The sequence below is a fragment of the Cololabis saira genome, chromosome 12 (assembly GCF_033807715.1).
Source record: "Cololabis saira isolate AMF1-May2022 chromosome 12, fColSai1.1, whole genome shotgun sequence".
In the NCBI taxonomy this organism is placed as follows: Eukaryota; Metazoa; Chordata; class Actinopteri; order Beloniformes; family Belonidae; genus Cololabis; species Cololabis saira.
In genome coordinates, this window is record NC_084598.1 from 4456346 (window position 1) to 4744703 (window position 288358).

The following is a 288358-nucleotide window of genomic DNA, read 5'->3' on the forward strand; positions in this document are numbered from 1 at the left end:
CTACACCTGCACCGCTACACCGCTACACCCGCACCGCTACACCCACACCGCTACACCCGCACCGCTACACCCGCACCGCTACACCCGCACCGCTACACCTGCACCGCTACACCTGCACCGCTACACCCGCACCGCTACACCCACACCGCTACACCCGCACCGCTACACCCACACCGCTACACCCGCACCGCTACACCCGCACCGCTACACCCGCACCGCTACACCCGCACCGCTACACCTGCACCGCTACACCTGCACCGCTACACCCGCACCGCTACACCCACACCGCTACACCCACACCGCTACACCCACACCGCTACACCCAAACTACTACACCTAAACTACTACACCCGCACCGCTACACCTGCACCGCTACACCCGCACCGCTACACCCGCACCGCTACACCCGCACCGCTACACCCGCACCGCTACACCCGCACCGCTACACCCGCACCGCTACACCCGCACCGCTACACCCGCACCGCTACACCCGCACCGCTACACCCGCACCGCTACACCCGCACCGCTACACCTGCACCGCTACACCCGCACCGCTACACCCGCACCGCTACACCCGCACCGCTACACCTGCACCGCTACACCCGCACCGCTACACCCGCACCGCTACACCTGCACCGCTACACCCGCACCGCTACACCCATAGACATCTCTCCTCCTCCTCCCATGGAGCTGCTGCGATACGTCAACGTCGCCGCCATATTGGATGTTCAAGACTGCGCTGTAAACTAATACAAGTAAATTGACTTATTTTCATAAAGCGCCTTTCTACAAAGAAATGTACGTTTTACGTCTCATTTATTCATTCACACACGCACTAATATACTTGGGAAACAGTTAGACACCAAATATAATATATTTAATTTTCTCATATGGCAAAAATAAGAACTTTATTGATCCCACATAGGAGTAATTCATGTTATATCAGCTATAGAGAACAAGGTAGTGCCGAAAAACAATATATATCCCCCTCACAAAAAATAGAGAAACATATTTTTTCATCAACAAAACAAATTTAAAAATTTTCAAATAACAAAATAACATATTTGAACCATTTTTCAGACGATAAAATAACTGAAAAAATCTGAAAAATTGTTCAAATATGTTATTTTGTTACTTGAAAAATTTAAAATATGTTTATGTAAAATATGTTTTGTTAATGAGAAAATATGTTTCTGTATTTTTCTTATTTTTGTGAGGAGGGATATATATTGTTTTTAGGCACTCCCTTGTTCTCTATAGCTGATATAACATGAATTACTCCTATGTGGGATCAATAAAGTTCTTATTTTTGCCATATGAGAAAATTAAATATATTATATTTGGTGCCTAACTGTTTCCCAAGTATATTAGTGCGTGTGTGAATGAATAAATGAGACGTAAAACGTAAATTTCTTTGTAGAAAGGCACTTTATGAAAATAAGTCCATTCACTTGTATTAAGTTTACAGAGCAGTCTTGAACATCCAATATGGCGGCGACATTGACGTATCGCAGCAGCTCCATGGAAGGAGGAGGATACATGTCTATGGCTACACCCACACATCTACAGCCGCACCTACAGCCACAGGGCTACACCCGCACCTACACCTACAGCAGCAGAGGAAGGAGTTTCCACCCCGGCTAACCGCTCTGTTCTTAAACGTCAGGCATCGACTGTTACATGCCGGCCAATGGAGAGACGGTAACCGTGACAACGAACCCCAGCGTGCCTGTTGACATGTCAGTCAACCTGCTGAAGAGGGAGATGGCTCTCGGAGGTAAATCCTGTGGTGAATGAGTCAGACAAGTTTCACTTGACATTTCAGTTGGTGTAACTCTGATTCTGGTGGTTGTTTTACCTTACAGGCTCCACCTGCACACAGTGGTGACCCAGATTAGTGTCTGCAGTGACTTAATATGAGGGTTAGGGCAGGACAAGGTGGAGGTGGTGTTGCGTGGGAGACAGTAACGCAGTGGCTTCGTGACTGTGACGTTTTAAACGCACACTTGCAGCCCTTCTGCTTTATTGAATACCAAATTATTTCTTATATTTTGTAGCAGAATTAGTTGTTGAAATGCACGTAGAGCGTTGTGCACTCTGTTTTATGACTTGGAGCCATTTAATGATTCCTTTTCAATTACATTTTAAAGTTGTTGAAGTTATCATTCTTATTTAAATTTGAATTTGATCATGAGCAAAACATAGCTTCCTCTTCTGACTGTTAAAATTGTAAAAATGTAAACTAAGTGCTTACAGGACTGTCTCAGAAAATTAGAATATTGTGATAAAGTTCTTTATTTTCTGTAATGCAATTAAAAAAACAAAAATGTCATACATTCTGGATTCATTACAAATCAACTGAAATATTGCAAGCCCTTTATTATTTTAATATTGCTGATCATGGCTTACAGTTTAAGATTAAGATTCCCAGAATATTCTAATTTTTTGAGATAGGATAGGAGTTTTCTTAAGCTGTAAGCCATGATCAGCAATATTAAAATAATAAAAGGCTTGCAATATTTCAGTTGATTTGTAATGAATCCAGAATGTATGACATTTTTGCATTACAGAAAATAAAGGACTTTATCACAATATTCTAATTTTCTGAGACAGTCCTGTAGTTTAGTTTAAGCAGTCAGCCATAAACTCCATAAAATACATAGAATGTAAATGTTAACATGAAATGTCCAGTTTTGAAGAAGTACACTCTTTCAGTTCTTTCTCCTGTTACAACATAATGATGCAAATTATGTTCTTACCAGTTTATAAAATGAGGTGTGTTTGTGTGTGTTTTTTTTCCTGGCTGCTCGTGATTAACTCTGCCTTTTCGCTGAAGGAACCCTGCCCGACCCTAAGAAACCTCGCAGCATGCACGGCACCCTGATCATGAAAGAAAATGTAAGTTCACAGTATTTAGAAAGTTTCCAGTTTATCTAAAACACTTGGCTGATGAGTTCTGTGGTAAATGCTGCTGTATGCACTGCAAAAACTTAAAATCTTAACAAGAATATTTGTCTTATTTCTAGTTAAAATGTCTCATTTTAGTAAAAAAAATCTCATTACACTTAAAACAAGACTCATCACTGGAAAAAACAACAATTTTCACCTGTTTCAAGTAGATTTTCACTTAAAATAAGTAGAAAAATCTGCCAGTGGAACAAGATTTTTTTGCTTGTAATAAGAAGATAAATCTTGTTCCACTGGCAGATTTTTCTACTTATTTCAAGTGAAAATGTACTTGAAACTGGTGAAAACTGTCAAATAACAAGTTATTTTTCTGGTAATGACTTTTGTTTTAAGTGTAATGAGATTTTCTGACTAAAAAGGAGACATTTTAGAAATAAGACAAATATTCCTGGTAAGATTTTGAGTTTTTCTAGAGCTGCATTCGGCACTTTAGCACCGCCCTAGTGGCTCCCTGGAGCTTTTTCAAAAATGTTCGAAAATGGAAGTAGATGGGGGAGGGAAATGTATTTTTTTGTTTTAATATGGTTTCTGTTGGAGGACAAACATGACATAAACATTCTTAACGCTTTCCAATACTGTAAAAATGTGTAGTATAAATACAAAATTTCAACATTTCTGTTAACGAAGATTTGTACGGAAGAGTATTAGGGCCATGAGGGAAGAGAAAAAAGTCAACATGTCGAGAAAAAAATCGAAATGGCGAGAATAATGTTTAAATACAATTTCAAGAATAAAGTTGAAATTTCACCATTTTTCTCAACATTTCAACCTTATTCACGAAATTTAGATTTTTTTTCTCGACATTTCGACTTTTTTCTCGACATTTTGACTGTTTTCTCAAAATTGTACTTCAACGTTAATCTCGACAATTCAACTTCTTTCTCGACATTTCAACTTTTTTCTCGAAGTGCACAATAAAAAAATCTCCTCTAAAATATTAGTTTTATCTTTCTCCTGCCTGGCCCTGATAATCTTCCGTAGTTTTGTGTCGTAGCCACACGTTTCCACCAGCAGGGCGGCGCCAGGTAGGTGGCTGTTGGAAACAAACCGGCCAAAGGGATTTGTTTCCGGAGGGAAAAAGAGAAAAATAACTGAGGAGAAAAAGAGGATTCAACGTTTCTTGGGCGGAATCATTTGCATTCATTACCTGAATGTTTGCTCTGTAGCGAGAAGTTGTCCAATAACAAAAAGAGTCATGTGGAAAGACATTAGCAGCTACATTTGCAGCCGAGGACTCGGTTCTAACTACCGTATTGTTCCGAATATAAGACGGTGTTTTTTGCATTGAAATAAGACTGAAAAAGTGGGTTCATCTTACATTCGGTGTCTAGACATTATACCCATTTACAACGCTAGATGGCGCCAGATATCTTTAAAGCGAATGTGAACTTAACTCCCCAGGCCAAAGCGAACCCCTGTCACGAAGAAGAAAAATAAAAATAGCACTAAGAAAGAAAAGAGAAGAAAATAAGAAAAGAGATAACAGAAGATGGAGAAACGAGAAAAGTGGATGGAAGATCAGCAGGTTAACCGGCAGCTGAGAAGAAGTTATAATGCAAACTTCAACATGATTTGAATGAGGCAAAATAACAAGCTTTTTCTCTCGAATATATTGTTATAATCATTTGTTTCAGATGTACTGTAATTATTGTCTGTATAAAAATTGAATTTGGTGTTCAAAAAGTATTTTTTCAAACTTGAGTCTTGAAAAACAGGGGGTCGTCTTATAATCAGGGTCGTCTTATATTCGGGCCAATACCGTAATATAGAAACATGCAGCATGTGTTGTCTTCATTCTAAGGCTTATACAAGACTTTAAATTTTTTGCGGCTCCAGACATATTAGTTTTTTGTGTTTTTGGTCCAATACGGCTCTAAAACATGTTGGGTTGCCGACCCCTGCCGTAAGCGTTGCTGCTGCCGTTGACCCGTCGTGTCTCTCCCTGTCAGAGTCTGAAGCTGGTGTCGTCGGAGCAGGCCCTGAAGGAGCTGGGCCTCAACGAGCACCAGCTCCGCTTCACCTGCCGCGTGCAGCTGCAGGACCCGCACAGCGACGCCGACACACTCCTCCGGATCTACACACACCTCAAGAGGTGAGAAGGTGTCGCCGCTCTGCCTCCGTCCCACAGTCCATCTGCAAGCTTTTGCATTTCATCTGGACACCACCACTCCTTTGGCACTTTTTCCACTAGCACCTACTCGGCTCATCTCAACTGTAGCTGGGAATGAATTCATGAAAATCGTGCAGCAAACAAATTGGGACGTCCCCCTAGTGGCCGGTTTGCAGAAAATTCAAAATGGCTCCCGCCGAAAATATCTCATATCTCAGCTTCTCTTAGGGCCCGATTTACTAAGATCCTAAATAAAGAGTACTAAATTGCGTGTGCACTGAAAAAGTTTGCACGTGCTGTTGTTGTGTGTTTTGCGGGTGATCAACTAAGATTGCGTGCGCAATTGATAACAGGTGCAAACCTCAGTATTTAAATGAGGTGTTGCGCGTCTTAGGGTTTGCGGCGCAAACTTTGCGCCATGGAGAGTGGATGGAAAGCAGGATATAGTCGCAAGCGCAAAATGAAATTTGACGAGTTGGAGTTAGAGATATTAGTGGAAGAGGCAAATTGTTGTGCCGTATTCAGCACCCCTGCCGTGAAAAGCACCCCCTCGTATATTCAATGATAAGTAGACCAAGAAAAAAAACAACACACTGACACTTCAATATATTTATATATACACACTCACACAAACACATACTTAGGAGTTTATATTATATATATTTACAAATATTATGGAAGACAACACAGTAAGCAGGCTATTAATTAATGACATCAATAACCATTTACCCGATTTTTGTTATCTGTGACTGTGATTGTGGGAAAGTATGACTATTGTGGAATCCATGTGCGCATTTAAACATGAATCATTAACACAAAACTGGACGCTAAACAGAACATGACACGGAATGAGAATATCATTTTTGTCATTGTGTGTACGTTGTCATTTGTAGTAAATTAAACATGAGCATTTAGTCCTTTTTGACATTTACTCGTGAATAAGAGATCTGTGGGTAATATATGTCGACGAGGGGGTGCTTTTCACGGCAGGGGTGCTGAATACGGCACAACACCTGCCGGGGTATGACACGCTAGAGCCAACTGCAGAACAGGCGCACAATAACAAACTCTTTTTTCTCCATGAAAACACGTGATTTATTTATTATCACAAATAAAAAAATGAAGATGCCTCCTGTGGCAACCTTTTGCTGAATAATACTCGATTTAACATTCAAATAAAATATTTCTCCTTTTGCATGTGGAGAATCCTCACAATAAATTGAGCCATCCCCACCCCAATCCTCAAATCAGGCACCAACAAGCATCCCTGCGTAATGCTGGGCAGATTAGCACCTTCCTTTCAAACGTATTAAATACAGACGCAACCACAATCCCCGCAATTACTTTCAGGCTTGGTAAATCTCATTGCGCGTGGTAAATGGACATATTTGCATTTTCCCTTCCCAGTATTTAGCGATTTCTGGCGGGTACGCCCCATATTGATTATTCATCAGGGCAAAAGTATTAAATGAACAGCGTGTGCTATTTTGCTCATTTCAGAGGCGCAGTCCTCTTTGCACGCTGTTAGTAGATCAGCTGGCACATTGCTTTGCGGGTGATGTCAAGTTTGCACACGTTTTTACGCACGCAAACCTTTAGTAAATCAGGCCCTTAGTCCCTTGGTCCCGTTCAAAGCTTACAACAATCCACGCAGCATCCAGGAAAAATCATGTTCCAAATCCAGGAAAACAAATTTGAACTGAGGAATGCCGGTTCGTTCAAAAACCAAAAGGCAAGAACAAAGTCAAAAGAACATTGTACTTCAGTGTAAAACTATGGAATTGTTGCGAAAAGGAATTAAGAATGTGTAGTTCGATCCATACCTTTTAAAAAATGTTTAAAATTAAGACTACCAACGGGTATAAAAATATATTGTAATGGGATATACTGTAATGCTTCAGCCTACACCTTTTTTGGTCACATCTTTTTGAGCTATCTCTGTAGTTCCTCTCTGGTTTTGCTGTTTTCCCCATGTTGTATGATGATGGTTGCACCGATGTAAAAACATTGTTTTTTGGATAACCAAAATAAACAAAAAGAAAGAAAGTTAAAAAATGAGAGAGAGAGAAGCTTCAAGCAGCAACGCTTTTCTTTTTTTGTTAGTTTGTCTCGGCGCTGCTGAAAAGTCAGCTGGAGCCGTGAGCAGCTATGAAGAGACAGAGCTCCTGGTAGATCTGATCGTTCCTTATCTCCGTCTAGATCCCTTTTTAATTCTCTCCTCAGCACCAGGTTTATGAACATCTGACCCTCAGAGTTGGATCATGAAACACACTTTTGCTGCCGTTGCCTGTTGAATAAAATGAACCAGAATCCGTCAGAGTCTCTTTCTCTGATTTCCTCCTCCTGACTCAGACGTCTGACTCCAACCCCCCGACCAATCGGTGGCCTGTAGTGTGATGATGTCAGATACAGCTGACTCAGCAGCTTAGAACCTCGGTAGAATAGATACAGAAAAGTATCTACTCGTCACGCCTCCACCCGCCTAGACCCCTAGTGGAGAAGAACCAAACCGAGTGGAGGAGAGTCGAGTCTGGCTGAGTAGGTGCTAGTGGAAAAGGGCCACTTGTTTTCTCCCCCCTGAGTGTAGTAATGATCTGAGGATAAGAGGAGCTTTTTTTGTTATGGATCAGTCTCATTTTTTTCTGAAATGTCATTTATGTTGCCTTGTGCAACATAATGTACCATATATATATATATATATATATATATATATATATATATATATATATATATATATATATATATATATATATATATATATATATATATATATATATATAATAACGTATCTTTCTTTTGCATCAGTGTGTTAAAAGGTTACGCCATCCAGCACCTCCCCGACGGCACCGTCATGGTGGAGTCCATCGTCATCAAAGTCTCCTCTTCTGCTGAAGACACCAACTCCAAAGTCCTGCTCCTCTCCTGGAGCTATCAGGTACCGTGGTGTTGACTTCATTTACCATTTAGTCTTTATATAACACCTTTAGAACCTGTGGTTATTGCCTCGCATGAGGAATTAATTTTGTGACGGTGTTTTTCATGCACAACAGGAAGCAGCAACAGGTTAAAGTGATGAAAGTTTCCTTATTAACTATAAAAACATAAACAGCACAGTGGAGACAAACCCCTCGTGGTTTCCTCTCCGCTACAGGGACTAAAAATAGTTTCTATAAAAATGTTTCCATCAGGTCTCACATCGCTTGCTTTTAAGACGTTTTAAATGCAGTCTGCTGTAGAATATGGCTCAAGTCTCGATGCAGTCAGCTTTTCAGCATGTGTATAAATAAAAAATGTAATTGAATTTTCATGTTGATGTAATAATAGCACACTTGTACTATCCAAAAAAAAATCGGCATCATGAGCAGTTAATGTAGGCAATTAAAACATTTGAGTAAAATAAGATCTATTTTGGGATTATTTCTCATTCAACACTGCAAAAACTCAAAATCTTAATATTTGTCTTATTTCTAGTTAAAATGTCTCATTTTTAGTCAAAAAATCTCATTACACTTAAAACAAGAGTCATCAACCAGAAAAATAACTTATTTGAAAATTTTCACTTGAAATAAGCAAAAAAATCTTGTTCCACTGGCAGATTTTTCTACTTATTTTAAGGGAAAATCTACTTGAAACAGGTGAAAATTGTTGTTTTCTTTTCCAGTGATCCAGTGAGTCTTGTTTTAAGTGTAATGAGATTTTTTTTTACTAAAAATGAGACATTTTAACTAGAAATAAGACAAGATTTTGAGTTTTTGCAGTGAAGATAATCAGAAATCTTTCGGTTCAGATGTAAAAAGGGGTGTTTGTTTGGCCGTTGTGGGCTGATGTTACTGCTCTGAAACCAGTCACGGTGAATCAGAATGAAAACTGAGGATCAGACGTTGCCAGTTTGAACCCACCAGGCTTTTCTAGGTGATCCAGGCCGAAGGAGTGACAGTGATTTTTTTAACAACCTTGAATGAGGAACATATGACTAGAAAAAATGGTCTTTTATAAAGACACAAAATACAAAACAATGCTGTACGTTTGCCCTATTGTTCCAGTTTGTAATGCTTTATAACTGTTTAAGTTTTAAAGAGAAAGCCAGGCCAACCATTTTCCACAAACTGAACTAAAAGTAAATGTCAGGTTTGCATTATGCATCTTCAGTTTCTGACAAGTACAAATATTTAGACACAAACTGAATAGTTTCTCTCATGTATGATTTGACTTTTTTCTTTTCCAGAAATGTAACAACTAAAATTAAATAAATAAATAAAAGTAAATAAATACATACAATTTTACATCATAAAAAAGATTGATTCATGCTCACCTTATAAGTGTAAGAGGAGATTTATTTTTGTTAAGAAGGTTATTTTGGTAATTCAGGGTTGATTATTTTATAAATCTATTCTTTATATTCTGATGTAAATCAGGGACTATAATGACACTAGTCAGTTTATCTGTAGTGATTAGTCTGTTTTAGATTGGGCGGAGTGATACGCCACAGTACGGCACTAGGTGCTGTGTTGATGTTCTAAAATCCTACACTGTTGAGGGACATTAAAGTACACTGGAACTCAGCAGAAGTTGTCCCCGTGTTTATCCTACTCACCACCCCAAAAAGGTTTAATTTAATAAGGTAAGGCTTAACTCTACACCAGACTTACATCAGTAAAAGTTCAGAGCTCAAAACCTGCAAGAGTCCCGTGATCGGGACCAAAACGGTACTAGTTTCTTCTGAGGAGGAAGATTTTGGTCCGTGGGTCGAGGCGCGGCCGTTACTAGTCAACACAATTTATTAATATTAATAACCCAATATCCCGATACAGTTTGTCACCTCCACGACACGTATCGTGACGTTTTTGTATCGTGAAATTTCGTGGCACGATATATTGTTACACCCCTTATACATACATAGCTGCCCATTTCTGTACATAAATATAAACAAATCTACCCTTTCACCCAATAGTGTTTTATTTCAGGCCCCTAAAGGCTTTAAGGCTTTAAGACGGAACATGTTACTCTCAAATCTCCATGTACTTTTCTGCTCTAATGTTGCCATCGCAGAAGTAAAAACGGTCTTTGCTGAGGGTTCTGATCCGACCTGAGACATTCCAGAGCCTGGTGTTTGGGCTCGTTGCTTCTTTCCTGCTCACTCTCATCTCATCTCAGCCGAGCCCACACACGTCACAGCCCCAGGATGAGAGAAACATAAAGCTTCTTTCTGCACAGTAAAGTTTTATTGGCATCTGTCAGGGTTAGTGTTATTGTCCGTGGGTTCATGTCAGGCGTTGGTGACTCACGGGGAAGTGTCTGATAGGTCAGATGTTTAGATCCGCCCCATCGCCCTTTACACCCAAATTCCTCGGGATTCTTTCACTCATGCAATGAAAGACTGATCCCTTAGTTTTTAGTCATTTGTTGATAAACTGCTCATTTTTGATCCTCGGTGACTTTCATGGTCACCGTTATTTGTTAACACTGCTTTTGTACAAAATCGTGACTATTTGTTGTTTTTGAAGAACTTTATTCTAACTTGGCCGTTAGACTGAAATCACCTTCATGTCGACATTCTTCATGTTTCAGACCTTCTAGAAACCCAGAAGTGAGAAAGTGATGTACAAATGAAACCTGACAAAATGTCCTGGTCTCGTACGTCTGCAGTGAAGTAGTCAGATTACATCAAAGCATAGTCTGTATTTTCCTTATGTTTTTTTGATTTGAGGTTATAAATAGTTCTGTTGCTATAATTAAATGATTAAATAAACCAGCAGCACAGGAACACACAGAAGTCTCTAGGATCTTCCCGAGCAATTCTAATCAGATTCAGACGACTTTATTCCTTTGGGAGGTTTCCTCGGGGAAACTGACATCTCCATCTCACTCACTCAGCACTGACATGTATAAATATAAACACCCATATAAAGACAAAAAGATAAAACATTAAAAATAATGATAAAAATAGGAATGCAAGCAGCGATGAACGGGCCCTCGCACGTGCAATTTTCACCAATAAAGGTCAAGTACTCAAAACTAAGTCCGATGACTCCACCCATGACTCTCTATATCAAACCATTCAAAAGTTCTGGCAGAAAGTAGGAACTATCAGATATGGACCAATCAGATGAAGGGGGGGCGCGCTTTTTGGCGTCTATCGTCGCCACGGTAACGCTTTTGACTGAGAAAAGTAATGCGTGGTGTTGCAGGATGTAGACGCACATTTTGATGTATAAACACCTGGGTGCACGTTACGGTTCAGGCCGTATTAACGGCCGAAGGAATGGCATAACTTTCACCAAAATTACACGATTAATTCAAAATGGCCGACTTCCTGTTGGGTTTGGGCCATGGCGCCAAGAGACTTTTCTTTAAGTTGTGACATGATACAGGTGTGTACCGATTTTCATGCATGTTCGTCAAACCGTATTGTGGGGCTTGAGGCACAAAGTTTTCTAGGGGGCGCTGTTGAGCCATTAGGTCACGCCCATTAATGCAAACCATTAAATATCACATTTTTCACCAGACCTGGCTTGCGTGCAAAATTTGGTGACTTTTGGGGCACGTTTAGGGGGAAAAAAGGCCCTCATTTCATCAGAAAAATAAAAACAAGAAAGAAATAAAAAAGAATTCCTTCAGATACAATAGGGCCTTCGCACTGTAAGTGCTCGGGTCCTAATAAAAGGTAAAAACAAAAATAAACATAATGTTTATTACATAAACATAACATAAACAATGGCAGGTAAAAACTCCCCTAGTGGGAGAAAAACCTTAATCCAAACAGTGTAAGGAAAAACTCCCCTTTAGGAAGAAGAAACCTGGACCAGGACCTGGATCATAAGGAGAAACCTGGACCAGGACCTGGATCATAAGGGGGTAGAAACCTGGACCAGGACCTGGATCATAAGGGGGATCCTCCTGCTGGAGACCAGCCGGGCTTTCCTGTCCAACACAAACAAATACGGGGGACACCCAGTCCAACGGCGCTGCGCTGGCCCGGGGTTCACATTTGGCTGGTGCTCACACAGTCCTGGTGCTGAGACCTGAACACACTGGTGTGGGAGGACAGGACGAGGGTCGGGCTCTGAAAGTGAGACTGGTGAAAGCTGAGGGCGGGGGGAACCTGCCACCGAACTGTCACCGCGTCATGGGAGGAACGTGTTTCCGTGGGGTCGTGGGTTCCAGGCGAGGCGGAGAGGAGCCACAATAAAACGGAAAACAACACCGTTACTTTCTACTGCCTTACAGAAAACACTGGCTGGTGTTTGTGCAGACTTCACACTGTAGTTTAACATCTGCAGGGGAAACTGTTGACTCTGCACTCAGGAGATGAAACTAAAATCTCAAGGACTTTTTAAAACTGGCATCACAAATCATGATATTAAAGCAGAAAAAGACACATTTACCAAGGTAAAAACAGTGAAAGAGCTTTTAAAGGAAATCAATCTTACACATATCGAGATTTTATACTATATTTTAGATGCAGTTAAATGTGTTATTATACTCACCTGTTTGCTGAAACACACTTAAATAATTTTGAATAATTACTTCATTACAGTTCATTGATTCAGTAATTTCCTGAAATATAAACAAATGCAGTTGAAGGTTTTTATAGAAGTGAAGTGTGATTAAAATGATTTTTTAATTGTAACTCTGGTTTGTGACTCGTGTGGTTCAGGATGAAGACCTGGGGAGCTACCTGTCCTCTCTGCTGAAGAAGGGCCTTCCCTCCGGACTGTGCTGAATCCTCTGGTCACAAACGCCGAGCATTTGGAGGGAACTTCCCGTCCGAGCTGCTCCCTCCCTCTGAGAGTTAGAAACTCAGATGTTCCCATGGAAACCCGAGCACCGAGGCTGGACCTGCTCCCTCGTCTCACCGCACTGGGACTGTGTTTCCTCATGTGTCCAGATTGGTTCAGTTTTTTATGCATCATTAGACTTTTAAAGAAAAATCAGATCCTCCAATTCTGCTGTAAATCTCTTTATTTTGAATAAGCCAATGTGAATAAACACTTAGACAGAAAAGGTTGGTTTTGTAGTCCTGTAAGTGTGCAGCCAGCGATCCTGAAGCGTTCATGTATACAGTAATCCCTGTTTTTCACGGGGGTTATGTTCCAAAAAGAACCCGTGATAAGTGAAATCTGCGAAGTAGCAACTTTTTTTTTTTTTTTTTTAACAATTATTATACAAGGTTTCTTCGGATGCTGCTGCATCCTGACTCGCTCTGTAGCGTCTTTTTCTCCTAAAGCTGCGGTGCAGGAGTGTTTATTCCAGAGAAGAACATAGTTATGGGTTGTTGTTGTCACTCTTTTTTTCTTCTGAGCAAAAAGATTCTTCTAAACCGACATGAAACCATGGATTATATCTGAGACTGAAATGAACGATTCATCAAAGGCTCCCGTTCTTGAGCTGCTGCTGAAGCTCATTGGCCGTTCTCAGCTTGTTGCTAAGCAACCAACGTTACTAAGGGAATGTGCATGACGTCACAGATGCGACTTCACAGCGGGTTACACCCACTGAGTGTCAGAAAGACTGAGTGTCAGAAAGACTGAGTGTCAGAAAGACTGAGTGTCAGAAAGACTGAGTGTCAGAAAGACTGAGTGTCAGAAAGACTGAGTGTCAGCGTAAACTTTCAGTTTGAGCAACTGGAAAACATCTAAAATGGACCATGGACCACTGGTTCTTGGTAACTGTACCAAATATTAATGTCCATGGACCACTGGTTCTTGGTAACTGTACCAAATATTAATGTCCATGGACCACTGGTTCTTGGTAACTGTACCAAATATTAATGTCCATGGACCACTGGTTCTTGGGGTAACTGTACCAAATATTAATGTCCATGGACCACTGGTTCTTGGTAACTGTACCAAATATTAATGTCCATGGACCACTGGTTCTTGGTAACTGTACCAAATATTAATGTCCATGGACCACTGGTTCTTGGTAACTGTACCAAATATTAATGTCCATGGACCACTGGTTCTTGGTAACTGTACCAAATATTAATGTCCATGGACCACTGGTTCTTGGTAACTGTACGGGTCACTGTCAAGTCCAACTGTCTTTAATTTAAACTGATAATCAGCTGTTATCCCGTCTTCTCCACTAGTTGCAGCTGTTTTTGCCACTCAGTGCCTCTAAAGCCGGGCAGACACTGTGCAATTGTCGGCTCGTTTTGAGCCGATTTTCCAGTCGTGCGACTTTGTTTTGATCGGGCAGGATTTCGACCCAATCGTTGCTCGTGCCTCGTGCAGTATACGTGGGGTAACGACGAGAGATTAACACCTCACGACGAGAGATTAACACCTCACGACGAGCTCCCGATCACAAATCGTGAGGTCGCAAGGAAATCAAGCGTGTTTGAAATCCTGGTCGCTCCTTGTGAAGGAATCACACAGTTGAAGCAGCTACGACCCGATTGGACTCATCCTTTCACAGAGAGCATGCGCAATCTCTGATGTCACGTCAAAAACTATTATTTGTAGTTTAAAGTGTTGCAAATTCACATTACAAATCATGTTTTAATAGCAGAAAAAAAGACAGCATTTCCACGTACTGTGCGGGTCGCCGCGTACCTTACGCCGTAGGCTCTGCGTTGGTGTAACGCGGAACCATAAATCAGCCTTTAGTGTGTCTGTCTGCTGTTCAGAACACCTCTTTTTTCTCTTCTCATTTTGCTGGGACGTCGGTCCCTCCGCCGAGACACAACTTTTGCGGTATGCGTTCATTGTTGTGTCTAAAAATGATGCGCAGTGCCGACCCAATCAGAAACGGTACAGATATTTTGGAATTTTTTTAATATATATATAAAAAAATAAAATTATAAAAAAATAAAGGATCCCCCATAACTTTGATCAGGTGGGCAGGACACACGTTTGGGTTGGCACAGCCCACCCCTGCCCCAAAACCGGCCTCGAGTTCCAGTAACAGAGGTCCGACGGGAGGATTATGATCGTATAGTGTGAGCAGACGGGTCGCATCAGAGCATCGGCTCGTACAGTGTGAGAACATAAATCGTGGACTGTGAACTTTTGAACTCAGCAATCTAGTCGTGCAGTGTGAGATGGGGCAGTCTCAATGATTTAAAATATCGGACAGTGTATGCCCAGTTTAAGGGGGCTGGTCCAGTGGGGAAGTGACGTCAATGCAGACCCTCTATTGACACAGGAAGTGAAGAAGCAGGGAGACTGTTTAGCCAATCAGAACGCAGAACACGATGCACAATACAAATCCGTGAAGCAGCGAGACGTAAAAGCTGCACCGCGTTCCAGCGAGGGATTACAGGGTCGGCCATCACTCCCGCTGCCCCGTGATGCTGTACACCCCTCTGCTCCGGTTCACCATCCCCCACAGCCAGCTCCTCTTCAGCCTGTCCCAGCGGAAGTGGCTGGTGGTCATGTAGTAGAGCACGGGGTCCAGGCAGGTGTTGAGGGTGACCAGGGCCATGGTGACCCGCCGGGCCCGGTAGATGGCGTGGCGGGCGGAGCAGCTCTGGATGACGTCCAGCCGCTGCAGCAGGTGCAGCAGGTACACCACGTGGTTGGGCAGGAAGCAGAGCGCCGTGATCAGCAGGATGGTGTGGATCACCCTCACCGCCTTGCGGGCCTGCCGGACCTTGATCCTGGCGACGCGGCGGGCCACCAGCGTGTAGCACACCAGCAGCACCAGGGTGGGTACCAGGGAGAACAGCAGGCTCACGATGCTGAACGGACCCAGACGCTTCTCCCACTCCGTCCTGGCAAAGCTCTCGAAGCACCGGTGACCTGGACAAGACAAGACACAATTAAACAGTAAATAACACATAAAATGATAAGAAAAGAGGTAAAATAATAAAAAGAACAAGTTATTAAGAAATAAGGGCAGTAGATACAGCAGGCAGTACTGGAGTTGAGGGGGGATGAGGGGGGATGGCATCCTCCCTGAAATAAAAACGGTCCAAATCATCCCCCCTGTAAAACTGCCATCCCCCCTTTCCATCCCTTATGTCAGGGGTCACCAACCCTGGTCCTCGAGGGCCGGTGTCCTGCATGTTTTAGATGTTTCCCTCCTTTAACACACCTGATTCTAATTAATCATTGTTATCAGCTTCCAGGGCTGCACAATTCTGTTAATGACACAGTCACTTGTATCATGGTGCAATGAAGCAGGGAAACATCTAAAACCTGCAGGGACACCGGCCCTCGAGGACCAGGGTTGGTGACCCCTGCCTTATGTCATTTCATCAATGAATGTGGTTTTACTGCTATTTCAACATTAGAGTCATCACCAGAAAAATAACACCAGAAAAATAACTTATTTGACAATTTTCACCTGTTTCAAGTACATTTTCACTTGAAATAAGTAGGAAAATCTGCCAGTGGAACAAGATTTATCTTCTTATTACAAGCAAAAAAATCTTGTTCCACTGGCAGATTTTTCTACTTATTTTAAGTGAAAATCTACTTGAAACAGGTAAAAATTGTTGTTTTTTCCAGTGATGAGTCTTGTTTTAAGTGTAATGAGATTTTTTTACTAAAATGAGACATTTTAACTAGAAATAAGACAAATATTCTTGTTAAGATTGTGAGTTTTTGCAGTGATCCATGTTACTTATCCTGTGAAGGACAGAGTCATATTGATAAGTTCAGAAAAGTGTTTTTTATTGTTGTGTTTTGATGTATTTGATGTAAGCCCAGTGGATATTTAAAGCTTACAGAAGGCTGCATTTAACTGCTGCTATGTCATTCCTGCAGTATTTCTGCAGGTGTTTTGGTCACTGCTATTATTTGTAGTATATTATATTATTTGTAATCAGCACAAATTATCTGTCCCCATATGATCAAATCCACCATCCCCCCTGATTTTTTTTTCTTTACAACTCGAGTACTGGTGGTAGCATATAGATGTTGAATAGAAGCGGTCCGAGAACGGACTAGGCCTGTGTTGAAAAAATCGATTTTCTGATTCTAAATCGATTCTCATATTAATTCCTAAAAATTACATTACGATTTATTTATTTTTTTTCATCATTACATTACAACTTTTGATATTTTTTTGTTTATGCCCAAAAAAAGAATCTTTTGTTGGACACAAGAATAACTGGTGCCATGTTTTTGCCGTTAAATATATATGGTATGAAAACATTACAGTTTTCAGTTATAATTGCATAAATTGTCTATATTTCATTACTTTATATACTCTCTTGGCGTTACATTTGCATAAAATGCTAAAAACCAAATTCTCAAAAGTTAAAAACTGAAATAGGAACCGAAATAGGGAAACGGAATGTGGGAAAAAATAAAAAGGATTTCATACGGCCTCTGTTTGCTGCCCTGGACCTGTTCAGCTCAAAAAACAGTTTTAATAACACTAACCCAAATCAATATCGGAATCGGATCGAATCAAATATTGATAATCGATTCTGAATCTTAAGAATCGGAATCGATTCTTGACATTGGAATCGATCCCCAGCCCTAGAACGGCCCCTTGAGGAACTCCCACAGACCTAGAGACGCGTCTCCGATCTCCAGCGGGCCCATGAGGATGAAGACCAGGGCGGCGGCGCCGGCCGTGGCCCAGAGCAGCGCGCTCACCCCCAGGGAGAGCCGGGGGCTCTGCAGCTTCAGGTAGGGGTGGGGGTGGACCGTGGCCATGTAGCGGTCCAGACAGATGCACGTCATGAAGCAGATGCTCAGGTAGATGTTGGAGAAGTACAGCGTCCCCGTGACCAGGCAGGTGAAGTCCCCAAACACCCAGTGGTTCCGGTGGAGGTGGTAGTGGATCCGCAGGGGCAGCGTGCACAGGATGAGGATGTCGGCCAGGGCCAGGTTGCTGATGTAGACGCTGAAGGCCGTGCGAGGAGACGTCCTGATGAAGACCAAGAACGCAGCCACGTTCCCAGGCAGGCCCACGACCAACGCCAGGATGTAGACGGCCGGGAAGAGGTGGTACTGGAACTCTGCAGACGGGTCGGAGCAGTTGGTCCCGTTCATCGTGCTCAGATCCAGGAGATTCTCTCGTGACGGGTCAAAGATGACGCAGACTGATTGTTAAAGATGTGTCAGTGTTGTGGGGCATCTCCTGTGAGAGGAGAGAGAACACTTTAACATGACATGTAACATGACCTCTTACGCAGAGTTGGTAGTGACGAGCTACATTTACTCCATTACATTTACTTGAGTAAGTTTTGGGAAATGTTGTACTTTTAGGAGTAGTTTTGAATCACTATACTTTTTACTTTTACTTGAGTAGATTTGTGAAGAAGAAACTGTTCCTCTTACTCCGCTACATTAGGCTACGTTGAGCTGTTACTTTTCTTTTATCCCTTTTATCCACGTACGCGTCAATCTCATGACATCACTGAGTGATTGTTTGGGAAAAATGTTTGTTTTTGCATGTTTTGTCACATTTACACAGACTCAAACACACACAGAGTTTCTATGAGTTCATGTTTGTTCTAGTTCTGCCTGGTTAAAAAGAAAAGTACAAAGGCTTGACATTTTGTACTACTTGTGCTTAATTATTTTTTTATTCTGTTATTTTATTATTTATTAAAGTACTTGAATTTACTTTAAGCTTATTTTAATTTAAGCCATTTTTTATTTTTTTATTAATTTTAATTTATTTTATTATTTTATTGATTTAATTTGCCTGAAGATGATTATTTTGTACTTTTGTCTGTTTGAATGGTTGTGTTAAAAAAATAAATCAGCCGTTACTCAACAGTTACTCAGTACTTGAGTAGTTTTTTCACCAAGTACTTTTTTTACTTTTACTCAAGTAATTATTTAGATGATACTTTTTACTTCTACTTGAGTCACATTATTCTGAAGTAACAGTACTTTTACTTGAGTACAATTTTTTACTCCTCTACCCAGCTCTGCTCTTACGTGACTGATTTGAATACAGTATCTTATTCAGTCTTAACAGGGTTCGTACGTTTTGAAAAAACCTGGAAAAGTCATGGAATTTGAAAATGACATTTTCAAGGCCTGGAAAAGTTTTGGAAAAATAAGTTCACCCCAAAAGTTCTGGAAAAGTCATGGAATTTATTTTTCTCGCTTAATGATAACATTTAGTAATAACAGCCTATAAGGTAGATTTAAAATTGATCAATAAATATTTCGTATCAAAGTCTCACGCGTTATCTTGCGCATCATGCAGATCGGATGGAGTGACCACATTCTCCTACAGTTATTACAGTTATATTAGATCACTATAAAACATATACTACATATAGTACAACATAATACAACCATAATTGTCACTAGATCTCCACTGTGGTGACTTTTTACATAGTTTTATTCCTATATTTCATTCATACATTGATGTTTTAGAGGTCATGTATAGTCATGGAAACTTGCTGGAAAGTCATGGAAATTTGTTGGTTAAAATGTGTATGAACCCTGTTCCTGTTTCTTACAACAAAGATTCATTACATTGTTTTCAATGTAGACAATTGAGGAATTTCCCTTTATATATTGAAGTGAAACAAGACAGTAAACCACTAGCTGCAAGTAGACCAGGCAAATTCAATTCTATTTTATTTATATAGCGTCTACTACAACAGAAGTTGTCTCTAGGATCTTTCCAGAGACCCAGAACATAAACCCCCGATCAATTATTACATAAACATAACACATTTATGTTTCAATAATGCAAGCATATTTGAATATTAGACTATTTGAATACATTGAATACTGCTAGATTTTTGGGAAAATGTGAATCCTGATGACTAAAAGAGTTTCATTAACATGGTTTAAGTTTCTCTCACAACCAATTATTCCATATGTTGTACAGGCACCTATATTTCATATATAAGGAAATCCAAAACATCTGAGAAATTCTTTGGAAAATGAATGACTTACCAGATTGAATGATTACTTTGCTGCATGTGCATATTAAGCAAAGCCCCGTGACAGGTTGATAACGTGATGAAAGCTGCTGCTCCTCTCAGACATCTGTAGTACAATGTGCTGCTACATGTTCCATGCAGTTTCCTGTTTCTACAGTATGTGAAGGTGACAAATGAAAGACAGGAAACCATAGTCTGCATTCTGCACACAATACTTTTATCCCCCACCCACTGCAGCATCCTTAGATATGCACAAGTGTTTTTAATTATCCTTCCGGTAAATCATCAGTACTTTCATTCTAAACGTGAACAGAAAATTTATCTGTTATCAATTTTGCAAAACATGAAAACTCTGAGAGCAAAGACAACTACTTACAGTGGTACAGAAAGTATTCAGACCCCTTTAAATTGTTCCCTCTTTGTTTCATTGCAGCCATTATGAGGGTAAGTGTCGATGCAAAACCTCATTTTTACTATTGCTCGTTGTTCAAACAGCCACTGCTTCGGAACAATGGAGGAAGCTCCGGCAGGCGGAGTTAGTTGTGGGCATGGTTTGCATTTTGATTACGTAACGAAAATGCGCAAATCTGAACGGCTCGTAGATCCACATCACACTGGACGGCTCATCTGGGCGGCTGTACAGACACTGCAGAATTTGGTTCTTTCCTCCTTCTCTGAGTTGGCAGGCTGAGGGGAGACCACTTTATATATGTTAAAGCAAGAGAAAACCTGTTTTTCATAATAGGTCTCCGCAGAACGCTAACGCAGAACCATAATTCAGCCTTAACTCCGCCGGCCGGAGCTTCCGCCATTTTTTCGTAGCGGTGTATCGCGTCATTCAGGCAGCCAATCAGCACAGAGCCTCATTATCACAGCCCCGCCCACTCAGAATCCTGCATAGATAATGAGGTTAGAGACTGGGAGGATAAAGACATGGTTTAGAGGCTGAATTTCTAATTTATTTAGCAAAAACAATCAAAAGCTCGTTTTTAAGACATTCAAGGCCTGTTTAAAATAGACATTAGATGCCATAATAGGTCCCCTTTAAATTTAAAAGATTGTTTCAACTGAATCTTAAACCAATCTTTAAACAAATCTTAAATCAATCTATTTCTACATGAGAAATATGAACTGGTATAGAGTTCCAGCCAACCATGGCTCTGTAAAAAAAAAAAGTTATCTGTATCAAACCTGTTCTCACCCTCGGTGGTATGAACCTCCTTTCCTGTCTGATCCAGACAAATGTTACATCTGCCTGAGTCCCTTTGAGCAAGCGGTGGGCTCCCCGGAGAGCTGCCTGCATGTCTTGTGTCTGCAGTGTGTCTCATATCGCGCATGCTTCACAAAGTTCACCTTCAGTTTTACCACTGCTCACAAAATGGAATCAGAAAATCATTTTCTGCATCTAATTGATTGATAACTGGATAATGTAACGTGGCAGTCCTGTCCTGGTCACGTGGGGTTAAAGGTTTCAACATCATAGCTGATTCAGTGAATACAAGACACCAGTTTATCTGTTTCTATAGTCATTTATCAGTTAATCTGTTAATGGGAGGTTTTGCTTTGTTTCTTCCAACAATGAAAGGTTGCAAGCAAGTAGTTATCAGTCAATAAGTTGTTCAGTTTATAAATTGATAATCCAGAACATAAATATGTTCACTGTCATGTGTTTGTAAGTAAAGTATTCATATGTAAGACGTTTTAAACAGCAAACATTTGGGGGTTTTCTTTTTCTTTCTTTTTTTTTTTACCTTGTCTGCACACATATTAATGGTTGATACCATGCATTTGGGGGTTTTCAATTAAATGACTTTGATCAAAACTTATTTATAATGTAATGTTTTTTTTTGCACTGTAAACAGACTTTATTTAGGCATTTAAATAATCAAAATATGTTTCCTGGGGTTTTGAACCTGAGCACTGGAGCAGAAGGGAACTGGATTTCTTACTTTCTGTTTTTAAATCTTTAATGTGAGATGTTTCTTCAGCTTTAAGCGGCTGCTGACAGACGAGCTGCAGCTTTGACAGTTGGTGCTAAATCCAAACTTTGAGTTGCTAAAGTCAAATGTAAATTATTGACGCATTGATCCCTTCTGAGCATCATTCGGTGTTTTGTGCACCATGTCTGGTTTGCCTGGTCGGCACGCTGGATTTGTTGGTCGCATGAATCAAGATGCAAATAGCCATGAAACCGCTTTGGGAGGAGAGCCCAAGTGGACCGGTGAAAGGTTCTTGGAAATATTGTGTATTTTAAAGCTTTGACAAAAGCTTTTCAGGGTCAAGAAAACAAGTCCAGTTTCCTTCTCTTCTGGCTTTTTTGATCTCACATGTTCACAGGTTCATCGAAGTCCAAGGGAATACAGTTAAATTCAGGCTTATCACAATCCAGTTATATCCCAAATAATCTCAATTCATTTCAATTTGCAATTAATTTTGAAGCTACAGTAACATCTGTGTCTACTAGGTTTGAAAGGGAAGCATCCTGAAGACCCAAACTCACACTCTTAACAGTCAACTAAAGAAGCTGCAAAAATACTTAACATAATAGGATGTGGATTTCTGAAACGTCTTATATTCTTCTCCTCTCCAGTGCAGTCCAATTCAAATTCATATACTGTATAGCCAATTTATTTAAAAAACAACTTTTTCTTCCCAACTGGCCTCCATCAAAACCAGGCTGGTGAAGCGGGACCATCTGCCTCAACCAGCGGCTCCATGCAGGTTAGTCAATACAAAGAAAAAGGAACAGCTCATTAAGTGTACATTTTTCAAAAAAATATTTCACAAGACTGGAGGTTTTTCATTGGTCAGCTAGAGCTAAAGCAGCTTTTTGGAAGAAAGGAAACATCACTGAGAGCCAAGAAAACTCCTGTTGCCTGGATTGGTCCCTACACTTTACAATTTATTTTGACATTTTCATACCCAGAATAAATGTTTGTACTTCAAAATACACTTGAAAGCCTAATCAGAAAAGAAGATGATTATGAGCTGATTCTGCATGTGTTACAGTAAATGAAATGACATCTTAAGCACAGAATATGAAATACTGACTGAATGCTGAAGGACTTCCTTCTGCTTTGTCTCAAACCTCAGACTCCCAACACGTTAGTTAGTTAGTTAGTTAGTTAGTTAGTTACTTTCAATTTATTGTCCTTTCTGAAATTCTTTTTGCATCTGTGGCAGTCAGAATACATGTCAAAAACAAAAAAACAGAATAATATACAAGACAATTTGACATAAAATGATTAAGTGCAGTATGGTACAACACTATACAATAACATAACTTGTAACTAATAACACAATGATCCTAAAGTGCTTCACACCAAACCTAGTGGATTATGAAATGAATAATGCATCTATAATGTATTTAGCTATACTAGAGGGTATAAAAGATCTGCTTCCTCCACCAGAGACCAGGCCCTGGAGGGGACATTCACTACAAGGTTTGCAGATGAGATCTTTCGTCCAAGCATTTGGAAATGTGCAGTTTTACATTAACTGAAGTGTCTGCTTCCACCTGCCTGCGGTAGGTTTCTTCCTCCTAAAGGGGAGTTTTTCCTTACACTGTTTGGTTTAAGGTTTTTCTCCCACTAGGGGAGTTTTTACCTGCCGTTGTTTCTGTTATGTTTATGTATTAAACATTATTTTTATTTTTGTTTTTACCTTTTATTTCTATTTTTATCTTTATTTTTAATGTTTTATCTTTTTGTCTTTCTATGGGTGTTTGAGGGAACACAGGCCAGAACGCAGCTCCCGAGGCTCCAGCCTGCAAACATGCACAAAAGAGAAAAAAGGGGGGCCGGCACAAGAAACTACAGGTACGATGGACAAAAATGATAGCTATGAGATATTTATAATAAATAAAAATGGTAATGGAGAAGAGAGGCAGGGAAAAGGAGAGGAGAAGAAGGGTGAGAGGCACCGCCCAGTGGATCATGTCGGTGCCCCCCTGCAGCATAGGCCTATAGCAGCATATCTACCGCGAAGCTATATTTGAGACTAACTATTATAGTCTTGTTCTATAGCTGCAACTATGACTACTGACTCTAACACACTAGAGTTTACACTACCTAGAGATTTACCAACACCAGCTAGAGGTTTACTAAACACTAACTATAAGCTTTACTAAACAGAAAGGTTTTAAGTTTAGTTTTAAAGGTGGAGGTGGTGTCAGCCTCCTTAACCCAGATTGGAAGTTGGTTCCAAAGTAATGGTGCCTGATAGCAGAACGCCCGCCCTCCAAATCTACATTTAGATACTCTAGGAACTACGAGTAAACCTGCACTCTGAGAACGGAGAGCTCTGCCAGGAACATAAGGCACTATCAGGTCTTGTAAATAATGCGGAGCTAAGCCGTTTTGGGCTTTATACGCAAGTAATAAAATTTTAAATTGGATTCTGAATTTTACAGGTAGCCAATGGAGCGACGCTAACACTGGAGAGACGTGGTCTCTCCTGCTGATTCCTGTCAGCACTCGTGCTGCTGCATTCTGGATCAGCTGGAGCCTATTCAGCAAATTACTTGGACATCCTGCTAATAACACATTACAGTAATTCAGTCTAGAAGATACAAACGCATGAACTAGTTTTTCTGCATCACTCTGCGAGAGGATTTTCCTAATTTTTGCAATATTACGGAGATGGAAAAACGCTATTTTACAAACCTGATTAACATATGGTTTAAACGACAAATCCTGATCGAAAACAACACCAAGGTTTCTCACAGTTGCACTGGAAGCCATCGCAACACCATCTAATCCCTTCCTAAGATGCTCTGGACCAAGAATGATAACCTCTGTTTTATCTGAATTTAGAAGCAGGAAATTTCTGGATATCCAGTCCTTGATGTCCCTAAGACATGCCTGAAGTTTAACTAACGGTTCTGTTTCATCCGGCTTCATAGACAAGTAGAGCTGCGTATCATCAGCATAACAATGAAAGTGTATGCCGTGATTCTGGATTATACTTCCCAAGGGCTGCATGTATAAACTAAACAAGATTGGTCCTAGCACTGAACCCTGCGGAACACCATAACAGACCCTTGACTGTTCTGAAGAAACCTCATGTACATGAACAAACTGGAACCTGTCAGATAGATATGATTTAAACCAACGTAGAGCTGTCCCTTTAATCCCAACAACATGCTCTAACCTGTGCAGTAAAATGCCATGATCTATAGTGTCAAAAGCAGCACTGAGGTCCAGTAGAACCAGTATGGAAACTAATCCCTTATCTGAGGTCCAGTAGAACCAGTATGGAAACTAATCCCTTATCTGAGGCCATAAGAAGGTCATTCGTGACTCGAACCAGTGCTGTCTCTGTGCTATGATGCATTCTGAACCCTGACTGAAAGACTTCAAACAGATCATTTCTATACAAATAGTCACATAACTGGCTTGAAACTGCCTTTTCCAGAATTTTAGACACAAATGGAAGGTTAGAAATTGGTCTATAATTAGCTAAGGTGTCTGGGTCAAGAGAAGGTTTTTTAAGTAAAGGTTTAATTACTGCCACTTTGAAAACCTGTGGTACATATCCTAAACTTAGGGATAGGTTGATTTGGTCCAGTATTGTTGTACTAATAAGAGAAAAAATATGTTTGAATAGTCGAGTCGGGATGGGGTCTAACATACATGTGGTTGACTTAGCTCTATTGACGAGTGAAGTCAGCTCAGGGAGGTCTATAGGATCAAAACAGTCTAGAGACAAGTCAGAGCGTAGGGAAGTCGCTAAAGCTGAAGAAACGCCCACAAATCCCAGCAACTTCTGTGTGTTCCTGTGCTGCTGGTTTATTTAATCATTTAATTATAGCAACAGAACTATTTATAACCCCAAATCAAAAAAAAAAAAAACATCAGGAAAATACAAACTATGCTTTGATGTATTCTGACTACTTCACTGCAGACGTACGAGACCAGGACATTTGTCAGGTTTCATTTGTACATCACTTTCTCACTTCTGGATTTCAGGTCTGAAACACATGAAGAATGTCGACATGAAGGTGATTTCAGTCTAACGGCCAAGTTACAATAAAGTTCTTCAAAAACAACAAATAGTCACAATTTTGAACAAAAGCAGTGTTAACAAATAACGGTGACCATGAAAGTCACCGAGTATCAAAAATGAGCAGTTTAACAACAAATGACTAAAAACTAAGGGATCAGTCTTTCATTGCATGAGTGAAAGAATCCCGAGGAATTTGGGTGTAACAGAGACAACTTCTGTTGTAATAGACGCTGTATAAATGAAATTGAATTGAATTGAATTGAATTGATTTCCGTCCGGTGGACCAGCATGACGGCTGTGACAGAGTTTGGTCGTGTTTCTGCTGATGTTTCCATGTTTAAACTGCATGCCACTGTGAGGGGGTTGGATTCCAGACCTGTTTCTGGTCCCACGGGCCCTGCTGGAGGCCTCCCTGCAGACACCGGCCCTGCAGACACCGACCCTGCAGACACCGGCCCTGGGGGGGCTGGACTGGTCCGGACTGTGCTGCCCCCCCCCACCTTACAGGTCATGCTGGTATCCGGCCTCATACCTGGCTTTGCTGAGTGTTGTTGTAATAGCGCTACGTCTATGATAAGTAGCTTCTGGTTATTCAGCAGATCATAAATTAGTATGCTAAAGTTTAGATTAACATTTGGTTGTTTGTGCTGGTATTGGATCTTAATACGGTGGATAAATCTCAGCTTTTGGCTTGTTGGTGACAACGTGTTGTTGCTCAAAGCCAAAAGTCAGAACATCATTTGACGGTCAGCTCGTTAATAAGATGCTGAAATAGTACACAGAATAAGTACATGTTTTTAGACCTTTAATACAACAGAGAAAATCCCAGGCTGAAGTTTATGAAAGTTTCTAGTAAAATCACATAATTCTTCACATAGTTGCTAGAATATCTTGGTGGACTGATTTCACCTCCCATCACCGAGAGGCAGAGAAGGGTTAACGCTTTAAAAGAGCCAGCAAAAGATAAGTGTTAACGGGGAGCTAACAGAATCAGATTTTTCTGATTTTGAGTAAACATAACTGTAGTTTTGTGAATGTTCCCGGTACAGAGAGCTCTGTGGTGGAGGAGGAGATCAGCGATGGAGAACTAACATACATCACTGACTAAAGTGTGGATCTAATATGATCAGCTCATTTAGTCTTTTCAGAATATATACATTCACATTATTACAGAATTCTGTTATTTGTGCAAAAAGCAGAGAAATGGCAGTTCAGTCACTTTCAAACCGGTGTGTCTTCATAAAGGTGCATTTACAAGGACCTTTACTGCGTAATGGCCAACAATCACACACACACACACACACACACACACACACACTGATCTGTTCACACTTCCTGATGGACATGTGCAGTTTCTCATTTAAAACCAGCTTCTCTGCTAGAAAACAGCTCACCTTAAAGGAGCATGAGGCTCCTTTTAAGAAATGAGACTCTCTAGCGCCACCCTTCACCACGACGGCTGTTGGGGGTACTGCAGCCAACAGTGAAGCCGGCACGGGAGAACGGGGAGAACGTGCATGCAGCGTCATGTGACGTCACATCCACAGCCCAGCGCGGGAAATTCGGCCCCACAATTGCAGCACATTTTGCAGCACACAGCCTGTTCAAGGCAACGGAGAGATACACTAGAGGAATCATTCTTTTGGGTTTGGAACGCTTCATCTGACATTATTACTAGAAAACTTAAAACGTATACCAATTATTTTCATAAATCCTGCCTCAATCCTGCCTCATGCTCCTTTAAAATAAAAAATAAAATGCTGTCACACACAGTCGTTGTTTATGTTAGTCCTTCAAATGCTGACTCAGCTAGGCTTCTTACAGGTATTTAGATCAGACGGAGAATCCGGCCTGCCTTCTCATCAGACTGCAAGAGCACGCAAGGACAATCATGTACTTTATACTTTTAGATGCGTACGTGGACCATAATGACACGATACTTATTGTTTTTTATTACCTTCACCACGGTGATATCTTCACCACTGCATGGCAGTTTCCAAAATGAAGTTGTTACTTACAACAGTTTTGTGGTTAAGTCATGGATTTGAGACACACAAGAAAAGAAAACCTCAGAAGAGGGAGGACGATTTAAAGATGGGCAGGAAGCAATAACATGTTTAAAAGTAGATGCATTTAAATGGTTTTGCGGTTGCTGCCCAGACGGCCCTTTGAAACTAACCATTAACTGCTGTGATATAGAGCCTGATACCGCAGGTTTAGGTGCTTAGAAGTGAAACGCAGAGTCTTCTAAAGGAAATAAAAGTGTATTTCTCTTCATGGTGAAGGAAAGCTTCAAGAAGAATCTGCACCCAGACTTTCAAAATATTGCCGGTCCTACGTTACCTGTATGTCACAGTATAGTACGTCTTCATGTGTAGAAAACAGTTCATGTTCTAAAATACAAACAATATTTGACATCATGTTGAAAGCAGACATTAATCCCACCAGGTCAGGACATCGCTGAACCTGAAAAAGCATTAAGATCCAGAATAAATGTGGCCAAGTACATTTTAATTTCTTTAATAATCTGGGATATTCATCCTGTGTATATTATGAAAAGCGTTACAGAACAAGCGATATAAATGCTCTGCCACTGTCTTGTTAGTGCTGAGAAAAGGAAATAGTGTTTTCAAGCTCTTCTCAGACGCTCAGGACCCCAAAACTTCCTCTGCGGTTATTGCAGATTCTACAGATTATCTGAGACAAACCTGCCACTATGAGAGTGATGATGTGACATCAACCACACTTCCTGTTTGGATGAAGTATCGTGCTGTTATGGGTGTTTGTGGTCCACGGCTGGGGGGAAAAGTCCTGATTTTAACTCATTTTTGTGGTAACTCTTGCTGCCTGTGGCTCACGATGACTTCACCGGCAGTAAAACCCAGCGGCTGCTAGGCTTTCACTATTCAGAACCGTGAAGCTCGTTTTTAGTGATGACTTTTAACCCTTTAAAGAGTCGGATGGACTGACGGACTGAAGACACTGGTGATTTTAATTACAGGACACACTTTATTTAACGTCACTTTGATCAAATTATTTTCAATATTTTTCAGGTGTACCTACTAATTTGTCCAGGACAGTTTCATTATTATTTGTCTTTTTAATCTGTTGGACCACAATTCAAAAGCAATGTTTGATTTTCATTACATGCATTTTAGTAAATTATTAGTTAGTTAGTTAGTTAGTTAGTTAGTTAGTTAGTTAGTTAGTTAGTTAGTTAGTTAGTTAGTTAGTTAGTTAGTTAGTTAGTTAGTTAGTTAGTCCACAAGTGGAGATTAGGGCTGGGCGTTTTGGACTAAAAAATGTATCACGATAATTTGTGGCATTTATCCCGATAACGATAAAAAAAAATACCAATTCAACTCCACCTTTGTAACTATAAATCTATCTCACTCTCAGATCTGCCATGTTTGTTACACAAACACCTCATCAACGGGAATTTATCCTTCTTTCTTTCTTTCTTTCTTTCTTTCTTTCTTTCTTTCTTTCTTTCTTTCTTTCTTTCTTTCTTTCTTTCTTTCTTTCTTTCTTTCTTTCTTTCTTTCTTTCTTCCTTCCTTCCTTCCTTCCTTCCTTCCTTCCTTCCTTCCTTCCTTCCTTCCTTCCTTCCTTCTTTCTTTCCTCACTTCCTTCCTTCCTTCCTTCCTTCCTTCCTTCCTTCCTTCCTTCCTTCCTTCCTTCCTTCCTTCCTTCCTTCCTTCCTTCCTTCCTTCCTTCACGTACGTTGTGCGTGGATTTAACACAGAACCATAAATCAGTTTTACACAAAAACGTCATCAACAGGAATTTATCATTTTTACCGTGAGATACAAATTCTTACCGTGGGGAATTTTTTTTACGGTTTATCGTGAACGGTAAAATATCGCCCATCCCTAGTGGAGATTTGTCTTTTGTCTCATAATAAAAAAACAACAGTAACATGTCACAGCAAAAAACACATTTACACGCAAAACATCTTAGTGGCAAAAAAGGAGGAACAACAAGAGCGTGTAAGTAAAAGACAGGTTTATCTACCGAGACGTCTCTCATTCAGAGCCTTAATGGCGTTGGGAATGAATGAGTTTTTAAATATTATTTATTATTTAGTCAGTTTCAAGTTATTTTTAGAGACCATTGTGTTGTTTTCTTCATTTATTGGGAGGATACCACCAGAGGTGTCACTGTCAAGTAACAAAGTACAAATACTTTGTTACCTTACTTAAGTAGAAATTTTGGTTATCTATACTTCACTGGAGTCATTATTTTTCAGACGACTTTTTACTTTTACTCCTTACATTTTCACGCAATTATCTGTACTTTTTACTCCTTACATTTTAAAAACAGCCTCGTTACTCTATTTCATTTCTGCCTTTAAATAAAAACTATCCAGTTAAATTGCTCCAGCCGGATAGAGTGAATTTGGTTGTGGTTGTTTCAGATGTTCTTGTCCAGTTTTGTTCTTACATCCGTTCCCTCAGATTCCTGCAACTAAACTTGGATGTACATTCCAATAAAGGTTAGGATAAATGATAACATGCCTCTGAAGTTTGACTTTTTGCACCATTACAATACTTATAGGCAACTAGTCATCATATCTGCTGCTCTCTGAAACACATGTTAATGCTCAATAGTACACATATATGCTTCTTTAATATATTTGCATTATACTAAGATGCATTCATTTTCAATGGTTTTTGTCCTCAATGGCTTTTTTCCCCCCTTACATTACTTTTACTTTTATACTTTAAGTAGTTTTGAAACCAGTACTTTTATACTTTTACTTGAGTAAAAAACTTGAGTTGATACTTCAACTTGTACAGGAGTATTTTTAAACTCTAGTATGTATACTTCTACCTGAGTAATGAATGTGAATACTGAAGACACCTCTGGGTACCACCAACACCTCTGCTACGTCTGGCAGGAGGACCTTCTCCCCTCAACACAGACTTGAACAGGACGTATCCAGAAGTATCTATTTATCTCTTTTCTATGGATCTACTGTATGTTCCTTAAAAAACATGAAGAGTGAAAATAAGAAAAGCACATGATGTAAAAGAGCAAATGTTCTTGTGCAAGGAGGGAGTGCATTCTTGGAAATATGATGCTTTACATCATTAATGTAAATATATTGCTATTTCTTTCTTTTTTTTAAGATGTAACTGTTCTCATATTGTTTTAAAATATTAGAATGATTTTAAATTACTTTTTTCATTTTTATGGAGATTCCTTTGTCAGCATCTAAGTAGGATGATGTGGGAGCTGGGAACTGGTCGTATTTACTGCACACAAACTGTGGTTGACAATAGTTCTGCAAAAATGTCCCAGGTGTCTCCCGAGCTGCCGGTTTAAAAAAAATAAAAATCAAACCTCCCTTTAAGTGTGTTCTCAAACTGCTTTAGTTTTTCAGCATGTTCCTAAATACCTGCTGCGTTCATCCATCCACGCCTGTAGTAACAGCAGAGGAAGCTGTAAATCACCATGACAACAGCAGCTCTTCTGTCAGTAAGTAACCTCCTCCCAGTGCTAAGATGCTCACATTTATTGTCATAGTGTATAACTTACTCCGTGTTTGCTTCACAGAGTTAAAGAAAGAAAAGGGAGGAATAGTACAGTTTGAAAATCAGAAATGGTCCCAGGCCCAGGACATCACTTCAATCCCACTCTCTCCTTAAATGCAAGATAGAAATTGGTTCCCTAGCTCATTGTTTTTGGTCAGGTTGTAAACTGCTAAAGTGTATTGGTCTGATATCTGAAATAGAAAAGATATTGGACTTAAAACTGGAGATGGACCCGTATCTCTCATATTGGGCGTCCCAAGACAACACTTAACATCAAAACATAATCTGAGGCTGTATTGTATTCTTACTTATGCAGCGAGGAAGAATATTTTATTACAGTGGATCAATGGGGCGGCAGTAGCTCAGGTGGTAGAGCGGGTCGTCCAATGATCGGAAGGTCGGCGGTTCGAATCCCGCTCTGTCCCAGTTTGCTGTCGTAGTGTCCTTGGGCAAGACACCTTACCCACCTTGCCCCGTGTGAATGTGTATGAATGTTGGTGGTGGTCGGAGGGGCCGTTAGGCGCGATATGGCAGCCACGCTTCCGTCAGTCTGCCCCAGGGCAGCTATGGATACAAATGTAGCTTACCACCACTGGTGAGAATGTGTATGAATGAATAATGATTTCTGTAAAGCGCTCTGGGTGCCTAGAAGGGCGCTATATAAATCCAAGTCATTATTATTATTATTATTAATGAAAAAGTACCAACTGTTAAAGGCTGGTAAAGAGTGGTGTTTGATCTGCTGCCATTAGAGAACCTTACATGGATATTACATTCAAAAACAGACCAATCCTATAAAGTTTGGGAGCCGTACTTGAACTATGTAGAGCCTGATGTCTCTAATATCATGTTTCAGGGATTTTCTTGACTGGTAATACTGTACATTTTTACTGTAACCCAGGGTATTATTTATATGGATCTGAGCTGGGGGTTGTTGTTTTTTTGTTCTGTTTGTTTGCCTGTTTTGCTTGTTATTTCTGTGGATCATATTATGTATCCATTCTTTACTTGTAAAAGTGAAAAACTAATAAAAAGTATTGTTAAAAAAAGAAAGAAATAGTCCCAGGCCCAGAGGAATCCAGCGCGTGTGCCAGAACTCACCGCCAGGGGGCGACAGAGTGTCGCCTTAGTTTCTGCACAAACTGTCAAACCTGCAGGTGCTTCTTCTAAAAACTCTTCTCCGTTTGGTTATACTGTAAACAGCATATTGTTCTGTGTTTTTTTTAAATAGTTTTCAATATCAAATGTATAGCTGTTCATTGTTCTGGATTTTTGCTTTGCTAATAAAACATGAACAAAACATTTAACGGGTCAAAGCTCCTCTCACTAAGGACTTTCTGTCGCTCATCCCTCTGTGGTTTTCACTCTTGGGGGTCAAAAGGAAATCTGTTGACTTGAGTTTTCCAAGGAGCTGTTTTGGACTCAGTAAATATGAAATATTAGAGGTTGGAACCATGAGGACTCTATGAGGTAAAACCAGCTGTCCGGTCTGTCTAAGTGAGCCAGAAAGGCCTTAAATAAGCCAACACTCTCACAGAATGCCAGTGTTCCTCTGCAGAGGTGATAAACCAGCTGAAAGAACAACAGCCTATCATAGGAGAACACATGATTAGCTTTCATATAGAGGGAATGTGCATGACGTCACAGATGCGACTTCACAGCAGGTTACGCCCACTGAGTTTCAGAAAGACTGAGTTTCAGAAAGACTGAGTTTCAGAAAGACTGAGTGTCAGAAAGACTGAGTGTCAGCGTAAACTTTCAGTTTGAGCAACTGGAAAACATCTAAAATGGGAAAGAGCTGTTGTGCGATCGACTGTACTCATAGATTTAGCAAGAAATCAGAGTTATCGTTTTACAGACTGACGAAAAATAAGCTTAAGAGAGACAAATGGATCGCTGCAATTCACAGAAACAACTGGATTCCAGGCACCGAAACATGGATTTGTGGTTCCCATTTAGTATCAGGTAATGTTGGATTTTTGGGTAGCTAACGTTAAACGGTCAAATCATAAAGTTCGGTGTCCTCATCACTTTAATTTCTACAACAAATCCTGCCTTGAAGTCGGACCAAGCATCAAGACTTTTGTAAGCCTTCAAGCTTTGCTTCGTGTATTTCCCCGGCGTAGAAATTAAGTACATATAAATATCAGGAAACTGGATTCGTGGACAAATATTAATGTCCATGGACCACTGGTTCTTGGTAACTGTACCAAATATTAATGTCCATGGACCACTGGTTCTTGGTAACTGTACGGGTCACTGTCAAGTCCAACTGCCTTTAATTTAAGCCCATAATCAGCTGTTATCTCGTCTTCTCCACTAGTTGCAGCTGTTTTTGCTGATGTTCTATCACTCAGTGAGAGGGGGCTGGTCCAGTGGGAAAGTGACATAAATGCAGAACCTCTATAGCTCAGGCTCAGGCTGAGAGCTTGAGTAAATGTTCCTTGTCTAACTAGAAAAAAACAGAACTCTGGGTAGAACTTGAAGGAAGCTGCTAATATCCCCACAGTGAAGCGTGATGGGGGCTGCTGCTCAGGACCAGTGCACCCAAATACCCAGAAGTCCTTGAAGAAAAGGTGCTCTGGAATGCTGCAAAGTGAAGGTGGGACAACGGCTCACCTTTCAGCTTCATACTCAGTGGTTTAGGGACAGTTCAGACATTCCTGGAGCGTCCTACACTGTAAGTTCTGCACGCTAAAGGTTCAAGTAGGGGCTCTTAAGATGGTTACCGTTTGCGACTTTTGGTTTTGGAAAGAAATACCTGAAAATTAAATAAAATATTTAATTGTGGTCACAAAGATCTGTGTTCATCACGTTCCTGCAGTTCATCCTGACAGCACTGTAAAAACTCAAAATCTTAACAAGAATATTTGTCTTATTTCTAGTTAAAATGTCTCATTTTTAGTCAAACAATCTCAACAAGACTCATCACTGGAAAAAAAACCCAACAATTTTCACCTGTTTCAAGTAGATTTTCACTTAAAATAAGTAGAAAAATCTGCCAGTGGAACAAGATTTTTTTGCTTGTAATGAGAAGATAAATCTTGTCCCACTGGCAGATTTTTCTACTTATTTCAAGTGAAAATTTACTTGAAACAGGTGAAAATTGTCAAATAACGTTAAATAAAGTTATTTTTCTGGTAATGACTCTTGTAATGAGATTTTTTTCACAAAAAATTAGACATCTTAACTAGAAATAAGACAAATGTTCCTGGTAAGATTTGGAGTTTTTGCAGTGAGCAGCTGTGGACCAAATGTCAGCTCATCTGGGTGGGTAGTGACAAATTACAAGATTTGAAGTGCCGTTTTCCTGTAAGAGTCTGTCAAAGTCAACGGGGTTAAAATGCTGGAATGCATGAATGTGTAAAACCTTAACCAGTGAGAAGTGAGATAATGATCCTACTTGCTGAGCAGCACTAACGCGAGGGAGTGAATGTCTGGTCCTTGTCGTTGGTGTTTATTGCGTTGTGGGCGGAGGTAATCCTGCAGAAACACGCCAGAAACCTGACGTGTTGGGAACATAGACATATATGGGTCAATGACGAAAAGGATTTTCAACAGGTCAATTTTAAAATAATAAAAAAAAGAATATCTATTGCAGTAGTTCAAACATTAACAATAATGTGTACACATAAATTCGTATAAAACTTTTAAATTAAGTGATTTTTGTCAAGATGAATTGGCACTAGCCTTAAAAAAAGTAATGTGGTGCAACCATGATTTATATTAAAATAAATTAATTTCCTTAACATCTTGACATCTTTTTTTTTACAAGTTTTCAGTATTATACAAAAATGGTTATTTTAATGGTCGCGTCACATGATATTTGATAAAATGGACAGTCAAACTTTGTTTGTATATTATGATGGAAATATATAAATATAAATGTGTATAAATCTTATACACTACAAGATATTTTGGAAATCATGCCAGATAGGGCAGAAGATTGATTTAAAAACATTTAGAATTATTTCAAAAAAAGTTTTCAGAACAAGAGTCCTGGTGTGACGGTTTCTACCACATGACATTTTGACGATTAAAACAACAACAAAATCCCAAATAACTAGTATTTTTTTTTTTTTATTCAAGTGAGTCCATATGTGGGACAGGTAGGTCATATATATGGTATCTTTTTTATCAATTTAAACCTTTTTTGAATTGAAAAAAAAAAAAAGAAAAACATTGTCTATGGTTGGGATTGGGAAGCCATCAGATTCCTCTTGATCATCCTTCCCCCCGCCTCCTCCTGCAGGACCGAGCCATCGCCTAGCAACGCCAGCCCCAGAGTTCTCCCAGAATCCCGTCTGCACGAGGAGGCAACGCTCACATCTGGTCATTTCTTATTAAATCTGCCCTTTGATGTACTTAAAGCGAGATGTGATGAATCAGTGGGAATAAAATCCAGCTCTCTCTGAGAGATGGGAGATGAAAAGACTCCTGCGAGGTCAGGAAATCATGGGCGTGATGATGTTACACTAAAGTCACGGCGGCTCCTGTGTTTCCCTGCTCATTTGATGTGGCTGAGTGTGCTGCGTTAGGGGGCGGGGGCTCGGCCAGCCTGCAGCTCTTTCTGCCCTACTTTCCCCCGTATAACATACACAGAAACACAAATGTTGACCTTCATTGGCCAGCCACGTTGTGGGAGCAGGCCTGATTAAATGTATTAAATGTGCCGTATACCGCAAGGTTCAAAAGACTATTAGAGAGGAAACTAATTGTCTCTTTGTTGGTTTATTCTCTTCATTGCAAAATTGGAGAACACTTTCTATTAATTTTTGGTACACTGTTGCTTTTACAAACCATTTTCTATATATGTTCATATTTTTGATGTGTGTAATTGACTATGTGGTCACAAGTTGTAATTATGTTAGTAATCATACTGAATATCTACTGCATTTTGCTCTAAAATCCTTTTATTAAACCCTTTCTTCAGACTCCTGATGATTGGACAATAACAACATGTGCAATATCTGTCTACCTCATAAACATCCTACCACCTTTTTATGCACTGTTTTTTATTTATTTCCCGTACTGCAATACTTTTATTTTTCATTCCAGTGTATACAGGACTGTCTCAGAAAAATTAGAATATTGTGATTTTCTGTAATGCAATTACAAAAACAAAAATGTCATACATTCTGGATTCATTACAAATCAACTGAAATATTGCAAGCCTTTTATTATTTTAATATTGCTGATCATGGCTTACAGCTTAAGAAAACTCAAATATCCTATCTCAAAAAATTTGAATATTCTGGGAATCTTAATCTTAAACTGTAAACCATAATCAGCAATATTAAAATAATAAAAGGCTTGCAATATTTCAGTTGATTTGTAATGAATCCAGAATGTATGACATTTTAGTTTTTTAAATTGCATTACAGAAAATAAAGAACTTTATCACAATATTCTAATTTTCTGAGACAGTCGTGTATACTGTTTATATTGTGTTATTTTATTTTTTTTTTTTTACTTTTTTGACCCTTTCCCTGCATGTGTGTGTTAGTGTAACTGCTGCTGCACAAAGTGCATTTCCCCATTGAGGGAGAAATAAAGGACAATCTTATCTTATCTCATCTTACATCGGTTACAGATCACAACATTTTGCAGCTGTGCCTCAGGAAACCCCAGAAGCTCCTCAAACCTGGAGGCTTAACTAACCTCTTCTTCACTCTACCAGTCTGATCATGGCTCAGAAACCTCAGTGGAAATGACTCCAGGTATCAGACAGAATGTTGCTGCTCTTCCTGGCTCCGTCTTATTCCAGCTCCTGCCGCGCTGATGCCCCTCGGATGTGGCATCAGTCCACTTGGACTGAAAAAGGTTTGTCCCTGGATCCATCCCTCTGCTCACTTGACTCTGTATCATAGTTTCCTATTTCCATATATGAATTACTGCAATATTGTCTGGTCTAAAACGTATCCAACTTTTCTCAACAAATTACTGATAATCCAAAAAAGATTCTTAACGATCTCTCAGTCTGGTAGACACAAACCATCTGCACCTCTTTTTATGAAATATTCACTATTATCCATCATAAACTTAATGCTTTTCACTCATGCTTGTTTGTGCATAAGTTTATCAATAAAAAACAAGATCTTCCTGTCACTTTCCAGCAGTTTTTTACTTTTTCATCTGATTTTAATTAATATCCAATTAGACACAGTGGCAATCTTCATTTATATTTCTGTCAAACATCTGGTCATCAATTTAATATAACATTTAGATCCAAAACTCTGGAATGATTTGAATGTGTCGCTGAAGTCAACATTATCTTTTACCTCCTTCAGAAAGTTATTAAAAAAACGAGACTTAAGACTTATTCTGTCTTAACCTTCAATTTCTTTATCTTTAATGTAATCCAGACCTTGTATCCATGTACGGAAGAGTATTAGGGCCATGCAGCCGAACATTTTTTTTATTGTGCACTTCGCGAAAAAAGTCGAAATGTTGAGAAAAAAGTCGAAATGTCGAGATTAATGTTAAAATTCAATAAAGTCGAAATTTCAACTTTTTTCTCAACATTTTGACTTTTTTCTCGAAGTGCATAATGAAAAAAAATCCTCCTCTAAAATATTTTTATTTTTCTCCTGCCTGGCCCTGATACTCTTCCGTAATCCATGTTCTCTTTTACGTTTATATTTATAATTTTTTTAATTTTCATTATCTTTGTTACTTCATCACAGTTGTTGATGGGAGTGGAACTCTGTACAAGCCCTCCAGGCTTTGTTCCCTCCATGCACTGTTTTTAAAAAAATATATATATATTTTTTTAAATTTGTGCTAAATAAATAAATGAAATGAAATGAAATGAAATGTTGCGGAACAGAGCGATGCTCCGGCTTCATTACTCTGGGGACCAGCTGATGAGCTGCCGCTCCGGTGTTTTACATGCTGAAGCATCCCTGGGAAATAAAGCGAGCCCTACATTGATCCTGATGGCAGCAAAGTGCTTTGCATGGCTTTTTGTCAACTGTGTATTGAGTTAATCTGTCGATACCCTTTGATTCCTGTAAGTCCTGAGTTCTTAATTTGGTCTCTCTGAACCTTGCTTCATGTTTCATAGACAGGAGATTTGTATTAAAGGGGACCTATTATTAAAACAGGTTTTCTCTTGCTTTAACATATATAAAGTGGTCTCCCCTCAGCCTGCCAACTCAGAGAAGGAGGAAAGAACCAAATTCTGCAGTGTCTGTACAGCCGCCCGGATGAGCGGTCCAGTGTGATGTGGATCTACGAGCCAATAAGATTCTGCTCCCGTCGTTACGTAACGACGGGAGCGATGCGTGAAACCACACCCACAACTAACTCCGCCGGCCGGAGCTTCCTCCATTTTTTTGTAGCGGTGTATCGCGTCATTCAGGCAGCCAATCAGCACAGAGTCTCATTATCATAGCCCCGCCCACTCAGAATCCTGCATAGATAATGAGGTTAGAGAATGGGAAGATAAAAACATAGCAAAGAGACTCAATTTCTAATTTATTTAGCAAGAACAATCAAAAGCTTGTTTTTAAGACATTCAAGGTCTGTTTAAAATAGATATTAGATGCCATAATAGGTCCCCTTTAAATGATCATCTATCTTATGCATCAAAGTTCTGTATTCCTCCATGTGTTGAATCCTTAAAGGCGTTTCTGTACTCAAACATGTCAGAGTAGGAAGCTGTTGGTTCAGCTCTGCTGTGCTGCGTACGTCAACAGCCGGTGATTGTGACTCTGGATGACCCTGCTCCCTGCTCTGAAGCTGGTTTGTTCTCAATATTTGATCTTAGTCTAGCTGACTCAGTGAAACAGATTTCCTGAGAAATACTTTCCTTTGTTTTCAGTTCCAGCTCTTCCATCCTTTCCCCAGAACTCAGCCTGTCCTCTCTGGGATGATGTCAGCGCCTCCTCCCTCTCGGGGATCGTTGGCAGGAACATCCCGCTGGAAAGCCTTGTACACTGCAAAAACTCAAAATCTTACCAGGAATATTTGTCTTATTTCTAGTTAAAATGTCTCATTTTTAGTCAAAAAATCTCATTACACTTAAAACAAGACTCATTACGAGAAAAATAACTTGTAATTTGACAATTTTCACCTGTTTCAAGTAAATTTTCACTTGAAATAAGTAGAAAAATCTGCCAGTGGAACAAGATGTATCTTCTCATTACAAGCAAAAAAATCTTGTTCCACTGGCAGATTTTTCTACTTATTTTAAGTGAAAATCTACTTGAAACAGGTGAAAATTGTTGTTTTTTCCAGTGATGAGTCTTGTTTTAAGTGTAATGAGATTTTGTTTTACTAAAAATTAGACATTTTAACTAGAAATACCTATATAATTGGAGGTAAATATATGTATATATCTTTTTTTTTCTCTTTTTTTTCCTTTTTTTCTTTTTTTTTCTTCTTCTTCTTTTTTACTTTTTCTCTTTTTTTCTTCCTTTTTCCTTTCCTTTTTAATTTCGACATTTCGACTTTTTTCTCGATATTTAGACTTTTTTCTAGAAATTGTACTTCAACATTAATCTCGAAATTCTGACTTTTCTCGAATTTTTGACTTTTTTCTCAACATTTTGACTTTTTTCTTGAGATTGTACTTCAATGTTAATCTGGAAATTACGACTTTTTTCTCGAAATTTTGACTTTTTTCTCGACATTGACTTTTTTTCGAGATTGTACTTCAACATTAATCGCGACATTTCGACTTTTTTCTCAACATTTCGACTTTTTTCTCAACATTTCGGTTTTCGCCATTTGCCTTCATTCTAAGGCTGATATAAGACTTTTCATTTTTTGCGGCTCCAGACATATTTGTTTTTTGTGTTTTTGGTCCAATATGGCTCTTTCAACATTTTAAGTTGCCGACCCCTTGTCTACCCTGAACATCTCTGTTCTCACTGAATCTCTCCAACCAAAAAGGTTTCAAATAAAGCAAATAAAGCAGGAGCCGTGAGCGTTCCGGCCCCAGGTTGTAGTCCAAGTTGTAGTAGCAGCAACGCTGCTGCTGCTGCAGGGGAGGGGGGCTGTGAAAACATCCCATCCCGGAGTGATGTACAGACAAGTGGCTGCCTGGCTGACGTGCACGAGCACGGCTGTTAAATAAGTCAGCAGCGATCTCAGAGTGAGTGCAAACTGCTGCTGGTGATGTCAAGCTCCAACTCAGAACAGGTCACATGTCAAGTGCTCTAAGATGTGCAGTCCCAGTATGAAGAGAATCATTCATTAGGGCCCGAGCACTGACGGTGCCAAGGCCCTATTGTATCTCGTTTTTATTTTTCCAACGAAATGAGGGCCTTTTTTTTTTCCCCCTAAAATGTGCAATGATGGGCATTACTTTTCTCAGTCAAAAGCGTTACCGTGGCGACGATAGACACCAAAAAGCACGCCCCCCCCTTCATCTGATTGGTCCATATTTGATATGGACCAATTTCCTACTTTCTGCCATAACTTTTGAATGGTTTGACATAAAGACTCGTGGGTGGTGTCATCGGATTCGGTTTTGAGTCCTTGAACACAATTGGTGCAAATTAGCCCCGCCCCTTCTTCTTATTGGTCGATATTTTATAATCCCTATTTTCTGCCATAACTTCTGAATGGTTTGGTATAGAGAGTCGTGGGTGGTTTCATTCACTAAATGTCCAGGCCTGAAGAATCTACATCAAGTCATACAAGCTTCCACTGCAGCCTGAACGTGCACAAGGGTGGAGGACCGTTCATCGCTGCTTGCAGCTTTAATTTAACTTGGTGTTGTTAACACTATACGCTATACTGTTATTTTATTTCAGTGGTCTGTAGTGGCCACTCACGAGCAAACAGTGTCCTGCTCGTGAGTGGCCACTACAGGTCAATGATTTCCCCTTGTATAAATACACGCTGTGTTTACTAGTGACTCCTCTCGTCCACTTTCGCTTTACATAAATATTTTGGGATGTTGTCCAGAGGAAAGCCTGAGTATTTTTCCTTCTGCGACCATAATGTTCCTAACAGTTATGTATAACAATAAGTGTCCTCTGTTGTTTCCTTGGTTCAGTCCACTCATGTTTGAGTGCAGTGAACTCTTCTTCTCCTCACATGGTTCATGTTCACACGCTGCATTCTGTCAACACAGTGTGGTGACAAAGTAGGTGAGCCCTGCAAAAGTGGCACAGTGAACACATCTAGTTTAGTTTAGTTTAGTTTATTTTGCACATAAAACAAAACAGTAAAAAACAAAGGTCAAATGAAGCTTTGTGCAGGAGAGGTGGAAGCCAAAAAGGCTTATGAAAATGCCTCCCCTTTATAAAACAAACATAAACAACAATAACAACAGCAAAAGCAAAAACACAATATACAAATAGATAATATAAGACAGAAAGACAATTTAACATGAAAAAGAAAAACATTACTGAATTATTGAAAGATGGGGAAAAAAATGAAGAAAATGTAGGATAATTGCATGAAAAAAAGTACAATTTAAAAACTCCAGATGTGTTTCTGATCTTAAGTAAAAAATGATTTTTTTAAGTTAGTGAAGATATTGATTTTAGTGATGTAGGTAAATTGTTCCATAGCGACGGTCGTCTGTATTTTAAAGTGCGATGATTGTGTGAAGTCCGGCATAAAGGAAGGTGAAAGTCCTTTTAGTGTCGTGTCTGATATAAATGGATGTCTGAGGAAAACTTAAAACAATTCTGGAAGCTGAGAGGCAGGTCCTGAGATGAATATACAAACTTATACATAAACACACAGGTTTGATAGGTATTTTCATTGAAGACAGATAACAAATTAAATTTTCTAAAAAGAAAAATGGAAGATTCTGTTTTTTTGGCAAAAGTAAGTAACCATTCTCAAAAATGTCTTTTGGGCTAGCAGGATCTTATCTAATACAGCATTTACTCCACCTGGTAGGTAGGGATGGGTATCAAGAACCAGTTCTTGTTCGGAACCAGTTCCCAGTGTTTCAATTCCTTGGAATTGTTTGCAAATTTTGCAAATTTCGATTCCAGCGTGCACGAATGATGTAATCGCGTACGTTGCATAACCCAGCAGTCAATAGTAAAAATGGTGCCCCAGCGATACAAACGCTCGAAAGTCTGGTCAAATTTCAGTAAAAAAGACGACAACAGGGCAACTTTCAGTACTTGCCAAGTGGATATTTGGTCAGGGGAGGAAATTCTACCAACATGCAACAACATTTGCACAGCATGCAATAACAACAGCATATAACAGCATCAGCAACGTTAGCATGTCCTTGGTTAATAATACTGCAGGTAACTAATTACCTATCAAAAACTTCCTATCATATTAGTGCTATTTGCCTCTGTGTTGTTCTTTTTTTCCAAATGAGAATCGATTAGGGAATCGATAAAGAACCGAATCGTTACGCAGAATTGAGAAAGGAATCGGAATCGTAAAAATCTTATCAATTCCCATCCCTACTGGTAGGACAGTTCTGACATTTGAGTTGGAAAGTTGGCACCTCTTCATGTCTGTTTCTATGCACTGCAAAAACTCAAAATCTTAACAAGAATATTTGTCTTATTTCTAGTTAAAATGTCTCATTTTTAGTCAAAAACTCTCATTACACTTAAAACAAGAGTCATTACCAGAAAAATAAAAAAAAAACAAGATTTTTTTTGTTTGTAATAAGAAGATAAATCCTGTCCCACTGGCAGATTTTTCTACTTATTTCAAGTGAAAATCTACTTGAAACAGGTGAAAATTGTCAAATAACAAGTTATTTTTCTGGTAATGAGTCTTGTTTTAAGTGTAATAAGAGTTTTTGACTAAAAATTAGACATTTTAACTAGAAATAAGACAAATATTCTTGTTAAGATTTTGAGTTTTTGCAGTGTATTAAGAGGACTGAAAACATTCTCAGGATGAAAAAGGGGTTTGTTCTATGTTAACCAGTTTCCCGTTATCATATATCTTATGTAAGGAAATTGTAGAATCATTCATCTTTTTCATCTCCTTCTTCACAACGTAGCTATGGAGTGCATTTCTCTGTCAGATTTAACGGTTGTCCTGTTCATTTCTGCTAAAGCAGTTTCATAGAAGTACTGATCTGAGCACACAAGCTCAACATGTAAATGCATTTTCAAACATCTCTTATGGAACTGTGCTGGAAATACATGCATGCATAATGTAGGACGTCCATGCATCATCCGTGCACGCCTCATTAATCGTGCCTTGTAGTGCCTTGCACCTGTAGTCAGAAGGGATGAGATTACAAGCAGTACGCTCAGCCGTGCCACTCCTGGAGCTCTCCGGCAGAATAAAGAGGCAGACTAAAGTAGGTCACTGTGGGCAGACCCACGCAGCTCTCCCTGACTCCCTGCTGCGGCAGTGCTTGTGTCTGCCGTAGGAAGGACCTCTGCTGGAAGCACAGATAGGACCTGACAGCTCCCTTCCTCTGCACACAAGACTGAGAAGAATTCCTGCTCCTGGAATATGCTGCACAATGCTGGGCGAAACAAGCAGCAGGATATGGATATGAACCTGAACAATACTATAGATGAAATCTCATATAACCAGTACTCGAGTTGTAAAAAAGAATCAGGGGGGATGGTGGATTTTATCATATGGGGACAGATAATTTGTGCTGATTACAAATAATATAATATATTACAAATAATAGCAGTGACCAAAACACCTGCAGAAATACTGCAGGAATGACATAGCAGCAGTTAAATGCAGCCTTCTGTAAGCTTTAAATATCCACTGGGCTTACATCAAATACATCAAAACATAACAATAAAAAACAGTTTTCTGAACTTATCAATATGACTCTGTCCTTCACAGGATAAGTAACATGGATCACTGCAAAAACTCACAATCTTAACAAGAATATTTGTCTTATTTCTAGTTAAAATGTCTCATCACTCATCACTGGAAAATACAACAATTTTCACCTGTTTCAAGTAGATTTTCACTTGAAATAAGTAGAAAAATCTGCCAGTGGAACAAGATTTTTTTGCTTGTAATTAGAAGATAAATCTTGTTCCACTGGCAGATTTTCCTACTTATTTCAAGTGAAAATTTACTTGAAACAGGTGAAAATTGTCAAATAAGTTATTTTTCTGGTGTTATTTTTCTGGTGATGACTCTAAATGTTGAAATAGCAGTAAAACCACATTCATTGATGAAATGACATGAGGGATGGAAAGGAGGGATGGCAGTTTTACAGGGGGGGATGATTTGGACCGTTTTTATTTCAGGGGGGATGCCATCCCCCCTCATCCTCATCCCCACTCATCCCTCCTCAACTCCAGTACTGAGCATGTATATGTATGTGTATAAGTGTGTGTGTTAGAGCCAGTTAGAGGGCTGTGGCCCTGCACCCACATCCTGATGAAACATACAGTCCCAATGCAACAGTCTCCACAGTCCTGACTGGTCTTCATCCGTATTCTTCGCTCTAGCAGTTTATGTTCCTGTGACCTCACCGTCTGCATGACAAACCAGAGGAGAAACGGTTTAAACTTCCCCTTCCTTGCCCTCAGTTGCACTGTTGTCCTTCCTCCCTGGACTTCCAGTCTCATTCTGCTCTGGGAAGCTCAATCAGCTGCTCCTGTGAGTGCGTGCGTGCGTGCGTGCGTGCGTGCGTGCGTGCGTGCGTGCGTGCGTGCGTGCGTGCGTGCGTGCGTGCGTGCGTGCGTGCGTGCGTGCGTGCGTTCTGGTAATGAGTCTTGTTTTAAGTGTAATGAGATTTTTTGACTAAAAATGAGAAATTTAACTAAATAAGACAAATATTCCTGGTAAGATTTTGAGTTTTTGCAGTGTATAGATGAAATCTCGTATAACCAATCTCCTATTCGCTGCACTAAAAGGAAAAACATTTACTCATCAGAAGCTTTATCATTTGCCAAAGCCAGCAAATGATCTGAGTGGTGATAACCTGTTAACAGGTTCGACTGACCAAGGCAGCTCCGTCCTGGTCCCCGAGCCTCTGGATCTGTGTTTTCTCTGCTGAGCATCAACATGTGCAGCCCGGTGCATCAGCAGCTGCAACCCACTGAATGGAACTGAGATGGATTCAACTGGCTTTCACGTACTCTAACACAAACTGATAGTGTTAGAGGTTTAAAGGATACAGAATCAGTTAGTTAATCAAACTGTTTTGAAATCAAGTTGAAATGGTTCCATAACTGAATAGAGGATATGCATTGACGTCACTTTCCCACTGGACCAGCCCCCGTACTCACACTGAGTGGTAAAAACATCAGCAAAAACAGCTGCAACTAGTGGAGAAGACGGGATAACAGCTGATTATCGGCTTAAATTAAAGGCAGTTGGACTTGACAGTGACCCGTACAGTTACCCCAAGAACCAGTGGTCCATGGACATTAATATTTGGTACAGTTACCAAGAACCAGTGGTCCATGGACATTAATATTTGGTACAGTTACCCCAAGAACCAGTGGTCCATGGACATTAATATTTGGTACAGTTACCAAGAACCAGTGGTCCATGGACATTCATATTTGGTACAGTTACCAAGAACCAGTGGTCCATGGACATTAATATTTGGTACAGTTACCAAGAACCAGTGGTCCATGGACATTAATACTTGGCCACAAATCCAGTTTCCTGATATTTATATGAACTTAATTTCTACACCGGGGAAATACACGAAGCAAAGCTTGAAGGCTTACAAAAGTCTTGACGCTTGGTCCGACTTCAAGGCAGGATTTTTTGTAGAAATTAAAGTGATGAGGACACTGAACTTTATGATTAGACCGTTTAACGTTAGCTACCCAAAAATCCTACATTACCTGATACAAAATGGGAACCACAAATCCACGTTTCGGTGCCTGGAATCCAGTTGTTTCTGTGAATTGCAGCGATCCATTTGTCTCTCTTATGCTTATTTCACCCGTTTCAAATGCTATCAGTCCACTGAATAGGAATGTATCATGTGTAATCAGAGCCTTGAATGGTGTGAGTAGATGGGATACTGTACAGTCTACCCGGTAGATTTTTGGCATTATTCTTTGCGTTGATAATGGCTTTCTCTTCGGGTTCAGGGTTTAGGTTTAGGTTAGGTTTAGGGTGAGGGTTAGGGTGTGTGTAGGTGAGGTATGATGACTCTGAAATGTGTAGTTGAGCGTAGAATGGTGACAAAACATCTACCGAGCCTAAGTTTTGTTTTCAATAGCAGTAGCTAGGTTAAAATACATAGAGAAAGACATTTTTCTGCAGTCTGTAAAACGATAACTCGGATTTCTTGCTAAATCTATGAGTACAGTCGATCACACAACAGCTCTTTCCCATTTTAGATGTTTTCCAGTTGCTCAAACTGAAAGTTTACGCTGACACTCAGTCTTTCTGACACTCAGTCTTTCTGACACTCAGTGGTTGTAACCCGCTGTGAAGTCACATCTGTGACGTCATGTGCATTCCCTCTATAACTACAATGATGCCACACCAGCGGCAGCCTGTTGCTGAAGCGCTGGTGATGTTTTTTTTCTTTTTCTTTGTAACCTTGTGATTTTGTCCTGACATGCCACCTTTTCTTTTCAATAGAACTGTTTTTTGAATGATTTCTCTTTTTTTATTTTTGACACTGAGCTGCTCACAGATGTCTGCTGGTAAACACGGAGCTTTTCAGCATCCGCACGCACGCACGCACGCACGCACGCACGCACGCACGCACGCACGCACGCACGCACGCACGCACGCACGCACGCACGCACGCACGCACGCACGCACGCACGCACGCACGCACGCACACACACACACACACGCACACACAGGAGCAGCTGATTGAGCTTCCCAGAGCAGAATGAGACTGGATTTCCAGGGAGGAAGGACAACAGTGCAACTGAGGGCAAGGAAGGGGAAGTTTAAACCGTTTCTCCTCTGGTTTGTCATCCAGACGGTGAGGTCACAGGAACATAAACTGCTAGAGCGAAGAATACGGATGAAACCAGTCAGGACTGTGGAGACTGTTGCATTGGGACTGTATGTTTCATAAAGATGTGGGTGCAGGGCCACAGCCCTCTAACTGGCTCTAACACACACACTTATACACATACATATACATGCTCAGTACTGGAGTTGAGGGGGGATGAGGGGGGATGGCATCCCCCCTGAAATAAAAACGGTCCAAATCATCCCCCCTGTAAAACTGCCATCCCTCCTTTCCATCCCTTATGTCATTTCATCAATGAATGTGGTTTTACTGCTATTTCAACATTTAGAGTCATCACCAGAAAAATAACACCAGAAAAATAACTTATTTGACAATTTTCACCTGTTTCAAGTAAATTTTCACTTGAAATAAGTAGAAAAATCTGCCAGTGGGACAAGATTTATCTTCTTATTACAAGCAATATAATCTTGTTCCACTGGCAGTGGAACTGACAACTTATTTCAAGTGAAAATCTACTTGAAACAGAGGAAAATTGTCAAATTTGTTTTAAGTGTAATGAGATTTTTTTTACTAAAATTAGACATTTTAACTAGAAATAAGACAAATATTCTTGTTAAGATTGTGAGTTTTTGCAGTGATCCATGTTACTTATCCTGTGAAGGACAGAGTCATATTGATAAGTTCAGAAAAGTGTTTTTTATTGTTGTGTTTTGATGTATTTGATGTAAGCCCAGTGGATATTTAAAGCTTACAGAAGGCTGCATTTAACTGCTGCTATGTCATTCCTGCAGTATTTCTGCAGGTGTTTTGGTCACTGCTATTATTTGTAATATATTATATTATTTGTAATCAGCACAAATTATCTGTCCCCATATGATAAAATCCACCATCCCCCCTGATTTTTTTTTTACAACTCGAGTACTGTACATACTGGACAGGGTAAGGTGTATTTTTGTATATTGGAATGTTTCATGTATGCTTTTTTTTTTGTTTTGCTTTGAGATAATGATTTACATGTACGGTAAAGTTTAATGTAAGTTTGTCGTGTTATTTCGTTTTCTTTCTTTATGTCTTGTTTTTAACTGTATGTTTTGTATTGTATTGTTTTTTTAACGTGGACCCCAGTAAGACTAGCTGTGTTTAAGGGCATAGCTAATGGGGATCCTTACAAATAAACCAATAAACAAATGTGTGGAAGGAGCCTCCAAAAAGAACAGAAACACATTGTTTTTATTCTCCTTTTATCCATCCATCCATCCATCCATTTTCTGTACAATACGTGAAAAATACAGAGAGGTGTAAGACACAAGGGAGTAATGACACTGCAATTAGTAAAATAAATGAGTTCAGTATCTGATTATTCTTCATTATGCTCCATCAGTGCATGTTACTGCAGAACCTGTCTCATGTGTGTGTGGATGAAAGTGCATCGAGGTTTTAGAGAAGCACATGCTCCAATCCAGACAACGTCTTGCATATTTAAGCACTATCAAGCACCCACTGCAGTAGCTCTAGGTAGGATGTGTTGTACTTTTTAGTAGCATTTTATTTTGGACAATAATATTAATATTGTAAAGTCTAGTTCTCTGATATTGTCACATAAACCTACTCTAGTGAAACTGTAACCATGTCATCGTTTATGAGTTTCGATGAGTTTGGCTTTCTCTTGATTTTCTAACAGTTGTTCGGAGACCACTAACCAGTCCTCTTTGTCTGCCGTTTCCTCCTGTTGTTCCCTCGGATCATTGTCACCATTATCTTCTTGTCTTCCCTGACTGAGTCATCTGCTCCGGTGAGCATGTTGTCCTGCCGTTCCTCCTCCCCGTGGGTTCCCCAGGTCGTCCACTCTCCTCCTGCAAGCTGTCCCTCTATTACAGAGGCCTAAGCATACAAAACATGGATTTAAAACAGTAAAGTAACCCTTTTTAACTTTTGGAAATATTAAGGTTTTAAAGAAAGATTAACACCATGTCTGATGTATTCACTCCCAACACCAGCGTGGTTTTGTTTCTGTAATGGCACATCTGTATCCTTTAAACATATAACTAGCCCTTGATCTTTTAATGTACCTTTTTAATTTATTCTTAATCTTTTTGTCTGGTTAGGTGAAGAGCAAACTTTATTAAAAAAAAAAAATATTATAAATGTAGAACTTTCCAGCAAGTAAAATTATTGTTCCATATATATTGTTATGTGATAGATTGAGTTAAGATTGTGTTCTTGAGTAATAGGATTATTTTCTTAATTATTGGTCTGTGCAGGTAATAAGAATGTATACATTCCCTGTTATAAGTACTACCTCATTTCATATGCACAAATTTCTTTATTTTATATATGTTTATATTATATATTTAACAAAACCAAATTATTAGTCTTTTTACTTTAAGATTTGTTAAAGTTATTAGAGGTGTCAAAAGTATTCACATTCATTACTCAGGTAGAAGTATAGATACTAGAGTTTAAAAATACTCCTGTAGAAATGAAAGTATCAACTCGAGTTTTTTACTCAAGTAAAAGTATAAAAGTACTGGTTTCAAAACTACTTAAAGTATAAAAGTAAAAGTAATGTAAGGGGGAAAAAAGCCATTGAGGACAAAAACCATTGAAAATGAATGCATCTTAGTATAATGCAAATATATTAAAGAAGCATATATGTGTACTATTGAGCATTAACATGTGTTTCAGAGAGCAGCAGATATGATGACTAGTTGCCTATAAGTATTGTAATGGTGCAAAAAGTCAAACTTCAGAGGCATGTTATCATTTATCCTAACCTTTATTGGAATGTACATCCAAGTTTAGTTGCAGGAATCTGAGGGAACGGATGTAAGAACAAAACTGGACAAGAACATCTGAAACAACCACAACCAAATTCACTCTATCCGGATGGAGCAATTTAACTGGATAGTTTTTATTTAAAGGCAGAAATGAAATAGAGTAACGAGGCTGTTTTTAAAATGTAAGGAGTAAAAAGTACAGATAATTGCGTGAAAATGTAAGGAGTAAAAGTAAAAAGTTGTCTGAAAAATAATTACTCCAGTGAAGTATAGATAACCAAAATTTCTACTTAAGTAAGGTAACGAAGTATTTGTACTTCGTTACTTGACACCTCTGCGTCTGATTTCCAGAATGTGTAAGGAGAGAAAGCACAGGTATATAAGAGATGTAACTTTTAGTTTTGTTTTCATTCTACGATGGTCAGGACTGGTCGGTGAGTGACTGTAAATCAGCGTGGCCAGTAGTGTAAAACAAGCATTAATATCACATGAATAAGTGTATAATTTCAGTTGTTAATTCCTGTTTTTGTATTTGCGTTTCATTGCAGGTTTACAGCCTAACTAACACTCTAGGCTGGTGTAGCTGCAGCAGACTAACTAGTGTGTGAATGTTTATTGCGTGTGTGTGTGTGTGGAAAATAAACTTCATAAAGTGACACCAGTCGTATCCGCCATACTTTTCCTGATAATCCTTCCTGTGGGGAGTTTATTAAGCCATAGTAGGTAGCTTAATAAAAAACTGGACAATAAAACCACTTTATTACATGGTTTTAAGTTTTTTTTAACTTTATATGTGACCATAAACTTCTTGAATCTCAAATCTAAAGTCCGCAAAAATGTTTGAATTTCCTGTTTTACATCAGTTAAATACTTTCATAGCAGGTTCCTGCCACAAGGAAAGCTGGTATAAACCAGATTACCATCTGATTTCCTGAAGAAATTGTCTTTCTACAGCTTCTGTTTTTTTATTTTGTTTAATTTGTTGGAAACTACAGCGCTTCTGCTGAAAATCAGGGGGTCAAGATAAAACCCCGGCCCGTTAGAGCGATCCTAGAAAAAGTGAATGACTCAAGGCTTCAAAGATTCTCCACCTCATCACATACTAGGACTAAAAAGAGTCGTCATAAATTATAAAAGTGGTGTAGAATAAATGCTCATATCCAGATTCTCCTGCAACAGGCACTTTTGGATCAACTGATTGCTGACTGTACGTTTCCTAAAGAAGAAGCAAGCGCTTTGATCTCAGGTCTGTAAAAGTTGCTGAGGTAAGAGGAAGAAGGACTGAGGGTCGGAGGAGTCAAGAGACACAAAAATCACTGATTTTTATACAAGAGAGAAGACAGTAATGTAAGAAGAGTATCTTTCCACAATATTCCATCTCTAGCTAATCTGAATAAATAGTTTGAGCAATAATATTAGGAAGCTTTAGCGAATTCAAAGTCATATGTAGAAACACCAGAGTGTAAATATACAACTGCTGAGTTATTTTTCCTTCAAGTAACAAGAGGAAAGTATGAGTAAAAATAAGAAATAATTCAGCGTTACAATCATTTTCAGATTTTCATCATGATGTCTTATTATTTCGTTTCCAAGTGTGAGTTCAAAGGGATATCTTCACCACATTTGTTGAGTCCAGGATTTTCATTTATTCATTCATTTAACATTATCTAGTGCAGTAGAAAGTACATTTCCCTCTGACTAGATAGAATATAAGGTACTAAAAATGCAAATGTAAACAAGAAGTATCTAAAACTTCATGTATAGGCAAATGTATCATCCCATCATCAGTGGTCAGAACTAATTATATCCTCCACATCCTTCCATTTAACAAATAATTAAATCTGCAAGCAGCGATGAACGGTCCTCCACCCTTGTGCACGTTCAGGCTGCAGTGGAAGCTTGTATGACTTGATGTAGATTCTTCAGAACTGGACATTTAGCAGATGAAACCACCCACAACTCTCTATACCAAACCATTCAAAAGTAATGGCAGAAAGTAGGAACTATCAGATATCGACCAATCAGAAGAAGGGGGGGTGGGTGCGGTTTTTGGCGTCTATCGTCGCCAGTCGCCACGGTAACGCTTGACTGACAAAAATGTGCATCGTTGCAGGATGGAGACGCACATTTTGATGTATAACACACCTGGGTGCACGTTACGGTTTGGGCGAAGAAACGGCCGAAGAAATGGCAGATATTACGCCAAAATTACATGATTAATTCAAAATGGCCGACTTCCTGTTCAGTTTCGGCCATGGCGCCAAGAGACTTTTCTTTAAAGGTGACCTATTATGGCATTTAATGTATATTTTAAACAGGCCTTGAATGTCTTAAAAACAATCTAAAGCTTGTTTTTTCTACATAAATCAGAAATCCAGCCCTTGGGCCCTGTCACTAGTTTTACCGCTTCTAACCCCTTTTTCTGCGCCTCATTCTAAGGGAAGGGGGGGGTATGATAATGAGGCTCTGCGCTGATTGGCTCCCTGAATGACGTGTAGCAGGGGAGGAGCATAAACCTCGCTCCGCAAGAGCAGCCCGAGCCTGTAAATTATCACAACACTGAATTTTCACAAATGGCAACTTTATTGTTAAAAAAATAAAATATGAGTTGTATATAAATAACATTTATGCACTATTTAAGCCGGATCTACCCGGCGGATGCTGAACGCTGGCCCCGGAGCCACGCCGGGCGCCCGGGAGCAGCGCTGCTGGAGCAGCGTGCATCACGGCGGCTTTAACGGGGGAATCTGACCGGTTCCGACCGGCCGGGACCGCAGGAACCGGCCTGGACTGGTAGCAGGGACTCCCGGGGACCGACCAGCGGAATTTCAGCCGGATCTGCCCGGGGGATGCTGCGCGACGGGCGCTGCAACCCCACGGCCGGCGCACAGATCGCTCCGGAGCGCATCCGCGGCGCATCGCCCGTTACCGGTGATCAAACCGACAGATTTGCCTGAAAATGTCGGAGGGTGAAGCTGGTCCGACCTGGGACGAACCCCCAAGGACCCAGCTCCCAAACCACCCGGGAACCTGGATGATTTAACCCGGATCCGCTCCGCCGCGGCGCTCCGCTCCGCCGCGGCGCTCCGCTCCGCCGCGGCGCTCCGCTCCGCCGCGGCGCCGCGTCCGACTGGCTGAAGGAAGGTCCAGCTCCGGAAGGTCCAGCTCCAGCTCCGCTCCAGCTCCGTAGAGAGCTGGTTGTGGGCGTGGTTTCAGCAGCGGAGGCTGAACCTATGGAAATCTGCTCCTGTCGTTACGTAACGACGGGAGCAGATTTTAATCGGCTCAAAAAAAACCACGTGACACTGGGGGACTCTGTCCGGCGGGGGTCAGAGAGCTTGCAGAAATTCATGGTATTTTGTCTCCCCTGTACGTGTTTTTCATAATAGGTCCCCTTTAAGTTGTGACATGATACAGGTGTGTACCGATTTCTGTGCATGTACGTCAAACCGTATTGTGGGGCTTGAGGCACAAAGTTTTCTAGGGGGCGCTGTTGAGCCATTAGGCCACGCCCATTAATGCAAACCATTAAATATCAAACTTTTCACCAGGCCTGGCTTGGTGCAAAATTTGGTGACTTTTGGGGCACGTTTAGGGGGAAAAAAGGCCCTCATTTCGAGAGAAGAAAAACGAGAACAATTCCTACAGATACATTAGGGCCTTTGCACTGTCAGTGCTCGGGCTCCAATAATAAAAAAGGTTTTCTTTCACACCACTGGCTCTGAGACTGGAAACCAGTAGAGTTGGGGGCCGTTGGGGGAGAGCTGGCTGTCCATAGGTGCTTTGTAACTGATATTATATGTTTTGTTAATATCAACAGACACATCATCCAAAAATCCCTAACCCTACCTTTAACGTGGCGTATATGTTCTAATTAAGCAAAAACAGAAGATACAGTAGCATCCAGCTAGTAAAGCAAGACATGAAAATATAAAAAGGTCCATTGGTAGAAACATAGGAAACCAAAGCATTATACAAGTTCAAATAGGCTTGATAAGCAGGAACATTTTGAGGTGCAAACATTTTTTACAGCTGAAAGCCTTGAGTCACTCAAATACAGTAAGTTAAAAAAAAGTTGCAGTACAAGAAAAGTTAAAAGTACAAATATGAAGCTTCAAATCTGAAAAATTAGCTCAAATTCATTAATATTTACTGGTGATTTGCAACTAAACAACACAACTTGACAGAGTTCATCATACGTATCAATACATATCAATTTCACCTGATAGTGGTGCTTAATAAATAAGTAATAATAAAAGTACGGGATCATGGAAGATGGTGTAAATGAAGCACTGGGGCCCATGAATATAGCAGCACATTTTGGTGCATATCCATACATGAGATAATTAACTGCATGAATTGGTTTGATGCAAATATAATTTGGGTCAAGTTAAAACTGCGGCCCGTTAGACCGATCCTAGTGAAAGTGAATGTCTCAAGCACGCCCGCCGATAGGGGGGACAAACGGGTCTGTTGTCCCAGGCCCAGGGTAGGGGGGGGGGCCCAGAACTGGGCCCTCATTAATTAATTTATTTATTTATTTTTTTTTTAATTCTCATTAAATTATGGAATCGTTTTTCAAAATGTTTCAAAATATGCCTTTTTGTGGAAAAAATATGTAGTATTTGAGTTACATAAAAGCTTTTTACCGGTATTTGTTTTCTTCCTAATTGTCCTTGTGGTCAAGAAACCCCAACACAAAAATGTTTTGGACGCTGATCAAAATTTGATGTTATCATTTAATTCAACCATTAGAATGCAGTGGCGTCAATTCAGTCAAAGCTAAGGTATGGCAAGGTTACGAGTCTCAGAACCTAACTACAGTATCAATCAACATGCCCAGTATACTCATCACAGAATTCATATGTAGCTTATCTATGTGGTCAAGAAAATTGGAAATTTTTCAAATGCAGCCTCACTCACATCCTGCTAACTATGAACACTACACTTAGGGCTGAATTATGGTTCCGCGTTACACCGACGAAGAGGCTACGGCGTAGGGTACGCGTCGCCACGTACCCTACGCCGTAGGTTACGCCGTCGATTTAACGCAGAACCATAATTCAGGCTTTACGTGCTGATTACGCAATACACATCCGTTTCGGCACCGACAGCAAGAGGCAGAGTTATAGAGCAGAAAAAGCGTATCTGACAAACGCCATTTAACTCATTCTGTTCACTTCATCCACTATGTGAGTGCAACAATATCACAGGGACATCCCAGTTTAACTTAAAACAGTTAAAGTCCAAATGCAAAAAGGAGAGGGAGGGAGCAGAAGAGAGAAAGAGAGTAAAAAAAGTCAAATATTTCCCTTAAACAGATTTATAAGAGGGTAGGGTGATTTGATATCTTACCTTAAAATGAACTTGCATAATTAATCCATCAGTGGCTAACAGCCTCGTTAATATCTTCTGCTGCTGGGGAAACTTTGGACCATCACTTGCCTTCTTTTTTTGAAAAACAATTGCGGGGTTGCCTGCATTCGTCATTTTTGTAAGTTTGTAAGTTTTGTAAGTTTGTAAGTTAGCAACACAGCAGAGCGCGCTAAAAACGAGATTGATAGCGACCACTGTCGTCAGGGACGCTGGGACATCACATTTCAAGGTATGAGGGGGGTACAAGTGTTGGGAAAGATAATACCTACTGAAATCCATCATGTTGTTCTTCTGACTTGCATTTGTAGTTATTTTATAGGTATTAAATAATAGAATAATCAATACAAATAGACAGAGTAATTCCATAAATGTATTTAAAAAACAAACATTTACATTTTCCCCTGAAGCCAAGGTGTGGCGGCTGCCAAACCTTGCCATACCCAATTGACGCCCCTGTTAGAATGGTCAAAATGTCCGGTCAGCACAAGTCCGGTGCTCAAAAAAGAAGAGAAAAGAGAAGAAGAGAAGAAGAAAATAGAGGCCTCAGAGATTCTCTACACAAATATTTTAAAAAGGTGGTGACGGTGAAGCTGGAATTAATAAAGTCAGCGTAGAGCAAGGTAAGAAACAGCAGCCAACGTTTACCAAGCTTGTAACTTAACCTAACTTGCTAGCTCTAATGTTAACGTCCATTAGCTTGTATAAAAACCTGAAGAGCAGAGGGAGAGGAGAGGAAAAGGGAGAAGGAGAGATCCGGGCGCAGGGGGCCAGTCTTAGATTATTTTGTCCGGGGCCCCGGCAGGACTGTCAGCTGGCCTGGTCTCAAGGCTTCAAAGATTCTCCACCTCATCACATACTAGGACCAGAGGTGGTAGTAACGAGTTACATTTACTCTGTTACATTTACTTGAGTACGTTTTGGGAAATGTTGTTGTAGCAAGGTGGATGCTACGGGGCCCGCCCGAAGGATGGAGAGACACGGAGTTTTCGTGCAGAACCTTTATTTCGGCTTTTTCACCAACAGCAGATCACCCAGTGCACAAGCACCTCACGCCGCAGCTTCTTCATTCTGAGTGTCTTATGAAGGCTGGCAGAGTGGAGAGGCTGATTGGGCCCACCTGTGCCCTAATCAGCCTGAGTGGCTGCAGCTCCTCCACCCTGCCACAGTTGTACTTTTATGAGTAGTTTTGAATCACTATACTTCTTACTTTTACTTGAGTAGTTTTGTGAAGAAGAAACTGTTCCTCTTCCTCCGCTACATTAGGCTACGTTGAGCTGTTACTTTTCTTTTATTCCTTTTATCCACGTACGCGTCAATCTCATGACATCACTGGGTTATTCTTTGGGAAAAATGTTAGTTTTTGCATGTTTTGTCACATTTACACAGACTCAAACACACACAGAGTTTCTATGAGTTCATGTTTGTTCTAGTTCTGCCTGGTTAAAAAAGAAAAGTACAAAGGCTGGAAATTTGTGCGACTTGTGCTTAATTTATATTTTTATTCTGTTATTATTTTATTATTTATTAAAGTACTTGAATTTACTTTAAGATTATTTTAATTCAAGCTATTTTTTACTAATTTAAATGTATTTATTATTGTATTGATTTAATTTGCCTGAAGATGATTATTTTGTACTTTTGTCTGTTTGAATGGTTGTGTTAAAAAAATAAATCAGACCTTACTCAACAGTTACTCAGTACGTGAGTAGTTTTTTCCCCAAGTACTTCATTACTTTTACTCAAATAATTTTTTGGATGACTACTTTTTACTTCTACTTGAGTCATATTATTCTGAAGTAACAGTACTTTTACTTTTACTCTACCCACCTCTGACTAGGACTAAAAAGTGTCGTCATAAATTACATATAACTTCCTCCGGGATTTCGTGGTAAGGCATGATTGCTCCTACATTTTCAGTGTATCAAACCACAAAACAAACCGAAAAGGAAATGACTCCAACAGTCTTGTAAAACAGTGAATGGAGCCTTATCGCCTATCTGAGATATTGTTATGTCGGTGTAAGAAACCGCTCAAGACAAACCTGCTGACTGAGCCGGTGAGGTCACGTCCATTCAAGCCCTGAGCTGAGAACTATTCTCAGCAGGTAAAGGAAGGAACAATGACGCCAGTGATTCCTGCAGTGAAATCCCAGGCAGACGCTTGTTCTCCAAGCTTTCCCATTTCCTGTGAATTAATAATAGCTGTGCCGGGGAAATAGATGCACTTAACTATAGCATCATTAAACAGCTGAATGGGAAAGAACAGGAGTGAGGTAAAGCATAAGCTACTCTTAAGTGCTCTGTTGAATCAAGCCGTTGGCTTCAGTCGGGCGTTAACGTGAAATACGTTTCACAGCCTGCTCAGCAGAACAACATGACGCTCCGACATGGAAAACGTACCGTTAGAGGAGGGGAAGTTTAATAACTGAAGTATTTTGCTTTTTCACTGTCTGGATAATAGAAATATAATCTAATTCCACTTTTCTGGGGAATATTCACTATAGTGCCGTTAAGAATTATACTTCCAATTCTGAGAAATGTGAATAAAAACGGGATGAAGGAGAATGAAATGAACTGGGTCACCGGGTGAGAGGCTGCAAGACTCAAATGCTCTGCAATTTGTTGTGACCGATACAAGAGTAAATGTAGATCCATTGGTCCTCATTCATGAACCTTTGTGAGTAGATTTTTTTTTTCCTCATGTTTCTTTATTGGGTAGTCGATGTAATGCATATTACACAATAAACATTTTTAAAAGGATTCGACAAATTCCCCCGTTTTATATTTTACCACACACATACAAAAAAAAGTAAGGAAATAAAGACACAAAACTTAACAAAACATAACAAACCCCCCAAAACACACACACTATAAAATACATATGTAGCAAGGCGAGTGCTACCGGGGCCGACCGAAGGATGGAGAGACACGGAGTTCAGTGCAGACCCTCTTTTATTCAAGTTAAACCGCCACACACGTGCAGAAGCACCTTCACCCAGCTTCTCCGACCCTTGCTGCTGGGCAGCCGTGCCTTATGAAGGCTGGCAGAGTGGAGAGGCTGATTGGGCCCACCTGTGCCCTAATCAGCCTGAGTGGCTGCAGCTCCTCCACTCTGCCACACACCCCCAACGCCAACCTCGAGCCGGGGTCCGTCCGGCCGAGCCTACTCCCCCCCCCCCTCGGAGCGGGAGAGGAACCCTCCGGGCTTCCTGGTCGGGTGGTCGCCCCCGGCGTCGGCCTGAGCCGCAGAACGGTCGGGGTGGTCGGCGTCGGCCCGCCCGCCGTGGAGGATGCGCTCGGGGCCGGGCCCATGGTGGCCTCGGGCCACCAGGTGCGCGCACGACTGCCTCCTTCACCTCCGCGACGCAGCCCTGCGCGGGCTGCTGGTCCGCCTCCAGGACCGCCTCTTCCCCCACACTCTGCTCTGGCCGCAGGTCCGGCCCCGTCTCCGTGGGACCCGCCGTCGCTGGCGGCTGCGCCTCCGAAGCCGCCTTCCCCGCCAACTCCGCCTCCGTCCCGGGAGCCGTCGCCTGGCGGCCTGCAGCCACTGCCTCACGGCCGGTCGGCTGCAGCGCCACCAGCGCTGCCGTGGCGAACCTCAGACGGGGTGCAGGGATGGGTCGCGCCGCGGGTCCCGCCGCCTCGGGAGCCGTCGCTTGGCGGCCCGCAGCTTCTGCCTCCCGGCCTCTCAGCTGCGGCGCCGCCAGCTCCTCCCGCGTTGCTGCGGCGGCCCTCAGACGGGGTGCAGGGGTGGGTCGCCCCGCGGCCACCAGGGCTTCTATGGCGGCCAGCTGCCGCTCGCCCTGGTCCCGGAAGGCGGCCGCCATGCCCGCCATGGCCCGGGCGAGCGTGTCCAGGGCCCGCTCCATGCCTCTCTCCTCCATCCTTCGCGCCCCACGTTGGGCGCCAGTGTAGCAAGGCGAGTGCTACCGGGGCCGACCGAAGGATGGAGAGACACGGAGTTCAGTGCAGACCCTCTTTTATTCAAGTTAAACCGCCACACACGTGCAGAAGCACCTTCACCCAGCTTCTCCGACCCTTGCTGCTGGGCAGCCGTGCCTTATGAAGGCTGGCAGAGTGGAGAGGCTGATTGGGCCCACCTGTGCCCTAATCAGCCTGAGTGGCTGCAGCTCCTCCACTCTGCCACAACATAATAAAGTCCCAAAGTAAGTACCAATTACCAATCAAACTCTGACTGAAGACAATAATAAGAGGAAAAATAAAGTAATAAAATAAAATACAGGACACACAAAACAACAATAATAAAATACAATGAAATGAAATAAATAGAAAATAATAAAAAATAAAATAAACAGACATAAGAGGAACCCTAAATAAACTTAAAGTAGAAATGGTTAGCAATAATATCATACTTCTCAATAATTAAATTAAATCAAATTAAATTAATCTTCCAAGGATGCCAAAGAATTAACAAGAGAAAGAATAGGTTCCCGAATATGAGAAAACTTATCAGAGCAACCTCTAATACCGTATTTAATTTTCTCTAAATATAAAAAGGACATCAGGTCTTTCAACCAAGAATTGGGAGATGGAGGTTTTTGGTCCTTTCATTGAAGTAAAATACGTTTACGAGCTAGTGAGTAGATTTGTACATAAATTATATCCTGGCAAAAAACCCACTCCAGATCCAAGATCAGATCTGATCATAGGCGAGTGTGTGTGTGTGTGTGTGTGTGTGTGTGTGTGTGTGTGTGTGTGTGTGTGTGTGTGTGTGTGTGTGTGTTCAGGAATAGCATTCCGTTGCAAATTGGCAGCACGCTTCCACTGATTATCTTCCCCCTCAGTCATGTTGCTGCTGCTCCATCGTTGTCTCCTACTTCACCAGGAGATGCTGGGACACCCTGCAAACAGCAATATCAACTACCTGCTACTTGTTCCTTCTTTTATCTGACACTGAGATCCTTGATGAAAGCGTATGAAGTTTCCCGGGACAGAAAACTGGACTTACTGCATTTCCACTTGGTTATTGTCAAGGCCAATAAATCCAGAGGCTTAGCTTCATCACTGTATTAATTATTTCTCAAGTGGACATATAAAAACCTAACTTTTCAGTCACATTGGCAGACTGATCTAATCTGGGATGAATTACCCTGGAAACACATTTTCACCAATTTAAAATTTACCTCAAATAATCCTAATCATCAGTTTATTCATTTTAACTTTCTGCATAAAACTGATTTAACACCAAAAAAACAACATGCAATGAACAAAATCAATTCTCCTCTTTGCAGTTTTTGTTCAAGTAACACCACAGGATCATTCCTTCACATGTTATGGCAAAAAATCAGTATATATATATCCAATGTCACTGGAAAGGCAACCCTATGTTCTCCCAGGGTGCTCCTGATTATGATTATATGATGACTCTCAGATCAATACATTTACATTACAAAGACAAAGTTGTGTACCTGGCAGGATTAACAGCCGCTAAAAAAATGCTTGCTCTTTGATGGAAACCACCAACATGTCACTGGTTTAATCTGCTTATGGACGTTTAACATATGGAACTTTCAGTAACAAGAATTCATGGTGCGGGACCCAGGACATTAAAAATATGGACACATGCCATTGAAAACCTGAAAAACTGAATATTGAATGAACATTTATCAATTTTTTTGAAAATTTTTATTGTCTGTTTTGTCCTGTTGTTGTCTTGTTGGATCTGTCACGTCTGGGGTAAGGTGTGGACCCAAACGCAGGAGAGCAGGAGGCGGGAGGCAGGAGTCTGCAAAAAACAGGATTTATTCCAACAAAGGTAAAAACAAAGCGCTGCAGAGCAGGATCAAAACAAACTAAACGGGAATCAAAAACTTGGGGAGGAAAAACGTGGCAGGAAACATTAGGAACAAAACAGTACGGTCCGACAGGGAACAAGGGAATGACAAGACCAGATATACACAGGGGATAACGAGACATGACGAGACACAGGTGCAGACAATCAGGGCAGATGGGACACAGGTGGGGCAAAACAGAAACTCAAAGACTGGGGGGGAAGTGTCAAACCCTGGGTTATACAATTGCGTGTATAATTATTCGATTTAATTGTATGCATCAACAAAATAATAACAAACAGTTGATCACAAAAAAAGGAGATGCTTGGACACCCATGGGATTCTGCAGCACCTCTCCAACCTCAGCCTGAGCCAAAAGAAGCTTCCAGCGCTGTGAAAGACATCCTGATTTGGTCCAGTACTAAATCCCAAAACAATCTCACCCATGACTACACGCAGTACTGGAGTTGAGGGGGGATGAGGGGGGATGAGGGGGGATGGCATCCCCCCCCTAAAATAAAAACGGTCCAAATCATCCCCCCTGTAAAACTGCCATCCCCCCTTTCCATCCCTTATGTCATTTCATGAATAAATGTGGTTTTACTGCTATTTCAACATTTAGAGTCATCACCAGAAAAATAACACCAGAAAAATAACTTATTTGACAATTTTCACCTGAAATAAGTAGGAAAATCTGCCAGTGGGAGAAGATTTATCTTCTTATTACAAGCAAAAAAATCTTGTTCTACTGGCAGATTTTTCTACTTATTTCAAGTGAAAACCTACTTGAAACAGGTGAAAATTGTTGTTTTTTCCAGTGATGAGTCTTGTTTTAAGTGTAATGAGATTTTTTTTAACTAAAATGAGACATTTTAACTAGAAATAAGACAAATATACTTGTTAAAGGAGCATGAGGCAGGATTGAGGCAGGATTTATGAAAAAAATTCGTTTTAAGTTTTCTAGTAATAATGTCAGATGAAGCGTTCCAAACCAAAATGAATGAGCCCTCTAGCGTATCTCTCCACTGCCTTGAACAGGCTGTGTGCTGCAAAATGTGAAATAAGATCAATGTGTTATTATTCTACTTTATTTAAAATGCGTGATTGAAAGGTTTCTTCATACTGTGAAAGTAACATGCAAGTAGGGCTGGGCGATATATCGAGATTTTAATATATATCGATATATTTTCAAACACGATATGGTACGAGACAATATCGTTTATATCGATTTAAAAAAAAAAAAAAAAAAAAAAATGTTTACATTTTTTTTTTAATGATTTTGATATAGCTTATTTTGTGACAAATTGACTTGAATGTTTTATTTGAGATTTGCGCAAATGTTTTGTTATTTGCACAACTGTCAACCTCAGTGGAAAAGTCTGCCTGTTACTGTCTACATTGTATTAATTGCACAGTGTATTTTAATTTAATTGTTATGCAGGAAAGGGATATTTGTTTTATTTTATTCAAGAAGCATTTTTATTCTATATATGCAGGCAGCTTATTTTTATTTCATTTGTTTTATACATGTTGATATTGTGCAGACCTCTGTTAACAAAGGAACCTGTGTGACATTTGGCACGAGGCTTTGTATTAAAACTGACTGTTTTTTTAAGGGTTTGCCTCAGAAAAAAATGAAGCTAACAGAGATGCTATACTATAATGCTTTGGGGGAAACCCCAATTATGTCACAGAAAAAATATCGAGATATATATCGAGTATCGCCATTTAGCTAGAAAATATCGAGATATGACTTTTGGTCCATATCGCGCAGCCCTACATGCAAGGCTTGAATGTGGAAACGTGTGATCCTTGAGAGCAGTACTTATGAGCCCATGACGTCTCAGCATGGTCAGGGGGAGGAATAGATGTGTTTGCACCTGCGGAAACTTCAGAACTACTAACATTGCTACTAATTCCAAGACAAGTTTGGCTCTGCAAACAGTCTACACACATTCACTCATGTCATGTTCCATCCTGAGGCCCATTGTCTGCACACGACTCCACCAATGTTCTACGTTTCTACTCTCTCTTTCTGGGGGCTTGATAAGTGAGCTTATGGGTTCCTGCTCATGTAAAAAAACCAAAACAACATGAATGTGTACTAGAAATTTTCAGGAAATTTTTATATGGGCATGCCTTACTGCCCATTCGTCCCCTCTCGCTGCTTTGGTTTGGGGCTGTAGTGTTTGCGTTCGTGGTGGTTCTATGTCAGTTTGAGGTTTTTACGCTTGCATTTCATTCATTCCTGTACTCCCAATAGTTATTAATGGGGCGCGCTTTTGGCGTCTAGCGTCCCCACGGTGACACTTTTGACTGAGAAAAGTAATTCCCATCGAGGCACGGTGGAGACGCATCTAATGATGTATGGCATGCATGGGTGCACTTTCCGGTTCAGGCTATGTTAACAGATAGGTTTTTTTTCACCATGGTAAAAAACCCATCCGAATGAATGGGTCCATTTGGCCTGGATTTTGACATAAAATGTCCTTAAATCGCAGCTTCATGAAATTTGAATATATAGAAGTCCACAGCGTGCTGAGTCGGGGAACATTTGTACGATGTCTCTATGATAACTTGTTGCCTAGCATTAAGCGTCCAAAGTCAAATGGACGCTTGTCCATAAAAAAATTAAAAATGAATTGTACGGTTTGCTTTTTGGCGTCTAGCGTTGCCACGGTAACACTTTTGACTGAGAAAGGTAATGCCCATCAAGGCAAGTTGGAGACGCATTCCAACGATATATGCCATGCATGGGTGCACATTGCGGTCCGAGCAGCATTAACAGATGGTTTATTCACATGCTCCCCCATACAAATGCATAGGTTTTTGTTGCCATGGTAACAAGCCCCATAGGATAGAATGGGACAATTTGGCTTCAATATCTCAAAAGCTGTTAACGACAGCGTAATGAGACCTCTGTATGTTGCAGTCCATATCAAGCTGAGTCTTTTAACGTTGGAACAAAGTCTCTACGATACCGCGTTGCCGCGCAACAAGCGTCCAAAATTCTGTTAGTATCAAAATTAGCATAGTTGAATATCTCAAAAACCGTAATAGCTAGCATGATGAGACTAAAATATGATGTAGTACAACGCGTCCCGGGTTGGTCAATGTTATAATGATGTCTGTACGATGAACCGTTGCCTAGCAACTAGCGGCCAAATTAAAATAGATTTTTTTTTTAAATTGAAAGTTAAATATCGCAAAAACTCTAATAATTGGCATAATGAGGTTGTAAGGTCCGTTAGTGCCACTCGGGCCGAGTGTCTGAAAGTTTGAACGATGTCTCTACGATAAAGTTCGGCCGAGCAATAAGCGTCCGAATTTTCGCCTTTTTTTTTGCTTTTTGGCAACTAGCGTTGCCACGGTAACCCCTATTACTGAGAAAAGTAATGCCCATCGAGGCACGATGGAGACACATCCAACGATGTATGGCATACATGGGTGCACGTTGCGGTTCGGGCCGCATTAACGGACGGAAGAAAGTGCGGAATAATAATAAGAAAAGGGAAACCTTTTCTGTATACCATTATATCGCCTTCATTTTCATGTTTTTCCTCATTTTTTCGGGCGTGATTTATTTTTTGTGGATTTTTTTTTCCCACATCAGAGCGGGGTCATGCTGTACACCCGCTGGTGTGATGTGGGACTTTTGCGACTTTAGCTTGTTAGCAAAATGCTAGCAACATTGCCCTTTGGGCCATTGTGGACGATTGCAATATGGTCATGCCATTACTTGGCATGCCCATAAATATGTAGTTCAGTGCCCACTTATTTGAACCGTAGGACATTAAACTGACGGGGCTTTTGGTGCATGAACTCTAACATCTGTTCATTTACTCCTTTAGATTACTATTACAGAAAATATGTAAAAGGTTTAGAGAAAACTATAATAAACATGTTAAAGAACTGAACTACAAGTAAAACATGTGTTAAAACTGTGTTATTTTCATAATGACATTTCTGACATGTTACAGTCAAATTTAGCTATATTTAATTTGTCAATGATGGCTTACAGGCCATGGTGGCAACATCCAGTTGGCCTCTTTAAAACCAATGAGGAAATGCAGTTTATTCTAATAACCATTAGGGCCTGGCTCCAAAACGGAGCCTTTGGCCTTATTAGCTAAATATCAGTGTTCAGAGAGTCACCTTTTTCCTCAGACCCTATTGAGCCAACTTGGAAACATGAATCTAAAACAGCATCAGCTCCCACCACCGGCTTCAACACTCGTCTCCAGAGCTCCTTATTCTGGAGGAGAACCAAATTGATTTATTGGTACAGTAAGTTGGTAATAAGATTTGATTTGGAGACAAGGGTTTGCAGATCACAGTGCAAGCCTGAGAAGCCTCATGGTCATCACAATCACAGATGACAATGATCAAAACTGTCCATACACTGCAGGGTAATATTCAGTTGATCTACTTTTAATGTCTTTAATTTGGAAAGGCAGAACTTGGAAAATGTTCTGGAGCTATGCAACTTTATATCTAGTGCCACACGGCAAGTAGATCTGAAGTATGATGTTATCTATCTAGCAGTAGATCTGGAGTTGTGTAGATATGTTTCTGCTTGTTACCTAGCACTACATTCAAGTTAAAACTCAGTAGCTCCATTATTGGAAGTAAACTCAGAGGGATGTTTTCCTGGGCAAAGGCTGTGTTGTTACATACTGACTGCAGTGAAACAGCTTTAGATGTTGGCTGCAGAGTTAAAAGCATTGGCGCTTTGATTTCCTGTGGAACAGATGTAAACATCATTGTTGGTCCATATGCAGCTGAATCCAAAGCAGACTATTTAGCTCTGTTTTGTATGGATTTACATCAAATAGAATAAACTCCACTGCCCATCCTGTCAGGATATCTGGAATCGATATTCCTAGTACCCAAATGCATTGATTTATTCTATCCATTCATTTATTTTGGTAGCACATACTCCATAAAATAGATGAGCGTTCAGGAACTTCCCATGTTAATCGGAGCTGAAACATTCAGGTCCCCCGTCCTGGTCCCCATCAAAGACCTTTGGCTCATCTACGCTTGAGGGGCGGGTCTTACCCATGGATCAATTATTTTTATAGTAGAGTCTAGCGGGATACTACGGAAGAGTATTAGGGCCAGGCAGGAGAAAAAATAAAAAAAATATTTTAGAGGAGGAAGATTTTTTTTTCATTTCGCACTTCAAGAAAAAAGTCGAAATGTCGAGGAAAAAGTCGAAATTTCGAGAAAAAACTTGAAACATCGAGATTAATGTTGAAGTAAATTTCTCCTCAGTGGGATTAATACAGTCTATTCTATTCTATTCTATTCTAAGTACAATTTCGAGCAAAAAGTCGAAATGTTGAGAAAAAAGTTGAAATGTTGAGAAAAAAGTCAAATGACGAGCAAAAAGTGGAAATGTCGAAGAAAAAGTGGAAATGTCGAGATCAATGTTGAAGTACAATTTTGAGAAAAAAGTTGAAATGTCGAGAAAAAAGTCGAAATGTCGAGGAAAAAGTCGAAATGTCGAGATTAATATTGAAGTACAATTTTGAGAAAAAAGTTGAAATGTCGAGAAAAAAGTCGAAATGTCGAAGAAAAAGTTGTAATGTTGAGGAAAAAGTCGAAATGTCGAGATTAATGTTGAAGTACAATGTCGAGCAAAAAGTTGAAATGTCGAAGAAAAAGTTGAAATGTCGAAGAAAAAGGCGAAATTTTGACTTCATTCACGAAATTTCGACTTTATTCTTGAAATTGTATTTCAACATTAATCTCGAAATTTCGACTTTTTTCTCAACATTGTATTTCAACATTAATCTTGACATTTCAACTTTTTTCTCGACATTTCAACTTTTTTCTCGAAGTGCACAATAAAACAAAATCTTCCTCCGCTCAAATATGTTTCCTCCTGCCTGGCCCTGATACTCCTCCCTATAACACAGATGAGCGTTCAGGAACTCCCCATGTTTGTCGGAGCGGAGATGTTCTGTCTCTGGTCCCCGTCAAAGACCATTGGCTCATGTTGCGCTTGAGGGGCGGGTCTTACCCATGGATGTACGGCGGGATGCTGGTGCATGAGAAGTCCGAGCTTCGCGGCGGGCCCTGAAGGCAGCAGTGGGTCCTGGAGCGGCGCAGCGGCTGCGGCTCATCAGAGCGGGATTCTGCTCGACCGCTGCGGGACACGGATCCTCCCAGCTCCGCCTCAACCGCCAGGGAGATGCAAACAACCTTGTTTTAAAGCCGTGCAAACGTCGCTACGGGCCAAGATGACGGTGGATTTTGAGGACTGCATCAAGGACTCCCCCCGGTTCAGGTAAGAGAAACAAACTCCCGGCCAAGTGTCTCAGGAACTGTTGAACGCCCCGCACCGCTTTCTGCTGTGCGGGAGATACATTATCTTCTTCCCAGAATTAAACACGTCTCCTTGGACCGAATTGCGACACGTTGCGCCTTTTTAAAAGATAAACAAATAAATAAAATAATGCATTTGTTTCAATGATTGCATAAAGTTTGATGAGGAGCTTTTGTGCGCATCTTCTAATACAATGATATGGTGATGTTGAGTCACATGGACTGAGCTGGAGCTGCTGGTAGAAAAACCTCCAATAGTTACATCTTTCCCCATCCATTCACATCTAACACACGCTGCTATCTTTGATTTGTGGGAATTTATTTCGGCTACTTTAATGCTTTGTGACCAGGGGCGTCTCCAGACATGTTTCCTAGGGGGGGCCAGATGGGGCCCCTTCAATTCTTGGGGTGGAACCAAAACTCAAAGCAATCATTACAGGATTTTATTATACTGTTGTAGTATACAGGCTCAGAAATACTTTTTTTTTTTTTTTTAATTTCTTTTAAATTAAACTTGTCTGCATGTATATTAATGGTTGATACCGATGATGAAAACCCTAAGGCATATATATATATCATATATATTTATTTTATTAATATACATTTATTTTTTATATTTATTTATTTTGTATTATTAGGCTCAGAAATACTTTTTTTAATTTCTAACTTGTCTGCATATATATTAATGGTTAATACCATGTTGGTAAAAACCTAAGGCATATATATATATATATATATATATATATATATATATATATGCGCACATTTTTAATATATAATATAGATCATATATATTTTAATATATCATATATATTTTATTTATATATATATATATATATATATATATCATATATATTTTATTTATATATATATATATATATATATATATATATATTTTTTTTTTTTCTTTTTTTTTAATAATTTTATTGTTAGGCTCAGAAATACTTAAAAAACGCCGACTGATATGCATTTGGCCCAAATGATTTGGGATGAAACGCATAATGGACGATAACTGACCGGCAAGTGTTTTTTTTTCTCTTTTTATTGAGGCCAGTGGGGTGGCCAGCAAATTTGTAGGGGGGGCCATGCCCCCCCTGCCCCCTGCCCCCCCCCGGTGGCGCCACTGTTTGTGACAGAGACTCATCCTGTAACTCTGAAGTGACTTCCGTTATAGATGAGCGCCAGTGATCAATATAGTTAACAGTTTGCTCACTTTAGCTAATTTTATAGTTGTATATTATTATTATTTAAAATTAGCCAAAGGAAACACACTAAATATTCCTTTCTGACAAACTTGTAAGCCAATTTAAAAGGGAAAAGGATTATGATTAATTCTCTATCAATCCCATTTTTTAATAATGAATTGATAGTTTGAGCTCTGGCTCAAACAGCGGATCAGGGGAAACTGAAGATTTCCACACAGACTGTGCCAAATCCTCTGACTGCTGCACAGCAAAGGTTACATAAATAAGGCAGGAATTTTCTACACCCACATCTAAGCCTGTTCTCTGATCCCGTATTGTGAGAGCCGTCTGGCCGTGAGGGGAGCGCAGGTCTGCTCTCTTCTCAGTCTCTCAGAGATGCAACCCTTTTCTTTATTTGTAAAGAAAACTTTGAAATGAATCCCTGTAGAGGTGCTTTATTTTGATGCTTTGATTGATCAAAAAACAAGCAAACAAACAAAAAAACAGGCTTCTCATTTTCATGTATAACCTATTCTAGGGCAGATTTAAAAACCTCAACTAAATAGATTACGCCTGGTCTTTGGCTCCAGAAATCTGCATTCACTTTCAGACTTTTCTCTAATCTTTTCTGGCTCTGTGAAAAGAAATGCAGAGATATTCATGTAAGAGGAAAAGGGTCAAATAAACCTGATTTAATTGGATGATCTACAAGTGTGCCCACATCTTTTAAATCAGAATCAGAATCAGAAAAGCTTTATTGCCAGGTCAGACATAGACATAAAGCAGATGTTTCGGAAGGTTGTTGGTCTGGAGTGTTCAGGTGTGCGTTAGCGCAAAGGAGGAACGATATCAGCAAATCAGAGGAGCAAATGTTGCTGTCCATTTATCTGGGAGTGGTTATAAAACCATTTCCAAACAGTTTGGAGTCCACTATTTAACAGCGGGAAAGTGGAAAGCATTCAAGACAGTTGTGAATCTTCCCAGCAGTGGAGTTCCCAGCGAGTTCACCTCATGCTCAAACTGCAAAAAAAACCCAAACAACCTCAAGAGCTGCATATCAGACTCTACAGGTTTCACATGGCAAATGTGAAAAAGTCTGTTTCTTTCAGAAAATAAAATGAGACCATGGCTTAAGTTGTTAAATTTGATTTGAACCAACTGCATCACTTCTGGAGCGATGACCTCAGACACACAAAAGCTCAAAGAGGAGATGTTTGACCAAAACTGATACCACTACATTTAATCAAAACCAAACATAGCGAACAACACCTTCTACCAACTATGAAGCACGGTGGTGGGAGCATCATGATTTGGACCTGGGCACCTTGTGGATAATTTTCAGATGCAGATCATTTTCATATTTTACGACTTTCAAAACAAAGTGTTAAACGTAAAGCAGAAATACATAAAAGCTGTAAGTGAGAATATATTTGGCTGTTTTCTCACACTGCCTTTGTGAACTCCTGCAGATAAAATCTTTAAAATAAAGGACCTCTTACTTGGCAGGAGTGCAGTTTTTACACTCCTGGAAGTCACATCACTTAACCCACTCCCTTCTTTTTTCATATTAGTTTTTTTATTCTAAGCATTGTAGCAACAGGCGCTGTGAGACAAGAGGGCTAAGGAAACGCCTCCCTGATTATTTGGAGCTGTAGGACTTCTGACTGTCTCTGTTGCATGTGGCAGGAGTTATCTCCTATCTACAAACTTGGAATGAAAATAGAACTCCTCCTTGTGCATTGAGGAGATTTTTTTTTTTTTACAATTTTCTTGTTGCCAGAGCGTGATGTTTTCATAAGTGCGCTTTCATCCAGCTTACAGTCAGTTAGGAGTCTTTTATCCGCTGCCTCACACATTTAAATGAGTACCAGGGATGCTGAAGGAGACAAAGAGTTCTAGCACTCACTGAAGTCTTCAACGGCGTCACGGAGAGCCTTTTTACGCCTCCTTTGTGGAGTTAAAAGCAGAGCTACAACATGTAGAGTTATGTAACAGCCCCGGAGGTGGATGACTGGAAGGAAGCAAGAAAATCAGGGTTTTTCTCTGTCAGGATTGGCGTGATGACACGCCGCCGTTTCCCACGCTTATGGAACCGAGCAGGAAATCAGCTCTGCAGTCGTCCGTGACGCATGACTTCTCTGTTTGTCAGCGAGAGCGAAGACTGCTTATCAATTGATTGCCTTGTGTAGGAAAACAGTAAATGGGTTTTTGTTGCTCCCTTAAAGTCTCGATAGACCCAAGTGTGGCACAAAACATGCAGCCGAGACAGAACTATTCTCAAATGCTTAAATGTATTTCAAATGTATACAAATGATTGTAGGTTGCAGAGTGTATTAAGGGCCTTTATTTGGAAAAATTAGATGTCATTTTGACTTTTTCTGTCTTTGTAGCCCCCTGACTTGGCTGATAAGGCATTCACCTGTGACTGAGATTAAAAAAAAAAAAAGATATCTATACTTGCCTTGTCTTTGGGGAGTTTCAAGATTATTGCTCACAGATGCAGCTGATTTGAGGTGAATGTACAATAAAAGGATGAATGAGATTAAAAAAACAGACCTCAGGTTTTTTTTCTAGCTATTTTCAGGGCTGAATGCCCCCCCCCCCTAAAAAAAAAAAGCATTAGGGTTGCATTGAAGACTTGATGGATATTTTCTACTTTTATTAATTTGTCTTTCTGTGCCTTGTGAAGTGTTCTTGTTTGCTTGTTCAGGCTTCATTGAATTATTACCAGTTTCGTCAGTTTTAATCATCAGTGTTTTAACATGTCTTAAACATGATCATAAGAGTGCACCAAACCTGTTTGATCACTAGTGATCCCCACAACTTGGATAACTTGAACGAATGTTTCTGTCCAACGTTCACAATCCCCACGAGCATGTAAGAAGCATTCAGCCTTCATCATGCGCAATGCTGTGGGTGGATTTTCCTTCTTGTTTCCTTTTTATAGTGGCAACATTTCAGTCTTGGTCTAACTGGATCTCAGTGCTGCATTCGACACGGTCGACCAGAACATCTTGACAGAGCGGTTGAAGAACTGGATGGGACTTTCTAGTACAGCTCTTACTTGGTTAGAGTCCTCTCTAAAGGACAGGAACTGTTTTGGGTCTTTAGGTAACTACAAATCAGAGCCAACAAAATTAACATGTGGAGTTCCTCAAGGTTCAGTTCTGGGGCATCTGATGTTTAACATCTATATGCTCCCACTTGCTCAAATTATGAAGAAGAACAAAATGTGTTACCATAACTACGCAGATGACACACAAATCTATATAACCATCTCACCATGAGACTATAATCCAGTTCAAACATTGATCAAATGCATTGATCAAATTAAAAAGTGGATGTGCCAGAATGTACTTTAGTTAAATGAAGACAAAACCGAAATAGTGTTTGGAGCCAAAAAAGAAAGAATAAAAGTCAGCATTTAAAGCAGTTAAGCTAAAAACCAAGACCCAAGCCAGACATCTGGGAGTAGAACCAGCTTTGTTTCCATGTGTTTTTGTGAATATATGATACATCCAGAAGTCTATTCATTTCCATGGGAAACTCCCTGGTCTTTGATGTAGAACATGCTAATGTCATTTCTGTAGGAACCTCCGTAATCTCTGACATCACTGCTCCTCCTGTTGCTGTTTGGCAGAGCTTAATGGGTTTTGGAGAGAAGGCCAACTCTGTCCTAGCGTTTATTACTTACAAGCACAGTGGGAGTAGCAAGCAAATGTCCTTCAGTTGTTTGACTATGTAGTGAAATTGTACTAGTTGTACATGTAAGCTGTCAGTTAGAAAGTAGAAAATACGTTTATTTCCCAGCTACAAGTTGGCACTGGCACTGGCACTGTTGGCATTGGGCTCATGGAAGGCCAGCGAGCTGGAAAGAACTGCACACCCAAGTGTTGGACATCAGGGCACATCGTCCGCATTTCATATGCAACAATGAGGGGCAAGTGGAAACAAGGCCTTTGTCCATTTGATGCATCTGAGTCATTTATGGGATATATGTGTGTGTGTGTGTGTAGTCTGAAACTGGTGTGAGATGTTTCCATCAACATAAGGATTTAATGACCCAATACTTCCTGAATAACCTGGGTGTGTAGATGCTGTTACTGTCAGTGATGCTGTGCACATCTGTGTTGGCATGGACTCTTTACACTGCTGTGTGTGTTTGCTGTGACAATACACTAAAGCAGGCCGCGTTTGAGCCGTCGTCCACCCGTGGACCTGTGAATTTGACGCCACGCTTTTGGAGGCTGATATTAAACAAAAAGACACTGGAAGTCTTCATCAGGACTTACATGACCACTTATCTCTGGCTCTAGAATTTCTAAATTGCGTAGAATATTTTATGCCTAACTCTCAAAGCATGTAGAGCTTGAAGGATATTCCAGTTTCGGCGTCCCTGCTTGTTCTTTCCCCCGAGCTTCCAGTTCTTCAGCAGAATATGTCTATTGTTCAGGGAGTTTGCCGCTTCCGCTGGGAGACAAGACTCCCTTCTCTTGTGTCTCAATGGCCCGGGGCACAAGGTTCTCCCATGTCGGCATCTGGGGGCAGAGAGCTGAGACGGAGCTCCTCATCACGATGACGGGAGTCTCATTGAGTCACGGAGCGGAGCGGGAGAACCCCGACGGGCGGGAAATCCAAGGCCAGTGACCTGTAGCGCTCGCTGCTTTTCAATCTCCAGCATCTGTGAGAAAATAAGTGGACGGAGGAACATGTGACAGCGAGTCAGAATACAGGGTCAGGGAAGGGCACATGTGGGAAACGTCTAGACTGAAGGAATGACTGTCATTTGTGATTCAAGTGCTGATCAGATAGTGTGGTAGATGCAATTGGAATAATGAAATAGTCCAGTGGGTCCACATGACTTTAGAATGAACAGAATTTTCTCCTCTTGCATCTGAAAGTGCAACCCACTCTGGTGGTTGCTGCTTCACTTTTATAGAAAGAAAAATAACTTAATTCAGCAACAGTTGATTTCTTACATACAGGACTGTTTCAGAAAATTAGAATATTGTGATAAAGTTCTTTATTTTCTGTAATGCAATTTAAAAAAAAAAAAAAAAAAAAAAAAAAAAAAAGTCATACATTCTGGATTCATTACAAATCAACTGAAATATTGCAAGCCTTTTATTATTTTAATATTGCTGATTATGCTTTACAGTTTAAGATTAAGATTCCCAGAATTCAAATTTTTTGAGAAAAGATATTTGAGTTTTCTTAAGCTGTAAGCCATGATCAGCAATAATAAAAGGCTTGCAATATTTCAGTTGATTTGTAATGAATCCATAATGTATGACATGTTTGCATTACAGAAAATAAAGGACTTTATCACAATATTCAAATTTTCTGAGACAGTCCTGTATGTGTCTCTTAGTGATGTTGATTCCTTCCCCCGTATTTTTCTAAGTTTATACTTTTTTTCCCCTCCCAGAATGCGTCTTGAGAATTTTTTAAGATTTTAAATTTAGTTTCAGAAAGCCAGCAGTCGAAACAATAAAAATGTGCTATACACAGCACTTTTGGTTGTTGTGTAAGCTATACTAAAAATCAAAACAGAAGTAGAATAGACAAATTGTAAATGATATTCCACATAAAAACACATTTTGAAGCAGAACACAGGAGCTTTGTGTCTTCGTGGAGGTTGGCAAGCTTTTCTGATTCTCCACCGTTTGCTCTTGTTCGATCTCATTTCTCCACTTCGAACCCTGGGTGGTGCATCGGTGGTCGTCCATGTGGGAATTACAGAAGGAAGTTTTGTGTATGCAGAAGGTGCGACGCTAAGAGTCCTCGTGGGAATTCTCTGGTATGGGGCTCGTCCTGGCTCCCAGTCGTGACGGATCGTCTCAGAGCCTCTTGTTTCTGGAATCTGCATCTCCAGCTGCAGAGCTGGAAGGGCTTTTTACTGCAAGGTCTTTTCGCTTCTGCTCCATTTCAGACTGACCTCCTTTCCTCTTGAATCTGTGTCAGCGGCTCTTCTGTTCAGCCAAGGGTGCTTTTCCCAGGACTTTGACTGTCCAGTCAAGGGTGGGAGATGCAACACGGTTAGAACACAGGAAACACTGAGTTGATCACCAGGAAACTCCCACAAATCACCTCATTATTCCTGATTATTTGTTTGCTTTATTTGATTCTTGTTCCACGCTGCATATTGTTACTCAGAGGGGCATCAGGATGATGCTCTTTAGGAAGTCCTGGCATTAGTTTAATGATGAGTCTAATGTACGTCATTGTTGTGAGTGTATTCTGCTGTTTTATCTATGTACTCGGTTTAATGAAAGCCTAAGCTCGTTGGTGCTGGCCTGTTGGCTTTTCAGCATCTTGTTGAGGGTCTGTGTGAGCCGGCTGTGCCGCAGGTAATGAAAGTGACGGGGATTAAGTGGGCCCAGTAATATTCGAACGACTGCCTGTCTTAATCGGGGATTGGCCCACATTTGCAGCACAATCCCATGATCGGCAAGGTGTCGCACCTGCCGGCTTAACACCCATTTGTTGTCATCATCCTGATGTGAAGGACCACAAACAGATCCAGTGATACTGAAAACAGTGTGATTTCCACATGCCGGCGTTGCCGCCCTCCTGCTGAGCATCATTGGCTAAGAAGGTCTTTTATCTCCTCAATAGCACGTCAGATCAAGCCTTTCCCGTTTGGACCCTCTAAGCTGGCAGGCTCCTGAATATGTCTGGCAGCTGTTGAAGGTCACTGCACAGAGATGACAGAGAAAGTATATGTCTTCTCTGCAAATACTGAGCCCGCCTCAGGAGTCTAAATTTACAGCACATGGGAGTGGAGCGAAACCACCTTGTAGCTTCCAGGCCAAGCTCGTACGACATGGTTTTCAGTGTTGGCAGATGATAGTATTATGCACATTATATGCTGTGATTCAGGAGTTTGCCCAGACTCAACCTTTTGCTTACTACTACTACTAGTGTCATGCTTTTATCCAGAGCGACTTACATCTGAGAGAAAAACACAAAAAGAAATCACATAGGAGGTCCAGCTGGATCAGTGCAGGTCAGACTGCTGAGAGTCCAGTTGGACACACGTGCTGTAATGCTAGTGTTAGAATTAGTTTTTTATTTTAGTTTTTTTCCTTTGCCCAACCCAACAGTCCCTTTTTATACAAGAAAGCTACGTCAAAAAAGACACCATCTTGTCATAAGTGCATGCAGCTTACTCAGTGCTGTGTCCTGCAAAGAGCTGGACAAATGTTCTACCTAATTCTGATGAGCAGAGAAGTTTACTTGATGCAGAAGTGTTCCTTGAAGAGCTGAGTCTTTAGCTTGCTCTTAAAACTAGGTACAGACCCTGCAGATCGGACAGAGTCCGATCCTATCTAGTCTTTATCAAGCAATTACAGCTGCCATGGAAGTTTTATAGAGAGAGGTGTCTCTTCTGTCATTGATGTCAGACGATGATATAAGTAGCTCCTTGTGAATTGAGACCTATGAGCAGACTAAGGCCCAGTCCCAATCCCCCCCTCTAGTCCTACTTTTCAGCTCTACCCCTAAATTTTGCGCGTTCCCGTGAGGGTAGTGATGTCCCAATTCCTCTTTGCATGTAGGGCTAGTGGGGATATCGAGGGCTAGGGAGTATGAATCTAGCTCTTCACAGTGAGGGATTTCAGATTCTGACTCACCGACCGAGGGCTAGAAAAATTTCCCAGAATGCTTTAGGTCATCATTTGCAGACTGAATCAAACAAAAAAACATGGCGGACATTTCTAATTTTTAGTGAATAAAATGAATATTTTGAGTTAGTTTCTGCATAAAAACGCATTTGGATTACATTTCTAGCGAGAAATATATATTTTACTTTCATAATATTCACTCAGTGAAAGTACAGAATCACTCGCTTGCTCGTTTTTTCAGATCTTGCCAGAATAAAGGCTGATTTATGGTTCCGCGTTACACCAACGCAGAGCCTACGGCGTAGGTTACGCAGCGATTTAACGCGGAACCATAAATCAGCTCCCCAGCCGGCGGCTCTTCTCATCCCGAAAACATCGGAGCAGATTTGTTAACAGGCGTTATTTGGATAAACTGAGCCCAGGTTGGGGATCTTAACGGTTACTTTTACGCCTGGAAAAAATATTAAAACTTAATAAAGTGGCATATTAACAGCGCTACAGCTGAAATTAAAACAGCTTTTAGCTCTGGGCTTCCTGATATGGTGTGACGTTTGTGCAAACGTAACTACGCAGTCGCTTACGTACCTGAACGTGAACCACGCAGTGACGTAGCAAGTGGTGTCCCAATCCCTAGGGAACATTACAGGGGCCCTACCTATTTTTAGGGCTAGTGGTAGAAAGTAGGGGGTGTATTGGGATTGGCCCTAAAAGAACCTACAGTTTATTTCCTCCCCTCCTCTCTGATTGCTTCTAGCTTCTTGTAAATGGTTTCTCACTACAGAACATCTGTCGACTCTTCTAAAAAAATTGATCTTGCTCAATAGCCATCATCGTTGAGTGGAGTCGTTAAAGGGAGAAGAGTAGTTGAGCATTGGCAGGAACAACTTTTCTTCTGAGGTTTCCTGTCCTCAGTATCCTAACAGACCCTGCGACGGTACAGGCGTGCAGACAAATGTTTGGGGTTTCTTTTTTTTTTTTTTTTGAACCTCAGCTTTTCGGGAAAGTGGTCCTTTTTTGCTTATTAAAAAAAATTCCACTTGCCTGCGAGTGGGGGCCAGTGCTGAGCTGCTGAGCCGTGAATGTTGCAAATCAGGTCACAGAACACTTGTGATTATTTTCTACAATGTTGCACAAGGTATGTTTTATTAATACTTTCTGCATCCTGGACGTGTTAATTGTTGATTTATGTAAATGGGGGTTAATCCCTGTTGAAATGCTTTGGGATGTGGCGATGATGTCACCCTTTTGTGTCTTTGTTGTTGATGGAGGCGATTCGCTGCAGGAGCCCAGACTGTCCCCCTCATTTCACTTTAATGAATAGCAAGACATTTCACATACTGCACACACAAAGAACTATGAAAAGCAGGGTGCTGCATACCAAACACTACTAATCTGCTTCTGCTGGACATCCTGAGAGGTGGCAAGAGCTTGGACCGACTTGCACTGATCATTGACATGTGGTCAATGATCAGTTTTAGTTGTGCTGAAAAATAAAAACCAACCGCCACAGCTGCCGCTTCGCCCAGTTTTGCATTTTTATTTATTTATTTTTGACCTCTTTTGGACCAGCTATCCTGTGTTGCCAGACGGAGAACATGCTGTGAAACATACAGTGACTCAGGTCTATGGCAACACCTTGAGCCCTAAATGATGGATGAGTTATTGTACGTTGATATTAGTATTCCTTGCACACCCTGTGGTGGAAGAGAGCAGCAATACCTAATACGAGGCAGGGGAGTCTGAAAACGAAAGCTGGGCCAGTGAACACAGCGTCTCACACACCAAAGTAGATTTTTTATGGTGATAATTCCAACCCCTTGCTTTCATTTCGCAGTGTGACTCAACAAAATCGTTGAAAACATGCTTTTTGTTTTTCCTGGCTGGATTGGATTATATTAGAACATCTGATCTCAATTCTTAAGTGCTGGACATATCAGATGTCCTGTACTGTTTGTTGTAGAAAATTCACTTTTCCTTTTGATATGTAAGGGAAGGGGTCCAATTTGCCCCGAGACGGGTCAGATCATGTGTTCTGGCACAGAACATCTGGAATCATGTGAGGAACACTGGCTTCCCGGAAGATGGCTAATGAATTTCAACTCACCTTCGGCTTTTTGTAACCTTGGAGTGAAAGCGTCTGTTGAATTGCACCTTTATGGAGGGTGTAGGCTTTTGAATTGGACTATAATTCTGATTCAGTTTAAACCAACTGTCATTGAGGCATCATAACGTAGAGCCGTTAACACAGGCTGTGTGATGAGCTGACAGGACGATAGTGCGGCTCTGAAAGCAGTACAAAGGACTTTAGTTCTTGGAATTGATCAGTTTCAATTTCATTTGAAGGAATATTTGCTTGCTTTTATAAAGTTTCATCTAGCGGCGGCGATTTACTGTGCCTGCTATCGAACGGAAACCCGACAAGTTCCAGCTGCCGGTGGTCAGAAAATGCATATCACTTACGGTACCATGGGACACAATGGCCCAGAACTCTCAGAGCTAGAGCAGACATCACGGCAGAGGCAGCTAAGATCCTTAAGTATGGACGGAAGAGAGAATGTGATTCTCCTCCACTGCCTACAGCCGTCCCAAAGTGCTAAAAGTCGGAAAAGTTCCTCTGTGCTGCTTTAAGACAGGTCATTATTGAAACTACTTACTGTATACTACAGACATTCACTGGTTTTTCCTAAATTACAGTATGCAGAAGGCAAACAATTGCAGAATCAGTAGATGCAACCCCAACCCCCCAGATAATGTCTTACTTCCATGAAAATTTCCAGTTTGCAACTGACCAATGAACATTGCAAACTGTATCCCATAATCCAATGTGCCTCTAGAGCAGATGCATTCACAGCGGCCATGTGACCGGTTTCCAGTTGTGCCGTAGCTTTTTTCGAGGCCAGGCCATTATGCACTACTGTATAGTACACAGCATGCCGTTTAGAACAGTGCCACGCTGTCCAGTCACAACAGGAATACATTTCTGGCCTGCTTGAAACACTTGCTTCACTTACTTTACTTCAATTTTAGCACCAATTGCCACACAGCTCTGGGGTAGCCCATCACATTTTATTCTAGGGTGACATGTTGCATTGGTTAGTTACTGTCATCAATACAGGTACAGATGATCCAGAAACCGGCTCCTAAAACGGTCTTTGGCCTCCTGTCAGCTGTGGGGAAAATAGTGGAAGGAAAGTGCTTCTGATGGTAGAACAGGCTCATTTTAAAGGTTATTGCATTATGTTTTACATGCAGTCATTTAAAAAAAAGTTTTTGATTGTGTAGAGTTAAGTGAACATAATTTGTGATTGAATTTCGGTAACAATATAGAGGAGATATGCTGAGTTTTCACAGCTCCTAAATGAAATGAGATTCATATCAGACGTCTTTCACAGTCTGCACACAAATCCAGTTTGTTTTTTTCCTTTTCAGAACAGATTTGGGCCGCTTGAATAAGTGGATCTGAATTGGATCAGTTCCGATGCCATGTGATGTCCGTTAGAGCGGTCGTAACAGAACTCACGTGGCTGCTGTTTGTTCAACAGGGGATGCGTTACTCAGCAGACAGGCACAACTAGGCAAACGTCCGCCAGTGCCGGTCTACGGTAGGCGAGTAGCACAACCCGGCTAGAAGCTGCTCTCACCTCCACTCTGATCCGCTTACATCCAGCCTCATCATTTCCCCCGGTCTGGTCTGTTGGTACAAATGTGAGGTTTTCTGACGCTGGCGATGCACGACCAGTATTTCATGCTGCAAACCCGTGCTGTCGCATTGAAAAGACAGTTGCAAGAAACCATGTGACTCTGGGAACCATGAGTGTGAACCTCCTAAATAAGATCTGTATGGAGCGTGTGTGGTGTCAGTGTGGTCTGAACAGAACCCAACAGAACCATCTGAATAACTCACTGAATGTTTATAGTTTTATTTGGATCCCCATTAGCTGCAGCAAAACTGCAGCTATTCTTCCTGGGGTCCGACACATAATACACAGTACATTACAAAAATTAAAAGCAAATCTAAAGAGGTAGTAAAGGAAAAGAAACAGAAAAGAAAAAAGGAAAAAAAAGGAAATTCTACTACAAAATATACTTTCTGTCAAATAAGACCAGTGCTCCTTTTGACACTCACATTAAGGTTACAGTCATTCCGTTAAACATTTAGATATAATGCATTACAATACAAAATCATACATTCTTTAAATAGCATCAAACAATGTATAGTCATCGACAATGTGTTTAAGTTATAATCACTTATAACTTGAACCAATGACCATTTTTAGTAAACCAATAACCTTTTAATAATAATAAGTTTTATATGTATTTAAGAGATGATTCTTTACTAATAATTTGAATTAGGGCTGGGCGATTTTGGACAAAAATAAAATCCAGATTTTTTTTTTTTTCTCTGAAAACCCTATTTTCGATTTAGATTTTTTTGGTAAAACTACAAAAGACAATAGAATAAATTGTTTCAAATATTTTATCTTTATTTTTAAAGAAAAATAGCAAACAAATTTCCCTATTGGAAATGAAGTGCAATTGAAAGATACTGTTAATCCTCCTTGAGTTTAGTAAAGTGACATTTACAATTTTCTTGACCAAACAAAGATGACTAGACGAGCTCTGTCTGTAATGCAGCCAGCTGCAAAAAAGGAAAATCCATTTTCCGATTTTCCTTTTTTTAACATCGTCTTGATTAATAAATCCGATTTAGATTTAAAATTGATTAATCGCACAGCCCTAATTTGAATTCTTTTATGCTAGTAGTTTGCTCAAAGTGTTTGGGAAGTAACTTCCATTCATAGATAGCTCTGTACATCACCGTTCTCTTACTATAGTTTGTCTTTGTTTTTGGCAGTGAAAAATGACCTCTGGCAGCGTCTTGTGCTATAACTATGATTTTTTTGAATGTGGCGGCTTCACGCAGAAAATATGTCAAAGACAGCAGAAGTTCTTTTGAATTTGTAGTCAACTCATATTTATTTTTGGGAAAAAAATGCTTTGAAAGTGTGAAAATGTAATTTTTTTTAATATGATCTGATTCAAGAAAAAAATGTCTGATTCTGTTGAGAAAATGCTCAACTGTTTTTGACAGCTGATCGGTCTGAAAGGCCTCTGTCTTCCCACCAAAACTCTCCACTTCAGCTGCGTGGGCTCAGATTGGTCAAAACATGATTTGCAGTCAAAACGTACCGCTAATGGGAAAATCTGCAATTTGCTCCCATGCCAGCCACCTCTCAGCTGTAGTTGAGCTGGCCTGGGAGAGATGTCTGTCTGTTTGCTGATGTGGAGCTGTCTGGAATCCTCCTGGCTGGTGCTCGTGGCTCTGCGTCATTCTTCAGCAGACTCACACAAAGCAGACACGATAACCTGTATCTGCCCTTGATTCGGCCAGCTCGCTCTCTCTATGCTGTGAATCAGACTCACACTGAGTTGATTCTGGGATTTGAACGTACAAATAAAAAGTTCTGACTAAAGGCTGAATTATGCTTCTGCGTCAAAATGGCGCCGTGCCTACGGCGTGTGGTTTGGATCGACGCAGAGGACACGCCGTCACCTGCGCCGTCACTGACGTGCACCTCCTGAAAATTGTAACTACGCGTCGAGGAGACGCAGACCACACGCAGACAGAGAGGGCTGTGATTGGTTCACTTGGAAGCAACGCATTTCCGGTTTCCAGTTTGAATCAGTAGTGAACTTCCAGGGCTCTTTTCTTTGTTTATGTGTGATTTTTTTTTTTTTTTGAACGCAGCCCTCTCGGTCTGCGTTTGGTCTGCGTCGCCTCGACGTGTTACAATTTTTGGGAGGTACGCGTCAGTGACGGCATGGGCTGCGGTGTGGGGTGTGCGACACGGCGCAACCTGCGGCGTAGGCACGGCGTCGATTTGACGCAGAACCATAACTCAGCCTTAAGGCATTACTGTTTAATGTCATGTCTGCCAAACGTCTCCCCCTGATGGGTGAAAGTTGGCTGCTCAGTTCTGGCCTATGCGGGTCAGGGAGGCGGCTCAAGCGGTTGATAAGAGTGTGGAGTTCATGTGCAGCTGCGGGTCTCGGCCGTCACCCTGGGAGTAAGGGATGACTGGAAGTCCGGTCCTTCAGCGCTCCGCTCCGATTCGAAATGCTGAATCACACGTGTTCCAGCATCTGTTTCTGATTAGTTTCATTCCTTTCACTCCCGGCCTCACACTCTCCCCCTCTTCACATCCTCCCTGCTTTCCTCTGTGTGCGGGGGCAGACTATGGACGTGGCCGGGCCAGAACCGGGTCTAGGGACGGGTCAGGAAGTGCGTCACTTCGCTCAGACGTTGAAAGCAGGTTCAAGCCGAAGGGCAGAGTCCTGGGTGGGGGGTGTGCGTGGGAGGAAGTACGTTGGGACAGCTCTCCAACACCCTCAAGTATCACCCAGGTTTAGATGTCACTGATGGACCACTGCTTCACCAACACAACACTCTTCATTCCATCACTGGATCAGTTCTTTGAAAGTCCCTGACTCCTGCCTGACGTGTGGGCTTTGGTTCTGGCTCCTCTTCATGACTGAACGACTGCAAGAAAATACATTTGCAGAAATGAACAACTAAAGCTATAAGCGTTGGATAATTCTTTTGTTTTTGTCTTTCAGACCAATCCCTTCGCTAATTAGTGGTGGCATATTTTATATCCCTTTTTTTTCTTTTCTTTGTTCTTAAACCTACTGAGTTTGATGTCCTGAAGCCGAAGTTGATGTCTGAAATGCAGTTGTTTTGTGTAGTTCCATGTCTGAAATCCCTTCAGAATGAAAACAAAAGGAGCACATCTTCAAAAAATTAGGACTCTTAGATGCTTTACTTTTCGCTGCTAACTAAAACTGTGACCGTTTTCCGGTTAAGTACATAAGTACGTTATTTACATGTTGACGATGCCGTCTCAGTGCGTGCTCCAAAGTAGCTCGCTGCCGTAACGCTTTCCTGCCACTCGAAAACACGTGAGTAAACCCTGGTTATCCTTCGGGAAGAGTCCCTGCATCTTCGGGACAGGAGACAGGAATGTTTCTCACGCTTGCTGTGACTCCTGAAGGTCTCGTTTCACGGCTGCTAAATAAACTCTCCAGCTTCAGAAAACAGCTTTTTGTTTTTTTTATCATCAGCTTATCCTCGGATGGGCCCTGTTGGCCCGGCCAGCTCTGCTGCGCGTTACCTGCGTCAGCGGTTGTTTGGGTGGGCCTGCCCTTTCTTTCCTTCGGCTCCGTCCTCAGGGACGGCAGCATCATCAATAGCCTTTACGTGAAATGTTGACGTGTCACCAAGCTGTGAAGTTCTGAGGAATGTGTTTTTCTGCGATTGCTATCAGATATTAATGGCTGCTGGACATGAAGAATGCACTTGAGTTCTGAGTTTGTTTTAGTGTTTTGTATCCCCTTTTTCACATCCACTGAACGGACAGCTCAGTCTGTATTTCAGATTTCACTGAACTCATTTCTCATTGTTTTGTTGTGGCTCTCCCTGGAGAGTGTGGTTTGGTCAAGGAGCCAATGGGCCGTGACTCAAGTGTGTGTGTGTGTGTGTGGTGTGTGTGTGTGTGTGTGTGTGTGTGTGTAATGTGCTGGTTTCTGTGCTGAGTGGAGCAGCGCTGCTGTGGCATGTGTTTCTCCAGATGTTCCTTGTCAGTTATCCTCTAATGCACTTCACTGTGCTTCGTTGTTGTCGTTTTCCAAACCTTTGGGTTCGGCTCGGGCTGAGCTCGGGTTTGGGCTCGGGTTTGGGCTCGGGCTCGGCGGTTCTGCCATCTGACTGGTTCGTGTCACGGTGCGGTCAGTTGACGGAGGAATATTCCCAACATCCAGGTTGCTGGGTTGGTGGAAAGGGAAGGTTAGGGGTCTTGCAGGACAGTCGGAAAATGACGTCGGGGGCGTTTCTGACCTCAGACCAGAGGAAACGGTTGGTGGGGGGAAATGTGACACGTCTCTTGTTTGTCAGTGAGATGAAGTGACACGGCCACATTCACGTGAGGGTCATTGTTCCCCTCAGCTCCACATGCTGATGTGTTGTGCAAGGTGGTGAGGCCGGTGCTGAGTGGACGGGACGGCAGCGTTCTCCTTGCGGGAGCTGCTTGTCGTCTCAAACTGCTGTTTCTGCTCGCACCATCTCTCCAGCTCCTAGACAGGAAGGAGCTGAATGCTTCACATGTCTGGTATGTCTTTCTAGTGCAAGCCAAACTGCATGTTTAACCCACAAAAATGCCGGGAAGACTCCCAGCTTAGCCCCACCAACGCCAAACGCATCAGGCCCGCGCAGGGACTTTTCTCTGGCCAGAGTTCAGCTATTTCACTAAAATGTCAGGATGTTACACTGTAGGTTTGGCTTTCTGTGAGCTGCTCTGCACGGCTCTGCACCGCTCTCTCCCAAGGAAGCCTGGTGCTCTGGCCAGAAAAAGGCTGTGAGTAACCCTTTATCGTGGGCCTTATTGTCTTCCTCCCTCCAGTGGAACATTGTACAGATTGGATGTCACAGACCAGAACTCGTGTGTTTGTGTGTTCCTCCTTTCGTTTCCTTTGTCCTGCGTGTCTTCTTTGACATTTCTGTACATTCCAGTCATCCCAGACCACCCTGAGTTTGAATAAACCTGGCTGGCTGTGAGCCAGGACCTCTGGTACGGTGGCCTCTCTGTGGCCCGTGGGCCGGCTGATCAACAGCTCCTCCTCCCCGTCCCCCGTTACAATGCTGTTGTGACGCCAAACACATCCTATGTAATAATAAACATGCAATGTGAGACTGTCCATTCAAGCCTGTTCCCTTTTGGGGCGGTGCACAGGATGCAGTGGCAGACCCGGCTCAGACCCGGGGCCTCTGGTGCTGTAAATACGACCCATCATTGTTCCGATGAGAGGGTCAACCTATGTCCCGTTTCCTCGACATGACCCTTTTATTGTGGTTTACCCATCAACTGTGGCGGCCTAAATGCACGACTCCCCAACCCCCCAAACCCCCAGCCGAGCTCCCGTCCTGAATCCAGGGTTGGAGGGGACCGGGATTGCATTATTCATCGTGATTATACCCAGCTGGCTTGTTGGGGAAAAACCAAATGATCTCTGGACTCCATTCAAAAACTTACACTTGAGTTTTCTGTGTATGTGTTTATTCGTTAGCCTGGCTTTCTGCTTAGTAAAGTGGATCCACCTGCTTAGACCAGACATCTCAACAACTACTGGTTACACACACAAACAATGTGGAGTTCTCCACAGAATGATGCACACTGAAAAACTATGAAACGTTCTGAAGACTTGCATACTGGAGGTTTGGGGCAAAATCACAACCCCCAATCTAAATCGTAACTCTCCGTATATGATCTCATGATTACTTGGGCTTTACTTGGCTTTCTTTCACAAATCTTGTCACCTCGGCTCACAAATCGCTGGACCTTGTTTCTCTGCTGTAACTCTTGAGCAAATGTAATGTTGGGATGTGGTGATCGGTATCAGCCGCCCGGGCAGATGTGGGGTATCCTCCCGATAATACCGGCCGGGTAGGTGGCACGACTTTCTCCAGGGCTCCTGTCAAGAGAGGTCAGAGACACCAAATGATCTTTATCTTCTTACTTAGAAGAAGGGGAACATTCACATGAATCCAAAAGATATCTGATTCACAGATTCACTGCTGTGACTGTAATCAGTGTAATCAGCCAATCAGTGACCTCTGCTGTTTGGACGGGGCTCACACCTTTTGGTAAGATATGAAGGCTTTAAGAATCAGACTTAAAGGGGACCTATCATGGCATCTAATCTCTATTTTAAACAGGCCTTGAATGTCTTAAAAACAAGCTTTTGATTGTTTTTTTTTCTAAATAAATTAGAAATTCAGCCTCTAAACCATGTCTTTATCTTCCCAGTCTCTAACCTCATTATCTATGCAGGATTCTGAGTGGGCGGAGCTATAATAATGAGGCTCTGTGCTGATTGGCTGCCAGAATGACGCGATACACCGCTACGGGAAAAATGGCAGAAACTCCGGCCGGCAGAGTTACACCGTGTCCTAACTGCATGCGATGCGAGCGAGCGTCAGCGACAAAATCAATTCCATTTGCTTTATTTTCTATTGGACTGTCCTAACTGGCCGTTTTGAGATGAACATTTGTTGGACGCCCTGCTTCTATTTTCTTCCTGTCGCTCGCGTTGAAAGGCGGTTGAAAGCGCTGTAGGAAACAGTCATGATGAGGAACGGCTGATCCAGTTAGTTGAAATGAGAAGTTATCTCTATGATTCCTCCTCATTTCACTACAAAAACCTCAATAAAGTGGCAGCTGCTGGAGGGAGATGGACAGAGAGACGATGTCACGCAGTGCTACGATAGTCGGACGCTCATGCAGTTACACGGTTTTATAGTTGTGGGCGTGGTTTGCATTTTGGTTACGTAACGACGGGAGCAGAATCTTATTGGCTCGTAGATCCACATCAAACTGGACGGCTCATCCGGGCGGCTGTACAGACACTGCAGAATTTGGTTGCTTTCCTCCTTCTCTGAGTTGGCAGGTTGAGGGGAGACCACTTTATATATGTTAAAGCAAGAGAAAACCTGTTTTTCATAACGGGTCTCCTTTAAGAATCAAGTTTTTACCAACTTGGTATTTACCATTAATATATATGCAGTTAAAAAAAAAAAGCATAAAAAGCGAGGAGTCTCTGCACAGGCAGCTGTGTTCTTATCAGTTGGGACTTTAACACGGTGCCGGAGATGAAGCCCAACTATGAATACTGGACCGCTGGCATTAAAAGTTCCTTCCTTCTTGACCATTTCCTTAATAGATTCAGTTGCAGCTGCTGATTCCTCAAGTTTTCCCTCGGTATCACTTGTCCGCTGCTCAGCAGAAAGACACTGTGGTGCTTGAACATTTATAATTTCCACCGTGAAGTTTGGCCAAGTGAAGTTACCAGCGGTTGCATCATCGGTTCTGCTCTTCCCTTTAATTGATCCGTGGCGGTGGCTTTGCACCCTGATGTTTAGTCCATTAAAACGCAGCGTGAGTGAGAGCCGTGTGTGTGTGTGTGTGTGTGTGTGTGTCCTCCTGTGTTGATGGCAGAGCAGGAATGTATTGTTTGTTGCTGGATGGATCCAGCACTGACCCAGGGCATTTCAAGGCCCCTCAGGACTCACTGGCCGTGCTCCCATTCATTATCTGTTTTTCTGGGAGCAGTGGTGTCATCTGCTGCTCCGGGCCACGTCTGCCTCCAAATCCACTGCAAACTCTGGACCAGACCCACATCTGCCCTCTCTTCTGCAGTGGCTGGATGGTTTTTAAAATGTTTATGTAAATGTCTCAAGCAGTCATTAAATGCAGTTTTGATAGATAGATAGATAGAACTTTATTCATCCCCGAAGGGAAATTCAACTGTCCAGCAGCTCATCAAAACATAAAAAGCAACCACACTTCCATTCAGACAATAAAAGCACATTAATATTAAAATAAACATGAAATATATGGTTAAAAAATAGCATATAAAGTGCAGAGTTGTGGCAGAGGTGAGTGTGTGTGTGTGTGACTGAGTTCAGGAGGAGTTAAACAGTCTTATTGCTTATTGGTGAAACTTTCCATAACTTTTCCATAGATCTAAGACATTTTGAATATACTGATTTATATAAATCAGGAAAGAACAATGCGATTCATGTTGTAGGGGCTGAAATTCAAGGGGCTAACAAGTAGGCCTGGGGATCGATTCAAATGTCAAGAATCTATTCTGATTTTTAAGATTCAGAATCGATTATCACCATTTGATTGGATTCGATTCCGATATTGATTTGGGTTAGTGTTATTAAAACAGTTTTTTGAGCTGTTGCATGAATTATATGACTGTGTAGTTCTGAAACATATTAATACTAGTATTATATTGAGATTAAACAGCAAGTATTGCAGCTAATGATGCTGTAAGGACCAATCAGCTCCCAGAATGCTGATAGAACTGCTTTCAGAAACATCATGTGGGTCAGAATTATCAAACAGATCCAGGGAGGAAACAGAGACGGATGAAATCTGTTTTAATTTTTCCCACATTCCGTTTTATTTGTTCCATTTTCGGTCTATTTCGGTTTTACATTTTTGAGAATTTGGTTTTTAGCATTTTATTCAAATGTAACCCCAAGACAGTATATAAAGTAATGAAATATAGACAATTTATGCAATAATAACTGAAAACTCAGCAAAAATAGTCCGTTGTGGCTTTTTTATTTCCGTCGTTTTTTTTTTATTTGCAGCATTGTTTCTTTATATTTGCAGCGTTTATTTTATTTGCAGCGTTGTTTTTTTTTATTTGCAGCGTTTCTTTAATTTTCAGCAATGGCGGGTCTCGGCCACCGTACGATGGGGATATTTCACTCTTCTTTTGGACTTTAACAATCAGTTATTAGATGATCAAGAGACACGAAGCTCTGAAAAGATAATTTTTTTTATAAAGTGCATGGATGTCACGTTGCTTCCACAGTCTCTTCTGAGCGTCTCCTGTGTTTGAACGTGCTCCAGCTGCCTGACTGCAGGATGAAAGGCGATATTGTGCAGGCGAAGCCTGTTCCAAAGCTGACCCATAGTTAAAGCTCTGAAATATTAGTGGAAACACTGACACAGGAAAGAGAACCGTCACAGGTCCAAGTCCTGTAGCAGCAGGGCCGCGCTCGCTCTGCCACATTATGGGCATTTTAGGTTATAATTGTGGAGCTGAGGATTGCGCTCTCACATCCGTCCATATTCTGTATGCTACTTGGACTTGGCATCGTTCAGCTGCACCGTCTGTCTGTGCTCGGGTTCTGCACCCATGAATTAATCTGTCTGAGCAAAGGCTAAAATTAGATAATCCAGATGTTTTACCATTTCTTAGCAGTGCAAATCTATACGCCAGATGAGTTATAAATGGAAACAATGTTGCTTTCATTATTTCATACATTTAAAAAAAGAAAAGGGGGAGGAAAAAGGACCTCAGAGGGGCAACTTCAATGAGAAGAAGCAGCTGTACTTGCAGCATTTGCATATATGAACATGAAAGATCCTTTTATCTTCGGGTGATCTTTTGTTCTGTTGTTTAACTCGTGCAAAGATTATTATTATTTGCGTTTGTTTCAGTGACATGGATGTCTTTGCCAGGAAAGCGTCTGTCTCTTTCTGCATGTGCTGGTACTAGATGGGTTCAGGCTTTCAATTTCAAAATGTGGAAACGTCCTTCCCAGCCGTTGTTGAGTCTTTCTGTGCAGCAGCGAGGCAAACGGTGGGAAATGTGATGCATGTATTAATGACTTTTTATCTGAACCCTGAGTTTCTCTGGGCGAGTCCACATCCAGGTTTAGGTCTGGCAGCCAGAGCCTGACGGACGTTTAACTTATTTTTATTGAAGTTATTGAAGACTTTGAAGCTGATGGGTATCGTATTTTGTTATCACGGTCCTCCAGTTCGGCCACGATGAACACATTTCATCAGTTATTTGATGTCAACATGATCCATGTTGTGCATAATCATCATGATCATCTTTGCTTAGATGAAAACAGATGTGTTCAACTAATCTAAATTTGAAGTTACACATTGTCTGTGTTTCCATGCATCAATAACCCTTTAAAACCCGAATATTGGCAATAACCCGAATTTGCACGGCCATGTAAACACCAATAACCCCTTTGAATAACCCGAATTTGCTCATCTTCAGGTTTTTAAAAACCCCAATATGACCCCTGGGTTACTCCTTTTAAAACCTGAATATTGGGTCATGTAAACGTCAAACGGAATATCCCCATCAAACGGAACAGGAATTTGTTTTCTGCACATGCTCTGTTCACAAGGAATCCTGGTCTTTTGAGTCCAGGAAGTTCTTATAAACACGGAGAAACCAAGACCAGGAGGAGACTAATCACTTCATAAATGTAATGAAGGATATGAACATTTCTGCATTTGTAGACGGTAGAAAGTACCGGGATAGAAGATTTACAAGAAGGTGAGAGAAAAGTTGTGCAAAGCAGCATTTGTTTTGAATTTGGATACAGGAAGAAGAAGCGGAAATGACGGGAATTGCGTCATGATGTTCTCCGTGCGTCGCTGGTTTGATCCAGATATCCTGAATGATTAATTACCATGTAAACGGAATATTCGCAATGTTTCAGTAACCGGAATATTAGCAATAACCCGAATTTTGACTGCATGTAAACGTAGTCATTGTTGCACTAATTTGGTATATCTGAATGGTAAAGTGCTGTGTGCAGTTTTCTAGAAAGGATCCGTGCATGTGATTTATTTATTTTTAATTGGTCGGGTAGGGGCGGTAATCGTGTTAATTCATGGGAATTTGCAGTAAATAATAATTTTTTTGCCTTTTTTTATTACAAAAACCTAGACCATGAAGAGTAAAATTCAAAGTAAATGATTAAATGTAAACCTCAACGGACATGCTGTATTAGATATTACAGATATTGGACCTTTTTATTTTGTATTCAATAGCTGGCTGATTGGACTGATGATGACCGATAATCAATTAAGCTTTCTAGAGTGACAAGAAGAAAATTAGCTTGAAGTTGAAGTTTGAAGTCAAATAATTAGTGTATCTGAGCTTTTTAAAGTCACTGGTTAGCAAACCACGCCTTTGTTTAAAAACAGCGTCTTAGTGGAGAAGTTGTTAGATCAGAGATGGCGGATTTTCCTCCGGTTTTGGCAGGAAAAATGAAAGTAAACTTGGCTGAAAGAGTCCCAGTTGATTTTAAATGTTTTTTTTTTAGTTTTAAACTGATTCTTTTTGTTTGCATCATGGGAAAATGGGATTCATCTGTAACAGAGTTGGAACTCCGTCTGCTGCTTTGGGACGGACTACTTGTTTGTGTGCGTGGAAACTTCCCCGCCAGTGAGCGGCTGGTTGACGGACAGCGCCAAAACTAATGTCTCTCGCCGAGGGAGGATCTGAAAATATGCACACATGTTGTTCAAGGTCCCGCTGATGCAGGAGGGCTGTTTTCAGCACCGTCCAGACGCGGAACAATCTGAATCTGCAATGCTTAGCCTGAGAAGTCGGGCCGCTTTGTTTTCAAGACAGTGGCCGTTTCTTCGGGGGGGAATTCCAACAATTTTACATGAAGATCAGTTTACTCGGCATGAAGAGCATTAAAACTGTGCAATCTCCTCTAACTGGGAGGATTTAGAGGGCCCAGGGCTTTCTGAACTGTTGCAACACAAAACAAGGTGACACTCCAGAAAGCCTGAGATGCAAAGTAGATTTTTTTTTTTTTTTAAGGGGCGCTTTGATAAGTAAGTGAAGAGCGGTGTTTGCATTTCACTTTATTTTTCTTTGCCTTATTTGGAACAGTCTAGTATTGGATAATATTTGAGTTTAGTTTTAAGATTTTTTGCTCTGCAGCTTCTGCAAGCATGTCAGACTGTATTTTTATAGAACTTGTAGCCAAAAGATATATTTGAGTTTTGATGGTTTTGTTTTAATCGTCCATTGGAACAAAAAGAACTGTGATACTGAATAATTGCTTCTTCCGATGTAGATGAGGGTCATCTCTAATCACAGCTAAGTCTAAAGCAGTCGGCATGCTCTTTATTCAACCTTTTCTTTTTTTGGAGAACATTTTAATCACTTATACATTTAATGAATGGTTAAAAGGTCACGTTAAGAGGGGAATGCCCTGTCAAGTAATACTTTTAATAGAGGACTAAAACCACAGCGAGATGATTTTATATTGAGAGTAATTGGTTTCATTGTTGGCATATGAAAATATTCTTTCCGTATGTGGCTTCGGTGGGTAATGCCTTGTTTTGTTTTTATACCAGATGTCTGCTTTTTTTTTTTTTTTTTTTTTTGGTCTTACGGTCTCCAAAAGGAGCACTGAGCTGCTGCTCCTCTGGACCGTGGTCAGTGGTCTGTGGTGGTCGGAGGAGCGGCGTCCAGCCAACCCATGACCGTGCAGGCAGGGAGGGTTAGGGGTGTGGCAGACGCCCAGAAATAAAGAGGAGCAAGAGGAGCTGGTGGCGTAGGGAGCAGACAGGCAGAAGTTAATCTGAGATGGAGATAGATAACACGTCTCCTTCAGACAGGAGGAGAAAAGTGGCTTGAATTTGTGGATTTTTTTTTTATGTGCCAAAAGGAACAAGGTTTAACACGTCATTCATCATCTATGACTGTGTTTCCATGCATCAATAACCCTTTTCAGACCCGAATATTGGCAATAACCCGAATTTGCACGGCCATGTAAACACCAATAACCCCTTTTGAATAACCCGAATATTCAGGTTTTTAAAAACCCGAATATGACCCCTGGGTTACTCCTTTTAAAACCTGAATATTGGGTCATGTAAACACCAAACGGAATATCCCCATCAAACGGAACAGGAATTTGTTTTCTGCACATGTTCTGTTCACAAGGAATCCTGGTCTTTTGAGTCCAGGAAGTTCTTATAAACACGGAGAAACCAAGACCAGGAGGAGACTAATCACTTCATAAATGTAATGAAGGATATGAACATTTCTGCATTTGTAGACGGTAGAAAGTACTGGATAGAAGATTTACAAGAAGGTGAGAGAAAAGTTGTGTGAAGCAGCATTTGTTTTGAATTTGAATACAGGAAGAAGAAGCAGAAATGACGGGAATTGCGTCATCACGTTCTCCGTGCGTCGCTGGTTTGATCCAGATATCCTGAATGATTAAAGAGTAACGCCTCACGACGAGAGAGTAACGCCTCCCGACGGCAGAGTAACGCCTCCCGACGAGCTCCCGATCACAAATCATGTGCAAACGTGTTTGAAATCCTGGTGGCTCCTCGTGAAGGAATCACAGTTGAAGCAGCTACGACCCGAGTGGACTCATCCTTTCACAGAGAGCATGCGCAATCTCTGATGTCACGTCAAAAACTATTATATGTAGTTTAAAGTGTTGCAAATTCACATTACAAATCATGTTTTAATAGCAGAAAAAAAGACTGCATTTCCCACGTCTGCCCAGACAATTCCTTGTCCAATCACGGCGTTGTCTAATCTTTTTTCATTTATCGCCACACAGAATGGCACAAATTGCTAAAGGCTGATTTATGGTTCCGCGTTACACCAACGCAGAGCCTACGGCGGCGATTTAACACGGAACCTTAATTCAGGCTTAAGGCAGCGCGTTTGTTTTTGCTGAGGGGTTCCTCCTCTTCCACTTCTTTTTGACGTTGCAGTTCCAGTAACAGAAGTCCGACGTGAGGATTATGATCGTATAGTGTGAGCAGACGGAGCATCAGAGCATCAGGTCGTACAGTGTGAGACCATAAATCGTGGACTGTGAACTTTTGAACTCAGCGATCTAGTCGTGCAGTTCGAGATGGGGCTGAATCAAACCATTTAAAATATCAGGGTATGCCCAGCTTTAGACGTCTCCTTCAGACAGGAGGAGAAAAGTGGCTTGAATTTGTGGATTCTTTTTTTTTTCCGTGCCAAAAGGAACAAGGTTTAACACGTCATTCATCATCTGTGACGTTAACGTGCCACTAAGAACAAGTATCCATGTCCAAACGTGCTGGTTCCCGCTGGGCCTGGAGTGCAGCTCTCTGACTGTCCTGCTCTCTTAGAGGAAACCCAAACACTGGAGTTGTCTGGATCAATCGGGGAGTCCAGGTGGGCGTGTTCGCCACTTACCGGGTCTGCGGGGGCGGCTGGCACATCTGCCGCCAGATGTGGAGCTGAAATGGCACGCAGACATCTGCCATCCTACCTGAAGAAATTATTATTCAGCTTGTCATATTACTACTGTATGTACATTTAGAATGTTATTAAAGGATAGCCCCTTGAGATGTAACATCTCATTTTCAAGGGGGTCCCAAGAAAACATACAACTTTACAATATATTACATTACAGTTTAGATATACATGACATAAAAGAAACACACCCTCCCACACACAACCCCTACACACAACTCTAGTTACAAAACAGACTAATTGAATAACCAGAACAATGAGATAAATATAACCAGAGCCGTCTGGGAGATTTGCGAGGCCCTGTGCGTAATGGCTGGGAGGAGCGAAATTTTTGGGTTTTTCGGGTCGGATCGGGTGTCTATATGCGCAATTTTAACTCTCCAATTAGCAAAATACTGGATACCTTCCCCTGCCTCATCATCATCTCTTGCCTCGACGCAGGGCCCCTTGGATGTTTGAGACCCAGTCGGATCGGTGATTTTTGTAACAAATTTATCAAACGAGCCTTTCAGAGAGGCATTAAAGTTTTTTTCTTTTTTCATTCCCTGATGGAAATTTCCTGAATCTGTCTCGTTCTCTCGACATTGTGTGACAGTTTGTTCCAACTCCACCGTCTGGATCAGAGCAGCTTGTGTCTGCGCTTGGTCTGATCAGTTGTATTGAACAACAGACACGCACATCATTGCACATATATTTATTGATATGCACAGACTAGTACATATTTAGGTCTGTAATGGAACGTGACTGTTGATATTTATAAGGGAAAAAACGGAAAAAAAAAACGGCCCATAGCGTGAGGCCACCCCTTGCACACCCCTTGCGGCGGACCTGAATATAACATGACAGAGAGAAAAAATAAAAATTAATAATTAGAAAAAAGGACAAAAAAAAAACATAAATAAATTAAAAACATAGGCAATTAAGATGAGAGTATAATGACGTGTATATAATGTAATGTTGGCTAGTTGTTTATGTAAGCAGATTAAGTGGTAATGAACAATTTCTTGGGAAATGTTCCTCTTTTTTTCCTATATTAAATGTCCCTTTCCTCACTGAGCAGCACTTTAAATGAATAAAATATTACATTTGCCTAAGTCTTCTGAATACCACAATTAAAATGTTGTTTTAGGTCAGGAACAAACCACACAAAATAATCAAACGGGAGAAAATGACTTGGCCTGTGATGGTCTAGAGAGCCAGAGCTGCACAGAACTCTATCTGCAGTTGTCTCAATGAAACTAAATAATTAATTCTGACTAGGGCTGGGCGATATGGACCAAAGTCATATCTCGATATTTTCTAGCTGAATGGCGATACTCGATATATATCGATATTTTTTCTGTGACATAATTGGGGTTTCCCCCAAAGCATTATAGCATAGCATCTCTGTTAGCTTCATTTTTTCTGAGGCAAACCCTTAAAAAAACTGTCTTGTTTTAATACAAAGCCTCATGCCAAATGTCACACAGGTACATTTATTAACAGAGGTCTGCACAATATCAACATGTATAAAACAAATGAAATAAAAATAAACTGCCTGCATATATAGAATAAAAATGCTTCTTGAATAAAATAAAACAAATATCCCTTTCCTGCATAACAATTAAAATACACTGTGCAATTAACACAATGTAGACAGTAACAGGCAGACTTTTCCACTGAGGTTGACAGTTGTGCAAATAACAAAACATTTGTGCAAATCTCAAATAAAACATAAGTTTAATAAGTTGACTGATACAGGACATGTGTCCTTTACATCGGTATCAAGAATAACTTACAATAAATACATAGGACTAAAATTTACTAAAACATTCAAGTCAATTTGTCACAAAATAAGCTATATCAAGATCATAAAAAAAAAAATTTCTCGATATAAACGATATTGTCTTGTACCATATCGCGTTTGAAAATATATCGATATATATTAAAATTTCGATATATCGCCCAGCCCTAATTCTTATCCACCCATTGATTAATTGATGCTTAACTATTTATCAGCAGTGCAACCTACTCATCTGGGTCCTTAGAGTTGTGTCTGGTGTTTGTGCATCAATTCAAAGTCTCCATGAAAACGATGATTGAAATAATTAGTTTGAGAGAAAGTATTGATAAACGATCCTGCTTTGTGATCTGCTTAGGTAACCAGCTTTGTGATGCATTCAGCCCAAAAACAGAGGCTAAACCTGAATTTATTGCCTCCCGACGGCCTCCAGCTTCATTGGACTTAATGAAATACAGTTAAAGAGCCCCAATCACACGAGGAATGTCTCTGTAGTGCCGTGGAGGTTCGTGCCGCGCTCGGCTGAAATGCTGAAAATGAGAAGCATGCACACATCTATTTTGAGACCCAGTCTAATCTAGTTTGCATTTCAGAGCTTTTCTTTTTTACTTGCAGCTCGTGCTGCAAGAGTTAACGTCAGTCTGCCGTTTTTTGTTTTTTTTTATCCAGCAGTTCTGTAACGTGTCTGGGCCTCGTATAAATGTTTTCATGCAGACGCAGCAGTTCCTGCCCTCGGCCTGCACCAGCCTCCGTCCGTGTTTGGGATTTACAAGAGCTTTTATTGCAGCCAGACGGGCTGCGCTCAGGCCTCGCTGCTCAAAGACACATTTTTGGGGTGTGTGTTTTCTCTGCGAGGAGAAGCCTGGTCAGGTCAGGTGGCACTCGGGTCATCCACTACTGACTTCTCTGAGCTTTATTTGGCTTTTGCATCAGCAGATTTTGAAGGCGTGGTGTTGGACACACACTTTTGTATTCTGTTTCAATAAAAGATGGAGGAAAAGGGTTTTTGTGCCACACTGGCAACAGTTTTTTTAAATGTTGTTTTTTGCAAGTAATTCATAGCAACTAGAGTCTTTTGTCGGGTTTTATTGTTGTTTTTCTGTCAGGGAACCAACAAATGTCAATAGAGGATGAAGTTCCTAAGTTGTGGGATACGTTCGTGTCATGGACTACGTTTACATGCAGTCAAAATTTGGGTTATTGCTAATATTCCGGTTACTGAAACATTGGGAATATTCTGTTTACATGGTAATTAATCATTCAGGATATCTGGATCAAACCAGCGACGCACGGAGAACATCATGACGCAATTCCCGTCATTTCTGCTTCTTCTTCCTGTATCCAAAACTGCATCCGGACACTCTGGATGAAGGTGCAGTCAGGACTGGTGGGAACGGGTCGTAATGATGGAGTTCACCCACGCCGACTGGCCTGAGAATTTCCATATGTCGCTTCCTGGACTCAAAAGACCAAGATTCCTTGTGAAAATTCAATTTTTCTTTTCTGCGTCAGACGGAGCAGAAAAGAAAAATGGGAAATGAACCTGCCAAAACTCTTATAGGAATAAGCTTAGAGGTCCAGAAAAATCAAGAGCCACTCATTATGGATTAACCTAATCCATGAAAAACACACACTAAACCGCCTCAAGAGATCCTAAAACATTACTTTAACCTCTTGCTGAGAACCTAAAAAAATGACCATTACAAGTTCATGGAAGAAAACCTTCTCTAATGTCTTGAATGCTACAACAGTTATAGTATTTTCTTTTCTTTCTTTCCAATAAATACAGCTATTGGAAAACTCTGACTTGATTTGACGACAGATACTTTAACGCCAACAGTTCTGGTCCAGTCAGAGCCGCGGTTGGCTGCACTTTGATAAAAATAAGTGGTTGTTGCTTCTGAAAGGTTGGTTTTTATTCGTTTTCCTTGACTGAAGCTTTTTTCTGATGGTAAGACTGCCGTGATGAAATCAGGAGGGTTAACACACGCTGATGGGGCTTCATCACCCCAGAGCTCATCCTTTCACTGCATTACAGCCGCTGGATTTTAATGTTGGATATCTCTTAGTGACTACGTTTACATGCAGTCAAAATTCGGGTTATTGCTAATATTCCGGTTACTGAAACATTCTGAATATTCCGTTTACATGGTAATTAATCATTCAGGATATCTGGATCAAACCAGCGACGCACGGAGAACATCATGACGCAATTCCCGTCATTTCCTCTTCTTCTTCCTGTATCCAAATTCAAAACAAATGCTGCTTCGCGCAACTTTCCTCTCACCTTCTTGTAAATCTTCTATCCCGGTACTTTCTACCGTCTACAAATGCAGAAATGTTCATATCCTTCATTACATTTATGAAGTGATTAGTCTCCTCCTGGTCTTGGTTTCTCCGTGTTTATAAGAACTTCCTGGACTCAAAAGACCAGGATTCCTTGTGAACAGAGCATGTGCAGAAAACAGATTCATGTTCTTTTTGATGGGGAAATCCCATTTGGCGTTTACACGACCCAATATTCAGGTTAGAAAAGGAGTAACCCAGGGCTCATATTCAGGTTTTTAAAAACCGGAATATGAGCAAATTCTGGTTATTCAAAGGGATTTTTTTGTGTTTACATGGCCGTGCGCAGCCGGGTAATTGCTAATATTGACTGCATGTAAACGTAGTCATGGTTGTCATCTGGGGGAATCTGTGTGTGGCTTGTTTATATCACTCTGCATCACATTTACCCTGATAATGAAGCTACTGTTCTGGCGGGGGGTTGTGACGCGCTGGAGTCGCCGGCACAAAAACACAACACAAGGCTGCAAGTATTGATCACACAGAGCAGTGACATCCTCATCAGCCCAAGATGTGACCTGGAAATCCCATGATTTTTAAGGCCCTGACACACCAAGTCGGCCGTCGGGCCGTCGGGCCGTCGGGCCGTCGATGAGTGTCGGTGCGTCTGTCGGCCTAGTTTTCCCGGTGTGTCCCGCACGTCGCCACAGGTGGGCCGCCCGTCGGCAGCTTTTCAGCCGATTCCACATGTCGAATCGGCGTCGGCCGTCGGTCAAACAGCTCACTCTGTGATTGGCTGTTCAGATCTGCGTCGACTTAACGTGGAACCATAAATCAGCTCCCGAGCCGGCAGGCAGGCAGAAATCCCGAAATTTTCGGAGCAAATTTCTTAACAGGCGTAGCTACAACTAAATGATTTATTTCAGCCAGAGGTAATTCTCCACAGAGCTGCAGGTTTCTCCCCGGGACGACGGCAGGTTGACCTGGCGATCTGAGCTGCTGCTGCTCCCCGGACCGGCGGTTCTTCTCCCAAAACATCGCGGCAAATTGAAACGCAGACTGCGCAGAACGTACGTGCTAGTCGGCCGTTGGGTGTCGTCTTTGCGGTGTGTCTATTGCTTCTTTTTGAGCCCGACCCAGCCCGACACAGGCGACGCGAGGCGACACAGCAGTCAGCCGACAGCGGGCGACGTCGGGTTGGTGTGTCCTCGGCTTTAGACTTCTGGGTCCTGAAAAGGGTCCAGGATCCTTTCTCATCTCGTCAAGAGTTGGCACCATCATCTGCAGTAGGTGAGTCCTCTCCCGACTTTGACTGCAGCTTTTACACCAGCAGACGGGGACGAGAGGAAATCATTTGGCGGTCTCTTTATTGAAGCCGCTGAAGGAGTGGGTGGTCTGTCTGCTAAAGAAAAGGAGTTGGAGAATAGCTGCCAGTCAGCTGACGGGCCTCACACACAAGTGTTTGGCACGGCGGCGTTCCAGCGGGGAGATTTCGCTCTAATGACTGGGATCACATTCGAACTCCACAGTTTATTTGAGGGCCCATCCTGAGATGTACATGTTAATCCCGTGATGGATACCACACGTCCAGCACACGCAGCTCAATAATTGCTTTCAGCAGTGGCTTAATGCTCATGCTTCCTTCATTTTGTAATCAGAGCATGAATTAGTCATTTTTATCGCAGCAGGCGTGTCACTTCGGCAAAAGCGTTGATGCGTGTTGTAGAGGAGGGCTTGACGTGGAGCGCAGCGCTATGGCAGCTCCATGCTTTCAGGGACAGAAAGCAGGCCGGTTTAAGTATGAAGGACACATTTAAGCTCTCAAGTGGAAATAAAAGCCTGAGCTCATGAAACAACAGTCAGGGCTTGGAGATCATGTTGGTGATGGTATTACTGGAGGCATCTGAACTCCCTCTGCGCCTCAAATGCATTTCAGTGTGGTTACTGCAGATCACAGTGGCGGCTTAAATTATTGAAATGATGAAGCAAAAGAAAAGGCCTGCTGGTCTGGGTGCAAAGGTTTTTATGGAGGTCACGGGGTTGCCGTCGCAACGCTCTGTTCACGGTCTGGGTTAAGATTGTTTGGTTCTTGTTATCAGACACACTGCAAAAACTCAAAATCTTAACAAGAATATTTGTCTTATTTCTAGTTAAAATGTCAAATTTTTAGTAAAAGAAAATATCATTACACTTACAATCTGCCAGTAGAACAAGATTTTTTTGCTTGTAATGAGAAGATAAATCTTGTTCCACTGGCAGATTTTTCTACTTATTTCAAGTGAAAATTTAGTTGAAACAGGTGAAAATTGTAAGTTATTTTTCCAGTGATGAGTCTTGTTTTAAGTGTAATGAGATTTTTTTTTTTTAACTAAATATGATACATTTTAACTAGAAAGAAGACAAATATTCCTGTTAAGATTTTGAGTTTTTGCAGTGCAGCAGTTTGTGACGACAACCGAGAATATAAAGGTTTAATCCTCCATTTAAAAGTGAAAACATTTCTCCTGGAACTATGAATATAACATTGAGACAGGAAGCTCCGGGTCTTAACCGTGTTTGTCTTAAGTGCTCCATCTTTAGCTGCTTTGTTCTGCATGTATTTGCCTCTCTGGGCTGTTGTGAACGGCCCGACATCACGCTCTGCCTCTTCTACACCTCTGTGATGAGCTGATACTGGAGGGATAACGGAGGGGGGGCGACGGAGCGATCCAGAGAGGTGCAGTGGGCAGGGACAGGAATTTGGTGTAAAGACGATGAACCAGATAACACCGGGCCAAAACCAGAAGCAGTGAAGTGTCGAGTGACGCTGCATTAAAAATGAATCGGCAGGTTTGCAACCACCGTGGTTGGAGGTCGGGAGGGGAGTGGAGGCGGAGGAACGGCGGCTTCGCCAGCGCGCCTTTATACCGCCAACTCTGAGCGTAGGTTTTGTGTGTAAATATATATATTGCATTAATTACTCTACATGCACCAGTGGATGAGTTTAGCAGGTAACCTAACGGCTTCAGATGGAGCCTCCTGATGTAAACCTAATTCCTAACTATTATCCTGTTATTATCCTTTACAAAACAAAGACAAAGCAAGTCAGATATTTGGAGAAACTGCGTTTAGTGTCTGTGGAGCATCTTGGAAGAGAGACGAGGGATTGGAAACAGCAACATTCTCTTCCTCCACAGCAATATCATGGCCAAGTGATTCATTTGTTAAATTAATTCGTTCCATTTGTTAACTTTGTTTATTTTGTTATTTGTGTAATTTGAGCCACCCACAGCTACTCTCGTTGATGCGTGCGCGAAAGGTGAAATAGCTTGTGCGATGAGGACAATGATGGATTTGCATCTGTCGGTCAGGTGCCTATGAACTGTCAATTATCCATCACGCTCCACAATGTTCAATTCAATTTTATTTATATAGCGTCTAATACAACAAAAGTTGTTTCTAGACACTTTCCAGAGACCCAGAACATGACCGCCGAGCAGTTATTACTTAAACAATGGCAGGTAAAAACTCCCCTAGTGGGAGAAAAACCTTAAGCCAAACAGTGGCAAGAAAAACTCCCCTTTAGGAGGAAGAAAGCTGGACCAGGACCTGGATCATAAGGGGGGACCCTCCTGCCGAGGGTCAGACTGGGAGTCGGGGACGTCAACAATACAGCAGGCAGGTGGAAGCAGCAACGGGATGACCGGGGGTGGGGACCGCCGGCCAGCACGCAGCTCCCGAAGCTCCGGCCCAATCATCAAGTCCCAGGTTGGGCTGCAGGGTCGGGGAAAGGTTGAGAAGGGGCAGGCCCAGGGGGAGGAGTCTTGACGGACAAATCTCTCCCCCGCCTGCCTTGGCCGTTACCCCGCCCCTCTCATTCCCACGCTGCAGGATCCAATGTTTTGCATTCAGAGATGCTCTTCGCCACCGGCAGGATGCTGCACCATGAACAAAAGAGAAAAAAGAGAAGAGAAGGGGGGCCAGCACAAGAAACTACAGGAGCGAGTCTAACACACTAGAGTTTACACTACCTAGAGATTTACCAACACCAGCTAGAGGTTTACTAAACACTAACTATAGGCTATACTAAACAGAAAGGTTTTAAGTTTACTTTTAAAGGTGGAGGTGGTGTCAGCCTCCTTAACCCAGATTGGAAGTTGGTTCCATAGTAGTGGTGCCTGATAGCAGAACGCCCGCCCTCCAAATCTACATTTAGATACTATAGGAACTACGAGTAAACCTGCACTCTGAGAACGGAGAACTCTGCCAGGAACATAAGGCACTATCAGGTCTTGCAAATAGTGCGGAGCTAAGCCGTTTTGGGCTTTATACGCAAGTAATAACATTTTAAATTGGATTCTGAATTTTACGGGTAGCCAATGGAGCGATGCCAACACTGGAGAGACGTGGTCTCTCCTGCTGATTCTTGTTAACATTAAATCAGATAGATTTGTCTGGGACAACATTTCTCTTGCGGGACGGGAGAAGACAAAATCAATGCATTTCTATTATTGTGCGGCATAAATTCTCAAGTTTTGCGGGAGCGGGCAGGAGTGGAACACACACACGTTGTGGGTGGTAATGGTCAGAAATGGAGCGGGCGGGAAGAGGGTGAAGAAAACGGTCCCGTGCAGGGCTCTAGTGTGTGTGTCTGTGTAACTGTGTGTGTGCAAAGTAAAAAACAAGGTTTTACCTGAACTGCAGCTACAGTGGAGGAGGTAGGGAACAACCAGCCACCTGAGACCAGAAGCCAACAAGGTAGAAACCCGGAACCCTGACCACCCACAGCCCCACGGAGGACCAGAAGAGGGCGGGAGGAAAACCCCATGACCACGGGAAGAGGCAGCCAGGAAACCCACGGTGATGGCATGGGCCGATCATGCGGCCAGGAGGTCCACACCCGACGCTGGTCGACCGGCACCCGCCCCAACGAAAGCGGGGACCCCAGAGCCAAAGGAGCGGCCAGCTACAAGGGCAGCGGGGGGGGGGGGGCGGACACGGGCCCGGAGAGAGGGAACCCCCCAACAAGGAACCATCAGAGGGCCCCAGACCCAGGTTCAGACAACGGACACCCATTTATCCATCCATTTATGAAGCCCATGCCCGGGTACGGCCACCACGGTCCTCCCTCCCCAGGCCCAATCTCAGACTTTAAAATGATGCTGGTGAGAAGTCGTGTCTTGTTGGAGGATCCACAGCCGGAACGGGCGCAGGATGTTCAGATCATTGTGGAGGGATTTTCTTTAAAACCATGAAAACAAACAAATATGGGCCCTTTTGTCCTTATGAGCCGTTTACTTGTAAAGTAGGAATGTGATCGCTGCAAACCCTTCATGAATACCAGACATTGGTAACGTGGATTCTCTGACTTCAGCCTGATTGCTGGTGTAGAGCTGGATGTTGTTAACTGTGGTCCTTAACGTCTCTACTGCGTCTACGTTGGTCATTGATGATGGTTTCCCTGAAGTACAGTTCTATTTTGGATCAAAGGTTTCAGCAGCAGAAGTGATAAATGCTTCACATTGTTCCAATATTGTTGGGCTTGCGCTGTCGCCAGAAATGGATCGTTTTTACATGTTCCAGTATCTGTTGCTGTGTCATAAACCAGGCCTTTTGCTCCGTCATTAGATTATAGTGGTCTGGATGTGGGGGATGAAAGTAAAGAGGGTTGAAGAGGGCAACAGGAGCAGAACAACTACTAATAACTCAAGCCTGAAGGGAGTCGTCCATTCAGTCCTTCAGGTCTCAATTAGGGCACTAAAGCCATCAATAATGTGGCAAATGTTTCTGCGAGCAGGAAGTGTGTTTGTCACGATGGGGTTCAGATAGAACGACAGAGCCAGGCCGTCACAACCCAACGCCCTCTGACCTCTGACCCCCTTCACAGTGCAGAAGGTCACGTGAAGGTGAGAGTGAAAAAAGCTCATCTGCTCGTTGCTGGAGATGCTTTGAGACTTTTATCGGGTCTCATTTTTATGCTGCTGGTGCATTAACCCACTGTGGTTGCTTTGCTTTTCCCTCAACGTGTCCCAGCTGCAGGATAATTTGAATTTGGTGGTATTTTAGGGGTCACTACCTGGAACAAGTGTTGACTCTCTCTCCGTCGCCCCAACGCCGGACGACCAGACTGCTGCGTCCCAATCCCTCCAAACAGCAGCCCTCTGGGGCATCAGCTGCATTCACATCTGCTTCACGTGCCGTATTTACTCAGGTGCTAGACAGTTATATTTAGTTGTACTTTTTTTATTCTACTCTTACTCATTTTTATTCCACTTGCTGGAAATATTTTCGAATTTTGAGTCATTTATACCCTTTTTTTTTTCTTTTTTTTTTTTATAACTGCCATAATTTAAAAGTACCTTACCAATCATTATACATTGCTATAATTACTCAGCTTAAAACGGTTAAATAGCTTGTAATTTGATCAACAGGGCAAGTATGCATCACTGTATTCAATCTACTGTTGTATGACATGAAACCCACTGGAGGGGACGCAGAAGTTACATTTCCCGCCAGCTTTGGTCATTATGGATGCCACAAATACTCTGATCACGGCACTGTCGCAGGAGTTCAGTGAATCATTTTAGTTTTTCTTACTTTAGGTATTAAACGTATCCACTTTTAGAAGTCCAATAGATGGCTTTTAAAGGAGGTAATCATTGCTGCAGTGATCAATACTTTTTGCAGCATCAAAGGTCTCACATGACAACGTGGAGCATCTCTGTTCAATTTTCTAACTACTGTAGAAGTTCCAGCTTGTTGCAATGTTTCTGTGTTTTACTCAAACCAATGTCAACACAGACAGCATGTTAGTTAGTGATTGTATAAACTGGAGTAAGCAGACCTGCAGCCTTGCCCCCCCCCCTTCCCCTGGATTCCCCGTCAGCACGTCACCAACCACAAACCAGAGCTGCTGCTTCTGCACAGTCTCTGCTTTTATTACGCTGTTAATCGCAGCGCTTCACATCAGGGGAATGACACCAGGTCCCACGCAGATCCTGCTTGATAAGTTATATTTGTGTCAGGCTGTATTTGTTTAGCCCTTTTTTGTCCTGACATTAACGCCGTGCCTTCGTGAGTGTCTGAGAGTGAAACGTAAAGAGATTCACCGTACATGAATAAGGTTGTGTCTGCCTGTCATGGAGGCCCCTGTGTGGGAACCGTCCCTGCTGCTCTCGTTGCTGTGACTCGGGGGCCGACTCATGAGCTGGACCGGGACCTGCAACCACGTATGGAGCTTTTCCACTAGTACCTACTCAGCACGCCCCGACTCGGGACGCCTCGTCCCAGCTCCACCCGCTTTGTCCTCGTTTGTTTTTCCACAGCCAGGTGAGAAGTGGGAATGGGTGATATTTTACCGTTCACGATAAACCGTCAAAAGAATCCACGGTAAGAATTTGTCATCTCACGGTAAAAACAATAAATTCCTGTTGGAAGGAAGGAAGGAACGAACGAGCGAGCGAGCGAGCGAGCTCCAAAGACTGAATGTGGTGATAGATTTATAGTTAAAAGATGGAGTTGAATTGGTATTTTTTTTCTATCGTCATTTTAATCGTTATCGGGATAAATGCCAGAAATTATCGTGATACATTTTTAGTCCATACCGCCCATCCCTAGTGAGAAGTGGGCAGGTTGGGGTGAAGCTGCTGTGACGTACTCGATTGCGCAACCCCGTTGTTCATGTCGGCGCTGATGAGAAATCAGCTGGAGCCGCGAGCAGCTGAGAAAAAAACACAGAGCTCCTGGTAGATCTGATCGTTCTTTATCACCGTCTACATCCCTTTTTTAATTCTCTCCTCAGCACCAGGTTTATGAACATCTGCACCTCAGAGTTGGATCACCAAACAGACGTTTGCGCTGTATAATAAAATCGCCGCCAGTCGCTCTCGCGCTGACTCCCGCTTCCTGATTCAAATGTCTGACGGCCCCGCCCCCCGACCAATCAGTGGTGTGGAGGGTGGTGACGTCAGATCCCGGGCCAGTTCAGCCTGGTTAGAACCTCGGCAGAAAAGATACAGAAAAAGTACCTACTCGGCACGGCTCCATCCGCCTTGGACCGTAGTGGAAAAGAGCAAGACGGGGCCGTGGCGGGTAGAAGTGAGCTGAGTAGATACTAGTGGAAAAGAGCCATTAGAAGAGCGTGGCCCCGGCACATGCTGCTCTGAGCCCAGAGCAGCATGTGCATCCATTACGGGAGGCATGTGCAGTGGGACGGGGGGGCGAGCCCCTGGAGCCTGGGGGCAGCAGCTGTCCCTCCCCGGAGACACGGCCTGCACATCGGCCTGCACATCAGCCTGCACATCAGCCTGCACATCGGCCTGCACATCGGCCTGCACATCGGCCTGCACATCGGCCTGCACATCGGCCTGCACATCAGCCTGCACATCAGCCTGCACATCAGCCTGCACATCAGCAGCAGCCAGTGCTGGATGTTGGATGTTTATTTATTGTTGGCTTTTTTTCGAACAACAACAAATCACCATCAAATTAAAAGCGTCAAAATATCAAAAAACTAAACAATTTAACAGTCTCATTCAGAAATCAAGAACAATATAAAAATAATGTGTTGGAGAGGGAACAGGAGGAAGCAGAACGCTTTAGTCCTGTCCCTCCCTCACAATATCATATCATATGCGATATAAAAATTAAAATAAGAAGAGAGAACAAAATAATAACAAAAAAATAAATAAATACAACACAAACAATTAATAAACAAAGATCAAGGCACAATTAAACTAGCCTCCTACAATATCCTAAACTCAAAAATTTAATTTCCCAGTCACTTCTTTGATGATCCATGAATGCAGGGAGTTACATTTGTATCATATATGATGTATCACATAAGGAACAGAATAATAATATTAATAATATTTTTTATATTTGTCAAGAATTGTTTTCTTCAGTGTTCAGTGCAGGAGAGGCGGGGAAGACGCCCGGTGGCGCTCTCGTCCATCTAGATGTTCTTTTCTTTTGTGTTTTTAAGTTTAAAGAAAAGAGTGTGGCTGTGGCATTAAAGCTTTAAGCCTTATTTTTAGATGTTACTTTTCTGTTACTATTTACATTCATAATAAGGCCGAGCAGTGTGGATTTATTAACAGGTAAATGAGAAACAGTAAGGTGGTTCCTAACAGCTGAACATGAATAAAAGCCACCACATACGTGCGGATCGTCACCCAGTTCTTCTCTGAAGAAGTGGTTCTTTCTCCTGGACTTCTTAGAATAATTACATAGTTCTTTGGTTTAAAAACCATATTTTCTGGAGCATTTATCTGTGCTGGGGTCTCTCACATATCACATATATTTGGTTAGTTAGAAACAAGAATTGATTCAAGTTTCAGTGAAAACGTCCAACTTAAGTATCCGCCGATAATGTTGATGAGTGAACATTTTAAATTGAAATGTGGTGTTTAATCCTCAGCTGCTGCTGCTGAGGAGTGTGAGGAGAACAACTCCCACAACAAGGGAGGCCCTGCTAAAATCTGACTTACGTTTGAGAAGTATACAAGTGGAGGTTAGGATAACATACATCCACATGTGCAATGTGCTATTGATTTATTTATGAACTGTATGTCCTCATTCTGCATGAGTTAAAGCTCCTGACATACATTTCCTCTCCGGAGTATTCCCCTCTCTGTTCTCTGGGGTCGTGTAAGAGAAGATGACGGGAGTAGAGCTGTTGGGGGGGTTGGGGGGTTGGGGGGGCACGTGCCAGCCCTCAGCCCTCTGCCCTGACCCCCCCCAGGGCCAGAGGGGACGCACAAGTTACATTTCCCGCCAGCTTTGGTCATTATGGACGCCACAAATACTCTGATCACGGCGCTGTCGCAGGATTTCTAACATAACCTCGTTATCAAACCAAGTGTGTGAGGAAACCAAGCAGAGGACGCTCAGACCAACTCACCCTTGGACTTTGGGGCTACTTTTACCTCCCTAAATTAAAAATCCCACATTTATGCAAGCCTGTACTGGCAACATGACAGAGTCGTGTCAGCGAGTGGGGAGTGGGGGAGGTTTGTTTGATTTTATTTGATTTTTTTTATCATTTAACCATGGTCCATTTACTTCTGATCAGAGCTGGTAGAGGAGCCAAACATTGTACTCAAGTAAAAGTACTGTTACTTCAGAATAATATGACTCAAGTAGAAGTAAAAAGTATCATCCAAATAATTACTTGAGTAAAAGATAAAAAATACTTGGTGAAAAAACTACTCAAGTACTGAGTAACTGTTGAGTAACGTCTGATTTATTTTTTTTACACAACCATTCAAACAGACAAAAGTACAAAATAATCACCTTTAGGCAAATTAAATCAATAAAATAAATGAAAATTAATGAAAAATAAAAAATAGCTTAAATTAAAAAAATAAAAGTAAAATAAAGTAAATTCAAGTACTTTAATAAATAATAAAATAAATAAAATAACAGAATCAAAAAATAAATTCAGCACAAGTAGCACAAAATGTCAAGCCTTTGTACTTTTCTTTTTTAACCAGGCAGAACTAGAACAAACATGAACTCATAGAAACTCTGTGTGTGTTTGAGTCTGTGTAAATGTGACAAAACATGCAAAAACAAACATTTTTCCCAAAGAATCACCCAGTGATGTCATGAGATTGACGCGTACGTGGATAAAAGGATAAAAGAAAAGTAACAGCTCAACGTAGCCTAATGTAGCGGAGTAAGAGGAACAGTTTCTTCTTCACAAATCTACTCAAGTAAAAGTAAAAAGTATAGTGATTCAAAACTACTCCTAAAAGTACAACATTTCCCAAAACCTACTCAAGTAAATGTAACAGAGTAAATGTAACTCGTTACTACCACCTCTGCTTCTGAATCATGTATAACCTGGCGATGGCCTCTTTCTCCTTATTCTCACAAGTTGTTCTGTGAAATGACTTGTATGAATTAGGATGAAGACTTTGTTTAGAGCACATCCAGTTTACACCCCGATAACGTTTCACTTTGACATGCTGGTAGGGATTGGTCTCCGTTGGCGAAGAAATGTTTACCAGTTTTTGTAATACTGTATTTGACCCGGTCTTTGTACGATTACACCGTATAGAAACATAATTCTCGTCAGTTGTGTGAAATAAGACCTGGAAACAGGTATTGTGGCATAGAATTGTCAAATTGGTTTAATTCACTGTACAAATTGTTACAGATTACTTTTGTAATACTGTATTTGACCCGGTCTTTGTACGTTTTGACCGTATAGAAACATAATTCTTGCCATTGTAAGAATGACCTGTACCTGCTGTATTCTACTGCCCTTACTGTTTAACAACTTGTGCTTTTTATTACTACTTTTCTTATCATTTTATTTAGTGATGCACTGATTGTTCGGTAACCGAAATTGTTCGGCCGAAAATGGCAAAAAAACACTTTCGGTGTTCGATGGAATAAGTGGGGAAAAAAACCGAACAATTAATAACGGCGTTGTGGAACCAAAACAACATAATGCTGGGAAATTTAAAAAATGTCATTTTTTTTATGTTAAATAAATATTTTCTACCTTGTAATTTTGTAAAAGATTTTTTTCTTTGAAAAGCATGCCTAAATAAAATGTATTTGATTTATGCAATGGTGAAAAAATTGGCAAAATAAATGAAAAACTGCTGAAGAACCATGTTCGGTATTGTTCGGTATTCGGCCAAGTGTTTATTATTATTTTCGGTTTCAGTTTCGGCCACAAATTTTAATTTCGGTGCATCACTAATTTTATTTGTTATTTACTGTTTAATTGTGTCTTGCAGCTTTAAATGTTGATGTAAAGCACTTTGAATCACCTTGTGTTGAATTGTGCTATATAAATAAACTTGCCTACCAGAGGCAGGTACAACCTTTCAATCCTGGTGAAATAATGGATAAAGTACCATTGCAGTGTTCTTGGAGAGACTGTATCAAAATGTGTGTTTTATTCCTGCAGTCTCTCTCTCGGCTGGTCTGGTTTGATGTGGCGGTGGCTCCATGTTGTTTATTTTACTTGTTTATGACCACAAGCCCAAGTTTTTCCAATCTCTCCTCTGGGATCCATAACGGTGGGAGCAGTTGTTTCTGGTTTCAGAGAGCTGAGCAGACACATAGCTGTGCCAGGTCGGGCTGTAGATCATGCAGAGGGTCTTTAGTGCAGACATCAGTCCCACAGAGGAGCAGCAGAAAAGAGCAGCAGATCACGTCACAGTCCTCCTGCTCTGACATCAGCTCCCTGCTCGGAGGAGTCGGGGAGTGGTGTTTGAAGAGTGGCATAATCCAACTAAACCCACCTCTCCCGGGGGCGGGAGGGCGGGGGCATCCAGAACCAGCTGGGTTTCTGATGGTTTTGGTGGTGGTTGTGTGATTGATTGGGTCTACAGTAGGCCTGTGTTGAAAAAATCGATTTTTTGATTCTCATATTAATTCCTAAAAATCGATTCATATGTCTAATGATCAATATTTTTTTTTTTTTTTTCCATTATTACATTACAACTTTTGGTATTTTTTTGTTTATGCCCAAAAAAGGAACGTTTTGTTGGACACGAGAATAACTGGTGCCATGTCTTTGCCTTTAAATATGTTTAAAAGTATGAAAATATTTTCTATACTGTCTTGGGGTTACATTTGCAAAAAATGCTAAAAACCAAATTCTCAAAAATTAAAAATCAAAATAGATCGAAAATGGAACAAATAAAAACGGATGTGGGAAAAAATAAAACTGATTTCATCCGTCTCTGTTTCCTCCCTGGATCTGTTTGATAATTCTGACCCACATGATGTTTCTGTTTCAGTTCTATCAGCATTCTGGGAGCTGATTGGTCCTTACAGCATCATTAGCTGCAATACTTGCTGTTGAATCTCAATATGATACTAGTAGTAATATGTTGCAGAACTACAGTCATATAATTCATGCAACAGCTCAAAAAACAGTTTTAATAACACTAACCCAGATCAATATCGGAATCAGATCGAATCAAATCTTGATAATCGATTCCGAATCTTAAGAATCGGAATCGATTCTTGACATTTGAATGGATCCCCAGCCTTGGTTTACAGCCATGTTTCCCCCTCACTCAGGCCGTGGGCACTTTGTTTTGACAGATCCAAACTGCTCCCAGAATGACGTCCACCAACACTCCCAACACTCCCAACACTCCCAACGCCCCCTAACACACCCTTGTTGGGGGAAGCGTCAGCATGTCTGCTTTGGCTCCACAAAATCCCAGATTTACGGAGCTTCCTTGAGCTCTTTTACATCACAGGGAATCAATATCAGACTGTAAATGTATTTCTGCAGGGAGAGTGAGGACCTGAATAGAACTTTAGTCGCACCGTCCCACAGTACTTTGCATGTATTACATGATTGTCCTTTTGTTTTTCAGGGCGAATATTGATGAAGTGGAAACGGAGGTTGTGGAGATCGAGGCTAAACTAGATAAGGTAAGACATTTATTACCACTGTGCCTAAGCCATCCGTTAAATGTAAGCAAATAATTGGATGTGAAACATGAATTTCAGGCCTTGTGTCTGCATGAATAGCACTTAAAGATGTCTATTTTTCTGGCAGGTGAAGCACAGCTTTTTTGACATTTGTAGTAAGCCCTGTCCACCGGCATGTTTGGTACCTGTTTAGTGTTCTTTTCTGCTGAGATCAGGCCAAGCCCATTTCTCTGTACTCAATCAAAAATAGGGAAAAAAACGGCTTAGACATTTGCTTTAAAGTAGCAAGGACTTCTTATCCTTCCTGGTTTTGTTTTGGATCTGAAATATGAATAGAGTTTCATGGCGAGCTGCAAATGCACCGACGCTGAACATATCAGACATGTTCACTGAGAACACTCATTAGTTCAGAACAGATTTGAGAATGAAACATGTTTATTTAAAGCCGGCTTTTTTCACGCCCGAGATCCATCCTAAAGACCTCATCTGATTCTGACGCAGCTCATAAATCTGCTGCTTCATTTCTATAAAACCTGACCTTCGTGGTTTTCAGACAGCGCTTGCCTTTCTCAAGAGAGAAATTAAATGAATAATTGTCTTCATCATGACTGATTTATCCTAATGTGACAGTGCTGATACACATTTCTTAAATATTACACGAATTTTGACTCAATATTAGTTTACTTTACAAGTTTTTTCTTTATGTTCCAAGTGATGGAAAAAATAAATGCATCTTTACATATAAGCTTTGAATAATTTATTTTCCTGACTATTTGTATTAAAGGTGCCAGGAATCAGAAATGGTTGAGTGCATACAGTATCTTTGATGTTGCTATCAACTCTAAAACTTTGAAATAACACAGCCATGCCGCCCCTTTTTTTATGATGTATTATTTTACTAATGTATTGAGATTTTCTGGTTATTGTGACTCAGCCGACCCAGACCAGAGCACAATTATCCAGATTAATCATTTTAACTCAACCCGCGTTTAAAACTTGGTACAGTAGCCGTCCATCTGAAGGGGGAAGGGCAAAGCTGCAGCCCTGACGGAAACAAAGGGAAGTGAAGATGCACTGCAAAAACTCAAAATCTTACAAAGAATATTTGTCTTATTTCTAGTTAAAATGTCTAATTTTTTGTCAAAAAATCTCATTTCACTTAAAACAAGAGTCATTACCAGAAAAATAACTTGTTTGACAATTTTCACCTGTTTCAAATAAATTTTCACTTGAAATAAGTAGAAAAATCTGCCCGTGGGACAAGATTTATCTTCTCATTACAAGCAAAAAAATCTTTGACTAAAAATTAGACATTTTAACTAGAAATAAGACAAATACTGTTGTTAAGATTTAGAGTTTTTGCAGTGTGGCAGTGCTGATCACAAGCCTGCATGCCACTAAGGTTTCATATCAAACTGGAAAAGAAACAATCTCTATATTCCGTCGTAATATATTGTGACGCAACAGACACAAAAAGCATCCTGACCATTAATCCCGGTTTGTTCAATCCCGGCAGCACATCACTGTGCCGTGTCTAATGCCATATTGCTGACATTAATAGCTGGTGTCACTGGCAGATTCCTCCTGCATAATGAATGTCCCTCAGTCCGGTCGAACACTTGGGCCGGGGGTCATGGAAATGTGACGGGCTTTAAAGCACCAGCAGCCAGATGCTTTTCATGTGACGCTCACGTCGGAGGTTGATCTGATTGAAATTCTTTATTCAGTCACATCACTCTACAAACATTGAACACAAACATTATCGAAAAATAGTGACTGAAAAGGCACAGGCAGAAGCAAAGTGCTGATATTAATGCCTGTCCTACATACAAACAATAGCAAAACTAAACCAGAAAAACCAGAAAAGGAGGAGCAATAAGGTTTACATATATAATAGTAAAGACATTTTTATATATATATATATATATATATATATATATATATATATATATATATATATATATATATGTATATGTATATGTATATAAATAATACACACCGTATTTTCCGTACTATAAGGCGCACCGCATTATAAAGCGCATAATGCCATTTCAAAATAAAAGTTCAAAAATACTTTTATTAATCCCAGAAAGGAAAATAATGAGACAAAAGGGAGGGGGGCCAGAAACATGTCATTTACCACGTGGAGTTTCTATTAGACTGAGTCTGGCAGGAAACCTGGGAGGCCAAAGCTCCTCGTCCTTTCAGCCGCTGCTGGTTGAACTGGCCTTGATGGTTGCCAACCACCAATAAATGAAGCAAAAATATGCCAGCAACAATCTGGCTATCTTGGGCTACTTGCTAAACGTTTATGACATTAAACAACACAACAATAATGTAAAGGAATTTGGCCAAAGTGATGGGCTGGAGTGAGGTTTCTTCCAAACTTTCCAATCTTTATCTGAGTGAAGGCTGGTTACTTTAAACCTTGAAAACCATTGCTCTATATTTAATTGACAGATCTAGCACTAATACGTAATCTCATCTATTTATTCCATTTATGTTTGTTCAAAAATCAGTGTGTTCTCTACAATGCTGAACTAGGTCTTTATGCTAAAAGAAAGAAAGCATCAGTGTAATGTCTGGTTAGCAGCTGGCAGGAAATGAGACATGATTTGAGAGGACAGTTGGTAAAAAGCCCAAGTCTGGCATCAAAACACGGCCAGAAGCCAAGCAAAGCAGGTTTGGCAAAGAAAACAACACTTTGCTGACGGCTGCAGAGAAACCAAAAGATGTGTATAAATGTTCACAAAAACATTCAAGTATGATCATCAATGACATAAACCTAGTCTAGTTATTTTTATTTTTTTTTTTTCTGCTGATGTTCAGGGAATAAGCTATAAACCTTGACCAGCTTCAGTTAACTTAGGTCTTTATAACTTTTGTTCTGTTTTGTTATTTTAGGGGTTGTTTTCAATATTTTTATTTTTGTCTCTCTTTCTTCAAGTTTACATGGAAATAGTAATTCTGAATTGAGGTTTACATGGAAAACACGTTTGATCGGCTTTATCCAATTCCTCTACAGGTCTGCGGGTTGGGAAGGTTGATTGGATAGGGGGGGGGGGACGTCTTTACGTATTTACGTCTACCGGAAGAAAAACAAATTTACTCGAGTAGCAACAACATGGAGGAACACATTATTAGCATCCTTTTTGGATTTGTTTAAAATACCAATTCAACTCCACCTTTGTAACTATAAATCTATCACCACATTCAGTCTTTGGAACCAAATCACTGCTCTAAAAGATACTAAATACTACTAAACTACACCAATTACATTGAATTGATAAAAAACAATTAAATTAGTACACCTGTACTGCAAAACTGTAATGACTCAAATGAAACAAGTTTGAAATGTAAGAACAGATTCAACATTTATTCAAACTGTATGGCTTAAACAGTGGGATAACAGCAAACAGCTAAAGTACCATTGTCCTTCAAGTTTTCTTAGCTTATAAAATCACAAAGTAGAAAAAAAATACAACCTGATAAATAAAGAAACAGGACAAAAAAATAAAAGTTCACTGAAAATAAAATCCTATCAGTGATGACCTCTTCTAATATAAATAAAATGTGCAAATTCACCTGTGGTTGGAACATGCCACAAATTAGATACTATTGCAATTTGTTTTCGTAATAGTCAAACGTTATATCAAAATGTAACAACCATCTCCTTCTGTTTTTGCAGACTCTGCACATAATAGATGATGTTTGCTCCTCGTCTCTCTTTATAAATCCAAACCAGTTCCAGATAACGGAGCTGGAATCTCATTTAACAACGAGCTCCTCACTCTCAGATCCGCCATGTTTGTTACACAAAAACGTCATCCACGGGAATTTCTCGTTTTTACCGCAAGATGACAAATTCTTACCGTGGGGAATTTCTTTGACGGTATATCGTGAACGGTAAAATATCGCCCATTCCTAGTCTTGAGTCTAATATTAGGACTTCCATTGTCTGAATCGCTCACAAAGCAAAGGTGTTTTCATTGTGTGTATAGTGAAAGTTTCATATGGTGTTCTGTGAAACCTTCACTTTACCTTGTGTGTGTGTGATTTTTCTCCTTTAGCTGGTGAAGTTATGCAGCGGGATGATCGAAGCTGGGAAGGTTTACGTCAGCGCCAACAAGCTCTTCGTCAACGGCGTCCGGGACCTGTCTCAGCAGTGCAAGAAGGATGAGATGATCTCGGTGAGATTCAAATGAAGCACAGACATTTTTCCTGGCCTGTGTTTGATTTATCAGACTGTATCATGCCTTTTACTGTCCCAGTTTCCCTCACGATGGGTCATGACATTGTGTGGAATTCTTTACTCTTGGGGCGTTAGCCTTGGATGTCTGTTTTGTATGAATAAACCTGATTACTAACAGATTAGTCAGCCAGGATCATGTCGGGCCTGGAAACTTCTGGCTCCAACACACAGCACATGCATCTTGGCAGCTGACAAAAAAAGACTATTAAAAGCCCTCGTGGCCTAAACTGTGACTGATTTTGATTTTCCTATAAGTCTTGTTCATCTTTGTAGTTTCCATTGTTAAAAAAAAGGGGAATCAGCTCTGCACTAATGGCTCCTTTTACTATAATGGTTCAAAAATACCTCAGTGACAATACGCAGTTTGGACATAACTGCCTTTGCTTGGTTTCCATTTATAATTTCAGTAAATTCTGGATTTAACATGTGAATGCTCGTAATGTCCTCCTTTATTCTCAAAAATGCAGCTAAAGCAGCAGTTACTATTTTTCTGGATGCATTGTGCAGCTAAAGATTCACTGTTTTTTGTTTTTGTTTTGCAGGAGTGCCTGGAAAAGTGTGGGGAAAGCCTGCAGGAGATTATCAACTACCACATGGTAAGTTGTCCATGTGTGCCACGTACAGCAGCATCACACCAGCGCCAGGTAGCACGTAAGGGGAGGGGGGGGGGTTCTCTGTTTCTCTGTTCCCTCTGCTGCGATGGGACATCCAGCTGGATCACACTGAATCCACATCCTTTCACTTAGGACTCTTGTATCTGCATCATTTTGGATCTCTTTTTTTCATGAGAAGACATATGGATTAATCACGGAAGAGTATTAGGGCCAGGCAGGAGAAAAATAAAAAGGAGGAAGATTTTTTTTCATTATGAACTTCGAGAAAAATGTCGAAATATGGAGGAAAAAAGTCGAAATGTCGAGATTAATGTTGAAGTGCAATTTCGAGAAAAAAGTCAAAATGTTGAGAAAAAAGTCAAAATTTCGTGAATAAAGTTGAAATGTTGAGAAAAAAGTCAAAAAGCCCGAATTGTTGAGGAAAAAGTCGAAATGTTGAGGAAAAAAGTCAAAATGTCGAGAATAATGTTGAAGTACAATTTCGAGAAAAAAGTCAAAATGTTGAGAAAAAAGTCAAAATTTCGTGAATAAAGTTGAAATGTTGAGAAAAAAGGCGAAATTTCGACTTTATTCTTGAAATTGTATTTCAACATTATTCTCAACATTTCGACTTTTTTCTCGAAGTGCACAATAAAAAAAAAAAAATCTTCCCCTCTCAAATATTTCTTCTCGTGCCTGGCCCTAATACTCTTCCGTAATTAATAGTATTAAAGGGATTGTGACATGAAAAACACATTTTTCTTGATTTTTTTTGTGTTTTGTTGGGTGTCTTGACATCAATTATACCCAAAAAACAACAAACTTTTAACATTCAGTGTATTATGTGCTTTCTGGGATTTTCCGCATAACTGTGCAAAAACGGCGCATGTGGTTTGGTGGCGGGCCGTGACGTCAGGGCCCGCTAAATCACCGCCCCCTCCACCCAGCTCCCTGCCTCCTCTCCTCTCCAGCGCACCATAAAGGCTGATTTATGGTTCCGCGTTACACCGACGCAGAGCCTACGGCGTAGGGTTACGCGGCGACGCGCACCGTACGCTGAACCCTACGGCGTAGGCTCTGCGTCGATTTAACGCGGAACCATAAATGAGGCTTAACACGGAGCTGTTTAGAGCCTCTTTTGTTCTAATCACCGGAGGAAAACTGCTAAGAAGACCACTGACTGGACTTAAGACAAGGGGACACTGCTGCTTGCATGCCTTTATTTTTATGATTGTTTGCGGTGGACTACTTCGCCGTGCTGCTTTTCCGTGCATGCTTCGCCTGTCGCTCCCGGCTTAACTCTCTGACGCCGCTGTTAGAAGTCCGGTTCGGTGTGTGCACGGACTTCATCCCCGGGCTGTAGTCGCCCTGTCTGGGCTGTGTGTGTGGGTGTTTGTGGTCGGTGTGCGCGTGTGTGTGTGGAGACCCGTTATATAATACATCCATGGTGGAGACGCTGGCAGAAGTGTGTAGCAGTTGGTTGGAGGAGGAGGTTTGGAGGAGGAGCGGAGCAATGATTGACAGGAAAAGGGGAAAAGGACGCATTTTTTCACGGCGCAAAAAAACACCGTCATAAAAAGCCAGGAATGGAGTACTAGAGTTTTTCTTGTTAAAACCTTTTAGACACATTTGAGGGATGTTGGCCAAGACTTTTAATAGTGTTAAAAGCATTTTAAAAATGATGTCACAATACCTTAAAGTATTTAACTTTTATTTTTTTTCCAAAGCTTACCTAATAGCCATGAATGAGGAGAAGAAAATGTGGCCGCATGGTTGTGAATCTCTCCGATTACCTTTTTGTTTATTCTTTCCTTTCAGCGATACAAAGAACCTCATCAGTAACTATTAATTCTCAAAATCTACAGGACTTTTAAAAGCAGGTCATATTTTTCTTAATCCTCATTTTGCAACAGTTTTTTCATTCATACGCGTCCATTTCCTTACATTAAGCAGAACTTGTCATTAAGTCCGGCCCGTGACCTCTGACCCCCAGGCCTTTTGAACTCCATTAACCCGCTGAGCCTCACTATGCTGAAAAGTGCACAGACTTTGGTTGTTTGCATGTGTGCGCATCACATTCCTCGCTGAAATCCCACAAATGTGCGCCGTAGGAGATCTGTGCCTCCCTCCTCCTCCTCATCCCCTCGGTCCGTGGGTGGAGAGGAAGGTCGGCTTTGATGGTCGGACTCGCTCAGGCAGGCGAGGATTAGGTTTAGCTGCTGGACACCAGTGACCCTGTTTGACCTTGACACACTGCAGTCTGTTACTTACTACGGGGTCAGGTTATTACTCTGAGGTCAGGTTACGCTGAGCAGGACTGACAGCATGTGAGGCCTCGCATGGATTAAACTAAAGATGTAACACCAAATGCTAATTCTTCTGTAATTGTGCAGAAAACTGCGTTATGTGCTGCCGTTAGCTCAGACCCCTGGATCATCTTCAGACGGGCTAATATAACCATTTACTACTAGCGGTGTAACGATACACTAATCTTACGATATGGTACACGATATTGAGGTCACGATAACGATACGATATTATAGCAGTATTTTTTTAACAACCTTGAATGAGGAACATATGACTGGAAAAAATGGTCTTTTATTTGAAAGACACAAAATACAAAACAATACTGTGTGTTTGTCCTATTGTTACAGTTTGTAATGCTTTATAACTGTTTAAGTTTTAAAGAGAAAGCCAGGCCAACCATTTCCTACAAACTGAACTAAAAGTAAATGTCAGGTTTGCATTATGCATCTTCAGTTTCATACAATAAAAATATTTTGCCACAAACTGAATAGTTTCTGTCATGTATGATTTGACTTTTTTCTTTTCCAGAATTTTTTTTTTTTTTTTTTTTAAAGGTTTTTTTGGGCTCTAGTGGCCCTTTATTGGAGATGCAGACTGGAAAGGGGTAGAGAGAGAGGACGGGGAAGACACGCAGCAAAGGTGCGCGGGCTGGATTCGAACCCACGACCGCTGCAGGAGGACTGTAGCCTCAGTATATGGCCCGCTGCTTAACCCACTGCGCCACCGAGCGGCCCCCTTTTCCAGAAATTTAACAACTAAAATTAAATAAATAAATAAAAGTAAGTAAATACATACAATTTTACATAAAAAAACAGATTGATTCATGCTCACCTTATAAGTGTAAGAGGAGATTTATTTTAGTTAAGAAGGTTATTTTGGTAATTCAGGGTTCATTATTTTATAAATATATTCTTTATATTCTGATGTAAATCAGGGACTATAATGACACTAGTCAGTTTATCTGTAGTGATTAGTCTGTTTTAGATTGGGCGGAGTGATACGCCACAGTACGGCACTAGGTGCTGTGTTGATGTTCTAAAATCCTACACTGTTGAGGGACATTAAAGTACACTGGAACTCAGCAGAAGTTGTCCCCGTGTTTATCCTACTCACCACCCCAAAAAGGTTTAATTTAATAAGGTAAGGCTTAACCCTACACCAGCCTTACATAAGTAAAAGTTCAGAGCTCAAAACCCTGCAAGAGTCCCGTGATCGGGACCAAAACGGTACTAGTTTCTTCTGAGGAGGAAGATTTTGGTCCGTGGGTCGAGGCGCGGGCGGTACTAGTCAACACAATAGATTAATATTAATAATCCAATATCGCGATACAGTTTGTCACCTCCACGACACGTAACGCGTAATTTCGTGGCACGATATATTGTTACTCCCCTATTTACTACTGGGACGCACTTCCACGGGACTGGCAGGTCTGGTCTGCCGCTGTTCCTGTTTCCATTACCCCGAGATTTGAAATATCACTGAGAAAAAACTGTAATGTAATGGCTATAATTTAAAAAAAAAAAAGAAAAAAAAGCAGAATATCACGAAACCCTTTTTTACACTTTCATGAGGTTGTTTTTCAGACGTGTAAATAATCTATTGTCTCCTAGAAGTGTGTTGAAAACGCGTGTTTGTATCTGTGACATAGCAGGTCAATCTGAAGTCATGTTCAACCTGTTTTTGTTCTCATTGATGAGACGTATTGTGCTATAACACTGAATCATTATCCATTACATAAATGGCTCTGCCTTTTGAATGATCAGGCTGTTTTGTTCATACGACATGGTCGTCACAACATTCCATTTCTGGTTTTTGTTGTAGCAGTAGTTACAATAATATGTCCAAAAAGACAAAGAACACTGTTCGATGGGATTCCCCCGGGAATTTGTCAAAAATGTTACCTTTTGTTTTTGTAAAAAAGTGTAAAGGAAATGAACTTGCTGATTCAGTAAAGTTCTGAGCGGTAACGTGTGAGAGGATGAGCTGCCTGCAGATTATCAAACAGTATTCACATGTGGAGATAAGGACAGGTGAAGGAGCAGTGATGATGTCGATATACCAATTAGGGAGGTAGTAATTACCCTTACATTGTTCATGCTGCTGTCAAACAGGATGATAATATACTATTTTCCCTAATATTTGAATGTAAATGTCATGGTTTATTGGCCTCAATGTAAAACAAACACTAACCTAACAGTGACTGCGTTTACATGCATCAATAACCCTTTTAAAACCGGAATATTAGCAATAACCCCTTTGAATAACCCAAATTTGCTCATATTCTGGTTTTTAAAAACCTCAATATGAGCCCTGGGTTACTCTCCTTTTAAAACCTGAATATTGGGTCATGTAAACACCAAACAGAATATCCCCATCAAACGGAACAGGAATCTGTTTTCTGCACATGTTCTGTTCACAAGGAATCCTGGTCTTTTGAGTCCAGGAAGTTCTTATAAACACGGAGAAACCAAGACCAGGAGGAGACTAATCACTTCATAAATGTAATGAAGGATATGAACATTTCTGCATTTGTAGACGCTAGAAAGTACCGGGATAGAAGATTTACAAGAAGGTGAGAGAAAAGTTGCGCAAAGCAGCATTAGTTTTGAATTTGGATACAGGAAGAAGAAGCAGAAATGACGGTAATTACGTCATGACGTTCTTCGTGCGTCGCTGGTTTGATCCAGATATCCTGAATGATTAATTATCATGTAAACGGAATATTCCCAATGTTTCAGTAACCGGAATATTAGCAATAACCCGAATTTTGACTGCATGTAAACGTAGTCACTAAGAGATATCCAACATTAAAATCTAGCGGCTGTAATGCAGTGAAAGGATGAGCTCTAACATGTTAACTCCTGCTGAGGGTCAGGATGGAGCGATCACTGGCAGCTGATTTCATCACGGCAGTCTTACCATCAGAAAAACACTTCAGTCAAGGAAAACAATAAAAACTAACCTTTCAGAAGCAACAACCACTTATTTTCTTTTTTTTAATCAAAGTGCAGCCAACCGCGGCTCTGACTGGACCAGAACTGTTGGCGTTAAAGTATCTGTCGTCAAATCAAGTCAGAGTTTTCCAATAGCTGTATTTATTGGAAAGAGAGAAAAGAAAATACTCTAACTGTTGTAACATTCAAGACATTAGAGAAGGTTTTCTTCCATGAACTTGTAATGGTCATTTTTTTAGGTTCTCAGCAAGAGGTTAAAGTAATGTTTTAGGATCTCTTGAGGCGGTTTAGTGTGTGTTTTTCATGGATTAGGTTAATCCATAATGAGTGGCTCTTGATTTTTCTGGACCTCTAAGCTTATTCCTATAAGAGTTTTGGCAGGTTCATTTCCCATTTTTCTTTTCTGCTCCGTCTGACGCAGAAATGAGACGTTTGAGGTCCGTGTGTCCGTCAGACTGACAGATCTGTTTGTCTTGTTCAGTGTGTCACACTTAGAGACCGCAGGAGAGTGAGCTTTGGCCCGGGACCAGCTGGCTCTGCTGCAGCTCAGCTGCCTCTCGGCCTAACGCTGGCCTAATGTTGGCCCTCTTCTCCCTCTTCTCCCTCTTCCTCCCTCCGGCCCAGTACAGCCTCACTGGACACTAATGGAGCTTTTGCATTAGTACCACCTTAGCCCGGCTCGGCTCGTCACGGCTCTTCCCGTTTGTCCCCGTGTGTTTTTCCACAGCCAGGTGAGAAGTGGGCAGGTTGGGGTGAAGCTGCTGTGACGTACTCGATTGCGCAACCGCTTTGTTCATGTCGGCGCTGATGAGAAATCAGCTGGAGCCGTGAGCAGCTGAGAGTAAAACAGCCCGTCTACATCCCTTTTTTAATTCTCTCCTCAGCACCAGGTTTATGAACATCTGCACCTCAGAGTTGGATCACCAAACAGACGTTTTGCACTTTATAATAAAATCGCCGCAAGCCGCGGGTCGCTCTCGCGCTGACTCCCGCTTCCTGATTCAAACGTCTGACGCCCCCGCCCCCCAACCAATCAGTGGCGAGGAGGGTGGTGACGTCAGAAATAGTCCCTGCTCAGCCCGCTATAGAACCTGGCTGAAATGGTTACAGAAAAAAGTATCGACTTGGAGCGGCTCTACCCGTCTCAGCCCTAGTGCGAAAGCGCAAAATGGGGCCATAGCGGGTAGAACCGAGGAGAAGCGATACTAGTGGAAAAGGGGCTTAATGGAGCTTTTCCACTAGAACCTACTCAGCTCGGCTCGTCTCAACTCGGCCTGGTTTCTTTTCCATAAATATTCAGCTGGAGCAGAAGTAGGAGGTTGGAGAAGCTGCTGTGACGTATTTGATTGTGTGATCTAAATGAAGAAGAAAACAACACTAAAGATGTAGAACCTGGAGGAGATGATAGATGTGCTGCTGGATCTGTGACTCGTGTTTGATATCAAGTTAAAAAATGAGAGCTTTTTGTTTGTTTGTCTCTGCGATGCTGAAAAGTCAGCTGGAGCCGTGAGCAGCTATGAAGAGACAGAGCTCCTGGTAGATCTGGTCGTTCCTTATCTCCGTCTAGATCCCTTTTTAATTCTCTCCTCAGCACCAGGTTTATGAACATCTGCACCTCAGAGTTGGATCATGAAACAGACTTTTGCGCTGCTACTGCTAAGTTGAACACTTAATTAGTGACTCATGTTTGATATATGGAGGATAAGACTTTTATTGGAAAGCAGTGAGGCATCACAGGTAGACTTTGACTTTTACCCATTTTGAATTCTCGTTTTTTTTTTTTTTTGTATCCTCAGACACATTTTCATTTAGATTTCTTGGTTTTAAAGCATATTGAAAGGATTGCTTCTGCTTGTGCAGTAGGATGCTCCGACTGAATGAATGAATCCCTACAATAGATGCGACTGTCTCGGTTATATTTAGAAAGAGGAGAACAAAGCAGAGCCAGTAGGAACACACTCCCGCCTGCAGACGTGATCTACATTCTTTGTTCATGAAATAAAACGATGTTCCCGCCTCCGAGTGAGCACGCGCCAAGCTCTTACTAAACATGTGCACTGGCATTTTATAAATTTTTTGGTTCCAATTCTGATTTTGTGAGCTGGTCGTCCCCAGCTGGAGTTTCTGAGGAGGATGAGAGATCATTTCCACCCTCGTACTTTAGCAGTAATGTGTGAAGCTTCAGGCCTCACTGAGCTTATCTGAGCAGAGAGATTAGAAAACAGTGGAGTTGACTAAACTGACTCCATCTAACATCATCCTCTTACCAGCATCACCAAGCTCGCTAATTAACGTGTTTGCTAAATCCTTTCAAATACCCAACTGAAAAACACACGGGGGGTTAAATCTGCACTAATACAAGCAGCATTTTCAGTAAGGAAATGATTGTTTTAGCACCATTTTCTGAAATCTTCCTAATACCACCTGAATATTCAAATATCATCATTATTTAAGGAGGATGCTGCTCGGTTCTGGATCTTTTTCTATACGACTTCAGATCTAAACATGTTTTTGCAAAGTAAAATATGAAATTTCATGGTAGAAAAACTACTGGCATTAACAAGGGAAACACCTGTAATTTACCGTCCACGACCGATCGTATCATCATGTGTTTAGAGCTGCACCATGTGGCAACAATTTATCTTGATCGCAATATCAATATTGTAAAAACAATACAGTATTTTCCAACCGCCGCGTGTTTAGGGTCTAAATGTGGGTCGTCTGTTTGACTAGATGACTAGCCTCAGCGTCTGGGAGTTTAGATGTTGATTTATCCGGAGATAGTGATGACGGGAGGGAAAGCCCAGAGCCAAAAAAAACGCCAGCAGAGAAATCTGGGCTCAGATTTAGCTGGAACGCACGAAGAAGAACTCAGACTGAACTGTTTGATCACATATCAAACCAAATCACTGTGACGATTTTCAACTAATGACAGCTTGTATAGAGGGAATGTGCATGATGTCACAGATGCAACTTCACAGCGGGTTACTGTACGCCCACTGAGTGTCGGAAAAGACTGAGTGGCAGCGTAATCTTTCGGTTTGAGCAACTGGAAAACATCTAAAATGGGAAAGAGCTGTTGTGCGATCGACTGTACTCATAGATTTAGCAAGAAATCAGAGTTAAAATAATCTTGAGAGAGACAAATGGATCGCTGCAATTCACAGAAACAACTGGATTCCAGACACCGAAACGTGGATTTGTGGTTCCCATTTTGTATCAGGTAATGTTGGATTTTTGGGTAGCTAACGTTAAACGGTCAAATCATAAAGTTCGGTGTCCTCACCACTTTAATTTCTACAACAAATCCTGCCTTGAAGTCGGACCAAGCGTCAAGACTTTTGTAAGCCTTCAAGCTTTGCTTCGTGTATTTCCCCGGCGTAAAAATTAAGTACATATAAATATCAGGAAACTGGATTCATGGCCAAATATGAATGTCCATGGACCACTGGTTCTTGGTAACTGTACCAAATATTAATGTCCATGGACCACTGGTTCTTGGTAACTGTACCAAATATTAATGTCCATGGACCACTGGTTCTTGGTAACTGTACCAAATATTAATGTCCATGGACCACTGGTTCTTGGTAACTGTACCAAATATTAATGTCCATGGACCACTGGTTCTTGGTAACTGTACCAAATATTAATGTCCATGGACCACTGGTTCTTGGTAACTGTACCAAATATTAATGTCCATGGACCACTGGTTCTTGGTAACTGTACCAAATATTAATGTCCATGGACCACTGGTTCTTGGGGTAACTGTACGGGTCACTGTCAAGTCCAACTGCCTTTTAATTTAAGCCCATAATCAGCTGTTATCCCGTCTTCTCCACTAGTTGCAGCTGTTTTTGCTGATGTTTTACCACTCAGTGTGAGTAAGGGGGCTGGTCCAATGGGGAAGTGACGTCAATGCAAATATTATGCACCCCTAGTTCCAACTTATTTAGAATAAATGGGGTTTGGGGTCCTAAATACTGGAGCGTTAAGGGCACTTGAGGTTTTATTAGTGACGACGAAGCATCTCAGAGTGAACATGCGTGAACTTCACGACCTCACTGACATCCAGCACGTTGTCTTCCCCTCGGCTGCTGCACAAATACAATTCAAGGCCCAGTTTGGCCAATAGCAGTTAGTGGAAATGCTATACTAGATAAGCTAGGAGATGGTGTATTAATGATTAGGAATCAGTTACTGAAGATCATAGATCTCTTTCATAATATTTGAAAGATGTGTTTGCTCAGTATTTGCAACATATTTCAGTGTTTATAATGTAGACTGATTATTAGTAAAGAAACATATCTTAAATAAATACATATAAAACTTATTTAATTATTATTAAATTGTTATTGGTTTACTAAAAATGGTCATTGGTTCAAGTCACGATAAGTGATCATAACTTAAACGCTTAAAAAAATTTCTGACTATACATTGTTTGAATTGGTTGATGCTATTTAAAGAATGTATGATTTTTGTATTGTAAATGCATTAAAATGTTTAACGGAATGACTATAACCTTAATGTGAGTGTCAAAAGGAGCACTGGTCTTATTTGACAGAAATCTAAAGTATATTTTGTAGTATTTCCTTTTTTTTTACTTTTCTATTTTTCTTTTCCTTTACTACCTCTTTAGGTTTGCTTTAATTTTTGTCTTGTACTGTGTATTATGTGTCGGACCCCAGGAAGAATAGCTGCAGTTTTTGCTGCAGCTAATGGGGATCAGAATAAAACTATAAACCAGGGGTCGGCAACCCGCGGCTCTAGAGCCGCCCTAGTGGCTCCTGGAGCTTTTTCAGAAATGTTTGACCTTTTTTTTTCTCTTTTTTTCCTCTTTTTCTCTTTTTCTTCTTTTTTCCTCTTTTTTTTCCTGTTTCTTTTTTCTTTTTTTCTCTTTTTTTCTTCCTTTTTCCTTTCCTTTTTAATCTTGATATTTCATCTTTTTTCTCGACATTTCGTCTTTTTTCTCGACATTTCAACTTTTTTCTCAACATTTTGACTTTTTTCTTGAGATTGTACCGTACTTCAACATTAATTTCGACATTTCATCTTTTTTCTCGACATTTCGACTTTTTTCTCAACATTTCGACTTTTTTCTCGACATTTCGACTTCATTCTAAGGCTTATACAAGACTTTTCATTTTTTGCGGCTCCAGACATATTTGTTTTTTGTGTTTTTGGTCCAATATGGCTCTTTCAACATTTTGGGTTGCCGACCGCTGCTATAAACCAACCTCAAAACCTCATAATCTCTATTAATATTATTATTATGGGCCAAATGAGCTTGATTTCAGTCAGGTTGGATCAGGTTGGATCGCGTTGTGCGGAGACGGCCTGCACTCCAGATACCGTCTGGTGTCAATGAGGAGATTCTTAAACTGCATCCAGAAACACGGGCATGTGCGGTCAAGCTGTGCATCTGTTGAAGAGGCTGCAGGTTTCTGAGCGTTGCATAAGGCACTTGGCTGCAGTCTGGCGCAGTCAGCAATTACAGCCAAGGTTTCTTTTGTTATGGGAGGGAAACTTGTTTTGATCCAGTGGGTGAAAAAAAAAAACTAGCCTTAAATACCCTCAAAGCAAACATGTGGCTTCCCCTTTGCGGCTGCAGAAACCCAGTAAAAGTCACCACTTCCATCCGAGAAATAGTTTCAAGTCTTAACTGGCTACATTAAACTAGATAATCTCTCTCTGTTCACTACTCTCCCTGAAAACAATAGAGCGCTTTCTAAATCATCTTGCAGTACATTTTTGTCCCCGAGGTAAAACAACGATGAGACTTGTTTTGTTTTAAACTGAAATCTTCTCCACACAACATGCTGGATTATGTTAGACGTTAGAGTCTAGCGACGATGCTCGTGGACCCTGAATGGAAAGTGAGTGTGTTTTTGTGACACGGTTCCAGCAGCTCCTTCTCCCGCCCCCGCCCCTCCGCCTCAGTGACCTATTTAGCAGAGCAGGATGATGCAGGATGATGCAGCGATGCTCTGTGACGGCTGCAGAGACGAGGAGGCTGCTGGTCTTAGATCATCCAGGCCGAGGCCCAAGGCCGTGTGTTGTTGTGTCAGAGAGGATGTTGGACATTCCCCGTCCCTTCACTCCAACAGGCGTCCTTGCCTCATGCCGTTTGTCATCCCGGGATGATTCATGGGAAAGGAGGGGTTTTGTCGCCCTCTGTTGGCCAATACAGGCTCGGAAGAGGAACAGAGTTCAATCCCTCTAAATCAGAGGTTTTCAGCTGGTTTTGTCCCAGTCCCCGCCATTATAACCATAAGCAACTCGGGGACCAACTGCTTTTGGGGATGTTTGTTTTATTTTGCACCTTGCTTTTAAATAAGAGTATGGGTCTATATAGGCTATTTATTTGCATCAGTGTATATTTGTATTTGCACCTTTTGCTATAAACAAAAAACAGTCAATGTAAAATGAACGATAGGAAGCCAAGAGCGCTTATAATATTGCAACGTTCATTCTCACTCATTTGATATAATTTGGATGGGTAAATTATTCAAAAAAAATGAATAGTAAATGGAAAATAAATTGAGTCTAAAAATTAAATATATATTTTTTTTTAATTATTATTGTTTTCCATTTACAATTTCACTGACCGCCTGCAATACCGTCACAGACCACCAGGGGGGTCGCGGACCACCGGTTGACAATCCCTGATCTAAAACACTTCAAATGATTAATGTCGAAATGCAATGTTGTAAATACAGTTTGAGTCAATTTGTGTTTTTTATTGCTTCACATAATTATACTAGTTAAGTTACATGTGAGCTCCACTACACTTAATAATGATATTATTATGATGAACTCTCATAACTCATAGTCTCAGAGAAATCAACCACTGTGCAATAATAACAGTAATTATAATAACACTATCATATGCTGTAACAATGCACCTTCCAATAATCATATCTACCTCATACTGCTGCACCTTTCACTTTTTTAATTGTATACATGTTAATAAGTGCCACATTTGTTTATTTACTGTTGCTACTTCTTAAATCTGGGTACAGAGAGCCAAATAACTAGAGTCAAATTCCTTGTCGGGCCAATGTTCAAACTTGGCCAATAAAGCTGATTCTGATTCGATGAAACATATCAGATATTTCACTGATCCTAAATTTGCTCCTAAATTTCTTTATTAATAAAATATTAATTAAATTAAATGTTATTTTATTTATATAGCGACAGAGAAGTCCCCAAACTGTTCATGAGCTGATTATATTTACATTTAAATTGTGACTTTGTGTATAAAAACGATCATAATCCAGCACAGCTTTATCTTTGAGAAGCTGGAATTAGGTAAATGTTTGGCTCTTAAACCGATTCAGTTCAGTATGTTGCTCCGCCTGGTGTCTTTGCCCATGCCCTTCTCTCATTTTATTTTAATTTTTTTTAATTTTATTCTTTATTTAATTCATTAAAAGAAAAAAAAAAAACAGTTCAATATAATTACAACAAATCTCTTTCCTTGAATGAAAGGGAACCGGAAAAAGACTAAGCTTATTGTATCTGTCCCTTTTTCCTAAGAAATCAAATTTCAATTAATGTAATAATAAAAAAACAAATTACGCAATAAAAAAAACACTTTCCAATAAACGTAATTTAAAACAAAAAACAAACAAAAAAAACAAAACTACAACAAAGTTATAAAATAACGTCGTCAAACACAGTCGTATTCTTTTTTGATTCAAAGAAAAAAAATGACTGGTGCTAAAGAGAGAGAGAGGAAAAAAAAGAAAACCCACCTAACTTAACAATTATTATATTTCTTCATCAAACTGGCTTTTATTATTCTTTTGAATGTAATGTTTGATTTGCATTCTTTGGCTTCTGTATATGCAGATGAAATGGGTGATGGAGAAGCATTAACGTGTCCCTTTTTGATCCTTTCCAGATCTTATTCGACCAAGCCCAGCGGTCTGTGAAGCAACAGTTGCACAACTTTGTGAAAGAGTGAGTATCCCTGCAGTTCCCAAAGAGCTCGAGTGTAGAAAAACATGCAGCTTTAGTGGGAAAAAAGGCAAAAGTCCACAACCTTTTAAAAAGGCGAGCATGTCCTTTTTACCCCTGCAAACCTTTCTGATGTGTTTAAATATTGAGCGAGTTACTGCAGCCCAAACATGCTGCCAGAGACGGATCATGACACGAACAAAAGCAGCTGGAGTCACTTTAACAATCTGCAGCTGAGCTTGTAATAATGTGTGTGTGTGTGTGTGTGTGTGTGTGTGTGTGTGTGTTATGTGTGTGTGTGTGTGTGTGTGTGTGTTATGTGTGTGTGTCAGGGATGTTCGGAAGTTTAAGGAGACAAAGAAGCACTTTGACCGGGTGCGGGAGGACATGGAGATCGCCCAGGTGAAGAACGCTCAGGCGCCCAAGAACAAGCCTCACGAGGTGGAGGAAGCCACCAGCTCTCTCAGCATCAGCCGCAAGTGTTTCCGGCACCTGGCCCTGGACTACGTCCTGCAGGTGAGGGACACGCGGCGCAGGGAGACAATGAAATGCACTCTGGTGTCCTCGTTCTTAACATTATGGAGCTTCTCCACTAGCACCTACTCGGCTCTAGTCAACTCAACTCAGCCAAGTTTCTTTTCAATAACAATTCAGCACCTGGAGCAGCAGTAGGAGGTTGGAGAAGCTGCTGTGACGTATTTGATTGTGTGATCTAAACAGAGAAGACAACAACACTAAAGATGTAGAACCTGGAGGAGATGATAGATGTGCTGCTGGGTCTGTGGCTTGTGTTTGATATCAAGTTAAAAAATGAGAGTAAGAGAAGCTTCAAGCGGCGACACTTTTTAATTTTTTTTGTTAGTTTGTCTCGGCGCTGCTTAAAAGTCAGCTGGAGCCGTGAGCAGCTATGAAGAGACAGAGCTCCTGGTAGATCTGGTCATTCCTTATCTCCGTCTACATCCCTTTTTAATTCTGTCCTCAGCACCAGGTTTATGAACATCTGACCCTCAGAGTTGGATCATGAAACAGACTTTTGCTGCCATTGATGTTGAATAAAATGAACAAGAATCCGTCAGAGTCTCTTTCTCTGATGTCACATCCTGACTCAGACGTCTGACTCCAACCCCCCGACCAATCGGTGGTCTGTAGTGTGATGACGTCAGATACAGCTGACTCAGCAGCTTAGAACCTCGGCAGAATAGATACAGAAAAGTATCTACTCGGCACGTTAGACCCCTAGTGGAAAAGAACCTACTCAGTCGGGCTGAGTAGGTACTAGTGGGAAAGTGCCGTTACTTGATATTCCTAGCGGTCAGACTCATGAATCCGGGCTCACCAGGACGTAGCTCCTGCAGCTACGTCTGCGTCCGTCCCTCCATCCATCACCGGGACGAGCAGCGGGAGTTTATTCCAACGTTTAACCCCTCTCCATAACTGCCGGCGGAAGCAGAAGAGAGAGATTTCAGCGATCACTCTTTCCTCTAGTGATGCACCGAAATGAAAATTTGTGGCCGAAACCGAAAATAATAATAAACACTTGGCCGAATACCGAACATGGTTCTTCGCAGTTTTTCATTTATTTTGCCAATTTTTTCACCATAACATAAATCAAATACATTTGATTTGATTTCGGCATGCTTTTCAAGAAAAAAAAAATCTAATTACAAGGTAGAAAATATTTATTGAACATAAAAGACTGAACATGTTTTAATTTCCCAGCATTATGTTGTTTTGGTTCCACCTCCTGGTGAATGTTAGGTAAAATTCTTATGTGTTTACTTTTTGGTTGGCCAACGATTTATGTTTGTGGTGCAACAGTTACGGGAGCGGCCAGTCTATTTACCTATATTACAACGCCGTTATTAATTGTTCGTTTTTTTCCCCCACTTATTCCACCGAACACCGAAAGTATTTTTTTTACCATTTTCGGCTGAACAATTTCGGTTACCGAACAATCGGTGCATCACTACTTTCCTCTCTTCGTCGTCCCTGCTGACAACCTCCCCCCGTGTCGCTCAGACAGCCTAAAGAGTCTTTATTGAAAGTGTCTTGTAGCAGCGAAGGTCAAAGTTGTGGGGATTTTATCAGCCATGCAAGTGTGTCTTAAACGTAGCACAAGCTGTCCTTTTGGTCTGCATCAGTTCACATGGACAGTGTAGGGGAATCCTGCTGGAATCCTGCTGGAATCCTGCTGGAACGCCTCCAGGGTTGTGTTGTCTGATGGAGCATAGATGAAACAAGAGGGGGGGGGGGGGCAGCGGGACATATTGAGGTTATTCCCTGCCAGCGTTAACTTAAAATAGGCTTCATGGTGTTGTTATACATGAGGAGGAAGAGGGGGCGGGTTGGGACTTGTTGGTCTCCAGCACCGTGTGCTGGATGATCTTGGTCTTATCCAGGTCATGAACATGTTTCTTTTATTTTTAATAATGTTATTTATTATTGAGCATTAATAGCACAGGACATGGATACAGACACAAAAGGATTACAACGCTAATTTTTATATTTTAACACCCTCCCATCCCCAAAACAGGTTGGACACCTAACCAACAGAATTGAATTTTTCCAATTCTGTTGGGGAAAAAAAAACAAATAAAACAACATAGACCAATGATGAATAGAGCAAGTTGCACATATGCATGCATATATATATATATATACATACATACATACATACATACATACATACATACATACATACATACACACATACATATACACATAAATATCCACTGTCTCAGAAAATTAGAATATTGTGATAAAGTCCTTTTATTTTCTGTAATGCAAAAATGTCATACATTCTGGATTCATTACAAATCAACTGAAATATTTCAAGCTTTTATTATTTTAATATTGCTGATCATGGTTTACAGTTTAAGAAAACTCAAATATCCTATCTCAAAAAATTAGAATATTCTGGGAATCTTAATCTTAAACTGTAAACCATAATCAGCAATATTAAAATAATCCAGAATGAATCCAGAATGTATGACATTTTAGTTTTTTTTTTAATTGCATTACAGAAAATAAAGAACTTTATCACAATATTCTAATTTTCTGAGACAGTCCTGTATACATACATACATATACATACACGCGCACACAAACGCATACACACAACACAAAAGGAAAATAATGGCCTATCAACAAGCGTGCACTAAACAAAACACGATTCACATGATTTAATCCCATCTCAAATACCAGTGTAAGTGGCTGCCATGCCGTATCTAAGTGGGCAATTCTAAGTTTACTGATATACAGTAACACCGGATCCCAGACAGAAAGATGTGTCCCTGGACCCCCTGGGAGTATATTTTATCTTCAACTGTATGAATTGCGTCAGATCACTAAACCATAAAGATACTTTTGCTGGATTTTTTGACTTCCAATACAATAATATTCTTCTTCTTCTTGGAAGCAGCGTTGTAAATGCAATAAAATGCATGAACATGTTTCTGTCTTCTTTTCCCCGGCAGATCAATGTCCTTCAAGCAAAGAAGAAGTTTGAGATCCTGGACGCTGTAAGTCCCTACACACACACACACACACACACACACACACACACACACACACACACACACACACACACACACACACACACACACACCTGTATGTCCGTGGTGCTGCAGAGCTGATGCTCACGTTGCTTCATGTCTCCACAGATGCTGTCCTTCATGCACGCCCAGCACTCTCTGTTCCAGCAGGGCTTCCACCTGCTGGACCAGCTGGACCCCTACATGAAGAAGCTGGCCGCTGAGGTGAGGGGGGGGGGGGCAGTAAATCAGCCCTCTGGAAAACATGAAGGTTGTACTCGGGAACGATAAATATCCGTCTTATAATCTGGCCAGTTCAAATTGAAGCAGTTTTGGAGCGATGGAGGGATCAGATCAGTAACAGTAGTGGGTGCAGTGACCCATCCATCACGTCTGGGGCTTAATGTCCACACCTGGGGGGAGGGGGGGGTTATGATCTGGTTCAGGCTCAGCAGGGTTCTGGTCCCCAGAAAAGGAGCTCCGCTGACTCAGTATCCAGAGGGAAGGTTTTTCTCTCTTTTAGATCACAGCGCCAGGATTTCAAATGACAATTTTCACCTGTTTCAAGTAAATTTTCACTTGAAATAAGTAGAAAAATCTGCCAGTGGGACAAGATTTATCTTCTCATTACAAAAAAAAAAAAATTCTACTTATTTCAAGTGAAAATCTACTTGAAACAGGTGAAAATTGTTGTTTTTTCCAGTGATGAGTCTTGTTTTAAGTGTAATGAGATTTTATTTACTAAAATGAGACATTTTAACTAGAAATAAGACAAATATTCTTGTTAAGATTGTGAGTTTTTGCAGTGATCCATGTTACTTCTCCTGTGAAGGACAGAGTCATATTGATAAGTTCAGAAAAGTGTTTTTTATTGTTGTGTTTTGATGTATTTGATGTAAGCCCAGTGGATATTTAAAGCTTACAGAAGGCTGCATTTAACTGCTGCTATGTCATTCCTGCAGTATTTCTGCAGCTGTTTTGGTCACTGCTATTATTTGTAATATATTATATTATTTGTAATCAGCACAAATTATCTGTCCCCATATGATAAAATCCACCATCCCCCCTGATTTTTTTTTTACAACTCGAGTACTGTCTACAACATGAAACGGTCCCGCTAAAGGAGTTGTTTGTCTGTGTCTCGTAGCTGGACCAGCTGGTGATCGACTCGGCCATGGAGAAGAGGGAGATGGAGCACAAACACGCCACCGTCCAGCAGCGGGTGAGTCGACCACGGCCCAGCAGGATCAACTCCAGAAGGTTCTGTGTATCAGTTTGTGGAATTAAACTGAGGAATGGTTTGAATTTTGAGTTAAAAGAATGTACAAACGTAAAACAATTTAAGAAGAAATATAAAGAAATGGTTTATTTGAGGTATAAAAGTGAAGACTGTGTTTAAAGATCAGCAGCTGTGTGTGTTCTGCTATTCTGTCATGTTGTCTTTGTATTAGAGTTGTCCCCATCAGGATTTTTTAGCTCCCAATCACTTGAGTTTGAGTATCTGCCGATCCCGATTTTTCCCGATCCGATCACTTTTTTTGGCTCCCGATACATTTCCGATACTTTTTCCCGATCAGATACATTTTGGCAATGAATTAAAAAAAAAAAAAAGTTTCCTTTATTGTCTATTGGAGAACAACATGGACATTTATTTCAACAAAGCTATCAGCACTTGGTGCCACAAAATGTAAAAACATGAAATTGTAAACTAAAACAAAAAGTGCAGAATAGTGCGATAACAAAAATAAATAAATTTAACTCCAAAAGAGGTAGTTTAATGACATCCAGTCAGACTCACAAACACAAGAAAATTAAAATACTTTTTGGCTTAACCTTAGTGCAACATTCTGAATGGATGAAATGAATAGCAGCAGCTTAATGAACATGAACAGATTTCAAACATGTAAACCATGTTAGTTTCACTTACTTCATTGTTAAATGCAATGATTTATAAAACGATTTAATATATATTAAAAACATTAATAACTAGGTATGTCCCGACTTTTTTGGCCGATACCGATGTTTTAGAAAATGCCGTGATCGGGACAACACTAGTTTGTATGTTTTATATACTTAGATACGTATTATATTTATATCATAGTTACATTATATTTATATCATAGTTACATTATATTTATGATAGAGCTTACATCTTGTATTAAACAGGTTATTTTTGTAAAAATGCTATATATATTTATACAAATTAGTGTATAGTAAAAAAATAAATACAGACATATAATTTATGTTTAGTTGTGGAAAGGGGGTGGGATTAAATACGTTTATTCTTCCTCCCACTCGTTTTCGAACATGTAACTTTAAATATGTATTGATGTTGGTTTTTTCCTTTATGTGGTGGAATGCCCACCTGTATTTGTTTTCTTGTCTTTTTTCTTGTTTTTTTTTTTAACGAAATAAACAAGAAAAAAAAAAAGAACCGGCCAGAGGTTTGAGCGGCCGCTATGATGTCGTTAGGACGGCGGGCCACTTGCTGCCCGGCGTCTGTGACTGGGGGGATTAGACCTGTGCAGCTGGGAGCTGTTTGATTAAGCTCCCTAACAAAGGCCAGGCATCGATTTAAGCTTTAAATCAGGTGGAACTAAGTGTTTTAAGAGATATTAATCTACTTTGCATGTCTGTAGATGGCAGTTGTCAGCACATACACGTGCTGATGCATAAGCTGGAGCCTCAAACCGTGTTTAAACATGGAAAACGCTGACTTTAACTTGTATGATTGGGGGTTGGGGGGGGGGGGGGTCACGTTGAAACCATGTTGGCCACAAACGGAAACATGTTGATCAACCAAGAGATTGTTCTGCGTCGTACAAGTGTTGCTGGACCTGATAGGTCTAGACCAGGGGTCGGCAACCCAAAAATGTTGGGTCATATTGGACCAAACAGACAAAAAACAAATATGTCTGGAGCCACAAAAAATGAAAAGTCTTGTATCAGCCTTAGAATGAAGGCAACACATGCTGCATGTTTCTGTATTAGTTATAACTGGGGGAAGATTTTTTTTGTCATTATGCACTTCGAGAAAAAAGTCGAAATGTCGAGGAAAAAAGTCGAAATGTTGAAGAAAAAAGTCAAAATGTCGAGATTAAAAAGGAAGAAAAAAAAGAAAAAAGGGAAAAAAAAGGAAAGAAAGAAAAAGGTCAAACATTTCTGAAAAAGCTCCAGGAGCCACTAGGGTGGCGCTAAAGAGCTGCATGCGGCTTTAGAGCCGCGGGTTGCCGACCCCTGGTCTAGATCTACTGAGAACAGTCTCCCCGTGATTTGGCTGGATTTAATTTACATTTAGACATTCGCGGTTCCCGTCATGTTTCCGTTCAGCTGAGACTCGGGGTCGTCTAGCCGACCAGGTCGCCCGTTCCCAAAAGGTAGACTACATAATCCACGACCAGGACACTTGCTGTCAGGAGAAAACCTCTGCTGTGCTGCAGCAGGTCTGCAGCTAGTAGATCAAGGAACAAGAGCAAGGCTTTCCTGTGAAGCCCGATACAGCGGGACAGGTTTGGTCCTCATGCAGGACATTTCCAGGGATAAATGCAGATTTCATGCCTCCAGAAGTCACGTTTTACTCCAAACTGTCCCAATATCAGCTCTTTTTCTTCTGTAAACTGCCTCGGACGCCTGACACGACCAGCTCTCCAGTCCTTTAAAGGGGACCTATTATGAAAAACAGGTTTTTTCTTGCTTTAACATATATAAAGTGGTCTCCAGAAGGAGGAAAGCAACCACATTCTGCAGTGTCTGTACAGCCGCCCGGATGATCCGTCCAGTGTGATGTGGATCTACGAGCCAATAAGATTCTGCTGAATTTCTCATTTATTTAGCAAAAACAATCAAAAGCTTGTTTTTAAGACATTCAAGGCCTGTTTAAAATAGGTATTAGATGCCATAATAGGTCCCCTTTAAGTGTTCCATTGAGAGAAAACAAACAGTCATGCATGTATGTTTTAGAATAAGAAAACTAATATAAAAAGATAAATAGTCGAAAAAGCTGTCTAGAAAAATAATTTTGAGTAAATTCCGTCTGAATCTGCATCTGAACTCGAGTGCAGGAGTTGAGGGTTCCGTAAAAAGCAAGTACGGCTTCCAGGAGAGTAGATATTGATCTGTGTGTGTGATGGTGGGAGGATCGGCAGCGCTGCTGTGATATCACGGGTCCAACTTGCTGCCGGCGATGCGTCCTGCATCCCTGCAGGTCTGGGAGTCAGGACGCTCTCTGCACCGCGGCCTTTAATAATTCAGAGAGCGTTATTTTGAGAAGGCCGGTGCGCGGCTCCCCGTACCCCGGGATCAGCGGGCCATCTGCCAGGCGGCCCCAGCCGCCGTCTCTCCCCCGGCCCCGGGGTCTGGGCTGCAGACACACCCCCGGGGAAGGGTGGGCCGCACGCTCGCACACTTATTGATCCGTTTGGGCCAGAGCTGTTAACACACTTCATGCATCCGTGCAGTGGGACAGAAGCGTTGCCACAGACTGAGGTTGAATGTCTGGGTGAAGATGTTTAGGTTGCAGAGCTGCGGCTGAACGCCAGCGAGCAGGGGGATCAGAGGTGCAACCCAAACCTGCAGGATTATCATATTATCCTCATTTAAACCACTCTGCTGCTGGACACTAATTCTTTCTTGTGTTTTTTTGTTGCTGCTCGTGTGTGCCTGGTCCCTCCTTCCTCCTCCTTCCTCCTCCGTCCATCAGACGCTCATGCAGGTGAGTAACTCTCTGGTTCCATCTCAAGTGGGGGGGGGGGGGGTAGCAGTGCAGCTAAACATAGCGGGGACTTAAATCATTTGTACTGCACGATGAGAAACACCAGAAGTAGTTTGATGGTAGTTTGATGGTCCGTATGGCTGTTACAAGCTTTCAGGATTGAGTGAATCTACTAACTGCTGAATAAGCTTTTCCTGCAAGGAAATATGTACAGCACAATTCAACACAAGGTAATTCAAAGTGCTTTGCATCAACATTACACAATTAAACAGTAAATAACAAATACACTTGAAATAAAATGATAAAAGAGGTAAAATTATAAAAAGCACAAGTTGTTAAAAGGTAAGGGCAGTAGATCCAGCAGGTTCATCTCATTCTTACAATGGCAAGAATTACATTTATATATGGTCAAAACGTACAAAGACCGGGTCAAATACAGTATTAGAAAGTAATCTGTAACAATTTGTACGGTGAATTAAACCAATTTGACAATTCTATGCCACAATGCCTGTTTCCAGGTCTTATTTCACACAACTGACGAGATTTTCTACAGGACTGTCTCAGAATATTAGAATATTGTGATAAAGTTCCTTATTTTCTGTAATGCAATTAAAAAAAAAAAAAAAAAAAATGTCATACATTCTGGATTCATTACAAATCAACTGAAATATTGCAAGCCTTTTATTATTTTAATATTGCTGATCATGGTTTACAGTTTACGATTAAGATTCCCAGAATATTCAAATTTTTTGAGATAGGATATTTGAGTTTTCTTAAACTGTAAGCCATGATCAGCAATATTAAAATAATAAAAGGCTTGCAATATTTCAGTTGATTTGTAATGAATCCAGAATGGATGACATTTTTGTTTTTGTAATTCCATTACAGAAAATCACAATATTCTAATTTTCTGAGACAGTCCTGTATACGGTCAAAACGTACAAAGACCGGGTCAAGACCGCATCAAAATAACTATGTTCTTATTTTGAAGTGTGGCACTAAAGCTGTGGAATATTGTCAGATTTTTAGTCCTAGTGTTTCTGTTCTCCGTCTGGCACTGACTCTATCAGCCAGAGGTGGACGTAGACCGGACCAGCCGGAGCTCACGCAGCAGAAACCAGGGGGACGAGAGCTAAAGTGCAGGCGGGGAGCTCAGTGCAGCAGAAGCCCCAAATACCGGAGACATTTATTTTTAACCGCAGCTTTAATGGAGAAGTGCTGTCGGGGAGCGTGGGCTCGGCCCGCTGTTCTATATTCTCAGCGTTTCCATCAGCTTCAGCAGGCTGCTGCCTCCTGCCCCTGCGCAGGGATGGGTTATTTTTACTGCCTGGAGGTGCACTCTGATGTTTTCATTAATATCTCATCACTATTTCATGCATTTGTTTGTAGGTTGCTTACTTTGGTGAATTAACTGATTTTTGTGACACCAGTGAGCAAAACCACACTATAACTAACTTAAATAATGGGGATGCGTCTCTCAGATTTGTGAAGTTTACACAGAATCTTTGGCGTGTGTGTGTGCGTCGCCATCAAGTCAACAGACTTTTATGCGTTTGAGGTTGTTTGTTTCTGCTTTATTGAACCGAGACAGTCGTACAACAGCAAAGCTCTTCTTCCTTCAGATGCATTTCTGTTATTTCCTGTGAACGTGTCTTTCCCCCGGGATAACGCGTGTGTGTGCTTCACAGAGGATGCTCTTCCTCCCCCTCCGCTCTTCATAACATACTCAGACATTTCACATGTGGGTTTTCCATCATATCAGTTTGGTCAAATCCTTTAAATATACCAACATTCAACATTACTGCCGTAATCAAACAGTTTTCCTCCCATCACAGTAACTTACAAGCCGGATGTAAATGTTCAGGAGACGTGGAAGTCCCAGCAGACACGGTTTCCTTGTATCCCTCACTTTCTCTGTGAACTATTGACTGTGTTTCCATGCATCAATAACCCTTTTAAAACCCGAATATTGGAAATAACCCGGTTTTGCACGGCCATGTAAACACCAATAACCCCTTTGAATAACTGGAATTTGCTCATATTCTGGTTTTTAAAAACCCCAATATGAGCCCTGGGTTACTCCTTTTTTAAAACCCGAATATTGGGGCATTTAAACACCAAACGTTCACAAGGAATCCTGGTCTTTTGAGTCCAGGAAGTTCTTATAAACACGGAGAAACACAAGACCAGGAGGAGACTAATCACTTCATAAATGTAATGAAGGATATGAACATTTCTGCATTTGTAGACGGTAGAAAGTACCGGGATAGAAGATTTACAAGAAGGTGAGAGAAAAGTTGCGTGAAGCAGCATTTGTTTTGAATTTGGATACAGGAAGAAGAAGCGGAAAAGACGGGAATTGCGTCATGATGTTCTCCGTGCGTCGCTGGTTTGATCCAGATATCCTGAATGATTAATTACAATGTATACAGGGATAACCCTGTTTGTTCACGCATGTAAACGGAATATTCCCAATGTCTAAGTAACCGGAATATTAGCAATAACCCGAATTTTGACTGCATGTAAACATAGTCATTTTCTTAGGTAACCTGACCAGGTTTAGTGAAAAGGGCTCCTGATCGCTTCAGTTGAACAAAAGCATCAAATAATGACATTCAAAGCAGTTTTTTGACTCATTTGCTCAAACAAAAATGGGAAAGAAAGACGAGGCTGAAGCTCTCCAGCTCCAGGCGCGTTGGGAAGCAGCAGCTTAACTTTTCGTTGGATGGCTAAGCTGTTCGGTCTCATGAGAGATTTGTGAAACTAAAGTTTCCACCAGAACCTGCTTTGTGCTTTTATCCTCTCTGACCCCATTTCCTCCTCCTACCGGGATTAAAAAATAAAATAGATGTATAATAGAGAAAAATGCTTCTTTATTCATCCATCGGCACTTGACGTGTCGGCTCCGTTAGACGTCGTCGCGTGACGACTGCAGACAGCGTTGACGTCAGTATAACAGAGAGAGTGGAGCTTTATTTCCAGGGGAAACGTGTCTGGAGGAAAGTTTCCTTGTTCTCTGTGCAGGGATTTGACTGCCAACTGAACCATTGACATCTGAGTGCCGTGTTAAATCCAATTTGTGAATGTAGGTGTTGGCCTGAGTGGCTCAGACCGGTCAGGGACCCGTGGTGTTCTGTTCTGCTCTGCTCCCTCACTTCACACCAGGGCTGGGGATCCATTCAAATGTCAAGAATCGATTCCGATTCTTAAGATTCAGGATCGATTATCAAGATTTGATTTAATTCCGATATTGATTTGGGTTAGTGTTATTAAAACTGTTTTTCGAGCTGTTGCATGAATTATATGACTGTAGTTCTGCAACATATTAATACTATAAGTATTGCAGCTAATGATGCTGTAAGGACCAATCAGCTCCCAGAATGCTGATAGAACTGCTTTCAGAAACATCGTGTGAAGAAGTATCAAACAGATCCAGGGAGGAAACAGAGACGGAGGAAATTGCATTTTTTTTTTAACACATTCCGTTTGAATTTTTTCCATTTTCGGTCTATTTCGATTTTAAATTTTTAAGAATTTGGTTTTTAGCATTTTATTCAAATGTAACCCAAAGACAGTATATAAAGTAATGAAATATAGACAATTTATGCAATTATAACTGAAAACTTTAATGTTTTCATGCCTTGAACATATTTAAAGGCAAAAACATGACACTAGTTATTCTTGTGTCCAACAAAACATTCCTTTTTTGGGCATAAAAAAAACAAATACCAAATGTTGTAATGTAATGATGGGGAAAAAAAAAAATGTGATCTTTAGACATACGAATCGATTTTTAGGAACTAATATGAGAATCGATTTAGAATCGTAAAATAGATTTTTTCCAACACAGGCCTATCCTATTCAGCACCGTAACACACGTGTACGGAGATCACCACCGGTCGGTGTGGGCAGTGTGCCATGCTGGGATGGTTTGGAAAAGGTGATCAACTTCCCGTTGAGGTGGAGCAGGTTTGTGCAGGATTAGCTGGAAGGGGAGGAGGTTAGCGCGGTAACCACACAGAAGGGTCCAGCAGGTGAGGAGCAAAGCCCTCCAGCCGGCCCGGCTCTGCAGCAGCAGGTGGATGATGCTGCAGGACATACCGGCCGCATCATGCCATGTTCCCTCTTGTTATTGCTGCTGCAACAACTTACTTATCCCCCTCTAACATTTAGAAGTCTCCTGCTCGTTCAATAATTCACCAAAGTTCCCTTTTTTTTTCCCTGTGTGACGTTGCTTCATTAAAAATGGATGGTTGCTTGTTGCGGGCTGGAGATTGCAGAGCACCATCCGCTGCTCGGTTTGTTCAGCGCGTCCTCCTCCCGAGTTTCAGCCGGCTGCACTCAGATCGGAGAGGGTAAGCTGCGTTGACTCGATTCTGGTCCGGTCTGCTTCGGTTGCAGGACTAGAGGCAAAGCAATGTCTTTCCTGAGAGACGTGTAGCGTCTCTGGCTGCACGCCAGATGCATTCCCATGCGGTAACCATGGGGGAGACACTCCCACCTCCTTCAGCGGAGGAGAGGTTTGCCGTGAGTGGATTTTCAGGTCAGGAGCGGTGACTACTGTACCTGCCACAGACGCCCTGGCAGCTGTATGGTAATTGGGGGTAATCCGGGGGCTGGCAGCGGCGCAGCGGCGCTGCGGGGAGCAGGTGGCCGTAGTGAAGGGAACGGACGTCAGAGCTGGGATTATACTCTCCAGACCCGTGAGCCTCCGCTGAAAGACACACGGGAGACATGCCTCTGCTCTGAGAGCTGCCTTTAACGCCTTTCTTCATTACTTTTCTTTTTTTTTTTTTCCTTTGGTCGTGGGATTTTCCAATGTTGCTGGAGAACGCTAAACATTTGAAAATGAAGATCTTTTGCCGGTGGGACCCCAGTTTGGTGGGTGACTTGTTACTGCTATACTCGTTTCTCATGTAGGGATATTCACCAGATATTATGAGGACTCTTAGTTGGTAAAATACATCTATCTAGTGCTTCCTTGTGTTCCTATTCTTACTTTCTTTCAGCATATTTTCATTGATTCCTGCACAGCTGCAGCTGATCAACTCTTGGTTGCAGTATTTTGAGCAACAAAATAATGGGCTTTTTTCTTACTTGTGACACCTTAATAGCTGTTTTTTTTTTTTATATAAGTTCTTGTAAAACCTTTAGCCCTTCTGCTTTCAATTTAGCACCAGTCACCTTTGATGTTTGGAGGAGCATCATTTCAGTCATGAATGTGGTTTTGTGTCCTCATCTCTGGGATGTGGTTGGATCAGTACCCGTGTTTTCTGACCAGGTTTTTATCTCAGTCGCCACATTTGGTTCTTTTCTCTACAAAGTTGAAATGTGACGTGTGGAAAGTATAGAGTCCACCTTTTATTCAAACAAGGATTAAGAAGTTAATGGTTTGTAGGTAGCAATGTTTCAATATGGTGGTTGGTTTATTTTTGGTCGCTCCTGTGGTGACATTCATATGCTTTTTTTAATTAAAGGGCCTGAATTTGTTTTGGTGGGAAGACTGGATGTGGTTCTTCCTCTGGAAAATGGTGTTCGGAGTGCAGTGTTGTTGCAAATTTAATTCCTTCTGAGACTTAAATGATGCTTTCTGGAGCCTTTTTTGATCAAGTTCATGGCTAAAACGCAGCTTTGAGACTGAATTACACTTGTGTTTCAGAGCCTGAACTGTGTGTGTCAGGAGGTTTACAGGCTAATTTCACACAATCCACATTCTGCTTATGTAATAATTTGCGTCACGCTCACATCTGTTGAGTTATGAAATGCCCCGGTGCGCCACACTGGAAGATGACATGCGACTATTTTAGCGTCTCTACACGGCCACACAGCTGTAATCCTGTAGTGGGGGTGTGGACTGGATGCTGCTGGTGTTTCAGAAACATCCTGGTTGCCGTCTCTCTGATGCAGGATGACGTTTGCACCCCCATTTGTTACCTGGGAAGTCTTAACTATCAGAAGACCCCCCTGTTACAGTCAGACTCCGTTCTCTTTTCCCTCTCAGGACTTTTCCTATGACGACTCGAAGGTGGAGTTCAACGTGGATGCTCCTAATGGTGTGGTGATGGAGGGATACTTGTTCAAGAGAGCCAGCAATGCCTTCAAGACCTGGAACAGGTAACCAGCATGACGGAAACATCTGTGTGTGGTTGACAATATCACATTTGCACCGGATGCATGTATGCAAAAATGGCCATTCCTCTGAAGGTCATGACACCAACAGTTTGTTTTTGGAGCTAATGAGCTTTACAGTTTGTGGGGATACATAAAGCATCTACCTGGAAATGACACAAAAAATAACTTTTAACTCCAGAACGTGGCTGGAAATCTTCATACTGAAGTTTTCTTAGAGCAATCCAGCGGTGGTCATCTTATTTAGCGATGCCACTTTCTAAAATGTAAATGGATGGAAGCCAAAGATAAGACAAGCTGTACTTGATCACTGCCATCAGCACCTTTACCGTTTAAGGGACCTTGGGTTTAAATTGTCTTTTCTTCTGTCTCCTTTTCTCCAGACGGTGGTTCTCCATTCAGAACAGTCAACTGGTCTATCAGAAGAAACTCAAGGCAAGTCCAAACGTCTCCCTGCCTGTCAGTGTTCAGGAACTGCATGAGAATCTTCTCATGAGCCTATGAGCCGCATCTTTGCTTCTGTCTCTTTACTTTTACTTTTACTCCTGTCAGGTGGGATTAGTTATCCGTCTCTATGAATTTGTTCTGTCAGTAGTCTCATTAAGTTGTGTTTGGATTGTCCACCGGTTCATCCACTCACTCTCTCCCAGGGAGGGATTACTGTGTGGAGGATGAGCAGCTGCTGGGGAGTTTCCAACAACAGAACTTCATCAATATGCACCTGATAGTTTATATAAAACATTATATAAAGGGTTTGCATTGACGTCACTTCCCCACTGGACCAGCCCCCGTACTCTCACTGAGTGGTAAAACATCAGCAAAAACAGCTGCAACTAGTGGAGAAGATGTGATAACAGCGGATTATCAGCTTAAATTAGCGTCAGTTGGACTTGACAGTGACCCGTACAGTTACCAAGAACCAGTGGTCCATGGACATTAATATTTGGTACAGTTACCAAGAACCAGTGGTCCATGGACATTAAGATTTGGTACAGTTACCAAGAACCAGTGGTCCATGGACATTAATATTTGGCCACTAATCCAGTTTCCTGATATTTATATGTACTTAATTTCTACGCCGGGGAAATACACGAAGCAAAGCTTGAAGGCTTACAAAAGTCTTGACACTTGGTCCGACTTCAAGGCAGGATTTGTTGTAGAAATTAAAGTGATGAGGACACCGAACTTTATGATTTGACCGTTTAACGTTAGCTACCCAAAAATCCAACATTACCTGATACAAAATGGGAACCGTAAATCCACGTTTCGGTGCCTGGAATCCAGTTGTTTCTGTGAATTGCAGTGATCCATTTGTCTCTTAAGCTTATTTTTCATCAGTCTGTAAAACGATAACTCAGATTTCTTGCTAAATCTATGAGTACAGTCGATCGCACAACAGCTCTTTCCCATTTTAGATGTTTTCCAGTTGCTCAAACTGAAAGTTTACGCTGACACTCAGTCTTTCTGACACTCAGTCTTTCTGACACTCAGGGGGCGTAACCCGCTGTGAAGTCGCATCTGTGACGTCATGCGCATTCCCTCTATTCAGTGTTTTTAATAAAATGAGATCAAAAAAGTATTTTAAAGGAAATATGTAAATATAAGAGCAAAGCAACTTCTTCAGGCTTTTCCAGGGCTCACCCGGCAGGTTTTTCTTTTTATGTTATTTCAATGTCAGAACCCTCCCCTGGTACGCAGCCCTTCCACCTGCTGCGTACCAGGGCTTTGAAAGCCCTGGTACGCCATTTTAACTAGATATAAGACAAATATTGTTAAGATTTAGAGTTTTTGCAGTGAGCGCTGGGATATCTGCAGAGAGCTTTCTGACGGGCCGTCACTGTGAAGATCTCGGAGGCGTTAAAGCACTCCAGCCCCATCTGACCCGTCAGAGCCCACTTTAACCCCCAGGAGAGCTGAAGGGTCACCACGTTCTGCTGGGCTTTCAACAGCCACGGAAGACGTGTTGCCGGGGGCAACAGCTGCTCCACCGGGCCGGGGCTGCTGGGACGAGCTGATGTGAGGATTTGTTTTGTGTTGGCAGGATTCCATCACCGTGGTGGTGGAGGACCTCCGGCTGTGCTCCGTTAAACCCTGCGAAGACATCGAGAGGAGGTTCTGCTTTGAAGTCGTGTCCCCCACCAAGTGAGGCCTGCTCTCATTCTAAAAATAACAGTTACCCCCCCCACCCCTCCCCGGCAGCGCAGCTCCCGAGACGGCAGTGTCACTTGTTTGGTTTAGATTAGGATTACTTGTAAATTATTTGTCAGACTTTTTGGTCCCCGGATGGTGAAACGTCATCAAGTCAAAATGTAGTTAGTCCTTTGAGTTATAACCAAATATGTAAGGGATAATGCCCAACGAGGTGGAAATTAACATAAATATATGGACGACGCAGGGGCATGAACCTTCCGACGGTTTACCTCCGTGAAGTCCATATATTTATGTTAATGTTCACCTTATCCCGCTTATACCACAGTCACTTATAGGGCTGGGGATCGATTCAAATATCAAGATTCGATTCCGATTCTTAAGATTCAGAATCGATTATCACGCTTTGATTCAATCCGATATTGATTTGGGTTACTGTTAATAAAACTGTTTTTTGAGCTGTTGCATGAATTATATGACTGTAGTTCTGCAACATATTAATACTAGTATTATATTGAGATTCAACAGCAAGTATTGCAGCTAATGATGCTGTAAGGACCAATCAGCTCCCAGAATGCTGATAGAACTGAAGAACAGAAACATCATGTGGGTCAGAATTACCAAACAGATCCAGGGAGGAAACGGAGACGGATGAAATCGCTTTTATTTTTTCCCCATTTATGAGAATTTGGTTTTTAACATTTATGCAAATGTAACCCCAAGACAGTATATAAAGCAAAGAAATATAGACAATGTATGCAATTATAACTGAAAACTTTAATGTTTTCATACCTTTAAACATATTTAAAGGCAAAAACATGGCACTAGTTATTCTCGTGTCCAACAAAATATTCCTTTTTTGGGCATAAACAAAAAAGTACCAAAAGTTGTGATGTAATGATGAAAAAAAACAACAAAAAAAAAATATATATATTTTTTTTTTTTTAATCGATTTTTAGACATATTAATCAATCTTTAGGAATTAATATGAGAATCGATTTAAAATAGGAGAATCGATCTTTTCAACACAGGCCTCGTCACTTAGCAAAAAACATAAATATTAAATCAGTTATTCATGCTTTAATGTGTTTTCAGTGTAAATCATTAGTTTTATAACAACCACAGCTGAGCGACTATTTAATCTCTCGTCTGCAGCCGTTGGAACCTGGTAAATTACAAAGTTTCTTAACAAGCCATAAATCAGTTTCCTTGGTAACACCTGAGGGTCTGACTAATACCTGGAACAATCACTACCGTCCCATAAAGTCCTTAATGGACACAGTGTTGATTCTCCAGTAACTAGGACGGACCTGAGATACGACTCAGCAAGGGGAGATATTCTAGTCCGCTCAGCTCCGCTCGGCTAGTGTCTTTTCTCTCCTCTTCTGCATCCCAGTCATCAAAATTGTTAAATTCACCAAATATATTAAAAGAAATGACAAAATCCCTCACGTCGGCGTCCTGCGGTAGCCGGGTCTGAATCTCTGAATCTCTGTTGCCGTGGTTACCACCTGGCAGTTGATCCAGCGCAATGATGCTAAAGTTATCAGGCAAATTGACCGAACTTGTTTTCTAGGTGTAGGTTACCACTTTTAATGTTCACCTGCCAGCCAGTCAGAATGGAGTATTCACACAGACCGTGGTATAATTACAATTAGTTTCCATTTTTGGCAAATTGAAATTGACTTTGCGATAATTGGCAAGTAGCAAATGTTAACATGCCAAAATGCATCAAAAATTGTGTAAACATCCCAGAAATTACAGCAGTATCAGACTTGCTTAATATTAAAACATTCAAAAAACACGGCTGGAGATGTTTCCAGAGTTGTGATCTGTGAGTCCGTTAACATGCTGAATACAGATGGTAAACTCTCTAAACAGGAGCTGAGGACACGTGATGTGACGGCAGGTAGAGCAGCATCACCTCTAAGAAACTCCTGCTATCTCAGCCTGACACTGTTGGTTTTTAAGCTAAAATAAAGCCTAAAATGGGTCAAATTTGGTGGAGAAGTGGGGGGATGAAGAAGTGGGCCTGGGAGAAACTGATTGTGCTGCCAAGAGAACCAACATGAATTCATAAGCCGGACTGATTTACCGACTTTGATGCGTGACCTCTGCTCACATTCCTGCATGCTGCAAACTGGGTTTGTGGACTGAAATAATCCTCACAAGTTTTCAGTCACTGTGTCTCATTTGTTGACGAGAAGCTGGTGTTGGACCAAAATCTGGCTCATCTCAGTGTTGTTCCACAAGGTTTTCTTTCATCGTGCAACTTGTCTCAACAAGTAGAGACGCATTGATCGGTGATTTTAGGGCTAATCGCAGCACTTGCACACCTCTTCTGCAGGTTTTGCCCCCTTTTTTTGAAATAGTTTGCAAAATGCTGCCATGTGGGGTGGAGATAAAGATGGGGAAACCCAATAAGTGTATTGTGATCTGGGCCTGTGGGCTAAACAAGTAGCTCGTTAGTTAACACATCCAGGTAGTTCCAAACAAAGAGGAAGTGATGTATTACATCAGATTTCTCTTTAGACACAGAAAAGGTTTCTTTCCTCATTATATGTCCACTTTAATATGCTAACGTGTGTTGTTGCATTTAAATCTCATTTTAAATACACAATAGCTTAACTTGATTGATGTCTGGCCACTGTTTAGCCCTTTGAGCACTGCTGAAAGTTAAATATTGTCCAAAACTAGAATTGGTGAACAGACTGAATACAGCCTACCTCAGCGGTATTTCCTTATTTGAATATTATATTAAGAATTGAGCACAAGCATTTCAGTCCATAGTAGCCAGTTTGATGTTATAAATAAGGAACCAAAATATTAACCATAATCTCCTTTATTTATGACATCTGTGCATTATATCAGCAAAACAAAACAATCACATGAAATTATAGGAGGCTTAGAAGTTCATCTGAAATGAAAAGTCCTCATTTAGAGATTCAAATGAAAGAAGTTTCAGGCCAATCCTAGAAGCTAATGATGTAAACAAGTCCTCGTTACAACGGAGGTTAATAACAAATAATGTGACAAACATTATCACTGTGCAAAACTGGCAAAAAATCTGTAGTAAAAAACCATCTCCAACAGAGATTAACATGTACAAACACTGCCCAATGAATCATTAACCAACTGAAAAGGCTACCAAGCATCTTAAACTTGTATTAATTAACAAAATGGGATAAGTAAACCAAGTTAGTTTCGCTTACTTCGTCACTTCCGCCCGCCGACCGGAAGTGACGCCGGCCGGCGACGATTGGGCGGCCGGTCGATCGGGACAACACTACTTTCCCCCCCTTTTTTTAAATATGACCAGGGGCCACATAAAAGCTCCTGGCGGGCCACAAGCAGTGTTGGTCAAGTTACTTTGAAAAAGTAATTAAAAAAAAAAAGTAATCCCGTTACTTTACTGATTACTTATTTCCAAAAGTAATTAGTTACATTACTAGTTACTTTACTTAGTTACTTTTCAAAAACATGATGCACAACCTGAATACACTTTACTGGAACAATATGAAACAATAGAACTTTCAGTTTAATTCTATTCTTTGTGCATATTCCACCATATAAAATTAAATTACAATAAGTAAATGAAACGGTCTATTTTTAAACTTGTTTTTATTATTTTCAGTCTTAAATTTATGCACATTGCGTCGGGGAAAATACAGCTCTCTCTGACTTGAACTACAATATAACCTGCGACAAGCTTCTTCAATTCAGCTGCACTAAGTCCCGTTGGTCTTACATTTAGTTTCACCTGTTTAGGACTCCCGCTGGAGTCTGATGAGGCAGCCGGCGCTGCAGCCCCAGTGGGGGAGGAGGAATCCGGGGGTCTCGCAACGAGCTTTCCTCCCACACAGACTTTACAGCGGACGAGAATGTTTTTATCACTTTTGACCGAGTAAAACTCCAAATAATGTCTGTAATTCCAGGCGTTAAACGCCGCATGCTCCTGCTCTCTCTCGCACTCCATGTCGTCTCTGGTTTACCACTGAAGGCTGATTTATGGTTCCGCGCACCGACGCAGAACCTACGGCGTAGGGTACGCGGCGACGCTCACCGTACGGCGCGCATCGCCCCGTACCCTACGCCGTACCCTACGCCGTACCCTACGGCGTATGCTCTGCGTCGATTTAACGCGGAACCATAATTCAGGCTTGACTTTGCACCGCTCATACGTCAGTATGAGCGGCGCAAAGTCATGAGACATTTTCACAAAACAAATAGTGCATTTAGTAATGCAGTAACGCAGCCTTCTTTCAGAAAAGTGAAGGTAATCTAATTACTGTTTTTGCAATTGTAATCCCTTACTTTACTTGTTACTTGAAAAAAGTAATCAGATTACAGTAACGCGTTACTTCTAACGCATTTCTGCCCATCACTGGCCGCAAGTGGCCCGCGGGCCGTCAGTTGAATATCCCTGGCCTACCTGCTATAGATCTAAGCATTTCATCAAAACACTCATCTCTGCAAACAACATCAAGGGGTTTAACAGCTCGAAGATATGTTTTATTATTTATTTTTTTTTTTTTTTTTTAAATAGCTAGGGCAATGATGACATTCTGAGGAGCCGGGTAGAAAATATCAGCTTAAAGATGCAGAGCTTCTGTTTGTTGCTTCCTAACAAATGTTGACATGTGCATTGCAACGTGAGCGGCTGCTGGGGAAGGCACAGTTTGATTGGGAGGATGTCATGGTTGTTTTCCAGGAGCTGTATGCTGCAGGCCGAGTCTGAGAAGCTACGGCAAGCGTGGATTCAGGCCGTTCAAGCCAGCATAGCCTCGGCGTACCGCGAGAGCCCAGACAGCTTCTACATCGAGGTAAGCTGGAACCAAGCTCAGCAAACTCAAGTTTCATGGCTTGTTTTTGATATTCTACTTTATTAAGTCATTAATCCATCCATCCATCCATTGTCCACCGCATTATCCGAGTCCGGGTCGCGGGGGCAGCAGTCGGAGCAGGGATCCCGAGACTTCCCTCTCCCCGGACACTTCCTCCAGCTCTTCCGGGGGGACTCCAAGGCGTTCCCAGGCCAGCCGAATGACGTAGTCACTCCAGCGTGTCGTGGGTCTTCCTCGGGGCCTCCTCCCGGTGGGACATGCCCGGAACACCTCACGAGGGAGGCGTCCAGGGGGCATCCTATACAGGTGCCCGAGCCACCTCAGCTGGCTCCTCTCGATGTGGAGGAGCAGCGGCTCTACTCCGAGCTCCTCCCGGGTGACAGAGCTCCTCACCCTCTCTAAGGGAGCGCCCCGCCACCCTGCGGAGGAAACCCATTTCGGCCGCTTGTATCCGGGATCCCGTTCTTTCGGTCATGACCCAGAGTTCATGACCATAGGTGAGGGTGGGAACGTAGATCGACCGGTAAACCGAGAGCTTTGCCTTTCGGCTCAGCTCCTTCTTCACCACGACGGACCGATACAATGACCGCATTACTGCGGCCGCCGCACCGATCCGCCTGTCAATCTCGCGCTCCGTTCTCCCCTCACTCGTGAACAAGACCCCAAGATACTTAAACTCCTCCACCTGAGGCAGGAACTCTCCCCTGACCTGGAGGGTGCAAGCCACCTTTTTCCGGTCGAGAACCATGGCCTCAGACTTAGAGGTGCTGATTCTCATCCCAGCTGCTTCACACTCGGCTGCAAACCGCCCCAGTGCATGCTGAAGGTCCTGGCTCGAGGGAGCCAACAAGACCACATCATCTGCAAAAAGCAGAGAGGAAATCAAGTGGCTCCCGAACCGTACCCCCTCCGGCCCCTGGCTGCGCCTAGAAATTCTGTCCATAAAAATAATGAACAGAACCGGTGACAAAGGGCAGCCCTGCCGGAGTCCAACACGCACCGGGAACAGGTCTGACTTACTGCCGGCAATGCGAACCAAGCTCCTGCTCCGGTCATACAGGGACCGTACAGCCCTCAGCAGAGGGCTTCCGACCCCATACTCTCGGAGCACCCCCCACAGGATGCCACGTGGGACACGGTCGAAAGCCTTCTCCAAGTCCACAAAACACATGTGGACTGGTTGGGCAAACTCCCATGCGCCCTCGAGCACCCTGCGGAGGGTATAGAGCTGGTCCAGCGTTCCACGGCCAGGGCGAAAACCGCATTGTTCCTCTTGAATCTGAGGTTCGACTATCGGCCGAATTCTCCTCTCCAGCACCCTGGAATAGACTTTCCCCGGCAGGCTGAGGAGTATGATTCCCCGGTAGTTGGAACACACCCTCCGGTCCCCCTTTTTGAAGAGAGGGACCACCACCCCGGTCTGTCAGTCCAGAGGCACTGTCCCCGACTGCCACGCGATGCTGCAGAGGCGTGTCAGACACGACAGCCCCGCAACATCCAGAGACTTGAGGTACTCAGGGCGGATCTCATCCACCCCCGGTGCCTTGCCACCGAGGAGCTTCCGAACTACCTCAGTGACTTCAGCTTGGGTAATGAATGAATCAACTTCTGAATCCTCAGCCTCTGCTTCCTCGACGGAAGGCGTGTCAGCGGGATTGAGGAGATCCTCGAAGTATTCCTTCCACCGCCCGACGATGTCCCCAGTCGAGGTCAACAGCTCCCCTCCTCCACTGTAAACAGTGTTGGCGGAGCACTGCTTCCCCCTCCTGAGGCGCCGGATGGTTTGCCAGAATTTCCTCGAGGCCGACCGGTAGTCCTCCTCCATGGCCTCCCCGAACCTTTCCCAGACCCGAGTTTTTGCTTCCGCGACCGCCCGGGCTGCAGTCCGCTTGGCCTGCCGGTACCCGTCAGCTGCCTCGGGAGTCCGCCGACCTAGCCAGGCTCGGTAGGACTCCTTCTTCAGCTTGACGGCATCCCTTACTTCCGGTGTCCACCACCGGGTTCGGGGATTGCCGCCGCGACAGGCGCCGGAGACCTTACGGCCGCAGCTCCGGACGGCCGCGTCAACAATGGAAGTGGAGAACATGGTCCATTCGGACTCAATGTCTCCGGCCTCCCTCGGAATCCGGTCAAAGCTCTCCCGGAGGTGGGAGTTGAAGACCTCCCTGACAGGGGAATCTGCCAGACGTTCCCAGCAGACCCTCACGATACGCTTGGGTCTTCCAGGTCTGACCAGCTTCCTCCCCTGCCAGTGGATCCAACTCACCACCAGGTGGTGATCAGTTGACAGCTCCACCCCTCTCTTCACCCGAGTGTCCAAGACATACGGCCGGAGGTCAGATGACACGACTACAAAGTCGATCATTGACCTCCGGCCTAGGGTGTCCTGGTGCCACGTGCACTGATGGACACCCCTATGCTCGAACATGGTGTTCGTTATGGACAGACTGTGGCTAGCACAGAAGTCCAATAACAGAACACCGCTCGGGTTCAGATCGGGGAGGCCGTTCCTCCCAATCACACCTCTCCAGGTAACACTGTCGCTGCCCACGTGAGCGTTGAAGTCCCCCAACAGAACGATGGAGTCCCCAGTTGGGGCACTTTCCAGCACCCCTCCCAGGGCCTCCAGGAAGGCCGGGTACTCTGCACTGCCGTTCGGCCCGTAGGCCGAAACGACAGTGAGAGACCTATCCCCGACCCGAAGGCGTAGGGAAGCGACCCTCTCGTTAAGTGGGGAGAACTCCAACACATGGCGGCTGAGCTGGGGAGCTATGAGCAAGCCCACACCAGCTCGCCGCCTCTCACCATGGGCAACTCCAGAGTGGAAGAGAGTCCAACCTCTCTCAAGGAGTTGGGTTCCAGAGCCCAGGCTGTGCGTGTAGGTGAGCCCGACTATCTCTAGTTGATACCTCTCAGCCTCCCGCACAAGCTCAGGCTCCTTCCCCCCCAGCGAGGTGACATTCCATGTCCCTAAAGCCAGAGTCGTCGTCCGGGGATTGGGTCGCCGGGGCCCCCGCCCACGGCTGCCACCCAAATCACACGGCACCTTCCCCTTATGAACCCTCCCGCGGGTGGTGGGCCTACGGGAAGGCCCTTCCCCTTATGAACCCTCCCGCGGGTGGTGGGCCTACGGGAGGGCGGAGGGGTAACTGTACCAAATATTAATGTCCATGAACCGCTGGTTCTTGGTAACTGTACCAAATATTAATGTCCATGGACCACTGGTTCTTGGTAACTGTACCAAATATCAATGTCCATGGACCACTGGTTCTTGGTAACTGTACCAAATATTAATGTCCATGGACCACTGGTTCTTGGTAACTGTACCAAATATTAATGTCCATGGACCACTGGTTCTTGGTAACTGTACCAAATATTAATGTCCATGGACCACTGGTTCTTGGGGTAACTGTACCGGTAACGGTCAAGTCCAACTACCTTTAATTTAAACCGATAATCTGCTGTTATCCCGTCTTCTCCACTAGTTGCTGATGTTTTGCCCCTCAGTGAGAGTAAGGGTGCGTGGTCCAGTGGGGAAGTGACGTCAATGCAGAACCTCTTTTACTGGACTTCAGAACCAGCTGATGGATGTGAAAACTGCCTTCCTGCCTTCAGTCGTGTTTGTTTCTATTCAGCATCTGGACAGAACGGCGTCTCCGTCCACCAGCAGCATCGATTCGGTCAGCGAGCCGCGAGAGCGCAGCAGCAGGGGGGAGACCATCCTGCAGCGTATCCAGTGTCTTCCAGGGAACGAGCAGTGCTGCGACTGCGGCCAGGCCGACCCCCGCTGGGCCTCCATCAACCTGGGCATCCTGCTGTGTATCGAGTGCTCCGGCATCCACAGGTAGAGAAAAACAGCCGTCTTTTAGGCCAGTCTCGGGACAAAAAGGTCTCCGTCCCAGATAAATGGTCAATGTAAATTTACTTGATTTATATAGCCCTTTACAGCCACCTCTAGGTGAGCCAAAGTGCTTGACCTTTGACCTGGGAACTTCCAATAACAGTTGGTTTGAGGATCTCAGCCCCGCCAGGCTCACGCACCGTTAAAAGCTCTGATTAATAGGGGGGGGCAAGGCCCTTGAGTGCTTTAAAAACAAACATTAAAAGTTTAAAATCCATTCTAAAATGGACAGGAAGCCAATGGAGTGAATATAAAACAGTTGTTAGTTGCAGTAGTGGCGAATATGGTTTTTGGATAAGGGGAAGGAAACCGGAGCACCCGGAGAAAATCCTCAAGGAAATGTAGGGAGAGCAAAACTAATTTTATATCTGTCTACTAATTCTAGTTCAATCACGTTGAAATCAGTGTTTTTAAATTATTCCAAATATTTTCTGTTGGTGCAACCACCAAAGCAGTAGCAAATGCCCCCAACAGTCCCAACGTAAGAGCTTTTATAACAGTGTCTCTGTATCCTTTGGCCTTTGGTGTTTTGATGAAAGTCTTAAAGGTGTCAATTACTGCATCATTTAGGAGCTTCTTTGACAATAAGATGACCAATAATTTGTCAAGACTGCCAACACTCTTAATCAGATTTTTTAACAAACACGTTTCAACATTATTCACAATATCTATCCTAAATGTAAAATCTGAGTCCCAGACATGGGGCCAAATCTTTCTATAAAAGTTATTTATCGCTTTCGTTTGACGGACTATGGTAATGTTAGCTCTTTTCAAAGCTGCACGAAGTAGCTGTGTAACTACTAAGTGAATAAGAATTTGTTTACTTTCTAGATTAGTGCAGTCCATTATCCTGACAATGACAAATAAAAGCCGGGTATTTAATTTCACCTGAATTAGATGCAATCAAATCTGATGTGTAGATCACTGAGAGTCCTCCAGTATCTGTGGGCAAATGTGTGATCTGTGTTTATATAGAGTAACAGAATTCTGTGATGCAACAACGGCAGTGGGCGGGGCCAATTCCAAATGGTTCTTTATGATGTCATCTTTTGATGTCAGCAGTTTTCTCACTGACTTCAAAGCATTATGTTAAATTGGACCTAATGAGCTCCGCCCCTAAAGTTCCCAACTCCCAACACGGCCGACATTCTTCTCAGACCCTTCAGCCGGCGTGGCTCCATTACACTCTAGCGCCACACGGGAACCTTTGACTGAAAAAAGAAAAGCAGAAAATATGCCTACTGACATATTTGTAATATACTCAAACTATTGTATTTACTGACTAAATTAAAACGGGCAAAACAAGATGCCTAGTCTATGGGAAAAAAAATGTACGATAATTTCACAGTGCCTGGAAATGCCAAAGTTATTGTGCAATTCATAATATAATAAGTTGATTCACTGTCTCAATAATCAAATAAATTCATTGACTCTTAAAAGTTGTTAGTTGCAGTAGTAGCGAATATGGTTTTTGGATAAGGGGAAGGAAACCGGAGCACCCGGAGAAAATCCTCAAGGAAATGTAGGGAGAGCTAAACTAATTTTATATCTGTCTACTAATTCTAGTTCAATCACGTTGAAATCAGTGTTTTTAAATTATTCCAAATATTTTCTGTTGGTGCAACCACCAAAGCAGTAGCAAATGCCCCCAACAGTCCCAACGTAAGAGCTTTTATAACAGTGTCTCTGTATCCTTTGGCCTTTGGTGTTTTGATGAAAGTCTTAAAGGTGTCAATTACTGCATCATTTAGGAGCTTCTTTGACAATAAGATGACCAATAATTCATCAAGACTGCCAACACTCTTAATCAGATTTTTTAACAAACACGTTTCAACATTATTTACAATATCTACCCTAAATGTAAAATCTGAGTCCCAGACATGGGGCCAAATCTTTCTATAAAAGTTATTTATCGCTTTCGTTCGACGGACTATGGTAATGTTAGCTCTTTTCAAAGCTGCACGAAGTAGCTCTGTAACTACTAAGTGAATAAGAATTTGTTTACTTTCTAGATTAGTGCAGTCCATTATCCTGACAATGACAAATAAAAGCCGGGTGTTTAATTTCACCTGAATTAGATGCAATCAAATCTAATGTGTAGATCACTGAGAGTCCTCCAGTATCTGTGGGCAAATGTGTGATCTGTGTTTATATAGAGTAACAGAATTCTGTGATGCAACAACGGCAGTGGGCGGGGCCAATTCCAAATGTTCTTTATGATGTCATCTTTTGATGTCAGCAGTTTTCTCACTGACTTCAAAGCATAATGTTAAATTGGTCCCAATGAGCTCCGCCCCTAAAGTTCCCAACTCCCAACACGGCCGACATTCTTCTCAGACCCTTCAGCCGGTGTGGCTCCATTACACTCTAGCGCCACACGGGAACCTTTGACTGAAAAAAGAAAAGCAGAAAAGATCCCTACTGGCATATTTGTAATATACTCAAACTACTGTATTTACTGACTAAGGCAAGTCAAGGCAAATTTATTTATATAGCACAATTCAACACAAGGTAATTCAAAGTGCTTTACATTGACATTAAAAGCGGCAAGACATAATAACAAATGGGTAAGAATAAGAAAAGAAGTAAAATAATAAAAAGCACAAGCTGTTAAAAAAAAAATAAGGGCAGTAGAGTAGAGTACAGCAGGTTTAATTTAAGAGTACACTTCAGTAAACAGTAATGTTTTTAACCCTGATTTAAAGGAGCTGACAGTTGGAGCAGACCTCAGGTCTACAGGAAGTTTGTTCCACCGGTGAGGAGCAGAATAACTGAACGCTGCCTCACCTTGCTTGGTTCTGGTTCTTGGGACACACAACAAACCAGATCCAGATGAACCTCAGGGGTCTGGGAGCTTCATAGGAACTAACAGATCAGCCATGTATTTTGGTCCAAGACCATTCAGGTCTTTGTAAACCAGCAGTAAGATTTTAAACTCTATCCTTTGACTCACTGGAAGCCAGTGTAGTGATTTCATGACCGGTGTAATGTGGTCCAGTTTCCTGGTGTTTGTAAGGACTCTGGCAGCAGCGTTCTGGATCAGCTGCAGCTGCCTGATTGATTTCTTGTTAAGGCCGGTAAAGATGCCATTGCAATAATCCAACCTACTGAAAATGAATGCATGAATAAGTTTTCCATGTCTTGTTTAGACAGAATCCCCTTAATTCTAGCAATGTTTTTCAGGTGGTAATAGGCAGATTTAGTGATAAACTTTAGATGGCTGTTGAAGTTCAGGTCTAAGTCAATAATTACACCAAGATTTCTGGCTTGATTCGTAGCTGTCAATGACATGGAGCCAAGGTGAGCGCTGATCTTTTCCCTTTCATTTTTAGGGCCAAAAATTATCACCTCTGTCTTTTCTGCATTTAGCTGGAGAAAATTCTGGCACATCCACTCATTGATTTGGTGAATACAGTTACTCAATGAGATCAGGGGACTGTAGTCATGTGGTGACACTGAAATATAGAGCTGTGTGTCATCTGCATAAGTATGGTAGGAAATGTTGTGACTAAATTAAAACGGGCAAGACAAGATGCCTAGTCTATGGGGAAAAAAATGTACGATAATTTCACAGTGCCTGGAAATGCCAAAGTTATTGTGCAATTCATAATATAATAAGTTGATTCACTGTCTCTATAATCAAATAAATTCATTGACTCTTAAAAGTTGTTAGTTGCAGTAGTAGCGAATATGGTTTTTGGATAAGGGGAAGGAAACCGGAGCACCCGGAGAAAATCCTCAAGGAAATGTAGGGAGAGCTAAACTAATTTTATATCTGTGTCTACTAATTCTAGTTCAATCACATCCTTTATTCAGATTTGGATTTAATCTTCGACTTCAAACTAGTGTTTTGAAATCAGAGTTTTTAAATTATTCCAAATATTTTCTGTTGGTGCAACCACCAAAGCAGTAGCAAATGCCCCCAACAGTACCAACGTAAGAGCTTTTACAACAGTGTCTCTGTATCCTTTGGCCTTTGGTGTTTTGATGAAAGTCTTAAAGGTGTCAATTACTGCATCGTTTATGAGCTTCTTTGACAATAAGATGTCCAATAATTCGTCAAGACTGCCAACCCTCTTAATCAGATTTTTTAACAAACACATTTCAACATTATTCACAATATCTATCCTAAATGTAAAATCTGAGTCCACGACATGGGGCCAAATCTTCCTATAAAAGTTATTTATGGCTTTCGCTTCATTGGCTATGGTCGTGGTAATGTTAGCTTTTTTCAAAGCTGCACGAAGTAGCTCTGTAACTACTAAGTGAATAAGAATTTGTTTACTTTCTAGATTAGTGCAGTCCATTATCCTGACAATGACAAATAAAAGCCGGGTATTTAATTTCACCTGAATTAGATGCAATCAAATCTAATATGTAGATCACTGAGAGTCCTCCAGTATCTGTGGGCAAATGTGTGATCTGTGTTTATATAGAGTAACAGAATTCTGTGATGCAACAACAGCAGTGGGCGGGGCCAATTCCAAATGTTCTTTATGATGTCATCTTTTGATGTCAGCAGTTTTCTCACTGACTTCAAAGCATAATGTTAAATTGGTCCCAATGAGCTCCGCCCCTAAAGTTCCCAACTCCCAACATGGCCGACATTCTTCTCAGACCCTTCAGCCGGCGTGGCTCCATTACACTCTAGCGCCACACGAGAACCTTTGACTGAAAAAAGAAAAGCAGAAAAGATCCCTACTGGCATATTTGTAATATACTCAAACTACTGTATTTACTGACTAAATTAAAACGGGCAAGACAAGATGCCTAGTCTATGGGAAAAAAAATGTACTGTGGTGCCGAAGAACGGGAGTCGGAGGCGGAGTATGAATGTTGAAAGCAGGCGCGAGCCGTTTATTAACATCAGCCATTCAAACCACAACAACACTGAACCGGAAGCGTAACGTCCGTCAATGCGCCTTATCCGGGCGGAACCACATTAACCCGCAGAGGGTTCCTAAGTGAATTATGTAACCCACTACACCAGCCCCCCCAGAATTCACCCATAGTCAAAATCCCCCCGCCGCGGGGGAACGACAGCCCGACCCCTACGGGTGCGAAAAACCGGGGTCGAGGGGGGCGGGGTCGAAGGTGCGGCCGCACCAACCGCAGAGCCGGGGGGCCAACGCGCCAACAGCGGCGCGGGCCTCTCAACCGGGGGCAGGGACGAGGGCCCAGGGGGCCGGCCCCTACGAGGGGCTTGTGCCAACTCCAATGGCCGGGAAATGTCCAAGTGGGCCGGCTTAACCCTATCCACCGAGACAGTCTTAGGCCTACCGCCCATGTCCACAACCAAGCTCTTAACCCCGTGCTGCAGGACCCTAAACGGCCCGTCGTAGGGAGGGCGCAGGGGGCCGCGGTGGGCATCATGGCGAGCGAACACGAAATCCGTCGAGCGCAGACTGGGGGGCACCTTGAAGGCGGGGGAGCCGTGTTGCGATGTAGGGATGGGCGTGAACGCCCCAGCGGCCTCCAGCAGGGCGGCGCGCTGCGTGGCTGCCGACCAGGGGGCAGTGGCGCTCGGGATGAAATCCCCCGGAACCCACAGGGTCTGCCCGTAGACCAACTCAGCAGAAGAGGACTGCAGGTCCTCCTTGGGGGCACACCTCAGGCCCAGGAGGACCCATGGGAGTTTATCCACCCAGTTGCCATCCGTTAAGCTCGCGCGGAGGGCTGCCTTCATTGAACGGTGGAACCTCTCCACCAGACCGTTCGCCTGGGGGTGGTAGGCCGTGGTGCGGTGTAGTTTGATCCCCAAACCGTCCGCGACCGCGTTCCATAGCTCCGCAGTAAACTGCGGGCCGTGGTCCGAGGAGAGGTCGGAAGGGGTCCCGAAACGCGCAACCCACGTCCCGATGAATGCCCGGGCCACGTCGGAAGAGGTTGGCGAGGGGAATGGCCTCGGGCCAACGCGTCGTTCTGTCGACCACCGTGAGGAGATAGGTGAAGCCCTGCGAAGGGGGCAGCGGACCAACCAGGTCGATGTGAACGTGGTCGAACCTCCGCTTGGGAACAGTGAAGGTTTCAAAGGGGGCCCTGGTGTGACGGTGCACCTTAGCCCGCTGGCAGGCCACACACGCATCGACCCACGCCCTCACGTCCTTCTTCAGCCCTTGCCACACAAACTTCTGAGAAACCAACCTAACGGTCGGCTTTCTGCCAGGGTGGGAGAGATTGTGCACCGCCTCGAAAACGCCCCGCCTCCAGTCAGCAGGAACCAGCGGTCGAGGCTGGCCAGTAGAGAGGTCACACCACAGTCTGACACCCGAGTCACCGACCGCGACCTCCTCCAGGCGCAACCCGGTGTCGGAGGCCCTGAGGGCCTGGATCCCGCGGTCCGAGGCCTGGTCCGCGCCCATGCCGGCGTAGTCGACGCCCAACTGGACCGCCCCTACAACCGCCCTGGAGAGGCAGTCCGCGACCACGTTGTCCTTACCGGCGACGTGTCGGACGTCGGTGGTGTACTCTGATATAAACGCCAACTGGCGCTGCTGGCGGGCAGACCACGGTTCAGCCACTTTAGACATGGAGATTGTGAGGGGTTTGTGGTCCACGAAAGCCGTAAACTCCCGACCCTCCAGGAGGAAACGGAAGTGGCGGATTGCCAGGAAGAGGGCCAGGAGTTCCCTGTCGAACGCACTGTATTTACGCTCTCTGGGGGTCAACTGGCGGCTGAAAAAGGCGAGCGGCTGCCAGGCGCCGCCGACCCACTGCTCATGCACTGCGCCGACGGCGTAATCCGACGCGTCAGTTGTGACTGCCACCGGGGCCCCAGGTGCCGGGTGAGCCAGCAGAGCCGCCTGGCTCAGGGCAGCCTTGGTGGCCTCGAATGCGGCCTCCCTCTCGGCCGTCCAGTCGACGGCCTGGTTGGCGGACTTGCCTTTGAGAGCCTCGTACAGCAGGCGCATGGTGTGGGCCGCTCGGCGGATGAACTGGTGATAAAATGTCACCATCCCGAGAAATTCTCAGAGCGCCCCAGCGGTATCCGGGCGGGGAAAAGCAGCAACGGCCTCCACCTTCGACGGAAGGGGGGCGGCCCCGTCCATGTTGATGAGGTGCCCAAGGAAGTGGATTGAGGGCAACCCGAACTGGCACTTAGCCGGGTTCACGATGAGGCCGTGCTCGCTGAGCCGTGTGAAGAGGCCCCGGAGGTGCGCCAGGTGCTCCCCCTCCGAGGAGCTGGCAACGAGAATGTCGTCCAGGTAGACGAAAACGTAAGGCATGTCCCTGAGCGCCGAGTCCATCAGCCGTTGGAAGGACTGAGCCGCATTCTTAAGTCCAAACGGCATGCGCAGAAACTCGAATAAGCCAAACGGCGTGACTACGGTCGTCTTAGGGACGTCAGCCGGACGCACGGGGACCTGGTGGTAACCACGCACCAGGTCCACCTTTTGAAAAAATCAGCTTACCCGCCAGGTGCACAGAGAAGTCCTGGATGTGCGGGACCGGGTAGCGATCGGGAGTAGTGGCGTCATTCAAACGGCGGTAATCGCCGCACGGCCGCCACCCACCCCCTGGCTTGGGGGCGATGTGGAGCGGCGACGCCCACGGGCTGTCCGAACGCCGAACGATGCCAAGGCACTCCATGTTGGCGAACTCAGACCTGGCGACCTCGAGCCTCTCGGGGTTGAGCCGCCGGGCCCTAGCATGGACCGGGGGGCCCTCGGTCACGATGTGGTGCTCCACACCATGTTTGGTCGTGGCCGCAGAGAAGGTGGGTTCAGTCAGGCTGGGAAACTCACCGAGGAGGATCTGGTAGTTGTCCCCCTCCGAGAGCGAGCCGGAGAGCCCACTGCAGGTCGCCTCCCCAGAAACACACGCAATCGTGGAGAAGGTCAGCGCGTCAACAAGGCGGCCGTTCTTGACGTCCACCAGCAAACCGTGCGCGCACAAAAAATCAGCGCCGACGAGGGGGAAAGATATGTCAGCAGTGACAAAGTCCCACGTGAATCGCTGACCCCCAAAACACAAGTCCACGGTCCTCGTGCCGTAGGAGCGGATAGGGGTGTTGTCTGCAGACGTCAGTGGCGGCCCCTGGGAACCACCGGCGGTGTCGTCCACGGTAGCCGGCAGCACACTCCTCTGTGCGCCGGTGTCGCAGAGGAACTTGAGTCCAGAGATGGCGTCTCGGACAAACAACAGCCGGTTCGTCGTGCCTGCGCTCACGGCTGCTACTGAGCGCAGGCTCTGGCGTTTCCCGCCGCGTAGGTACAGGGGGGACGGCACTTGCTCGCCTTAGCGCCAAAGCGTGCATGGTAATAGCACATACCAGAGCCGGCGCCGCCGTCAGCAGCAGTGAGTCCCTTCTTGGTCGGCGTGTCGCCACCCGCAGGTGCAGAGCTGCGTGTCAGGGCCAGCACCTCCGGGGTGCAACGTTGAGCAGCCAGGAAAAAACGATCAGCCTCCTCGGCCAGGGCGCGGGGCTCCGTAATAACAGTGTTGGCCAGAGCTGTCTGAACGCGAGGAGGCATGTGGCGGAGGAACAGCTCAACAAAAAGAAAGTTGGGCTCCTCTGCACCCAGCAGGTTCAACATCACCTCCATCAGCTCGGAAGGTTTGCTGTCCCCAAGTCCCTGGATTGCAAACAGCCGTCTGGCCCGTTCTTCCCGCGACAGCTCAAAAGTCTTGAGGAGGTAAGCTTTAAAAGCTTCATATTTATTCCGGGCTGGAGGGGTGGTGATGAAACTCACCGACCTGGTCGCGGTGGAACTCCCCAGCGCCGAGACAACGTGGTAATAGCGCACATCGTCGTCTGTGACGTCGCGGAGCGCGAACTGCGCCTCGGTCTGGGCGAACCATGCCGCCGCTGATGTCTCCCAAAACTCCGGCAACTTCAGAAAAGTAGCGTTGTTTGCCATGTTCGGTTCAGTCCCTGAGTCTTCAGCGAGACTGACGTCGGGGTCACCAGTGTGGTGCCGAAGAACGGGAGTCGGAGGCGGAGTATGAATGTTGAAAGCAGGCGCGAGCCGTTTATTAACATCAGCCATTCAAACCACAACAACACTGAACCGGAAGCGTAACGTCCGTCACTGCGCCCTATCCGGGCGGAACCACATTAACCCGCAGAGGGTTCCTAAGTGAATTATGTAACCCACTACAGTACGATAATTTCACAGTGCCTGGAAATGCCAAAGTTATTGTGCAATTCATAATATAATAAGTTGATTCACTGTCTCAATAATCAAATAAATTCATTGACTCTTAAAAGTTGTTAGTTGCAGTAGTAGCGAATATGGTTTTTGGATAAGGGGAAGGAAACCGGAGCACCCGGAGAAAATCCTCAAGGAAATGTAGGGAGAGCTAAACTAATTTTATATCTGTCTACTAATTCTAGTTTAATCACGTTGAAATCAGAGTTTTTAAATTATTCCAAATATTTTCTGTTGGTGCGACCACCAAAGCAGTAGCAAATGCCCCCAACAGTCCCAACGTTAGAGCTTTTATAACAGTGTCTCTGTATCCTTTGGCCTTTGGTGTTTTGATGAAAGTCTTAAAGGTGTCAATTACTGCATCATTTAAGAGCTTCTTTGACAATAAGATGACCAATAATTCGTCAAGACTGCCAACACTCTTAATCAGATCTTTTAACAAACACGTTTCAACATTATTTACAATATCTACCCTAAATGTAAAATCTGAGTCCCAGACATGGGGCCAAATCTTTCTAAAAAAGTTATTTATCGCTTTCGTTTGACGGACTATTGTAATGTTAGCTCTTTTCAAAGCTGCACGAAGTAGCTCTGTAACTACTAAGTGAACAAGAATTTTTTTACTTTCTAGATTAGTGCAGTCCATTATCCTGACAATGACAAATAATTAAAAGCCGGGTATTTAATTTCACCTGAATTAGATGCAATCAAATCTAATGTGTAGATCACTGAGAGTCCTCCAGTATCTGTGGGCAAATGTGTGATCTGTGTTTATATAGAGTAACAGAATTCTGTGATGCAACAGCAGCAGTGGGCGGGGCCAATTCCAAATGTTCTGATGATGTCATCAGAAATGATGTCAGCAGTTCTCTCAGTGACTTCAAAGCATTATGTTAAATTGTCCCAATGAGCTCCGCCCCTAAAGTTCCCAACTCCCAACATGGCCGACAGTCTTCTCCGACCCTTCAGCCGGCGTGGCAGAAACCAAAACAAGATGGAAAAATAAAATGTAATAAAACAATTATGACTGACTGCTTCTCATAAGATGAAGCATACTTTAGTTTTTTTGGTCAGATTTGGCTGGAGTTTGCTCCTTCGGAGAGCTGCGTCCTGAACGAAGCACGCTGAAGCGTTTTTATTTCAGTATCAGCATCTTATACATTCCTTTACATACACACTGTCTACCGTTTTCCATTCATTCCGTCTGCACCCACAGACTAGTTTGCACCATTTAATTAGCAAAGCAATGAAGATAAGAGTGAGACACAGGAGAGGAAAATAAAAATAAATAAATGAATAAAGTACATAAAAATAATAAATAGGAAAAATAAATAACTAAATAAAAAGGAGGTGGGGTGGGGAGGGTATTAGTGTGTGTGCATGAGTGTGTCTTATGTATTACTAGAATGTAGGGGTGTGCAAACAAGGGTACCTCACGATTCAATTCGATTTCGATTATTGGAGCTTCGATTCTTCGATTATAACGATTGTCGATTTGATTATTGGTGCCACGATTCTTCGATTATTGTGATTTTTTTTTTTTTTTTATGCTTTTTTCCATACAAGATTGATTTTGTCTTTATTTGTGGGTACATTTGTAAATAAATAGCCAATCAATTAACTCAGTTCCTCTAACAACACTCATTCAGTAAATAAGGTTTTTTGAACATTTGACATGTATTTTTCAAAGACATAAAATAATGTATTTTATGACTATGTAAACATTTGCTCTTTGACTTACTTAACTTTGACCAGGGAAAGCTGCACTTGCATGAGAGCGCCCTCTATTGGTGGAAAACACTGAAAACGGTCAAGCCCTGGATTTAATGAGTTCATTAATTCAAGTAAACAAGATATATGTACTTCCATCAAATCTATTTAGTGTAAACATATCTACCATATTTCAAGTGAACAATAAGAAATTCAGCAGCTTATTCAGTCTGGAATCTGGATAGGATAACTTAAAAAAATAAAAATAAAAAAAGAAATAAAAAAAATATATATATTTTTTTTTTTCTAATTCCAAATTGTCACGTGACGCATCGCGATGCATCGACACATCGATGAATTGCACCCACCTCTACTAGAATGTGAAGGAGAGTCTATTCACTGCGTTAACAGAGGCATGGCAGGGCTCCAGCTTTTGAGAAAAACACTTTTCTGAAGTCTAAGAGTATGTTATCTGTTCCATCTGAAAGATTTCCCATACTTTTTCAGTCCACATGTTGTATGTTGGGGGGTCAGATTTTCAATTCAATTTTATTTGTATAGCGTCTAATACAACAGATGTTGTCTCTAGACGTTTCCAGAGACCCAGAACATAAACCCCCGAGCAATTATTATATAAAGAATGGCAGGTAAAAACTCCCCTAGTGGGAGAAAAGCCTTAAGCCAAACAGTGGCAAGAAAAACTCCCCTTTAGGAGGGAAGAAACCACCACAATAGTGATGCACTTTGCTGCTGTCAGTTATATCTGTAAGAGATATTTTTTTACCTCTACCCACAATTCCTTCCGGTATCACACCTAGTATCGCCACCGTCGGATCTTTTATGAGATCTTGATACTGAAAGGGCCCCAAACACATCTTCCCAATATGTATTTAATTTTGAGCATGTCCAGAATATGCGAGTCTGGTTGCCTATTAGGGGTGTAACAATATATCGTGCCACAAAATTTCGTGATACAAAAATGTCACAATACGTGTCGTGGAGGTGAAAAAGTGTATCGCGATATTGGAATATTAATATTAATCTATTGTGTTGACTAGTAACGCGCATCCGAAAAAAGAAAAAAGTCAAATCATACATGAGAGAAACTATTCAGTTTGTGGCAAAATATTTTATTGTATGAAACTGAAGATCATAATGCAAACCTGACATTTACTTTTAGTTCAGTTTGTGGAAAATGGTTGGCCTGGCTTTTTCTTTAAAACTTAAACAGTTATAAAGCATTACAAACTGTAACAATAGGGCAAACGCACAGCATTGTTTTGTATTTTGTGTTTTTCAAATAAAAGACCATTTTTTCCAGTCATATGTTCCTCATTCAAGGTTGTTAAAAAAATACTGCTATAATATCGTATCGTTATCGTGACCTCAATATCGTGTATCGTACCGTATCGTGAGATTAGTGTATCGTTACACCCCTATTGCCTATCTGCATGCCACAGTTTCTCCAGCATTTATTAGTGTCTGACCCATTTTGACCACTATTTCTGGTGTACGAAAGAACCTTGTGATTACCTTCCATTTGTATTTCCTCCAGTTATTGGAATTGGTGACTAAGTGTGCTGAAGCAGCGTATATTTTGAGTGGATTTCCGAAAGGGGGAAAGGAGGAGGAAACGTAGCGCCTCTTTGTGACGGGCAAGCACGTTCTGCCTCCTGATGCGGAAGGATTAAAGCGGAGCACGACGCTCACACTGCAAAAACTCCAAATCTTACAAGAATATTTGTCTTATTTCTAGTTAAAATGTCTGATTTTTAGTCAAAAAAATCTCATTACACTTAAAATCAGACTCATCACTGATAAAAAACAACAATTTTCACCTGTTTCAATTAGATTTTCACTTAAAATAAGTAGAAAAATCTGCCAGTGGAACAAGATTTTTTTGCTTGTAATGAGAAGATAAATCTTGTCCCACTGGCAGATTTTTCTACTTATTTCAAGTGAAAATTTACTTGAAACAGGTGAAAATTGTCAAATAACAAGTTATTTATCTGCTGATGACTCTTGTTTTAAGTGTAATGAGATTTTTTGACTAAAAATAAGACATTTTAACTAGAAATAAGAGAAATATTCCTGGTAAGATTTTGAGTCTTTGCAGTGCAGAGCATCAGTGTGCTTTCCCTGGGTGTTTTGTTTGTTCATTTATTTAGCACATATTAAAAAGTCAGTAATACAATTACCATATAAAAAAAACAATAGACAGCATATATGCAAGGACGTCCAAAAAACTCTTTAGGGGCTTGACAAGAGGACTTCCTTAAATGAACATAAAAATTGACATAAATGCATATCATACGCAGCAAACACACGCCACACACACACACACACACTCCCGCGCACAGCACGCTCACACACTGCACACTCAACACGCTCACACAAAGAAAAGAAAAAGTACATACCCAAAAAAATAGAAAAGACAAAGGAAAGAAAGAAAAACCACAATACTGTATAAAAAAATGAGGAAAAAAGACAAGTGTGAGTAAGTAGAAGTTTACATCATATTATTAAGCTATTGATATAGCAAAATATGTTTCACAGATTATTTTAAATCATGAGAAAGTTTGACCAGGTGGGGAGGAAGTGAATTCCACATCTTGGAACATCTGTAAGAATCTTAAACTGAGATGAAATAGTTTGCGATTGTGGGGACCAAAGCTGGGAGGCTTTATAGGTTGAATAATTCTGAAATTCATTGTTCGGGGAAAAGAAATTGTGAAAAAAAGTTAGGAAGAGTTTTATTTAAAGAACCGCATACAAATTGAGCAATTTGGAGGTTTTCATTTAGCAGAGAGATCCTTGACTAGTTAAACTCATCCTGGTGAGGATGTTGAGTTAAAGGTTTGCTCTAGAAAAAGGCTCCAAATCAATGATCTGCACCCTTCTTATTTCTCTGAATGTCCGGTGGGAAAAGCAGTCTGCAGCAGTTGTGTTCTGCTTTTCCGTTGCTTGTATAATCCCCAGTCCTGTTCCCGTGTGCGCTGCCACCTGTTGCATATTCATGCTCCTTCCACGGACTCATCTTTTCACCGCGAGGCCAGACTTGGCCTTTTCTTACAATGCAGTTTCTCTCCAACATGCCACCGTTGCCTGGATACCAGACAGTTATTTGCATGACATTGGGAGACGGGGAAGAACCCTCGTAGCCATTCAGAGCAGCTCCCTGCACCAAAACGTGGCCCACAATTCACTTGTGTGATTTCCTCTCTTCATATTGGAGGAATGAAGGCTTCCTTTGTTTGTTTTCTTCAGTCGGTTGTCTTACAGTCGCCACAAAAGTCACGTCTTTCACATTTACCTCTCGGTTGTTACGCTGCTGAAAATGAGCAGCATTTGTGAACTCAGAAATGTTTTTGTTGCAGGAGTCTGGGGGTTCACTGTTCCAAGGTTCGCTCGCTCACGCTGGACTCATGGGAACCGGAGTTATTTAAGGTACAGTTTTTCCTGGATGACGCCCGACCTGACCATGAGCAAGACCTTGATTAGACCCACCAGTTTCACTCCAAAACATCACATAACAGAAAGAAAGTCGAACAAAAAAGCAGGAGGGATTCTACAACTTCATGTGTACGGAAGAGTATTAGGGCCGGGCAGGAGAAAAAATATTTGAGAGGGGAAGATTATTTTTTTTTATTATGCACTTGGAGAAAAAAGTCGAAATGTCGAGATTAATGTTGAAATACAATTTCAAGAATGAAGTCGAAATTTCGTGAATAAAGTTGTATATACGACTGAGTATTAGGGCCAAACTAAGACAAAAAAAATGGAAATTAGGAGAATAAAGTCATAATATTATGAGAATAAAGTCGTCAAATTTACGAGAATAAAGTCGTAACGTTACGAGAATAAAGTCGTAATTTATGAGAACTCTAACAGGAAGAGCATCTTCTCCCTGTGTTTAAATGAGGAATATTGAGCATCTTGTGAAGTTATATTTATTTATTTATAATATATTTAATATTAAGACTTTATTCTCGTAATATTATTACTTTATTCTCGTTATTTTACGACTTTATTCTCATATTATTATGACTTTATTCTCTCTCTCTCTTTATTCTAATTTCATTTTTTTTGTCTTAGTTTGGCCCTAATACTCGTAGAAATACAATTTTGTGAATAAAGTTGAAATGTCTCCTCTGGCCCATCAAATCCAGTTAGGAGAGCGAGTCTTTATGAGCTAAAAGAGAAATAATTTCTTTGTTGCTAAAGCTGATTCTGCAGTACAGTTTCACCAGTTCATCTACAGGCCTACGAGGCATTTTGTAAAGACAGTTTGTTATAGTCTCAGAAGGTTGACTTTATTATAGACATTTCACCTTTTTTTCCTCAACATTTCAACTTTTTTCTCGAAGTGCATAATGGGGAAAAAATAAAATATTTTTATTTTTCTCCCGCCTGGTCCTAATACTCTTCTGTATCATGTGTGCTTTGTTTGTTAAAGATGAGGTTTATATTGAAAGACTTTCCCTAAATCTTTTTTTTATCTTATCTTGATCTGTAGAGAGAGGATCACTGCAAAAACTCATATTAACAAGAATATTTGTCTTATTTCCAGTTAAAATGTCTCATTTTTAGTAAAAGAAAAACTCATTACACTTAAAACAAGAGTCATCACTGGAAAAAACAACAATTTTCACCTGTTTCAAGTAGATTTTCACTTAAAATAAGTAGAAAAATGAAAAAAAAAAATTCTTTGCTTGTAATAAGAAGATAAATCTTGTCCCACTGGCAGATTTTTCTACTTATTTCAAGTGAAAATGTACTTGAAAAAGGTGAAAATTGTCAAATAAGTTATTTTTCTGCCGATGACTCTTATTTTAAGTGTAATGAGATTTTTTGACTAAAGATGAGACATTTTAACTAGAAATTAGACAAATATTCCTGGTAAAAGTTTTTGCAGTGATCAGTCGAGGGTCTGCTGCAATGTCATAAATCTTAATTTTTAAGCCGATATTTTGTTTCTGCACCATTAACAAAGAAACAAACAAGTCAATAAATACTGTAGATTGTAATATTTTTTCAAACTTTTCCATGGATGTGCAAGGTCTGAGTTGACAGACCATGAATGTCTTTTATTTCCTTCCAGCTGATGTGTGAGCTTGGGAACAGTGTCATCAACCACATTTACGAAGGTTCATATCGAGAACAAGGTCTGAGTAAACCATCCCCTTCCAGCTCCAGGTAGGGATGTGAAAACGTGCAGATACTCGGCACACGGGTGTCTGTTCTCGGGCGTTAACGCCTCGTGTGGTTGTTCCCGAGCAGGCAGGAGAAGGAGGCCTGGATCAAGGCCAAGTACGTGGAGAAGAAGTTCCTGAAGAAGCTGGGCTCCACGCAGATCCTCGTCAACGGGGGGCGCAAGTCTGAGCGGCGGTGGAGCGTGAAGAAGTGTCGGAGGCACAACAGCGCCACCACCATATCCAAAACACGACAGAAGTACCGGCCGGAGCCGGGCAGCACCTCCCCGTCCACCCTGTCGGCAGGTCAGACAACCCCGTCATCTGGTGGTGTTTTAATAACATTAAGGTTACAGCTCAAAGCACCCACGATCAATAACTCCAGTAGGAAATACAGTAATCCCTGGTTTTTCACGGGGGTTACGTTCCAAAAAGAACCCGTGATAAGTGAAATCCGCCGAGTAGCAACCTTTTTTTTTTTTGTTTGACAATTATTATACAGGACAGTCTCAGAAAATTAGAATATTGTGATAAAGTCCTTTATTTTCTGTAATACAAAAATGTCATACATTCTGGATTCATTACAAATCAACTGAAATATTGCAAGCCTTTTATTATTTTAATATTGCTGATCATGGTTTACAGCTTAAGAAAACTCAAATATCCTATCTCAAAAAATTAGAATATTCTGGGAATCTTAATCTGTAAGCCATAATCAGCAATATTAAAATAATAAAAGGCTTGCAATATTTCAGTTGATTTGTAATGAATCCAGAATGTATGACATTTTTTTTTTTTTTTAATTGCATTACAGAAAATAAAGAACTTCATCACAATATTCAAATTTTCTGAGACAGTCCTGTACAAGGCTTCAAATTGCGGGGATCACCACGACCCGATTAATTGGATTTGAACGGGAAAAAAATTAAAAATGATTATGAAAAAGCCGTGAAGGTGTGTTTTTACCAAAGAAGAACTTGGTTATGGGTCGTTGTTGTCGCTCTTTTTTCTTCTGGGCAAAAAGATTATTATAAACCGACATGAAACCATGGATTATATCTGAGACTGTAATGAACGATTCATCAAAGGTCGTTCTTGAGCTGCTGCTGAAGCTCATTGGCCGTTCTCAGCTTGTTGCTAAGCAACCAATGTTATTGTGTATATAGTGTGTATATAGGTGTGAGGATGTTATTGATATTCATATAACATTTATGTATATATATGTATATGTATGTGTGTGTATATATATATATATATATATATATATATATATATATATATATATATATATATATATATATATATATATATATATATGTATATATATATATCTATATATACACATGCACTTTTTGGATATGACATATACACACACACACATTTTATATATATATATATATATATATATATATATATATATATATATATATATATATATATATATATATATATATATAAAATGTGTGTGTGTATATGTCATATCCAAAAAGTGCATGTGTATATATAGATATATCTGTGTGTATATATAGATATCTGTTGTTTTTTGTATAGAAATTAAATTAATTTTGATCATAAGTAAATATAGTTTAGGGGGTAGGATATAATACGTTTTTACTTCTTCTTACTCCTTTTAGAGCATGTTAATTATGATGGATGCATGTTTTTATTTATATTTTTGTTTTTTTGTTTTCTTATTTACATTTATTTTAGTTTTGTATTCACTACTGTTTCATGTTGGAAATAAAAATGTCAATCAATCAAATCGGTGAAGCAGCGAGACGTGGAAGGTGAACGGCGTTATACCAGGGATTACTGTAAAGGTGATGGGACAATAATAACATTCTTCTAGAGCTGATCTCACTCTGTTCCCTTTGTTCCCCGGTTACGTTTAACAGCAGCTGCCAAGTTCAGACGAGAGTCCTTGTTCTGTCCTGATGAGCTGGATTCTCTCTTCTCCTACTTCGATACGGGATCCGGCCCACGAAGTAAGAACCTCACAAGTTAGCCCCTTCACACTGTAGAGTCCCTGTGCACAAACATGCTGGCAAAGCCTGATTATTACAGCATGGATCCAACATTGATCCTTTATAAACACTTATTATTATTATTATTATTATTATTATTATTATTACGTTTATTGAACAGGGACAAATGTATCAAACATTATTTCATAAAAAATACAAAACAGATGTCATACATACAGGTTTCTAGCCAGAGCTAATTTGCAACCCCTGTCCCTGGTTAGGCCTTTACTTAAAATTTGAAAGCAGAGTTAAAACAGTACAAAACCATTAAAATACAAAACATGCAAAACAGAATAAACAGAATAAAGACAATACAAAGACAAGAAGCAAAAACACAAACTAGATAAAGACAGAAAACTAAAATAATACAGTGGTACAGTATGTTAAAGTCAATGTTCACAAGCTTGTTTCAGTTTCAGCCATTGTTTTACTTGTTGCTAAAAACCTTGAGCTCTGTCAGTATTTTGATTTCAGGTTCAGTTTATTCCATAATTTGGTACCTATTACCGAGAAGGATGACTGTCCAAATGTTGTTCTGTGTTTTACTATCCTACAATTACTGCTTGTTGCAGCCCTAGTTCTAATTCCACTGTTTTGTTTGTTTACCAATTGGCAGAGTATTTCTGGGGCAAAGGTTATTCACACATTTGAAAATAAGTTTTAAAAATGAGAAGCCTACAAAGCTGTCAAAACTTAATAGATTGTATTTTTTGATAATTTGGCAGTGATGCCACCTTAATTCAATCCAAAACTCAAATATCCTATCTCAAAAAATTAGAATATTCTGGGAATCTTAATCTTAAACTGTAAACCATAATCAGCAAAATTAAAATAATAAAAGGCTTGCAATATTTCAGTTGATTTGTAATGAATCCAGAATGTATGACATTTTTGTTTTTTTAATTGCATTACAGAAAATAAAGAACTTTATCACAATATTCTAATTTTCTGAGACAGTCCTGTAATGACCTAATAGGTGTAAGTGTCCGATGAGCGTGAGCGAGGCGTTGTCGTCTAACGTGTCCGTGTTGTGGCGTCTCCCGGTCCGGCAGGTCTGAGCAGCGACAGCGGCCTGGGCGGCAGCACCGACGGCAGCACAGACATCCTGGTGTTCGGCTCCGTGGTGAACAGCGTCACGGAGGAGGGTGAGGCCCGTCCGGGAAGGTTCAGCCACAGGAACCGGTTTGATCTGGTGATTAATCAGTGCTGCCGGTCCGTTCCTCCTCCAGAGTGTGAGGCGTCCGAGGACTCGAGCGGCGACGCGGAGCTGGAGCCGGAGCAGGAGGCCTCGGACCCGGAGGACGTCAGGGAGATCCACCCCGGAGCGCTGCTCTACAAGGCCTCCAAGGTCCGCAACCTGCCCGTCATGGCTGAGGCGCTGGCTCACGGGGCCGACGTCAACTTTGTCAACGACGGAGACGGAGGAAAGACGCCGCTCATCCAGGCTGTGGTCGGGGTGAGTCACATACCTAACCCTTACATACCGTTATAGTCTTAACCCTGGTGCTGTCTGCAGGGGAGGAAGGGAGGGAAAGGAGGGAGGGAGGGAGGGAGGGAAGGAAGGGAGAAAAGAAGGAAGGGAGGAAGGAAGGAAGGAAGGAAGGAAGGGAGGAAGGAAGGAAGGGAGAAAAGAAGGAAGGAAGGAAGGGAGGAAAGAAGGAAGGGAGAAAGGAAGGAAGGAAGAGAGGAAGGGAGAAAGGAAGGAAAGGAGAGAGGAAGGGAGAAAGGAAGGGAGGGAGGAAAGAAGGAAGGAAGTAGGAAAGGGAGAAAAGAAGGGAGAAAAGATGGAAGGAAGGGAGAAAGGAAGGAAAGAAGGGAGGGAGGGAGGAATGAATGGAGAAAAGGAAAGAAAGAAGGAAGGAAAAGCAAAGAAGGTAATAAAGGAACAAATGACGAAAGGGAGGTAGGAAGAAAAAGGAGTAAAGGAGGAAAAGAGGAAAGGAAGAAGGGAGAGAGCAGGAGGAAAGAAGAATTGGGTAATTTTGACCCAAAGACAGCATAATTGTTTCAAAGAACAGGGAAAGTACTTTTTAGGTTGTACACGGTATCAGTGTCTGCGTTTCCATGCATCAATAACCCTTTTAAAACCTGAATATTGGCAATAACCTGAGGCCCCGTTTACACGGAGCAAAAACGGAGGCTTTTGGCCGTTCGTTTACACGAAAACGCAGCTCAAAGTCTCCAAAAACCATCATTTCTGAAAACTCCGGCCAAACTGGAGATTTTCAAAAACTCTGTCTTCACGTTTGCTTGTAAACGGAGGGAAACGGATATTTAGGCTTCAGAACGTCACATTATGAGACAGAAACGTCACCAGTGTCATGAGTGCGACCTGTGTTTACAATTAGTTTGGCCACCGTCAATATTTTCTTGTATTTTACCTGTTTTATATTCTAAAGTCACACTTAAAAGTAACTCCACTTCTCTGTCACTCCAAACCAAAGACTCTCGTTCCGTCTTGGAAGTAAAGCCTGAATTATGGTTCCGCGTTAAATCGATGCAGAGCCTACGGCGTAGGTTACGCGGCGATGCACGCCGTACGGTGTGCGTCGCCCCGTACCCTACGCCGTAGGCTCTGCGTTGGTGTAACGCAGAACCATAAATCAGCCTTAACTGGAAGTTACACGTGTCATTTGTTGATGTTTTTTCCAGGATTCTGATTGGCTGGCATGACGTTAACAGCGTATTTATGCGGATTTGTGTAAACAAAGAGATTTTGAAAACGATCTCGTGTAAACGAGGATATTTTTCAAAACGTAGAGGGGGAAATATCCGTTTTTGTAAATACCCGGCTATGTGTAAACGTGGCCTGAATTTGCACGTCCATGTAAACACCAATAACCCCTTTGAATAACCTGAATTTGCTCATATTCCGATTTCTAAAAACCCCAATATGAGCCCTGGGTTACTCCTTTTAAAACCTGAATATTCAGTCATGTAAACACCAAACGGAATATCCCCATCAAACGGAACAGGAATTAGTTTTCTGCACATGCTCTGTTCACAAGGAATCCTGGTCTTTTGAGTCCAGGAAGTTCTTCTAAACACGGAGAAACAAGACCAGGAGGAGACTAATCACTTCATAAATGTAATGAAGGATATGAACATTTCTGCATTTGTAGACGGTAGAAAGTACCGGGATAGAAGATTTACAAGAAGGTGAGAGAAAAGTTGCGCGAAGCAGCATTTGTTTTGAATTTGGATACAGGAAGAAGAAGCAGGAATGACGGTAATTGCGTCATGATGTTCTCCGTGCGTCGCTGGTTTGATCCAGATATCCTGAATTATTAATTACCATGGAAACGGAATATTCCCAATGTTTCAGTAACCGGAATATTAGCAATAACCCAAATTTTGACTGCATGTAAACGCAGTTATTGGCAGTTCATACTACTACTAGTAGTAGTAGTAGTACCACTACTATCAGGGGATATCCATTTTTATGCATTTTAGGGACATTTTTACTGCTGTCAAAATGTCCAAGTATGTAAGAGTTAAGTACAACTGTCCTGCAGCTCCTGACGTCACATTTTCAAGCACTGAAAATCATATTAATGGTTGTTTTTAATCAGCAGAATGATTTAAGAGATGTTGGTCAATGAGTTAACGCCAACGCATCTAAAACCAGTGTTTGAGTTATTATACCTGCAGCTCCATGAGCATGGGATTTTATTTAAATGACACAATATTAAAAATCAGGCTTTAATTCTGATGCAACATTCTCAATTTGAACTAAAATAACAAAAGAAAATACTGCCTTAGTTAAATCCATATGAGATATCGACTATAAAGCAAAAATCCCATCAAAAATAAGCAGAAATGTCGGCAAATGTATAAAACTTATCAATCTATTCTTCAATTAGAAAATATGTAGAGCTGTTGGCTTGTCATTGACGTAAGCGGTGCTGGTTCCAGGGTTCTCTGATCGCCTGTGAGCTGCTGCTGCAGAACGCTGCTGACGTCAACCAGAGAGACTCCCGGGGGAAGGGGCCCCTGCATCACGCCACGTATCTGGGACACACCGGGTGAGTCAGCGCTCTCCGTCTCTCTGCTGCAGCCCCGATCCAAACTGCACGAGGAGAGGCTATTAATGCAGTTTTTTAACCACTTTGCACATGATTTACAGTTTAATAAAAGTACTGACACTTGTCCAACAGAGTGGTATATATATATAATATATATATATATCCTATAATATCATAAAATCATGAGTCTCCTAGTTTTGATTCCCACGTTACTTGACTTAAAGGGGACCTATTAGGGCATTTAATGTCTATTTTAAACAGGCATTTAATGTCTTAAAAACAAGCTTTTGGTTGTTTTTTATAAATAAATTAGAAATTCAGCCTCTAAACCTTGTCTTTATCTTCCCATTCTCCAACCTCATTATCTATGCAGGATTCTGAGTGGGCGGGGCTATGATAATGAGGCTCTGTGCTGATTGGCTGCCTGAATGACGCGATACACCGCTACGGAAAAATGGAGGAAGCTCCGGCCGGCGAAGTTGAGGCTGATTTACGGTTCTGCGTTAAATCGACACAGACCCTACACCGTAGGCGTTGGTGTAACGCAGAACCATAAATCAGCCTTTACACCGTGTCATAACTGCATGTGATGCGAGCGAGCCAGCGTCAGCGACAAAATCAATTCCATTGCTTTATTTTCTATTGGACTGTCCTAACTGGATGCGCAGCACGACGCACCGTTTTGAGCTGAACATTTGTCGGACGTCCTGCTTCTATTTTCTTCCTGTCACTCGCGTTGAAAGCCGGTTGAAAGCGCTCTGAGACTTCTCACACTTTAGATTTAAGACTGTCTGGTAATATCTTTGTCACGGTCTCGTCCCTTATAAAGCCCCTCATATTCACGGCCCACCTTGTCTTCTTGCAGCGATACAGAAAGAAAAAATATGAAGGCTGTTGTCGGAAGCTTCCTCGTTGAATGATGTTTATTCCTTGATTTCTGTCGCTGCTCTGAACCTGCAGACCTCTGAGAGGGAAAACCTGGCTGCGTTTGTCTTCGTTACTAACCTCCGTTTCCTTTCCATCTTCCAGGCAGGTGTGTTTATTCCTAAAAAGGGGAGCGACGCAGAACGACGTGGACGAAGACGGCCAGGACCCTTTAAGCATAGCCGTGCGGCAAGCCAACGCAGACATCGTTACGCTGTACGTTTATTCCCAAAGCCTGCTGTAGATTTCAGTCGTCCACTCCAAATTTGAGACGTATATTCAACATTCTCTTCCTCCTTTAGTTTAGTTTTTAGTTTAGTTTATTTCGGTCATGACATCACTAAAAAAAAAGAATAAAAATGACAAGAAAACTAATACACTGTTCAAAGAAAACATTACAAAAACTTTCCAATATACAAATAACATCTAGACCGAAAAAGGTGTAGGCTGAAGCAAAGCTTATTATTTACCTACCCTCAAAAAGATTAATTAAAGTAATGAAATGAAAGCAAGAAGTAAGAGAAAAGACTGACAGTAAAACAAATTGCCTCCATGGGGATAACAAAATTTCCTCAAGAAATAAAAAAAATTAAAAATAAAGGTGCAGTCTACATGTTTCCTTCATCCTTAAAAAATCAAATCACAAATTAAATAAATACCCAACTCAACATAGCAGCATCACCACTCATTAATTTGATATAAAGAAATCATCCTTCTTTTCAATGTTTTTTAAATAAGGTTAAGGTTCTACATAATTTCAAATCCCTATCTAATTTATTCCAAACATCCACCACTGCCACTGTAGCATCTCAGTTTAGTGTTGGTTCTGAGTGTTGATTTCCTGTATCTCTCTCTCCTCTGAGGTTTTAATGGCTTGGTCTTAAATTGAACATATTTTGAATACAGTCTGGCAGCATGTTATTGTTGATTTTGAACATAAGCTGTGCAGTTTTGAAGTCCACCAGTTCATTGAATTTAAGCTCATTTGAATCTATAATGTTGTTTTTTTTGTCCTGTCGTCCATTAGGCTGCGTCTGGCCAGGATGAACGACGAGATGCGGGAGTCGGAGGGTCCGCTGGGCCAGCCAGGTCATTACCCCGTCAGCAGCCCCACTGAGCAGCAGTATAAGAGATGCATTCAGGAGTTCATCTGCCTCCACATAGCAGACTGCTAATCTAGACACAGGGGGTGCCAGTACACGCGAGACATGTAGCTCCTAATTCAACGCAATATCTTATTATCTACATCAGAATATCTTTTATCCCTTCCCCTGCACAGTCTGTCGACTTGTACACCACAAATATCCTCTCAGGGCTCAACACCTCACCGCTCATCTCCCTTGTTGATGTCAGATTTAAACTACTGGGGGAGCAAAAAAAAGGCTAAAATCAGTGCAGATGGTTTAGGCGAGGTCTTTAGTACGGTGGCCGAGATCCGCCATTGCTGAAAATAAAAGTAACGCTGCAAACAGAAACAAACGCCGCTGCAAATGAAAGAAACGCTGCAAATTAAAGGAAATGCTGAAAATTAAAGGAAACACTGAAAATTAAAGAAACACTGAAAATTAAAGAAACGCTGAAAATTAAAGAAACGCTGCAAATTAAAGAAACGCTGCAAATTAAAGAAACGCTGCAAATAAAAAGAAACGCCGCGGCAAATTAAAGAAACGCTGAAAATAAAAGGAAACACTGCAAATTAAAGAAACGCTGCAAATTAAAGAAACGCTGCAAATAAAAGAAACGCTGCAAATAAAAGAAACGCTGCTGCAAATAAAAAAAAGACGACGCAAATAAAAAAGCCAAAACGGAAGTGAATTTCCGGGGACTATTTTTGCTGATGCACCAGTGTTTTTACGTGAGAGGAGAAGTAAATAAAAACAAACGTTCTCTTCGTCTTCTTCTTCTCCTCTCACATAAAAACACTGGTGCATCAGCAAAAATAGTCCCCGGTAATTCACTTCCGTTGTGGCTTTTTTATTTGCGTCGTTTTTTTATTTTATTTGCAGCGGGGTTTATTTTATTTGCAGCGGCGTTTCTTTTATTTCCAGCAGCGTTTCTTTTTGTTTGCAGCATTTATTTTATTTGCTAAGCGTTTCTTTTATTTGCAGCAGCGTTTGTTTCTGTTTGCAGCGTTACTTTTATTTTCAGACATGGCGGGTCTCAGCCACCGTACTTTAGAGCCTGGTCATTGGCTCATCAACAAACTTGGAGTCTTTATGGGATACGAGGAAAGATTATCTGAACCAAAGATCTGATGAGGAGAATTTATGTCAAACGTTCTTGGATTAATTATTTGGTGTGGCTGAGTTTTACAATGGAGGGGTTTATATTAGATTTCTGAGGCTTAAATAGACGGCCATCTAAATTCGTGACTGCTAAAACAGTTATTGATAGGATGGATTTGACCTTTTGCGGTGCAGAGGCTCATGGGTAATGTAGTTTTTAGAAAGTTCCACCATGCCTGGAAGCTTACTCCATCATTAATGATTAAACCTTTGATTTTAGCCACAAGGGGGATATTTTTCTACAAATGATGTTTTCAACCAGGGGGTTTTGCCCTTCATTTAAGGGGCTATTGCGACTGTATTGGCACGTGCACATTTTTAAAGCTGAAAGAGAGTCTTACATCAATCCGTTTTAAACTTTTTTTTGCTACCGGCTGCACTTTAGACTTCCATTTGGTGACCCTTGCCATCTGACCTAATCATTTAATTTGAAGGAAATGAGAAGAGGAGGGAAGGCGTGTCGGGGGTTTATCTGTGAGCGTAGCTGCAGTTGATGCGTCTCCACTGCAAAAACTCAAAATCTTAAGAATATTTGTCTTATTTCTAGTTAAAATGTCTCATTTTTAGTAAAAAAAAAAAAAAAATGTCATTACACTTAAAACAAGACTCATCACTGGAAAAAAACAACAATTTTCACCTGTTTCAAGTAGATTTTCACTTGAAATAAGTAGAAAAATCTGTCAGTGGAACAAGATTTTTTTGCTTGTAATATAAGATAAATCTTGTTCCACTGGCAGATTTTTCTACTTATTTCAAGTGAAAATTTACTTGAAACAGGTGAAAATTGTCAAATAAGTTATTTTTCTGCTGATGACTCTTGTTTTAAGTATGAGATTTTTTTTTACTAAAAATGAGACATTTTAACTAGAAATAAGACAAATATTACTTGTAAGATTTTGAGTTTTTGCCTCACGCACACAAACAAACCCCTGAAATCAGATGCCGGGGATGGGGTCAGGTTGAAGTTGGAGAAGAATTCTCATTCAGTCACGCAAACAAACGTTTAAAAGGATTCATGTAAAAGTCCAAAGTAAGCTTTGAATGAATCTTTCAGCCCTGTTTTCATGATCAAAGCAGCTCTTTTAGATCGGGGGGGAAACTGTGACTGAGAGGATTTCTGAATCAATCCTCTGCATTGATGGAGAGATTGATCAAATGAAGCTTTTATGTTTAATGAAAAGCAAAACGATGCACTTTTCCTACCAATAGTGATTTCAGCTTTTGTTTTGTTTTTAATCTTTTTTTTTTCTGTTTATTTTATCTATAACAAAACTCCCTGAGCAATAGTGCAGTGATTGATTCAGTGCAGACCATCAGTATTTTTTCTATTGTGTTTAACGACATTGCAGAGGGTATTTTTTTAAGATGGATATATTTTGTTAGACTTTAATTTGCTCGACTTTCTCTCCGACACACTCACGCACACAGAGCACAGACGTCATGTTCTCATTTGGAGTTTTAATTGTATCTTGTCACTTGTTGGTGGGGTTTATTCTGCACTGGAAGATGGACTTTTTTGATAAATCACACAAAGCGTACTGTACATACAGTATTTGTTGGTTAAGACGTTTGTTTTGTGGTAATCTGATGTTTCACAGCTCGGCTTATATTAGATTTGTTCTTTGTTTCAAATGCATGGGTGGATGTTGCTTTTTCTTAAACTTTTTCTACCCAGTCTATGTGAGCATTTGATGTTTAGGATTGCTGAAAAACTTTGATGTGTTCATCATAAGCTGCCAAAACATGACATCGGTGCATGACATGAATTCCACGGGAGAATGAAGTGGAAGCCAAAAGGCTTTGATGTCAGGGACTCTCGACATTTAGTCTGGACCAAAAAAGGAAAAGAGCAGTTGTACAGAGAACCAGCAATTTTCTTTTCCTTTTTTTTTAAATGTATTTTTATTTCATGATAAAATGGACTGTGCAAAAATTATTGCAATGCAGATGGGGACTAAACCTTAATTTGTACACACAGAAACTACAATCTCACAATGACAACATGTAACGTCTTTAAACATTATTAAGAAACCTGCTCTGTTGCAGAACAGAACTATACTGATTATAGAGCAGGATCTGATCCTTCATCCACTAAAACAAAGCTGAAAAAAGACAAATAATTGTCCTAATTTATGGGTATTTGTGCTGTCATCTCATAACCGTAATCCTTTTCTTTGATTCTTGCCTGAGGGAGGATTTTTTTAACGCCTTCGGTGGAATTATTTTTCTTTTTGATTTGCTTTTGTCAAAATTGGCGATAAATCTAACAACTATAAGGAAAAACATGCCTTAAAGTTAATACTACTAATATACTAAAAGATGTCAGACCACAAAAATGGTGATAACGTCATTGCAATTGAGCACAAACAGCTTTTTCCTGCCCCGGCCGCGGTTCTAACGTTTGCACAGTCCCCACCTTGTCCGTTTTCAGTGACGGGAAGAGCAGCTACAACTTTTCCTCCTCTTTCCTTCTCAGCCAATCAGTTCAAAAGCACTTTGAAAACACATTGCTCTCTTAATGGAGCTTCTTCTTATTTCGTGCAGTATTTGGTGTGATGACTTAACAGCAGAATTCACATTTTTCACTATGAACAACTTAGGGACTGCCAGAACAATCACCGTAAAGCCATTGGAGGATTATGTATTGTACTGCCTGGTCCGTCTACATTGACTGTTGTGTATATAAACTAAAACCTATCAACACTTGCTTCTACCTTACCCTTTTTAACATGTATTTCTTCTGTCTCCGAGAGACTCTGAATAAACTGTTTCTGTGCATATTAACACTTCCTGCTACTGCCTGCTACCTTTGTTTTCCTCCTAGTGTGCTCTGAAAACATACTAAAATAAATACTAACCTCTTCCTTTGCCTCTGTGCTTCATTTCTAAAGCTTCTTTTACTCACTCCAGTTTTAACGTGTTTCTAACAAATTAACTAAACATTGAGCAAATGTCTCCTGCATGAGGTGATAACTTTAAACACTAGTCTTGTATGCAGATAAGTTATGTTCTCAGGGCTTTAGATATATAAAATGAGTTTTCTGTTTGCACCTTAGAGGCTGGATTGTTCATCATCCTTCACCAGTCCACTACATTGCACACTTGTTTCTTTGCAAACTGCATATCTTGCACCTTTAAATGTTCTCTTGAATTTGTTTGCTTACTCCTAGTTTGCAAAAGCAAAATATCCCCCAACACACATACACGTTTATAGTGTTATAAATTGAATTTTAAAGGAGGAAACTATGCTGTAATTAAATTTTTTCAGTCACTCATTTCATTATGGCTCACAATAATGTTAGAATATTATTGATCTTTGTTAAAGTGAGAGTTATTTAAACATTTAAATTATCTGAATCACTTCAGGCCTTTTCCTGGGTAGGTGTAGTATTTCTTGCTTTTGGCGGTTTAAACCAAATAAAACCGCATTAAGCTGACTGGCTGGGAAATGCACTGCAAAAACTCAAAATCTTAACAAGAATATTTGTCTTATTTCTAGTTAAAATGTCTCATTTTTAGTCAAAAAAAATCTCATTACACTTAAAACAAGAGCCATCACCAGAAAAAAAAAACTTATTTGACAATTTTCACCTGTTTCAAGTAAATTTTCACTTGAAATAAGTATAAAAATCTGCCAGTGGAACAAGATTTATCTTCTTATTACAAGCAAAAAAATCTTGTTCCACTGGCAGATTTTTCTACTTATTTTAAGTGAAAATCTACTTGAAACAGGTGAAAATGTATGTTTTTTCCTGTGATGAGTCTTGTTTTAAGTGTAATATTTTTATTGACTACAAATGAGACATTTTAACAAGAAATAAGACAAATATTCTTAAGATTTTGAGTTTTTGCAGTTTACAAACTATAAGTACAGTTTAGGCAAGGCAAGTTTATTTATATAGCACAATTCAACACAAGGTAATTCAAAGTGCTTTACATCGACATTAAAAGCTGCAAGACACAATTAAACTGACAAGTCAATTAAAAAGGGAAATAGAAATAAAAAATACAATGAAATAAAATTTAAACAGGAAATAACAAATAAAATGATAAGAAAAGAGGTAAAATAATAAAAAGCACAAGTTGTTTAAAAGTAAGGGCAGTAGAGTACAGCAGGTAAGTATTTAATAAAACAGTAATGTTTTTATCCTGATTTAAAGGATCTACAGTTGCAGCAGACCTCAGGTCTACAGGAAGTTTGTTCCACCGGTGAGGAGCAGAATAACTGAACGCTGCTGAACCTTGCTTGGTTCTGGTTCTGGAACCACAACAAACCAGATCCAGATGAAGCTCAGGGGTCTGGGAGCTTCATAGGAACTAACAGATCCAGCATGGATTCTGGTCTGTTTACAGATATATCCGCAGTGCAAGGGGGAATGAGAAAACGCATCTTAAAGCTGTAATGTGGATTGCTTATTAAAATTAAACCATTGGTTCTTGTGCATGTATCATTTACTTCTATGGGAATGCAACGACCCAACAATCATCTGTCACTTGATGATTTTTATAAATCCCATAATTCAGTAAGACAATGCACAAAAGCAGCAGCGAATTTGAAAAAGTACTCAAATGATAGTTCTGTTTAATAATATGTCAAATAATTTCCTCTTGATGGACTAATGCACTAATCCACTGATAATTTCAGCGTCGTCTTGCTGCTTAGAAACAGCCCACAGCAGTTAGAAACAAACTAATAGTCAGAAACTTTTACATCAACACGAAGCTCAAACTTCAGGAATGAAGGAATGTTCATGGCTTTTCTGCTTTTCTTTTCTGCTCCTTTCGTATTCCCCGAGCCTGGGAGCTCTCGCACGCACAAAGGAGTTCAGCTGCTTTTGTTGTGGCTGGAGATTCAGCTGTTACCATGGCGATGGGAAAAGGGAAAGCTCAGTATTTGGGAAGCTGAAAGCTTCCTGGTGCCTCGGCCTGTTTCCACTCCTCTTGTGTTCCCTTCTTCACTTATTCTTACCTTTTTATTATTTTTTTGTTTATTTGGATCCACCATAAGATACAGCAAATATGCAGTAGCTATTCTTCCTGGGCTCCTAATATTACATTTTCAAACAATATTTCCATCTTTAGACACATATTACAGACACTACACTTCCATAACATTCATACTAACAATCCGTTCATACAGCAGCTGTATTATTTACTTCTTGATTGAAGAAAAATAAACCAATACTTAAATAAAAATACAAGAAAAAAAGTGGAGAGACAAAACAAAACTCTCCTTACCTTTTGGGATCTCAGATAACTCAACTCAATTCACAAGAAAGAAGCACTTAACATAATTGTGTTCAAGGTATCCCATATGTAACAAATAAATACATTTTTAACAAGAAATTGAAATTGTGTTTACATATGGTCAGAGCTGGGTAGAGGAGCCAAAAATTGTACTCAAGTAAAAGTACTGTTACTTCAGAATAATATGACTCAAGTAGAAGTAAAAAGTAGTCATCCAAATAATTACTTGAGTAAAAGTAAAAAAGTACTTGGTGAAAAAACTACTCAAGTACTGAGTAACTGTTGAGTAACGTCTGATTTATTTTTTTAACACAACCATTCAAACAGACAAAAGTACAAAATAATCATCTTCAGGCAAATTAAATCAATAAAATAAATAAAAAATAAAGAATAACTAAATTAAATTAATCTTAAAGTAAATTCAAGTACTTTAATAAATAATAAAATAAATAAAATAACAGAATAAAAAAATAAATTAAGCACAAGTAGCACAAAATTTCAAGCCTTTGTACTTTTCTTTTTTAACCAGGCAGAACTAGAACAAACATGAACTCATAGAAACTCTGTGTGTGTTTGAGTCTGTGTAAATGTGACAAAACATGCAAAAACTAACATTTTTCCCAAAGAATCACCCAGTGATGTCATGAGATTGACGCGTACGTGGATAAAAGGGATAAAAGAAGTAACAGCTCAACGTAGCCTAATGTAGCGGAGTAAGAGAAACAGTTTCTTCTTCACAAATCTACTCAAGTAAAAGTAAAAAGTATAGTGATTCAAAACTACTCCTAAAAGTACAACATTTCCCAAAACTTACTCAAGTAAATGTAACGGAGTAAATGTAACTCGTTACTACCACCTCTGCATATGGGATACCTTGAAGACAATTATGTTAAGTGCTTCTTTCTGGTGAATTGAGTTGAGTTGAGTTATCTGAGATATTATATCTCTTATAAAACAGGTTTTCTCAGCTCAAACAACAAATATCAGAGCTTGTTGTTTGTTTTATTGTAATTTCCCTTTTGTTTTCTTCTTCAGGAGATGCCACGTACGTTGATATCTTCCGGGAATTCTCCCACATGGCATCCCATAACCCAGAGAAGCTGAAGAGAAGGAGTCTGCACTTCCGCCACTCCTTCAGGTAGTCCAGCCAGCGTCGGAAGAGGAAGAGAATACTTGAAGAACACAAAACAAAAGCAACTTTAGATACATTAGTCCCAGCCGGGGTACAAGGATTACTGACGTCAAGGAGAAGCTGGATGCCTTCACAACACCCGGCCTGTTCTACTCCACTGAACAATTCACACACGCTGCATTTCATGTGTGTGTCAGCGAAAACATGTTTAGGATAGATGTATAATGTCTGAGTTTCAAAAAGACTTTTGATGGGACTTTGGTCTGGAGGATTTGCTGGTCACTTCCTCTCAGATATGTATATCTATACAGTTTTCTACAGTGTTAGATGAGCACTTGTTTTGTTTATTCTGATCTAAGTCAACATTGTTTTACTGCCATAAGTGTTTGATTCTTGAAGGAAATTCATTTATATTCTCTATAATTAGTTTTCCTGTTTGTGTAATGCATGCACAATATTCTGTTTCCTACTCAAGCTTGGATTCATTAGCTATAATAACATGATGTTGCAGTATTATTTCTCTCAATGAACAGTTTATTATGATACGAAATGTGTTTTATTTAGCATCGACTATGCTGGTGTAGTCCTTGTAATAAATTGTTGGAATGTACTTTGCCTCACTGCTATAAAATGTGGTGTTTATGTTCCCTTAAACTTGCCCGAGAAGTAAAGTGGTAATATATCTGATGGAGCAGGAGTACTGGTGAGAGATGGGTGGAAATAAAAGCTGTCCATGTCCATGTCCATGTGCATGACTCCTACCTCTTTCCTTGTGGGTGAAACAGCAGCGCCCCCTTCTGGTGATGTGCCAAAACTCCGTTTTCAGTTCCCAATATGACAAAGCCACGTCTGAACTCTATAAAATACAATAATACATCTAAAACTATACACAGAATTTGAAGCTACATTTGTGCATATTTATGTACAGAAATGGGCAGCAAATGATATGTGTATGTATGCAATGTATATATATATATATATATATATATATATATATATATATATATATATATATATATATATATATATATATATATATATGTGCGTGCGTGCGTGCGTGCGTGCGTGCGTGCGTGCGGTGTGATTATGTGTGTAAGTATATTATACACAGATATAGAGCAGATACAGTATAGTGTAAATAAGTATATTTATATACATATTTATATGGGCATGTGTGTACAAATACAGGACTGTCTCAGAAAATTAGAATATTGTGATAAAGTTCTTTATTTTCTGTAATGCAATTAAAAAAAAAAAAAAAAAAAAAAATGTCATACATTCTGGATTCATTACAAATCAACTGAAATATTGCAAGCCTTTTATTATTTTAATTTTGCTGATCATGGTTTACAGTTTAAGATTAAGATTCCCAGAATATTCAAATTTTTTGAGATAGGATATTTGAGTTTTCTTAAGCTGTAAGCCATAATCAGCAATATTAAAATAATAAAAGGCTTGCAATATTTCAGTTGATTTGTAATGAATCCAGAATGTATGACATTTTTGTTTTTGTAATTGCATTACAGAAAACAATATTCTAATTTTCTGAGACAGTCCTGTATATAGAAATATTCAACTATGTGTATGTATGTATGCAATGCATGTATAAGTATGTGTGTGGGTATAATTACAGTATATAATAATAATCATTATTATTATTTATAATAATAATAATACTGTTATTTAGCAGTGTGAGTACAGTTTGTGAATATTTAAATACAGGCTAATGATCAGTGAATGGAGGTAGGACTAAATAAGTTTACACTTCTTCCTATTCCTTTTTTGGCACATGTAAATACAGATAGCAAGTTTTAAAGGATGAAATTATTTGTTTTGTTGTTTTGTTTTCTTAAACTTCTCATGAAGTGTTTTTTTTTTTACATGTACAAAAATAAAATAAATCAAATCAAATCAAAAAAGCTCTATTTAGAAATTGGGTTTTTTAAGAGAAACTAGCATGTAAAATATAATTAAAAACAGAATGCCATTTTTTCCAAATATATTTGAAATATCCAAATCCCTGTATTCAAATGTAAATTGAAAAAAGCAACTAAATATATATCATATAATTGTCAAATTTTTCTGAAAGGATTGTGTGTTATGAAATAACCAACTGGGAGATTAGTATTTTGTTCATCAGTTTATTTGTCAGATGAAGTCCAGTGCCTGCAGGAGGAGGAGAGGAGTGAGACAGCAGGAAGAGATGATCTTCGGCGCCAATGACGTCAGATAACATACGCTGAATTCCAATCTCTCCACCCTCACAGAGTCACACACACGCCTTAAGGAACTTTAGGACTTTAGGAATGGGACAGCCCTGAACACTTACGCAAGTCGCGGGAGCCTTAAACTTTTGTGTGAGTCTGTGAGGGGGGAGATTGGAATTCAGGCTACGAATCAGCACCATGGATCTATAATATGGATCAGCACCACCAGAGAGGAGAGCTATGTATTGCCAAATCTCGCGAGAGTGTGTTGCTCAGACGGAGACAGGTCTCAAACAAAGTTCATTCTCTCCTAATTTGTCGGTATGAAAATTGCCATTTTGGTGTCAAAATGTTCAAAAAGGTTTGTGGCTTTTGAAAAATGGGTCCCATATTTACTTAGGTTACTATGGGGCGAAGCAATTGGTAATAATCTATGCTCACGTTCACTTTTCCCATAGGACTCAATAGACTCCTAAAGGGGCGGGGCAATGGGGGAACCCACGTGACACAGATACAGGAAACACAACCGTAGAGGGGGCGGGGCCTCGTTTCTCTGAGTCGTTAAGTCCGCGAGGGCAGACATTTTGAGCCCTGACTGCTCACTCCCTTACCTTAAGTCCGCATCTCCGCAGAAACACAACAGCATGACCGAGGAAAAGACTACGAGCCGAAAGAAGTTCACCTGTAAGTATAAATACAAAGCCCACTGGTGATTTAAATTCAGAAACTGTTGTCCCGTGATGATTTTAAAACCGTCCTATTATTTCCTTCACACACAGGGAGCGACCAACAAACGCTCAGGTTAATTGACCTCCGTCTGGAGCGTGAGACCCTATTCACGGGTCACAGGAATGCATCTTCCCACGGTTTTGAGTAGGTATTAAGTTTAAGTAATCTGCACAATTGTCTGTTCATGATTATTTATTTAGCATGACTGTAAACTATAACTTGAAATATAACATATTGCACTCTTGCTGTGGTTTATGTCATGCACAGATAATCAGAATCCTTTCACAACATACATTTTCTATACTCAACAGTGTCATCATTACAGAGATGGGCCTTGTAGGCGCTATAACAGCCAATCAAGCTGCAAAGAAGTGGGAAAATCTGAAGAAAAAGTACAGGGTGAATAAACTTTGATGTGTCATAATAGTTTGGTGAATTGGTCACTGGATCACATATGGGATTTTTCTGCATGTGGATGTACAGGACTGTCTCAGAAAATTAGAATGTTGTGATAAAGTTCTGTATTTTCTATAATGCAATTTAAAAAAAAAAAAAAAAAAAAAAAAATAATGTCATATATTCTGGATTCATTACAAATCAACTGAAATATTGCAAGCCTTTTATTATTTTAATATAGCTGATTATGGCTTACAGTTTAAGATTAAGATTCCCAGAATATTCAAATTTTTTGAGATAGGATATTTGAGTTTTCTTAAGCTGTAAGCCATGATCAGCAATATTAAAATAATAAAAGGCTTGCAATATTTCAGTTGATTTGTAATGAATCCAGAATGTATGACATCTTTGTTTTTGTAATTGCATTACAGAAAATCACAATATTCACATTTTCTGAGACAGTCCTGTACTTTCCACCATGGTGAATCTTCAGAAATCATCCGTCTCCAGTCCTCCAGTATAAATGGGGTTCGTAACAAAATATAATTTGACCTTGTTTCTTTTACACAGGATCTGATCTTGGCAAAGACAGAGGATGGAGAGGTCAAAGCAGCAAACTGGCCTTTCTATGAGGCCATGCACAGAGCCCTGGGGCCGAGGGACTCCAGCAGGCCTTTCAATATTATTGCCTCTGCAATGGACTGGAGTGAAGAAGCGCCTTATGAGGGCCCTGACGAGGGCCTTGATGAGGGCCCTGATGAGGGCCCTAGTTCCTCTGCACCAGGGCCTGATGAGGACCCTGGTTCCCCTGCTCCAGGGCAGTCACACTCTGGAGGGAAGAAACCCAGAAAAAGGAAAAATGAAGTTTTGACCTTTCTACTGGACTACGGTGACAGACAAGAAAAGAGGCTGAGGGAGCTGGATGAAAAGGAGGAGGAGAGGGAAAAGAGGAGGGATGAACAGTTATCCAGGTTAATTGACATTTTTGGGAAGATGGTGGACAAGATGTAGTTTTCCTCATCATTTTTTTTTATTTATAATTTGAGGTTCAATTTCTTTTGTTTTCATTTTATATTAGACAAATCCTCAGTTGACCTGCTGTTTAATAAACCATACTTGCTTTTCTTTAATCTGAGTACAGTGTTTGAATTAAGATTTCCTTTGTTAACAGAAATGCATACATGTAAATACTAGCAAGATAGTTTTAGATCCAACACAAACAAGTCGGGCAGTAATTTGGTTATTCATTTATTTATGAACACAAAATTCAAACAATTTCAGCAAGTTGAACAAAAACGTTGCAGTAAATAGTGATAATATAACTGAAATATTTAGCTCAGGTTACCATCAATTTATACACTCTCTTACAAAAATAAAATTACTCGGCGATTGAGTCTGGCGTACTGGATGTGCTGGTATGGGTAGATAGAAAGAAATACACTACATCAACAAGGAAATGCATATTGTACTATGCGCATATTTAAATTGTCGTCTTTGTTGTATTTTATGCTCCTTTATATAGGCTACCACTTTGTTTTCAAACATCCGTAGGATGATTATTCCCAAACTTATAATACTGGTACGTAACATTTAGATCTGACGTGTTTCCGGTGCTGTCCCATTCTTATTTCTACCATTTGGAGCCCTCGCACTTGATCACTTCCAGCTGACGTCACTTAAGTCTGTGAGGGTTCAGGGCTTGAGGGTTTAGGGCGGAGGTTGGAATTCAGGGTACGTTTCGTCCATCCATAGAGATATGCACGTAGATGCGTCACAGCGTCAAGGCGCCCGCCATCTTGGATGTGGCAAACAGTGGAGCGACAGCAGAAGACGCCTCATTCATGTTCTGCGTGGAATAGAGGGTCTGCATTGACGTCACTTCTACACTGGACCAGCCCCCTTACTTGCACTGAGTGGCAAAAACAGGATAACGGCCGATTATCGGCTTAAATTAAAGCACTTGGACTTGACAGTGACCCGTACAGTTACCCCAAGAACCAGTGGTCCATGGACATTAATATTTGGTACAGTTACACCAAGAACCAGTGGTCCATGGACATTAATATTTGGTACAGTTACCAAGAACCAGTGGTCCATGGACATTAATATTTGGTACAGTTACCAAGAACCAGTGGTCCATGGACATTAATATTTGGTACAGTTACCAAGAACCAGTGGTCCATGGACATTAATATTTGGTACAGTTACCAAGAACCAGTGGTCCATGGACATTAATATTTGGTACAGTTACACCAAGAACCAGTGGTCCATGGACATTAATATTTGGTACAGTTACCAAGAACCAGTGGTCCATGGACATTAATATTTGGTACAGTTACCCCAAGAACCAGTGGTCCATGGACATTAATATTTGGTACAGTTACCAAGAACCAGTGGTCCATGGACATTAATATTTGGTACAGTTACCAAGAACCAGTGGTCCAGGGACATTAATATTTGGCCACGAATCCAGTTTCCTGATATTTATATGTACTTAATTTCTACGCCGGGGAAATACACGAAGCAAAGCTTGAAGGCTTACAAAAGTCTTGACGCTTGGTCCGACTTCAAGGCAGGATTTGTTGTAGAAATTAAAGTGATGAGGACACCGAACTTTATGATTTGACCGTTTAACGTTAGCTACCCAAAAATCCAACATTACCGGATACAAAATGGGAACCACAAATCCACGTTTCAGTGCCTGGAATCCAGTTATTTCTGTGAATTGCAGCGATCCATTTGTCTCTCTTAAGCTTATTTTTCGACAGTCTGTAAAACGATAACCCTGATTTCTTGCTAAATCTATGAGTACAGTTGATCGCACAACAGCTCTTTCCCATTTTAGATGTTTTCGAGTTGCTCAAACTGAAAGTTTACACTGCCACTCAGTCTTTCTGACACTCAGTCTTTCTGACACTCAGTGGGCGTAACCCGCTGTGAAGTCACATCTGTAACGTCATGTGCATTCCCTCTATTGTACCAACCGCCTTATATCAGAAACGGCAGACCAGATTGGGTCTGAGGATGTGTTTTTTCTGGTGGGGCACATTCAGGAAACACAGTTTGGAATTGACAATCATGTGTTGATGTCACAAGTCGTCTGTCCTCCACAAACACCATGTTGCAAACTGAACCCTCTGAAACTGCAGAGTGGCAACACACGAAAAAGCTCTGAAGGCTGTTCTTTTTGAAGGTTTTTAACTTATGCAAACAGAGTAAAATTTTTATTTTTTTCTCTTTATCGTATAATGTTCACAAAGTGTAATGCAATTCATGTCATGGGTAGTGTATTTTGAAGGATCAAATACTCAACATCCCATATTATCAATTTTACATCGTGCAAGAAATGATGGGCGTGGCAATCAAACTTTGAAAATCGACTGTGCGCATGCGCAGAACCCCAAAGTAGCAATTCTTGACAGGGAGCAAAGAGCGGCAGAACACCACATCCAACATGGCGGACGCGGTTTCACCTAGGCTAAATAAGTTCATTTTAAAATAATGAATGAGGTTTATCCATGTAATGATTTTTTACATGAAGGTTTTATTTGGATTTGAATAATTGCACTTTTTGTAACACAGACATCGAAACCGTAGAGCATCTTTTTTTCTCTTGTAGCTTAACCAGGACCTTTTTGGAAGCTTTCCAATACTGGATAACCTATAATGATCAAACCATTCCCATTCTTACATTTGAAAGCATTAAAGTTGGTTTACAAGTGGAGGACAAAAAAATAGACTCACTCATCTCACTCATCTTCTTCCGCTTATCCGTTCCCGGGTCGCGGGGGCAGCAGCCTCAGCAGGGATGCCCAGACTTCCTTCACCCCAGACACTTCCTCCAGCTCTTCCTCCAGCTCCTCCGAGGGGAGTCCGAGGCGTTCCCAGGCCAGCCGAGAGACATAGTCTCTCCAGCGTGTCCTGGGTCTTCCCCGGGGTCTCCTCCCGGTGGGACATGCCTGGAACACCTCCCTAGGGAGGAGGGACATGCCTGGAACACCTCCCTAGGGAGGCCTCCAGGAGGATCCGGTACAGATGCCCAAGCCACCTCAGCTGACTCCTCTCAATGTGAAGGAGCAGCGGCTCGACTCCGAGCTCCTCCCGGGTGACCGAACTCCTCACCCTATCTCTAAGGGAGCGTTCAGCCACCCTGCGGAGGAAACTCACCTCGGCCGCTTGTATCCGCGATCTTGTCCTTTCGGTCACTACCCAAAGTTCATGACCATAGGTGAGGGTAGGTGCGTAAATTGACCGGTAAATCGAGAGCTTCGCCTTTCGACTCAGCTCCCTCTTCACCACGACGGTCCAGTACATCGACCGCATAACTGCGGACGCTGCACCGATCCGTCTGTCAATCTCACGCTCCATCGTTCCCTCACTCGTGAACAAGACCCCGAGATACTTGAACTCCTCCACCTGAGGCAGGACTTCTCCACCCACCCGGAGAAGGCATGCCACCCTTCACCGATGGAGAACCATGGCCTCGGTTTTGGAGGTGCTGATTCTCATCCCTGCCGTGTCGCACTCAGCCTCAAACCGCCCCAGCACATGCTGAAGGTCCCGGTCCGATGAAGCCAACAGGACAACATCATCTGCAAAAAGCAGAGATGAAAAAAATATAAAAAAATAGACTTTGAAATTAATAATTTAATTATATTGGCTACATTTTTTATTCATAAATGTCGCTTTTTTGAAAATTAATCCAATCTTTATTGCCTATCTAAACGAAATAATTCAGTACAAAAAATATTTAAAATCTTGCATGATTCAAAAAGCCCAGCATCTTCAGAAGTTGTACCCTAATTCCTGACTGATCACTTGCGTTTTTTCTTTTCTTTTCTTCTTTTTTTTTCTTTTCGCTGTGTATCTTTGTTTTGTTTTACTTATTGGTCGCTCAGTGTTCTTTGATGAAAATGTTTTTTCTGGAATGTACAATGTGCCTTGTTTTTTTGTAAATTCAATGAGAAAAGAAAAAAAAAACATGGCGGCCGCGGTGACGTCTCCTTCGCAGAAGGAGGCGTGACGTCATCACGTCTGCAGGACAGGAAGTGGGAGAGGAGCCGATGGAGCCTCGTCCAGCGGCGTCCAGCTGCTGCTGCTGCCGCTGCTGCTGCTGCTCGTCCCGGGTCCCGGCTGCTGCGTCCACGGCGCCGCCTGTGGTGGCGGGGTCTGGCGGGATGCGCTAGCCGGCGGCCGGCTCTGCTCAGCTCAGCGGCCGGCTCTGAGAGCTGCTCCTCCGCCCCGCTGCAGCGGAGCCCCGGCGGGGGCCAGCGGCTCCAGCAGCCCCGGCTGCAGCTCCGCACACAACCCGGGGAGGAGGGGACGGTGATGCCTTGATGTCCGACCGGCCACGGTGTGTCCAGTCAGAGACTCCAGGTCGGTGATGATGGGGGTTCAGGGGCGACTCCAAACATGTTTCCTAGGGGGGGCCAGATGGGGCCACTTCAATTCTCGGGGTGGAACCAAAACTAAAAGCCATTAATACAGGACTTTATTATACTGTTGTAGTATACAGGCTCAGAAATACTTTTTTTTTTTTTTTTTTTACTTTCTAACTTGTCTGCATATATATTAATCGTTAATACCATGTTGGTAAAAACCTAAGGCATATACAGGACTGTCTCAGAAAATTAGAATATTGTGATAAAGTTCTTTATTTTCTGTAATTCAATTTAAAAAAACAAAAATGTCATACATTCTGGATTCATTACAAATCAACTGAAATATTGCAAGCCTTTTATTATTTTAATATTGCTGATTATGGTTTACAGTTTAAGATTAAGATTCCCAGAATATACAAATTTTTTGAGATAGGATATTTGAGTTTTCTTAAGCTGTAAGCCATGATCAGCAATATTAAAATAATAAAAGACTTGCAATATTTCAGTTGATTTGTAATGAATCCAGAATGTATGACATTTTTGCATTACAGAAAATAAATGACAGTCCTGTATACATATGAAGACAATGGTCTCTCTTGTGTAACATCTAGCGCAGGGGTCGGCAACCCAAAATGTTGAAAGAGCCATATTGGACCCAAAACACAAATAGGTCTGGAGCCCACAAAAAATGAAAAGTCTTGCATTAGAATGAAGGCAAATGGCGAAAGGCGAAATGTTGAGAAAAAAGTGGAAATGTTGAGGAAAAAAGTGGAAATGTCGAGGAAATAGTCGAAATGTCGTGGAAATAGTCGAAATGTCGAGAAAAAAGTAAAAATGTCGCGAGTAAAAAGGAAAGGAAAAAGGAAGAAAAAAAGAGCAAAAAAATAAGAAAAGGAAAAAGAGAAAGAAAGAGGAAAAAAAAGAAAAAAAGAAAAAAAAAAGGTCAAACATTTTTGAAAAAGCTCCAGGAGCCACCAGGGCGGCGCAGTGGGTTGCCGACCCCCGATCTAGTGACATCTAGTGGCATAAAGTGCAGATTGCATCCATGTGAACTAAAACCATGAACTCTCTTCTAAGCCCATGTGTCTCATCTCTGTCTGTTGGGTCCACAGAGATGGCGTCGCAGCTCCAGGTGTTCTCCTCTCCCTCCGTCTCGTCCAGCGCTTATTCCCGCTCCAAGAGGCTGAAAGTGGAGAACCCAGCCTGGGATGTGTCCACCCAGCTGAGCGATGGAGCCTACTACCAGCAGAGCCCGTCCCAGGGCGGGGCCGGGGCCCCCTCCACCTCGGGCTCCGGCTCCACCCAGGGGCCCCCGCCGCCCGCCGGGCCCCGGGAGCAGGCCGTGGTGCGGGCGGCCGACAGCACGGGCAGCCTCCGCGGACCCCCGTCCTCCTCCTCCTCCTCGTCCTCCTGCTCCTCCTCCAGCCGGCTGAGGAAGGAGTCGTCCTCCCAGCAGTACAGCCTGAAGAGGAAGAGCGAGGAGGTGGACAGCAGCGACAGCGTCCAGATCCTGGAGGAGCTCTCGGCCCCCGTGGTCTCCAACCGAGCGGGCGGGGCGGGGGGCACCACCACCGCCCAGTCCATCGCTCACTCCACCTCCACCACCAAGAGCAGCACCTCCCACAGCGAGGGGGACTACCAGCTGGTGCAGCACGAGATCCTGTGCTCCATGTCCAACAGCTACGAGGTGCTGGAGTTCCTGGGCCGGGGAACCTTCGGCCAGGTGGCCAAGTGCTGGAAACGGGGGACCAATGAGATAGTGGCCATTAAAATCCTGAAGAACCATCCTTCTTATGCTCGACAAGGCCAGATTGAGGTGAGTGTTCTGGACATGAGAGAAGCAGCTGGGTTGGTGGTAGGCCTGTGTTGAAAAAAATAGATTTTCCAATTCTAAATCGATTTTCATATTAATTCCTAAATATTGATTCGTATGTCTAAAGATCTTTTTTTTTTTTTCATCGTTACATTACAACTTTTGGTATTTTTTTGTTTATCCCCAAAAAAGGAATGTTTTGTTGGACACGAGAATAACTGGTGCCATGTTTATGCCTTTAAATATGTTTAAAGGTATGAAAACATTAAAGTTTTCAGTTATAATTGCATAAATTGTCTATATTTCATTACTTTATATCAGGGGTCTCCAACCCTGGTCCTGGAGAGCAGCTATCCAGCATGTTTTACATCTTTCCCTGCTTCAGCACACCATGATACAAGGAGCTGTGTCAGCAACAGAACTGCCCGGACCTTGATGACAAGTTGATTGAATGAATGAATGAATTGTTTATTTCGGTTACATTACATTATTTGCAATTCAAACTGTGTGTGTGTGTGTGTGTGTGTGTGTGTGTGTGTGTGTGTGTGTGTGTGTGTGTGTGTGTGTGTGTGTGTGTGTGTGTGTGTGTGTGTGTGTGTGTGTGTGTGTGTAAATGACAAAACACTTTCATACAAGTTTACACTCATCAGTTTCACACAAAAAATAATAATAAACTCTGTAACCGAAAAAGGAATAGGCTGAAGCCAAAGCTTATATTTGCCTACCCTGTACTTTCCAACAGAAAACCCAGATTATCTGCAATATGAAAAGAAACAAAAAGAGAAATTCCTTTAAATTGTTCTGCTTAACCAAATTATACTCCAATCATTTAGCATTGTAATCATTTAATGTAATTATTTTACTTTTCAATATTTTTTTTAAATTCAACAGAGATTTACACAGTTTCACTTCATCACTAAGTTGATTCCATAATTTGACTCCCAAAAATGAAACACATCTATATTTAACATTAGTCCTAACACGACATCTTTCAAAGACCCACAGCCTTCTTAAATTATAATTTGTTTCTCTTAATTTTAAGAAATGCTGAAAGCAAGCAGGAAGGCTATTATTCTTAACTCGAAACAAAATTTCTAATGTTTTTAAATATACAATATCTATGAATTTTAATATGCATGACTCTACGAATAATTTATTAGTACTGTCACGATAAGAAAGTTAAGACGACCATTGATTAGAATCAGGTGTGTTCATGCAGGGAGACACCTAAAACATGCTGGATAGGTGGATCCAGGACCAGGGTTGGAGACTCCTGCTTTATATACTGTCTTGGAGTTACATTTGCATAAAATGCTAAAAACCAAATTCTCAAAAACCAAAATAGACCGAAAATGGAAAAAGTTAAAATGGAATATGGGAAAAAATAAAAGCGATTTCATACGTCCTCTGTTTCCTCCCTGGATCTGTTTGGTAATTCTGACCCACATGATGTTTGTGAAAGCAGTTCTATCAGCATTCTGGGAGCTGATTGGTCCTTACAGCATCATTAGCTGCAATACTTGCTGTTGAATCTCAATATAATACTGGTTTTAATGTGTTGCAGAACTACACAGTCATATAATTCAGGTAACAGCTCAAATCAATATCGGAATCGAATCAAATCCTGATAATCAATTCTGAATCTTAATTGTGTCCGTCTCTAGATGACTGCCAGGGGCAGCTATTTAGCCCCTAAATAAAGGGCTGTTTATCAGTGTGGGATAAATCATCATCACTCATCATCATCACTAGTATTACCATATCTGGATTATTGTGTGGAAGTTTGGGGCAACACATATATAAGCAATTTACAACCGCTATTCAGACTGCAAAAAAAAGCAATCAGGATACTTCACAATGTGGGTTATAAGGATCACACAAACACACTGTTTAAAGTCACATGTGTTGAAATTCTGGGACATTGTCAAACTAAAAACTCTACAAATCATATTCAAAGCGAGAACTGATTCACTTCCAGGCAATTTACAGAAAATGTTTTGTGACAGGGAGGGGGGTTATAATTTAAGAGGAAAATTTAATAAAAAAAAAAAGTGTTCATTCTAAAAGGAAAAGCATGTGTATCTCAGTTGTTGGGGTGGATCTATGGAATGGGTTGGGTGATGGGTTGAAGCAATGTACAAATATAAATCAATTTAAAAAACAGTAAAAAAAGGAAGTTATTTGAATATTTATGTTTAATTTATAATAGAGGTAACAAAGGGGCAGGGTTAAATAAGTTTTACTTCTACCTGCTCCTTTTCGGACACTGTTTTTTTTCCCTGTTTGTATTACGTTTTTGTTGTTGTTTTTTTTTTTCTGTATGTTTTGAATTTGTTTAACATTTTATATTTTTCCCTTATGTGTTTGAAATAAACAATTCAATCAATCAATCAAATGAAAATGAAAATCCAAAGCGTGAGTAACTGATGTTAATCTCCTTCCTGCAGGTGAGCATCCTCAGCCGGCTGAGCACCGAGAACGCCGACGAGTTCAACTTCGTCCGCTCCTACGAGTGTTTCCAGCATAAAAACCACACGTGCCTTGTGTTCGAGATGCTGGAGCAGAACCTGTACGACTTCCTGAAGCACAGCAAGTTCAGCCCGCTGCTGCTCAAGTGCATCCGGCCCATCCTGCAGCAGGTGTCCACGGCGCTGATGAAGCTGAAGAGCCTGGGCCTGATCCACGCCGACCTGAAGCCCGAGAACATCATGCTGGTGGACCCGCTGAGGCAGCCGTACCGGGTCAAGGTCATCGACTTCGGCTCCGCCAGCCACGTGTCCAAGGCCGTCTGCTCCACCTACCTGCAGTCCCGATATTACAGGTGTGGGGGTTTGGGCCCGGTCTGCACCGTTTAAAGCAGCGGTCTGCACCGTTTAAAGCAGGGGTGTCAAACTCATTTTGCTTGGCGGGCCGGATTTGAACAATTGTTTTCTCGCGGCCCGCACGCTCAAAATAACAAAAACGGTGCGGAAATGTTTTTCTCTAATTCTTTTTTTTTTTTACTATTGTTATCTAATCCAATATCAGTTTAGTTAATTTTAAAGGAAATATGCACTTTGTTTACACTCTAATTATGTAAAATATATTTCTTCAAGATCTTTCCTTGAAATTTCTCGGTATTTTTCAAATTATGTAAGATACTTTTAATATAATTTTACAAAGATAAACAGAAACAAGTATGTTTTTTTTAAATTTCGCTTTTTTATAGGAAATTTAATTGAAAGCAACATCTTTCTTGTTACATCCGAGAGTGTTTCTTTGTGATTTAGAGATTTTTCCAGTACAATTAAGTGTATTTATTTTTAAAAATTGGCGCAGATATTTACACCAGTGTGCCAAAAAAGTCAGCACTTCTTTTTTAACTGTTTTACTTTGTCACTCTCCTCGTATTCAAAACTGAAATTCTCAGAATAAATATTGTCTATCATCTTTTTTAGCAGTGATATTTTTCCTGCGAAAATATATAATAGTAGTCAGTTAATAAAAATAAACGACCGTCTACAAAGAAATAAAATCGGCAAATGCATTCTAGAAAACTAAAAAAATTTTGAAAACTGCTCTTTTTGTGGAATAACGATGGATTTGTAGAAGAAATATATTATCGGATATGCTGTGATTCATGGCAATTATTTATCCCTTCCTTTTTAGTAAATTAACATTTCGTTTTTTACGTTGGAAACTTCTCGCGGGCCGCATGAAAATCTCTCTCGGGACGCACATTTGACACCCCTGGTTTAAAGTGAAGCCTTTATTTTTTTTTTAAGCTGAATGCATCTGTATTATTTTGGTCAGGGCTCCAGAGATCATTCTGGGTCTTCCCTTCTGTGAAGCCATCGATATGTGGTCTCTGGGATGCGTCATTGCTGAGCTGTTTCTGGGGTGGCCCCTGTATCCCGGGGCCTCGGAGTACGACCAGGTAAACCTTTATGTGATTCTGAGTAGGGGTGTACCGATACACTAATCGGAAAAAAAAAATAGGAACTATGAAATATCGATCAATCATAAGAAGGGGAGGCGCACTTTTTGGCGTCTATCTCCGCCACGGTAACGCTTTTGACTGAGAAAAGTAATGCGCATTGTCGCAGGATGGAGACGCATATTTTGATGTATAACACACCTGGGTGCACGTTACGGTTCTGGCCGCATTAACTGCTGAAGGAATGGCATAAATTGCGCCAAAATTACACGATTACACTAGGGGTGCAACGATACACTAATCTCACGATACGGTACGATACACGATATTGACGTAACGATAACGACACGATATTATAGCAGTATTTTTTTAACAACCTTGAATGAGGAACATATGAGTGGAAAAAAATGGTCTTTTATTTGAAAGACACAAAATACAAAACAATACTGTGTGTTTGCCCTATTGTTCCAGTTTGTAATGCTTTATAACTGTTTAAGTTTTAAAGAGAAAGCCAGGCCAACCATTTTCCACAAACTGAACTAAAAGTAAATGTCACGTTTGCATTATGATCTTCAGTTTCATACAAGTACAAATATTTTGCCACAAACTGAATAGTTTCTCTCATGTATGATTTGACTTTTTTCTTTTTCGGAAAATTTAACAGCTAAAATTAAATAAATAAGTAAACTATGAAAAGTCCTAAACTCCAAATGCAACATGACTGTTATTGATCTTGTTCCAGAGCTCAGAGCTTCACCTGCTCCAGCCTGAGGCCGTAAGGTGAACCCGTTATCGTTTCATCCTCCCACCTTTGGGGACACAATCTTTACACCATAAAAAACATTGATTCATGCTCTCCTTAGGAGTAAAAGTTCTGAGCTTAAAACCCCCAAGAGTCCCGTGATCAGGACCTGCAAAACGGTACTAGTTTCTTCTGAGCGTAGTCAGATTTTGGTCCGCAGGTCGAGGTCGTCACGTGATCCCGCTGCACCAATAGGATGTTACTAGTAAACACAATATATTAATATTAATAACCCAATATCAGCTACAGTTTGTCACCTCCACGACACGTATCGTGACGTTTTTGTATCGCAAAATTTCGTGGCAAGATATATTCTTACACCCCTAATTCTGAATCACTTCATGCATATCCCTCTTGTCCTATAAACTGCTTTCTATCGTTGATATGTTGATGAATGTTTCTGCACAGTCAGCGGTTTGCGGTAAAAACTGAAGCATGAACTTTAGCGTTCTTGTGCCAATTGAAATAACTTTTTCAGAAAAGCCTCAGGCTTTAGGGGGCTTTTTTCCCCAACACTGTTTAGGTTTAAGGATGTTATTTTAAAGAAAGGTAAGAGCCTGAAAAATCCCACACAAATAAAGGTGTGACAAGTAGTGGCTATTATGCAAATCATTAAAGGTAGAGTAAGTAATTCTATGCAAATCTCAGGACACTTTTTTTGTCCCATTTAGTAAATGTCCTCCAGAAATGTCTTACCCTACCTTTAAGACAATATCAGCCTTGTTCGTAACACATTATACACATCAGTCATTTATTTGTTCATTCTTTGCTTCTTGTCATATTTTCTGTTTCCGTATTGGCCCGAATATAAGACGACCATGATTATAAAACAACCCCCTCTTTTTCAAGACTCAGGTTTGAAAAAAGACCTTTTGAACACCAAATTCAATTTTTATACAGAAACAAATGATTATAACAATATATTCGAGAGAAAAAAAGCATGTTATTTTGCCTCATTCAAATCATCATCTTGAAGTTTGCAGCATAACTTCTCCTCAGCTACCGGTTAACCTGCCGATCTTCCACCCACTTTTCTCCAGATTGTTGCTACGTTTCTCCATTTTCTGTTATGTCTTCTCTTATTTTCTTCTCTTTTCTTTCTTACCGCTATTTTTTATTTTTCTTCTTCATGACAGGGGTTCGCTTTGGCCTGGGGAGTTTAGTTCAGCATTCGCTTTAGAGATATCTGGCGCCATCTAGTGTTGTGAATGGGTATTTCGTCTAGACCTCGAATTAGGGCTGGGCGATATGGACCAAAAGTCATATCTCGATATTTTCTAGCTGAATGGCGATACTCGATATATATTGATATTTTTTCTGTGCCATAATTGGGGTTTCCCCCAAAGCATTATAGCATAGCATCTCTGTTAGCTTCTTTTTTTTCTGAGGCAAACCCTTAAAAAAACAGTCAGTTTTAATACAAAGCCTCGTGCCAAATGTCACACAGGTTCCTTTATTAACAGAGGTCTGCACAATATCAAAATGTATAAAACAAATGTAATAAAAATAAACTGCCTGCATATATAGAATAAAATTGCTTCTTGAATAAAATAAAACAAATATCCCTTTCCTGCATAACAATTAAATTAAAATACACTGTGCAATTAATACAATGTAGACAGTAACAGGCAGACTTTTCCACTGAGGTTGACAATTGTGCAAATAACAAAACATTTGTGCAAATCTCAAATAAAACATTCAAGTCAATTTGTCACAAAATAAGCTATATCAAAATCATTTAAAAAAATAAAAAAAAGCTATATCGATATAAACAATACTGTCTCCATATCGCGTTTGAAAATATATCGATATATATTAAAATCTCGATATATATCGCCCAGCCCTACCCCGAATGTAAGACAACCCCCACTTTTTCAGTCTTATTTCAATGCAAAAAACACCCTTATATTCGGGCCAATACGGTACTACTTCTGTCATTTAGCAGACGCTTTTAGCCAAAGCGACTTAAATCTGAGAGAAAAAACACACCATTTCGCCCTGCCTTGCTCAGGGGCCCGAGGTGGTTAATCTAGGTTGCCCTTCTGGGGCTTGAACCTCTGTAGCCACTAGACTACCACTCCCATCTAACGCCCGCCACTTCATTCAGTAAACAGCCCACATGTATGATGGTGCAGGAGGCCACTCCGTCAGCTGTCGGGCCTCTAAACACGACCACAGTGTTGAAATAAGCAGCGCCACATCCGTCTCTTACGTTCTCCCACCGGTCTCTCTCAGATCCGGTACATTTCCCAGACACAGGGCCTTCCAGCAGAATACCTGCTCAGCGCAGGAACCAAGACGAGCCGCTTCTTCAACAGAGGGCCCGACTCCAGCTACCCGCTCTGGAGACTCAAAGTAGGAGACACATTTCACATTTCTGCCTTCACTAACGTTTACAGTCCATGCAGTGAGGTCTGGCTGTGCTCTCTCCTGCAGACTCCTGCAGAGCACGAGACGGAGATGGGGATCAAGTCCAAGGAGGCCAGGAAATACATCTTCAACTGCCTGGATGATATGATGCAGGTAACAAAGAAATACAAGGAGTGTGAACAAGAATAGAGGGAATGGCGTCACAGATGCGACTTCACAGCGGGTTACGCCCTCTGAGTGTCGGAAAGACCGAGTGTCGGAAAGACCAAGTGTCGGAAAGACCGAGTGGCAGAAAGACTGAGTGTCAGAAAGACTGAGTGGCAGCGTAAACTTTCAGTTTGAGCAACTGGAAAACATCTAAAATGGGAAAGAGCTGTTGTGTGATCGACTGTACTCATAGATTTAGCAAGAAATCTGAGTTATCGTTTTACAGACTGCCGAAAAATAAGCTTAAGAGAGACAAATGGATCACTGCAATTCACAGAAACAACTGGATTCCAGACACCGAAACGTGGATTTGTGGTTCCCATTTTGTATCAGGTAATGTTGGATTTTTGGGTAGCTAACGTTAAACGGTCAAATCATAAAGTTCAGTGTCCTCATCACTTTAATTTCTACAACAAATCCTGCCTTGAAGTCGGACCAAGCGTCAAGACTTTTGTAAGCCTTCAAACTTTGCTTCGTGTATTTCCCCGGCGTAGAAATTAAGTACATAAAAATATCAGGAAACTGGATTCATGGCCAAATATTAATGTCCATGGACCACTGGTTCTTGGTAACTGTACCAAATATTAATGTCCATGGACCACTGGTTCTTGGTAACTGTACCAAATATTAATGTCCATGGACCACTGGTTCTTGGGGTAACTGTACCAAATATTAATGTCCATGGACCACTGGTTCTTGGGGTAACTGTACGGGTCACTGTCAAGTCCAACTGCCTTTAATTTAAGCCGATAATCAGCTGTTATCCCGTCTTCTCCACTAGTTGCAGCTGTTTTTGCTGATGTTTTTGCACCTCCTGCAGGTGAACATGACGACCCTGGAGGGCACCGACATCCTGGCAGAGAAGGCGGACCGGCGGGAGTTTATAGACCTGCTTAAAAAGATGCTGACCCTCGACGCGGACAAACGGATCACGCCCATGAAGACGCTGAACCACCCCTTCGTTACCATGACGCATCTGCTGCACTTCCCTCACAGCTCCCAGTAAGACCAGTGCAGACTCTGACGGATGACTCCACCTTTCATTACAGCAGGACTGTCCAGGCTGGGTTTCCTGGTGCAGCTTCCCACCCTCAAACCTCTCCCCATCCCTAATGTATCATTGGTACAAAATGACCTTATAACAACATGCTATTTAACTTGACAACCCGTCAATAATAACAAATGTACGGTAGATAAAGTAGCTTGACTGTATGAGTCAAATGAAATTTAAAAAAAAAATCAACCTGAAATAATAAATAAATATTAAATAAAAAAACTTAAAACTAGCAATTAATTACTCACCAAAAGAAAGTTACCTCCACCACCTCAACCCCCCACAAAAAACTGAAAGCAGGTCTTGCAGGTCAGAAATCAAAGCTAAACACGCACGTGTGCCTTGTAGCATCCTATGATGTCATAATTTCACCCTATAATGTAATAATTTCACCCTATAATGTAATAATTTCACCCTATAATGTAATAATTTCACCCTATAATGTAATAATTTCACCCTATAATGTAATAATTTCACCCTATAATGTAATAATTTCACCCTATAATGTAATAATTTCACCCTATAATGTATCCATTTCACCCGATAATGTAATAATTTCCTATAATGTAACAATTTCACCCTATAATGTAACAATTTCACCCTATAATGTAATAATTTCCTATAATGTAATAATTTCCTATAATGTAATAATTTCCTATTATGTAATAATTTCCTGAAAATGTAAGAACGCCTGAAAATGCAATAAAATTTGTACTCAATCAAAAATGTAATAAAACCCAATAATGTAATAACTTCCCCAATAATGTAATAAAATTTCCTGACGGATATTGTAACAACATTTTTACCAATAATGTAATACCTTATTACATTATTGGGAATTTATTACATGGAACTCAAAGTCTGTAATTTAACCCAATAGTCATTCTGGTGTTTCAAATCCAGCGTATATAACATTCTTAGATACTTAAAACACAAAATGTAGAACTCTGGACTGAAAATGAACATATATATTACATTATTTGTCAAGTATTACATTATCAGTTTTGGAAGAAAAAAAAGACCCACCTGAAAATGTAATAAATTCCCAATAACGTAATAAGGTATAACATTATCGGTAAAAATGTTATTACAATATCAGTCAGGATATTTTATTACATCATTGGTGAAGTTATTACATTATTGGATTTCATTACATTTTCGATTGAGTTAAATGCAAACTTTAGTACATTTTTTTTTCAGGAAATTATTACATTATAGGGTGCTATATGGCTTTAACAGATGCACATTTATTTCATTAAAAATAGTCAAACTTCTTAACAATATAAATTGATATAAAACTATAGCGAATTTATTATATATTGGCTAAAGTTTGTAGCTTATATACGACCAACTGATCATGTGAGCACTCTTTCTGAACAGAGGTGAATGCAGAGAGCGTTAACAAGGTGTTAAATAAATGTTCATCAAAGCTGCTGGAAAAACAACATTCTCCAGTCTAGAGATGGAGACAGATTCATATCTAATGAGTGGCATCTTAGGTGTTTGTGCCGCAAAGTTTTATTTCAACAACACACCCACCTTCAAGTGAAGCACGAGTTTCCTCGTGTTTTGCTTTTTTTTCCTCTCTTGCCCCTGATTTGTGTCTTTTGGATGAAAAGTTGAAATCTCTGCAAGAGCCTGCCTGCACCTTCTGATTGGTCAGATTTCAGGTGCTGCCAATCAATGCACGGCCAGATTACTCCATTAAACCATTCAGATCTCTTTTCTCCCCTCCTCCTCACGGTAGCGCATATGCACATCCATTACGCACATGTGTTGCCGAGAAAAATGCTGCCCCTCGCGCAAAATGCGGCCCCCTTTGGCACTGCTCGAGTTGTAAAAAAAAAAATCAGGGGGGATGGTGGATTTTATCATATGGGGACAGATAATTTGTGCTGATTACAAATAATATAATATATTACAAATAATAGCAGTGACCAAAACACCTGCAGAAATACTGCAGGAATGACATAGCAGCAGTTAAATGCAGCCTTCTGTAAGCTTTAAATATCCACTGGGCTTACATCAAATACATCAAAACACAACAATAAAAAACACTTTTCTGAACTTATCAATATGACTCTGTCCTTCACAGGATAAGTAAAATGGATCACTGCAAAAACTCAATGTTAACAAGAATATTTGTCTTATTTCTATTTAAAATGTCTCATTTTAGTAAAAAAAAATCTCATTACACTTAAAACAAGATTCATCACTGGAAAAAACAACAATTTTCACCTGTTTCAAGTAGATTTTCACTTGAAATAAGTAGAAAAATCTGCCAGTGGAACAAGATTTTTTTGCTTGGAATAAGAAGATAAATCTTGTCCCACTGGCAGATTTTCCTACTTATTTCAAGTGAAAATTTACTTGAAACAGGTGAAAATTGTCAAATAAGTTATTTTTCTGGTGATGACTCTAAAAGTTGAAATAGCAGTAAAACCACATTCATTGATGAAATGACATAAGGGATGGAAAGGGGGGATGGCAGTTTTACAGGGGGATGATTTTGACCGTTTTTATTTCAGGGGGGATGCCATCCCCCCTCAACTCCAGTACTGCCCGTTGGAAGATGAGGCCCCTACGCACAGCGTGTGTTCTGCCTTTAGGGAGGGGTGGCACTGGTTTCAGGATGAGTCTCTCAACCATGTTTATTTCACTTTCATTCAACAGTGTGAAGTCGTGCTTCCAAAATATGGACATATGCAAACGCAGATGCAGCGCCTTTGAGAATGGGAAGAACCTGTTTGGCAGCAGCAGCACTCCCAGTGCAGCCACCAACCTCACCGTCACCTTCAGCAGCCAGCTGAACCAGCACAACCAGGTGGGAGACACGGCTCATGCAGCTAGGGTTACCATTGATTGATTTGATTTATTTTATACATGTTAAAGGAGCTTGAGGCTCCTTTTAAGAAATGAGACTCTCTAGCGCCACCCTTCACCACGACGGCCGTTGGGGGTACTGCAGCCAACAGTGAAGTCGGCACGGGAGAACGGGGAGAACGCACATGCAGCGTCATGTGACGTCACATCCACAGGACAGCGCGGGAAATTACGGTCACAATTGCAGCACATTTTGCAGCACACAGCCTGTTCAAGGCAACGGAGAGATACACTAGAGGGCTCATTCTTTTGGGTTTGGAACGCTTCATCTGACATTATTACTAGAAAACTTAAAACTCAATCCTGCCTCATGCTCCTTTAAAAGACAACAATTAAAAGAGAAGATAAGAAAACAAAACAAAACAAAAAAAATACAAAGAATTTCGCCGACTCCCGCTTCCTGATTCAAACGTCTGCCGGCCCCCCGACCAATCAGTGGAGCGGAGGGTGGTGACGTCGGAAATAGTCCCGGCTTAGCCCGGTTAGAACCTCGGCAGAATAGTACAGAAATAGTATCGGCTTGGAGCGGCTCTACCCGCCTCAGCCCCTAGTGCAAACGTGCAAGACGGGTGGCGGGTAGAACCGAGCTGAGGCGGGACTAATGCAAAAGGGCCATTACTGTCTACATTGTATTAATTGCACAGGGTATTTTAATTTAATTGTTATGCAGGAAAGGGATATCTGTTTTATTTTATTCAAGAAGCATTTTTATTCTATATATGCAGGCAGTTTATTTTTATTTCATTTGTTTTATACATTTTGATATTGTGCAGACCTCTGTTAATAAAGGAACCTGTGTGACATTTGGCACGAGGCTTTGTATCAAAACTGACTGTTTTTTTAAGGGTTTGCCTCAGAAAAAATGAAGCTAACAGAGCTGCTATGCTATAATGCTTTGGGGGAAACCCCAATTATGTCACAGAAAAAATATGGATATATATCGAGTATCGCCATTCAGCTAGAAAATATCGAGATATGACTTTTGGTCCATATCGCCCAGCCCTAGTTATACACACACACACACACACACACACACACACACACACACACACACACACACACACACACACACACACACACACACACACACACACACACACACACACACACACACACACACACACACACACACACACACAGCAACCGTAGCTATGGCAACAGGTGGATCTTCCTGCTGCGTGCAGTGATGAACGTGACCTCTCTGCCCGTGTGTTGCAGATGAACTCCACAGGAGGACAGTCCCTGTCCCTCAGCAGCAACGTGCCCCTGCTCAACTACCAGCCCGGCCTGTACCAGCAGGCCACCATCAACATCCCGGGCCTGGCCCAGCAGGGCGTGCCCCTGCAGACCAGACCCCCCCAGCTCTGCACCCAGACCGAGCCCTTCCAGCAGACGCTCATCGTCTGCCCCCCAACCATTCAGGGTGAGGATAAGGAAACATGGAGCCATACATGGCAGCAATGACTAAGTAATGTCCACCTGGAAGGGCATTATCCCGCTTATACCACGGTCACTTAGCAAAAAACATAAATATTAAATCAGCTATTCATGCTTTAATGTGTTTTCAGTGTAAATCATTAGTTTTATAAAAGCCACAGCTGAGCGGCTGAGCAACTATTTAATCTCTCGTCTGCAGCCGTTGGAACCTGGTAGAATAGAATAGAATAGAATAGAATACTTTATTGATCTCCTAGAGGAGAAATCGTGCAGCAGCCAACACACACAAGCTCAACGGTTTATACAAAATATTTAAATAGAAATAACCAATAAATAGCTAAATAATTAAAAAAAGCAATATAAAATGTAGAAAAATTAGTAATGTACAAGAGAAAAAATAGTAAACACAAAAAAACGGATAATATTTACATGTGCAAAAATACGTGAGTTACAAAGTTATAACTCAGTTTCCTTGGTAACACCTGAGGGTTTGACTAAAACCTGGAACAATCACTACCGTCCCATAAGGTCCTTAATGGACACAGTGTTGATTCTCCAGTAACTAGGACGGACCTGGGATACGACTTAGCAACGGGAGATATTCTAGTCCGCTCAGCTCCGCTCGGCTATGCTACTGTAACAAACAGGAAATAGATTTGTTTCAAAGAATCAAAGTCCACACATAGTTTCCCAAATCGTTTTATTAAGCTACATATAGGATCAACCATTCAATGAAATAAACTTTTTTCTCTCCTTCTATCACTTTTAATGGACACCTGCCAGCCAATCAGAATGGAGTATTCACACAGACCGTGGTATAAATAAATTATTTTCCTCCCCTCCCACACAGGTCTACAAACCTCCAACAAGCCGTCTGGTTATCCAGTGAGGATGGACAACTCGGTCCCCCTCGTACCTCAGAACCAGTCCTCCCAGCCGCTGCACCTCCAGCCCAGCATGCTGGCTCAGGTAGGACACTGGGATAAACAGTTACAGTAATCCCTGGCAGAACGCCCTTCACCTTTCACGTCTCGCTGCTTCACGGATTTGCATTGAGCATCGTGTTCTGCATTCTGATTGGCTAAACAGACTCCCCGCTTCTTCACTTCCTGCGTCAATAACGTTGGTTGCTTAGCAACTTCATCTAAAGCTGAATGCAACAAATCAGCAGTGTTACTAACAAGAAAATCAACATCAGAGGTAGAACCCAGGTCACTGGCCTTGACTGCTTCACTATTTTCCACTGTCTTAAGATGAGCAATGGCCTCCTTAAATTTAGCAATAGCTTCATCAGACAAACATCTGCTAAAGTAATACCTCCTATTTTGCACTTCAACATCAACAAAATTAAATTCAAACGTTATTAAGTAATGGTCGGATAAAAGGGAGTTTACAGGTGACACCAACAGACCATCAGTTTCAACACCGTAGGTGAGAACGAGATCGAGAGTATGATTAAAACAGTGCGTCGGTTTGTCCACTTTTTGTGAGATACCCATTGATTCTAGAAGAGAAGTGAAAGCTAATTTAAGATTATCGCTTTCAACATCCATATGAATATTAAAATCACCCACTATGATGAATTTATCTGTGCTGATCAATAATCCAGAAAGGAAATCTGAACATTCAGACAAAAACTCTAGATAAGCGCCAGCAGGGGGCCGGTACACTACCACTAACACAACTGGCTTCTCTGATTTCCAGCTCGGAAATTTCAGACTAAGCGTGAGGCTTTCAAATGTATTATAGTTGCACTTAGGTTAAATTTTAGTTTGAAGATTTTGAATTCAACACAACGTAATTCAAAGTGCTTTACATCAACATTAAAAGCAGCAAGACACAATTAAACAGTAAATAACAAATAAAATGATAAGAAAAGAGGTAAAATAATAGAAAGCACAAGTTGTTAGAAAGTAAGGGCAGTAGATCCAGCAGGTACATCTCATTCTTACAATGGCAAGAATTACGTTTCTATACGGTCAAAACGTACAAAGACCGGGTCAAATACAGTATTACATCACAAATGTCCGGCTGATTTGTGTCGAGTCTTTGAGGAAATCCTTGCAACAGCAGTTCCACCACTGAAATCTCTCCTGCCAGGCAGGAGGAGGTTTGTCGGACCCGTCGCACAAACCAAGAGTACAAACCGTTACTTTCTAGCGGAAGCTCCGAAATGCAAACTTAAGAATGGATTTGTTCTCACCTGGATAACCGGCCGGTCCTCTTGAGACGATATCCTGATATCCTGCAGTATTATTGAGCAGTCGTGTTTTCATGTGGATTTGTGCTGCATGGGGAAGGTACAAGGGAGTGTGTGGTGCTGACTGATAAGTGTCGTATTGTTGTTTTGATTGATTTATTCATTAGATGTTCCTATCGTTAGTCAACACCGCTGTTGTTTTGAGCACTTGAGTCCGTAACAAATTCCCCCAACATCTATTCTTTCTTGTTCTAAATGCCACGTTCTCTAAACCTCGGACGCCGCTAGAAAGTCCCCGTTTCCCGGCACTCATTCATCACTTTGACAGATTGGGGATAAACCTCTTAGCAGGAAGTGGTGGAGCGTGCCCGCTGAAAGATGGAGGGGAGAAACTAGTAAAACATCATTTGGATTTTTAAATCAACAGAAATTTAAAGGAGCATGAGGCTCCTTTTAAGAAATTAGACTCTCTAGCGCCACCCTTCACCACGACGGCCGTCGGGGGTACTGCAGCCAACAGTGAAGCCGGCACGGGAGAACGGGGAGAACGCACATGCAGCGTCATGTGACGTCACATCCACAGCCCAGCGCAGGAAATTTGGGACCGAATTGCAGCACATTTTGCAGCACACAGCCTGTTCAAGGCAAAGGAGAGATACACTAGAGGAATCATTCTTTTTGGTTTGGAACGCTTCATCTGACATTATTACCAGAAAACTTAAAACGTATGCACATTTTTTTCATAAATCCTGCCTCAATCCAGCCTCAAGCTCCTTTAAATGAAACAATTTAGATGCTAGGCCATGAAATGGATTTATTCTTAAGGGGAAATGCTAGAATCCTTGTTATAAGCAAAATGCTGAATATGATGCTCTTTGTTATGTTTGACAGCAAATTAGAAACAAGAACACCATGGGCTCTGAGAACTTTTTTTCTGCAGTCTTTAAAGCTCAAGAACCAATATGATGAATAATGGAAATAATCAATGGTTGCCGCCTTAAGTGCTGATTATTTATTTAATCCAGTGCATTTTGGTGAGGGCTGGATTGAACCGACACTGAAGGACGGTTGGGGAAAAAGGTTCAGGGTTTTTTACTCCGAAATCTGCAAACCTTCTGCATAGTTTCACTAAAAGTTGTAACTTCTCTGTACTCCCGAACATAAAAAAGCCGAGCTCCACGTGGAACTCTGACTGAGTTCGTTAATCGATGAAAGTACAGCCTTGAGCTTTGCAAAGAAAATAGCAGACGTACAACAGAACTCTCCAAGAATTTTAATTGAACTGCTAGTTTGTAAAATCATTGATTTTCCAAATATGTCAGTCTGTGGACCTTGAATGCTTGTTTTCTTTTTTATCAGTCCAGAACTGTCAGCTATGACTAATGTGAGGGCTTTACTCTGGGCCCAGTTTGGCTTTTACTCTCTTAATTCCTTTTTGAGCGCATTGTTCTGAAGTCACAAGGAATAAAACGGGACTCAAGAGTTTTCCAAAGCTGTTTTCTTTTGCTGCAAGATACAGGATTGTTGTGAAGTTTAGTTTTAGTTTTAGTTTAGCTTAGTTTATTGGTTCTTTCAATTTCCACAACACAAATAACCCAAACTGTAAATCGACAGTGTAATACAAAAAAATATAGAATTTTTTGGTACCTGTGTGTGTGTGTGTGTGTGTATGTATGTATGTATGTATGTATGTATGTATATATATATATATATATATATATATATATATATATATATATATATATATATATATATATATATATATATATATATATATATATATATATATATAATTTTAACTAAAAACCAAGGATCAAAAGGTGTAGACTGAAGCCTAAGCTTATGACGCCTGCCCTTTTCACAAAAATAAATGTTAGCTTTTATAAACTAGTGCATTTAAGATTTAGTGGATGAAACAAAATACATAAATAAATCCATATGAGAAGTTGCCCGAGTATAAACAAAATAACATACAGCATATTCCACATGTCATTACTAAATATCATTTCATACATTATATATATATATATATATATATACACACATTCCATACAGATATATGCATACATAAACACACATATAAATACACATGTCCATAGGTACATGCCTATGTGTATTTTACCTTTGTTTTATATGTATTAATCATTTTGTATTTATAGGTTCTTTTGAATTGTAATAACGTGCTGCACATTTTCATTTCAGTACCTCAGCTGTTCCACAGATTAATCCTGTCACTGAGATCATCGTTGTTTAACGTTGGTTCTTGCTTTTGTTTTCCTGAACATAAATGTTCCTCTTAATTCATATTGGCTAACTCTGCTCTGGAACAGCTTCTGAATACGACAGCATGAAGACAGCATGTCCATCCCTTCTTCTTCTTTCCAGTCTTTGACTACGTTCACACTGCAGTTCCCAAGTGACCCAAATCCCATTTTTTGCTCATATGTGACTCAGATCTGATTTGTTTATGACAGTGTGAACAGCACAAGTCACATGGAATCTGATCTTTTCAAATCAGATTCAGGTCTTCCATATGTGGTTCTAAATCGGATACAGGTCTGATGTTTTGCAATGGGACCTCAGTGTGAACAGCCAGGTCGGAATTAATGCGACTTTGACGTCACTTGAGAGCGACCGTTGTCATCACACTGCGCTGGCGGGGGCGGGAGTCACTGGGAAGCGATCGGAAAATTAAAAATGCAGCTTTCTTTCTCCTCCTTCTCCTCTTCATTAACACTTGCTCATAGTTTCGTCGGCTTCCACCACACAACAACTTCAAAATACACCCATGTACGCTCACTTCTGTTGCCTCCATGTTTACCGCCGTATGACGGTGTGCTGCGTGTGACGTCTTTGTTATTGTTCCTCTGCGCATGCGGGTCAGTTCAGGGCCGTGATGCGTTCACACTCCAGTCTGATATAGGACACGTTTTAAAAGATAATGTGAACAGCCACACAAAAAAAGTCGGATATGGGAAAAAATCTGAATTGAGCATTAAGGCTTGCAGTGTGAACGTAGTCTTTGTTTGACAAGATCATGTGTGACTTGTGTGTGCTGTAGTTCTGCTCCGTCCTTCATGTGTGTGTGTGTGTGTGTGTGTGTGTGTGTGTGTGTGTGTGTGTGTGTGTGTGTGTGTGTGTGTGTGTGTGTGTGTGTGTGTTGACAGCAGGGCTGGCCGGCAGGAACACAGCAGATCCTCATCCCCTCCACGTGGCAGCAGATGCCGGGCATCTCCATCCACAACCCGGGCCAGGCCGTGGTGCCCGAGTCCCCGGTGGGAGCGCCGGGGTCCGACGGCCAGCAGAACTCTGGATGGAGGTGAGTTCAGCAGGAGAGGAACGTATGCTTATCCATCAGTGGTGACAGATGACTCACGCAGGAGTGTGAACTCCTAAACCACCTGAAAAACATTGCTAGAATTAAGGGGATTCTGTCTAAACAAGACATGGAAAAAAACTTATTCATGCATTCATTTTCAGTAGGTTGGATTATTACAATGGCATCTTTACAGGCCTTAACAAGAAATCTATCAGGCAGCTGCAGCTGATCCAGAACGATCCGCCAGAGTCCTTACAAACACCAGGAAACTGGACCATATTACACCAGGAAACTGGACCATATTACACCAGGAAACTGGACCACATTACACCAGGAAACTGGACCATATTACACCAGGAAACTGGACCACATTACACCAGGAAACTGGACCACATTACACCAGGAAACTGGACCACATTACACCAGGAAACTGGACCATATTACACCAGGAAACTGGACCACATTACACCAGGAAACTGGACCTTATTACACCAGGAAACTGGACCATATTACACCAGGAAACTGGACCGTATTACACCAGGAAACTGGACCACATTACACCAGGAAACTGGACCTTATTACACCAGGAAACTGGACCATATTACACCAGGAAACTGGACCGTATTACACCAGGAAACTGGACCACATTACACCAGGAAACTGGACCACATTACACCAGGAAACTGGACCACATTACACCAGGAAACTGGACCATATTACACCAGGAAACTGGACCACATTACACCAGGAAACTGGACCTTATTACACCAGGAAACTGGACCATATTACACCAGGAAACTGGACCGTATTACACCAGGAAACTGGACCACATTACACCAGGAAACTGGACCACATTACACCAGGAAACTGGACCATATTACACCAGGAAACTGGACCACATTACACCAGGAAACTGGACCATATTACACCAGGAAACTGGACCACATTACACCAGGAAACTGGACCATATTACACCAGGAAACTGGACCATATCACACCAGGAAACTGGACCACATTACACCAGGAAACTGGACCACATTACACCAGGAAACCGGACCATATTACACCAGGAAACTGGACCACATTACACCAGGAAACTGGACCACATTACACCAGGAAACTGGACCATATTATACCAGGAAACTGGACCATATTACACCAGGAAACTGGACCATATTACACCAGGAAACTGGACCACATTACACCAGGAAACTGGACCATATTACACCAGGAAACTGGACCATATTACACCAGGAAACTGGACCATAATACACCAGGAAACTGGACCACATTACACCAGGAAACTGGACCACATTACACCAGGAAACTGGACCATAATACACCAGGAAACTGGACCACATTACACCAGGAAACTGGACCACATTACACCAGGAAACTGGACCATATTACACCAGGAAACTGGACCATATTGCACCAGGAAACTGGACCATATTACACCAGGAAACTGGACCATATTACACCAGGAAACTGGACCACATTACACCAGGAAACTGGACCATATTACACCAGGAAACTGGACCACATTACACCAGGAAACTGGACCACATTACACCAGGAAACTGGACCATATTACGCCAGGAAACTGGACCACATTACACCAGGAAACTGGACCATATTACGCCAGGAAACTGGACCATATTACACCAGGAAACTGGACCACATTACACCAGGAAACTGGACCATATTACACCAGGAAACTGGACCATATTACACCAGGAAACTGGACCACATTACACCAGGAAACTGGACCACATTACACCAGGAAACTGGACCATATTACACCAGGAAACTGGACCATATTACACCAGGAAACTGTCAGGGTTTGACACTTCCCCCCAGTGTTTGTAACTTTCAGTTCTGTCTTGCCCCGCCTGTGTCCCATCTGCCCTGATTGTGTCCACACCTGTGTCTCGTCTTGTCTCGTTATCCCCTCAGTATATCTTGTCTTGTCATTCCTTGGTTCCCTGTCGGTCCGTACTGGTTCTTCCCTCCATGTCTCCTCGTCGGTTTTCCCTGTTCCTGGTTTTTGTTTATCCTGCTCTGCAGCGCCTTGTGTTTTGCCTTTTTTGGATTAAATCCTTTTGTTTTTGAGAACTCCTGCCTCTGGCCTCCCTCTCTCTCCCTGCACTTGGGTCCTTTAAAAACCATACCACAACAGAACGGACCGACCAACATGGACCCAGCGGGAGAGTATATTACTCTTTTTGAGTTCTTCCGCCGAGAGGCAGAGAAAAATGGGGACCCCTTTCTGGGAACCTGCCAGGCTCGAGGCGGGCCCGGGGGTTCTCAGCCCCAGGGGAAGCGACGGCGTCAGCGCCAGCCCCAGCCTGTTCCGGTGGGGGCCCTGGACGCACCTCTTCCTGTTCCCGAGGTGGTCCTGGACGCATTCCAGCCTGTTCCCCCCTTCTGGGGAACACGCCTGGCTCGAGGCGGGCCCGGGGGTTCTCAGCCCCAGGGGAAGCGACGGCGCCAGCCCCAGCCTGTTCCTGCTCCAGCGGTGGTCCTGGACGCATCGCCCCCTGTTCCTGCTCCAGCGGTGGTCCTGGACGCATCGCCCCCTGTTCCTGCTCCAACGGTGGTCCTGGACGCATCGCCCCCTGTTCCTGCTCCAGCGGTGGTCCTGGACGCATCGCTCCCTGTTCCTGCTCTAGCGGTGGTCCTGGACGCATCGACCCCTGTTCCTGCTCCAGCTCCGAGGACCCGTGCCCCCCCTCAGCCAGCTCCGAGGACCCGTGCCCCCCCTCAGCCAGCTCCGAGGACCCGTGCCCCCCCTCAGCCAGCTCCTAGGACCCGTGCCCCCCCTCAGCCAGCTCCGAGGACCCGTGTTCCCCCCCAGCCCGCCCTGGATGTGGACTGTGGGGACATCTGGGATCTGTCCCTTGAGGGGGGGCCAGCGCCCCGGACCCGGGTACCCCCGCAGCCGGCACCTCGGACCCGGGTACCCCCGCAGCCGGCACCTCGGACCCGGGTACCCCCGCAGCCGGCACCTCGGACCCGGGTACCCCCGCAGCCGGCACCTCGGACCCGGGTACCCCCGCAGCCGGCACCTCGGACCCGGGTACCCCCGCAGCCGGCACCTCGGACCCGGGTACCCCCGCAGCCGGCACCTCGGACCCGGGTACCCCCGCAGCCAGCGCCACGGACCCGGGTCCCCACTCGGGCAGCTCCGGGGATCCTCTGCCCCCCGACGCCGGCTCCCCGCATCCTGTCTGCTCCTGTTCCGGTTCCCCGCATCCTGTCTGCTCCTGTTCCGGTTCCCCGCATCCTGTCTGCTCCTGTTCCGGTTCCCCGCATCCTGTCTGCTCCTGTTCCGGTTCCCCGCATCCTGTCTGCTCCTGTTCCGGTTCCCCTCATCCTGTCAGTCCCGACTCCGGCTCCCCGCCTCCTGTCAGCCCCGACTCCGGATCCTGAGGCGGTCCCGCAGCCCTCTGTTCCTGAGGCGGTCCCGCAGCCCTCTGTGCCTGAGGCGGTCCCGCAGCCCTCTGTGCCTGAGGCGGTCCCGCAGCCCTCTGTGCCTGAGGCGGTCCCGCAGCCCTCTGTGCCTGAGGCGGTCCCGCAGCCCTCTGTGCCTGAGGCGGTCCCGCAGCCCTCTGTTCCTGAGGCGGTCCCGCAGCCCTCTGTTCCTGAGGCGGTCCCGCAGCCCTCTGTTCCTGAGGCGGTCCCGCAGCCCTCTGTTCCTGAGGCGGTCCCAGAGCCCCGTCAGGTTCCCGAGCCCCGTCAGGTTCCCGAGCCCCGTCAGGTTCCCGAGCCACGCCAAGAATCCCCGTCACGCCCCCCGCCAAGACCCAGGCCTACGCCTCGGGGACGCCCCCCCGAGCGGTCTCGCTGGTCTGCCCGGTCCCGAGGTCGGCCCCCGGAACTTTGGCCGTGTGTGGCCTGGGCCCTCCTCCAGGCCCCCTCCGCCCACCCTGGGTTAGGACTCTGGGGACATCTGGGATCTGTCCCTTGAGGGGGGGGTACTGTCAGGGTTTGACACTTCCCCCCAGTGTTTGTAACTTTCAGTTCTGTCTTGCCCCGCCTGTGTCCCATCTGCCCTGATTGTGTCCACACCTGTGTCTCGTCTTGTCTCGTTATCCCCTCAGTATATCTTGTCTTGTCATTCCTTGGTTCCCTGTCGGTCCGTACTGGTTCTTCCCTCCATGTCTCCTCGTCGGTTTTCCCTGTTCCTGGTTTTTGTTTATCCTGCTCTGCAGCGCCTTGTGTTTTGCCTTTTTTGGATTAAATCCTTTTGTTTTTGAGAACTCCTGCCTCTGGCCTCCCTCTCTCTCCCTGCACTTGGGTCCTTTAAAAACCATACCACAACAGAAACTGGACCATGTTACACCAGGAAACTGGAACATATTACACCAGGAAACTGGACCACATTACACCAGGAAACTGGACCATATTACACCAGGAAACTGGACCATATTACACCAGGAAACTGGACCACATTACACCAGGAAACTGGACCACATTACACCAGGAAACTGGACCTTATTACACCAGGAAACTGGACCACATTACACCAGGAAACTGGACTATGTTAGACCAGGAAACTGGACCATGTTACACCAGGAAACTGGACCACATTACACCAGGAAACTGGACCATATTACACCAGGAAACTGGACCATATTACACCAGGAAACTGGACCATATTACACCAGGAAACTGGACCATATTACACCAGGAAACTGGACCATATTACACCAGGAAACTGGACCACATTACACCAGGAAACTGGACCACATTACACCAGGAAACTGGACCACATTACACCAGGAAACTGGACCATATTACACCAGGAAACTGGACCACATTACACCAGGAAACTGGACCACATTACACCAGGAAACTGGACCACATTACACCAGGAAACTGGACCACATTACACCAGGAAACTGGACCATATTACACCAGGAAACTGGACCACATTACACCAGGAAACTGGACCACATTACACCAGGAAACTGGACCACATTACACCAGGAAACTGGACCATATTACACCAGGAAACTGGACCACATTACACCAGGAAACTGGACCACATTACACCAGGAAAATGGACCATATTACACCAGGAAACTGGACCACATTACACCAGGAAACTGGACCACATTACACCAGGAAACTGGACCATATTACACCAGGAAACTGGACCATATTACACCAGGAAACTGGACCACATTACACCAGGAAACTGGACCATAGTACACCAGGAAACTGGACCACATTACACCAGGAAACTGGACCACATTACACCAGGAAACTGGACCACATTACACCAGGAAACTGGACCATATTACACCAGGAAACTGGACCACATTACACCAGGAAACTGGACCACATTACACCAGGAAACTGGACCATATGACACCAGGAAACTGGACTATATTACACCAGGAAACTGGACCATATTACACCAGGAAACTGGACTATATTACACCAGGAAACTGGACCATATTACACCAGGAAACTGGACCATATGACACCAGGAAACTGGACTATATTACACCAGGAAACTGGACCATATTACACCAGGAAACTGGACTATATTACACCAGGAAACTGGACCATATTACACCAGGAAACTGGACCATATTACACCAGGAAACTGGACCATATTACACCAGGAAACTGGACCATATTACACCAGGAAACTGGACCATATTACACCAGGAAACTGGACCGTATTACACCAGGAAACTGGACCATATTACACCAGGAAACTGGACCACATTACACCAGGAAACTGGACCATATTACACCAGGAAAATGGACCATATTACACCAGGAAACTGGACCACATTACACCAGGAAACTGGACCACATTACACCAGGAAACTGGACCATATTACACCAGGAAACTGGACCATGTTACACCAGGAAACTGGACCATATTACACCAGGAAACTGGACCATATTACACCAGGAAACTGGACCACATTACACCAGGAAACTGGACCATAGTACACCAGGAAACTGGACCACATTACACCAGGAAACTGGACCATAGTACACCAGGAAACTGGACCACATTACACCAGGAAACTGGACCATATGACACCAGGAAACTGGACTATATTACACCAGGAAACTGGACCATATTACACCAGGAAACTGGACTATATTACACCAGGAAACTGGACCATATTACACCAGGAAACTGGACCATATTACACCAGGAAACTGGACCATATTACACCAGGAAACTGGAGCATATTACACCAGGAAACTGGACCATATTACACCAGGAAACTGGACCATATTACACCAGGAAACTGGACCACATTACACCAGGAAACTGGACCATATTACACCAGGAAACTGGACCATATTACACCAGGAAACTGGACCATATTACACCAGGAAACTGGACCACATTACACCAGAAAACTGGACCATATTACACCAGGAAACTGGACCATATTACACCAGGAAACTGGACCATATTACACCAGGAAACTGGACCATATTACACCAGGAAACTGGACCACATTACACCAGGAAACTGGACCATATTACACCAGGAAACTGGACCATATTACACCAGGAAACTGGACCATATTACACCAGGAAACTGGACCACATTACACCAGGAAACTGGACCATGTTACACCAGGAAACTGGAGCATATTACACCAGGAAACTGGACCATATTACACCAGGAAACTGGACCATATTACACCAGGAAACTGGAGCATATTACACCAGGAAACTGGACCACATTACACCGGGAAACTGGACCACATTACACCAGGAAACTGGACCATATTACACCAGGAAACTGGAGCATATTACACCAGGAAACTGGACCATATTACACCAGGAAACTGGACCATATTACACCAGGAAACTGGACCATATTACACCAGGAAACTGGACCATATTACACCAGGAAACTGGAGCATATTACACCAGGAAACTGGACCATATTACACCAGGAAACTGGACCATATTACACCAGGAAACTGGACCATGTTACACCAGGAAACTGGACCATATTACACCAGGAAACTGGACCATATTACACCAGGAAACTGGACCATATTACACCAGGAAACTGGAGCATATTACACCAGGAAACTGGACCATATTACACCAGGAAACTGGACCATATTACACCAGGAAACTGGACCACATTACACCAGGAAACTGGACCATAATACACCAGGAAACTGGACCATGTTACACCAGGAAACTGGACCATATTACACCAGGAAACTGGACCATATTACACCAGGAAACTGGACCATATTACACCAGGAAACTGGACCACATTACACCAGGAAACTGGACCACATTACACCAGGAAACTGGACCATGTTACACCAGGAAACTGGACCATATTACACCAGGAAACTGGACCACATTACACCAGGAAACTGGACCACATTACACCAGGAAACTGGACCATAATACACCAGGAAACTGGACCATATTACACCAGGAAACTGGACCACATTACACCAGGAAACTGGACCATAATACACCAGGAAACTGGACCATATTACACCAGGAAACTGGATCACATTACACCAGGAAACTGGACCACATTACACCAGGAAACTGGACCATGTTACACCAGGAAACTGGACCATATTACACCAGGAAACTGGACCATATTACACCAGGAAACTGGACCACATTACACCAGGAAACTGGACCATATTACACCAGGAAACTGGACCATATTACACCAGGAAACTGGACCACATTACACCAGGAAACTGGACCACATTACACCGGTCATGAAATCACTACACTGGCTTCCAGTGAGTCAAAGGATAGAGTTTAAAATCTTACTGCTGGTCTACAAAGACCTGAATGGTCTTGGACCAGAATACATGCTGGATCTGTTAGTTCCTATGAAGCTCCCAGACCCCTGAGCTTCATCTGGATCTGGTTTGTTGTGGTTCCAGAACCAGAACCAAGCAAGGTTCATCAGCGTTCAGTTATTCTGCTCCTCACCGGGGGAACAAACTTCCTGTAGACCTGAGGTCTGCTCCAACTGTAGATCCTTTAAATCAGGATAAAAACATTACTGTTTACTGAAGCGTACTCCTAAATTAAATACTTACCTGCTGTACTCTACTGCCCTTATTTTTAACAGCTTGTGCTTTTTATTATTTTACCTCTTGTCTTATCATTTTATTAGTTATTTACCGTTTAATTGTTTCTTACTGTTGATGTAAAGCACTTTGAATGACCTTGTGTTGAATTGTGCTGTACAGATAAACTTGCCTTGTCTCTTGTCAGGGGTCGCCACGGCGGCGGTCCGTTCGACAGCGTGTCTCAGCAGGACTCTGGAGTCGGCCGTCACACGGCCGGCCAGAACCAGAACCAGAACCAGAGCTCAGGGGCTCACGCAAGATCCCAGCCGGGCAAGAGAGCGAAGGCTCGGCATCCTGAGAGCAGAGCCAGGTACCCACCCTCACATCCAAATGATCCAAAACAATAGCTACACTGTACAAAATGAAAGCAATTTTGGACCAGAACTCACTGTATCTACTGTATTGTTCCCTCGTACTTCCACACATCAGTTACTGTGTGGAAGTACGGGGGAACAACTATCAAACAAATATAAATCCAATATTTCTACTCCAAAAAAATGCTATCAGAATTGTCAACCATGCTGAATACTACGCACCAACAAATCCACTTTTCATCCGGTCAAACACCATAAAATTATACGTGTTAGGTTAAAAAGTCATCAACATACATTAATTAACTTAGAAAAAGACACCGGAGACTTATGGAATGATTTTCAATGGCCTTCTGCAGAAGGTTGGAGAGGAATCCTGAGAAGCTTTAGGCAACACGGCCCTTCTCTTAGCTCGTCAGAACTTCTCTCCACTGGCTGTCTGCAGAGCTGGCGCTTTTATTCAGCACGGAGGACAGGAAAAACCATATTTGGTAGATAACAGACGTTGGGGGTGAAAGACACCCAATAGTAAATAGTTGAATGGACAATAGACAGAAACAGATGGTCAAATAGATCAGATGATGGTTGAAAGGTCACACATGTGAAACTTAAACTTTAAAGAAACACAAAAGGTCAAAAGGGTCAAATGCCTCCCGGAACTAAAACAGGACCTCTTTTAGAGGTTTGAACAGATGGTTCTAAAGACAATGGGGTATTTGTTGGACATCTCAAACTCAGGAAGGGCTTCGCTGTCATCTGTTAACATGTGATAACCAACAGTCATCTTAAAGTAAACCTCGGACAGATGTGTCCATCTGACAATGGTTCAGTTGACCAACCAGGAAGTCAGCAGTTTTAACCTCCTGAGTATCAAAGCATGTCACGATAAACAGGCAGTTTTCTGATTCTGATTCTTCACAGTTTCACAGTGATAAAACTTGGATTAATCCCACATTTCCCTCCTTTTTTATCATTTTGAAACTTCAACAGTAAACAAAATAAAACACTCCAGTGTCATCATAAACATACAGGTAATGAAAACACGGAACAGTACAAAAACAGTAATAGTCAGAATCGAAATCGTAATTTCAGTCATTATGTCAGCATGACTCAGTAGTGGAAAAGTCTCTTCCATTCCTCGGACTCCTCTCCTAGTTTGTTGTCGCAAGTCAGTTTGGCTAGTCATCTTCTTCAGGCTGGGCTGGGCGAGTAGGCATCAGTTGATTACTTCGGCGAGCAAAGGTTGTGGTACCGCTCGACTTCCCGCACTACTCGAGCCTGGCATCTCTCTGCTAGCTTTCACTGCAACTGGTGAACGCAGTAGATCATTCAGCAGCCTTTACTGCTGCCGGTGTCCTGATCTGGACAGCAAAAAGGACCCGTCCTGACGGAGTGATGACGTTTCACCACTCGACTCAGGATCCGGTCACCCAGTTTCAGCAGTTCCTGCTTTAGGAGAGGGAAGAGGAAGAAAACAGCAGCGTACAAGAAGACGATTCTCATGTACAGTTCGACTAATGGCCGGCATTCAGGCCATGGCTTTCCTGAGCCTTAACTTAACAGGCATTAGTTCACTCCAAGAATGAAATCCATATGAACAACTTCAAATGGATATGTCCTTTCATGTTGTATCTGCAACATGTCGGAAAGCTCCTACTAAAAAGTTTTTTAAAGGGTATTTAGTATTTAATCCTCATGATGTATCATATACCCCTACTCCCTCCTGTTGAGCCATAAAAACTTCCTATGGCTCAACTTAGCCACCAGGGGGAACAACTTCCTTGGAAGCACTGGTCTGCTTCACAGCATTTTTTGCATGCCGACAGGGGTGGGGGTTTTGTGTCATTAGACCCCCTCCTTGTTGACTTCTCCCTGGAAGAGTCAGGCTGCCAGAGTCAGGCTCCCCAGATAAGTGGCCCTCCCACTTCTTGACCTTCGCACCCTGGCAAGTCTGCAGGTCTGACTCAATGATTCTCTAGGGTTGGATATCTATGTCCCTCAGAGATCCCCCCTCCCATCACCAGATTAGATGGGGCAAAACCTTTAAAATTCTGTCTCCCACCGTAGATTAGACTACAGAATTTCTCATTGAAAAACGTTCTTATTTCAACCCAAGTGGGTTATGATCTTATTAAAGTAACACCACATAAAAACTGTCAGTGCAGCAACTCTCCTGCAACGTAAACAGTAGTCTTCAGTGAACTTATATATATATATTGTATACATATATATAAACAATAATTCATTGTCACAAAACGTCGGACTGAAAGGAAGCATTCTATCAAATAATGCCTTCTCAACTGTTGTTGAACTCTATTTTCCCCAAATCAAAAGAAACGCTAGAAAATTGTCATAAAATTGTCAGAAAAATTGTCTCCAGATCAATCATATAGTCTTCAGGAGATTCCTAATCTTCTGTTTGCATGCTGCAACGCAAATGCATGCTCTTCTATAAAAACTTATAGAAGTCTTAAGAAAATTGTGGGATAAATTCCCATGCGTAAACTACACATAGACAAAAACCCACTAACATTAAACACAACTTCAGATCATCTGCATGTGGGTTTGTGTATCACTGCAAATGTGTAAATTACTTCTCCTCCAACTAAACTAACCAAACTCAATTGGTGCATTTCAAATTAACTCCAAAACTAAATGGTAACAACACTGATCACAAATGTACACATTTTCAGTGTGAATAGCCTAGTATGCACTCAGAGTTTTTCTTTTCTAAAAAGATTGTACAACGGGTTTGTTTCTCTTGCATACAATCCGAGTTAAATACAGTATTACAAAAGTAATCTGCAAATTAAATGATGAATTAACCCAATTTAAAACTTCTATGATTCTATGCCCTCATTCAGGGCTTAGAATGATAGAACAAACTATATTTCTCCATTTGTACGTCTCCTCCAAAAGGAGAGCTCACTTCTCAGCCTGCAGCCGCTCGTAAAGCGGAGCATGCTTTCACACACACACAGAGAGTCACACACAGACACAGAGCTTTCGGCTGCTATTTGTATCATTTTAACAAAAACTTCAACAGAGAGGAAATTCAACCCTCAACTCACGGACATGTAGTCTCCAAATGAGAAGACACCTCCCTCTTAAGCTTCACTAAGCCTGTCATCTCATGCAGCTCTTTGTAAACGTGCAGCCACACTGCAGCAGCACTTTTACACACACACACACACACACACACACAGAGGGAGAGAGAGAGAGAGAGCTTGTCACACACACAGAGAATCACATCCTGCTGCAGCCCCCACTTCTCCCCTACTTCACGTAGCTTTCTTTACCTTTTTCTTTCTAGCTAAACCTTGTCCCGTTTTGGACATTTAATCAGTTTTCTTTTAGTCTTAAATTAGTCCATTTACTTCTTTTTAAGTTTTGTGTATTATTATTTCGCAAGATTCTGTCTCCATTTTTTTAAATTTGAGGACGTCTCCCCATCAATTAAGCATCTTTTGAGGATTATTTAAGCATAAATTTCAGCTTAACCACGCCTCTGCTATTTTTCGTCAGTTATTTTCTTTCTTAAGTTTCTCTCAGGACACAAGTTTCCTTTTTTCAACAGTTTGGTTTTAGCCTGATCTTTTAGTGAACAATTTAAATTTTTCCTCTCAATTTTGAAAACCCCAAACATTGAACAGACAGTTTTCCTGTCATAAACATCAGACAAACATTAGACAAACATTAGACAAACATAAAACACAACCATTAAAAATCATTTCCAAGAAACCTCCTCTTGTTATTCTGTCGGGTCCGAAACCCCCGTGTTGGCCTTACGCACTGCCCCAGGCATAGTATTTTTAGAGGCCCCTATGCCTTCTATAAAAATCGTGTCCCCGACCTGCTGCCAATCACCTCTTTCACTAACCTACTTGTTAGCACACAGAATTTCACTCGTATTTTACACAAAAATACTTCAATACCCCAGGTATCAAGTAAGAGGAGTTTTCTCACCAGTCTCCAAGTGCTTTCCCCTGGCTGGGAAATCTCGTCGTCTGGACTCTGGAACAGCGCAGACCAAATCTGGGCCCGTTCCCTAAAGTCGGAAACGCTGTTGACAGATTTTTAGATGCCCTCCTTTGACCGTACGCCGTTCCATCGCCAGAACTTGAGATCCCGGGTTTCTATGCACCAAATGTTAGGTTAAAAAGTCATCAACATACATTAATTAACTTAGAAAAAGACACCGGAGACTTATGGAATGATTTTCAATGGCCTTCTGCAGAAGGTTGGAGAGGAATCCTGAGAAGCTTTAGGCAACACGGCCCTTCTCTTAGCTCGTCAGAACTTCTCTCCACTGGCTGTCTGCAGAGCTGGCGCTTTTATTCAGCACGGAGGACAGGAAAAACCATATTTGGTAGATAACAGACGTTGGGGGTGAAAGACACCCAATAGTAAATAGTTGAATGGACAATAGACAGAAACAGATGGTCAAATAGATCAGATGATGGTTGAAAGGTCACACATGTGAAACTTAAACTTTAAAGAAACACAAAAGGTCAAAAGGGTCAAATGCCTCCCGGAACTAAAACAGGACCTCTTTTAGAGGTTTGAACAGATGGTTCTAAAGACAATGGGGTATTTGTTGGACATCTCAAACTCAGGAAGGGCTTCGCTGTCATCTGTTAACATGTGATAACCAACAGTCAGCTTAAAGTAAACCTAGGACAGATGTGTCCATCTGACAATGGTTCAGTTGACCAACCAGGAAGTCAGCAGTTTTAACCTCCTGAGTATCAAAGCATGTCACGATAAACAGGCAGTTTTCTGATTCTGATTCTTCACAGTTTCACAGTGATAAAACTTGGATTAATCCCACATACGACTTTATCAAATTCAAGACAGCAATAACAATGTACAAGGCACAACCAGATGCTCCCACGCTACTAACTAACTAACTAACTAACTAACTAACTAACTAACTAACTAACTAACTAACTAACTAACTAACTAACTAACTAACTAACTAACTAACTAACTAACTAACTAACTAACTAACTAACTGGTGAGGGAAAGCAGGTACAACCTAAGGGGCTATGGCATTTTTGAGCAGAAATGGCCAAGAACAAATATAATGTCCAGGTGTTTCAGTGTGGAAGGTGAAACTGTGGAACCTCCTGGACGAGGAACAAAAAAAAGCAGCTCAATTTACAAATTTAAAAAAAATTATAAATCTAAAATAATAGATACATATCGTACACTAATATAAATAACCTTTATATTAAATATCCAACTGTCTAAATTATGCTGTCCTCAATCGTGAGTGACCACATTTATTTTCTTCTCTTCTTTGTTCATTTTCTTTGTTTTGTTTGTTCGTTTCGTTTTCTTCTTATTACCGTAGTATCTTGTTTTTTTTTTTCCTTTTCTGTAGTCTGCCTTTGTTGAAAAGGATAGGCAAAATAAGCCATGAGGCTTCAGCCTAGGGGTGTAACGATACACTAATCTAACGATACGGTACGATACACGATATTGAGGTCACGATAACGATACGATATTATAGCAGTATTTTTTTAACAACCTTGAATGAGGAACATATGACTGGAAAAAATTGTCTTTTATTTGAAAGACACATAATACAAAACAATGCTGTACGTTTGCCCTATTGTTCCAGTTTGTAATGCTTTATAACTGTTTAAGTTTTAAAGAGAAAGCCAGGCCAACCATTTTCTACAAACTGAACTAAAAGTAAATGTCAGGTTTGCATTATGCATCTTCAGTTTCATACAAGTACAAATATTTTGCCACAAACTGAATAGTTTCTCTCATGTATGATTTTACTTTTTTCTATTCCAGAAATTTAACAACTAAAATTAAATAAATAAATAAAAGTTAATAAATACATACAATTTAACATCATAAAAAAAATTGATTCATGCTTCCCTTATAAGTGTAAGAGCAGATTTATTTTTGTTAAGAAGGTTATTTCATTATTTTATAAATATATTCTTTATATTCTGATGTAAATCAGGGACTATAATGACACTAGTCAGTTTATCTGTAGTGATTAGTCTGTTTTAGATTGGGCGGAGTGATACGCCACAGTACGGCACTAGGTGCTGTGTTGATGTTCTAAAATCCTACACTGTTGAGGGACATTAAAGTACACTGGAACTCAGCAGAAGTTGTCCCCGTGTTTATCCTACTCACCACCCCAAAAAGGTTTAATTTAATAAGGTAAGGCTTAACTCTACACCAGCCTTACATCAGTAAAAGTTCAGAGCTCAAAACCCCCCAAGAGTCCCGTGATCGGGACCAAAACGGGACTAGTTTCTTCTGAGTGGAGGAAGATTTTGGTCCGCGGGTCGAAGCGTGGTCGTTACTAGTCAACACAATAGATTAATATTAATAACCCAATATCGCGATACAGTTTGTCACCTCCACGACACGTATCGTGATGTTTTTGTATCGTGAAATTTCGTGGCACGATATATTGTTACATCCCTACTTCAGCCTATACCTTTTTGGTAAAAAAAAAAGAATGTGTGTGTGTGTGTGTGTGTATGTATGTATGTATATATATATATATGTATGTGTGTGTGTGTGTATATATATATATATATATATATATACACACACACATACCTGTGTGAATACATATACAGTGTGTATATGCAAATATCTTTAATGTAAATTACAAAAATAAACTAAACTAAACATCAGCCACCCTGGTCACATGTTTCTACTGCTACACACAAACATGCAGGTTCAGGCTGTACAGAGAGTCTGTCTCTTCCAGCCCACTATGGGATGTTTCAACAGGTTGTAATGGTTTAATTTATTGCAGTGAGTGTGGTTTTTCCCCCCAGGCTGATGTCGTCGGTGCTTTTGTCCACCAGTGTCGTCCAGAACAGCTCTTTTCCCGGGGACCAGTCCCAGCCCATCGTCATCTCTGACACGCCCAGTCCCGCCGTCAGCATCATCACCATCCACAGCGACTCGGAGGACGAGGATGAGACCAAGGTCCTCGCCGCCCGGTGAGCTCCGCTCCTTCTCATCACTCACACCCGGAAACTGCTCTCTTTTCTTTATCTGAGCATGGAACTTTTTGGTGGGATCAACAGGGGCCCTGATTTACAAAACTGCAAAATGCATCATTTCAGAAACACATTACAAACCAAAGTCACAACAATTTGGAAAACATTAAATCCAAAACCACATTTCAGAAAAAGGAACAACCAAATAAAAACCAGGAATTTAAGAGGAATTTGGATTTGTTGTATCTTCTTTCATATGGAAGAGTATTATGGCCATGCAGGAGAAAAATATTTGAGAGGAGAAGATTTTTTTTTATTGAGAAAAAAGTCGAAATGTCGAGAAAAAAGTCGAAATGTCGGGATTAATGTTGAAATACAATTTCAAGAATAAAGTCGAAATTTTGTGAATAAAGTCAAAATTCGCCTTTTTTTTTCAACATTTCAACTTTATTCATGAAATTTAGATTTTTTTCTCAACATTTCGACTTTTTTCTCGAAGTGCATAATAAAAAAAAAATCTTCCTCCTCTAAAATATTATTTTTATTTTTCTCCTGCCTGGTCCAAATACTCTTCCATACTTTCATCATGTTTTTTGAATTGTAATTATTTTATTTTTATTTATTTATTTTTTCTATTTTATTAGTTTGCACACAATAAAAGTAACACTTACAATCAAAATAGTAAAACAAATGTGACAGGAGAGGTCAAAAAGCCAACAGGCTTATGCAGCGGACCTCCCCTGGTATTTTTCTTTTATTTTCTTGCTGTTATTTCTGAACCTCCTTTGAGTTTTAGGAACTCGTGTTTTGAGCCTCGTGGTCCCTGTCAGAGTCAGATTTTTACCACTCCTTCCTTCCTTCCTTGTGCAGCTGCGGCCCCAGCCAGAGGACCAACGTGATCAGCTGCGTGACGGTGCACGACTCCCACGACTCCGACTCGTCCACCAGCAGCCCCCTGAGCCCCAAGGCCTCCACACAGCCCTCCAAGTCCCTGGCTGTCATCATGCCCTCCGTGAGGCCTCATCCCGGGGAGAGCACGGCCGTCAAGCCCCCAGCTCCAGGTCCTCCACACACCATGTCTATATTTAATCATTTCTATCCAGCTGCTCCTGGATGACGCCTGTCTCGGCTGTCTAGAAGAGACGGGCAGGATCCCCCACAGCAGGTTCTAATCTGTAGCAGGGAGAAACAAATCCCATCTAAGACAGTTTGGAGCGTTTTCACCCCCTGACGTGGCACTCACGCCGACATTAGGCTCATTCAAGGCCAGTCCTTCTGGAACATGAATGAGTCGGCTGTTTTCCTGAGAAACAAGGTCTTATTATTAAAATATACATTAAATGCCATAATAGGTCCCCTTTAAAAGGAACATTGTGTGTCATGACAGTATATTATCATTTATATATTGCCCAGTAAAATAAACCTATGTATTATATAGTCCCAGTATTCCCCACAACCCCATCTGGATCTGAGCTTTAAGACACAGACGACTAATTAGATTAGTCTTTTAAAGGGACCTATGATGAAAAACAGGTTTTTTCTTGCTTTAACATATATAAAGTGGTCTCCCCTCAGCCTGCCAACTCAGAGAAGGAGGAAAGCAACCAGATTCTGCAGTGTCTGTACAGCCGCCCGGATGAGCCGTCCAGTCTGATGTGGATCTACGAGCCGTTCAGATTCGGTGCATTTTCGTTACGTAACCAAAATGCAAACCACGTCCACAACTATAAAACCGTGTAACTGCATGATCGTCCGACTATCGTAGCACTGCGTGACATCGTACTCTCTCTGTCCATCTCCCTCCATGAGCTGAACTTTATTGAGGTTTTTGTAGTGAAATGAGGAGGAATCATAGAGATAACTTCTCATTTCAACTAACTGGATCAGCCGTTCCTCATCATGACTGTTTCCTACAGCGCTTTCAACCGGCTTTCAACGCGAGCGACAGGAAGAAAATAGAAGCAGGACTTCCGACAAATGTTCAGTTCAAAACGGCGCTGCGTCGCTGTGGCCAGTTAGGACAGTCCAATAGAAAATAAAGCAATGGAATTGATTTTGTCGGTGACGCTCGCTCGCATGCAGTCAAAACACGGTAACTCCGCCGGCCGGAGCTTCCACCATTTTTTCGTAGCGGTGTATCGCGTCATTCAGGCAGCCAATCAGCACAGAGCCTCATTAGCATAGCCCCGCCCACTCAGAATCCTGCATAGATAATGAGGTTAGAGAATGGGAAGATAGTGACATGGTTTAGAGGCTGAATTTCTAATTTATTTAGCAAAAACAATCAAAAGCTTGTTTTTAAGACATTCAAGGCCTGTTTAAAATAGACATTAGATGCCATAATAGGTCCCCTTTAAAGGAGCTTGAGGCTCCTTTTAAGAAATGGGACTCTCTAGCGCCACCCTTCACCACGACGGCCGTTGGGGGTACTGCAGTCAACAGTGAAGCCGGCACGGGAGAACGGGGAGAACGTGCATGCAGCGTCATGTGACGTCACATCCACAGGACAGCGCGGGAAATTCGGGACCGAATTGCAGCACATTTTGCAGCACACAGCCTGTTCAAGGCAAAGGAGAGATACACTAGAGGAATCATTCTTTTGGGTTTGGAACGCTTCATCTGACATTATTACTAGAAAATTTAAAATGTATACGCATTTTTTTCATAAATCCTGCCAAAATCCGGCCTCAAGCTCCTTTAAGTGGATAAGACTTTTCGATACTAAAAAGCCCAAACCTGGACTTGTGGCCATCATTGATGCTTGTTGGGTTAAGACTGGAGTTCCTATCCATCCTCCTTGAATGACAGAATCCTCCTCCTCTCTGCGTTCCCAGATGTGGCCACAGGCGGCTCTGGAAAGTCCAAGCGAGCGTCTGCTCACCCGTCAGGCCGGGCCGGAGACCAGCGCGCTGCGTCCAGCAGATCCCAGCCCCTCAACCTGAGCCAGGTAACGCCCCCGTCCCGTCTCCTTCTCAAACACGGGGCTGTTCTCAGCTCAGGGATTTAGTTTTCCACATAATACAAACTCCATTTGATCATTTGAATAATTACTAGTAATTTGAATGACTTCCGTACAGGCGGAAACATTTTCTTCAAAATCGATGTTCCTATTGTCAAAATTGCAATATTCTTTTTCAGAGTTTAATGAAATGCACCGTCTATTATCTACACCCACTTCATCCTACTCAGTCTTTTGGGAAAAGGAATTGCACAGGCACAAAATGTTGTACATGCTCATTTGAAAACATCCCTACATCCTCTCTGGCATCTGGTCCTAAAATGTTGAGAGGCTCCAAATCACCAAAAATGTTTAAAAAAAAACGTAAGTCCTGGTAAGAATATCCTACACTACAAAAACGAAGAAAGCAAAGAAAACCCTTGTTTCAAGAAAATTATGAGACTGTGTTCGACTATTTTGTACTATTTTGCAGAGACAAACTCTAAGTACCGTCAAGTTTTTTCCCCCCCCATTTTTACATTTTTTGCTGGCTGGGATCAGATACATGAACACAAGTGCACTTATTACAAATAAAATACTTTTTTTCCACGTATGAGAACATGGATTTTGTTGTTTCACATTCTACCATCTTTCTTTGTCAATATGTTTTTGTTTTTTTTTATTGACAGATATATATACAGAAAAGGTACAAAACTTCCGGATGAAATGCAGTTACAAATTAAGGACAGTAAATTATATACCAAAATAAAATAGAAGGCTTGAGGTTTAAGGAGAAAAAATAAATAAAAACAAAAGATCAGGAAATATCATATTTTTCACATACAGTAGGCTTCTCATTTTAACCGCTTAGGGGTTTATGCTCTGTTATGCAAAATCTTAACAAGAATATTTGTCTTATTTCTAGTTAAAATGTCTCATTTTTAGTAAAAAAAAAAATCTCATTACACTTAAAACACGACTCATCACTGGAAAAAACAACAATTTTCACCTGTTTCAAGTAGATTTTCACTTGAAATAAGTAGAAAAATCTGCCAGTGGAACAAGATTTTTTAGCTTGTAATTAGAAGATAAATCTTGTCCCACTGGCAGATTTTTCTACTTATTTCAAGTGAAAGTTTACTTGAAACAGGTGAAAATTGTCAAATAACAAGTTATTTTTTCTGGTAATGACTCTTGTTTTAAATGTAATGAGATTTTTTTGACTAAAAATGAGACATTTTAACTAGAAATAAGACAAATATTCCTGGTAAGATTTTGAGTTTGTGCAGTGTATTTGCATGGATCCGCGCCTCACATTGGTCTGTTCCTGGTGTTTCAGGTGCAGCAGCCAGTAATCCCCCCGTCCCTCCACCCGCCAGGAAGCAGCGGTTCTCTCCGGCGTCAGCCCCCCTTCCCCCCCCCGGTGTCCTCCCACTCCTCCTACTGCCTGCACGACGGCAGCGCGCTCTTCAGCTCCACGCCCAGCCTGTACGCCTACCCGGCCTCGGCCGCGCTGGCCTCCGTGTCCCAGGCCGTGGACCAGATGCAGGGCGGGGCGGGCCGCCACGGCCCCGGCCAGGGCCAGGGCCGGCCCGGCGGGGCCTTCTCCTCCCTGGCTCTGCTGCAGAAGAACGCCGGCCTGGGCCTGGGAGCGCCAGGGCCGGGAGCGTTCAGCAGCAACCAGCAGCAGCAGCAGCAGCTGGGAGTTCACCCGTCCAGCCGCGCCGGGGCTGCGTACCAGCGCAAACTCAACCAGTACCCGTACTTGTGAACCCCCGGGGTGGAGACGGCAGCTCCGTCCACGCTACAACCAAACCCACCCGGGACTAGAGATGAGCTCAGGCTCAGCCCGGGGGCTTCGTCTGCAGACATTTGACTTTGTGTGGCTGTCCAGTCCCAGAACATGTTACTCTCATCATGCTCTGGGTTGATGTTCCTCTCATCAGCAGCGATGCTGCGTCTGCTGGTGGAGCCGTGTCGGCCCACAGCTCTGATGAAGAGCTAGTGTGGAGGTTCTGCAGGAACAGCCCGGACTTATGGAGCCATACGGGAAACTCGTGGACCGCTACTCCAAGACCACGCTTCAAGTTACTGCAAAAACTCAAAATCTTAACAAGAATATTTGTCTTATTTCTAGTTAAAATGTCTCATTTTTAGTCAAAAAAAATCTCATTACACTTAAAACAAGACTCATCACTGGAAAAAACAACAATTTTCGCCTGTTTCAAGTAAATTTTCACTTGAAATAAGTAGAAAAATCTGCCAGTGGAACAAGATTTTTTTGCTTGAAATGAGAAGATAAATCTTGTCCCACTGGCAGATTTTTCTACTTATTTCAAGTGAAAATTTACTTGAAACAGGCGAAAATTGTCAAATAAGTTATTCTTCCAGTGATGACTCTAATTTTTAGTCAAAAAAATCTCTTTACACTCAAAACAAGACATTTTAACTAGAAATAAGACAAATATTCCTGTTAAGATTTTGAGTTGTTGCAGTGTTGTTCATGTAAAAAAAGAAAAGAATCCAATTTTTATTTAAAGTAAGATGTGTTGTGGAGAAACTTAACTTTTATGCTGCTTTTTTATTTTATCTTGTCACTGGGGTCAAATAATGCTTAAAAAAACGTTTGATTTACATACGAAATCCCCTGATCAAGGCAGTTCCTTTAATTTAAGGTTTTAATGTCTGCACATTATAATAAGTTGATTTAATATGGTTCATTATTGAATGTGCTGTGTGTTTGTTTTAACCGTACTTTTAAACCGAAAGGTGATTACAAGCTAGGTACTGTGCTGCGTGATGACGTGTCATTGTGTTTTCATGTTCTGACTTGTATTTATACGTTGAGTGTTGGAACGGTGCAGCACATTTCAGCAGAATGATTCACCTGAGGGCTGATGAATGAACCGTCAGGTTGCAGTAGCATCCAGGAGAGCTCTGGACTAGTCCCGCGCTGCTCACACGTGTAGTAGTAGCATTTAATTTGTAACAAACGCATTAGTAATCTTGGGAAAATGTTCACGTTCTTGTCCTGTGAAGTGACGTCTGTGAAATTGGAAATTGGGTGTCCCACTCGTGAATGAAATTCACTTTGTGAATAATCAAATATGACAGATGAAAATGGATTAATGTTCAGTACATTACTACATAAAAGAAAAAAAAGCAAATCCTTGGTTTTGTGAAATGATGGTTGTTCTTAGATCTGTGTTGTGACGTGCTCCATTACAGAGAACACAAAATGAACCTTAACCCTGTATGTGCGCAATAAAATCTTTCCAAAGAAACATTTGGGTCCCAGTGATGATTTAATCAAACTTTTAATATACTCATTTGCACAAATCCCGTCACCACAAATCTGTGTAACGAGTTTCAGCTGTTTCAATGCACAGACCTCATTTAAACAAAAGTTGGGATGTTTCTTAAAATGAAACAAATGCTAACAAAATGTAATTTGTTCATTTGTTGCAGTTTTTACTTAAAAGACAACTGCAGAGTTGGGCAATGGGCCATCAAGGGGCGGCATGCCCCCCATAGGGGCCAGTATTTGCTGGTCCTGGACCAGTCACACTGCAAAAACTCTAAATCTTACCAGGAATATTTGTCTTATTTCTAGTTAAAATGTCTCATTTTTATTCAAAAAATCTCATTACACTTAAAACAAGAGTCATTACCAGAAAAATAACTTATTTGACAATTCTCCCCTGTTTCAAGTAAATTTTCAAGTAAATTTTCACTTGAAATAAGTAGAAAAATCTTCTCATTTATCTTCTCATTTAAGATTTATCTTCTCATTACAAGCAAAAAAATCTTGTTCCACTGGCAGTTTTTCTACTTATTTTAAGTGAAAATCTACTTGAAACAGGTGAAAATAGTTGTTTTTTCCAGTGATGAGTCTTGTTTTTAAGTGTAATGAAATTTCTTTGACTAAAAATGAGACATTTTAACTAGAAATAAGACAAATATTCTTAAGATTTTGAGTTTTTGCAGTGCATTTAGACGTTGACAACCTTTCAGTTGTTATTCAGGGCGGTTACTGCTCCATATGTGCAACTGAGCACATGACACAGAGGAAACATCTGTCCCAGCTGTTTACCTTTCACGGTGTCTACATCATCTCTGGCATCTGCTCCTAAAATGTTGCGAGGCTTTAAAATAGTCACTGAAAATGTAAATAACTTCGAACCCATCTCTTATTATTTTTGGATTTCCTCATCAAAAGGGAAATATAGATCCCGCAAAACTCAGGCTTATATCATATTCTTTGATAACGGCAAAAAAACGTATTCTGCAATTCTGGAAAGGTAAAGATCATTGAAGTTATGGATTACTGAACTGACAGATAACCTAAAAACTGTCTAAATGATCTGACGTAGAATTGTCAAATTGGTTTGATTCACCGCACAAATCGGCACAGATTACTTTTGTAATACTGTATTTGACCTGGTCTTTTTACGTTTTGACCGTATAGAAACGTAATTCTTGCCATTGTAAGAATGAGATGTACCTGCTGGATCTACTGCCCTTACTGTTTAACAACTTGTGCTTTTTATTATTTTACCTCTTTTCTTATCATTTTATTTATTTACTGTTTAATTGTGTCTTGCCGCTTTTAGTGTTGATGTAAAGCACTTTGAATTACCTTGTGTTGAATTGTGCTATACAAATAAACTTGCCTTGCCTTACAAATAAGTGATAAATAAGTGTGTCCATTATTATGTTCTGTTCATTAACATCAAGAGATAATTAGAAATTGTGATAAATTACTCTTTAGAATGTCAAGAGGCTAAATCCTTGGTATTATCAGGGTATGAAGCTCATACAATCCTGACATCGGTCACTTTTCTTTCAATCTTGTGCACAAGATATAGGTTAAAGTAAAAAAAAATCACCACCGGACCGAAAAGACCAGCTTAGAGCTAAACCTATATTAAATATACTTAAAAATCTTAAATGTATTTTTCTAAAAATAATACAAATCATTGTTAGGTTGAATTTTAATTTGGTAATCATTGATACTACTCAAATAGTAATGTAATTTAATTAATTATATATAGTATTGATGTTAAATAAAGGACAATTTTATTCTGGTTTGTGTTAAGACTTCAACACGTTCCTGTGAAAAATGAGTAATGTGGTGAGATGCTGTGAAAAAACAGTGTGAATTGAAAAAGAATAAACTTCAGAGGTGAGTTCATATGCTAATAAAAACAAAACAACTCCTCCTCAGCTGGCAACAACTGTTTATTGTTTCATTTCATGGTATATTTTATTAAAGCTGTCACATTCTGTTATCATAAATCTTATTTTACAATTGTACTGAGGAAGCAGAGCCAGCAACACAATCCAAAAGCTCCACAGGTTACTGAGAAATCGCAGCGAGACTCACAAATTGCATAAGTCATTGTTTTTCCATGCACTTAAAAAAAAAAAAAAAAAGGAAACATTTAAAATGAACCAATATGATGACGAGTAACCGATACAAAGACAGCAGGACCAAATAAGCACATGGCATTCAGAGATTCACAAATAAACTGGTCAATAAATAAATGGAAGGTCATGCTGCTGGCAGACTGAAGGAAGAACAGAGACGTTTTAATGAGCGGGGGTTTAACGTGCTGAGTCATGCTGAGCACAAACATGTACACACTAAATGACTGGGACAACTGGCTTCTTTTGGTTTGTTTTAAACCTTCACTTGATCAAAATATCATGTACACTGCTGCCTTTTATTTATCTCTTTCCCTACATTTAGTGCAATTCATTTTTCTAATAAAGTTTTACTGAAAGTTTGTGCCATGTGAGATAATTCTATGTTATTGATGAGACACACACACGCACGCACACATACATACACACACAGACACACACGCACACACGCACACATACATACACAAGGCCCTGTTTGAAAGTCCCGCTGACGGACACCAGATACTAGTAGAATACGTTTCTATTTCTCAGATTTTTCTCCTCTAACACAGAGAGCAGAGCACGACAAATGTGAGTTTTGATTAGAGACGTCGGCTGACAACTGTGTGATCACAGGAAAATGTATTCAGTATTAAAATTCCTCATATATATATATATATAATATTTCACAATCTAGCGAATGAGCTTGGAGTTGAGAGTTAATGGGCAGTCGGATGGCAGCCAGAAGGCAGAGCGTGTTGAGTGTGATGGTCCGGGCTGGGGGAGGAACTGGAGTCTGAAACATTGAAGCTGCGTATCCCTCTGCGGCCCCCCGGCCCCACGGGGCCCCCACCCTAGTCCCTGAAGCAGATGCGGGGTGGGGGCGACCCTTCCTTCTTCCTTCAGAACTCCTCGTGTACGTTCCTGGCGTAGTCCATGAGCTTGCTGCCCGTGAAGTACTCGCTGTAGCGGAGGATCTCCTCCAGCTCCAGCTGGTGGTTCTGGTTCTCGTCAGCCACGGCGATCATCTGCTTGGCCTCGTTCAGGGCGTTGTGCTCGTTCATCGGGTCCATGTACTCCTGGAGGAACAAACAAGACATGGTGAGGTTTATTTGTAGAGCACAATTCAACACAAGGTCATTCAAAGTGCTTTACATCAACATTAAAAGCACCAAGACACAGTTAAAACATAAATAACAAATAAATTAAAGCTGCAAGCAGCGATGAACGGGCCTCCACCCTTGTAACGTTCAGGCTGCAGTGGAAGCTTGTATGACTTGATGTAGATTCTTCAGGCCTGGACATTTATGGCCCTTTTCCACTAGTATCTACTCAGCTCGCTTCTACCCGCCACGGCCCCGTCTTGCTCTTTTCCACTAGGGGCTGAGGCGGGTGGAGCCGTGCCAAGCAGATACTTTTTCTGTACCTATTCTGCCGAGGTTCTGAGCCGGGATTATTTCTGACGTCCCCACCCTCCACGCCACTGATTGGTCGGGGGGCGGGGCCGTCAGACGTTTGAATCAGGAAGAGGGAGTCAGCGCAAGAGCGGCTCGCGGTGATTTTATTATAAAGCACAAACGTCTGTTTCATGATCCAACTCTGAGGTGCAGATGTTCATAAACCTGGTGCTGACGAGAGAATTAAAAAAGGGATGTAGACGGGCTGTTTTACTCTCAGCCGCTCGCGGCTCCAGCTGATTTCTGATCAGCCCCGACACAAACAAAGTGTTTGCGCAATCGAGTACGTCACAGCAGCTTCACCCCAACCCGCCCACTTCTCACCTGGGGGGGAAACAAACAGGGACAAAACGGGTGGAGCCGCGACGAGGCGTGACGAGCCGAGTTTGGCTGAGGAGGTACTAGTGGAAAAGCGCCTTTAGCGGATGACACCACCCACGACTCTCTATATCAAACCTCGTCGTGAGGTGTTACTCTCTAGTCGTTACCCCACGTATACTGCACGAGGCAACGACCAACGATTGGGTCGAAATCCGGCCGATCCAAAAAAAATAATCGCACGACTGGAAAAATCGGTTCAAAACGAGCTGACAATCGCCTGCGGGCCGTCCTCTGCCCTCACCTCCAGCTCGTCCATGGTGACGATGCCGTTGCGGTCCATGTCGATGACGCTCTCAAACTCCTTCCTCCTCTCCCGGACCCAGTCGTCGTCGATGTCCTGGCCCTGCTGGTTCTCCACGGTGCCCACGGGCAGAGAGATGAACTCTGACAGCGTCAGCTTCTGGTCCCCGTCCTGGTCTGCACGAGAGACACAGTTACTTCCCTCAGCTTTCTATGCGTTCATGCTTGTTTGGGTAAACGGGTGCAACCTTTTAGCATTTGTCAACATTAACATTTGTCAGATACATCCATTTAAAACCAGAAAACTGTATGGTTTGATGGGTTAGGCATAAATTATATCATGATATCAAGTTCTAAATTAAGTCTCAATATGGAAAAGCATAGCTTTTATGCATTTTGGTAGTCACCCAAAGAAGCGTTGGTTACTGTCAAGACAAGTGTGTATACATTTATGAAGTGTGTGTGTGTGTGTGTGTGTGTGTGTGTGTGTGTGTGTGTGTGTGTGTGTGTGTGTGTGTGTGTGTGTGTGTGTGTGTGGGGGGGCAGCCTAGCTTTAAATCTTAGGTTCCAACATCTGACAGATCCCGTGCTCTGTTGAATCTGCTTCCATGTTTCTATTTATCTATTATATATATTTTGTATTTGTTTTGTTCTGCTCTTTTACTTACTTTTTCTATACACATTTTTATGTACTATTCCATAATAGTTGTTGAAAGAGCCATATTGAACCAAAAACACAAAAAACTAAATTTGTCTGGAGCCGCAAAAAATGAAAAGTCTTGTATAAGCCTTAGAATGAAGACAACACATGCTGCAAGTTTCTATATTAGTTATAGTTATTTTTTCATTATGCACTTTGAGAAAAAAGTTGAAATGTTGAGAAAAAAGTCAAACTGTTGAGGAAAAAGTTGAAATGTCGAGATTAATATTGAAGTACAATCTCGAGAAAAATGTCGAAATGTCGAGATTAATATTGAAGTACAATCTCGAGAAAAATGTCGAAATGTCGAGATTAATATTGAAGTACAATCTCGAGAAAAATGTCGAAATGTTGAGAAAAAAGTCAAAATGTCGAGAAGTTGAAATGAAGAGATCAAAAAGGAAAGGAAAAAGAAGAAGAAAAGAGAAAAAAAGGAAAAAAAGAGAAGAAAAAAATAAGAAAAAAAAGAGAAGAAAAAAAAGAAGAAAAAAAAGGTCAAACATTTTTGAAAAAGCTCCAGGAGCCACTAGGGCGGCGCTAAAGAGCCGCATGCGGCTCTAGAGCCGCGGGTTGCCGACCCCTGTACTATTCCATCAACCTGCCCAGGGGACTACAGGTGGAAAATAGCCAGCTGCTACAACCTGGCACAATGCATATTCTCTTGTACAACTTTAACGTCTTATTGTGCACTGTCCCTGTTTTGAAATAAATAAATTACAAATTACAGAAGAATAGGTTTAGGTCGGTGACAGTAAATCTACAATCGACCTCTGCAACCCAAGTTCTTAGAAAAGCAGCAGGTAGCAGGAGCTGAAGGAAGTGTTGTGTTGGTTGTACTGGTTTTCCCCCGGTCACCCGGTCCAGCCTGTTTCACCACCGTAACTGGGATGTTGGGTATGTGTCTGGGATGTTGTCAGTGATTACATCCTGCAAGCCTGAGACGCTGACTGAGATATTGGACAGATACCTAGGTCTCGCACGATTTCCTTCACCATGTACTTGAGCATGCCTTTGCTGTGCTCGGGGTGGAGGAAGGACAGGAACTCCTCCTCGTTCAGCAGCTGGTCGGCCGGAGGGTTGTCGGCCTGAAACCAGCGGTCTTTCAGGCTTTCCAGCACCTCTTGGGCTGTGAGAGGAGGACAAAAACATTTACTTACATTTAAAGTCGTTTACAGATTTAATCGTCAAACTATGAATGTGTTGAAGAAAGGGGGAAAAAAAAGAATCCATAAAATTCAAAACTTACTTTCTTCATCCAGTTTCAGATCTTCATTATTCTTGACTTTCTCTGCAATTTCTTTTTCATTAAATCCTTTGCTGGCCAGAAATTTTATTCTATATTCATCCCATGTCACATGACCTACAGGAAGAGCATGACGTTAGAATATGTCTGGACAGGAAATAGTCATTGTAAATGGTTTGTAATCTACATAGTGTTCTATAAAAGAGTCATTTCATGTGAGGAAATTATTTGTGTTTTAAGTTAACTTGTTTGTAAAACACATAATAATTTGGTGGGAGTGTAAAGGACTCCAGTTCATAATAGTTTACAGTTAAAAATTCATGTTTCTATTGTTATGCTACTTTTATTTTGTTATATCCTTTCAACACGGAAGTGCTTTTATTTTGAAGAGACAGAAAACTAAACTGATTAAAAAGGAATGTAAACAGTAAAACGGTTCAAGGTAAAATGGTAAAACAGATAAGAATACAAAGACAATAAACGGAAAAGGAAGGACAAAAGGGGCGAGTTGGCTCCAGTCGAGACAACAAGGTAGTTTATTTTATTTATTCGTCTGTCAATTTGAGTTTGTGAGAGGTTTTGGTGCTAACGTACAGGACTGTCTCAGAAAATTAGAATATTATGATAAAGTTCTTTATTTTCTGTAATGCAATTAAAAAAAAACGCAAATGTCATACATTCTAGATTCATTACAAATCAACTGAAATATTGCAAGCCTTTTATTATTTTGATATTGCTGATTATTATTACATTATTATTACAGCTTAAGCTTAAGATTCCTAGAATATTCAAATTTTTTGAGATAGGATATTTGAGTTTTCTTAAACTGTAAGCCATGATCAGCAATAATAAAATAATAAAAGGCTTGCAATATTTCAGTTGATTTGTAATGAATCCAGAATGTATGATATTTTTGTTTTTGTAATTGAATTACAGAAAATCACAATATTCTAATTTTCTGAGACAGTCCTGTAGTTTAAGTTAACTTTTAATGTGTTGTTTTCTTTATTTTATGCGGCTCTTACGTTGGTCTAACGGTGGTTTATGGATCACAGAAACGCATAATAAACTACATGATGAGACCATCGGTTCAGACTTGCTTTTATTTTGACTGGGATGCTACAGTCATCATTCTACGCAGAGTGATGAGACGGGAAGAGAGGGCGACTCTCACCGTCTCCATCTGGATCCACGGCTCTGAAACTGTTCTTGTTCTCCTGCACGGCCTCCTGGAAATGCTCCTCCGTCTTCTCCATGATCCAGCGCTGCATCTCCTTGGCGCTCACGCTCCGGTCCTTGTTGAAGTCCACTCTGTAACGGGATCGTGTAGAAATGAGCTCTGTTCTTCATTTAGCTCCAGTTATTTACCATTAGGGCTGTAACGATACACTAACCTCACGATACGGTACACGATATTGAGGTCACGATAACGATACGATATTATAGCAGTATTTTTTTAACAACCTTGAATGAGGAACATATGACTGGAAAAAAATGTATTTTATTTGAAAGACACAAAAAACAAAACAATGCTGTACGTTTGCCCTATTGTTACAGTTTGTAATGCTTTATAACTGTTTAAGATTTAAAGAGAAAGCCAGGCCAACCATTTTCCACAAACTGAACTAAAAGTAAATGTCAGGTTTGCATTATGCATCTTCAGTTTCATACAAGTACAAATATTTGGCCATAAACTGAATAGTTTCTCTCATGTATGATTTGACTTTTTTCTTTTCCAGAAATTTAACAACTAAAATTAAATAAATAAATAAAGTAAATAAATACATACAATTATACATCATAAAAAGATTGATTCGTGCTCACCTTATAAGTGTAAGAGGAGATTTATTTTTGTTAAGGTTATTTTGGTAATTCAGGGTTAATTATTTTATAAATCTATTCTTTATATTCTGATGTAAATCAGGGACTATAATGACACTAGTCAGTTTATCTGTAGTGATTAGTCTGTTTTAGATTGGGCGGAGTGATACGCCACAGTACGGCACTAGGTGCTGTGTTGATGTTCTAAAATCCTACACTGTTGAGGGACATTAAAGGTATTGTGACATCATTTTTAACATGCTTTTAACACTATTAAAAGTCTTGGCCAACATCCCTCAAATGTGTCTAAAAGAGTGTAACAAGAAAAACTTCAATCTAGTACTCTTTTCCTGGCTTTTTATTACAGTGTTTTTTTGCCCCGTGAAAAACGCTTCCTTTCCCCCTTTCCTGTCAATCATTGCTCCGCTCCTCCTCCCAACCTCCTCCTCCTCCAGCCATACGCTCACAGCGGCGTCGGAGAGTTAACCCCGAGCGACAGGCGAAGCATGCACGGAAAAGCAGGAGGGCGAACCACAGCAAACAATCATAAAAATAAAGGCATGCAAGCAGCACTGTCCCCTTATCTTAAGTCCAGTCAGTGGCCGCGGGTCTTCTTAGCAGTTTTCCTCCGGTGATTAGAACAAAAGAGGCTCTAAACAGCTCCTTGTTAAGCCTCATTTATGGTTCCGCGTTAAATCGACGCAGAGCCTACGCCGTAGGGTTCAGCGTATGGTGCGCGTCGCCGCGTAACCCTACGCCGTAGGCTCTGCGTCGGTGTAACGTGGAACCATAAATCAGCCTTTATGGTGCGCTGGAGAGGAGCGGAGGCAGGGAGCTGGGTGGAGGGGGCGGTGATTTAGCGGATCGTTACGTAACGATCCGCCAGCAAACCACATGCGCCGTTTTTGCATAGTTATGCGGAAAATCCCAGAAAGCACACAATACACTGAATGTTAAAAGTTTGTTGTTTTTTGGGTGTAATTGATGTCAAGACACCCAACAAAACACAAAAAATCAAGAAAAATTTGTTTTTCATGTCACAATCCCTTTAAAGTACACTGGAACTCAGCAGAAGTTGTCCCCGTGTTTATCCTACTCACCACCCCAAAAAGGTTTAATTTAATAAGGTAAGGCTTAACTCTACACCAGCCTTACATAAGTAAAAGTTCAGAGCTCAAAACCTGCAAGAGTCCCGTGATCGGGACCAAAACGGTACTAGTTTCTTCTGAGCGGAAGAAGATTTGGTCCATGGGGTCGAGGCGCGGTCGGATGTGCGTTACTAGTCAACACAATAGATTATTATTAATAACCCAATATCACGATACAGTTTGTCACCTCCACGACACGTATTGTGAGGTTTTTGTATCGCGAAATTTCGTGGCACGAAATATTGTTACACCCCCAATTACCATCAACACTGCCGAGTGAGTATCAGTCCAGCTTTTGTCAACCATACAACAAGATTTGCAGTTAAAACTGTTGCATTTTTAGCTCAGAGCATCCCCCTAAATAAAGTTGCTCCCGCTCTGATATCAGTATCGGACACATAAGCAGATTCTTCCACAAACAAGGGTATTTATTAGGAACTCCAAGCGTCTCTCTATTCCTTTTTGTTGCTCTTAAAGCCAACAGAGGCATTTACTGCCTTACAACTTCCTGTGTTTAATTAGCAGGTAGAAAAACGCTGGTGCGTGAGTTGTTGGACTGAGCTATAGTTCAAGAACATGCATCATTCACCGTTTTGAATGACCAGCTTGTCCAAAAAAAATAGACATAACTAACTGGGATAGAAAATTGAGCAAGAGACTAATCTAAGGACGATCAAAGATGTCGCTTTACATGGTAAAGCAATTGGATAAGCACACAAAAATCCACTATTTGATGTGTATTCTAGTAAGAGACAACATAAGAGTCTGGAGTCCAAATAAATACAAATAAATAATCCCTTGAATAAAGTTTTAACTGATATTATGACATGAAAGAAATTCATTCATTTTAAGTCAGAATGATCCGTTTTGACTGATATTTAAACAATAAATAAAGAAATTAAAAAAAAAAAAATCAAAAAAAAATCAAACACCAAGATTTTAAATAAATAAATACTTTGTGTTTAAATTACAGTTGTGTCCAAAAGAACAAACATACAAAGCAAAACAATTTGCTAATACGCTAAATTGAGACAAAAAAACGAATGAAAAGGTTGCAGTTGTTGGCCGTCTGAAAGTTAATGGATCAATAATGTGACCTTTCAACTCAGAACAGACAACTGGTCCAAACTAGGTTGGACTCTGAGTCGGAAGCAGCTTCGCCTCATCCATTCCAACACCTCACTGAGCAAATTTGCACGGCTTCTTTTCATTTCCTACCACAGATTCTCAAAAGAGATTGGATCTGCACTTTTAGTCACTCCAGAACTTTGAATTGGGGCCAAATTTGACTATAAAAGAGACTATTTCACACTGCTTTTCTAGGCACAGTAAACACTTTGAAATGGCAGCATGAGGAAGGCACTTTCTATCTGAGGTCCACATTTATACCAACTTAAAAGAATCATTAGCCCATTACACACAGCTTTCAACTGTGGCTTTTATGGTTGTAATCATTTGCCTCCTTTTCATAAGTCAACAAGGGGAACAAATGCAGAGTGAAACGGCACTTTTGTTGCACCTCTGCTATGCAAATGAAAGAAGAAAGAAGAGAGACAAGCTCCTTGTGTAAAGGGGAACACGCATTTCAGAATATGCTGCTCCTACAAGTGATGCTTCTATCGATCAGGTGACTCGGTGATGCCAGCATTTTACACAATCATGTGCCGATTCGGTTTGGTCTAGTGCAGGGGTCGGCAACCCAAAATGTTGAAAGAGCCGTATTGGACCAAAAACACAAAAAACAAATATGTCTGGAGCCGCAAAAAAATGAAAAGTCTTGTATAAGCCTTAGAATGAAGGCAACACATGCTGCATGTATCTATATTAGTTACAACTGGGGGAATTATTATGCACTTTGAGAAAAAAGTCGAAATGTCGAGAAAGAAGTCGAAATGTCGAGAAAAAAGTCGAAATGTCAATATTAATGTTGAAGTACAATCTTGAGAAAAAAGTCTAATTGTCGAGAAAAAAGTCGAAATGTCGAGATTAATGTTGAAGTACAATCTCGAGAAAAAAGTAGAGAAAAAAGTCGAAATGTTGAGAAAAAAGTCGAAATGTCGAGATTAAAAAAGGAAAACAGAAAAAGAGAAAAAAAGGAAAAAAGGAAAAAGAAAAGAAAAAAAAGAAGAAAAAAAGGAAAAAAAAGGTCAAACATTGTTGAAAAAGCTCCAGGAGCCACTAGGGCGGCGCTAAAGAGCCGCATGCGGCTGTAGAGCCGCGGGTTGCTGACCCCCTACATAGAATTTAAATTTGACTTACTTTCAGGGACACAATTCACATACATCTGTCATAAAAAAGAATCCAGAAGATTAAGAAACAATAAAAGCATTCAAACAAATATGTTTGTGTGATATTAAATTCTATAACTTTAAGAAAAGTATCCACATCTCCATGGGGGCTAATAACTAGGACTTTGGTTGTTTGTTTCTGTGTGTGAGCCAAAACCAGAGTCCAGTACGTAGTTAGTTTTATTCGTGAACATGGACATTTTCCAAAGAAATGAAGGTTGTTTTGTTTTTTTTGTAAGGGGGGGGGGCATTCCCCAGTATATCAGACAACTGTAACTACAAGTGACTTTTTCGCTGAAACAAAGCATTATGAGTATGCATTAAGTAATATTAACTCTTTTCAGCTTTCCTAATTTTCTATTAACATAAAAAAGAGTTAGTAAATAGTTTTGTGCTTTCACAAAAATGCAGTCTCATTCTGAGTCAATTTTGCAATATGCTGATGCCATGACGCATCATCCAAATGTAAAACGACAGTCTTTCATAACAGCTATGTGCACCGGCATCACAGGCTAGTCTTCCTAAGTGTAACACCTTTTTTTGCCAATCTAGTGTTAAAATGTTTGGTATTATTTCCAGAGGTGGTAGTAACGAGTTACATTTACTTGAGTACGTTTTGGGAAATGTTGTACTTTTAGGAGTAGTTTTGAATCACTATACTTTTTACTTTTACTTGAGTAGATTTGTGAAGAAGAAACTGTTCCTCTTACTCCGTTACATTAGGCTACGTTTGCATGTTTTGTCACATTTACACAGACTCAAACACACACAGAGTTTCTATGAGTTCATGTTTGTTCTAGTTCTGCCTGGTTAAAAAAGAAAAGTACAAAGTCTGGAAATTTTGTGCTACTTGTGCTTAATTTATTTTTTTATTCAGTTATTATTTTATTTATTAAAGTACTTGAATTTACTTTAAGATTATTTTAATTTAAGCTATTTTTTTATTAATTTTATTTATTTTATTTTATTGATTTAATTTGCCTGAAGATGATTATTTTGTACTTTTGTCTGTTTGAATGGTTGTGTTAAAAAAATAAATCAGACATTACTCAACAGTTACTCAGTACTTGAGTAGTTTTTTCACAAAGTACTTTTTTACTTTTACTCAAGTAATGATTTGGATGACTACTTTGTACTTCTACTTGAGTCATATTATTCTGAAGTAACAGTACTTTTACTTGAGTACAATTTTTGGCTCCTCTACCCAGCTCTGGGTATTTCAAATTGGAATTTGCAGCAGCTCTCAGCCTTCACTTTTGTTGCAACCTTTCAATCATCTAGTCCTGGAGTGTGATGACATACAGTCAGAGAATGAAATACGCCTCTTACTTGGTGAAAATGTCAATAAGCTTCTTCCGGTTCCTCCGTGGCTCGGAATCCTCTTCAAACTCCTCCATCTCTTTCCCGAGGAAGACCTCTTGGTGGAAGTCCTTGTTGAGCTGGCCGTCTCTCTCCAGCTTCACCCCGTTCAGGTGGTCCGGAGGGAGGATCTCGTTATCGTCCCTGACGGCCGGAGTCTTATCTTTGGAGGAGGACATGTTGGCCGGACGAGCGTGTACGTCCACGGCGTGGAGCAGGACGTAACCGAGTAGAGAGAAAGCCAGGAGGTTTCTGCAACACAGCGTCCTCCACACACCCATGATTGTCTCTGGACAAACAAATGTAAAAACAAAAAAAGTGTTGTCTAACTGGCAGAAACCAAAGTTTGCTATGGCAAAAAACGGCCACTATGATATATATACACATATACATACACACACACACACACACTTTGTACACTTGGGTAGAACTATTCTACTCAAACGTGTCTACCTTACGCACATTCTACCTGCTTTTTTTGCACTGTTTCTTTTTTATTTTCAATGTACTGTATACAGGACTGTCACAGAAAATTTGAATATTGTGATTTTCTGTAATGCAATTACAAAAACAAAAATGTCATACATTCTGGATTCATTACAAATCAACTGAAATATTGCAAGCCTTTTATTAATTTAATATTGCTGATCATGTCTTACAGCTTAAGAAAACTCAAATATCCTATCTCAAAAAAATTGAATATCTGGGAATCTTAATCTTAAACTGTAAACCATAATCAGCAATATTAAAATAATAAACGGCTTGCAATATTTCAGTTGATTTGTAATGAATCCAGAATGTACGACATTTTTTTTTTTTTTTTAAATTGCATTACAGAAAATAAAAGAACTTTATCACAATATTCTAATTTTCTGAGACAGTCCTGTATACTGTTCATATTTTGTAATTATATATATTTTTTACTTTTTACTTTTTTCCCCCTCCCCTGCATGCGTGTCCTAAGTGTACAACAAAGTGAGTTTCCCCACCGAGGGAGAAAATAAAGGATTATCTTATCTTATCTCAGTTATCTGTTGTTCAGTAATGTCCTGGAACTATTTACCTCCTCACATATCTCGCTCACAAAACAAATTCACTTTTAAAAAACGACTTAAAGCAGCACAACGGAACTTTCAGCTTTGTTGAGTTTGGCGCCTCCTTTGGACAAAAATCGGTAGTGCTTTACCAGAAAGAACACTCCATTTCCCATGAGCACCAGCGCGTACTGCCGGAAAACCCCCGTCCCCGCCGCTGCATTTGTTTTGATGAGAGAAGACGGGACGGACTTTCAAAAATACTTTTCCATTTTCAGCGGTCGTTTGCAGGATGGATAATGAAGAGGTAATGTATCTATTTTTGGCTAAACAATATAATATGACGATGTTGAAAAACACTAAGTTCAACTTGGTTTTATTAAGTTGTTTCAGCGAGATAATGCGCCCTACAAACTCATACGCTCTGCACCTTTTTCCTTTCAGGGTTTTTAGAGGGACTTCGTCATAAATTAGTAGTCCAACATACTTACTGACAAAATAAAAAAATACTTTATAACCTGTGAATAACTGAATGCCCATTCCTTATATTTTGCAGATCAGCCCTGCACAATTTTACAGCTCTCAGGAAAAATACTAGAACATTTCTATACATTTTCTTCGCATTGCATTATTTCCTCTAGTGCTGTAATTCTATTCAATTGTATTATTATTTTATAAAGCTTCCTCATTGCGAATTACACATTTTTATGATCACTATTATTTCTCTGTCTGTTGTTGATATTGTCAGTAATTTTAGAATTACCAAAACCCAAGACGAATCCCCAGTATGTGAAAACATTCTAATTTTGATTCTTATTGATCATAGAATTCTACATTTACATTTGTATCATAACAATTCTGTCTCTTGTTTTATCAGGAATCTGCTGTTCGTGAGAACACCTCTACCTCTACCTCATCAGAGTTTGAACCCCCACAAAGACAGAACCGACACGCAGCATATCATATATATATGCATATATATACATATCGCCAGTGCTCTGGCAGCATGATGTTTGGAAAATAAGAGACACCTTTCCAGACCCAATGGGACAGTACAGTGGTTTCAGGGTTCGCCGTCTTCTCTAGAATAGAACCTTTATGAGGATTACTGCAAATATTTTGATATTGTTTTTTTTTTGTTTTGTTCCATTTTTTCCTGTACAGTTGTCTTTGTGTGTTTAAAATAAAGACATTTGTGCAAAACAAGACATACTTTTATTTACACACCTTTCAGAAAATAGAACATTCTTGAACTTTGTCATTTGCATAGTGACAGCAGTTATCCCATACATACTTATTATAAACAATAAGTAATCTGTATCACAGTAGCAGTAATGAATAACAACTGTATGACAGGATAAATTACTGTGAATAAAGTAAACAAGTGTAAATAGAGTAGTAGAAAAATAAACTAAAAATAATGAACTGATAATAAAAACTGAACTATGAAACAGTGTAAGAAGTTACTGTAAATAAATACAATGACTATAGTAGCAGTAGCATCTTGTGTCCGTCCATGTTTCGTGCTGGGAGAGTCCGCGTGCGATTCACTGCTGGAGTGTAGGAGAACCGCTTCCCTGCATGAGGATGTGATTCTGGAAGTTTTCCAGATCTGATGTAGTCCTGCAGAGTGTGAGAATAAAGATACAAAAGCATTATGTCTTTCTGATAATTACTGACCTATAAATCATTCAACATATTTTGTTGATCACAAGTTTGAATTTTTTTCTTTGTTGAAGTCACTGTAATTATGCAGAAAGTAAAAGCAAGTTATGTATAGCTATAGAAAAATTAGAGAAATGTATATATTTATACACTCACAAGATAAAACGACACATTATAAACACCATAAGGTTTCTTTTACTACTCTTGTTATTATTTTAATATAATTCCAACAAAGTAGATTTATTTTTTATGATTATATGGTGTTTATATTGTATTTTTTTTCATCTGGAAGTGTATACTTTGCCTATATATTTAATTTTTCTGGCTATATTTTACTATATCTACAAATGTGTTGCTTTTACCATCAGTGTATAAGTATCTGTATATACAGACCTGAAGAGTCAAAAGGTTTACATAGATATTGACATTTGATACAGTAGCAACACTTACAGCAGCTGTAGTAGTTTCAGGATAATTGTTTTTGTAAAACACACTGACATAGGTGTTGACAAAAGTGCATACCTGGAGGTGATGAACGTCTTTACATCCTTCAACCATCTCGTCCAAGACGACGGCGCTACAAGGGCTTGTAGCGAGTGAACGCCGGGCCAATGTTTATTCTCCACCGGGCATTTAGCTTGTTACTCTCCCGCTTTCTTTTTTTCGCCTCCTCCGCTCCGTTAAAACTTTTATTTTCTTCGTTTTTTTCGCTGCTTCGGCCATGATACCAACTCAACACCAGCTTCTGCTGAGCTCAGCCTCTGCGCTCCAAGCCCCGCCCATTTTTGTCTCGACTACGAATCGGGAAGGAGGGGGAAGTGACGTATGTGCCGTAAAGCAGCCAAAGTCGTAAAATTTGTAGTTTTTTAGTGTGGCAGGGTTCCTACCATGCTCCTCAAAGTTACATAGTGCCAGTGAAAGCAATACAGACCCCCTCAGATCATGACAGAGGTATCATTAAACCTGTTGGAAGTTGATGTACCATCACAATGACTCTGGAAATATGATATTAAGGTGGAAAAGTTACGTAGTGTCGCTTTAAGGCTCAGCTAATGCTGCAGACCATATGACTGGGAATTTATTACTGACATTGACATGAGTACAATTATTATAATGATAGCAGTGACTGAAAATATATTACTAATGTATCGTATTATTAGTAATATTATAGTGTATTAGTATAATTAATTATAGGTGTGTGTGTACATGTATGTGTATTATTGTTGTTGTTATTGTCGTTTTTATTCTAAGTGTAGTTATGCTAGGAATGTATGACGTATGTGATGTATGTATTTATGTCTTAGATGTTATCATTTATGTAATATTTGATGTACTTTATGGACCCCAGGAAGATTATTAGTCGCCAAGGCGGCAGCTAATGGGGATCCATCCAAATAAACAATAATCAATCTTGGAGAGGTGGTTTGGATCTCTGTGCCACTTTAACATCACAAGTTAAAGCTGTGGCATGTCTGCTAACCCGTGATCTCCATCATCAGCCAGAGCCGAGAAGAAAACAAACATCAGCGGGGTTTTAACACCAACACATGGAAGTTTTCAGGTTATTTAGCGGATCTGGATCGCTGGAGCTGTTTGGTGCGCATGCGCATCTAGGAGGTTTCAGGTTATTTAGCGGATCTGTGTCGTTGGAGCTGTTTGGTGCGCATGCGCAACTAGCACGTCGTTAGCCACTAGCTGTCGGAGGACTAATAAATGTCCGCGTTTCACGGACAGCAGTCACTCGTACATCAACACCTCCGACTACTCCGCTCTAAGGGCGGATTCAGGCGCCCGTGGGGACGAGACTGTACTCACCTTCCCCCCGACGAGCCGAGGTGCTCATGAGCAAGGCTTCCTGTTCCCAGCAGCTCCGAGGCTCCAACAAGTCACCGAGCTGTCACAGTCATAAACATGTATCCGTATCCGCCCCATGGAGCTGCTGCTGCGATACGTCATCGTCGCCGCCATATTGGATGTGGCAAGACTGCGCTGTAAACTTAATACAAGTGAATGGACTTGTTTTCATAAAGCGCATTTCTACAAAGAAATTTACGTTTTACGTTTCATTTATTCAGTCACACACGCACTAATATACTTGGGAAACAGTTAGGCACCAAATATAATATATTTCATTTTTCTTAGATGGCAAAAATAAGAACATAGGAGTAATTCATGTTACATCAACAAAACAAATTAAAAAAATTTCAAATAACAAAATAACATATTTGAACCATTTTTCAGACAATAAAATAACCTAAATCTAAAAAAAAAAAAAAATGGCTCAAATATGTTATTTTGTTACTTAAAAAATGTAAAATATGCTTTGTTGATGGGAAAATATGTTTCTCTTTTTTTATTATTTTTGTGCGGGGGGATATATATTGTTTTTCGGCTCTACCTTGTTCTCATCATATAACATGATCAAGTTCTTATTTTTGCCGTCTGAGAATATTAAATATATGTGGTGCCTAACTGATTCCTAAGTATATTAGTGCGAATGAATGAATGAGACGTAAAACGTACATTTCTTTGTAGAAAGGCGCTTCATGAAAATAAGTCCATATACTTGTATTAGTTTACAGCGCAGTCTTGCCACATCCAATATGGCGGCGACGTTGACGTATCGCAGCAGCGGGCAAGAAAGAACACTTATGTGGCGTCACGTCTATGGTCACTTCCCACCTGTACACGTGGCCGCGCCACAACAGCGCTGAGCTCCGCGGGGGGCGGGAGGCGCGTGCCCGAGCTGCTGCGTAAAGTTTGGTTGTGTCCCTTTACATTTTGTATCTCTAATAAGATCAGAGAAATTCATTTTAAAATTTGTAACAAGTTAATATCCAAATTTGTTGATGTTGATTGCACCTTTTGTAAGATTGAGCCTGAAACTCCCATACATTTGTTTTATCACTGCTCACTCTCATCTGCATTTTTGACTGATTTTGAGAATTTTATACTTAGTAAAACTAACTTTTCTATAACCATTATGGCTAAAGATGTTATTACTCAGTTTGAATCTGACAATAAACCATTAAGTTACATAGTAAATCTTATGATTGCAATTGGTAAATTTCATATACACAAAGCAAAAGTCACTCCCAAATTTCAATGCTTTCCTTGGAGATTTTAATTTATATATAGACTCCCTTAAACTTATGTCAAACCTTTTTTCTGTCTTGCTTGATTAAGCTAAATTAATTATATAGATATTTTTATTGTATACATTTATACATATATATAATTTTAGAGAAAGTGGCCCAGTGGTCAGGATCGCCTCCAAAACTATTTCCTAGGGGGGCCAGATGGGGCCACTTCAATTCTTGGGGTGGAACCAAAACTAAAAGCCATCATTACAGGACTTTATTATACTGTTGTAGTATACAGCCTCAGAAATACAGTTTTTCTTGAGGCTTGTCTGCATATGTATTAATGGTTAATACCATGTTGGTAAAAGCCTAAGGCATATTATATTATATTAAATATATATATGTATATATATATATATATATATATATATATATATATATATATATATATATATATATATATATATATATATATATATATATATATTTTTTTTTTTTTTTTTTTTTTGTTTTAATTCAGGGTTCCTACACATTTTTCAAGGTCAAATTCAAACACTTTTCAAGCACTTTCAAGGGTCATTTTCAAAATCTTCAAGCACCTTATCTCTGGGGTAAAATATCTACAGGAATATATATACTCATTATTATTTTTTCCGATTTTTAATCACAATTATGTACATTGTATCGTGCTGTAAACGTCTAGTTATGTTTCATCTTACTGATTTTATTTCTCCTTGTAATAACTAAACTATACAGTCTGATCCCGATTTTGTGAAAGACACAGTTATAATTTCAAGCACTTAAACTAAAATTCAAGCACCTTTCAGGCCTTGAAAACACAACATTGAAATTCAAGCACTTTCAAGGATTTCAACCACCCGTAGGAATCCTGTTAATATAATATAATATATCATATATATTTTAATATATCATGTATTTATTTATATATATATATATATATCTTTAAAAAAATGTGTTTGTACATATATCTTTATTTCTTTAATATATATAAATATTTTTTTATTATTATTATTAGGCTCAGAAATACTTAAAGGGGCATAGGGCCTATTATGACATCTAATATCTATTTTAAACAGGCCTTGAATGTCTTAAAAACAAGCTTTTGATTGTTTTTGTTAAATAAATGAGAAATTCAGCCTCTAAACCATGTCTTTATCTTCCCATTCTCTAACCTCATTATCTATGGAGGATTCTGAGTGGGCGGGGCTATGATAATGAGGCTCTGAGCTGATTGGCTGCCTGAATGACGTGATACACCGCTACGAAAAAATGGCGGAAGCTCCGGCCGGCGGAGTTAGTTGTGGGCGTGGTTTCACGCATCGGAGGCCAAACTATGTAAATCGCGCCTGTCGTTATGTAACAACGGGAGCAGAATCTTATTGGCTCGTAGATCCACATCACACTGGACGGCTTATCCGGGCGGCTGTACAGACACTGCAGAATTTGGTTCTTTCCTCCTTCTCTGAGTTGGCAGGCTGAGGGGAGACCACTTTATATATGTTAAAGCAAGAAAAAAACTGTTTTTCATAATAGGTCTCTTTTAATATAAGAAAAGTTCATGCATGTTATTTTCCCCTAGAAACCAACAAGCTACTAACGCCCTTCCAAATGTTCATATTTCCAATAACATTTTGGAAAGAGTTACGGTAACTAAAAATTAATTCAATTTAATATAGGTGCATTATTTTGATTAAACGACTCTCAGAGTTCACTTTTTTGAGTGTGGTTCCATTGGTTCCCGGGATCAGTTCTGATTCAAAGTGCTGCAGTCTAACATTTAAATTGAATGAAAGAGATCAGTGTTTTGAGTTTACATCTGTGACCATGTTTTCTCTTCGATCGGCTGCTCCAAATTCTTTAGAAGAAGAAAAAAAAAAAAAAACCTTCCAAAAAACACTAAGTTCTGACTGCAGACACACACTGACACCGGTTCACTTCACCGAGCAGCAAATAAATCCACCCAAGACCCGCAGAGTTCCCACAAATAAACACAGAGAACGGTAAAGGTGTCAGATCAAAGACTAAAATATTAAAAAGTTGTGTTAAAAATTACATTTCTCAGTTTCAATAAAGCAATAAATACATTTACATTTCTCAGTTTCAATAAAGTAATAAAGAAATAAAGCAATAAATACATTTACATTTCTCAGTTTCAATAAAGCAATAAAGAAATAAAGGAATAAATACATTTACATTTCTCAGTTTCAATAAAGCAATGAAGAAATAAAGCAATAAATACATTTACATTTCTCAGTTTCAATAAAGTAATAAAGAAATAAAGCAATAAATACATTTACATTTCTCTGTTTCAATAAATAAATCCACCCAAGACCCGCAGAGTTCCCACAAATAAACACAGAGAACGGTAAAGGTGTCAGATCAAGGACTAAAATATTAAAAAGTTGTGTTAAAAATGACATTTCTCAGTTTCAATAAAGCAATAAAGAAATAAAGCAATAAATACATTTACATTTCTCAGTTTCAATAAATAAATCCACCCAAGACCCGCAGAGTTCCCACAAATAAACAGAGAGATAGAACGGTAAAGGTGTCAGATCAAAGACTAAAATATTAAAAAGTTGTGTTAAAAATGACCTTTCTCAGTTTCAATAAAGCAATAAATACATTTACATTTCTCAGTTTCAATAAAGCAATAAAGATATAAAGCAATAAATACATTTACATTTCTCAGTTTCAATAAATAAATCCACCCAAGACCCGCAGAGTTCCCACAAATAAACAGAGAGAACGGTAATGGTGTCAGATGAAAGACTAAAATATTAAAAAGTTGTGTTAAAAGTTACATTTCTGAGTTTCAATAAAGCAATAAAGATATTTACATTTCTCAGTTTCAATAAATAAATCCACCCACACATTCGCAGAGTTCCCACAAATAAACACAGAGATAGAACGGTAAAGGTGTCAGATCAAACACTAAAATATTAAAAAGTTGTGTTAAAAATTACATTTCTCAGTTTCAATAAAGCCATCAAGAAATAAAGCAATAAAGATATTTACATTTCTCAGTTTCAATAAATAAATCCACCCAAGACCCGCAGAGTTCCCACAAATAAACACAGAGATAGAACGGTAAAGGTGTGTGATCAAAGACTAAAATATTCAAAAGTTGTGTTAAAAATTACATTTCTCAGTTTCAATAAAGCCATCAAGAAATAAAGCAATAAAGAAATGTAAATTTCTCAGTTTCAATAAAGCAATAAAGAAATGTACATTTCTCAGTTTCAATAAAGCAATAAATAAATCAATCAAACATCAGAGGAGACTTGAGGCTGGAGCAAACCAGTAACTCCAGTCGTCCCAGTGGTTCATTCAGTGGTTCCAGCTCAGTGTTACGGCTGAAGCTCTGACTCATGTTAGAGGTGAATAATTGTTGATTCATGATCGGGATGCTCAGTTGTCTCACCTGAAACACCTGTTACACAGGAAACACATTACAATAAACACATGAAGCTTTTATTCTGAAAGTTCTGGCTGAGAGAGAGGCTGAGAAAGTTCTGCCACTGAGTGTCAGAAAGACTGAGTGTCAGAAAGACTGAGTGTCAGAAAGACTGAGTGTCAGAAAGACTGAGTGGCAGAAAGACTGAGTGGCAGCGTAATCTTTCAGTTTGAGCAACTGGAAAACATCTAAAATGGGAAAGAGCTGTTGTGCAATCGACTGTACTCATAGATTTAGCAAGAAATCGGAGTTATCGTTTTACAGACTGAAGAAAAATAAGCTTAAGAGAGACAAATGGATCGCTGCAATTCACAGAAACAACTGGATTCCAGGCACTGAAACGTGGATTTGTGGTTCCCATTTTGTATCAGGTAATGTTGGATTTTTGGGTAGCTAACGTTAAACGGTCAAATCATAAAGTTCAGTGTCCTCATCACTTTAATTTCTACAAAAAATCCTGCCTTAAAGTCGGACCGAGCATCAAGACTTTTGTATTCCTTCAAGCTTTGCTTCGTGTATTTCCCTGGCGTAGAAATTAAGTACATATAAAATTAGATTAGATTAGAATACTTTATTGTCTGTCCCAATGGTGACAGAAATTCCTTTTTAACAGGACTCACAAGCATATTCACACATTCCCATCAAGACACATTACAATAGAAAACGAATAAATGCATTAAAACTACATAAAAAAAAAAAAACAGTAAATAAGTTAGAACATACATGACTAGTGCCTGTTAAAAGTGCAATGATCTATTTAATAGGGTTCAGAATGATTGTGGCAGATGGAATGAATGATTTTTTGTAAATGTTTTTCCGGGCCAGTGACATTTTATACCTTCTGCCTGACGACAGTAGTTGAAGTGAGTGATGGAGGATGAGAGGGTTAGAGGATGAGAGGATGAGAGGATGAGAGGGGTCTTCTGTTATCAGAGGGGCCTTCCTGATCACAGAACGGTTGTAGAGATCAGACAGGGGGGTGTGTTGTGATCTGCATATTTTGCTGGCCTGGTTTATTATTCGGGAGAGTCTGGTTTTGTAAATTGGTAAATATCAGGAAACTGGATTTGTGGCCAAATATTAATGTCCATGGACCACTGGTTCTTGGGGTAACTGTACGGGTCACTGTCAAGTCCAACTGCCTTTAATTTAAGCCCATAATCGGCTGTTATCCCGTCTTCTCCACTAGTTGCAGCCATTTCTGCCACTCAGTAAGGGGGCTGGCCCAGTGGGGGAGTGACGTCAATGCATACCCTATGTAAGAATCAGGCGTGTTGGTTTGATCACCTGGTTGCTCGGGGGTCATGTTCTGGGTCTCTTGAAAGCACCTGGAGACAACTTGTGTTGTAATACACACTATATAAATGCGGCCGCATGTCTTGGACACTCGGGTGAAGAGAGGGGCTGAGCTGTCAACTGATCACCACCTGGTGGTGAGTTGGATGCGCTGGCGGAGGGAGAGGTTGGACAGACCGGGCAGACCCAAACGGATTGTGAGGGTCTGTTGGGAACGTCTGGCTGAGCCCTCTGTCAGGGACATCTTCAACTCTCACCTCCGAAAGAGCTTCTCTCAGATCCCGGGGGAGGCGGGGGACATTGAGTCCGAGTGGACCATGTTCTCTGCCTCCATTGTCGACGTGGCGGCTCTGAGTTGTGGACGCAAGGTCTCCGGTGCCTGTCGTGGCTGCAATCCTAGAACCCGGTGGTGGACACCGGATGTACAGGATGCCGTCAGACTGAAGAAGGAGTCCTACCGGGCTATGTTGGCCGGTGGGACTCCTGACGCAGTAGATGGGTACCGGCAGGCCAAAAACTCGGGTATGGAAGGAGTTCGGGGAGGCCATGGAGGAAGACTTTCGGTCGGCCTTGAGGAAATTCTGGAGGACCGTTCGGCGCCTCAGAAGGGGGAAGCAGTACTCTGCCGGCACCGTTTACGGTGCTGGTGGGGAGCTGTTGACCTCGACTGCGGATATCGTTGGACGGTGGAAGGAATACTTCGAGGATCTCCTCAACCCGACTGACATGCCTTCCACTGAGGAAGCAGAGAGTGGGGACGTGCTCATCCATCACCCAAGCCGAGGTCACTGAGGTGGTTCGTAAGCTCCTCAGTGGCACCAGGGGTGGATGAGATTCGCCCTGAGTACCTCAAGTCTCTGGATGTCGTAGGGCTGTCTTGGTTGACATGCCTCTGCGACATTGCATGGATGAAGGGGACAGTACCGCTGGAGTGGCAAACCGGGGTGGTGGTCCCTCCCTTTAAAAAGGGGGACCGGAGAGTGTGTTCCAACTACAGGGGTATCACACTTCTCAGCCTCCCCGGGAAAGTCTACGCCAGGGTACTGGAGAGGAGATTACGGCCGATAGTTGAACCTCGGATTCAGGAGGAACAATGCGGTTTTTGTCCCGGTCGTGGAACACTGGACCAGCTCTATACCCTCCGCAGGGTGCTCGAGGGTTCATGGGAATTTGCCCAACCAGTCTAAATGTGTTTTGTGGATCTGGAGAAGGCATTTGACCGTGTCCCTCATGCCATCCTGTGGGGGGTCAGTGAGTATGGAGTCCGGGGCCCTCTACTAAGGGCTGTCCGGTCTCTGTATGATCGGAGTAGGAGTCTGGTTCGCATTGTCGGCAGTAAGTCAGACTTGTTCCCGGTGCATGTTGGACTCCGGCAGGGCTGCCCTTTGTCACCGGTCCTGTTCATAATTTTTATGGACAGGATTTCTAGGCGCAGCCAGGGGCCGGAGGGGATCCGGTTTGGGAACCTCAGGATTTCATCTCTGCTTTTTGCAGATGATGTTGTCCTGTCGGCTTCATCGGACCGGGACCTTCAGCATGTGCTGGGGCCGAGTGCGACGCGGCAGGGATGAGAATCAGCACCTCCAAGACCGAGGCCATGGTTCTCCACCGAGAAAGGGTGGCGTGCCTTCTCCGGGTGGGTGGAGGAGTCCTGCCTCAGGTGGAGGAGTTCAAGTATCTCGGGATCTTGTTCACGAGTGAGGGAACGACGGAGCGTGAGATTGACAGACGGATCGGTGCAGCGTCCGCAGTTATGCGGTCGATGTACCGGACCGTCGTGGTGAAGAAGGAGCTGAGAAGAAGGAGCTGAGTCGAGTCGAAAGGCGACGCTCTCGATTTACCGGTCACACACCTACCCTCACCTATGGTCATGAAGTTTGGGTAGTGACCGAAAGGACAAGATCGCGGATACCGAGATGAGTTTCCTCCGCAGGGCGGCTGGACGCTCCCTTAGAGATGAGTTTCCTCCGCAGGGTGGCTGGACGCTCCCTTAGAGATGAGTTTCCTCCGCAGGGCGGCTGGACGCTCCCTTAGAGATGAGTTTCCTCCGCAGGGCGGCTGGACGCTCCCTTAGAGATAAGGTGAGGAGTTCGGTCACCCGGGAGGAGCTCGGAGTCGAGCCGCTGCTCCTTCACATTGAGAGGAGTCAGCTGAGGTGGCTTGGGCATCTGTACCAGATCCTCCTGGATCCTCCCTAGGGAGGTGTTCCAGGCATGTCCCTCCTCCCTAGGGCGGTGTTCCAGGCATGTCCCTCCTCCCTAGGGAGGTGTTCCAGGCATGTCCCTCCTCCCTAGGGAGGTGTTCCAGGCATGTCCCTCCTCCCCAGGGAGGAGTTCCAGGCATGTCCCACCGGGAGGAGACCCCGGGGAAGACCCAGGACACGCTGGAGAGACTATGTCTCTCGGCTGGCCTGGGAACGCCTCGGACTCCCCTCGGAAGAGATGGAGGAAGAGCTGGAGGAAGTGTCTAGGGTGAAGGAAGTCTGGGCATCCCAGCTGAGGCTGCTGCCCCCGCGACCCGGGAACGGATAAGCGGAAGAAGATGGATGGATGGATGGATGGATGGATAAATGCGATTAAATTAAACTTAATTGACTCAGCTTGTCATCAAAGTCTATACAAGTCTGGCAATGGTCCACTGATGTAAGCCAGGTGTGTGAGAGCAGAGAAATCTCAAAAACATGCAGGGTAATGGTCCTGAGGACCGGGGTTAAAGAGCACTGACCTAGCACATTTGGAGTCTGAGGCCACGTTTACACATAGCCGGGTATTTGCAAAAACTGATATTTCGCCCTCTAAGTTTTGAAAAAATGTACACAAACCCGCATAAATACGCTGTTAAGGTGCTATGAGCAGCCAAACCTACAGGGGGCAGTGTAACGAGAAGCATAAAGTCATGCTAGCCAATCAGAATCCTGGAAAAAAACTGTGACAGAGAAGTGGAGTTACTTTTAAGTGTGACTTTAGAATATTAAACAGGTAAAATACAAGAAAATATTGACGTGGCCAAACAAATTGTAAACACAGGTGACACACATGACACTGGTGATGTTTCTGTCACATAATGTGACGTTCTGAAGCCTAAATGTCCGTTTCCTTCCGTTTACAAGCAAACGTGAAGACGGAGGTTTTGCAAATCTTCACTTTGGCCGGGATTTTCAGAAATGATCGTTTTTGGTGACTTTGAGCTTTGTTTTTGTGTAAACGAACGGCCAAAACGCATGAAAACACCACCGTTTTTGCTACGTGGAAACGGGGCCTGAGGGTCTGTGGTGGACTCTGTGGATCCACAGCTCAGGCAGACTGAGGGCCACATGATCCCTGACCCTGAGGGCCAGGGGATCATGTGGACAATGATGGGCTGTGGTGAAATGAGAAGATCTATGGTTCTCAGTTGTGATTGAGGTATTCAGACTCACCATCGCCACTGTATCTGCTTCTGGACTTGGATGTGGATGAGGGCCTGGATGAGGCCTCTATGAAGCATCGGGCCTGATCCGTCAGCTTGGCCTGGTCCTCAGTCCAAAACATCTCCACCTCCATCTCCAGATTTTCGCACAGCTGGACACACAAACGCACAGAAGATGTGTTGACCTATCGGGATGTCCAGATCACTTTCACTCACAGGACTTTTGACTTTGATAACTGGCCGATACGGAGTCCCAATCCATACTTTGACAATCCACAAAAAAGAAAAAACAACAAACAACAAATGTTCAAATAGCAAACAGTAGAAACTGCTGTCTCACTGCAGCAACTGCCCAATGTGGAATATTTCCAAATTATAGATAATACTGAAATGCAGATGAGTCCGCTTCAGATATGTTCTACGTTTACTAACTATTGGGATTACAGTGTCTATATAATTGCAATGGATGCTGTAGGAGAGGAATAAAGTTGTAAAAAACACTAAATATGTTTAGAGCTACAAATGAACTTTGATTGATTCTTATGGGCAGAAATATGTGCCACTAGAAACTGAATTTGAATCATTTATATTTGAATTTGAATTGCTCAACTTGAATAATTGCATTAAAAAACTGAATCTGAATCACATAATTTGAATTTGTATTGTTTAATTTGAATCATTGCATTGAAAAACTGAATCTACATTCCGAAAAACTGAATCTACATTCAGCTCTCACAATTCAAATTCAGTTCTTGAAATTCAATTTCAATTCTACTGTGCCAGACATCCGGGTCTTCTGGAGGAACAGCAATCGAGTGCAGATACAAAGAACTCGGGTATCAGTCACGTGACGTTTTTTGTTGTCAGCGCCATCTTGAGGACCGACCGGGGACATGTGTTTAATGCGTGTGTTTTATAATAGATCCATGGTTTAATGGTGCCTGTACTGCTTAAACAACCTTAACTTGCTCAATTCTCAACAGATTTTCAAACAGTTTGGTTTGTTATGAACGTCAGAGATGTAGTTATGACACTGCATACTTGTGAATAATTATAAACATTGAAAAACGTACTTTTGTATGAAAATAACAAGAAACAGATAGCTATGACATGGTATTTATATTAAATGAACATTTCTATAGTATTCTTAGTAATATTTATATTTACATTATAACACATATATGATTACCTTATAATATATATATATATATATATATATATATATATATATATATATATATATATATTTATATATATATATATATTATTACTACATTATAACATGTTTATATATTATTACATTATGATGTTTTTATATTATGACATAATGTGTGTATTATATGTGTATATGTGTACATTATAACATGTGTGTGTGTGTATATATATATGTTATAATGTAATAATATAAATACATGTTATGTCATTATATATATATATATATATATATATATATATATATATATATATATATATATATATATATATATACATACATGTTATAAGGTAATAATATATGTGATAATGTAAATATAAATATTACTAAGAATACTATAGAAATGTTCATTTAATATAAATACCATGTCATAGCTATCTGTTTCTTGTTATTTTCATACAAAAGTACGTTTTTCAATGTTTATAATTATTCACAAGTATGCAGTGTCATAACTACATCTCCGACGTTCATAACAAACCAAACTGTTTGAAAATCTGTTGAGAATTGAGCAAGTTAAGGTTGTTTAAGCAGTACAGGCACCATTAAACCATGGATCTATTATAAAACACACGCATTAAACACATGTCCCCGGTCGGTCCTCAAGATGGCGCTGACAACAAAAAACGTCACGTGACTGATACCCGAGTTCTTTGTATCTGCACTCGATTGCTGTTCCTCCAGAAGACCCGGATGTCTGGCACAGTAGAATTGAAATTGAATTTCAAGAACTGAATTTGAATTGTGAGAGCTGAATGTAGATTCAGTTTTTCGGAATGTAGATTCAGTTTTTCAATGCAATGATTCAAATTAAACAATACAAATTCAAATTATGTGATTCAGATTCAGTTTTTTAATGCAATTATTCAAGTTGAGCAATTCAAATTCAAATATAAATGATTCAAATTCAGTTTCTATGATTCAAATTCAGTTTCTAGTGGCACATATTTCTGCCCATAGATTCTCTTTGTGTTTTTTATGCCCTGATTACGACCTTCCTACTCTGTCCCGACTCTAGGAGAGTGTAGCACCACTGAATATTTATTCTAATCATTCTAATAATTTGAATTCATATGAACTGTTATTAGTTATGATTGAATGGTGCCGGGGCGGGGAAATCAGTCAGCTTTGGATCTGCGGATGTGCGATTCATCTGCAGTCTGGACGCCAAGAGGAGGGCTGTGGGAGTGAACACACAATGAATTGGACGAGCATTAAAAAGATCACAACAGTCTCACACCGTTTGAAGTGTCCATATTTTGTGTTTCTGAATAAATCTCCCATGATAAAACTCCAGAGCTCTTTTCCTGTACACTGTTATTCCCTGGAACAGTGGTCTTGAATCCTGATCCTCGTGGGCCGGTATCCTGCACGTTTTAGATGTTTCTCTGCTTTCACATACCTGACTCTAATTAATGGTCGTCATCAAGTCTGATAACGACTGAAGAAAACACCCCTTGAGCCTGCGAGAGTGGAAGATGGCTCATCAGAAGACAACCCGGTAACAAACACAGGAATGGAAACGATTACAAGATTGATGATCTGAGGCTGACCTGAGGCTCCTACAGCTACAGCAGGACAAAAACGCTCCAGAACTGCGCCACCAGGGCAAGAAAGGGTGCCTAAAGAAGGGTCAATGGGGAAGTCGCATCGACAGATACTTTTTGAGAAGCAGGCCGAGTCAGTCGACTGAAGTTCAGCAGCAGGACACACACCACAGTCTCCAGGAAATCAACACCCCTGTCCTAGAGGAGGAGGAGCGAGGCACAGGAGAGCAACCTGAGTCCAACACATCAAGACCACCGGCAGAGAACAAGATCCAGGGGCGAAGGCCAACAGTGAAGTGGCCGAAGTCCTGCGACAAAGCGCTGTGGAAGGAGGCCAACACTGATCTCTGTAACATCCTAGAAGGAATCAGAGGATCTACCATGAAGAAGTTGGAGAGAATGGGTAGCCTAATCTATGCCTATGGCGCGGAGTGCTTTGGAGTGGCCGAAGGCAAACGACCTACTCTATCAGTTCCCACCAAGTCCAGAAGGCAGGCAGAAATAGATCGACTTGTCAAGGAGAGGAGGCAGTTGAAAAAGCAATGGAGGAAGGCCACAGAGGAAGAGAAGGAAGGGATAAACGTGCTGCAGGAAGAGATTCAGAGCAGACATGCATCCCTGAGGAGGGCTGAGAAGAACCTCCTGAAGAAGTGTGGAAGGAAGGAGCAAACAAGGGCCGCGTTCAGACTGCAGGCAAATCTGATTCATATCTGATTCCTTTTCATATCCGATTTTCAGGGCTGACTGTCCACACTGTTTTTAGCAAGTGTCCAAATCGGATCTGGCTCTGTTCAGACTGGGCCACATCATTGACTGATCTGACGGGTTGCCGTAGCAACGACGTCGGAGCGGAGGCGTCACCCAGCGCGTGTATTGTGTGAAGTCATGTAATTGCGACATCAAAAACAATAACAAGATGGAGCCAGCTCACATGCTGTTCCATACCTGTAAAGCTGGGCATACACTGTGCAATATTTTAAATCGTTTGAGACTGCCCCATCTCACTCTTATCCTCCCGTCGGACCTCTGTTACTGGAACTCGAGGCTGGTTTTGGGGCAGGGGGGGGGGGGGGGGGGGGGGGGGGGCTATGTCTACCCAAACGTGCGTCCTGCCCACCCGATCAAAGGTTATGGGGATCCTTTTTTTTTTTTTATATATATATAAAAAAATCCCAAAATATCTGTACCGTTTCTGATTGGGCCGGCACTGCGCATCATTTTTAGACATAACAATGAACGCATACCGCAAAAGTTGTGTCTCGGCGGAGGGACCCGGCGTCCCAGCAAAATGAGAAACAGAGAAAAGTGTTCAGAACAAAACCACCAGCAAACTAACAAACCAACCAACAAAGCTCAGAGTTAACAAAACAAACCAGCAATGAACAACCTCTCCTCCTGATGAGCTGACGGGCTGCAGGTTCAGGCTCTCAGCGCGACTGATAGGAAGATATGAAGGCTGATTTATGGTTCCGCGTTACACCAACGCAGACCTACGGCGTAGGGTACGCGGCGACCCGCACCGTACGTGGGAAATGCAGAGAAACAGTCTTTTTTCCTGCTATTACATGATTTGCAATGTGAATTTGCAACACTCAAACTACAAATAATAGTTTTTGACGTGACATCAGAGATTGTACATGCTCTCTGTGAAAGGATGAGTAGCTCCACAACTGGAAATGGGCGGGTGGTTTGGAGCGTCTGGGACAGTCATATCCGATCTGAGTGTTTGGAGCTGTTCAGACTGACACGCATCTGCCCAAATGCGATATGGATCGGATATGAAACTACCTCCTGGAGGTGGTTTCCATCTGGTTTGCAAAAATCGGATCTCATGCGGTTTGGGACTGTTCAGACTTCAAAAGAGTCATCCAGTTTCAATCTGGATGGGCTAAAAATCGGATATTGGCTGGCAGTCTGAACGCGGCCAAGATCACGCTTCTACAAAGATCCCTACACATTTGTGAAGAGTCTTTTCACAAAGGAGAAGAGCGGAAGTCTCTCAGTGTCAAAGGCTGCCCTGGAAGAACAAGTCCTGCACGGATGAACGACACCAGGAAGAGGTTACACTCCCATCTGACATGCCACCAGTCAATCCACCAGAGCACGAGTTAGATATCAGTCCACCCAGGTGGAGCGAGGTAGACAACACTGTGCCCAGAGCAAGGGCTGCATCAGCTCCAGGTCCCAACGGAGTTCCATACAGGCTCTACAAAAACACACCAGATGTCCTGCGATTCCTCTGGAAGCTGATGAAAGTCGTTTGGCAGAAGAAGGAGATACCAACATCCTGGCGGAGAGACGGAGGGATCCTGATCCCCGAGGAAAAGGATTCATCAGAAATCCGCCAGATCGGCCTTCTAAACGTCGAGGGAAAGATCTGGTTTATTTATTTATTTATTTTTATTTATATATTGGGGTTTTTAAAAACCCGAATATGAGCAAATTCGGGTTATTCAAAGGGGTTATTGGTGCTTCAGGGACCTGTCTGCAGCACCTGAGTGGGATGGAAGGGATCTACCCCTTGCAGAATGTCAGCTGCCCAAGTTCACTGAAAAATGTTTACAGTAATCCCTGGTTTTTCGCGGGGGTTACGTTCCAAAAAGAACCCGTGATAGATGAAATCTGTGAAGTAGTAACCTTTATTTCTTTTACAATTATTATACAAGGCTTCAAATTGCGGAGATCAGAACCGCCCCACTGCGACCCGAGTAACGGGAGAATCGGTGCAGAACGTTTGGTCGACATTATGGGTTTTGGAGAAATTTTGCAAACTTAAATTTGGCAAATTGCTTTACGTACATGTACAGTACATATTAAACCGTAATGTTATTGGCACACAGGAAGGGAAGAAGCAGGGAGACCGTTAACCAATCAGAATGCAAAACACAATGCAAATCTGTGAAGCAGCGAGACGTGAAAGGTGAACCGCGTTACAGCGAGGGATTACTGCACAACAAATCTTACTGCTGGTCAACAAAGCACTGAATGGTCTTGGACCAAAATACATGGTTGATCTGTTAGTTCCTATGAAGCTCCCAGACCCCTGAGCTTCATCTGGATCTGGTTTGTTGTGGTTCCAGAACCAGAACCAAGCAAGGTGAGGCAGCGTTCAGTTATTCTGCTCCAACTGTCAGCTCCTTTAAATCAGGGTTAAAAACATTACTGTTTACTCAAGCGTACTCTTAAATTAAACTTACCTGCTGTACTCTACTGCCCTTATTTTTAACAGCTTGTGCTTTTTATTATTTTACTTCTGTTCTTATTCTTACCTATTTGTTATTTACTGTCTAATTATGTCTTGCCACTTTTAATGTCAATGTAAAGCACTTTGAATTACCTTGTGTTGAATTGTGCTATATAAATAAATTTGCCTTGCCTTGCCTTGCCTACAACAAATCCTGAGGATTCTTAAAATGAGTTTTCCACAGGGATGTGATTTGTGATGATGAACAGCATTGAACTGCTTATTATGGGAGTTTTTTCCTCATAGTGGTCATTCTTAAACTGTTACAATCTGTAGAGTCCAGCAACAGGCTCACATTTGTAGCCTGTGGCAACTAGTAGTAAGTAACACTTTTCTGTGGCATTCTCCACATTATGACGTATTCAGTTAGCTGCTTGGTGTTGGGATTGCGTTGGCTTAGGTGAAAATGGTCTCTATGGAATTCTTATGGGCTTTACCTCAAAGTGTGATTTCCTATAAGCTAAATGCTCCGGTGAGTCCAGGGCATAGGTGGCAGGCTGGCTCCACATCACGTTCCCCGATCCCATCAATGGGTAGCAGCCAAACTCCTCATAGGACAGAGGACACAGGAAGCAAGCAGAGTTGGTGGTGCCGAACGTTTGGTGATCCTGCTGATGGACTGAGATGAACTGGCCCGGGATGCGGGAGCTCTGTCCCATCAGGACGGAGCTGAACAGGCTCTCCCCCTCCACCTGCAGGTCAGAGGTCATGGGACTTAGGACACTTTTACAAATAGCCGGTTTTGAAAAATACCATCATTTACATGAACACCCATAAATACGCTGTTAAGGTGCTATTAGCAGCCAATCCTACAGGGGGCAGTGTAACGAGAAGCATAAAGGCTGCGTCCCAATACTCCCCCTCGCCCTCCTTTTCTTCCCTAACCCTAACTTTTGCGCGTTCCCGTGAAGGTAGTGGTGTCCCAATTCCTCTTTTCACCTAGGGGGAGGGGGCATAACGAGGGCTAGGGGCTGAGAATAGCCCCTTCAAATCGAGGGATTTCAGATGCTGACTTGGCGAGCGAGGGGGTATGAAAATTTCCCAGAATGCTTTTGCCGTAGGCTCTGCGTCGATTTGACTCGCCGACCGAAGGCAAACAGGCAGACTCGCCTCAGAGAAATAGAGAGAAATAATCCTGTGACTCGTCAGATTTGTTTTGGATGTTTCTGATATAATAGTCTTCAGAAACCACAAAGTAATCCAGCTGTTATCTGGGTAATTTACACACTTTCAGATAAAGTTGCCGAAGATCACGCCAGAATAAAGGGATTTATGGTTCCGCGTTACACCAACGCAGAGCCTACGGCGTAGGTTACGTACCCTACGCCGTAAGGTCTGTGTCGATGTACGCGGCGATGCGCGCCGTACGCCGTACCCTACCCCGTAGCTCTGCGTCGATTTAACGCGGACCCAAACTCCGGAGCCGGCAGACAGAAATCTCTAAATTTCGGAGCAAATTTCTTAACAGGCGTAGCTACAACTGTTAGATTTCATCTATTAAACCAACATCTTCCTAAATGATTTATTTCAGCCAGCATAATTCTCAACAGAGCTGCGTCCCAGGAGAGAGTTTCTCTCCCGGGACGACGCAGCAGCTTGACCCGGCGGACACGTCTCTTCTCGGGCTGTGAGCTGAGGCTGCTGTTACCATGGTAACAGCTGCTGCTGCTCCCCGGGGGCGGCGGCAGAGACGTTCTATAAACCGAGACAGCCCACTACGGTTGGGTTTCCTGTATCTGTGTCACGTGACTGCCACGCCCCCTTAGGAGACCGGAAGTAGGTCCTGAGTCTATTGAGTCCTATGGGAAAAGTGAACGTGAGCACAGATTATTACCAATTCCTTCGCCCCATAGTAACCTAAGTAAATATGGGACCCATTTTTCAAAAGCCACAAACCTTCTGAACATTCTGACACCAAAATGGAAATTTTCAGACCGACAGATTAGGAGAAAATGAACTTTGTTTGAGACCTGTCTCCTTCTGAGCAACACACTCTCGCGAGATTTGGCTCTCATCGTTTTCCCAACGGATAAAATTAAGTTTAAAACTAATATAAAACTTGCTTCTTTGGTTAATAATACTGTTATTTTTATTATTTAAGCCTTTTTTGGAAGAAAGTTGTACTGTATCTAGTGTTGTATGTTCCAAAACGATGTAGGGAGAGGGGCGGCCACGCCCACTTAGGAGACCGGAAGTGTATACCATTTCAAACCATTGCAAGTAACGGCAATGCGCTATCTTGTGTATAGAGGATCTTTGGCGGCGGCTCTTCTCATCCCCGAAAACATCAGGTCAAATTTCTTAAGGCGTTATTTGGATAAACTGAGCCCAGGTTGCGGATCTTAAGGTTACCTTTATGCCTGAAAAAATATTAAAACTTAATAAAGTGCCATATTAACAGCGCTACAGCTGAAATTAAAACAGCTTTTGGCTCTCAGCTTCCTGATCAGGTTAGGGATGAAAACGATGGGGAGTAGGAGAAATGGGACAGGCACCTGGGCCAAGTGCCCTAGATCTCAAGTGCCCTAAAATATCCCCCTTCTTTTTTAGGGGTTAGGGAAGAAAAGAAGGGCGAGTGAAGAAAAGTAGGGGGAGTATTGAGATTGGGCCAAAGTCATGCTAGCAAATCAGAATCCTGGAAAAAACATCAGCAAATGACACGAGTAACTTCCAGTTACTTCCAAGATGAACGAGAGTCTTTCATTTGGAGTGACAGAGAAGTGGAGTTACTTTTAAGTGTGACTTTAGAATATAAAACAAGCAAAATACAAGAAAATATGGACGGTGGCCAAACAAATTGTAAATACGGGTCGAGCACATGATGCTAGTGACGATTCTGTCGCATAATGTGACGTTCTGAAGCCTAAATGTCCGTTTCCCTCCGTTTACAAGCAAACGTGAAGTCAGAGTTTTTGCAAATCTCCACTTTGGCCAGAGTTTTCAGAAATGATGGTTTTTGGTGACTTTGAGCTTAATTTTCGTGTAAACGAACGGCCAAAACGCATGAAAACACCACAGTTTTTGCTACATGTAAACAGGGACTTAACCAGGAGCATCAGCAGAAAGGTCCTGCTGCTCAGACTGTTCAATCTGCACATGTTCACCATGTCTGACAGCGTGTTGTTGGTGTGTCTGACCTCAGAGTTGTTGTCGGACTGCTGACTGTCAACAATGGGGCTCTTCTCCTCCCACTCCTAAGGACATGTGGGCGCACACACACACACACACACACACACACACTCAGACGGTTAGAGCTTTTAATGGGAATGTTGACCTGACCTGAAGCTCTGCTTCCTCTCACCTGCTTCTGGCTACTGCTGATCTTCAGCGGCGTGGGGGTTCTAGGAGCTGATGTCAGTATGGCTGCGACCTCATCGCTCATCGCTGAGTGGGGCCTGAACACAGCGTCAGAGTCCTCAGCACCAGGCTCTTTTCTAGCTTTCTCAAGACTCAAAATAATATGTTCAACCTATTACTACTGTCATTTAGTAGGCGCTTTAATCCAAAGCGACTTACATCTGAGACACACACACCATGGAGCAACTAGGGTAAAGGCCTTGCTCAGGGGCCCAAGGTGGTTCATCTTGGTTGCCATTCCGGGGTTTGAACCTGGCCCACCTCTGTAGCCCTTGTGGAAAATGGTTGGCCTGGCTTGCTCTTTAAAACTTAAACAGTTATAAAGCATTACAAACTGTGACAATAGGGCAAACGCACAGCATTGTTTTGTATTTTGTGTCTTTAAAAGAGGGGCACGGTGGAGCAGCAGGTAGTGCAGCCGTCTCACAGCAAGAAGGTCCTGGGTTTGGGGCTTCCGGCTTAGCTGTACATGGGGTGAGACGTGATTAGCGGAGCTCCTGCAGAGTTAATTTTAATTCAACATTTATAGGCACTTTTTGCATCACTCCCACGGCTTTGGTTTTAACTAAATTATTTTCAACGCGGTTACTTCGACAACTTACCACGGAAATGCCTCCAAAGTCCATTAAAGCGGGGAATAACCCTCCAGCTAACCCGCGGCCTGCTGCTCATGCTGTCTCCTCGCCCCGCGGTGATTCCCCTCCTCCGGAGAGCACCTGCGCTGCGCAGGTTCCAGCTGCGGAGTTCAGCCGGCTTAAAACCGAACTCCTCTCCGCTCTCCGCAATGATGTTGCAGCTATATTTCGGTCAGAGCTTCAGGCAGCACTTACCGAGAATTTAACGTCCATTAAGTCCGAGCTGCTTTCTCTTAAAGCCGATCTTTCTGGCAGTATTTCCTCCATGAAGGCGGACGTCGCGGGTCTCGCGACCACGGTCGCTGGGATCGAGCTCTCGCTCTCAAGCTGCTCAGACGACATCGTTGCTCTCCAGAAAAAAGTGGATCACTTGTCGAAAGAATATGTGAGGCTGGAGGACAGATGCGAGGATTTGGAGTCAAGGTCTCGTCGGCAGAACGTACGGATTATTGGCGTCCCGGAGGAGGATCCTGACTCTTCATCTGCAGCCGGTGTTTCCAGGCTATTGGCGGAAGCCTTCTCCCTCGACGCAGAGCCGGTGGTGGATAGAGCCCACCGCACCCTCATGCCGAGACCGAAGCCCGGGGAGCGGCCCCGCGCAATAGTGGCAAGGCTCCATTATTACACCGACTGCGCTGACATCCTGAGAAAGGCGAGAGAGCGGCAGCAGATCAAAGTCCGGGGTATGAGCATCTCCGTGTTCCCGGATCACACAGCCAAGACAGCGCGGGCGCGCGCTGCCTTTAATGACGTGCGCCGTCAGCTGCGGGAGATTGAAGGAGTCCGGTATGGATTGCTGTATCCCGCACGGCTGCGTGTAACCCATGACGGCCAGCAGCGTGACTTCACGTCGCCAGATGAAGCCCTGGCATTCATCAGGAAAATAAAAAAAGTGACTACCAGCTAGTTTTCTGGGACGATTTATCCAGCTTGATGTCCGTGCGGGACTCTGGCCCGGGGTGAGTGACTGAGTCAATTCAGAAAATGGGACTTTATGTCGTAATTTTTTATTTTTTATTTTTTATTTATTTATTAATTTTTTTTTCTTTTCTCTTCTAACTATCAATGGGAACAACACCGTTTTAAATTGATGGCCTAATCATTTCTCTGGTATGATGCCTTGATTAGAAAATATGCACGCACCCCTGTCTTTGCTTAAATTGTGTGCATGTGTGTGCGTGTCTGTGTGGGTGTGTGAGTGCATATATGTATATATTATTGTTCTATAGGCCAAAGATCTCCTTAATTTACGTTTGTTGTTACCCTGACAAGACAGCGATCGTCAGAATGCCTCAGATTGATGGTTTCATATGCCTCATATTTTATTTTATTTTTTTTTTAAGGTTTTAACTCTGCAGGAGCTAATTTTGTTTTTGTTTTTGTATTTAGCTTTATAGTCGAAAGCATCTCTTTTCGAGAATGGCTTCCTTTGAAGCCAGCACGGCTGTTTCCATCGTTTGGGGATGGGATCATCTAATGTGCGTTGGGTGGGTGGGCGGGAGTTATGGGATGTTGGCTTTTTGTCTCTGTAGGTATGTATATACTCCTGAGTTTTGTTTGTTTTGGTTTTCCCTTTTACCTCTTTTCCTTATATCTCCTCTGGTGGTGGGTGAGTCGGTCTTATTTTCTCTCAGAGAATGCCTATGAACGATCGTAATCTGCGCAAGCCTGATACTGGATCAAACATTACATTCACTAGCTGGAATGTTAAAGCTGTGAATAATCCAATTAAGCGATCAAAGATTTTTTCACATTTGAAACGCCTGGACACTGACATAGCTTTCCTTCAGGAAACTCATTTGCGAAATAAAGATCATTTCAGACTCAAACGAGCTTGGGTGGGTGATATTTTTCATTCAAATTTTGATTCTAGGTCTAGAGGAGTAGCAATTTTGATCAACAAAAGAGTCAATTTCTCCGTCTCCAGGACAATATCCGATAAGAATGGTAGATATCTTATTGTTGCGGGCACTCTATACTGTAACCCTGTATTGTTGGTGAATATATATGCCCCTAATTTTGATGACCCCAATTTTACGGATAGGCTGTTTGGCAACCTCCCTTTCTTAAATACGCATATTACAATACTGGGCGGTGATCTGAATTGTGTTATTAATCCTTCTTTGGACCGTTCGAATCCTCGTACTTTGACTCAATCCTCTATGTCAAAATCTATTACCGATTTTACAGTCAAGAACGGGCTTGTTGATCCGTGGAGGGTCTCACATCCTGGAGATAAGGAATTCTCTTTTTTTTCACAAGTACATCAGTCATATTCACGTATTGACTATTTTTTTGTTGATGGCTCTCTTCTCCCCAAAGTTACTTCTGTCGTATACCACCCAATTGTTATTTCGGATCACGCCCCTCTAACTTTGAATATAACATGGTCTGAGCGCCCCCGTTTTTCTTCTCCCTGGAGGTTTAATCCATTGCTTTTATCCGACGATGCATTTAATGTTTCTATATCAGCTTCAATAGATGATTTCATTGCATTAAACAAAACAGATTCTACCAGTTTTTCGCTAGTATGGGAATCACTCAAAGCATATTTGCGAGGACAGATTATCTCTTATTCAGCATACGCCAGTAAAATCCGCAGGGCTAAATTACAGGAGCTCACATCTAAAATTCAGGACACAGACAGACTAAACTCAGTTAACCCGAGTCCGAGTTTACTGAAACAACGGCTTGATTTGCAGTCAAAATTCGATCTTATAGCGACAGCCGATTCTGAACGGCTCCTATTACGCGCTCATGCCAACTATTATGAACACGGCGATAAACCAAGCAGGTTATTGGCTCACCAATTAAAAAGGCAAGCAACGTCGAGACTGATTCCCAGCATTAGAGATTCTAATGGCACACTTACCACCGATCCAATCGCCATCAACACAATTTTTAAATCATACTACTCCTCTCTCTATGAGTCAGAATCTCCACTTGACACAGCAGAAATGACCTCCTTTCTTGATAATATCACTGTCCCTACTATTAATTTGGATGTGGCTAATGGCCTCGATGCTCCTTTCAGCTTGCAAGAAATTGCTGCCGCCATTGAAGCTACGCAAAGCAACAAGGCCCCTGGTCCCGATGGGTTCGGAGCTGAGTTTTTCAAAAAATTCAAAGACAAATTAGCCCCCCTTTTACTTTCAATGTACAATGAGTCCCTTGATCATGGCTCATTGCCTCCCTCTTTAATGCAGGCGTCTATTGCCCTCCTTTTGAAGAAGGACAAGGACCCTGAATCATGCACTTCTTATAGGCCCTTGTCTTTACTGAATGTAGATGTCAAAATTTTAGCCAAAGCACTAGCAATTCGTCTTGATAAGATCCTTCCTAGCATCATATCTGAGGAGCAGAATGGTTTCATCAAGGGACGCCAGCTCTTCTATAATGTTCGTACACTTCTTAATGTGATTCTCTCTAAAGATTCTTCTCCACTCCCTGAAGTTGTTATCGCAATTGATGCTGAGAAAGCTTTTGATCATGTCGAATTTAACTATCTTTTTGCAACACTTCATAAATTCGGATTTGGACACAGGTTTATATCGTGGATTAGACTTCTTTACACTTCCCCTCAGGCCAGCATTCACACCAATGACAACTACTCCACTTATTTTACATTATCACGTGGCACGAGACAGGGCTGCCCTCTCTCCCCTTTGCTATTCGCTCTATCCGTCGAACCACTTTCAATTGCTTTAAGAACTCTTCCTCTATTTCACGGAGTCTCTAGGTCCAATGTGGAACTTAAATTGTCACTTTATGCAGACGACCTCCTTTTATATGTATCTGACCCTTTAACCAGCATCGCACCAATATTATCTCTGTTGAAGAATTATGGATCCTTCTCCGGCTATAAGGTCAATCTTCACAAGTGTGAATGCTTCCCCATAAACTCCTCTGCTTTACAACTCAAACAATCTGATATCCCCTTTAAACTCAGCCCGTCAGGCTTTAGATACTTAGGGATTAATGTGACCCGCACTCTTCCCTCTCTTTTCACCGCTAATTTTTCCTCACTGGTAACTCGAGTGAAGGCGGACTTACAGAGGTGGAACTCCCTACCATTGTCACTGATAGGAAGAATTAACACAGTGAAAATGACTGTATTGCCTAAATTTCTTTTTTTGTTCCAATGCACTCCTTTATTTCTACCAAAATCTTTTTTTAAATCACTTGACCAAATTGTTTCCAACTTTTTATGGGCCGGTAAGACACCCAGAGTGAGGTATTCGCTTCTCCAAAAATTTAAATTTAATGGGGGTCTAGCACTACCAAACTTTATGCTTTACTATTGGTCAGCGCATATTCACAAACTAATTTATTGGCTTCAGTCTCCTGAGTTATTATGGTGCAGATTGGAGGCTCAGTCACTCTCTTCATCCTCTGTAACGGCCCTACTCTCCTCCTCTTTACCATTGAATCCCTCTAAGTTTACAAATAGCCCTGTGGTGCTTTCCTCCCTTAAGATTTGGTCACAGTTTAGGCGCCACTTTAAATTTGCTTCTCCATCCATCTATACACCTGTTACTAAGAATCATCTGTTCCCTCCATCACTAGTAGACACCACTTTTATGATTTGGTACAACCGGGGCATTAAGCACTTCAGGGATCTATATAAGGATGGTATCTTTTCCACATTTTCAGATCTGAGGTCAAAGTTCAATTTGCCTGCCTCCCATTTGTTTCGCTACTTCCAGCTTCGACACTGCGCCTCTGCTCTGTTTCCATGCTTCCCTTCCCTTCCTGCTAACCAACCGTGGGATGATCTTCTAACTATGAAACTCAGTCAAAAGTCTCTGATATCTAAGATATATGCACTGTGTATGACATTTGATGATCATTCTGTAGATAAAGCTCGGGAGGGTTGGGGACGAGAGTTGGGCCTTGACTTCACAGGGGAGCTGTGGGATAAAGCTATCCGTAGCATACGATCTAGCACGCCTTGCGCTAGATTTGAACTTATTCAATTTAAGGTGCTGCATAGAGCCCACCTATCAAAATCCCGATTATCGGAAATATATCCGAATGTTGCAGACCTATGCGACAGATGCCAGGGTTCTCCATGCAATTTAAGTCATATGTTTTTCTCCTGTCCTAGGTTACAGAAATTTTGGAGTGATTATTCTGTGATCATGTCTAAAGTTCTGGGTAAAAAAGTTGTTATGGCCCCTCTCTTAGCAATATTCGGACTCACTGTTGACTCCTCACATATCAGCCCCACAACAGTCAGAAGTATTGGCTTTCACATCCCTTTTAGCAAGACGTCGTATCTTACTTCTATGGAAATCCCCCAAGTCCCCGTCTATTTCTATTTGGCTTAGTGATGTTATGTTTTTTCTTAAATTGGAGAAGGTGAGATACTCTTTAAAAGGCAACGCAGCTAAATTCGTTCGCAAATGGCAATCTTTCATAGACCACTTTACCGCGTTGAAGACTCTACCCACCGACTGACCCCCCCCTCCCTTAATTTTCTTTTCATCTCCTTAATTTGTTTTTTTTTTTATGTTTTATTTATTTCCAGTTAATGGGATATCACTTATGGGCATCTACATTCACCACTGCATTTGTTTTTTGTATGCATTTTTGCTCATACATTACTTTCCTTCTTTGATCATTTCTTGCTCATCTGTTTATTTATTATTTAACGCTACAGAGACTCTGTTCCTTAGTTAGGTTTTGTGTGTTTTAAAAAAAAAAAAAAAAAAGGAGACAATGTATAATGCGTGTGTTTGACTACAGATTTCCATGTTTTCATTGTATGTTGTTTCCTATAAAAAGATCAATAAAAAAAAAAAGAAGGTCCTGGGTTTGATTCCCGCCGGGGACGCTGTGGGCGCTGAAGTGCGTGTTAGTTCCCCCATGACTTCAGCTCCCACACCCTGGGTGGGGTTGGTGAATGGATCTTTCTGTGTGGAGTTTGTATGTTCTCCCCGTGTTCCACTGGGTAGCTAATGTGAGATACCCTCACAAAAACATGCACACAGTCCTGGGCTCTACTGCCCCCTCTGGCCAACTGGGGCGCCAGATGGGGTGGGGAGGATCCGGCCGGAATAACGTGATCCTTCCACGCGCTACATCCGGTCAGAGAAACCCCACCCTGTCTGGTGAAAAGAAGCTGCTGCTCACTCCTCAGGATAAGGAGGAGACCTGAGCTCAGTGTAGGGCCCTCCCTGGGTTGGCAGAGGGGAGCAATGCCCAGGACTGTTACTTAGATATGAGCACTGGGTGATGAAATGGGTAAAAAATCGGGGATAAAAAAATAATAATAAAAATAAATAAATAAAAGACCATTTTTTCCACTCATATGTTCCTCATTCAAGGTTGTTAAAATAATATCGTATTGTTATCGTGACCTCAATATGGTGTATCGTTCCGTATCGTGAGATTGGTTATTTATTTCTCAACTAATATGGATGCTGAAGCTGACATGGTCATGGCTACTGCGAGTCTGTACATCTGTATATGTCTGGATACGGACTGAAAGTAAATCCTGACAGACCTGCAGTCATCCTGCCGGCTGGAATGTTCAAAAGAGCAGATCGGCGTAGACGTGCGGACTGGTCGCTGGACGTTCAGGTCCTCCACACCCGGCAGATTGAAGAACTGGGACACACCAAAGACACCACATGAGCTGAGGAATCCCCCAGGAAACGTTACACCTCTCTGCTGAGGGAGTCACCTGAGAAGGAGAGTAGATGGAAGTTCCCACAACGCTGCTTCTGTTCCAACATAAGGGGGATTCTGGGAAGGAGGTGGCCCCGTCACTGTTCATCAGTTCTTTCTTCACACCTGCAACCTTTAGAATATACACCTGAGCTGCTGCAGGACACCGGCTCCAAAACTCACTTCATCTTCATTGAAGTTCATGATATAAAGTCCAAATTTACAGCAAAAATAAACATGTTTAGAGTCTGATACTAAAAACAATTTGGGTTTTTCTTTTAGGTAGATGTTGCATCCCTTATCGTACAGGGAAGAATTATATGTTTAATTTGTGTTCAGGTTAAATTCCAGTAAACTACTAATCTATGCTCGATTAGGGGTATGGTCTTTTTGAGTGTCTATATTGGTGAATATGGTGGAAACGGTTCGTCACTGTCATCACTTTAGCTACCGTATTTTCCGCACTATAAGGAGCACTTAAAATCTTTAATTTCTCCAAAAAATCTCAAAAATCATCAGTGCGTCCTATTGCGTTAGATAACTAACTATGTCGTGATAGCAGGCCACCTCAACATCTAGTCCATGATACCTTACATTAGACGTCAAGCCAACGTTAGTTTTTTAGCGTAAACCCAATTTTCAAATATATATTATAATCTAGTTATAATCAAATGTTGGAATACAACATTGTTCCAACCTCACACTAACTTAATGATGAACCAATCAGGGAGTACGGCGCTTACCTCCACTTTTTATTTGTGTATTCATGGAAGACGAATCATTTAAAAATGTCAGAGTATATTTCTGTATTAGTTACAACTGAACGATATTTTGAGGTATTGTGAATGAGTTGAATAAAGTTCGGCTTACCAGGCTGTTTTGTTTCACTTTATTTTTTATTTTATTTATTTATTTTGTTCCTTTTTTTCTCTTTTCTTTTGTCCCCTGATGGCTGCCGGAGGAACTACATGTTTTTTTTAAATATTTATATATTTTTTTCTTATATTGTATTTTATACAAGGACCAGCACCCGTAATTTGGTTGTTATGAAATCTGAACAATGACAATAAAGAATCTTGAATCTTGAATCTGTGTAGTTCAGAGCCCCCTGGTGGCTGCAAGAGGAACTACATGTTTTTATGTCAGAGCCCCCTGGTAGCTGTGGCTTGTTCTGCTTTATACAGTATGTTTTATCATGTCTTATAACCCGGTGCGCCTTATGTATGAAAATAGACCCGCTCATGGATATTGCGCTTTCTAATACGGTGCACCTAATGATCTGCAAAATATGCTACTTAGTTCTTAGTCATTTTGGTAACTTTGACTTCAGAGCTGCAAATAAAAACCTAATAGAGCATAATCATCCTTATGATTTATTTAATTTCACTTATTGTTGATTACTTCATAATAAGAATTGATAATACATTTCCTGTGACCCTTCATTGGATTACATGGGTATAGAAGATGGAAAACTTGTCTCAGGACTTTTACTGCAGAGCCTGAATCATAGTCTGTGTCTTACGCAGTTTGTGCTGGGAGTCATCGTGGACAGGTGGGAGTCTTCTGTCAACGAGAGGTTGGACAAATCTGTCCACAGCTTCGCTGGGGACAGATTTGTGTGGGAGGTCATTTCCAGTGAGTTGCAGCTCCATACGTCCAGGTTCTGTGATGAAGACAGAGATACATGTCAAGGAAAGTTGAAGATCTTTTGATGGGCAGCAGGAAGAGGATGAACATTCAGAATGAGGCAGCTGAGAGGGAAGGGGGAGTCATGTGAAGGACAGAAGTCTAAAATGTCTGATGGAAAGCACTGACATGAAAGATGAGAAGGAACAGACATCCACAGTTCCACTACAAAATAACACCCTCAGTCTTAAAGGGAACAGAGATAAATGTTACCCTTTCCATCAGGTCTGCAGATGCTGCCAGCTGACACATGCTCAGAGAGGAACTATAACCTGACGAGGAGGCAGGGGCACCGGCAGAGAAATGTTGGGTGGAAATATCATGGTATCTTGCCATGCTCTGCTCGATGAAGGTGTAGGTGGAGTCATCATTGGTGCTGAGTAGACTATGGGACTCCTGGAGAAGTCATGAATGTAGAGCAGATGCTGTCATTGTTGGGAAAATCTTGGCTGAACAATGGGGGAATGTTGACTGATAAATGTTGGGTGGATGACTGATGAATGTTGGGTGGATGACTGATTAATGTTGGGTGGATGACTGATGAATGTTGGGTGGATGAATGATGAATGTTGGGTGGATGACTGATTAATGTTGGGTGGATGGCTGATAAATGTTGGGTGGATGACTGATGAATGTTGGGTGGATGAATGATGAATGTTGGGTGGATGACTGATTAATGTTGGGTGGATGGCTGATAAATGTTGGGTGGATGACTGATGAATGTTGGGTGGATGACTGATGAATGTTGGGTGGATGGCTGATAAATGTTGGGTGGATGACTGATGAATGTTGGGTGGATGAATGATGAATGTTGGGTGGATGACTGATTAATGTTGGGTGGATGAATGATGAATGTTGGGTGGATGAATGATGAATGTTGGGTTGATGACTGATGAATGTTGGGTGGATGACTGATGAATGTTGGGTGGATGAATGATTAATGTTGGGTGGATGAATGATGAATGTTGGGTGGATGACTGATTAATGTTGGGTGGATGAATGATGAATGTTGGGTGGATGACTGATAAATGTTGGGTGGATGGCTGATTAATGTTGGGTGGATGACTGATGAATGTTGGGTGGATGGCTGATAAATGTTGGGTGGATGACTGATGAATGTTGGGTGGATGACCGATGAATGTTGGGTGGATGACTGATGAATGTTGGGTGGATGACTGATGAATGTTGGGTGGATGACTGGTGAATGTTGGGTTGATGACTGATGAATGTTGGGTGGATGACTGATGAATGTTGGGTGGATGACCGATGAATGTTGGGTGGATGACTGATGAATGTTGGGTGGATGACCGATGAATGTTGGGTGGATGACTGATGAATGTTGGGTTGATGACTGATGAATGTTGGGTGGATGACTGATGAATGTTGGGTTGATGACTGATGAATGTTGGGTGGATGACTGATGAATGTTGGGTTGATGACTGATGAATGTTGGGTGGATGACTGATGAATGTTGGGTTGATGACTGATTAATGTTGGGTGGATGAATGATGAATGTTGGGTGGATGACTGATAAATGTTGGGTGGATGGCTGATTAATGTTGGGTGGATGACTGATGAATGTTGGGTGGATGGCTGATAAATGTTGGGTGGATGACTGATGAATGTTGGGTGGATGACCGATGAATGTTGTGTGGATGACTGATGAATGTTGGGTGGATGACTGATGAATGTTGGGTGGATGGCCGATGAATGTTGGGTGGATGACTGATGAATGTTGGGTTGATGAATGATGAATGTTGGGTGGATGACTGATGAATGTTGGGTGGATGACCGATGAATGTTGGGTGGATGACTGATGAATGTTGGGTTGATGACTGATGAATGTTGGCTGGATGACCGATGAATGTTGGGTGGATGACTGATGAATGTTGGGTGGATGAATGATGAATGTTGGGTGGATGACTGATGAATGTTGGGTGGATGACCGATGAATGTTGGGTGGATGACTGATGAATGTTGGGTTGATGACTGATGAATGTTGGGTGGATGACTGATGAATGTTGGGTTGATGACTGATGAATGTTGGGTGGATGACTGATGAATGTTGGGTGGATGAATGATGAATGTTGGATGGATGAAGGTTGAATCGTGGCTGGGTGATTGTAATGCAAATATCAGTCTTATCCTGGGTACAGAGTGTGCAGACTCAGATTTTGTCCCACTATTTTACTATAAATAATATATTGTCTCTCATCTTCCTTTGGTTTTAAATAGTGATGCACCGATTGTTCGGTAACCGAAATTGTTCGTCCGAAAATGGCAAAAAAACACTTTCGGTGTTCGGTGGAATAAGTGGGGGAAAAAAACGAACAATTAATAACGGCGTTGTAATATAAGGAAATAGACTGGCCGCTCCGTAACTGTTGCGCACCACAATCATAACTCGTTGGCCAACCAAAAACTAACCACATAACACTCCCGTAATGGTTGCGCACCACAAACATAAATCGTTGGCCAACCAAAAACTAACCACATAAGAATTCTACCTAACATTTACTAGCAGGTGGAACCAAAACAACATAAATCAATCTATTACAGGTCCGTTTAGATGACGAAATCAAACAGCGAAGAGCGTGGAGTGAAGTGGTGTGGTGCAAACATGTCAGCAGTGTGGAAGTATTTTAGAGTGGCAAAGAATAATACAAGAATGGCTGTTTACAATGAATGTTCTGCTCAAATATCTAGAGGGGGCACATCTGCAATGTCTTTCAGCTACAAGTTTGATTTATCATTTGAAATGATAAAAAACCCTGAGCGCTTTAATGCATTTTTATTGTTTTAAGGCCTATGTTACAATGTTCAGTCAGTTAAGCCTAACGTAAGCTCAAAGATGGTCAAAACATTTATTTAGCTAATTTATTTATTTTAAGTTATTGTTCTTTGCGGGTATAATGTCTGCTGGAATATTTAAGAAATGCTGGGAAACTTAAAAATGTTCAGTTTTTTATGTTCAACAAATGTTTTCTATCTTGTAATTTTGTAAAAGATTTTTTTCTTTTAAAAGCATGCCTAAATCAAATGTATTTGATTTATGCAATGGTGAAAAAATTGGCAAAATAAATGAAAAACTGCGAAGAACCATGTTCGGTATTGTTCGGTATTCGGCCAAGTGTTTATTATTATTTTCGGTTTCGGTTTCGGCCACAAATTTTCATTTCGGTGCATCACTAGTTTTAAATGTCTTTTATAAACAAAGTCTACTTGACTTGAGGGGTGGATGATGGATAAATGTTGGATGAATGTTTGATGGATGATGGATGAATGTTGGGTTAGCATTGGGTGAAGATTTAGTGGAAGTTAGGTGAACTGATGAATATTGGGTGGATGATGGATGAATGCAGAGCAGATGATCGGTGAACGTTGGGTAAGGTTTGACCTGTGTAAGGACGGATGATGTGGAGGGGCCACAAGCTGGGGTTGGAGGTCTGGGGGTGGAACCGGGGGGGCTTTGGAGGTGCAGGACTTGCAGGCGTCCCTGCTTCACTTTCCTCTTTAGGGTGGAGTTCCAGCGGTTCTTGATGGAGTTGTCGGTCCTGAGAACAGACACACAGCAGGTCTCAGAACTGGAATCTGGTCTGACACAGTCTGACACACCTGGAGACACCTGTACCTGCCCGGCAGCATTTTGGACATGTCTGCCCAGCGGTTTCCAAGAAGGCTGTGAGTAAAACAGATGAAGCCGTCCTCCTCTAGTGTCCACCTGCCCTTCTTCACCTCTGGGTTGAGGTGGTTGTGCCAGCGCTCACGGCACTGCTTACCGTTACGGGTGTGCATGTGCTTGGCAATGAGTGACCAGCACTTAATGCCGTGTTTCTGGACGAGCCTGATGAGCTGCACAGGAAGTGACATTATGTTAATATGGTGCTTGATATGTGGGACCGAGGTGTCATTTGGTCTGAAGTGAGTGCGTACCTGATTGTCCTCCTGCTCCGACCAGGGTCCTTTGACCAGCTCTGGGTTCTTGATCTCCTGCCATCGACGTTGACATTGCAGCTTAGACCTCTGACCCTGATACAGAAACCAGCTCAGTTAGCTGTGCTCCTGTGTTGTCATGGTTTTTGCGTTTTGTAAATAGAAATAGAAAGCTGTTATTGCCATTGAATGAGTTGCATACAATGAAATTGGGACCTCTGCTGTGTTTGGTATCACATACTGTATGTACAAGAAAAACACAAAAATTGTGCACAGTGACTTATTTTGCGGATTTAAAGTCAGCGTGTTTTATCTTGCATCTATACTCACACTGAAATTTAGAGCAACTGAAGCCCAGCTTCTGTATCCAAACTCCTGCACTAGGTGACGCAGCTCTTCATCCTGAGGAGGTAGAAAACCATCATTATTATCTCACCGGCCATTCCTGTGACCTTTAGTTGAGGGACAGCATTAATAACCGACCTCCTCTGTTGTCCATCCAGGCTTTGGTACTCTGGAGAGTCGCCCCCAACAACAACCCTTTGATTTGAAACTGAAAGCACCACAAAAGCAGCTGATCAGCAGAGTATTGATCAGAGCATTGATTACAGTAAAAGCCAAAACACAAGTTTGAACAGTTTTAACTAAAGCGTTACAAAAACATTAGAGGTGTGTGCAAGTGTGCGCAGGTGCATGCAGGGCTGTACAGATGTATGAGGAGGTATAGCCTACACAGGTGTGTTTGGGTTTGTAAAGATGTGTAAAGGAGGTGTGTGCAAGTGTTTATGGGTGTACACAGGTGTGTACAGATGTGTGCAGGTGTACACAGGTGCATGCAGATGTGTACGGATGTGTAAAGAAGTGCGTGCAAGTGTCAAAAGATGTGTGAAGGTGTGTTCAGCGCGTACAGATGTGTAAAGAGAAGGGGTGGGTTTAAGCAAAGCCTCTGAATCGATTCACCTCCTGGCCAGTGTGGGCGCTGTCTGTGCGCAACATTTTCTTATGATTCGTGTCTTGTGGACAGTGGCTGCACGCTGCAAGCGGAAAATCTTTCAGATCAGACGTTTGGACTCATTTTGAATTCCCATTTAAAGAAGGAACTCGAGAATCTGACAAAAGTAGGGTGGTGTGTAAAGCCCCTTTCACATAGAGGGCACAAAGCGGCCACCGCCGCCGGCTTTCCCATTCATTGTGTATGTGCTGCCGCGGCGCAAGAGCAGACCGTGGCGCAAGAGCGGACCGCTCTGCCGCCGAGCTCAGCGGCGCGTGAGAGGGCGCCTGCCGATGCGTCCAATAGGAGAGAAGGAATAAGAGAGAAAGTTGTGTCCAATAGGAGCAGTGGTGGACAGTAACAGAGTAAATTTACTTGAGTACTGTACTTAAGTACATATCCAGAGGATTTGTACTTTACTTGAGTATTAGATTTCTTTGGTACTTATTACTCTTACTTGAATACATTTCCAAGACAAATATTTTTACTTTTACTCGAGTACATTTCTAGGAAGGCTGAAAAGTACTCGTTACTTTCAGGTCTTTTTTTTTTTCTTCTTCCCTAAAATCCTATTGGACACAAGCTGTTTTTGTCAAAGCAGGAGACCTATCACAGTGCACGCTCTCAGACAGACATTGGGAGACAGCCAAGACAGACATGGGGAGACAGTTTGTTATGCTCTATATTGCTATATTGTACTGGTACATGTCCTTCCTGTAAAGTTAAGTGACTTCAACATTGAGTTATTGAAAGCAGAGATGTAGTTTTTTGTAAAGCAGTGGTCTTTGAGGGGGATCCAGACTTAGTTGGATGGTGCAGGTTCATTTGGTTTCGGTTCATGATTGTTAATAAGCTCTGCATCATCTGCTGTCCTCTTATGATCCCATTCATTTGATTTGTTTTTGGTGTTTCTGCAGGTTTTATATAACATTATGGTTCTAAAAGCAGCACATCAGTGCAGCTGGTTTCAAAGAGTTAATTCTCAGAAACAAGAGTTAAAAGATCCTTAAATTAATTTAGAAAAAATATAGCAATTTACTGAAGAAATGTACTCTTACTCTTACTTTTACTTTTACTTAAAGTAAATTTAAAAGCATTTACTTTTGGATACTTAAGTACCTTTAAAAGCAAGTACTTTTCTACTCTTACTCGAGTAATATTTTGACTGAGCTACTTTTACTTGCAACGGAGTAAATTTTGACCAGTAGTATTTGTACTCTTACTCAAGTACTGGGGTCGAGTACTCTGTCCACCTCTGAATAGGAGAGAAGGTGGTGGAGGCTCTATGCCGTCTTTGCACCGAGTCAGTACTGTAGGATCAAGTTGACAGAACTGTCATGTGTTTTTTTTTTTTATTTTAACTTTTGTACTACAGTACAAATGCACAAGTGAGCCATTATGTTGCTGCTAAGTTTAATTGCTCAGTTAATTTCTATGTGAAGTAACATGCCACGTGTTATAGGCATGAAAATAAAAATAATGAAAAATTGCAAACAGGTATTTGTGTATTT

The 288358-nt window shown here is 41.6% G+C and overlaps 6 protein-coding genes across 10 annotated transcripts in view; 4 read left to right on the forward strand and 2 right to left on the reverse strand.

Annotated features, from left to right (window-relative positions):
• Positions 1 to 13101, forward strand: part of ints11 (integrator complex subunit 11) — a 28877-nt gene extending 15776 nt beyond the window's left edge. Inside the window, exons 13-17 of the mRNA XM_061735205.1 lie at positions 1667 to 1777; positions 2837 to 2898; positions 4917 to 5059; positions 7883 to 8012; positions 12735 to 13101. Of these exons, the coding sequence (XP_061591189.1) occupies positions 1667 to 1777; positions 2837 to 2898; positions 4917 to 5059; positions 7883 to 8012; positions 12735 to 12800 (512 nt within the window). The 3' untranslated portion in view covers positions 12801 to 13101. The remainder of the gene's footprint in view (positions 1 to 1666; positions 1778 to 2836; positions 2899 to 4916; positions 5060 to 7882; positions 8013 to 12734) is intronic.
• On the reverse strand, positions 13028 to 20042 carry LOC133456679 (lysophosphatidic acid receptor 6). The gene is made up of 3 exons (XM_061735206.1): positions 19906 to 20042; positions 17544 to 18118; positions 13028 to 15822 (listed from the first exon to the last, which is right to left on the reverse strand). Exons 2-3 carry the CDS (start codon positions 18028 to 18030, stop codon positions 15353 to 15355), a joined length of 957 nt encoding a protein of 318 aa, XP_061591190.1. The 5' UTR covers positions 18031 to 18118; positions 19906 to 20042; the 3' UTR covers positions 13028 to 15352.
• A 47271-nt stretch (positions 20043 to 67313) lies between these two features.
• Positions 67314 to 187240, forward strand: acap3a (ArfGAP with coiled-coil, ankyrin repeat and PH domains 3a). The gene is made up of 25 exons (XM_061735207.1): positions 67314 to 67508; positions 111417 to 111474; positions 115545 to 115664; positions 116269 to 116322; positions 129484 to 129542; positions 129872 to 130055; positions 133016 to 133060; positions 133202 to 133297; positions 134220 to 134294; positions 137772 to 137783; positions 143785 to 143897; positions 144296 to 144347; positions 145954 to 146054; positions 150772 to 150883; positions 154540 to 154748; positions 169045 to 169114; positions 170769 to 170863; positions 170948 to 171165; positions 172755 to 172844; positions 173927 to 174028; positions 174113 to 174339; positions 176799 to 176908; positions 177938 to 178048; positions 178860 to 178921; positions 186400 to 187240. The coding sequence occupies exons 1-25, from the start codon at positions 67462 to 67464 to the stop codon at positions 186504 to 186506; spliced, it is 2529 nt and encodes an 842-aa protein (XP_061591191.1). The 5' UTR covers positions 67314 to 67461; the 3' UTR covers positions 186507 to 187240.
• A 2007-nt stretch (positions 187241 to 189247) lies between these two features.
• On the forward strand, positions 189248 to 190940 carry LOC133456248 (uncharacterized). 2 transcript variants are annotated; one of them, XM_061734700.1, is made up of 4 exons: positions 189248 to 189387; positions 189483 to 189580; positions 189744 to 189831; positions 190399 to 190940. In XM_061734700.1, exons 2-4 carry the CDS (start codon positions 189555 to 189557, stop codon positions 190837 to 190839), a joined length of 555 nt encoding a protein of 184 aa, XP_061590684.1. In that variant the 5' UTR covers positions 189248 to 189387; positions 189483 to 189554; the 3' UTR covers positions 190840 to 190940. The 2 variants fall into 2 exon arrangements, with proteins under 2 accessions (XP_061590684.1, XP_061590683.1); XM_061734699.1 differs by having other exon boundaries at positions 189483 to 189576.
• Positions 190941 to 194878: 3938 nt separating this feature from the next.
• On the forward strand, positions 194879 to 235794 carry hipk1a (homeodomain interacting protein kinase 1a). 4 transcript variants are annotated; one of them, XM_061735210.1, is made up of 17 exons: positions 194879 to 195204; positions 196322 to 197025; positions 199470 to 199843; positions 200815 to 200938; positions 203976 to 204095; positions 204177 to 204263; positions 205138 to 205319; positions 208045 to 208195; positions 209473 to 209677; positions 210542 to 210660; positions 215059 to 215210; positions 223473 to 223637; positions 230460 to 230627; positions 231498 to 231688; positions 233462 to 233574; positions 233766 to 233949; positions 234905 to 235794. In XM_061735210.1, the coding sequence occupies exons 1-17, from the start codon at positions 195165 to 195167 to the stop codon at positions 235393 to 235395; spliced, it is 3570 nt and encodes a 1189-aa protein (XP_061591194.1). In that variant the 5' UTR covers positions 194879 to 195164; the 3' UTR covers positions 235396 to 235794. The 4 variants fall into 4 exon arrangements, with proteins under 4 accessions (XP_061591194.1, XP_061591196.1, XP_061591195.1 ...); XM_061735212.1 differs by having other exon boundaries at positions 230490 to 230627; XM_061735211.1 differs by having other exon boundaries at positions 215062 to 215210.
• A 2994-nt stretch (positions 235795 to 238788) lies between these two features.
• Positions 238789 to 254254, reverse strand: sdf4 (stromal cell derived factor 4). The gene is made up of 7 exons (XM_061735216.1): positions 254123 to 254254; positions 249579 to 249897; positions 244167 to 244303; positions 242996 to 243109; positions 242717 to 242875; positions 241051 to 241226; positions 238789 to 240050 (listed from the first exon to the last, which is right to left on the reverse strand). Exons 1-7 carry the CDS (start codon positions 254148 to 254150, stop codon positions 239874 to 239876), a joined length of 1110 nt encoding a protein of 369 aa, XP_061591200.1. The 5' UTR covers positions 254151 to 254254; the 3' UTR covers positions 238789 to 239873.
• Positions 254255 to 288358: the final 34104 nt, after the last annotated feature.

Excerpts from the sequence above, each read along its gene's own strand:
- LOC133456679 (XM_061735206.1), bottom strand. The coding sequence starts at position 18,030 with ATGAACGGGACCAACTGCTCCGACCCGTCTGCAGAGTTCCAGTACCAC. Across the intron at positions 15,823-17,543 it reads GATCGGAGACGCGTCTCTAG|GTCACCGGTGCTTCGAGAGC; the intron begins GTCTGTGGGAGT and ends TGTCTTGTCCAG.
- acap3a (XM_061735207.1), top strand. The coding sequence starts at position 67,462 with ATGACGGTGGATTTTGAGGACTGCATCAAGGACTCCCCCCGGTTCAG. Across the intron at positions 146,055-150,771 it reads GAAGTCGTGTCCCCCACCAA|GAGCTGTATGCTGCAGGCCG; the intron begins GTGAGGCCTGCT and ends GTTGTTTTCCAG. Across the intron at positions 169,115-170,768 it reads GGGAACCGGAGTTATTTAAG|CTGATGTGTGAGCTTGGGAA; the intron begins GTACAGTTTTTC and ends ATTTCCTTCCAG.
- LOC133456248 (XM_061734699.1), top strand. The coding sequence starts at position 189,348 with ATGACCGAGGAAAAGACTACGAGCCGAAAGAAGTTCACCT. Across the intron at positions 189,388-189,482 it reads GAGCCGAAAGAAGTTCACCT|GGAGCGACCAACAAACGCTC; the intron begins GTAAGTATAAAT and ends CTTCACACACAG. Across the intron at positions 189,577-189,743 it reads GCATCTTCCCACGGTTTTGA|TGTCATCATTACAGAGATGG; the intron begins GTAGGTATTAAG and ends TATACTCAACAG.
- hipk1a (XM_061735210.1), top strand. The coding sequence starts at position 195,165 with ATGTCCGACCGGCCACGGTGTGTCCAGTCAGAGACTCCAG. Across the intron at positions 209,678-210,541 it reads CTGCCCCCCAACCATTCAGG|GTCTACAAACCTCCAACAAG; the intron begins GTGAGGATAAGG and ends CCTCCCACACAG. Across the intron at positions 233,575-233,765 it reads AGCCCCTCAACCTGAGCCAG|AGTTTAATGAAATGCACCGT; the intron begins GTAACGCCCCCG and ends ATTCTTTTTCAG.
- sdf4 (XM_061735216.1), bottom strand. The coding sequence starts at position 254,150 with ATGAGCACCTCGGCTCGTCGGGGGGAAG. Across the intron at positions 249,898-254,122 it reads CTCGGCTCGTCGGGGGGAAG|AGACAATCATGGGTGTGTGG; the intron begins GTGAGTACAGTC and ends TTGTTTGTCCAG. Across the intron at positions 241,227-242,716 it reads GGAAATCGTGCGAGACCTAG|ACCAGGACGGGGACCAGAAG; the intron begins GTATCTGTCCAA and ends TCTCTCGTGCAG.